The sequence below is a fragment of the Coloeus monedula genome (assembly GCF_965178545.1).
Source record: "Coloeus monedula genome assembly, chromosome: 5".
NCBI lineage: Eukaryota > Metazoa > Chordata > Aves > Passeriformes > Corvidae > Coloeus > Coloeus monedula.
The window spans coordinates 56,430,123-56,687,326 of record NC_138785.1 but is presented as its reverse complement, the minus strand read 5'-3'; the positions used below and the strand labels follow the sequence as shown (position 1 = coordinate 56,687,326).

The 257,204-nt window shown below is 38.9% G+C and overlaps 3 protein-coding genes across 3 annotated transcripts; 2 read left to right on the top strand and 1 right to left on the bottom strand.

The window, feature by feature from the left end:
• Positions 1 to 94,179: 94,179 nt before the first annotated feature.
• RBPJ (recombination signal binding protein for immunoglobulin kappa J region) lies at positions 94,180 to 154,821 on the top strand. Its single transcript, XM_082281896.1, has 11 exons — positions 94,180 to 94,204; positions 126,615 to 126,653; positions 130,018 to 130,113; positions 136,834 to 136,999; positions 138,128 to 138,302; positions 139,794 to 139,931; positions 140,146 to 140,258; positions 142,384 to 142,524; positions 148,454 to 148,609; positions 149,361 to 149,464; positions 150,266 to 154,821. The coding sequence occupies exons 1-11, from the start codon at positions 94,185 to 94,187 to the stop codon at positions 150,579 to 150,581; spliced, it is 1,464 nt and encodes a 487-aa protein (XP_082138022.1). The 5' UTR covers positions 94,180 to 94,184; the 3' UTR covers positions 150,582 to 154,821.
• Positions 154,822 to 169,962: 15,141 nt separating this feature from the next.
• CCKAR (cholecystokinin A receptor) lies at positions 169,963 to 176,302 on the bottom strand (the record flags this gene model as incomplete). The annotated part of the gene is made up of 5 exons (XM_082281728.1): positions 169,963 to 170,489; positions 171,102 to 171,229; positions 172,858 to 173,119; positions 175,180 to 175,431; positions 176,179 to 176,302. The coding sequence occupies 5 exons, from the start codon at positions 176,300 to 176,302 to the stop codon at positions 169,963 to 169,965; spliced, it is 1,293 nt and encodes a 430-aa protein (XP_082137854.1).
• Positions 176,303 to 194,510: 18,208 nt separating this feature from the next.
• TBC1D19 (TBC1 domain family member 19) lies at positions 194,511 to 240,809 on the top strand (the record flags this gene model as incomplete). Its single annotated transcript, XM_082281511.1, has 21 exons — positions 194,511 to 194,643; positions 204,074 to 204,146; positions 204,913 to 204,958; positions 206,727 to 206,802; positions 213,641 to 213,715; positions 214,644 to 214,707; positions 215,634 to 215,680; positions 217,238 to 217,348; positions 218,177 to 218,249; positions 219,087 to 219,125; positions 221,539 to 221,651; positions 225,634 to 225,708; positions 226,177 to 226,239; positions 230,576 to 230,660; positions 232,939 to 232,983; positions 234,190 to 234,222; positions 236,516 to 236,625; positions 237,895 to 237,986; positions 238,729 to 238,844; positions 239,671 to 239,741; positions 240,735 to 240,809. The coding sequence occupies exons 1-21, from the start codon at positions 194,545 to 194,547 to the stop codon at positions 240,807 to 240,809; spliced, it is 1,581 nt and encodes a 526-aa protein (XP_082137637.1). The 5' UTR covers positions 194,511 to 194,544.
• Between the last annotated feature and the right edge of the window lie 16,395 nt (positions 240,810 to 257,204).

Sequence of the window (257,204 nt, the reverse complement as noted above, 5' to 3'; positions counted from 1 at the left end):
TTTTGTTTTCTTGAACAAAACATAGTGCCTCAGACCATTTCAACAAAGTTTTTTCATCTGAAATACCTCCTCAGTGAAAATAAAACAATTCTGAAATGCAGATAACTCCATCTGTAACTGACAAGCTGCAAAATGAAGACTTTTAGGAGAATGTGGGAATTGCTCAATTATGCAGCTTCTGTCACTTGGTGACACAAATGCTTTAAAAACATACATCATGGTAGTGTGGAACCATCAAGGTAAATGATGTGACAGAGAATGTGAAATTACTTAGTTTGGGGTTAAGAGATAAGACAATCTCTGCTACACGTTTACTTTGTGAAGTTGAGCAATTTGCTGGGTCTGGATCTTGCCGATAAAAAGTTAGATGACTTCTGAACAGTGGCTGCAGGTGGCAGGTGCTGAGCCTTTTGCCTTCATATTACTTACATGTTGCAAAACATGAGTTCCTGAACTCAGTTACTTAGTATTTATAGAACTATACATGTCTGTTGGTCATGATCACTAATCTCTTATGGTGCAGAAAAGCTTGGTAAGTTTTGTAATTGCCAATTTGTACAGAATTTGCAGCAGTTCATATCAGTTGAGTGTTATGAAGTGAATCTAAACTCTAAAAATGGTGTACCTTGGTATTAATGAGCATCGCTTCCCACTCGTGTTCCACCTAATAAAATGGGCTGATGGATCATGTCTTTAAAGCATTAGGATGGTGAATGTCTTTTTCAAATTTTTGCTATCTGTCTGGGTAAAACTGTAAAGTCAATAAGGAATGTACTGCAATAATTATCCAGAATTTACACTGAAATTTTCTGATTGCTCTGGTGTGCGCCAGCTGCCTGGAGACTTGGCTGATCTCATGTGGTAAGTCCTAGTCCTGCTGCTGGCTTTGAGACACTGCTTTGTTCTGCTCGTGGATGCTTGACATAAGCCTCTTCTTCCAGCTACCCAGTGACAGGTGAAGTTCAGTGTAGTGAATTGTGCTCTTCAGAACTCTTACCTTGCTCTGGAAGTAAGAGCTCTTTGCTACTTTCATAACCTTCAACTACTATTAATTTGGTGATTGGGAGGGACTAGGCCTGTGTTCTGCAGAGCAACTAAATTTCCTAGTTTTGGTCAAGTTGTTCTAATTGTTTTGATAAAAATGCGTTCTTAGAATATTTTAAAATATCTGTTCTATGAATGCATTTTGCTTACTTACTATAGCTGGACTGTAGTAAATATACCTTATATAGTGAACAGCAAATATACCTTTAGCCCTTGAAGGACTGAAGAAAAGTTTTAAACAGTGGTTTGAGATCCCAACAGAAACTGGTTGTACTAAGTTTAGGCCTGTTATATGCTAATGTTTTGAAATTATGAAAACTTGTTCCATAAAGAGCAAATCTGGCATTTTGGTCTAAACACAGCTTAGTTTTGAAGCATTGCAGACTGTTGATGATGCAATGAAACCCTCAAGTACAAACACTTGAGAAGGAGTAAATATGGTAAAAGATATGGGCAAATTGCCAGATTATACACGTGTGAGAAGGAACAATCTTGATAAATGAATATAATATTCAGCAAAAGAAATCCCACAGGATTTTGAAAAATCAAGTGGGATTTTTCTTGGTGAATATTGTATTTATTTACTGAGATTATTCCAAATGATGAGGGGGTATTTTTTTATCTGTGATACTCAAAGCACATCAGAGTCTCCAGTTATCGTGGATTTTACTCTATATATGCCCTCCTACAAAAAAACAGTCCAGAAGAAGAAGTTGTTCTCATGATTTGCTCCTTTCTAAACCAAATTAAAGCATGTATTTTCCCTTCTTGCAGTCTAGCAATAATTAACTACTCATTTTCTCTGTACTATGTACACTCCTACTGACCTTCATGTTAACATGCAGACACAGCAGTAAATGAAAAGCTGTATTGGCTTTTTCTGTTGTGCCACACAACCCAAAAAGTATGTTTGCTAGTGGAAAGAAATTATTCTCCAGCTTCTGAGAAAGTGCTGTGGAATATATACTGTTTCTAGGTGGACAGTGTACAACAGGTGAGTGCAAAACACAAAGTTCAGGTCAAACCTTAGCACCCTGTGATCCGAGGTCTCTTTCTCCATAGTGCAGACTGTGTGGGCCTTGCAAGAAAAATGGTGCAGTGTTTAAGACACTGTCTTGGAAAACAGGACTGTTGTAGTCAGTTCCACATTCCACCACGCTTTTGTCTGGCAGCAGGTAAGTAATTCAGCCTTTGAGCTTCACTTCCATCTGTAAAATAGCCATAAGTAGTGCTCCCCTTCTTTGCAATTGAAGGTAAATAAAGTAGTGTGGGGTTTTTTGATGCTCTAGAAAACTTTTTTTTCTTGTCTGAGAAGTTTTCCTCAAGGTTAGGAAGAATTGGTCTGAATTTGTGTGAGAATCAGGTATTTTGGTTTCAAGAATTTAAAATGTTTTGAAGAATCTTTTCCAAAAGAAAATAACAATGAAATTTCCCAGATATTTTTACTGCTGAAATACTATGTTCTGAGAACGGAAATTTTATATTTTGGGAGGCAAACAGAAAACTCATCTGTTTTTCACAATATGAATATTTTTTAGAAGATCTGCAAATTTGAGTAAGTTGAAATCCAACCCAACATGAATGTTTTGTACAGCTGTACAAAAAAGCAGAAAAGTGATCAGCTTTTGTTGATGGCCCAGGTGCCTCAGCAATTTTGTGAGACTCAGCAATTTTCAATATTTTGAGTTGCTATTTCCCTTATTTTCAGTAACAATGGGTCCTCCCTTTTGACCTTGGCATGCCAAAAAAGTAACTGAAAGCCTTCTAAGAGAGCTACAGGCACTGAGCAGAGGAGGCTGGGGCACAGTGAAAGGAGGCGAGATAGAACTTGAGATACTGCTGGGAAGAGTGTTACTGCTGTAGCCCTGGAGGAGCACTTGGAAGTGAAGTGCTGGATATGAAGAGACAGCATACTGGTCAGTTGAATGGAAGCATGAGGGACATAGGACATAAATCCATTGGAATACAGCCTTTATAGGCTTTGCAGCTCGCAGAGCAAATTGGGATACCTCTTGACCTCTTTTCTGTTTCCTCCCCAGCAGATTGGAAGCAAACCTTCCTAAAGAAAGTACCTAGGCAAGACAAAGGTTATCATGAGAAGAGAGCATCTAAGGAGGAATTACATAGCTGTCCTTTGCTCTAGCCTACCCTAAGAGGCCAAACATCACAGAATAATTTGTGCTGGAAAGGACCTCGTGCTGAAAAGTGTCTTTCAGGGCCCAGGTCACAGGGAAAGGTTCCTCCTATCAACTTCTTCCCATAATTCAGGAAGGTGAGTATCAGCAATGCCAGTCAAGGTAGGGGAGGAAGGTGTTCCCATTGCTTCAGAAATTCCTGTAGGAGGAGTTCTCAGTGATCCACAAGTGGATGGCTCAGACACAGTTTAGGGATGTATTCTTCCACTCTGAATGAAGAGAAACCACTATGGATATTAACCAGAAGTATTTGCTCCCTTACTTATTATATATGAATTTTCAGGTGCCAGTGATTGTGGCAGGCCATCTCTAGGTCCATAACTCCTCACATCTACAGATATGAGAAAGGTTCATGCAAGAACTGTAATTTGTGCCATTTCTGGCTGAACAGCATCATTAGGAGTCCTCTGAAGCCTGGAAAGCAGCTAATCTTAGAATTGTCGCTGTCTGCTTCTGTCTTCCTCTGATTCTTAGAGTTACCCTGTGAGTGGCTAACATGGGCTTGCTGGATGTTCCATATAACAAAGAATTGCTTATAGTTCAACCCAAAATGCCATGTGCCACATCAGAACCTTTGGGACATTTTTACCCCTTGCATTTTCTGTACGTTTTTAGCATGGGTTGTGTGTTTTTGTGGCCTCTGCTGCCTGCCTGCCTACCTCTCTGTGCTTTTGGATCAAAGCAACAATGCCAGCAGCACCACTAAATGAAGGAGCCTGTAAGGAACTGTGAGGATCTGAGGGACACATTCCCACAAAGTCTGGCAATCCTACCAATATGTCTCAGAATTCCTCCTGGTTGCTTTCAGTTGACAAATTTTTGGTTCATTGGAAAAACTTGTTATTCCTTATTGCACTTAGCAGTTAAATTTTGTCCCATAGCTACCATTCCAGCTATTCTTTTGCTCTGACATTGCCTCTCAAGTTGTTTAATCAGAAAAGTTCATTAGTATACTTTGGTTTTTGTGCCAAACAATTATGTTAAATTTGTCTTGAGACAGTCTTTTGAGGAATGCCACCAGTAAAATCCATCCAGGCCGATGACTTCCCATTTGTCATTTCTGCTTTTAGCTACTTTCATGCTTGGCTTACAGTTCTTGCAGCTACTAATTGTTTCCCATGTGAAATCATTCCAAATGCTTTGCTAATGTCCAAAGGGAATATATCCCTTGAATTTCTGTCAGGTTGACAAGCTTGTTACCTGATTAAGTAGTACAATTAATACTCTGCTTTGGGACCTTTCACTGTCCCCACTTTTCTTTATGTCGCGTTTGCTATGATTCTTGTATGCTTTTCCAGAAAGTAGAACAAGTAGACAGGTGTTTTCCAAAGAAGTACCTGGACATTCTGTCTGGATGCATCATGATGCACATAAAATTAACCATTTCTGTTAGAAGTACCTAAACATCGGAGAGTGACCTGCCTCTCCAGTCCAGGCAGGAAGGAGAGATGTTTGCTGCTATCAGTTTATTTCAAAAGCTCAGGAGTTTATAATCATCCTGTCTTTTGCTGCTGATTATTGACTCGTAAGAACCAGGCTTCCTAATAGAAAATTGCCGTTAACAGTACAAGAACACAAGGATGGATTTTTTTAGTCAGAAAAACCATCACTCATCAGACTTGGAGAAGAGGAAAGGCAGTGAGCAAGCCCAATTGACAAAATGTGATTAAGTGAATTGTCACATCTGCATTCATTAGAAAAATTATTTAGGGGATGCAAAAGCGTTCACACGCAGTTCTGGTTTCCACAGGTCATTGGGTGCCTATTGCTTAGAAAGGCTCCTGACAAGGCAGGCATGACAACCAGATAATGACTATTTTGAAGAACATAAGAAGTTTCCCTTTGCTTCAATCCTTTGGAATCACAGAAGAGATACACATAAAGGTAAAAATGCAATTTTTCAATTGTGTCACCAGTTTCAGTTGAATGATGCTGATGGCACTTTGTGATTCATTTGTGAACTGTCACATCCTTTGGGAACTACTTGGATTGTGATCTGTATGCCCTGTTGGATCCTAGAAACTTTAAAGATGTCTTACTTTATCCCATTTCATGCCCTATTTACTGTCAGTCACTTTGCCCACCCTTTTTCAGGAATCTTCCTGTGATGGCATGGTCTAGCTAAAGTTCTGATCATCTCTAAGTCTCAAAAGAGCAAAAAGTATTTTGTTCCTGTTATTTTCTGTCTTCCAAGATAAAATAAGTTTGCATGCAACTCTGTTGAAACTACCATGAATCTTCACAACTAGGTTCTAATTCTAGCCCTAAACCTATGTGAAGTTTCTCATCTTCTAGATTATTTTTCCTGCTTATGTTTGCAGGCAGACAGTGCCAGTACCAGAAGTGTCCATGTTAACTGTTCTGCTCGTAGTACAGAAATGTATAACCACAAAAACAGTTTAATTCCAAAGAGACATTTAGGACTGCCTTGCTTAGAACCATGGCTCTTGGGGCAAGTATCTACAACAGAGAGGAGCCTTCAACCACTTAATTCTTTAAGGATTCAGCAATTTTGTTTCCTCTGTGATTTTTGAGATTGAGGAAATCACGGAAAAAATTATAGTTCCTACTTATAGTATAGCAATCTTCTTCACTCTGTCCTGAAATAGATCCCAAGCAAGGCTTTCAGATCCCAACTATCTGAAAATAACTTCTGACATTTTCAACACTGTGTTCTGGGTGAATAGCCTCCTTTGTGTATGAAAAGCTTATGAAATTGTAACTCTGCTGTATACAAGAGGTATGATAATATTTATCTCTGCTTTGCTAATTTTACCTGCATGGACAGAGGACTTGTACTCTCTGTTTTCTAGTCTTAGTTAATGTCTTGACTATCCTGTTACCATTAAACTTCTCTTCCTGAAACACAGCAGGGGACAGCCCTTAAAATGATCTGAGTATTCTAAGTGTGTATTGTTTATGGATAGCTTCATATCAATATTTCTGTGCTGAATGCTAGCTGTTACGTTAAAAGTCTTCCTCATCATTCTAATGACTTTACCATCTTGTATCATTGTGGAAAACATCACAGTGATACTTCATATAAAATAAGGAATATATACACTTGTATTTGCAGATTCTGGGCGTCTGGGGAAATACAATGTTTAGCAGAATGTTGTTCTGTATATTTGCTGTTGTGGGAAGTGACAGGGAGTTTCTGAAGAGGAATTATGCACAGGAAAGGATATCCTTGCATCAAACAAAGTGAAAGCATAAGCCCACAAGTCTGCTCTGAATTTTAGGCATCTATCCAGTGTTTTTCCACTGTTTTTTCATTTCACTGATCACAAGGGCCATCAAGAGTCTTTGCCAGAATTATGTTAATTGTAATTGAACCCCCCATCTCAAATCTGAGGTCTTTCCATTGCTTCTTCACAATGTTCTGTCTCAAAAGCAGTGGTATCAGGAAATCACAGACTATACACTGTAAATGGCACTTGGAGGTCATCTAATCCAATTCCCTGCTCAAAGCAGGGTAACTCCGGAGTCAGATCAAGGTGCTAAGGATTATATAGTGTGAGGGTGTCTCAGGATTATGTGCTGTCTTGAAGCTAGTTCCTCAAGTTTAGATAAGTCAGTACACAAGATGACCTCTGGGAACACTCCAGAATCAGTACCTACTTGTCTGAAGTGTAGGTGGTAGTATCATCATGTGTGTTGGTACAAAGCTCATTCAATTATACCAGGCACTATGGTATTGATATCTCTGGACTTAACATGCCTGCCCTAGAGAAAAAACATCCTGACAGGGATTCAAGGGTTCACATTTGTCCCTTTGCTGTGTGTTACTTACTAGATGACATAATAAATGAGTGCTAGAATAAGTCTCTGTTCTCTCTTGAGGGTACCAACACTGAGATCTACATGCCAGTGACTGGATTCATCTGTCTTGCCAGGAGGCTCTATTCAGCCTGCAGTATTTTTAAGGAAGTGGAAGGTCATGGTGAACTCTGTCTTTACCTGAGCAGGGCCTGTTCAATGAACACTCTCATTCAAATCAAAGAAAATCTAGAGAGTTCTATTTGCTTTCCCCACTACAGATGAAGGAGTGGTCTTCTAGCGAGAGTATGAATGGGACAGACTTTTGAAGAGGTATTTGAAGAGGGGAAGTGAGGAGCTATTTCTGGGTGAACTGGTCAGCCATACTCCATTTTGAAGCCTCACTGACAGGAGGGCTTTAGCAGTGGGAAGGCAACCATGCAGTGGGGCATGAGTGGTAGTCACATCTCTTTCCACCCAGCAAAACAAGAGCCACAGTCATGTTTGTGCAAACTCACCAGCAAAGGAATGGGGACTGCTCAGCGCAGCCCAGCCCAGTCCACAACAAGGAGAGAATCATCCCTCCAGTACACCTCCAACAGTCCACACCATCTGTTGGTCTTCAGCCTAGTCAGTATTTCTATTTCTCTAAAGGAGGGCTACTAACATTTGGAAAGTCTCTGCACACAAGGTCTTTCCAAACACTCCTCTCTCATTTCCCTTGGGGAAATCATTTTAGATGTGCCAGCTGGGACTCGGCCTCTGGGCTGATTCTAGCACCTATGCCTAGTTTTATGTCAAAGTGAGATGGCTGATCCTGTGGGACATTACAGTGTGCCCTGATGCAGATGATGCTTGGAAAGGTGCTGCTGGACTTCTGCAAGGAGGTCAAAAGCAACAGTGTCAGAGCTGAGTGGTGACAAAGCAGTGATTTCCAGTTCCTTCTGATGTTTATTTCCTGGTGAGTGGCATGTTTAAGAATATTTTTAATGCTTGTGGTAGTAGTCAGAAGTGATATACTATTTTTGCCTATTTCTTTTAACTTGAATTTTAGTATGTCTGCAGCTAAAGATATAGTTACCCCTGCACTCCAGAAGAACCCCCAAAACAGGGACTAGCCAGCTGGATAATTGCCTACTCCTAAGTGTCTAGATGTAGAGTGAAACTTCTCATTTAGCATTTTCTGTGCTGCTTATATTCCAGTGAAACAAATTTTCTTTTGGTATAAAATATGTGGCTCAGTCTCTAGAGAACCCTGTCTTTGTATCCTTCTTGTGCATTTTTCTTATTACTAAACAAAAAAAAATGAAACAAAACTCCTGAAAAAAAGCAGTAACCTAAGTTCACAGCTGAAGAATACAGACTTTCTTCCCAGGAAAAAGTTAAAAGGTAAGACAAATGATGTTTGGTTCTGTTATGTAACCAAGAAAATTCCTTCAGAGAACAGTGCTATGTTTTCCCCCCTCAAAGGTACTGTATGGAACTAACATAATTCATTATAGAATTATTCACAACCAGGAACAAGGATGTTTCATTCACCTCGTTTTACAAAAAGGAAAAAAAAGGGTCCTCAATCTATCTAGTGCAATGCAAATAACAATTGAGGATTGTTTCTGAACACTGATAAAGGGGCAGAGATTGGGAAGTTGTGGGATAAGGATTGTCTCATGTACATTGATAGCAACAGTAAAAGAAAGAATAAATGGTTTATTTGCAGTCATGGTCATAGCTTTCAATTAGAGCCTGGTTTATATTCAAAGCTCTTGCCAAGCATTTGCTTTTGCTAGTTTTGGGATTACTTATCAGTTTGGATTGACATAATAAACTTCGGGCCCATGATATAAGTCAGATGTCTAAATCTGGTTTGCATAGGGAACAAAGTGGGTTTTCCTAGCCTAATAAGCCAGAACTTGGTCTGTCGAAGGTGTCTGCCATGAGGGACTAGAAAATTAATGAAATCTTACTCTTGTCTGCTGTGGAGGCTGCTTTTGAGAGCAGTACTACTCTGTGCTTATTAAAAATGGGCCAGCATTCTCTCAGTGTCTTCCTTCAGCAGGGTTACCTCTTTCACAGCTGTCTGTGATGGCTCCTTTTCTTGCACCTTCCACATGACCGGCTGCTCTCAGGGCTCCTCCCAGCACAACAGGGTTGAAGCTTGGGGGAGCTAAATGTTGTACATCCTCTCAGGACAGAGGAACCCTGAGCTGTTAGGAGTTGTATTTCTCTGGGTGGGTCTTCACACATGGAGAGTTGTGCATGAATTCACAAGCCCAGGCAGAGCTGGCACCTGTTTTCTCACGTGTAAATACTGGCCTTTCTCCCATTACTCAGTGTTTTATAGGCTGAAGAATTGAAGTACTCTTAAGCTGTGCTACTTGTCCCACGCAGATGAGGAATTACTGAGGAAGTCAGGTGAACTTCGATACAGGACTCCCAAAACACCTGCTCTTCAGGAAACCAACTTGCACTGCAAGCAGCTGTGGGCATTGCCTGTAGTCCCCATTTCTGTGCACTGTCCCAGGTGACACCTTAGCTGTCAGCTGTTTGGTTCCCCTGATGTCTAGTGCAAGTATGCCAATGAGTTGTGTGCCTGCAGGGGATCTCTCAGCAGGCTCATGATGCTCAGAGAACTCGGAGAGCTCAGGACCTGCCTTCAGTGGACTTTCCTTGCAGACACTTCTGGACACTGACAGTATTTCTTTTACCTCAGTCCCTAGATGACTGAGGTGTTAGATGTTACATGCTTCAGCTGAAAAATCTCTTGGCCATTTTTGTGACCTCTAGGGATGTCATCTAGAAATACTGGATGCCAGCTTACAATGTAATTGTGAGGCTGTGCAAGCATTTGCACCAAGGCACTGTTGTCCATTGGTTTTTACATTATAGAGTTTGGACTCCAGCGATTTCTGAAACATTTGACCATACCCTTAAGGCAAATAACTCATCCTAAAATACACTTCTGGGAGGAGGCTAAGCAAAGCTTTTGTGATGATCTTCAGAGTAGTGCATGTACTTTCTGAAATTTCATATACAACCCATCACTTGGCTTACCAGCAGGTCTAGATCTACTGCCAATGATTTCTTTCCCTGTCTGCTATAGAAATTATATATTTAAATGTAGTTATCAGCTGAGTTGAATGAACCTCAGTGGGGATGCTCTTCCTTCTCCTCCTTAAGTCTATTCCCTGCTGTGGCCAGTTTATTATCACAGAATTTCCTGGGTAACTAGGGTCATAGCTCCTCAAAACAGAAGGTTGCACCTGTGCTTCCTGAAGACAATATTGAGCTCTGCTTGCTGAAGAAGAGGGTTCATCATTCTCTGTTGTGGTGTGACAGTAAGTCCTCTCTGAACTTTCATGCCTGGGCCTAGATAGACATGCTGATAGTCCTGTTTCTGCTTAGAATCTACAAAACCCAGAAGTCCTTTGAGAAGGAGGTTTGTGTGCCTTACAGGAAATATAGTTGCATACTGAGTATCTGCCTAAGCTGACTGTCAGGGGCTTGCTGGGGTCACATGGAGGGAGGATGGCTGTGTGTAAGATCTCATGGTGAGTCAGATGGCAGGTATATTGGGTTACCTGGTAAGAAGCTTGCTGCCAGGGTATCTTATGGTCTTTCCCTTGGCTGCAGCTTTTCTCTAGGCACGTCTGATTGAACCTGCAACCAGCATGGGAGGTCATGGAGGAGAGGGATGCTACAGTACTAGTGCAGGCACTGCCCTTGAACAACATGATGAGAGTGAGGCATGTGCTAAAAGAGAGAAATCCAGCAAGTCTTGCTCCTGGGGTAGTGTAAAAGGTCCTATCAAGTTAACCCAAACTTTATGTTTTCCCTTAGACATCAGCCTGTTCCTCAAAGGCATAGACCCACTTCAGAAGGATGGATGCACTGCATGCAGAGAAGAAAAATATAAGGTCAACAGGCCTTTAGGGAACCTAACTTGCTATCTAACTATTTATTAAACAAATACTTATTTAAAAAAAACCCTAAGATGGCATGGTAACCCTGTGATGACCTTACTGAGCTGCAGTATATATTGCTCCTTTGTGACAAGGGTTTTGCAGGCTGCTATCTTATAGCATTAATTTACCTTGGCCCACTTCAGAACAAAAGAAGGCATATTTATTTAATTTTTCGAGGTTAACAAGGTAGTGTTACTGAACAGACTGCCCAAGTATTTCCTTCAAAAATAATACATTTTTCTCTTTGTTTGTAATTTCTGTTTCTGCTGTGCTAAATAATTGGCCTCAGGCTCCAGTTCGGTAGAGCACTCATGTACTTACTACTTACTACTCAGTAGCACTTCCACATGTGTTTAAATTTAGAATTGATAACCTGAGAATTAACTGAATTTTGGCCTCGGTGGTAATGCTTTTAATTGCAGTGTAAATCCAGTCTTCCCAATGACCAGTAGATGGGGCAAGTAGGCCTCCTTATAGTTATGGTCAAGTTTTTTGGGGGTTTTTTTTGAATGCAAGGTTAAAATGTAGCTGTCGTTGGCTCTTAGTTCAACAACATAGTTTGAAGGCTCTTTACCTTTGTACTGTAAGGGTAAATGACGAACTTTGACGTAACTGCACTATTTTCTTTACAAACATGTGTCGTAAACAATCGTTCTGTTCCTTGAAATTCTGAGATTTAAAATTATGTTCGTTTCTTTACACAAGGATGAAAATAAATCTTTTGAAAGTTTTGTTGTGCAAAGATATGGAAATGTGTGTTCCCTCCCCAAAACTAGCCAATAGTTAGGTGTTTACAACACTCATGGGGATGCAAAGGATCCAAGTTTTAGTCCCTGGTAGTCTTCCATGTGCCTGTAGAGTGTACCAATGACAAGATGACCTTACTTGCCTTTGGGTGATCTTCTCCAGTTCTCTCCTGCAAAAGCTGTTGTCACTTTAATACATTTATTGATGCCCCAGACTTGTACAGACTATATGAGTGGCCAGGGTTGCCGGCCACATTTGCTCTCTGCTTACACCTCTTGCTTCCTGCTAACACTTAATGTGATGTACTTATCTAAAGAAAGTGTGATCCTCAAGTCAGTTACCGAACACTGCCTGTTAAAAGGAGTAAGAGCTTTTTCTTGAACAATAGGTACACATAGGAATACAGAGTCCTCAGTTTCCCTTTAGCTGCAATAACACTTCTGTATGTTGCTCATCACATCATCTCCTTGTGTGCTCTGTTTGTCCCCACTTCTTGGAGCTCAGCTTGGTAGTGTGAGTCCTGGAGCAGGCTGTGTTCTTACAGGCAGTGTGGTGCAGGTGCAAGAACTGTTTTCTGCCATACACCGAGGCAAACCACTCCTCAGGTGAAGAGCCCAGGGATGATGGGGAGCTTCTGCTTGTCACATAGTTGAGTGTATCTTGCCCTTGTGGAAGCAGCTCCCACTGTTCAGCCTTGAATAAAAGGTAGCAATATTTCTATTCTGTTTTATTTTAGACTGGGGCAAGCTTCCTGAGATGGGGGGGGGGGGGGGGGAAGAGCGGAGTGAAGAAACCTGTATCTATACTAAACTGGCCAGGCAAATACAGCATGTTAATGTGAAAGAAAACAGCTTGGCAAAAGATTAAAAAAACAAACAAACAAACATCAACCCCCAGCTCTTTCTCCTCAAACTTTTGAAAGCTGAAATGGAAGAATAGATGTGCGCCTACCTTCTCAGATATATACAGAGAGCCTCAGCTGCTGAGCTTTAGTTTAGCAGAGGGGTCTGTATGTGTGCCACCATCTGTCATTATCTGTTTGTGATATCCAAAACTTCTCTGAGTGGGAAGGAGCACAGAGGAATTCCTGTCTGGATTGGCATGACTTTCTGCTCTTTCTTGAAGCTGTTACATGGTTAAAACTAAGATGGGTAATACTGAGTGCAGAGGGGGTACAAGGCTTAAGCTGGTGTAAACTGAGGGCAGCTCTTTTGCAGATAATGAAAGTAACCAGACTCTACAGACATCTAAACCAGTAAAAGTCTGGCTCACCTTCTCCAAAAGTATATTATACAGAATTTAGGCATTACCTTAACCTATTCCATATTTTGGAGGAGCAATGTGTGTTGTCTATTTCAAAGGTTGCTTCAGCTTCTCTCTCTTTTGCAGCTTCATGATGCCCTCAGACCTCATTCTCTAACACTGTCACCTATGTGGTGAGCAGCATGATTCAGACTGGACTTCTTGCAGCCAGATTCCTACAGTCCTGCTTTCTTTACTTTCCATTCAGTCTGCTGACAGTCCTATAGCAAAAAATCCTTTGGCTCCTGCCATATCTACCTTTGCCTTTGAATATTTTTATTGGTTTACTGTGTTTTGAATGAAATGTAAATTCCTCAGTGCTTTTCCAGCCAGTGTTTGCATTTTGTTCATTGCATACATCTTGACTGTCCAGCACACTTTGACTTCACCCCTATCCTTGTGGTCTTCTTCTATTTATAATTTTCTTCATATCCTTCCCTGTTCCTAAAGAGATGTTCTCCTCATAAGACAAGCATGTTACGAATTCTCAAAGCCTCTTCTTCCACCCTACTTCGGACCTTCCCTTGAAGAGCTGGCTATTTTTCTCTAAATTTTCTGCTTTGTGATATGGAAAGAACTGCTTTAAAATAAATATTGCTCCTGGGATAGTTATAAAACATGGCTCAGACTGCACAGGCTCCTCAGGAACATGGGTTTTGACACAAATACCTCATGAGGCAGCTGGAAACACCTACAGCATGCGGTGTTTTAGAGTAAACCAACTGTTCAGTGACATGCTGGCCTCTGAGGAAAGCTATGCATGCTGTTAGCCAGAGGTATCTCAGGAGGACTGAGAGTCCATCTGCTATTTGGCTCCTTGCAGACAGCAGCTGTTCCACAAGAAGGTGAAACATGCAATAAATGACTGCATTTACTTGAAGCAAATCAGAGCTCAAGCAAAGGCAGTGGTCCAGCCAAGTATGTTTACTGCTCTGGGAAGGCTTTTGTGCTGATGCAGCATCTTTCACCCAAAATCTCTGAACATTTTGAAAACATTAAGAAAGATAGGCTAATGCCTGTGTTTGCAGATGTATTTGAGCCAGGTTTTGGATGCTGCCATCCATATAGCCTACCCTGAGTTTGGTACTCCTGTGGCTGCTTGGCCAGCCATTTCCTTAACTGTATAGATGGTTTCTGCTGCTGGTGCCAAGCTCATGCTGATACAGTTATATTGGTAACAGGACCTGAGCAGGTCACTGCATGGCTCGCTCAGGTAGATACACATGAGCTGTGGTCACTTGAGTATAAAAATACATTTGTCCTATTTTTAGGAGGCAAGAAGATCTGTGACCTGGACTGAAGACAAAAGATCAGTCCCAAAGATACATTTCTCTTTTCTACTGCTGCTTTTGAGGGGAGAGGAATGAGAAAAGTGAAATATTGTGTAGATTGTCACTAGTGAGAATAGATTCAGGCTAGGTTGTACCATGTCCAACTGCTGAGTGAACGTTCAGGTAATGTCTAATACAGGGAAATCCAGTGATTCAGAAGAGAGAGCAGTAGTCTCTTCATGTGCATGTGTATTTTCCTCATGGACCAGCTCATGGATGCTTCTTTTGAGATGCAGAGGTCACTTGTTAGTCTGCAGTGGTATACAGAAAAGAGCTGTATCTTTAGCCAACAAGAGGGCGTTAATGCAAGGATTTCATATTGTTTTTCTAGAAAAGAATGTGCTGCCAAATAAATATCACCTGGTTCTTCATGTGTGCCAGGGGTTTGGTGATGAGTTAAGAGCCAGAAGAACTGCACTGCCCTGAACAGTTTCCAGCAGAGCCCTGGAGGCTGATAGCTCCAGAATGATTGGAGGATGGCTCTTCCTTGCCAAACTATCCCCAGACAACTGGGGTGGGTAGCTCCTCCCCAATGGTCTGGTGGTCCTCTACTCATTTTTCCTCAACATACAAAAGGGGGCAATCTCTGAAAATTCTTGGAATAGACAACCAGTTCTTTCCAATTTGCACACAGAAACTCTTGCTTGTTCCCTTCCCCTTTGCTCAGCTCACTCCTGTGGCTTTCTGCGGACATTTTCCCCAGATGACCTTGCTAGAACCACAGTGAAACAGAAGGCACTACCCATGTTCTACTCTGAGTCCCTTAACTACAAAATGTTTTCAGTCTGTGGAGAGGGTTTTTTCCTCTGTCTTTCATTCTCTCTGCTCCTTGGCTTCCCACAGTGACAGCCGTATCTGTTTGATTTGAGGGAAGCTTTGCATGTACTATGAGTGGCTCCTTCTGCTAACAGTTTGTTCTCTGGAGCCTGTTGCTGCACTGTATAAATAAATTTCACTGTTTGGTACTTTCCCATTTTGTTCTCCTGCTGCTGGCAGTGAGCTGACCTACCCTGTTTTGTTTTTCAATTTTACCTTTCTTTGCCCTTCTTATATGAGACAAAGTCACAAGATTAAATTAACAAGGATGCATTATTGATGCATACTTTTTTTGTTGTCTTGTGCTGCACTAAAAGTTCTGCATAAAATGGGAATTAAAATGCAGATTACATTCTGGAATATTATTTAGTTTGGTCTTAGGATGAGGAATATGACATTATCCCACTTCAAAAAGTCAAATGGTGTGTGCTGAATAGATACAGTCTTCATATAAAAAGCATTTTTCAGTCATCCTGCCACATAAACTCTGTTTTTATAAATAGTCTTCATTTGGCCCATTCCATGCATGTATGCTCCTAGAATGACCAGGATGCGAAGCACATCAGACCTTGCTTTGCAGTGGTGAATGTAGGTACTGGAAGTTCTCCAATTGTAGTACTATGCATGCCCCTGCAACCTCCAGCTCAGAATACGGTAAATATTTAGAGTGGCTGAGCCAAATTTGGGCTCTGTGCTGTTTTAACTAGATTGTTCCTGCCTGCTTTAAAGCTGGCTTAGGCATTTATCCACCACACCAGAATCACTGTGGAGTACACATACCCCTAATTGGGTATGGTGAAGGCCACAGTCATGTTTTCCATGGTTCCAAGCCTGAAGCTTAGAGTGCTTGAGGTTGTTTTTACTGTGTGAATGTGACTGCATGTGGATTTTAATACAGAGAAAAACATACTGTGACCAGCTAATGAAGTCAGTAGAGTGGTTACATTTGCCTACTTTCTCGGAAATTATCATCATTCCTGTCTTCCTTGGGATGAATAAAAGAAATCTATCAATCTAAACAATGTTATTTCTGTATATTTTTGTATCTTATTATAGCATAAATAGGTTTTGAATAATATAAATCAAGTGGTTTTTGTTTTCCACTGAGTTCTTCTAAGTGAAGAAGGACATCTCCATGCACAGGGTAAAAAAGGCAAAGAGAAACTAACCCATTACTATTTGCATTTTACAAACCAGATCTTGAAAAAAAAAAAAATACTTGAAGGAGGGGAAATTTGTCACCTTAACATTGCAAATTATGTGAAACCAGTATTTCCTCCCACCACAGCATATGTTTGTGGTGGGTAGGTGGGGGACATGCAGGGAAGAGGTGATGGTATAAAAATACCTTGTAAAAACACATGTTTGCCTGGGGGAGAGAGTTTGTCACTTCAGCTAGACTAGAGGGGGAAATGAGACAGACAGGGGGTGGATGGGGGCGTGGGGGGAGGAACTTAAGTCACTTCAGCGAGGTAAATAACTTGACAGTGTCTCAGAAATAGCAGTCAACTAATTAGCTGGAAAAGATCAGACATTAAACAAGTAAGTAGCCTAAAAAGTTAAGGAGTAAAAGCTATTTAAATGAAAAATTAAGATCTTAGGAGAGTTAAGCATGTGACAAATACCAAGCAGAGGGGTGACAGGTAGAAACCCCAAGATAAAGTGCACAGTCTTGGTAGCAGTAACTCTTCCTGCACTTTCATGAACTGAGAAGTATGGTTTTTCTCATTTATCCTTTTAATAGACACGCTAAGAAAAGTACAGTCCAGGGCCTCTATATGGTAATGTAAATGCAGCTTTGTAATGCACTTCTAGCATGGCTCTCTCCTTCCACATGCCATATGGAACAGTTTGTACACTCCACAGCATCCAGTACCATGCAAATGCGAGCAGACACCAGCATGACCACCCACAGTGGCAGCCAGGGTGGAAAGCGACAGTTTGCCTTGTCATGCTTGTGGGCAGTTTGTATGCTGTGGTGGGAGACTGACATCCCCACATCGTGGGACCTGGAGGATGCAGGAGCCAGCGGGAGGGAGGACCAGGAGGGCCAGAACTCAGTGCTCCTGCGCAGTTCTGGCTGGAAGTAGTAGCTTCTGAGTCTCCTTCCTATGTGTGATAATTATAGTCTTATTTGGTTTTAATTGACTTTCCTCAGTGGACAAGCAGGTGCCCAGCCTAAGGAAGAGCAGGTGAGTGTATGAGAAAAAGAGAGAGGTGGGGAGAGAGCAGGCTGGTGAGGTGCCCTTTACATCTGCTAATCTGTTATCCACACATACCCTGTTTTATGGACAGCTTCAGATGCTGCTTTCCTTTCTACTTCTCATTCCCTGTTGCTTTAATCTAGGGAAAACTGAAAGTTATTTGAATGGTCATCTCCATTAAGAGAAGGTGTTTTGCTAAATCAGACAAAACCTGCTCACCTGCTTCCTCTCTTCTTTCAGTAGGAATATGTCTTTCTCCTGCCTCAGTGATTACTTTTGGGGATAGGTAAATCTTCTCCCCCATGGTGTGGGACCTGCAGGGTATTTTGGCTGAGTAAGCAAAGCCCTGTTGCTGTGTGCAGTGGGGCTGCCCCTCTTGTGAGGGCTTATACCAACCAACTCTGTGGTGACAGGCTGGCCTGTGGGGCTTCCAAGTGACAGGCATGGGACTGTTACAAGTGCAGGCCAGGTTTCAAGGGTGGCATATGCTGTGGGAGCTCCTTGGTTCTCAATTTGCAGTCAAGGACAGAAGAAGATTCAGCTCTCTTCTCCTTGTCTGACCTAAAGCATATTGCCGAGGTCTGTTGCGCAGGGTGAAACTTTCCACTAGTAGGTTTCACACAAATTTGGCTATATCTGGCTATCTTCGTATGTTGGTATACAGTCATTTCATACTTACATTCCACTGAAAAACAACGTGTATTTTCCCCCTTCAACAAATTTCAAAGAAACATTGTTAGGGAAGCTTTGCATACTTCAGTCAGGAAACTGAAACCTAGAATACCTTCTGAGCCCCCATCTGTGCAGCTGCATTGTTGCTTTGTCCTTCAGGGCTGACTTAGGGTAGCTGGGGGGATTAGTAGTCTCAGTTCCCTGACTTACATGCATGTAATATTAATGAACTGTTTTGGTGGAAATCTAGCTTTTACATTTCAGATTTGTTTCGTTCCACCAGTTGGTGGATTGAAACTGCCATCACAGCAGCTGCCTGAATATCATGTAACACAACATGCCTTGATGCCTTGTCATATTTCAGTGTTTGCTCACAGCATGAACAGTCCCAAGCATTGTGTTGGTTTTTTATGAAGGTCCAGAGTTAGTGAAATAGAGAGGATCTTTTTTCCTTCACTTGCTCTCAAACCCTCAAGTTCTCCTGCATTTCCACCATTCCTTTCACTGATTTAGTGATCCACCTTTTACTGTGCAAGTGCTTGGGGGTGCTTGCACCATGATAAGCAATGCAGTACAGAAAGCCTTTGCAGATGCTTCTGCATATGTCTTCCTGAACATACTTAGGTCTTCCTGCATATAGTGAGCATGTAACAGTATAATAACTGAAGAGTGGATGGTGTAACAGTCAAAGCTAAGAAGTTTACAATTAGTCCAGAACTTTTTTTGCTGGGGATCTTAATACTAAGCCCTAAAACTTTTCATGGAAATTTGGTACTTGTGATGGAACTCTTTGGGGATTTTCTTATAGGTAGAGTGCGATTTCTGATAAAAAAGAGAGAAAGAAAAGTGTATTGTATGGTGTTCAATAACCTGATCATTAGGTGATCACTGAGATGTTCAAGACCAAGTTGTAAGTTCTCTGGATGAATTAGAAGAAATATAAATATGAATTAATCTCTCCAGTATTGTAGATAAGTCTCTTAAGTGTTGGGCTTTTGAGGAGGATGCATGAGTTTCATTTCTGTGGCTTCTTTGTGTGAAAACTCTGTCTTCATCCAGTTCTAAAATTCTTCTTTTTCTTTTTCACTGGGACTAAAAGTTTATGTTTTTGCAAAATGGAAACCTTGTTATCCAGCCAGATAGAATAATAAAAGTTGTAGGCATCTTGTGAACGTGAGGCAAAGAAGAAGAAAATGTGTTAATTTATTGGCTCTGTGTGAGAGGAAAGTCTGGGCTTCATTTAAAAGTCAAATGTAAATATCTTTTTTCTAACTTTGGCTTGTGACAGATCAAGATTCGACATATTCTCATTTTTCCTAGCAAGCTGCTAAGGATTCAGACCAACTTGATGGAAATATACCTTTGACAGATGACAGCAGGATTTCATAAGTGATTTCTATCTCAAGGCGACGGCCCCTTCTCCACAGCCAGCAAGTAGCAATAGCATTTTAAAAGAAGGATGTCAGAGAGCAGCTTGGTTTTCTCAGTTGTCATCATTATTTGTTTCTCTCCTGGCCAAACCACCAGAAGCAGGTTAAGGATGACACAAACTAGCAACAAATCACAGGGTGGAGGACAGAGCATGTGACAATGACCTGGCTATGGTGCAAACATTTGAGCTACGTTTCGAAAGCCTGGATTTGTGTTCAGCAGAGTTCATGGGTGAAAAATAAAATTCTTTGACGATAACAATCAACAACCTCAATTTCATTAGTGTCTACCCTTCAGAGAAGAGGCTGGAGTGGATCCCATCAAGCTGTGATTTGGTTCAGTGCACTGGGGAAGGTTCCTAGAAGCATTACCCCAGCTTCTTTACACTGTGCACTGAAGGGAAAAAAACAACATTTGGCAATTTGTTGTCAATATTTGTATAACTCCTGATGCCACTAAAGCTGCATATGTAGGCTTTAAACTAACAAAAACAAAGCCATGGCCAAGCTGGAGAGCTGGATTTGTTTCCATGCACAATTAGGTTTATTTGTTTAGGTCTCATTTTATTTGCTTTCAGATGACTCAGATAGGAGTATTGCAATCCTTTCAAAGTGAAGTAGTGTTCTGTGTATTTTGGGCATTGGGCTTAGCCAAATGTGGAAAGAATTGGCTGCTCAGTAGTATTTTCCTATCCAGAGGTTTTTTCAAACTTTTGAGAGGAACTGAAGGAATGTCCCTTCCATGCCAGGCTTTCCCCCCCTTCCCCTTCACAGCGTCTCTCCATATTATTGTTAAAAAACACAGGAATTTTAAAACACTCCTCTGTTGTGCAACTGTGAACAACTGCTCTTATTAATTGCTTTACCATTATGCTGCATATTTAAATTCTCACTGGTGTCATCCGTAACACGCTGCTGCGAGTGTCTTTTAACCCATTCCAATAGAACATATGAATGGTGCCCTGCTCAGAATCTCCCATCCTGCTAGGCCAGCTCTGGGTTTGCTGAAAATGATTTCCTGCATACATGAGGGATATGTACATTTTGGCAAGTAGCCAAGGTTTCTGTTGGGAATTAGTCACTAAGGGCAGATTATTTTCCAGTGGACATGCTGGCACGCTATCAGTGTTAAGAGAATTGTCTTAAATCTCAGTACTGGTTGTTGCTTTTACCCCTCAGCCCCCCAAAGAACAAAAGAAAACAAAAATGAAGGGGGTTTTTGTCTCTTCTGTCATGTATGTGTAGGAGGTAATGGCTTTTAATCAGTGCTTTAGACACCACTGTATTTTGGGGGGATTTTTTTCCTTTGTTTTCTTCTGATAATTTTGCTTCTGGAAATACCGCCTCAGATGATATTTAAAATGTAGACAATAGGAATAGATCTGCATCTATTTCTATTTCTATGAAACATAAAGGTTAAAGGATTTCCTGCACTCACCAGAAGTATGCATTTGATTTATAGCCTTCCTTAATGCTCTTCCCACTCACACTCATAAAAGAAATATAGTAACAAAGGCTAATAGACAATCTGTTTTAAAGTTTGCCTTGATAAAACCTAACTGGAACTTTATTCAGTCTTAAATGTCAGTTCTAAAATTTGGGATGTTTTTCTAATCAAGAACAATAAAAGTGGAAAGCGTCTCTGTGGAATGGAGCTGCAGCTCAGCACGCTGCTGGCCCAGTGCTGCACACACACTTTGGGGGCAGATGGGGTCTGCATATCATATAGTCCTCCCTGTGCAACAGCCTGCTCTGTGAGACTGCTTGACCCTGGGAAGGACTGAACAACACTTAAAATATGGGATTTGTTGTTTTATTTTGCTTTTTAAAGGATAGGAACCCAAAATATATCTATGACAAATGACTGCGTTGAGGAGGAATGTGAATCTTCAACTACGGTAAAGAAGAAAGAAATTATATAAATTTCCAAGCCTGTGTTAAAAATACAAAAACCAGAAGAAATAATAAAGTGGACAAGCTGGATGGTGCCTAGAGATCTGTTCCATATGACATTTTGTTTCCCTCCCTCTAGCTGTGGAGAACTGAGACTGTCAGAATAGATCCAACCCATTTAGTGGCCTTACTTAACATGGTATCACTTTATAACCCCTTCAGGGCATTTCAGCATTGTGCCTGGAAAGCTCTCAGACAACATAGTCCGGTGTGATGGCTGCAGCTTTCCTGCCCTCTCCCAACACACACCATTTTGCTGTGTGCAGTTCTTCAAGTCTAATCCAAGACTGAATGAGAATGTGGATTTCATGGGAAGCTGAGAGAGGAGGCGGGATCAGGACCTGTCAGAGCTTATATTCTATGGGGTAGTGTTAAACATGTAATTTGATTATGAAAGTTTTGATGCAGGACACTGAATTTGTTTGACTTCTATTGACTAGTAAATATACAATTAGTTCTTATACACTGAAAATGTGTAACCATACCAGATGCATGTCCTTTGAGTGCATAGGAAAACATAAAGACAGTAGACTGTATTATAGGTCCCTCATCACATAAGAGACTTCCTATATTAAACTGATTTTTACTGTGTTTGGGCTCCCTTAGTTGCCGTGTACAATTAAGTGGTAAGACAGAGACATTTTTTGGCAATTTATATGTACCTTTTGCATTTTTACTTACAACACACTGTGAACTACAGCTGGGCAGGTTGTGATTTCAGTCTAAGGTGGGTTTACCCCTTCCTTCCTGCAGATATGTAGTTGTGTGTAGGCAGATGCTTGCTGATGCCTGGCTAGTAATTCAAGTATTGAGACTTGTGGTCTTACCACCACTTCCTGATGTGCTTTACAGGTAAGCCTGAAAGAGGAAAGAGACTCTGGGGAAGAAAATTAGAAGAAAAGAAGTTAAAGATTTAAAGCATCAGCCTTGAAGCTACACGGCAGTCAGGACATGGAAGGAATCACAGAAAGCGGACTGCACTTCCTCTTCCATGTGATGAGGGACCCGAGTAGTTTAGGAATAGTAAAAACTTATGGCTGTGCCAAGCACAAGTCAGATAATGCACATGTTAGTCCTATGTTATCCTATTCCTCTCTTCCCTAAGACAGAATGAAGTAAGTGTATCTAAATGCATGCTCCTGTTTGACTTCAGGGTAAAGTAAAATACCTCACCCTGAAACATCTCTGGGGGGGTGTAAGTAAATCATAGTCTAGACAAGACATACATATTTTTCATCTGTTGTGAAGTATTACATCTTAGCTGAGGGTGGGAAGGAGGTGGCTATCAGCCATGAAGGAGTAACTTAAGTCACCCGAACATTAAGCATATCCTAATCACTAACGACAGCACCAAATGCTGGGAAGCAAGAGGGGAAAGAAGGGTGGAATAAGATGAACCACCAATGAAGCTTTGAGATCTGAGCATGGTAGAATCCAGGAAGGCTCTGAAGGCTCAGAGGATACTTTGCCTGCTATCCTCTGAAACTGGATTTTTTTTCTCCATATCTGAGGCTTGGTTCTCATAATCTGATTCAGTCTAATATAAGAGAGAATAAACTGCAGTCTACTTTGATCTACAGGTTTTTTCTTGTCAAAAACCACTTTTCTCCCCCACTAATGCAGATCAAGCTGTCATTGAAAAATCAGTTATTTTGATAACCCACTTTTTTGTGATGTTTCACTTTCCACTGATAGTCTTTATTACCTTGTCTTGTTCATTTTAAATTCAGTCTTCTGTGATTAATAACCTTATTACAGTGATACATGTTTATTTCCTCATTGCTGGATTTCATAAAGTTGAGTTTCCCATCTTTGAACTTCATCAAAGTAAAACATACCAGCTATCTTCATTCGAGCAAATTTTTGTATGTTGCTTTTCTTATTGTTACCCACTTCCTTATACCTGTATCTATAGCTGTGTGGTCACTCACCAGCAGATAGGAGCTTCCTCTGTATGTGCTCTCAGCTGTGCCTGTAATTAGCAGGTTGCAAAGCCCAACTCATAAACTTGCAGCTGTGGCTTAACACTTCTCTAAAATGGCCACATAGCTTCCAGTTGGCCCTGAGTGCTGAAACATCTGTCTGCAATGAACCTTATAGTAAACCCTGTGAGTCAGTGTAGTGGCTTCCTAGACAGAGGAGTACTGGTGTGCAGTTAAGTAGCCTACTTATGCCAAGATGGCAGGGGCTTGAGTTAGAAGACCAGTGGAGCAAAATGTCATGTAGGCAGGTCAAGTGAATGAGATAGCATATGCAGTGCTTAACAACAAGGCACAAGAGAAGGTAAAACTGCAGGTTGTGAGATCATAGGATTGCAACTTGGGACAAACCTACAGATATGAATGAGGAGAAAATGGCACTGTGTAGGAGAGGAAATCCTTTTCTAACTCCTCTGAACCTACATGTAAAGCAGAACGCTGGAGAAGGCTCTGATTCATGATATTTGCTGTTTCTTCTCTCCATGACTCTCTACTATCACTCAGAAAAGTGTGTATAGGGGACTAAACCACTGTGAAGGTACCCATGGTATTATGGAATCTGCCAGCCATGTGGAGAAAAGCCAGTGTGCCCGAGATCAACACAGGTCTGTGGTACAAAACATGCCTGTATGAGTGGGTGGATCTGGGGGATATGAAACTCCATGACAATATTTGACCATGCATGGCCCAGCTCTGACTTCCACATGAAAGCAGGAAATCTCTGTGTTTGTACATCAAGCCAAAAATCCATCTTTTCACCCTGCTTTCATTCACCCCTTGTTAAGCTTTATGACTAAGAGTCTGTTCTGTCTCTTCTTCTTTGTCTTGTGCTTTGTTTCTTCTTCCCAAGCGTTCCACTGAGGAACCATGCAGAATGCGCACAGTGCTGCCAGAAGCTTTAGTGCTCCTTGGGAGCGGGTGCTGTATCTCTTGCTTGCCTGCTCTGTGCAAATACTGTCTAAGTGCAGTCTTGCACCTGTTTAAATGCCTGTGTGCTTGTTAAGGGCCCGGATTTCCAGAGGAGAGCTTTGTGTTGCTCTTGGGAGTCAGAGGTTCTCTCACTACATTTCAAGGGGACAGTCATCCCAAGAAGTGTTATTCCCAAATGGACACTTTGCTGCAGGGTTTCCATTGGGATGACATCTGCTGATTTCCTGCAGGCGTGGCAGCCCAGGCACCACGGACCATGACCACTGGTATGGGCATTTCCAGCAAACCATAGTTAACCAGCCCCTCTGAAATATCCAAGAAGTTTCCAGCTAAAAGCAAAAACTGAGCTGTTTGCAATGAAATGTACCCCTTGCATAGTAATGGTTGCATGTAAGGACATTCACAGAAATAAATGAAAGCCATGCTAGTAGCTGTCGGCACTTTACAGCAGCTCCAAGAGCTCTTTCTGTTTTCCTCAGCTAAAATGGTGCCAGGATGCTTTTGTTGCCTGACGGGCTGCTGGCAAAAGCCTCCCTTTCGGATAGTGCTGATTGTAGTGCTGCTTACTGCTGCCGAGCCTGGCAGCCAGGTTCTGTCCCACCGCCCCTGCCAGGAGCAGGCAGCCTCGGGGGCACCAGCCCTGGGCACCAAGCACCCTCCCAGGGACAGGCTGAGGCTGGAGCAGGACACGGTGCCTGTGGCTGGGCAGGGAGAGCTGGAGACTGGTCCTGCTGCAGTGCCGCTGGGGCAGGGACCGATGACCCCAGAGGATAATGAAATGGGGTCCTGGACAGGGTGAAATATGGGAGCCCTGGGGGATAGCAGTGCCCTCACAGCCACTTCAGCTCTGCAGCACCAGCTCTAGCCTGTGCAGGAGCCCCGCTGGCAGCTGCTGTCTGGCTGTGGGCCTGGGGACGGACGCACCTGCCTGCTCCATGCCGAGGCCTCCCTGAGGGCCTTCTCTGGGTCATAAACCTGGAATTTAATTGAATACCGGACTGTAATGCTTCTGCCAGAAGAGGGTGGCTGCTGGAATCTGGCTGGGTTCCTGGATAGCTAGAGATGCTTCAGGAACGCTGATGTCCCTTGGGTGTAGCCAGGCGAAATATCATCTGGCCAGGCAGCAAACAGAGCCATTTGTTAAAGGTGAGTGCAAACCCTCAGCACCAGCCTGGCCTTCTGGATATATCAAAATGCTTGTGCTTGTTTGAATTAAAGTCTCCCTGCAAACCAGAGTGAGCTTGCCCCTCAGCAGAGCACATTTAAATGGAAAACCAAAGAGAAAGTCAAGCACTCAGTATCTGAAAAGTCATCTCACAGAGAGCTAAACATCTGTAGACAGGTAAAAGGATCCCGATGCCACGGTTAGATAAGTAGGACTTGAGAATAACCTGCTGCTTAACAACTGCTGAGGAAAAGATGGCAGGATGGGAAAGGCCTCAATCTGTTTCAGAGGCCTGACTTTTGCCTCTGTACTCATGGCAATATTTTTCATTTGTGCAATATTTTCCACCCAAGAAACAATGCTGTTAAAGATGACATGATACTGCTGATGAACTATTTTGTGTTAGCTTTCCAGTCAGAAAAGTGAAAGGGTGATGCATTTGTCATACTGAAATGATGTCACTTTGGGAAGGGAATAATGTTTTTGTACTATGAGATAATTAATGTCTTCTATCCCTGAGGGTTTGATTAAACTATCAAGTACCAAGTGACATCTTTGTCATATGACGCTTCTTTGGAAACCATAAGTGCCAGAACAGCATTTCAGTGTATACTTTGGCTAACGTAGAGCCACTGCTCCTCCCCAGGGCTGAATTTGTCATGACTCCTGGGCAGCGAGGAATCTTTGGTGTCTTGAAATAGGTTATTTCCTTTTTCAGAGAGAAATAAGAAGACAAAAACAAGGGATTAATAAATTTTTAGGTAGAATTCCTGCAGCAAGGAATTGTGATCAATATGAAAAAGCAGTAGTACTGAGACCTTGGGCTATATTGCTTGGGAGGAATCCTTTGCATTTCACAATAGGCACAAAGGGAGATACTATTAATATTATTTTCCTGTAGATGTTTTAAATACAGTTAACTAATGCACCAGTAAAGTTACTTGTATTGAAGGCATTACACTGATAAAATGTGAGGAATGCCCATCTGAGACCGAAGAGGTTAGGTAAAGAAAAGGGAGCAAAAAGAAGAAGGACATACGGGTGACAGAAATAAGAAATGACACAAATATGAGACAAAGCAATTGCTAGGAAATAAATCTAGGAATTACCCCAACACACTGGAAATCTGTGGGCCCTGGTGGTCTGGTAGATTACACTGTCCTAGCTGCTACCACTTCATTTTTAAAAGGTAAAATCTGTCCTGATCCTCAAATGTCTTCAGCCATTATGTTCAAGTTCTTGCAAGTGCTGTGCAAGAAAAACTGATGCACGCCAGTTCTGACAGAGCAGTGAATACAGCAGGTGAAAAAATAGAAAGCTAATTAAAACTAAATCTTGAAATCCTGCTGCAATTCCACCATGGGGCTTGACACGAAATGAATTTTCATATCAAAATAAGGGGAAAATATTTGGTTTTGTATTTTTATTTCTTTCCTCCTTTTAAGAAAGTGTACCATAAGATTTTATACTCTCCAGTTATCATCACATATAAAGAGCTTATTTCCTGCTCTATAACTTCATGATTATCAAGGGCACCACAGTCATGATACTATGTTGCTCCCTAGGTTTCCCAGTTGGAAGGAAGTTTGTTGAGTAAGTTAAACATTAGACATGAAAAAAGTAAAGTAAGAAATATCCCCATAACTCCACTAAATTTCTTAAATTCCATAGCAGGATGAAACGAGTAAAAACCCCAATGACATTTGACTTGAAATCTTTTGTTGGATTTTGTTTTAAAACTTTCTGTGAAAAGATTCAATAGGTATTTTAATTCAATCCCTAAACTTCTTTTGGATGAACCTCAGTTTTTAAGATCCAGACATTTTACTGGCAGTAATGTTTGTTTGGTGTTAGAAGACTTCAAGCTTGGATTCCTCAGATTATTTCATTCACTTATGGCAGCCAAACTTCCAGAGAAACAATTTGGGCATGCAGGACTGAAATGGGAAGATTTTAAAATGTTGCCCCATCATTCAAAAACTGAAGCTCAGGTTATATTTCCTTCTTTTTCATTTACAGCAGTAGAAATTGTCTCAAATTTCAGTGATCCTGAACAAAAATTATTTTGCAGTCACAATGTCGAAAGCAGAGAAAATGTGAAACAAAAGGTGTTGAGTCCAAACACATAGTTAACTGACCAAGTTACTACAAAACTTTCCCTAATAATCTCAGGTTTATTTAAGTGTTTTATTAAAGAATTACATAACTTGATGTCTCTTGTTTTACTTCTTCTAAGGATTTGTGTGTTTCTGTAGTGGTTTGGTCCAAAATACTCATTACTGTTTATCTTCTGTGAGATAAGAATTAGGAGAAATGCAAAGCAGGCACCAAACTTGAAAGAATATAAAGAAGTTTATTAACAGACCTAAAAGAAGGAAAAAAAAATTATAACACCTTCAGAACTCTCCTCCTTCCCCCACCTTCCTCCCTTCTCCCACTGACAATGTAAAAAGATAACCCTTAAGATGTTCAGTGTGTTTACCACTGCCATAATAACCTTGTTCAGTCCATTTAGAAAGAGAAGTCTCTTCTTGTCGTGCTATGAAAACATTATCACAATGAGACAGCCGCCCGGGTTGGTTCTCTGCTCGCACGTGAGTCCCTTCCCCCCGACTTGCAGTTTTTCCCGCAACTGCTTTCGAGGGTCCACTCTTGAAGTTTTTTGGGGTACAATTTTAAGGTTGAGCCATTCAGAAACAAAAACAGAGGCCCTTCTCCTTCCCTGGGAGCAAAGGGTCTTCATCATCTTCATCGTTAGGACTATCTCTGGGAACATCTCTAGGTACTGAGGTTTCTCCTTTCTCTTTGGAGCAAAAGTCCTCATCTGGTCCATCTCTCCCTGTCCAAACTTCTCATGAAATTACAGCTGCGTCAGCATCTGCCTATCTCAGCGCAGGTGCTTTTGCTCACAAGTTGAACATTCTACTCCCCATATCTTCATGAAATTACAACAGGATACTCTGATATATCATAGCTTCACAACAGAATTTCAGCTTTAAGCATCTCCTCTTTCTCTTCCCTCAGGTTTTCAGCTCTTCACAGCACTAAAAGGGTTAATCTCACCTTGGCCTTGCAGCTGGAATGTGGCTTATCACTGGTGGTCACCTGGCCTCTGCCGGACATCGGTGCCGCTTTGCTGAAATCTTGGCCGCAGTGGAGAGGAGGGGGGGGAGGTTCCGAGCCGCTCTGGCTGCCCACAGCCCTGCTGGGGGAGGGGGGGTTCGTCCTGGAGCCATGGCCCGGCCCGGCCTGGCCTGAGCAGGTCCTGGCCGGGCCCACTGGCCCCCTCATGGGGCCTGCAGCCACCGGTCCCAGCGCTGGAAACGAGAGAGAGCTTGGGGGGGTTGGTCTATTCTTAAGTGTGGATCACAGAGGCGGTCACAACATTTAGTGGCTTAGAGAATTGTCCATATTCAAACTGGCCAGCTGATAGGGTCTGTCAGGTCCCAGAGGAAGCTGTAAGCACCCCTTAGCAAGGACATCCCTTCCGGGACTATGCTTGCTAACCTATGACAGTTTCTTAGCTTGCAAGGGCATGGGATTGGAATCTCTCATGGCTTCAAGAAAGGAAGCAGTTTTTTTCTGGGGTAAATTTCCTTGCTTGATAGAAAATATTTGTATATTCTCTCCCTAAGTGAACTTATTTGTGTTGAAAAAGAAACCTATTAACTATTGTGGCTTTGGCTAGAGATATGAACTCATACTAGTACAAGGAAGAAGAGCCATCTTTATTCAGCTTCCCTGTAATTTATGTCCCTGCCCAAGTCACTTTGTCACTATATTGCATTATTCTCTAGGAACCTGGTTCATAGTCCTTCAAACTGCTCCCTGAAACTGCAATTTGTGGTAGGTCCCGGAAGATTCCAGAAAATCTAAGAACAAAGTTCCACCATTTTCTGGAGGTAGACTGAAGGTAATAGTATTTTCCACTAAACAAAGGCTAAACCTTAAGTTTAGTGTTGACAGAAATTGAATTTCTTGCAAGATAGCTGTGATTGAAGCAAGTTTTTATGCAGTACCTGTAGAGATGCAGCAACACATAGGAGGAAGCGATGATGCCACTTTGGTGGCACTGGTGTCATCATTCTAAGAACAGGAAGACCCTTGTGCACCTAGGCAAGGAAAAATTAAAGCTCACCTGAGGAACAGCTTTTGACTTTCTCTTATGACTGTCATTAGGTAGGGCTGAATTGCTTTGGGGGTTTGAAAGAGTAACTTGGACATGAGACATGAAAAAGAATGAGGAGTTGTTTACGTACTTGTGTGGTGAACTAGTCCTGTTATGGCTGTGGGTGAGTTAGCTGACTTTTCATAAGGGAAAGAGAGTGATAATTTGGATTTTTTGGAAATTGATTTACTTTTCAATGTTGAAGAGCTAAGAGATGGCAGTTTTCACCTCTGGATATCTTAGCACCTGGAGGAAAATTGTGACAATATGTGAAGTTTTGTAGGAGTCTTCATGATTATCTCTAGGCAGCCTGTTGGAGATCAAGGAAACATTTTGAATTATCTGAGTTATTGAAATAGGAAAGAATTATTTGAAGTAGTGATATGTCACTTTTGGACCTTTTAGGCTTACCTTAGTAAAGCAGAAGTGAAATGCACATTGCCTGAATTTTTAAGAGCTCTGAACTTTTCAGAATCAGCCAGGTATTTGTTCTACACATATGGTAGACCTGAGGTGTGTCTGTGTGTCTGCTTTTGCACTACTAAAAACATTCCCAGACTTCACAGAGACAATCTGGTCTATAATATTCTCAGCAGAGGGCAAATGGTGGGATCTGAAGCTGCATAGTCTAGTTGCTACGACCTGTTACTGCTGGCAACTGTGTATGTGGGATTTATAGGTGAACGTCCTTCTCAGAGCTTTGGGAATTCATTCTTCTCATGCTTTTTAAAAATAAACTGTCTTACTGTTGCTAAAAAAAAATTTTAGCTGTATGGATTCTTATTGTTGGGATACGGAAGAGCACCCAGACTTTTGAAAAGGACACACATATTTTATTAAGTGATGAAGAAGAGAGTGTATAGACAGCTGGGGTGGAAAGTGAGGCTAAAATTATACCACATCTGGATTTTTTTTTCTGTGAGGGTTCTTGTGCCCTGTACTGAAACCTTTCTTGCTGGACACTCAAATGGAAGTGTTCTGGCCTAAATGGACCTTGTGCTTAAGTAAGTCTGGCAATTCCTATATTAAACCATTTCTAGAATATACAAATAAAGGAGCTGACAGTTTATAGAATTCTGTTTGACTTGTATACATTTCTTTCCATAATTCTTTAAACATGTGGAAATGAGGATACAGGTATTCACAGAGTTCATAGTGTATTTCATTCTGATTTGTTATTATATTGGAAAGACACGTTACTGAGTCACTGTTCTAATAATTTTTTCCTTAGCTGCTGATAATTTCTTTATCGTGTTAGTTTTGGAAATTTTTATTCTTCACTTTATTCTCACAATATGGGAATTTTTATCATGTTCCAAATTTTGGTCTCAGGCCATCTAGTTTCTGTAAAGTGTTGCCTTGCTTTGATTTGTTCCTCAGAATGATAGGTGATGTTGAAGTTCTCCTTGTGGGGCATCTCACCACTGCCTTGGTGTGTCCATATTCTTGGACCACCACACTGGAATATAAGAAATGGTAGAATCATAACTGAAACACTTATGTGTTGTTAACTGATACATGAAATAATATGCTGAAGAAAGAATTTTGTCTCCTGTTTTATAGATCTGGGATTCTAGCCAGCCATGTCCCACTACCACTAGAGTTAAGTAGGATCATAAGATATCATAACACCAGATTTTTCAGTTGACTGGATGCAGCTCATGTTGGCACTTCATCTCTAAATTGTTTGGTTGAATCTGTTTTCCTTTATTAGTTATGTTGCAGCAAAGTATACTAAATGTTCATCACAGAGCAACTGGAGGCCCGGACAGGGTCAGGAAGAACAGCTGTGGCTTTGTAGATGCAGGTTAGAAGTTCATTCAAGTGGGAGGGAAAATAGCTGTATGTCTCAATAGGATGCAGGAAAATAGGAAAGGGGCGGCAAGTCATACATGTCTCCAGAAGGCCTTGCATCTGTAGGATGCAGCTCTCTGAAGGGTGGCTTTTTTGCAATTCTGAATCTCCAAAAGGCACAGAAAGCATTAATCTGAAACATGAAACCAGGACCAAGGTCCTAAGCTACACTGAAATAGCAGTGTTGTTTCTTTTTCCAGATGAGTAATTACTCTTTGGAGCCAGGGAGGAGGGGCTTGGAATATCACTTGAAATTACTTCCCCCCACACACACCTCCACATGTTTTTAAAGACTTTCCACACAATGAAGTCACTGCTTAATTCTGAGGAGCACAGAAATGATTAGTACACAGTGCAGGAGGAGTACCTCCTGAGAACTGCTGAGGGGCTGTTTAAAAGAAAATAGAAGGAAAAGGGGAAAGGTCAGTTTAGATTCCAGGTTGTCAAATCATGGAGACACATTCAAGGTCCATTCCAGCCTTCTGTATCACCAGAATGGCACAAAAATGTCCCATTCACTCTGGGCCAGATACACAGGCTGTTGTGCTTCTACTTTAATTCTTAGGATGGCCCATGTTAAAAGTGATAGGAACTATCCAAGTTCCCTAGTGGAAACATTAAATTTCATTATATCTTCCACAAAAGTGATCAATATTTAGGACACTCAGCTGAGAAACCCATCTTCATAAGCTTGTGCTTGTGCCGTTATGTTCTTGACCATCTTCTTTCCACAAGAGTAAAAAAAGTTTTCCTTTTCATTCAGCTTCTCCCATGTTTGTTCTGCTGTTCTTGTTAGCATCGCTCTTTTGCTTGAGTGCCTATATTCCTGTTTTCATTCCTCCTCAATATTGAGCTTGGTTATTTATGGGATCAGTATCACTGTCTATTACCATGATGTGCAAATGCTATCTCTAAAAATTATCAACGTGCCTAGTAAATTTCATGCTGTTTTTGGTACATTGCCATACTCATTAGAAAACCCAAAGTGCTCAGGGTACAGTTCTTTGCAGGGCTGCAAATTCATTTGGGTTTTATTTGAGACAATATCCATGATGCAGAGGAAGGGTTTGATGCATTGATTGCATTGCCCCAGAGGATAAAGCAGCTGCAGAGGCTTGTTGATCAGAATTAATTTTAGTTTCTGGAGTTCAGTCCATCAACTGCTTTAGAAATTAGGACCAAGTTTGCAAACCAGCTTCCAGTTTTCAAACCAGCTTCCACAGCTTTTGGAAGGGCATCTTGACACAGGGGTCTGAGTCCATGAGAAAGAGCACAGAGGAAGTGTGTTAGTGATTGAAAGTTGTATTTGTTTTGCTACAGCAAGTAGAGCTGCCTGATTTTTGATCTGACCAAGGTATGGGTTGATCTTCACTAAGTAGTAAGGAACTACCACAAGTTTTCCAGCAGATCAAAGGAGGGAAGAGATGCTTTCTAGCCATCCACACCTATGAGGGCATCAGTCAGTACCCTGTTTTGCCATATGGCTGTGATAGCTCTTAGAGTTTCAGGAGTATTTTCAGGCCCTTAAAACATTTTCCTCAGTCTGACCAACACTGACTCAGTCTTGTCAGAGTTCAGCTTGAGCCAGTCAGCCATACTTTATCAAAGAGCTGAATTCCTGTTGGTGTTCTGTCTTTTCAATAATAGTAATAGCTGTAACTGTTGAGAATGAGTATCCTTGCAATGTTATCAGCTATGCCTCTGCCACCTTGCAGTATCCACAAGAGATCAAAGAAAAAGGATATGTGTGACCCTGCAGGTGAAGGCCTGGACAGAAGATACAATTACACACTGTTCTGAGCTCTGCTTCAAACAAGACATTGCAGGTCCCAGAAGCAGGGTCACCTTTTTCTGAATCCAGCATTTTCATGGCTTAATGCACCCCTACATATGGCTCTATATGGGAGTATCAGGGTTTTTTCTATATTAGTGGTGGCCAGAGTGGCAATAAAGACAGTTTCCACTCTGTGTCCTGATGTGAACCCTGACTGTGAGGCCTCCAGAAACCTGGCACTTGTATGCTGTTGGCATTTTCTGATTACTGTGTTTTTAATCATTTTGCCCAGAAATGAGATGGCAATTGCAGACATCTTCAGGGATAATATTTCCTTCCTGAGGAGTGGAAAAATGACTTACTTTTCAAGGAGCTTGATAGGTGAATCTCTCTGACTGAGGCACTGACTATTTCCATCTTTGGCAGGCAAAATTCTTCCGCATTGTTACCAATACAAAAAGCCACAAAAGTGATTCATATTTTTATGGCTCTAATTTTTTAGCACTTTCCTTAAGCTTTGCCATATGGATATGGGATGGGATGAAACAGATAATGGTATCTCTTGAAAGATGAAGCATTTTTTCCCTACGTGGATTTATTGGATCTTACCAGTCCTGTATCTTGATGATTCTTCACAGGTTCCAGGACTTCAGTCTAACACTGCAACTGAACTGCCTGGCTTGATGAGCTGTTTTGTGTAGTGAACTACCCATTCTGGTTTTAACTGTGCAACACTTCTTGAAGAGTGATTTCTGTCTTTCTGATTCATTGGTCTTGAGCCATCTCTGAACTATGGTGAATTTCCTATCAGTGTGTGCAGGTTGGAATTTACATGTTGATGACAATTAATATCAGCTAGTTGGGCTGCTGGTTAAGGCATTATTTGTACTGTATTTGTGAGTGAACTTTCCAGCAAGAAGGTTCTTTTCTGAATCAGACCTGTTTGGTGAGAAAACTCCAAAGCACTGAGAAAGCAGCGGCGAAACTTTGGCTTGATAGCATCCAAATCAGACCAAAAAAGTGGTATGTTGGTTTCACTCCCATCAGCCACTCCAAACTGTTCAGTCCTATGCGTAAGATCTGTAGGGCACGTACCTTGTTCAGCCAGTGTGCTTTCTGTGTTTGACCACTTTTAGTGAAAACCTTACAGATGTTACTTTCCTATTGGTCTCTGGCCCAGTAGAAGATTCTGGTTTAAAATAGCGATGCAGCCACCCTCTGTTCATTCTGTGATTTCTTCTCAGAGACAAAGAGTTGTGTAGACTCAAAAATTATCAGAAATTGTGTCCTGGATAAGTCTGTCTAGTCCTTACTCAACACTCAAGCTCTCTACATATCTAAGACAACTATTAGTGTAATAATAAGGAATTAGTTCTTGTGCTTCATATACTACGATTTAGCTTTAGGATTGGAGGAATGGGTTGCTCTATTTGTTGAGTGGGGGTTTTTGTTTTATTTTGTTTTGTGTTGTTTTAAATGAGAACTCTGACTCTATTTCTGGGATGTCTGAAACTCATTTCTCTTTGTCGTCATTCATAATCAATTCCAGAGGTATCAAGTATTTTATAAAATGGTAGCTACAGATTTTTTCCTACATCAGCCACTGGGACTAAAAAATAAATGCACATAATAGGGCCAGAATCTCAAGACATATGTGACACTTTATTAAGCCTGTGTGTATCATAGTTTACAGCCTCAGAAAGTTCTTGTTCTTTTCTCTGATTATATTCTCAACTACTGTTCCATTCAAATGTAGCCAAAGACATGTCATTCTTGTTCTAATTCCTATGAACAAAGCACACAGCTTTTAGTTTTCATTCTTGGCCTCATTAATAATGATAATGCAATATTACAAAACAAATATAAACAGTGAAGAACCTCTAGGTGATTGTCAAGTTCCACTTGAGGATACACATTTCAGGAGCCCCACATATTCAGCTTATCTGACAACTAACCAGTTCTTTCACGACTCATTTCAAACTGCTGGAAATGGTAATAATGAGAAGCATTTTCCAAATGAAGTGAGAAAAATAATGTTTTACCTACCAAAAATCTCGAAACACTTGTTACTCGGTACCCACATGTAGATGGACATGGCTGTGCAGCTGTCTCTAAAATATGTGTGCCTGAGAAAGGAATCCAGCGATATTCTGGGACAGCAAAGGCTACTTATGACTCTATAGATGCACTTTTTTGACCATTCCAGAAAACTTTCAAGACACACTAGTTCTGAAGCCTACAGCCTTTCTTCCTTTTCCTTATTCCATCACCTTTTTGTGTATATAAATACAAAATGCTGTTAAGTACTGCTTCCAGAGACAGCTATTATGTTAGTGAAGAAATGCCCAGTACAAACTAGTTTGCTTACCTCCAGTGTGAGCTTATAGCTGTGGGGAAAAGATATAAATGGAAAATACCATCCTGACTATTATTGTCTATTTTATTTTATTTTGGAATATTTAGATGTGAGCCTTTAAACATAATGATTGTGAGGAACAGAGCCAGAGAGTTGTTCCTTCTTATGGCATTAATTCTCATTGTCACTACTGTACATATTATCTTCTAAAACTGGACTTAAGCTGTGGTTTGGATTTGTGGGAGCTGCTTTTTTTGGCTTTGTTATATAACCACATTTTCAACTGTGCCAAACAGCCTGCTTGTTTCAATAGGATGATAATTTGTTAAAGCAGGAGGGAGGAGAGAGTGACTGAAGTGCCACGTCTGCTTGGTTTTGCAAATATGGCACCTCATACCCACAAAGCATTTGCAAACATATAGCCAGCACTGTAGGCGGAAGCTGTGTTGCATACTTTAGGAATTACCTCTTTTCAAAGTCTCAGAAATCTTGTGGGCTCAAAATATTCATCAGCATACTGATGTTTAATAAGTTGCCATCTGTCAGCTGAAATGTGGTAAATCCAGTGTGAATGCTTTTAGCCCATGGAAAATGTAAGGCAATTTGATGTAGCTTTGCCTGCTAAACTAAGCCATACTACCCTGCGTTTGGCCAAACTAAAAGTGTGCATCCAGGTATTTCCAGGGACTCAGCTGATTTACTAAGTTGACCCATGATTGTGAGTCCTTCTGCACCTCCATCTGCAGCCAGATGATACTCAGAAACAGATCTGGAGGGATGGCTAAATTTAGCCATTTTTAAATTTAATTCAACTGCTTTGGCACCAGAAAGTCTTTCAGAATTTGCTCTGGCCAGGATGCATGGAAAGTACGTGCTCTGAAATGTAACACTGATTATTTATGGATTTCTACACTTCAGTATAGCGAGCATACAGGAGCTAACCCGCTCTCCCTGCCCCCACCAAAATCTTTCAAGTGATTTTGTGGAGAAAGGTTTCAGAGAAAAACTCAAGAAAAAGGAGAGATGTGCTTGGGTTTTGCTACTTATCACTGACTATTCTTGAAAAATTGCAGGGGGATTTGTGGGTTACAAGTGTACAACTCATACTATACAGTGTGTTACTAAGTACAGTACTGTCTTGCAGGAAGTAAGGTTTGAATGTCACTCTTGGGCTTTGAATACATTGTAGTGGGAAATGAACAGGAATTACCATTTCATCATGCATCAACTGACAGTTTCCTTTGAAAATTCAACTTCTAATTGACTGCCATATTCTTAAGGCTGGAAGAGACATTATAATCTCCTTTGCTTGTCCTTCCATGTGACATAGCTTGCAAAATCTACATTTACATTTCCCAACTGAAACAAGCCTAGAACTCAAGCAGGCTCAACGCTACAAGTTTTTAAATGTCCATTTTTAAGACGAGTCAGCTGGAAACTTCAAACTGCAACACATTCTATCTTTAGAGGAAAATGAATTTGATTTATGTATGAACTTTGTGCCTTGGCCTTGACTCAGTTTTTTTCTAAGTAAAATTAGTATCTGGCAAAAATACTCCAGCCCCCTTACTTATTGGGTAATATAGTTCACTGGTCATTTAAAGAAGTGTAAAAAGATATACCTGGGAGACTGCATTCCTTTGGAAGGATGCAGAGTACCTCAAATGCACAATAGCCCTCGCTTGGGTATGAAGTGCAGAAAAAAGCAACTGATTACAAATATTCCTGATCAAAATCAAGATGCAAATAGTCCTCATCTATTCAATCTGCACTGAAGTAATGACCCATTAAAAAAAAAAAAAAGTTTGGATTTCACTTCTATTTTTTATTTAATGACTAAGTGTAGACACTAAAGAAGGGAATTGCCTGTTTTTATGAGCTGATTCCCTTTCCTTCCTCCTTGGCTCATGAGTCTCTCTGGTGACTAATGGGGAGGTTGCTTCTCTGGAACACAAGGGGAAAGTTTCAGTAAATTGCAAAAGCATGTTTGTTACTTGGAAGTCTTGGCACATTTTTGAGCAAAGTTCATGGAAACCGTAAAACTATTCTCAAGAAAGACTTAGAGGCCATATTCTCAAAAAATGCACCTACGCACAGGGACCTGCTTGTGAAAAGTTCATTGCAATGATCAGATCAAGAATCTGAGCTGTTGTGCCGTCAAATAGATGTGCATAAAATACACGACTGCATCTGCAGATGAGGTAGTTTCCCTGACATGAAAATACACAACTCTGAGATTTGCATGGTTGTCTCTATGTTTTATAAGGGTGAATTAAGTACCTAATTTTATCTGACAATTAAACTCTTTCCTTACCTCTTTCCTTGACCCTCCTGTTTTCCATGTGCAGAAGATAAAAGGTTCCCCTTTAGAACAGTCTAATGCTTCTAAAATGTTCTGCCCTCACAGAAAGCACTACATGAAGCAAAATTACTAATAAGGTCATAATGGAGACTGGTATGTTCTTACAGTAACTTGATCTCGGTAAAACTTTTAAGTTTTCCAACCAGTAACTTGGGTTTTGTTTTCTTATGTGAGGAAAACCAGAATCTATGGAATTGTAGGGAAAATAAACAGATCTGCAAGATGAGAGGAGAAGGAGAAGGAGAAGGAGAAGGAGAAGGAGAAGGAGAAGGAGAAGGAGAAGGAGAAGGAGAAGGAGAAGGAGAAGGAGAAGGAGAAGGAGAAGATGTCCTCTGGCAGGCTTTGAGTTCTAGAAAAATAAGCTCACACTAGTCTTTTGGCTGCCTGGATTACATCTGCAGCTGTTCATGCGCTCTCTTTATTATATGTCCACTTGCAGGCTTTAGTAGTCATATTCAAAAAAACAATAGCTTTTTCTTTTCTTAAAATGCCCATTAAAAATGGATATTGCAGTCACAAAAGCTGTTAAGCAAGCATGCTGAGATACCTGGGAGACATACATAGGACAGGAATATTTTTTGTGTTTCCCTACCAATATCTTTCCAACTCAACCTGGAGCAAACAACTCTAATAGAAAAAGGAAGCTTCATTTTCCATAGTCCCTTAGGTCTTGGCTTCCCCAACAAGGAAGTTACATAAACATCTTCTCTGATGATGACTTACGTGATGCAAAAAGGCGTTTTCTGAGAATGGAACTGAAACTACATCTTCATTTCATACAACCCATAAAAACATTACATAGGTCATCATTGGCGAGGTTTTAATTGGAAGCCAACATCATTTTCCTGAGCTCCTCATAGTTGTGTGAACTTACACTTTTTTTACCAGTCTTGTACCCATCTTGGAGCAGTCTGCAGTGTGTCCAGCACGAATGTGTTTGCATGTTTGCAACTGACTTTAAAATACCTTGCTGATATGGCTGTTGGCAGCAACTTGCTCTACCTTCCTTTGTCCTTTTCTTGTATATTCATATAACCTGAAACATCCTGGGAGGTTTTCCCTTTCAGTTGTGATTCACCTAAAATTCTTTCCTTTGGTTGTTACAAGTCATGTCAGATGTATCAACACGGAGTTTCTCTTCTGAAATACACTCTCTTAAAAGGCACATGTGCACACACACACACACACACGGAAGCTGTTGAAAATCAATAGATGTAACTTAAATACTGGGAGTGTATAAAAACATAAACCACAATTCATCATTCAAAATATATTCGCAAATGAGAGCCATGGGGAGAGCTGACATAAGTAATCTGCCCAACATACAAAGTGTTAATTTTCTGGAAATGCCCCAGATGTGCTGGCTATAACTACCTAACCCTAGAAACATTCACAGACAAGATTTTGAACAACTATTTATAAGAGTAACAACTCTGACACTGGGTGTTGTCTGAGAATTAATGACTTCCCACAATTAATGGCCCTCAACTGCATTTGAGCCATCAGCTCCTCCCAGCTAGTCATTAGTCCCTACACACAGTTCTCAAACTCCTGTTGTCCATTTGGTATTGGACAAGATGAAAATACATTGTCTTCAAACACTGAAAAAGCTTGCAGCAATGTAAACTTTCAGTAACTCTACTGCTTGCTTGACAAGGTTTGCGCTAGGGAAATTTCTGTGTTGAGTTTGGTCCTAAATGATATCTTTTACGTATCCTTTGATTCCCACAATTAATCACTGCACAGCACCACAGGGAAAGAAGACTTCCATATGCTGTAGTAATAAGAAGCCTCCAAGAAATGTGACTAATAGAGGAAATGTGCAGCTTAAGCTGTGAATTAATAATTTATGTGAATTGCAAACAAGAGTTTGCATATGGTGCAAGTATGATTACAGATGAAGCTGTTCATGCAAATAAAAGGATCTGAGAAATAGTTGCACAGCTCAGGACCTGACTCCCTTTATGACCAGGTTTTCCAACTCTTATGACTTGGAAAATGCAGGGCTTGGTCACACACAATATAAAATCTGGGGCTGTGACTTTGGCTTTAGAGTGTGATTCTGATCTGAAGAGAGACTCCTCCAAAAATATGGAGTGCTCATTTTATGAAATCTTCCTATTCCTGTACTCAGAATCATACCTGCTAACTTTGCAGACATAAATCCTGTGCTGAAAAGCGACAGTAAGTAATGCAGGAAGTGGCACTGGGGCTAGGAGTGAGATGAAGGAGTCACCCACACAGTTCCTTGCTTTGGGACAGAACTGAGTTAAAAGCTGGGATTTCCCTGTAATGGAAAATATTGTCACTTTTCAAATTGCTCTCCTTCAGAATAAAAACAGTTTGAAACTTCCTGTGGAATGGAAATTCTGTTGAAATATTCTGTTAAAAATGTCACAGTACAAACAGAAGACCTCCCAGTCCAGAAAGTAAAGGGTTTCTGCCTTGACTTAGACACAGCTGTCCACTTATAAAACCTGAGAATCAGCTCATAGAACATTGTCAGCATTGTACATTACACATCCTTTCAGACAGAATTGCTACACTACTGCATGAAATGTCAATAACAATACGTTTAAATCTCCTAAAAATAAATTATTTTTCATAACAGATTCAATTTTCAAATGTTTGTAGATTGTCTGGATTTGGTTTCAGGGCATTTTGAAGTCTTGTCAAAATTTTGGCTTCAGATTAAAAAAAAATTCTTTTTTAATATGTTAAAGACCAGTGCTTAGAAAAGACAAAGCCATGTCAATCCTATACAGAGTTGCAGTGCTGGTACCTTACGCAAACCAGCACACCCACATTACCAAACAAAGCACCGTGTATCTGTTTTGAATTGGCTCCTGTCGGGACGTCCATCATAATGGTGTCTGTAAGTCTGAGAATGTAAAGCTACTTGCTTTGTGGCCAACCTCTAACTACTAATAAGGGTTAGGGAGAAAGTTTCCTTGGAGGCAGTTCATCCCCTAATTACTTGCACAGATTTTCTAAAGCCCTTCTCAGATGAAGCTGGCATTAAGTCCTGTCAGAGCCAAAGGTTTAGCCCACAAGGACAGCAGCAGCTCCTATACTCCCACAGCCAAGGCTGCCAGCACTCCAGGGCCCACACTCCAGTGAGAGCTGGGGGCACTGGAGACAGCACTGTTTGCAGAGGGCTTCAATCAGGGCCAGGTGCCAGAACAGGCAAAGCAGAGCCTTGTCAAGGGTGGCAAGCAAAAAAGGCTCTGCAGCTTCCTCAGTCTGTTGGAGGTCTTGCTCCCTGGCTTGTCACCATGGTCTTTGGCAGGGATGAGCAGGAAGGCAGAGTTGTTGAGCTTTGGGCCTCTTCCAATGTCAGGATGAGTAATGAGGGCTCTACCCTCAGTCTTTGTCATACCTCTGCCTTTTGCCCTCCCCTCCAATAACAAAGAGTCTGACCTCTCATCCAAAGGGAGGCAAAATGCATTTTTGTCTTCTCTGTTAAGAATCCATGAGTCCCTTCTGATGCAGCAGCCTACAGCTCCTTTTCCTAAAGAACTAGGACTGTGGGGAAGTGAATTTGTGAATAAAGAAAAATAGGGACCTACTATTTGTGAGATGCAAACTTATTACACTGTTTTATCAATAACCATACCTGCCTGGAGATGGGCACTATCCTGAATATATGAGGAGTGGCTGAGGTCACTTGGTCTGTTCAGCCTGGAGGAGACTGAGGGGAGACATCATTGCAGTCTACAACTTCCTCACAAGGGGAAGTGTAGGAGCAGACACTGATCTCTTCTCTGTGGTGACCAGTGACAGGATCCAAGGGAAAGGGCTGAAACTGTGTTAGGGGAGGTTTATGTTACATATCAGGAAAGGGTTCTTCACCCAGAGGGTGGTTGGGCACTGGAACAGGCTCTCCAGGGAAGTGGTCACAGCACCAACCCTGACAGACTCCAAGAAGCATTTGGACAATGCTCTCAGGCACATGGTGTGACTCTTGGGGCTGTCCTGTGCAGGGCTAAGAGCTGGACTCTTTGATCCTTGTGGGTCCCTTCCAACTCAGAATATTCCATGATCCTATGATTCTATGAATATTTCTAGGTTTATTTGTGCTGCTGTAGACAGCCCAAGAGTCCTTTGATCTAACTGAAATGGCCAGGCTCCTACCTGAAAGCCCCAGCCCAGGCTAACACAGGGTATCTCAGCCTGGACATGGTTGCCTGGCTTGCAGACCACAGCTGGCCCACACCTGGCCAGGTTGGAATATGAGCAGGATGGGCTCAGGTCTCCCTGAGTTCAGCTACCCTGGGCACGAGTCTATCAGATCTCAGGGACAGCTAAACAGAAGCCCAGTGAATACCAGGTGTCAAGCCTGTTGTAGACATCTTTTTTTCCTAATCTTTTATCATGCCTACAGTCTGGATTTTTTCTTCCCCTGTCACCAGACCCCTTAAAGTTGGACCAGCTGCTCACATAGATCCTAGGTAAGACACAGTCAAACAAATGAAGATATTTACTTTGGGGTTTGCTAGAGTCTTCTACACCTAGTATTTCAAAGCTTTTCACAAACATTATAAAGGTCTACGAAGGTGTCATTTCACAAATGATGAAACTGAAGGATGCAGATGTTTGAAGACTGGTCCAAGACAGCACAGCAGGAATGAGTGTGAGAATGCTGATGTAATTGCCACAGGATTTGGGTCCTAACCAGAGGATCATTGGGAGATGCTGTAACCCCTTTAGACTGTGATATTAATTTATTTGTATTTGCATATAAGAAATGTTACTATCATAATACATACTGGGACTACTGCAATAGTACTGTAGTAGTAACTGTTATATTACAGTCAATTAATAAAAAAGGCAGCATTCTAAAGATGTGAATGGCAGCCTTTTTTGCCACACAGTTTGGGTGACAGTGGTTGAGAATTGGCAGTATCAGACCAAGAAGGTTTTCAAAGCTGAATGCCTGAACTGGCAGTAAGAGTACATAACAAGAAGAACAAGAAGAAATCCTTTTACAGTGAGAGAATGTAATGATTCCCATTAGATCTTTTTTTAAAAAATCTCACTGTGAACAGGGTTAAATAAGGAACTGGCAGCAACATTCAGCATAAAGTCATTCACTGTTTATCAACAACAATTCTAAGTAATCTAAAGTCAGATCAATCTAAACAAAAAAATTGTTTGCAGTCTTCGAAGTATTCTGGAGCATCTGGTAGACTCTCCCTTCTGCAATATTCATATCTGATTACAAGGCTAGAATTAGTTGTGAGCTCCCCAACACAGACTGTGTTTTCTGTAATGACAGATCAGTATGCATAGAAACTCACAAGATGAGATGAGAAGATTGCAAAGTGGTATGAAGTATTTCCTTCCTGAATTTTGGTATGTAATCAATAAATCAAGGCAAATGTGAAAGAGGTGCAATGGGGGTGAAATGGTCTCTTTACGGTGATTCTCTGTATAGGAAGGAAAGTGTAGGTAGGCTCATGCAACATCAGCGAGGTGGGGTTCGTGGGCTGGGATTCCATGAGCCTGGGGACATGATGCTACTCACTGGGAAGTCAGAAGTAATTAGAAGCAATAGTGCTGGAAGTGGTTTCATTCAGGTTCAACTGGCCTATGTATGGCTTGCAATAAAGAAGGTGTGTCTGGAGTATTTCAGGCTAAGAATTGATTTCCAGTGGAGAAAGGAAGCTCTTAGCTAGGTATTGTAGAAACAGCAGGGTGGAAAAGACTTGGACCTCAAACTGCCCAGCACTGATGCAGGATCAGGTATCCATGCACATTCCTGACAGGTAATTTTTAACTTTTCATTATAAACCCCATGTGAAGGAGATTTTACTTTTTTTTTTCCAGGGATCTTACTGCAGTCTTTCACATCTTCAACTGAAACCTGTGTTAACACCTTCAACCCAACAGCGTGCAAATGCAGAACCGCTTTGGGGATCCAAAGCAGTAACTGCCCAGACCTGGCCCCACTAGCTCAACTCTCCCCTCGACCGTGCTGCACTGTCCCCTGTATTGTAGACATATGGCCTCGGACAGGCAGCGGAAGAGGCTGGATCTGACCTGCTACCCTTTCCCCAGAGGCCAAAGGCAGCGGTATCTGACAACAGAGCAGATCTCAAACATCTGCACACTTACGGTGCCTGTGAAGCCTGAGCGGTGAGTCGCAGAACTGCAGGGGTTTATGCTGCCGGTGGGAAGGGCAGGGTGGGAAGGTGCCTGTCTGCATGTGCCCGGCGTGCTGCAGTAGGCACACGTCACAAACCTGCACAGGGGAGCAAAACTGGGACCTACCCCGCTACTGCGCAGGATACCAGTGCCTCAGGTGAAAGCAAGTCAATCGGCCAAACTAAGTTTCCCAAAATATTTAAAAGTTTAAAAAAGCTTATTTGATTACAGTGAAGTCCATTCAGCTCTGAAATTATGTCAGTGTGCTAGTTTAAAAAACCCAGTGGAAAATTACACCCCACTTAAGATACTCTCTTCTCCCCACCCTCTCCTGGTGAGAGGGACACTAAAAGCAGAGATTCTGAGTTGAGATAAGAACCATTTACTTGAAAAAACTGAGCCCTGCAGTACTTGGGAAGCTGCTTAGTCTGGACAGGAGTCGTGCTGCCAGGAAACAGTGCCTTTGCCGGCTGTGGCAAATGCAGGGGGTTCCCTTCCCCGGGGCAGCAGCAGCAGGAGCAGCAGCAGCAGCAGCAGCAGCAGCAGCAGCAGCAGCAGCAGCAGCACTCACATCTTTCCATGGCTTCAGCAGCAGTTACTGCTTGTGTGTGTTCAAGGAACCAGTCTGTCTTTCCCCACCACCGAGGTAAGACTGACTCCACTTCCAGCTTCCAGCGGTTCGGCATTTTCTGCTGAAACCACGCTCCCCCGCCATGACGTGGGTGGTGTGGAATTTAACAGTGCTAGAAAACTCCCACCCCTCTTTTTCCTCTGTACCCAGGACACTCAGTTTTCCTCTGCAAATGATCCCACAATGCATGAATCTGGAAGGCAGGAGACTGAGAGAGGTCGATATGTTATGTGAACAAATTGTGACTCTTAGACAAGGTTGATGTTGGCCAATGCATCTTTCTCGAGAAGAAGGAAATATATACAGTTCTTTCTCAGCTTGACCAATTAGGAGAAGGTTTATTGTGAAACTGCTACTGGAGAGAGTCCACTGAAGGACTATGGATTTGTTGTAGGGACTGGAGCATGTATCCTATGAGGAAAGGCTGAGAGAGCTGGGACTGTTCAGCATGAAGACAAGGCACACGGGGTTCTTATCAGCGTATATAAATATATGACGGGAGGGTGCAAAGAGTATGATGCCAGGCTCTTCTCAGTGCTGCCCACTGACAGGACTAGAGACAGCTGAAAAAAACCCTCTGAATGTCCGGAAATACTGTTTCACTGGCATAGTTTGCCCTGAGGTTGTGGAGTCTAGATCCTTGGAGATACTCAAATGCCATCTGGACATGGTGCTGGACAGGAGTTGGGCTAGATGACCTCTGGAGATTCCTTCCATCCTCGACCATTCTGTGATCCTGTGACCTTGACAAATACATAAAGTCTGTATTCAATACAGGAAGATCTACAACACTGAGACGAAGCATGACAATATTTTTTGTTGTTTGACATGCTGTCTTGTACCTGTTTATTTGGGACTCCATTAGCCTTACTAACTGACCAAACAATTGCACTGACTCCTTACAATGAAAACCTCCCAGTGTAATGCCAGGGTATAAGCCTTGGTATTCCATCTCAGTTTAAATCAAAATTTTTTTTTTTTTTTTTAAAAAAGCTGCTATGTAAGTAGAAAAGAAGTTTCTTGCATGGCTACTCAGAACTTACTCAGCCTCCTACATGTGGGACTGCTGCCCTCTGAAAAGGGCCTTCTGAACCATTTTGAAATAGGAGCTGACATAAAGGCCTTTAGACTTAATTTGAGATATATCACCCTGATGATCTCTTTTGTTTTCATTCTGTCATTTTACTGTCTCCTGAAGCATTTTATCAAAATCAAATGGTAGCTGTGATTAGGAATAGTTCCGTATCTACTTCCTCTCTCTTTAAGTAACTGGTTAGAAAGAGACCTTTAGTAAAGTTGCTGCTTTTAGTTGCATGGCTTTCTTTGTTATTTATGATTGAAAAATCTTTTGCCCTGCCTAGATGAAATATCATCTTAAGTGGAAAACTTATTTTGCCAGAATACTATATTATTCCTGACTGCGACCTATTTATACTCATGATGCATAAGCCCACACATATCTTTTTATTATAAATAATGTTTTTTTCTGTTCTCTGTTCTTTCATTTTCTATGGAATCAATAATAAATATTTTCTGTCACTGTGCATCACTACAGAGGACACTTCAGTTAGACAATAACTACATGGAGTCTTGCCTTTGGGAGCTCCTTCTTACCTAGAACTGAGAGGAGTGTGGAAATTAAGGGCATGCTTTATGCCATTGATGGCTCCTATTCTTCCTTGTGTGTGCATGCTTGTTTTAAAGGACTCATGTAGAAAGTTTACTGCACTCAAAACCAACAAAGATGGGTCAGAGTGTATTTTTCCAATGCTATTTTAAACATGTGGTTATGGCTCTGAGAGACAGGGTTTCACCAGCCACACCCTTCTCCATTTCCCAGCTTCCTCAAACAGTTCCTCAGTGCTAGGGCAGATTCACTCCACGTGGAGCAATTGTGCAATCTTACATCATTCCTCATTCTTCGCCTCTCCATTTTCCTTATCTGTCATGAAAACTGTTGTTCCAATATACTCAAGACTTAATCAGTGCATTTTTAATGAAAGGTCCTAAAGTAGGCATTGCTATAATCTATTTACATGTTTCCTACCTATTAAATGACTGACAGCTTCATCTCTAACATGTCTGAATTTTACATTGGACAAATCATATTTTCAGCAATACATTTATCACTGGCAAAGATTGTTGAAGGATACAAAGTTTTGTGGGATTATTTCCTTATATGATACTTCATTTCTTATGTAAATAGTCTTTGATGATCCTGTACTTTGATATATATTTTCATGTATTTGTATCCACAACACATTGAAAGAAATAGTAAAAACATTATTCTGATAAAAGACTATCTAAACAAACATGGTATTTTTGCAATGTTCTCTTGGGAATTAAACAGAAAATAAAAGTTTACCAGTGGCGTATTAGCATAGATCTGTAGAAAATGTGGAGGGGGCTGAAGTTAGGAATAAATTACAAGTATGCATACACAGAGCTTTCACTCTGACATTTTCCTAATTGCCATTTTACAGTTTTTATTGCCACCGTACCTGCTCATTAATACATGTGTTTTAATAAGCATTCCTGTGGTTCAAGGAAATAATTCTGTTTCATGGATGAGGAGTTAAGAAACAGAGATTAAGCAATTTATAAGAAGTCACACAGGAAGCATGTGGCTATCCCTACATCTCTCGAATGCCAGTCTGGTGGTGCAACTACAGCAGCAGCTCTCAGCTTGCAAAAAAAAAAAAAAAAAAAATCAGTATGGGTTGTGCTACAGCCCTACATTTGTTATTGTATAAGATCAAGATGATTATTAACTTTTAATATATTATGATACAATGCATAGCCCTTTATCTAGCATCTATGAATCCTGATCCTTAAGTTCTACCAGCTGTGTTACAAAAACTACTGCTGCTCAGAACACAGGATTTTAGAACAAGGTCTACGAACATTGACACATCATTATGGAAGGAAGTGAATGAATGATACTTGTTCTACTTATGTGATTAAAATTATTTCCCTCCTACCATTGTAAAATGCAATCCTGTAGAAAATTGCTTAACTCTAACTTAACTCTGTTCCCCAGTTGTGGTTAATGTGTGTTTGTGAACACCCACTGGTGCACAGAGTCCAGATTACCTCTACCCACAATACCTCATATTTCTCTGACATCCTTGAATGTGTTTCAGAAATATGCTGATAGAACATAGAAAATGATTGCTATTAAAAGATAATTTTCAATGGCTTTAGACAGATTGTGTTGCTAAATTCAGTTGAGAAAATACAGTTGCTCATACAGCTTTTTTAGATTTAGCATGTATCTTTGATATGATGTGAAAGTGCTTCTATAATAAGGACACATGCTACTTTGGAATTTGTGTGGGTCCCCTGACATGTCCTTTCTGTGGCAGCTGGAACACCACGATGTTCAAGCATATTGAGTTCTCCAGGTGGTAGTCCCTAAAGCTCCTTCAAAACATCTTAATCATGTTCTGGGTTCAGTTTTCTCCTTGTCTTTTTATTTACATGCCTCAACCCAAGATCAATTAAGTTTTAGGATACCTTGCTATCAGTTTCCTCTGCTATGTTTCAGTTGCTCTGTCACTGCCTCAGGAGGGGATGCCTGATGGGGATACTGTTCACCTGAGAAAACCTACACCTGTATTCAAAATGGAAAAGGCAGGAGAACAACAAAGACAGAATTGGAAATTAATTTTGTCTTTTTATCTTTCTGCTAAGTTTTTAAAATTTACTGATGGAAGAATCCAAAGACTGGGGACCTCTTGACTAAAAGAGATACCAAAATCTAGTCCCTGACTAAAATCCTTTGGATGTTGGAGTAACTAGCATTTTTCATTACTTGTGACTGGGCTGAGGTAAACTGGTTCAGGCTTAATCTGGCACAAAAGGGCAGGAGTGGTAAGATGATGGCCTTGATTTGTCCATTTGTTTAATAAAATGCTAAATAGGCACTGCAAACATACACCAGATCCAGGACTTGCTGATTCTTATTTCCCACTGGGAGAGTCCTTACTTTGGAGGCTATTCTTATGGACCTGCCAGGCCAGAATCATCCTGTATCTAATGGAGGAGGAATGAGAAGAGCTAAAACGGATAGCTGAAGCAAAGGCATGTAGAAATGAGTTTGATCCTGTAGACTAAGTATTAATATTCTTTGTCCAACACAAGAATACATTTTAAATGGTGAGAATTCTATGAAGTCCTTTGGAAAGTTGATGAAAAAGTTGTGAGGCTAATCACACATGTTGTGAGAAGGAAATTCTGCAATTTATCAAAACCTCAGGAGACTCTGGCAAATTTACTTTTTCCTTGCTTCTACAAGACCAAATAAAACGATAACATGTTGTCAAGTCCTTGAAATCTGTCTTTTCCACTGAAAATGGAAACTACCCCTAAGTACAAGCCTAGTGATTAGTCAAGGACTTAAAATATGTCTTCTCAGATTGGCTGTGTCAAGCAGGTTCTCTATTTCATCACAGGGGCAGGACACAGTTAAAAAAAGCTTGCTCTTGAAGTACTGCAAACAAGACTGAATAACAGTAGTAAATGAACATACAACATGAAAGGGATACTAAGCTGTATTTACATTTTCCACTCTAAAAAATGGAGAAAAGAAGAGAAGGGTAGAGGCAGGGGAAAGCAATTCAGTGTTTATAAAATTCATACATGTGATCAAAATATGTAGCTAGTATTTCAGCTGCTGCTATAATAATTGATGACTTTAAGTGAGGCTACATTATTATAAACCTAATTTCTAAATTACCTATCTTATTCAAACAAATCTTTCCAAAATCTATCAATTGGATTAGCTCAGTGCATCGATCAGCAGCATTCAAAATTGTGCTGACTTCAGTTTTTGTGGTGTCTTCTTTGCAGTACTGTTGCCCTTATAAAAATTGTGTCTGTGGTCCTTTCAGATTTCCAAAGTTGGCTGCATCCAAATTCTTTTCACAGTGGACATTTTGAGCTGTGAGGGATAACTATTTCCAAAACCACATTTAATTTATTTATTACCTCATCCCAGAACTTATTTTACCCTAGGGTACAACCAAAACATATGTAACTAATTATCCTGAGAATGTCCACAGCTCCAGTAAGTATGATTTTATTTTTTTTTAATCCTGCTATTTTTCATTCTTCCTGGTGTCCGTAAAGTCCTACCGAGACATTTCTGCTGGATAAATTCAGCTTTGAGTGCATGTGCAAATTCATTTCTATTTCAGAATAGTTTGTTTTATCTTTTGCTGTTCAAGTAATAATCTAAATCTTGGCCCACAAACTTTTAAGTCTCTGTCAAACATTTTGGGGATATCAAAAAAGAAAGTCACAAAATGAAGGCAGCAGGGCCCAGATTTATTCAGTTTAAATTCACCTAATGTCCCCATGGCTGGTGATTCCTCTTGGCTATACACAACTGAAGATGCAGGGCTAGCCAGAAGGAAACATCAGGCAAGAGAAATAAATTGGAATTTAGCCAATACAAATCAGATTTTGTGTATCTGATTTTGATTAAAAAAACCCCAAACCATAAAAACTCTGAATTCTTTAGGATAGAAAGCTGTCTTAAGAGCCTGAAGTTTGTTTAAATTCAGATTTTTTTTTTCACTATCTTCCTTCCAAAAGAGGGAAAAATTAAATACAAAATAATTATTGAACTGCAATGGAGTCATAGGAGGAATAAATTCAGGCCATTCTGATTAGGGCTATGATACGAAGTGTTTAAAAAATAAAAAACAACCCCAAAAATCTATTGTAGAGTTTGGAAAAACTTTCAGGCAGATGGCTGCTAAATCTCTCTCAGATATACAGATTTTCTTCATTGCCACAGAACAGACTCTTCCAACTTGCTCATGGGAGTCAGGAGAGTTGAACATTAAAAGTGTGCTGGCCCCCGTTCAATGGAGTGTAAAAAACCAAACCTGTTCAGTCTAAATATTAGAAGCAGCTTAATTCTCACGGTGAGGAGTTCCACCTATGCTAATTCATCTTACCAGGAAGCCTGGTAAATTAGCCTGAAGCAGCCATCACACTGTCTAAAAATTGAATGTGCATAATAATATAGAGGAGGTACTTTTGGGTATAATTTTCTTTGCCGAAGATGCGGGAGCTCAACGCATTTAATATTCAGGCTCATGACTAAAGGTAAAATTCCTGCCTCAGTGAAGGCAACAGCAGAGCTCCCCTGAGTTCAGTGAAGCAAATCAGCCTGATTGGGCTACTAGAAGACAGGTACTTCTTCAACATGAGCTGTTTGACTGCAGCACTTGGTGTACCTGACAACAGAAAGTGACTCTACAGCTGAAGCATGGAGTTTCCTGGTAGCCTTGCCACGTGGGAGCGCGTTCTCATTGGAACTGTTTGGTTTTAATCCTGAAAGCACGGGGATTTAATATCTGCTGCTTTACATTTATATACTCCCTCACAGTTGTTTTTTTTTTAAACTATTAAAAGAAATAATGTAGATTCCTGCTTTTTTTAATTAGTCCAAACCCAACAGTATGTCTGGTTCCATAGAAGACTTACAATTCAGTGTGTCCCCTGAAATATTAATCTTCCAGACAAACATAGCAAAAGCAGGTTTAATGGAAGACATAAAAAAAGAAGAACTGCTCCACATTTTTTAACCGATTTTGATGCTGAGCTTTCATTTATTGTGTTTGCTGGAGTTTTGAGGGACAATTTTCTTTGGAATGCTAACTACATTTCAGAGATTTTATACAGAACCATGTCCTGCATGGCCTTACTGCGTCTGTGCATGTGTCATGTGTTTTTCTTGTTACCCATTGAACCTAATGAGCCTATCCACAAGAGTAAACATAAGATGATAAAAATTTCCCCATTCAGACCCTAACTCACATCTCAAGATGTGTGACCAAATGTCGGACATTCCACTCAGAAGTCCAGATGAGCTCATCTCAGATAACTCACTGTGTTTCCATCTGGTTCAAATTTGAAGAAAACTATTTAGTTGGAAGAGGAAAAATACATTTTGTATCATTTTAATGCTGAACAGATTTAGTGACATACTTGCTTATTTAATCTACGGCTTTGGAGAGTCTAATGAACTGAGTAAGATACACATCTTGGCTCCAGGTCTGTTCTAGGATACACCAGAGAAGCCCCAATTGACTTAAATGGAATAGCATCTTTGTTAACGAGTGCAAAATGTATTCCAGTGAAAAAAAGTCTACAAGCATGGTATGAATATAAGTATTTCAAACTCTTGCAAATTACTTAACAGTTGATCTGCATTTATGTCTATTTATGTCTATTTATTTATGTCTTGTGTGTGTTTTTTTAGAGGAACAATACCGTTTAGTCAATAAAACAGTCTGGTTTTTTAATATGAGGAATTTAAGTATGTAAATCCCACTCCCAATAGCTGAAGAAATAATAGGTATGTGGATTTTCTGAATTCTGATGGGAGAGTGAAATCCAGTGTTGTGCTGCACATCCCATTCTGCAGTGCACGTGCCAGACAGGTTACCTTTGATATAATACAGCCCAGCCTGGGGGATGCCAAGCACCTATTAAAGAGTTCAGGGTCATCTGCTCTGTTTCAGAAAGATGGGTGTTCTCAGGATGGTCCAAATATGCTTCCTTTCTGTTGTACTGAAAACACAGAGGGGCAATTGGCATAAAAAACAGATCTTCCCATAAACCAACTTTTATAGGGAAATTCATGGCTCCTGGTGACCTTATCTGGAGAAACTACCAGGTAGCAGCAAATGCTGTAATCTGCTTAAACTGACATCACCATTGCAATAAAAAATATTTTTCTGTCCCTCTCCAGCTGCTTACTCATTGCCAGTTCTGATCCATCCATTTTTCCTGTCACATGTGATGAAGAAGATCAAGGGAGAAGAACAGCTAAAGCTATCCTGTTCTTTGTGTGGGAAGGGGTCATATAGAAAAGAGAAGGTAGGAAAAGAGAAGGATAAACTGCATCAAGGGTGAGGTCCATGTTTTCAGTGGCAGTTCCATTTTATGCTGATTAAAGCATGTCACGGTACACTGGAGGGTACACTTTCTGCTCTCAGAGATGGACAGGCCATATTGCCAGTTCAACTACAATAAGATTTCATTTTACTGTCTCTGCCTCAATGTCACCTACAGCTCAGTTGTTCGCATTTTTTTCCATGCTAAATTATGCATATGAAACCCAAGTATTCTGCAAGTATTACTGCAGAAAAATAAATAAAAAAGGATTCAGAAAAAAGTGAGTCTAATTTTTGTTTATGAGTTGGTCTTGTTGTAGAGTTCAGTTTTCTTGAAGGTTGTGCTGACAATTTATTTTCCTACATTTGTGTTGTCATCAAAGTTGTGGCATAAAAGACTTGGTTCTTAAGCATCAAGACTGGAGTGCTGTTTTCAGTGCAACTGATGAGAGAAAAGTTTAGAGGGCCGCCTCTTTTCTCAAAAGATGATACAGTAACGAATTGTAGAGAGAACGTTTTTTGGGCACTCAACTATAAAACACTAAGAGTCTTTTGACAGTTCTTTTTTTGTCCGAAAATGTCATTTTGTTACAGCAGTCAAACATTGAAATGTCAGCTCACCAAAATTTGGCAAAATATCTTCTCCAGATGATATATGGAAGGAAAGAAAGACAAGCTAAGAGAAAGGCCTTGGCTTTCTCCCAGCCATGGAAAACCAAGTTTCCAACCCCAGTCTGGTTAGTGAAAGCTCTCCAGAGGAGTCTCGTCCTTTCCTGGGGAGTGCAGCCACTGTGAACCTTCTCTGGGGGCTTTGTCACAGAGTTGTGCTTTGTTTTCAGTGGAAAGGTCGTGGATTGCATTCGCATGAATACAGAAACAAATTTTGAAACTAGAAGCAGTTTAATGAAAAGGAATTCCAATTTTCCAGTCAGTCTTCCTTGCTTCGTTTTGTCATCAGCAGAACTCAATGAAAAAGTAAGTAAAATGAAGTGTTCGCTAAAAGGAAACAGACTCAAGGGAACATATTTGAAACAGGTATAAATGCCAACTTTCCATTGCCATAAAATGCCATTTAGTGGCTGAGAAGTTCTGTCCCCTTCATCATGGACAATCTGAGGGTGGGAAATTTTCTTATGAAGATGCCAGAGCATTTAACTGCCTTTTAAAATATCAGTTAAATATTGAGGCAGAAGCATGCATTCTGCCATGTGCACTGGTTGCAGCAATAACAGGCAGTCAATTAAGAAGGCAGAAGCAGAGGAGGGACATTTGCTCTGAGTTCTTTTCAATGAAGCACTTGGGCATAGCAATTCACAGGTGTTAACCTGATCTTCTCTTTTATGACATGATAACAAACAGTACCACTAATAATCACTCAGACACTTTTGGAGACCTGGGCAAAGAAGGAAATTGAGTTAACCCTCCTTCTTTTTTCCTTACCATTTATCTGCAGCAAGTTCTTGTGAACATTCCTTTACTCCCTTGTCCTGAATTTTTATGGTGTTAACTGTCCCTTCGGTAGAACAGAAAAGAGATAATTTTTTTACTCTTACTTAAAACTGACTCCGAGTTTCTTAAGGACAGAACAAAACAAAAAAATCCTACTAAGAGAGGGAGAATAGGACAGCAAAATAGCAACAGAGTGCTTTTCTTATTCTGCTTCCTCCAAGCTTGCTGCTAGACAAAGAAAAAATGTAGCAAAAATCCTTATCAGCCACTCTGAGACCTGGCAAATTTACACTAGTGTTGAGCTGCCAAGGCAGTGCTCTTGGTTATCTTGCTGGTTGCAGGATTGCAGCAGTGCTGCAAAAGAAACAGTTTAGGACAGACTAACTAAACAGATGGCAAGAACAGAGAAAGATAAACTGAATTAAAGAAGGAAAAGGAGATAGCAGAGAGAGGCTGGGAACAGTAACCTGAGCCTGACATGCTGGATATCATTCACAAGTGAACAGAAACTAGTAGAAATGGGGTTATCTTTTGGATCCTTCCCATCAACTCTGCCCATAGCATCTTTTAGCATGAAGAGAATTAAGGTTCAATAATGCCATAAAGAACCCTCAAGTCCCTGAATATGGTAGGCATTTTTTGCTACAAAGGTAAATTTAACTACTTTCAGCCTTCTTGGAACCAAACTATGGAAACAAAAGTGCAATAAGCAAAATAGGATTTTTCTTTTGTTGTTTGCCAAATAAGCCAAATTTCCTGCTCATCAGTTTTGGAATATTTCTCCATTTTTTAAAATGTAATCTCACCAGCATTTCGCTCAGCAAGGATTTTTCTCTGAACTTTTAAAGTCCTTTTGTCTATAATGTTTCCTGACTTTATAAAGTCTTTTTATATAACAGGCAGAGGGAGACTTTTATTATTTGGACATTGATATGTCCATGCAATATATCTTGTCAGTTTTGGATTAGTGGTTTTGGTCCAATGATTTAGTCACCATTAGTTTCCCTGAAAAATAAATAAACTATTTTTTTTCAAAGAGATTTTCATTGTCTTCTAAAACATCTAATATTGTCAGCTATCAGGAAGGGCCACTGAATGCTGATATGCCAGCAGCCCTACAGCTTCTGGGATAGTGGTCTGGCAGTTTTTAAAGGCCTATTCCTCTTTCAAATATGCCTTGCAAAATATCTTGAGACAAGCTGATGGAAGTGGTGCCACTGTGGAAGTGTCACTGTGCTATGTGCCTGTCTTCTTAAAGATTTGTGTTAAGCAGAAATAACTTAAGGATATATTCAGACAGTAGTCTCAACAGAATCAGTTTTAAGACATTGCCTATGCCCTTGGCAGTGTATCCAGTAGTCATAAAAGTGAATGTGGGGTACAACAGGGTTCAGCCTGGGCACTGGGAACTACCTGGAGCCCTGGCAAAAAACTCTGCAATTGGGTCCTCAGACTCCACGTTGCTCTTACTTTCTGTAGGAAAGCAAGAGTGAGCACACCAAGGCTTGCAGCAACCAGTTCTTTCTGCCATCACGTAAAAACGGAGTAAGAAAGGAGAATGTTACGCAAAGAACACTACAGGGAATACTAAGCAAAAATTGTTCTTCAGTTGAAAAAATGTCATCAGCTGATTTCCTCTTTTTGCTTCTGTATATTGCAGCGCTAGGAGAAAGTGGGGGGGGAAGAAGGGGGGCAGAAGGAGGGAAGCAGGCTTATGGCCAAAATTTTATTGGTAGTCCAAACATATACTAGGAAGTCTTCTGTTAAGAAATTTTCTTCAAAGTTGTCTCAAGTTTATCAAAGTTTAATGTTGGTTTTATTATACTATTTGCCTCAGTAACAAAATTCTGAAATTAAAATAGCCACCCTCTAGTGCATATTGCCCCTTCACAGTGCAAAGGATAATGCTGATGCAAGAAAACATCTATTTGTAGTATTAAGAAGAAGAAGAAGAAAAAAAAATCTTGTGTGACTTCAATTTTGATTTGCAAGGTATCTAATGCTGAACTCTAAAGAGAATCTAAAAGTAAGAACCAGCTTTTAAAAACAGAAAGCCTTGCACCCAGGAGGGGTGACTTAAAATAGTAGTTCTATTTTAGGTCTTACAGAGGAAGAGAACTGCTCTATTACTTTCTTGCCTTATGCAATCAGAATACTGCATTAAACGATTAAAGGAAAAGAGTGAGCCAGTTCTCTAAACCCTAAGTAACTAGACATAGTTACTTAGGAACAGAAACTTGAGAACTGTTAATGAAAATCAGGAACTGTTCAAGGACCTACTGCTGCTTTGTCTATGCTCAGCATAAAGGAGAAGTAAATGGAAATAAGACTAAGTTACATTTCAGCATATACAGGTGACAAATGCAACTCAAAAGAATAAACAGACTGTTTAGAGACGAGTCTGTTCTGTGTTTGCAATGGAGCAGGAACACATTCTTTTGGCTGGGCAGCAAATAGTGTCCCACTGTACCACTGGCTGCCTGTGCACATATGTGTGACATCCTTCAGTGTGGCATGTCAGTCACAGGGACTGAAGCATGAGTCTGGTGTGTGCTGAGGTTTTGGGAGGAAATCTGAAAACTAAATTTCAATTCAACAGGCCTGATTAACTTAAGTCATATTTACTACCCTGTCACTGCAAGATACCTACCTATGTAGCTCGCTAGCTAGATCACTTGCCACCTTTCTACTCTCTTCTCTTGCACCAGTAAAGGTGAAATGGAAGGAGAGCAAGGGAAAAAAACACAAACCAGGAAAAACCCTGAGAATCCAAAAGCTGTTGCAGAAGCGAGATTTTTTTGAAATGTTTTCTATGAAAATATTAACACTTTTCCCTGGCTTTAGTGAGTGCACGAAACAGAACTGCTGTGTTCTGGTGCTTCCTACTCCATTCAGGTTGCAGCCAAGGACAAGTATAGGTGGCTTTTTCTGCTTATGGATTTTTTGACAGGTTCCATCTTCATCTTTTTATTTCTATTAGAAATCCACACAGAGCAAACCTTAAATTTTCCAAGCATCTCCTTAGTAACTGACACTTAAACCACAAAAATCTCAACACTGAACTCATTATTTCCTCTCTGCTCTCCCAAACTCCCAATGATACAGAGGATTCTAAGGAAGTGGGATGTGCTAGGCATGGTCCAAGAGAGGAATCAGCTCCATGAAGACCTAAATCTAGGAGAGAGGCTGATCAAATGAAGGTCTAGCAGAGAAGCTGTCTCTCAGCTGCTGTATCCACGCTGTTGTGAACACCACTTTTTCTCTCATTGCAACAAAGCTCTAATAACAGTATTATCTAACTTCCACTTTTTGTATTTTCATTGGAGGAAAAAAAAATGTCAAAAGGAAATACTTTTCCCTAGGATCCAAGTAATGTTATTCAAAAATCCTGTGTTAGATGAGGGTTGCTAAAATCGTTTTGGAATCTCCCTTGTGCAGTGTTTCTGTACAAACACAGCACAGCATTATATTAAACCACCACGGCTGAATGATCTCTGCAATCCATGACAGAAGGAAAATAGATTGATCATATGGATTGAATCACAATAGATAGGAAAGACTAATTCAGAATACATCTTCTTTAATTAGGAAATCTTTCTGTCTCAGGTACTCAAAAAGTGAAGTTAATTCATGTAAACATTTTACATCTGGGCAGACTTAAAAATGTATCAGTACAGAATATTTTAAAGTTGAAGCTTCCTAGGGGAAATTCAATAATTTTTTAGGGCCAAAACACTGAAGCCAATAGGATTTTTCTCTTTAGAATCAGAATCAAACAAAACCGTCCCCAATTCTCCCCTTGACTATTGATGACAGGCACCGGAGCTCTGCAAAGGAAAATAGAAAAAGAGCACTAATGAATTTTGAAGTGAACTTGCCAAGTTGCAATACTGTCTTCATTTAAGTCTCTTCTAAGAATTTTTCCAAGGTATTAACAGGAAATAAATAGCTTATGAAAACAGTAGTATAATTTCAGTGGAGCCATTGACATACCCAGGAGCTCAAGTCAAAGCTTTTTCATGTGAGTGAGAGTCTCCATAGCCACTGGCAGAACAGCAGACATTTCATGGGTTTGGGGGTTAGTTTGGCAAACACATGTGGCTACAGTTGCTTTCTCTGCCCCAGCTTCCTCTGAAAGTCTTCACTACTTTTTTGGATAATCCTTTCAGTTCCTTTGGGTACCTTTCCATGCAGCAATGACCAAGCCAGCTCTAAACTTTTTCGTACCAAGACAATTTCTAAAGCCAAATTTCAGATACTAAAAGAGAGTCCCTAAATGAGAAATCCCAGTTTCTGGAAGCAGGATAATCTTATTAGCAAGGCATAGGTTGCTTTCCAGCAGGGCTGACTAGCTAAGGAAGCATGGCTGTTCTTTTCCCAGTTCCTGTTTTGCTGCTACATGCCTGAACTGGGTTGATTTGGGTGTCCCTGCACTGGGCTGCTTAGTTATAAGCACTGAGTCTCAGTTCTTCATGCGTAAAACGAAAGCAGTAATAGCTTCCTCCTGCCATGCATACACGTAAAGGAGAAAATGTTGGAAGAGCATGTGGGTGTTTCTTGTAAAGGTTACTAGACCTGTCTAGTATCTTAGATCTCTCTTTCTGACAACTTTGTGATTTTTGAACCTGATCAGTGCCAAATGGTCATGTGATTTTATAATTTTATCCCCAGTCCTGCTTTTATCCTGTTTCCCTCCTATTCGTCACATCCTTGCTTGGAAAGCACAACAGTCCAGAGGGAATATGAGAAATGGGAGAGACAGGTTATCACAGAGCTGGTGCTGAGGCTCTGTGAGTTACAGAATGCCTCAAATGCAGTGGAAAGCTGACTGGGTCAGAAGCTTTCCAGCCACTTCCTTTTTCTGTTGCTCCCACAGCAGGGAGTGAGGTGGGATATGTTAAGACCTATCCTGAAACTCAGATGAACTTGACCATTTCATATGTTTCTACTGCTAGATTGTACTGGCAGCGACACTCAAAGTAGTGACACTACACAGGAGGATGTCATTGAGTTGCTTGCTAAGTTAGGAGGTCTCAAACCAAAACACATACACATAATGACTGGTTCTGTATATGAACAAAGAAATATGCAGTCCTGCAAAGCAAGGGGAAAAAAGCTTTTGAAGATTGTTGCAAGTGCAGGCAAAACTCTTCTCTGTATCCTCTCTCCCCTTGCATGGGTAAGATGTCTCACGCATAATATATGTTGCACATGCTACTGACTCATTTTCCTTCTCTTAATAAGATCACTTTTAAAGCAAAATTTCAGTCTCTGAAAGCAAGTCCCTGCCCTTTTATATTTAGCAAAAGTAAACTACTTCTCTAAAATATGTCTGAATTTCTCTGCAGTGGGTTTGTGGAGGTTATATGACAGACCTGACAGTCATAGCGAAAGAGGAATATGACCTGCTCCATACATGAACCAGGAAGTCTGCTCTTTAGGTAGCTGGTGAATTTCAGATGAAAGAGCTGAATATGTTCCTTTTTCCACTTCAAGCTAAAAAACCAAAGTTCAGCCCAAAAGCCAGAGGGGTACAGAATGGGGATAAAGTAGGAGAGTGTCAGTTCTGTGGCCCAGGAGGTCAAAGCACTGCAAGATCATCGCAAGCTGATACTCTAAACCAGATCCAACAAAAGTCTTGCAAGTGCTTATCATTCTATTTAAACATACTCTGAAACATTTTTGTGCTTACTCTGCTTCTGACCCACTTTGTAATAGCTCTTTTAGCAATACATTTTCTAGAGAATAGGCCTTTATATAAGAATTGTTAATTTAACAACCCCTGCCTGGTGCTATAAAAAAGCAAAACTATGTCATTTTACTTTTTCCCTGCCCTTCATGCCTAGTTTTGAGAAATCTCATATCAGAAGGCAAAAAGACTATGTATTTACTCTCTATTTCTGGCTTTTTTTGCTCTGTGAGACACAGCTGCAGTTTTGAGCCTCTAAAGAGAGTCTGAATGTCTCTGTGGATATATTTACACTGTACAGGAGGTACATGCTGTGAAGCACCTCAAGGTGGCTGTTTTCTAGTTCTTCACTTCAAGCATGTGGCTGAAGTGCGTGTTGGCTCCCACCTGCCCACGAGTCTCTCCAAGGAGCTGGGTGGAGAGACAGTGAGCATCTGAATCTCTCTGAAGTGTGACCTGGCACGTGTGTGTGCCGGTCGACCTGTCTTTAGCATGGCTGGGGAAACAATGTCTCATATTTGTGGGCCTTTGATGAGGATCTTAAGGATGAATGATAATCTCATTGATTACTTTGGCCTTTTAGCAGGAGGATGGAGCTAAGCGGTGGAATTCAGTACATAAAACACCAACCTGAGAAGACAAGCAATTGAGTTGGCTGGGAGTTTCTGTAGCTGGCATTGCTTCAACAGCTTCTACAACAGGGCAGTTCTTGTTTTTACCTTTCAAGACTGATCTCAAAAATATTGGAGGGAACTTAAGGAGGATCCAAAGCAATGGTTGAAGACCTGGAGGATATACAAAGACTCAAAGGAGCTCAACCTATGCATTAGGTATGTAACAAAGTTAGGAGAGAGTCTGCAAGTTGTGCTCATTGAAGAAGAAAGAATTTGATGATAAAGGGCTTTCTGACCAATAAACACAAGTACAAGACCTAGATGTGATCTGAGGCCTCCCCTAAAAGTCCAACAGAAAAGAAAGGTGTTCCCAACAGTTCCACTTTGGTCCAACTGAGATGACTGTGGAGGGAACTGTTGCTTCTGCTGAATCCAGTTCAGGCACTGCCTCCAGCAAGATGGGCTCTGGCCGAAGCCCTGCTCTGGCCCTGGTGGCGATGACGCTATTGCATCAAATGCACTGTGCATTAGAGAAGAAGCCAGACAAGACACTACATAGGTGACAAACCACCTGCAAATTCCTGGGGGATTCTTAAGAGGTCTGGATTGATTTTAGTATCATGAACTGGGCCTGGTAAATAGGTTGGTTTTTTTTTTAACCTGTATTAGGATTGAGCAAACAGGAGCTAAAGTAAGGTCTAAAAAGGGAAACAAATTTCATTTTTGCCCTTGGAGAAAGAACTCTTTTTTTTCTTTCCACTTTTGGGTACTCTGATAGTTGAATAGAGTCAGAGGCACAGAAATCCCATGGTACAGCTTGCTCCTACAGGTGTTGGACAAATTCTGGAGCAATAAGGAAATTATTTCTGTTCTCATCATAATTTAGAAGCACTGTTTCAGGTAAAAATGGTTAGAGAATTTAATCTCTCTAGCCAAGCTTAGAATAAAATGCTAAAGAATCTTCTATGACATGCCACTTCAAACTGGTAACAGATCCTGCCATCAAAACTGGCGCTGATCAAAACTCAGACAGCAGACTCTGAATGACTTCAGGAACTGCTGGACTTTTACAAGTCTGAAATGACTGAAATTTTTCCTGTAAAGTGAAAAACCCCAGCCACTTGTAGAATATTTTCTCTCCTTTTCTTGAAATTATTAGATTTGGTAATGCATAAGATACATTTAACAGAGTATACACTATAAAGGATTTCTGGAAAAATGAAGGAACTTATAGGAAAATGCTATCACAAAATCCTTAAAGCAACTCAATAACAGCAGCTCTGATGCATTGTTTTACTTTGCTTATCCTAATGTATGTCAAAGCAGAGTAAAGTTTTGTGTCCTTTGTATTACCTTAAGAAATAATTAATTTGGATGTGAAAAATTAAGAAAATACCCTTGGTTCTGGGGAGGCAGGAATAAGGGATGATTCCCAGACAACACAGATACATTAATTACAATTTTTAATATATATAAAATCAAGGGCCTAAAGTAATGGCCAGAGAGAATCACGAACTATGTATTTAGTCCTTATTAGATGAAAATGGGAAATAATGAAAAAATGCAGAAATCTATAAATGTTCAATAAGTGGTTTTGTTCTTTTTTAGAGGATGGGGAATGCAACACTGCATTCACATTATCTGTTGATGAAATACTACCCACTATAGCAGTTCTCAAGGCATTTGTATTCAACATATAGAAATGGAAGCTTTTTACTGCTCATTTATCCTACCTGTCTTGGACTCCTCTGAGGACAGATTAAATCACATTCTGAAAGTCCCTAAACACAGAGGAGATGAATTCCATTCTCTGGGTCAAAGAACATAAATTTCTGTTGTAAAGTGGCATTCCTCACGACGGCACAGTAAAAAACCCCACAATTGAAAAGGCTGGTCAGCCCCAGCATGCAGTCAGAGGAACAAAGTGACCTGAATGCAAAAAGGGACAAGTAATCTCAGAGTGAATCAGGCAGGGAAAGTTTTTTCTTAAAATTGGGAAAATATTAGTGCTATTTGTCAAGAATATTGCTAAGATACTATCTGGAAAATTTGTTCACTCATGTTTGAGAATTCAAACTTGTGCATGAGTAAAGCAGGCACCTGGATGAAATGGAGAAAATTGCTCTGGTAGAGCAGGCATGAAGGAGCTTGTCTTGTTTATCATAGCAAAAAAAAATGTCTGGGATGTGATATGATTGCTTTCTGGAAATACATCAGAGGGCTAAGCACCATGAGAGGAGAAAGATATGTGAACTAACAGCATCTACAGGAAATGGAAGATCAGTAGGTAGATGGATAGATGTATAAATAGATAGTCACTTTCAACGTGACTCTTTCCTGTAGCACTTGTATCAGAAGCTCAAAGAGCTGGAAGCTGAAACTAGGAAAAAATTAATTCAAAACCAAACAAAAAGTTTTAGTTGTGATGCTAATTGTAGCAATTGATCAGTTTGCAGTGGACTCTGCCTCAGTGGAAACTTTGAAACGAAAATGGCACATTTTCTCTACCAGATACATTTTTGTTCATTCCTAGTACTGCCCTTGAATCAGAACTGATTCATGTACATCCTATGGCTCTTATTTTGCTGTGTGTCAACTAGGTAATTCTCAGAGTGCCTAAAATCTTGTTGCTATTACTCTACATATAAAGCTCCTTTTAAATTGCAACAATAGTGTAAATCAGCTTCATTGGAAATAAAAATGGGGACCTACCCTTTAGTACTTCTGTGAAACAGAAATCCTTTTTTTTTTTCCTGTCTTTAATCTGCCTTCTTGAATGGTTTTATTTCATACATGCTGATAGCTCAGCAGAAGGCTGTTGTTAGCTCACAATAATAGATAGCCTCTAGGTTAACTTCTGGAAGTAACTTTGGAAACTATTTTTCAGGCAATGCTCCAAGAAAAAGAGGCACATGTTGAGGAACTGACATAACTTTTTAACACCACAACCAGCATATTTCTTCATGCAAACCCAGCCAAAACAAGTTGCCAAAATCAATATTGATCTAGTCCTTCATCCAATCAACAAATGCCATTGTTTATAAGATATAACTTTTCTTGGTTAAAGTTCAAAGCAAAATGCCAAGGATTTGCAAAACTATTAAAATGAGAGGATTTAGGTTTCCAGATACTCTGGCTTGCTTTCAGTCTCAGAGGGTATTCTGAGCCACCAGAAACTATCCAAAGAACCTCTGCAGTTTTTATATAGAACCTAAGGGTGAAATGAAAGCAAAGAAAATGTGAGTGCATGCACATGTGCATATGTGTGTGATATATATACACAAAAAAGGTACTTTAAAAATATTATACTAAAAAATGGTACTTTGGATTTTTCTGCATCACTGAAATTTAGTTTGAGACTAAGGAAAAATAATTATGCAGTACGATTAAAAGAAATTTGGAAGTTCTCCTGTTTGTTGATAAAATGTCTGGTCTTCCAATCCAACAAAATAAAAATTGTGTTTGGTTCAGAATTCCATGAATGTGGGTTTTATAATTATAAATCCATTGAAACATTGCATAGGCATGGGATTTATTTAACCTTTTCCTTAAGATGTTTCTTTAACAGAACCTGTCAAATATTCCTGAATTTTCCATGGTAATAATATGTCCAGAACTACACAAACCCAGAACAGGAAATGCAAATGTTTATCTCTCTTAAGAAAAGATTTTCACGACTCCAGTAAAGGGTTATATTCCAGAATCTGGGCTTCATTTTGTGACACACCCTATAAGATCTTTAGATAATTTACAGACAGATAGGCCATAGGGCAAAAAGCCAAGTTTTCAACGAAACTTCAGGAACCTCAGCAAATGAGACCTTCATATTTCAAAGTTTTCAGTTATAATCTGTTTTCTAATAGCAGTGTCAAGGTGCTATTTAAATATTACTGCATACTGCTCTCTAGCTTTGGCCAGCCATTAGGTAATGGTGAAGCCTCTTGCTTAGATACTGAATAGCAAAATTTGTTTATTTTCATAATCTTTAAATCCCTGGAGACATAGTGTAAGCTGATTTTTAACAGGCTTATATGATACTCTGAGGCTGCTGCTTTGCTTTTTCCTTTAGGATTTTTGGTTTCCTAGTTTGAGGGTGAAGTGGTTGGAGCTGATTATAATTTCCAGAGTTAACTCCTAAAAAACACCACATGTGCCTATTTGCCAAGAATTCTGGTTATTCATTGCATTGGGTGGAGCTAGTGCTGCTATCTCCCCACTTCTACCATTTCAGTAGCCTGAGACAGTCTCTAAAGCACTCTAGCAGTTCCTTTTTGTGTCTCCACATACTTTATCCTGTGGCACAACAGACAGCAGTGGCTTAAATCCCCTTTTGTGCCATTTTCTTACTGTCTTCTTAAAACTTAAAACTCCTGGTTTTGTAAATAGGCATGGCTCAGATCATGACAAAACTGATGCAAATTGCATTAGTTTCACTTAGATTTTTTTTTCAGTAGTCTCCCTAAAAATGATCATGGTGGATGTAATCCAGTATCTAGTAATCAGGTTGTAAAATGAAAAATTTAGCTTATTAGAGAGTGGGAATTTGGTACAAAAATACAAAAAGACTATTGTCCTTTTTAGGTTTTCTGAGAGTCCTCCAAGTCTTCTTCTATGCAGAAAAAATATGAATTCATGCTATTTAATGATGAACACTGAGAAGATAGGTCTAGTTCTTCCAGACATTGCACCTTATTGTGGTCATGGTTTTGGGTTTCATCACAATTCCAGCACAAACTCTGTGATAGGATATACATTTCAGGCACATTAATGTCACGATTTACAAAAAACCTCATTTTCTCAAAGAAACACCTTTGTCAACCTAACTATTTTTGTGTAGCTCCAAAATGAGCATTCCATTCAGACCTTGGTAAGCAGAAAAATACCTACTTACCCCTAGGCTTTACCTGCAGGCCAATCATCTTTTCTTTATTACGAGTAACTTGTTTTGGGTTTAGAGCAAGCAAAGATAAGATCTCTTCCTCCTCCATCCTGTCAGCAGAGCCAGGCCTCTGTCCAACACCATATGAGCTTTCCATCAACCTCAGCCCAGAACTTTGCCTGATCCTACAAATACGGAGTAGGGTGTAGTACCATGAAGAGCCCCCAGCAGCATTTTGGATACACCACCACCACCAAGCTTTCAGAGGGGAAGTGGAGCACAAGCTCCTGCTCTGGACCGGTCAGAAGGGGCATTTCACAGCAGGAGGGGCTCTTACAGCCAGATGGGCAGCTTAAGCTGCCTTGCAGACTGAGGGGTTTGCACTGTGGGGGCCTCATCTGAAAGTTGCATGCTTGAAGGAGATGAGTTGCTGCTGTCATTTTGCAGCCCTTATGAATGCAAGGTGCTATAAGCCACTTGGAGCTGTGGGACCTGGGAAACAGTGCTGGACTGGCTACATACCAGAGCATCAATGCACTCACCGGGGGAGGAATTTCATGTTCATCTGCTAATAACCTATTGTGAGTTTGTCTACCTGTTCTTGATTAACTTTTTTTTAAGTGAACGCTACATAAATGTTTCACTGTGATGACTGTCACTGTGACTTATAAGACTGCATTGGGTTTGTTTTTTCAGCATTTTAGGTTCAACTATGTCTACACAGCAAAACCTGAAAACCCCACCCTCCTCAGTTGTTGCTTTTTTGAAAATCTTTCCAGATCTTGCTTAAAAGTAGGTGTATTGTTCACACTTTTTCTTCTCTCAAATACAGAAGGCCATTCTGGAGTGGACATCCAATGATATGTTTTGTTTTCAGGGAGACATTTAAAAATATTCGAAATCTATTGCCAGTAAATACTCACACTATTCCCTGCAGAAAAACTTGTTCCCAGAGGTTGCCATAGGTGACATGGAAGTTCAGGAATGATAAATGTTTCTTTTTGCTGATGATTTCACATTTTCTTCTTGCTGCTGACACTTAGACAAAGTTTTATGCTGACATTAGAAAAAAAAATTATTTTCCCTTTCCAGACATTCCTGGCCAAAACATCACTTTTGTGCTTGCTTTAACATTCTTAAGTTCCCAGTTGTCCTAAACAAATTCTTTTTTATTGATCTAATGATTGCTAGGTTCAAATTCTCCCTGATTATTCTTTCACTTTATGCCTTATATCTGTAGCTGTAATAGGAAAGCTGAATTGCTTCATTTTAATACTCTTAGCTATCATCCTTTCTGTCTGCCTAGCTGCACAATAACTTTCATTTGACTTTAGGCAGGTGGCTGCACAAATTCATATGGGTTTTTTTCCAGCCCTTGTGCAACCCAAATTAGCAATACTTTCTTCATGCACAATTCTCAAAAGTACAGTAACCCCATCCGTTTGGTGCCTTTGTTTATGTGTTGTTTTATAGCAATATGGTTACAGTTTCCTCACCGCTCTTATGTTATCAGGCATCTCTGTTTCCCTGATCACATCTAGCATTGACCATCCTCTTGAGTTCTGGGCTTGGTTTCTCTCTTAACATCATACATAATTTCTTCAGTTCTGTACAAAGTCAATTCAGGCCAAAATCAAGGTTACAATGGCCACAAATGAATATATTTTGACATGGCTGTAACTTTCTAGAACAAACAATCAGTAAAAGCCTTATGAGTTCCAGATTTGCACAGATTTTTAAACACTGCTAATTCAAAACTTTTGAATTTACTTTTATAACACTCAGACAATTAAAAGCAGGCTGGACATCAGTGAACAAATCTGGGACTGGTTATGACACCATTGTTGTTAAAACAGTTCTGGCTGTTTGTATTTTGAAGCAAGAAAATTGAAAGTTATTCTGAACAAAACCAATGCTTGTGAATGCTAAACTTTTAAACTCAATTTCACTGCCTTTGGTTTTTCTACCATGGAAAAACATTCCTAAAAAAACATGGCAAAAAAGTCTTCTTGAGTGTCATTATCTGGCTGCCAATCAATAAGTAAGCAAGAAGGGAACACTGCAATAACACAGGAAAAGGAAAACAAAACATGCAGGCCAAATCCTAACAGATCTGAAAAATTAAAATTTTACCTCAAAAGCCAAAACAGTTGGGGAGAGGCAACAAAAACGTTCAGCAGAAAAACCTACTGCACCTCAGTAAGTTGGAAAGATTTGTTCCATCTACTGCTGCCAAGGAGGAGAAGAAAGGACACAGTTTAGCAGGAAACACACACTTGTGCAAGACTTCTGATACTCTTCTTCTTGTTTATCACTTAAATTGATAAGAACCTATACACAGCTGTTCCCAGTGAGCAAATCTCTTATAGTGGTAATATAGACCAAGAAAAATATCTTGGTGTTCATACCTTTACTTCCCAAATAAAAGCCACAGCACAGATACCTGCTAGTTGCTGTTTTCTGGAGTTCTGGATTCCTTGGATTTGCACCAGTAAAGTAACAGTTTGCCTGTTATTGCCTGTTACATGCCAGTGGAACCAGATTTCCCATTCCCATGCTTTTATCTTTGCACATTCAGATGCAGTTGGTACCAGAAAAAATAGTTTGCAGCAACAGAACCTACACTAAACTTTCTGTCCTGCTGCTCCAAACACTCTCTAATAGCCTTTATCCTACTGACAATACAGAGATGGACGCACTTGCCAAGAAAACTAAAATATTAAAAAATAACATTTTTTAATACAATAAGTCTCCTAATTTTCAGCCCCACTGTCTCACAGTGCCAAATACCATTCTGCCACACCACACTTCTTTTCTACCTTAACAGTCAAAAGCAATAATACTCCAGCATGTCTTGTTTAAAGCCTTGAAGGTTCAAATATCTGCAAGGTTAAAGGCCCTATTCCTGAGTACTTAGGTGGAGGCAAAATAGACAGCTGAAAGCACATGCAGTGTGATGAAGGTACACTACATAAGAGACTCCCCCCCTTCCCCCACTCCAAAATTCATTTTAATATAAGAACAAAAATTTCTAGAAGAAAACAGTCATCTGAAAACTTCCTCATTTTGCTTTTCTGTTCATGCCACTCTTAGTAGCCATAAGAATGAAGCAATGGCAGTGAGAATTTGTTCAACTTCATGGAGGTATAATACTTGACACGATTTCATTTAAGTACACTTCATTTAACACCTTGCCTTAGGGGACAGAGAGAACTATATAAATAACAGGAAGTTTCCTGGTAAAGCAGGAAGCTATTTTTAATTCTTTTCAGAAGCCTTGCAGAGAGATATGGTAGCAGTGATGCTGTGCTCTATTTTTCCTACTCATCTGACCCAGCACAATGGCTGCAGAGGCTTCCTTGTTTGGTAACCATAGCACCCCAGAATCATCTAAACCTATACACTGCTAATTGCAGAAGGTAGATAAACCAGCACTGAAACCAAGGCAATGCTAGACGTTCAGGCAAATGTCAGCTTTGAAGCCTTCTAAAACTGGATTGAGGTGTATCTTTAAATGGTGGCGTAATCCTTAAAGCCCCATGGACTGGGAGCCTGGAAACCCTGGGACGCTCAGCCCGGGTCAACCTGAATTAACAAAGCATCCCCCTCTTTGTTAGGACACCTGGCAGGCAGGCAAATTTTGGCTTGAGCTGGGGTTGTGAGCTGACTGCTATAAAGATGGAGGACAAAATAAAGTTAAAAGTCAGAGCTTTCAAGGCTTCCTTGGTCTTGGCTGGAGTAGGATCTCAAATATCCCCTGCCCCCAGGGACAGCTTGGGCAGCGGGGTGTTCTGGAACTGTGGGCTCTAGGACCACAGGCTCTTAGACAGAAACCTCACAGCAATGCCTCTGCCACCCACCAAGACCAGAAAAGAGCACTTCAGGTCTGACAGATTTCAAAGAATTACGGAATGGTTTGAATTGGAAGGGACCTTAAAGATAATCAAGTTCCAACCCCTCCACCATGACCATGGACACCTTCCCCTACACCAGGGTTTCTCAAAGCCCCATCCAACCTGTCCTTGAACACTTCCAGGGATGGGGCATCCATAACTCCTCTGGGTAATCTGGTCCAGTGCTCACTCACTACTCTCATGGTATCAAATTTCTTCCTGATATCCAATCTAAACCTACCTCTTCAAGTATAAAGACATTACCCCTTGACCTACCACTACATGCTCTTGTAGAGAGTACCTCTCCAGATTTCTTTTAAGCCCTCTTCAAATACGGGAAGGTGCTATGAGGTGTCTCCAGAGCCTTCTCTTCTCCAAGCTGAACAACCCCAGCTCTCTCAGCCTGTCTTCATAGGAGAGGTGCTCCAGACCTCTGATCATTTTCATGGCCTCCTCTGGGCTTGCTCCAACAGGACCATGCCCCAGAGCTGGATGCAGTACTCCAGATCAGGTTTCACAAGAGCAGAGTAGAAAAAAATATAGAAACGTTTTCTTACTTTCTTTTTTTAAAAAACTGACTAGCTGACCTCTGAATCAATTCTTTCATCCTGGCCATAGGCACACACTATGTCAGAGGAAAATATAAATGCTTCAGACTGTATCATAATTTCACAGAGTTAGTAAATGTGTGTCTAATATGCCAGAAAATAATTTGCCGTGATGCCATCAATCCTATGATTTTAATGCTACAAAATAAGATAAAAACTCTTCCTACTCATCTTACTTATCTTGCCATGGCCAAGACTGAGATTTTCTTTCTAATAACTGGGTCATCACACATTAACAACTATTTATATATCATGTGTCAGCCGGAAGTGAACTAATAGAAGGACAACAGTCTAAGAACTTGCCTGAAACAGAAACCTGAATGGGTCATTTTGCCTTTGACTTTACTACAACTATATTAATTCTTTTTCCATGTCACTGTTCAAAGGACCCAAGTAAAGCAGTCCATCGTGGGAACTGAATGCAAACTGAGAGCGCTTGTACTCCTGAAACTAAACTGCAAAGTAAGCTGCAGCACAAAATGTCTACTTTTTTAAGATGATACAGTTGTATCCTTACACTGAGACAATAAAATATGTATATCAAAAACATTACAAAACATTACACTGAAATACAGTGATTCAATTTAAGACCCAGATTAGCAGAAAAAGAAAGCAGATGTAAAACTGCATTCTTGTGGATCTTGCTTGAAGGCCAAATCAATACCCTTATCTCTGAAAGTAGCCAATGTAATTTTCTCTGAAGGTATAATATTCCGCTGCTTCTAATTTCGTACCTCTCTAATTTCTGTCTTCACCAAGCTAGTGATCAGCCTGTGAAGAAGGACTGATGCTTCTAAAGTCTCTCCCCAGCTGGTAATGTAGCAGTGGAAGCAGATGCAAAGACATTACAGAATGTAGCATCCGTCCATTTATTGACTCATCTTTATTCCTTTGGTGCAACATATGAACAACTATGCAAGCAACATTGCCCTAACAAACAGAACAAATAATCAATAGGCAGGAGGAAAGCTGAAGTTCACATGCAACCGTAGCTATTTTTTTCCTCTTTCCACAAAAAACATTTTTTAAACATGGACCAAGCTCATCATTCACATGCAGCATGAACCCCACACTCTTCCCCTTCCCCCATGTGCCTATAAAGCATGAATGTGGTGGGAAAATACTGTGACTGCTTCTTACTGATTACAGTACATTTTTGTGATAAAATGGTTTGGGGGACTATCAGGATGAACTCCAGCTGACTGCTTTCAGTCCAGCAATATTCCATACAGTCAGGAACTAACCCTTGAAGCATTTCCTTCTTTCCTTGAGCTCTGCAGGGAGAAACGCTGCCTAGTTATCTGTACATCTTGAGTGCTTCTCTGTATTTCTTTAAAGCAAGACAAAGAGGCATTCAATAGGAATTTGCCTTTATTATATAGCTTCTACTTCTGTTTCTGCCATTGCCACATATCAGCTCTGTTTTTGTTCCCCAGCCAATTCTTTTCATATTTTCCAGACCATTCAAGTGCCTGTGCCTAGTGCCACAACAAAGTTTAATGAATAAGTCAGTATTACTTCTTAAGCAAGCAATTAGTTTTGATTCATTCTTTTTTCAGATCTGTAAGGGAAATGGTGAACTGAAGAAACTAGTGGAAAGAAGTTCTTGCTGCCACTACCATGTGCTGGCTCTGAGCCACAGTCTATCTGACATTTGCAGGAGTTGTGAGTGTGAAGTCAAGGCAGATGATGGTTTCTCTGTGATTAACAGTGTTGGTCCACTTTCACTCTTCTCCTGGAAAGAAGTCAGACAGTTCTTTCAGAAGAGATAAACTCAAAAATCTTCCAAGTCAGCCTGCTTTGGGGAACCAGGGTAACCTCAACCAGAATTAGCTCATCCAACCTTTCACCCTACTCTCAAACCTGTAAGAAGTCCACAGATAGGGGTATGTTTGAGAGTCAGGCACCAATGACTGCTGCTATCTGAAGTAGCTCAGACCAGGATTAGGTTTTTTGGATGGAGATTTGGACATGAAAGTCCATTTATTTCAAGGTTATTTTCTTTTCCACTTCTGTTGGTCTGGAATATGAAATTTCTGCACACCAATATCTGTCCTACTATTGCCAGCCTTTAGGAGAAAACATCTTTGTCCCTCTCACAAGGAAAACACAGCAGAAGATGATAGCTTCCACCAAGTTCTGATGGCACAGCATTTTTTTCTCCTTTTCAGCTGTGGTTTTCCTTTGATATCTCAGCCTACAAGTATTACTTTGTTTTCCCTTGTGTCATTGACAACTTGTTATGCCTTGCATTTTTGTATTGGAGCATGTGACCTAACAGCCAGAACCTCTGACATGACCTTACGACATATGATTTCCAAGTAGTCAGAGGAGAGGAGGGCAGAGGGAAGGAGTGTATGCTATAACCTGTTGGCTACTTCAGCATCTGATAGGTGCTATTTGGTCTTCCCTTCTCTAGGGAAGGGAAAGTAAAACCTAGTAAAACTAGTCCTCAGTGCTAACTTTAGTCCTCAGTGTGTCTCATTTAGATGTCAAAAGCACATAGCTTTTGTCACTTTTCTACATGCATACAGAAAATAATCCTTCTGTTTTGGTTTTACACCTGGAATCTGATACTGGATGTGAAGTGATTTTATCACTGCCCTACTTCCTCTGTAGCATTCATTTCCATCTCTGTGCTTCTAATGACTAAGATGTCAGAAGAAATGTTGATTCCAGTAACACTGCATCTTCTCTCACAGAACTCGTACTAGAGCTCCTGATCTCTGTGACTGCTTGCATTTGAACTTCCTATTCTTCTCTCTGGATGATGCTAATAGAAAGTCTAATATTTATGCTGATATCAAAGTTTTGTTTTTGCTTATGTTGTATCTCTTCAGGCAGAGATAATATTAAGGCCATTATTGTAAAATGAATCAGCATTTTCAAAAACTGCAATCTTCAGTCCCCAAATGCTTAACCCTATGAGAACAGTTTTGTATTAATAGTAAAGGACTCCCAAGGTTTGGGCCTGGACTAGCTGGAATTGTAGTACTTGAGATGCTGATGTAAGTTTGCAATTTTATTTCACTGTAACAAAGTTTCCAGTATCACATGTACATTTGAATGGGTGCAGAATAGTTGAAAGAAGACAAATTTAAACACACTTAATTAGACACAAATTAAACTCTCTTTGGTATCTATTCCCTCTAGTATTTTGTTTCAGAGAAGCTGTGAGCTTTTCTGGCTTAGCTGGCTAAGGAACCATTCTCTCTACTACAGGCAATTCCTAGACTCAGGCAGCTGGAGTCCCAGTCCTCCAGTGCTCATATTTTTTAGTCCCATCATGGAGATTGACCTGAAGATGAGAAATATGCCCAGGTTCCAAACTTTATCTTCTTTTGGCACCAATTTCTATTTGCACCACAAGTCCCTGACTTCACTATCACTGAAAGACCTTTGTCACACAGAACCATAACCACAGCTCCAAGTAGCATTACACATTTTGAACTTGTACAAAGCACAGTATCTTACCATACCTTCCACCTTCTCGCTGGAAACATCTCCTGATGTTGCCTGCTTTGGTTGTAAGGACAGGAGCCATTGCAGGCATTCCTCTGGACTGACTGTAACAGAGTAAAAAGAACAGTGCAGCAACTTTCTAGGAAAGGTTTTTTAAAAAAAGAAGACAAAGCCTATTGACTGGAAATGATCTAAATGTGATTATAGCCACTGCCAGGTCTCTTGGCCGTGTAAGCTGCCAGCTTTCCTTTCCTGTTTTTTTTCCCTCTGATAACATATGTAAACAGTCAGTAGTACACATCAGTAGGTTTTTCTTAGTCTTACGCAGGACCTGCACACACACAATACGGGATGGTGAAATCTCCATCAGACATAGGACTTGTTCTGTCATAGGGCAAATTTGCATTTGCAGGACATAAAACAGCATGATGGTAATGGAACTATTTGCAATTCGGGGAAACAGATGCTGAGGACAGGGTCAGATGACTGGGAGCTTCTGCCCAAGGCACAGCATGACATGAAAATTGCATGGTCCTGGCTTCTCACACCCATCTCATGGTTCATTCCCATTTGCCCCTCGTAGGCTGACAGAGGCAAAGAGATCATTACTGCAAAAGCCAAGGTTTTGGAGGGTTTAATACAGTCTTCATATTTTTCTCATCCTGGTGCATGGGGCCAACATGATAAAGTTGTCAGGGAGCCCTGAAGCTACTGAACACTGTTGAACTTCACGATGCACATCAGCATTGCTCACAGGTATTGTTTCACATTGTACATGCAGGCACCAGTAGGGACATCAATATCTCTTCAGAGGGAGTTATTTTTAAATGAAAAGTGAGATTGTGATATAATCAAATGAATCTCGGGGAGGGTTGGGGGGGGGGGGGGGGTTGGATCTTAAACAATTTTTAAAAATTATATGTATACTTCCAGGTAAGCCTTTCCCACTTTCTCATCTTATGTTCTTCCATCAGTTCTACACACATTTTTCATTTGGTTGACACCCTTTAAATGTCTTTATGCTCACCAAACTACCTATTTGGAGCATGGACAGAACTTGATATAAAAAGACAGAAGAGACTAGAAATCACTGGTGAAAACCAAAAATGAAAAAAAAGTTTAAAATATGGGCAAAAGTACACCCCAAATCTTTTCCTTCTGAAATGAAATCTCAGGGACAGGGGGATGATGAAACTTGAGCTGGGTAACTAAGCTTTCTGCTTTGTAAACTCTGACCTAGGATGCTTTAGGGTAGTTCTAAAACTTATCAGGTTTGATCACTGAAAGACTTCACAGGCACTGGAGTGACCAAAGTATATGTTGTGTTGCCTTTTTTGTTTTCTTCAAGAATGTAAACAACACAGAATTATGCTGTCAAAGTATCCTTGGAGACACTGACCTTGTGAATACTCTTGATTTTAAAGGAAATGCAAATGATGATGTTAAATGAACCCCTGGCTCAAACAGCTGATCCTTTGTTATCCTGAGCTTTTTTTAAGCAGAAGTGAACAATACCAACAAGTATATATTACACAATAAGTGAACATACCAACACAGTAGAAAGCTCATTAATATTCCAGATAATTCTCACAGAACTATTAAGCAGGAAAATATGTTTCATTATTAAATGTAATTTGCCAGAATATTTGAAACTGATGTTGGACGGAGAGCAAGGTGAATACATGGTAAAATTATATGCCAAAGTGATAAGTCACGGACAAAATGTGCTGTCCCTGTACAAAGAAAGTAGTTATAAGTCATCCATTGCTTCATCCTCACAGCACCTCTGTATTGCAGACTGGAAAGCAGAGGTATAAAGAAGAGGCTAGAGCATCCAAAAGGACATGTAATGTGTGTTCTCACTACAGAGAGCTTTGAAAATATTCCACCCATAGCTGTAAAGCACACCAACTTTGTAGTTGACTGTAAGCAGCAGGAGATGGGGTATCCACAAGACCATGCTGCCCCATATTCAAGTCCACTTTTCTTGGTCACTGTATCTTGTCACAAACCAGAAAGCCAAGCTATCCACAAGTGCACCTTCACTCCTATTTTAAAACCTGTCAGGCAGCCAGATTTCTGCTGCTTGTACTGGATGGCCTGCTCTGCTCCAGAAGGTAAGAACAAGAAAAAGTCACTAAAAGCTGGGCTGTTTTTATTTCATTTCTTGAGACTGACTCATACTCTCCAATTCCTTGTCCTTAGGGAAGATACAAGGAAATGATGTAATTCTTTTTTTGGCTTATTTTCATGCTTCGGACTTTTTTCTTTTCGCATAATTTTGTACTGGGCCTGTTTTTTAATTAATCTGTATGGATTGTGCTAAAGTAAAAGCCTGAGCTGTCTGTCTCTTTATACTCACTTGTAATAGTGATGTAATGGTTAATGGTTGAGGGTAAGAAGTATTGATCTCCATGATACGCCAGGTGACCCATTAATAATTACTAGGGAGTTCTGCAAGCTTTCTTTAGAGATAAAATTTTAAAAATATGACCAAATTGAAATTTTAAAAGTCTGCTAAAATTTTAAAAAAACATCTATTTGAGAGATGCAGTTGTGGTAATTCCTGCAGCTTTTGCCGTAAACCTGGGGTGGAAGGGGAGATACTTTACATTTTTTGTGTTTCATTAAAAGAAGAAAATCAGAAACACCTTGAAGATGAAGCTCCCAGTGTTTCGGTGTTTTGAACTGAGACCTTATCTCTAAACACTCCTGTGGACAGCCTCCAGTTCAGATTAAAAACTAGATCTGAAGCTATCTGTAGACCATCAGGAAACTTTTGATTTTTCTAAACTGAGGTGGAAAACTTACAAAAGTATCTCCTTATGAGGAGACAAATACACTCAGGTTGTTCTAGGACCAGGACTACTAGAAAGGGAGATAAGGTGCCCAGAGGCAGAGGATGTTCAACAGATGAATATAGGTTTGAGTTCTCTCAGACTCAGGAAGGAGCTGAGCATGACTGTGCCTGAAAGTTCCCTAAACTAGAATGATATTTCAAGGCATGAGTGAAAAAAGAAGATTCTAGAAGCTGGTTTTAATTAGGGTGTGTGTATTGGGTTGACCCTGAGTTGATGGACAGTCTTTAAGACCAATTATGCTTCTCACAATTTACATATTTAAACCGCACAGAAAGGCGGGACTTCCCCTTTTTGGTCGGAGCTCGCTTGCTGGAAGGTGGGCGGGCTCCGAGCCTCCAGGCCCCGCCGGGCCGGGCCGGGGCCACTGCCCCTTTCCCCCTTTCCCAACGCTGCGGCACGGACCCTGGGTGGCTGGGGGGGACTGTCCCAGAGCCACAGGCAGCTAAAACCAGCCATGGACTGCTCACAGCTAAACCCATCCAGCGCGGCTTCTGGGGACCGGCGGGTCCCTCTCCTCTCCACGCGGGGCCGGCGGAGTCAACGGGAGCCGGCAGAGCCTCCTGTCTGCAGCCAGCACACTTCGTGCTGAACTGAAGAGGACACCACGCAGCCAGCAGCACAAAGGGAGCGAGGCTTTCCCCACCGTAAAGGCTGAACAAGAACACCCTTCAACATGGCAGCTTCAGAGTCAGAGAGAAAGAGAAGTGAGTCCCGTGGGACGGAGCTGGAAATGGCGACGGGAGAAAAGAGGGCGGTGCCGCGATTCTGGCGCGCAGCTTAAAAGAAACCTTCTTGCATGCCGTGGTAAGAAACTGTAATACCACAAACTGTTTGTCTCTTTAATCCATTTGAAGAACATGAGGGGATGGAGTATCTTCGTGTGCCTGTGAAGATTGTGAAGAGTGCCTATGCCAGGCTATATAGAAGTAGTAAGAGGCTGTTAGAGACTTGTGGCGAAGAAAAGCCTTTGTATGCAGGCCAAAATAACTTATCCTTAAAAAGATTAATAACCCCATGTGATGGCCTATGTTTTGCAGTGTGAAGGAACTGTGAGATTTTTCATGGAAGAGATGTTCTACACACAGCAGATTGTTTGTTTCCGGGCGGATCTGCTGTTGGTGGCAGTTTGGGAACCACGTGCAACTGAAGGAAAAAACCCTTTTTTCCTTAAGCATAAGAGAGAGACTTTTCAAGAACTGCAACACTGACTAACATCCCATGTTCTGTTATCCTTGTGTGAGCTGGGTAGAAGGAGAGAAGTGCTGGAAAGGGGGGGGGGGGGGGGGGAAATTTGCTTTAAATTTTTTTTGTTATTTTCTCTTTACTTTTAAATCTATTAGTAATAAAGCTCTTTCATTGTACTGCAACTGTTTAAGGTTTGTGCCTGCTTTGCTTTTCTCCTAATTCTTATCTCACAGAAGGAAAATAAGTAAGTAATGAATATTTTGAACCAAAACCGCTACATTTAATTGGTGTTTCTGCCCGGTTTCGAACTCGACCCGCTACAGTGTGACATACCAGGAGTTTGGAGTCACAGCTGACCGACAGCTCCTCAGGAAGCAGCACCTTCCAACTCTCCAGGCAAACTTAGCCTCTCATCTGGGGACAGGAAATGTACAGTTTGGGACACTATCCTCAAAATATTATTAGCAAGAATATGGATCAAAATGGATATTGCACAGAAGTGGATGGTAGCCTCTTACAAGGCAAAATCTTTACTGCTTGTGCACTCATACAAAACAAAGCCCTCTGGAGAGCCCCAGCATTGTTGCACCAGAGCTGGTCTATCTGTCAGGTCTTTACAGCAGGAACCTGCAAACTGACAGATGTAGCTCTGGATATGTGAAAATGCACAATCACAGGTGGCAAAAAAAGCCCCCAGATCAGAATAAGGAGGCTCTCAGTGAGCTCAGGCATATTGGTTGCAGCAGAGCACATTTGCTTGAATTTCCTACAGTGCCTATCGTTTCAGGTGTCACCATTCCCTTGGGCAGGTAGTAAAGCCTGAAAGGCGGATTGCAGGTATAATCTGAGGTGTGAACATGGGTGTACTCTATTAAGCTTAAACAGAAGCTGAGATGAAGTTCTAACAGCACATACTAAGAACTTTAGGACATAACTGCTATTTTAAGTAACCAAATCCCTTTATGGATCAGACCCCAGTGGAAGAAATTCAAGAGCATTAGCACAAAGCCACTGGAGTAGACTACTGTAGGAATTATCTTTTTTAGCAATCAAATGTTTTTTACAGCTCACTTTACATTCCTTTCTGTTGGCTTTCTGGAAATATGCATTCACTCAAAATGTGCCTGATCATTTGTTGAGAACAAATGCAAAAAACATATAAGCAAGAATTAACTGAAATTAGATTTTGTACTTACACCAACAGCTGCAGAAGAACCTTGTCTGAGCTCTAGCAATCCAGCCAAGGAACTGAAATTACACAAATGAATGTGACTAATCAAAATTAAAACATTTTGTGCAAAAAGTTAGCCAGCAGTAGTAAATGAAATTCAGCAGCCTTTTAAGAGCAAAATACTGATTTCACTCAAATAAATAAACTGGAAATGAGAAAGGTAAACTGTTAAGTATTGAACTCTTTCTTCTGCTCTTCTAAAGATTAATATTCCTTTGCTCAGGTAGGAAACTGCATATAATGACTTGACAAAATCTGAAATCACTGACAAAGTCAAAATTAGCATACAGAAGTACTGACTTCTGATCTCATGATCAATACCTCTGTACTATATGATACCAAGCACATTGCTTTAAATGAAGCCTACGTGATTCCAGACTTTTTTCTTCACTCTTTACGCACTCTCATGAAAACCTGTGTAGGACAGGGTCTTCTTTGATCACAGAAAATTAATCTGTTTTCCTGATTTGGCAAACCCATCATTTTCTCTTTTTTGGAGAACTGAACCTAGGAAACCAGTTTTTCATATTTTTTATGTGAAAACCACAATTTTTATCACTTGATAAAATAAAATCTACTATTCTGAGTTGCATGTAAAGAACACATGTAAGGATTTCTCTGCTTACATAATGATTCAGCGTAGCTTGCTTTCTCTTTGCATCATCAAACACACAGAACTTACCAGAGGTTGCTGGCCAGAGAAGTATACAAATACACATTTGAGTGTTACCATGCAAATTGCTCGGTTTGCACACTAGAGAAAAATATGCAATGCCTTCCCAAAGTCACAAAAATACATATGGTTGCCTATCTATTACCATTTTGGTTCAGAGCAGCAATGCAGTTTTGCAACAAACCCCCTGACTGTTCCCATTTACTGCACACTGGCTCAGCTCCCAGAGCAGTTTTGGTGCACAGAAGCACTGAATTCCCTTTGCAGGGAACTAACCCAGAAGCTCTGCTCAGTGCACATGAAATGCACTCCAGCGAGGGTGTTATGAGTCCAAACCAACCAGTAGGCCTTTGGGCAGCTTTTGGGCAGCTTGCATGGTGAGAAGAGCCAATCCAAGGGATCAAGTTAAAGGTAGCCTGAAGTTCAAATCCTTGTAATGTTTATAACAAACTGATTCTCAGCACTAACTACTTCAATATGGTGATCTGTTTCTGTTATCATGAATTACTCATTAATGTAATCAGCCCCAGTCCATGAGACAAACATAAAAAGGCAAAAAAATTTCAAAAAGTGTGATAGCTTTTTGCCCAGTATTTTGAGAGGTATCTCTGTGTGTTTGTTTATCATGCTGGTAGTTCCTCTACAGCCCTTGCTATGACCTCCTCCTATGACAAAAAAAATGCAGCTAAGATTTTAGAGATGAAGCAAGATACTTTTGCTATAAATTAACTTAGATGACAAAAATCTGAAATAGTAAATTTGAAAATACAGTACCAATTTTGATCTACTATACATGAACTGAACAGATGAAATAAAAAAGAAAACATCTCATTCTTAACCTACTACACAATGGGTGATTCCTGATCAGACAGACATGATGGTGGTCTCATTTTACAACTTCTAAAGCATCTGTAGGTTCTTTCAAAATTATAACAGACAGGAACTCACTAATAAAAATATCACAAAAAATCAGTTCTACACTGCCTACTACTCCTACAGAGAAAGACAAATTGATCACTGTTCTAAATACTAGGGATTGTGGAGATGCCATGGGTCATGCTCAAATTAAGTTTGCTTTGGAAAAACAGATTTTTTTTTTTACCTCAGCGGTAACTACTTTAGAGGAATAATTTCTCAAGACTGAAAATAACTGTCAAACTAAGGGAGCAAATGGAAGCATTTTATTTTAAACCTGAATTATGAGAATTTTTTAAGAAGGCGTTATTAACTGCAAAATTCCTGTCATCAGGACAGCAGCCTTCCTTTGCTTAAAAAGATAAGCTCATTTGAAATGATGACAGCGCAGTGCTCATGCAAATGTACACAAATTGAGCTAACCCATCTTCAACTTGGGCAATACAAAATTTACCCCCTTCTCGGTTCCTGACTGATACTGCCTCTTGAAACTAACAGCAACAGTGCTATTCTTCTATCTCGGTTTTTATGGTGCACTTCTCTGACCTTTCCAAAAGTACAAAGAATTCCCAGAAAATCTGTAGATGCCAGTGCTCTCTCCCAAGTACTATTCATTTTTGCACGTTACCTTACCAAGTTATTCCAAGTAAGAGCAGCTATCTGGAGTGAAAAAGTTGGTGCTGAAGACACAGTGTTCACCCCCTCTATGTTTCAGGGGATTTTAATTTGAAGGAGCTTGGGCTGGGCACATGAACTAAAAACTCCATGAGCCATGTGAGGACATTTGGGAAGCCGCTTCCAGTTTAGTTGCTTTGTAACTAACTTCAGTTCTGGCACCCCCAGATCTCCCTTCATCCTGAACAAGCACCGCCAAGTAGGAACAGCTGGGAGATTAATGTACCACAGGCACATCCCTGAGCTCTTGGTACCCATCTTGGATGCCCTACCTCATGCACAGGCAGACAGAGGTAAAAGAAATAAAACCTGGCCATGCTGCTTTGCTCTGAGCTATTGGCGACACTCTGATTTCCACTCTGCTACATATTCTCGTAGCCGATGCGATGAAGTACAAGGGAAAGGAGAAAATGAGCCAGCTCCCTGGCTTTATTTTGGGCAGCATTTGTTTTCTCTCCAGGTTGTTCTGACAACAGTAAGGCACCATTCTTCTGACTTTCAGGGCTCTTTAAATCTTTCTGCTTCTCTCAGAAACAGAGGATGAGGTTAGGACCTGTCCCATTCACAATGCCACGTGGTCCCCTGTGTGGTATCTGGCATCTTCCAGTCACTCTGTACTTCACAACAGTATTTGTGAAAGTAGGGGACTAAATTAAGCATGTCTGTATCTCAGAGAGGCAATGAAAGCAAACATTAGTAAAGTTTTACCTCTTTTTCTCTAGTCTTCCTATCACAACTATACTCTTTGATAAACCAATTCAGAGGTGTCAAATATGACAAGGATGATTTATTTTTATTGCCCCTTTTGCTGTGATTAGCATATTTTTCTTTTGATTTTTGTCCTCCTGCCTTCAGTTGCTCCCTCATTCCCATTTAATTCTCCCCCCTTTCCTCCTTTCTCCCCATTCCTTGTTTTGTCTCCCTCAGGTTCTTTCATTGTCACATTGTGCTCCTTCAAATGCCGCACACATTTTGTCAATGGAGCCTCTGTAGTGGCTGGAAACTGAGAAGACCCTGTACTGCTGCTTGCCAGGCAGCGGGGGACCAGGGATTTCTCAGTTTCCAGCTGCTTTTGAAGCAGCACTGATTGGTTTCTCTTGCTGCTGCAGAAAAGGCTGGCACACAGGAGAAACAAATTCAGCATGTCCTTCTGGCCTGTTTTCAATAGATCTGCAAGTGCCAGAACAGAGATGGGGAGCAATTTGATGCTGTCTGCTCAGCCATCCCGCTCTCTATTTACTGAAGCAACAGTCCCTCCCTTTGCCTTTCTACCAATTCTTCCTTAACTTCCGTGATTCTCTCTCTGCCACATCTCTTTCCAGTCCATTACTGCAGCTTAGCCAGAGTTTCTGTAGAACCTTAAAGACATTTTTCTCTTGTGCTACTTTTGCAGCAGTATTCAAGTTGAGGGAACGCAGTTCTGTTGCTCAGCGAAGTGCTACTCAGTCACTAACACAATGCAATGACTTAAAATGTGCAAGTAAAACCAGAGTAATTTCAGCTGCATTTGTAATCAACATAAGAGACAAGACAAAAGTGTCCTAAGTTTATTAAGGCAAGACAGCCCCTTGAATATTCCTTTTAGATGATTTCTATAACAAAAATAATAACACCACAAACAATGGGAACATATTTAAATATTAAAAGCTTTTGCTCCCTCATGAAGTTTTAAGTATCTCCAATATGTTTGAGGAACCTCCTGTATCACGCTTAGGAAATACCACTGCAAAGACTTCTTCAATCAGGCAAATTCAAGGGGCTAAAATACAATGCTGTAAGTGGGTAGAGTAAGCAGTGAGAAGGGATAGAGTACAAAAGCAACAGAAGTCCACAATAACCATATATATGCCCTAGGCCAGCTGTAAATCACTAAAACATTGCATTCATAAAAATACATAATTGTATTTTATGAATCCACTGTTTCCTAATGGTCATTTATCTGGCCACTACGCATTAGAAACTGGCAGACATTACTGCAGATGCAATTCAGAGACTAGGTTGGAAGAAGACAGGTTAGTAGATTTGAAAATGAGTTCAAGGCAGATAGGTTAAGGAACAGCACATAAGTGGTCTGGGGGTAAAAATCAGGACAAGCCTCCGCCAGGCAGTAAATGCAAAGTTACAACAGTTAATCCTACATCAAAAACCTCACTGTCTCTTGCAGTGTACTCAATTGGCACAGCTGAAGGTAAAAGATTAAATTTGTTCAAAAAGGCCAAGCCTTCCCTCTGTGCAATCTGAGTTTGATCAAATGTCACTTTTCCTCCCATAGTTGTCATTGATGCAGCATAAAGAATAAAGCTGGCATGAACATCCATGATGTGTATGTATTATGTGCGCTGTGTGACTCAACACACTGTGCCTGAATTTGGGCTGAATTTATGTTGCCCAGAGGTCTGGTAATAAAAATACTCTTTATAAAAACGTATCTACAACCTTGGAGATAAAGCGTAATGTTAACGAAATAAAAGAGGCCATATAAAAAGTAAAACTGTTATTCTGGGCTAGATTTTCCCAGCAGCTCATCTCCCACTTAAGTACCCAAACAAAAAAGCTTCCACTCAGCCTCTGGATGCTGCAGGGTTTCAACATTAGACTCCTAAGGTGCATGCATAACTGGATACCCAGTGGGCTGGACGCGGTATAGATTCATTTCATCTAATGATGAAATTAAGAAAAATAACTGAACTCTTTTTTTCCCACAATGATGACTTACAAAACAGAGGTTAAGAATATGGTTTATCCAGGGCAGCATTTAAGTACGCCACAATATGATTGAGGAGGAGGAATATTCCACCAAAAGGGCATGGTTCAGAGATAACCTGTCATAGAACAAGAGTACCAACATAGTTGTTCGATTGTTTATTCAGTAAAAGCTTTATTTTTATCAGAAAACTTATTTTGTTAGTCAGAATGTATCTATTCTTGTGGTTTACATTTGCTAGTGACCACAAGGCCTGTAAAGTTCCTCCTGAGTACTGAAGTCCCTTATTTACCTGCAGAATACATGAAACAAGTTCTAAACTTCCCTGGCATTATGTGAAGAATATCACAGAATCCTAGAATGGTTTAGGTTAGAATAGAAGGGACCTTAAAAACCATCTAATTGCAACTCCCCTGCCATGGGCAGAGACACCTTCTACTAGAACAAGTTCCTCAATATCTGAACTGTGTCCAGAAGGATGACTGAGAAACCCAGTCTATTCCCTTTGCTAATCTAGTCATTGGCTGGTAGAATAAAGCCTCCAGCACAGGTGCAAGCAGGCACTGAAATGAGATATTTCCACAATGTATCACATCTTTATGGTGGACTAGACATACAGGACAATCACTTCCATTGGACTACTAATGGAAATGACTTTCAGTCCCCACACATTTGGAGCAGATTTACATCAATTACCTACAGGTTGAAGGCTTCCCATCCTTTCATTTTATTACTAATATCCTCACAGAGCCTCTCTGCCAACTTCCCATCCCCTGCCTTTTCCTTCCCAAAATTATTTACACTTTGCATACATTTTATTATGTAAATGCATCTAAGCTATACATTGACTACTCTTCTGCAACTTTTACTTCAAACTCAGTTCCACAGGACCAGATGGTAAAAAGAAATTATTTCTTTTAGTTCTGACCCACTGCTGAAAGCCTGCCTAATTGCAGTGCAAACCTGTGGAGTTCAGATCTGTGTGGAATGGCTCAGGGAAAGTGTCCTCCAAGTACAGATATGTAACTGAGCTGGTGAGGTTTTCCAAGAAAACAAGCAAAGGCTGATCTGCATGCCCTCGCAGGCTCCAGAACCAGCTCTGCGGCTCCAGCAGCTGGGGTGTCCTGGTGCCAGTGAGGCCAGGAAGGTGGAGTCTGGAAGACATGTGTGTGCAGCTACTTGGAGGTCTCCTCTTTCGTATCATGTTTCAGGCAAATCATCCAAGAAGGCTGTCAAACATTACGTGGACTGGAGAGGTTTTATGCAAAAATGACGAGTGATGCTTAGTAAAAAGCAACTGAGGATAGGACCTAACAAGAGTGTGTTTACTTGTGCCAAAACCGCTAATTATCAGATGAAATGTCAACGATTATGTATGTGGTAGTGCTGTGACAGACACTGTAGCTATGCGAGGCAGGGACTACAGCAGTCCTTCATGTGTTTTTGCTAGTACAGCATAGTTTCTAGTTATTTGGCAATGAGCCTCACTTAAGAAATGCTCTGGGTGCAGCTCCACCTGCCCTTTTTATAGCTTTCCAGAACTACTGCCTATTTCTCTCACCCCATGCTGGCACTCCTGCCTGTTTTAACAGTGCTGATGCTGAGACCAAACTAATAAACTCAACTGAATGCTGCTGAGTTTGTCCCAAGCAATGCAGATGCTCTGCACTGAGTTCCATTACTCCCCTACTTCCATTTTGATGCAGCACCAGAACACGGGACTTAGCTCTGCAGCAAGCCAGCCCAGACCAAAAAGAAGGGTTGTACTTTTTACCTCTATGTCTTAACATACCGCCAGGAAACCCACCTCGAGCTCTAGGCCCCAAGGGTGTCATGCCTGTGCATGTATGTTCAGCCAAGGGTGCAGGACAGCACCCTTGACAGTAACAACAGCGACAGTAATGCCTGATGTGTCACTCCGGTGGTGGTGAAGCAGCCATTTTTAGCAGGAGAAATGAATTACTCACTAGCTGTTGTTAGGCCAAAGAGATGCTAAAACTGCTCATTTGGTTTCAACATCACAGTGACACAGTTGTACTCATCCAGTTTCCAGGAACTGTTCAGTTTATGTCAGTCAGGGCTCTCCACATCTCACTCCAGCACATGGCATAAGCCCCAGAAAAAGTGATCTGCATGGACAAGCTGGGGTAAGTGGCAGAGATTATCTTGCTGCTGTTACAGAATAACAGATCCAAGTTTTCAATATTTATCATCAAAGCTTTTCCCATTTAACTATTTTCTACAGATGACTTTGACATTAGGAAAAGGGGAAACATAGAGACCCAGGCACCCTTTCAGCAATGCTATGTCAATTACAAATACAATGATCACTAGGTCTGGGCTTATTGGTGACAGTTTTTCTTCCCTTCAATTTGTGTTATAGCCTGAAATCACATAGCTGTGATCCCCGAGAACCTCCTTTGTAATGCATATCAACTTTCGTTGTGCCCCTTTGTTCCCACTGTGATGGAGCATTGTGGTGCCTGTGTCCAGGGAGCAGGTTCGCTTTATTGTTCTTGTAAATATGTACTGCTGGGCGCAGCTCGGTGGAAGGCATTGAGTTTGTGCATGACTGACGCCGACCCGGACAACTGCTCTGACCCCCAGCAGATGGTGGTGCAGGGACTGCAATGATCTGGAAGTAATAGCATGTGCCATTTCTTTTTGTTTGGAACAGCCAGCCAGACCCTGCGTTTCCCTCCCCTGCGCAGCAACAGCTGTATATACAGTAGGGACCGGCGCACCCCTAACTGTCACTCCAGTCCTCCTCCTCTGCCAGTAATCAGAAAACCTTGGGCTCTGAGACTTCATGGAGATTAAACACTATATGAACACCACATGGCTCTTTCCAATGTTAATAAAATTGTGAGCATTGGGGCATAGATCAGTTGCTTTCCTAGAGAAAAGTGACTAACAGTTAAAAATATCTATCACCCCTGATATTAGACTTTGCAGTGATGGACTTGCTGGTTTTTAACCTCTGCACAGAGAAAACCAGGATACAGGAGTCAGTATTAACTAAGAATTTTAACTTTTAGACTACAAATAGCCTCTCTGTAGCTTAAATAAATTTTACTTGTCATTCGTATTTATCAGAAACCAAAGTAAGTGTTTGTTTTGAAAGGAAGGCATAAAATGGGTGAAAGTCCACAAGTGATGTTTTCACCAAGGCCATGGGATATTTAATGCTTTTGGAATGATAGTAGAGCAGTTTGCATTTGATTCTGTAAGAGGCCAAATTTTTTTATATGAGGCAGCTCATAAGAGGTCAGAAATGACAAATTGTGTGAGTTGGCGTTAACAATCACCCACTGTATGTCTGGCCTGTGTTACCAGTCTCCATAAAATTGTCCTGACGGTCCAGAAGGGAAGTTCCTTGGAATGGATGGAATAACGGCTCCATGCTCCTCCCCTCTTAGCCCTAGCTGAGATGGCTGTCAAAGAAAAGGGCTGAAAACCAGCTGCACTCTAAACATTGTGTTTCTGGCTGCTATAAATGCTTCTTGGAGGCTTTCAGCTGGCAGGTCAAAGAACAGCAGACTTGCAGCACTCGAAATGGGGAACAAAGGTAGGGTAGGAGTAATGGCAAGGAAATTCTTTAGACTTTTTCCCCACTTTATACTGGCCTGAACACCTCTTGAGGATTTTATACACAAGACCCCCAAGCTATAAACCCATGTTCAAACTGTGAGACCATTCCTCTGCGAGAGCAGACACCTTTATGTTGTTTAATTCAGTGCAATCTCCCTATTTCTGTGCAGAAAGAGGAAGAAACCTCTTCTGGGTTTGTCTCTCTCAATCTCCCCACATTAAAGAAATATTCCTGGGGGGACCCAAAGTCTCCCAGGGCACAGCATCACAACACTGCTATTAGGTTACACTCAGCCTCTGTTGTTGGGCTGGTGGCTGAGATGTCTCATTATCTTTAATTTAGAAATTTCACCCTAGACTTGAGAAACTACCTTGTAAAGTTTTCTGAGACCAGCTTTATTTTTGACAAGCCCCATCTTTTGAAGAAAAAGCAATATTAGGAAATCCCTGTTTACCTCCAGTGTAAAACCACCTTGGGTTCATCACACATCAGGGTTGGGTCAAGAGAAGAATGTTTTAATTTCTCTTTGTATGACATTTAATGATAATTATTGTTCAGTCCGAATTCCTTCCAGACTTGATCTTGATTCTAGTAGCACTATCTCAAACAACAAACACTTAAACAGAAGTAGCTTTACTTTCTTGACTAATCCCATTAGCTTTAATGAGTCTAATCGCACTAGTAAAATTATGCATGTGCTTAGCTCTTGGCAAGGTCAGTGCCAGTAATGAGGAGAAAAACAAACTGATAATGAAACCGTGAGTAGTAAGAATGTCTGGGTATCTGCATTTCTAGAAAAAGATATGGCAGTCTAGAACATTAAAAATGAAACACCACTTGTTAAGATTAAAGAAGAGTAAATCCTGAACTGAGACTGACAATAAATAAAATCATAGCAAAATTCTCTAATTAATTATCATCCATGAGATATCTTCAGTTACCTCCAACCCAGCTATAAGCTCATTACATTAGTTATGACTTATCTGTTCATCCATTCATTTATATGAAGCTCATCAAGATGATATCCAAGCACTAATGAACTTTGGCATTAAAAGGTCGTGTGTAATTTCCTAAGAGGAAAAAATTCAAAAGGTGTCAGCCACTCCGGATCTGAGCAATGAAATATTCTCAGGCAATTTGTATGGAATTTATTTTCAATAATTTCTGCCAGAAATAGTCTATTTTCAGGATGAGGATTATGGAAAATAGTCTATGGAACAGCAAAATGATAGTAGTATGAGAGCTAGACTAAGTCCACAACAACTAGAACTTGTGCAACCCAAATCAATATCAACATGGCAAGATAACTATTTTTTAGGATTACATGTTCTTTGGCGATGCCTTTAGACTATCTTCTGTTTCAAGAGTGTACAACTTTCTCAATGTTTTAAATAAACAGCCCCAAAGTATTATCTTTATAGCCTATGACCATGAACAGTCTGTAAGGTACTAAAACACAAAGTTAGTTTACCTTCTTTATATAGGACCAGAATGAGGCTACCTGTCACTAAATTCTCTAAATAGCAATTATATGGTATTCAGCTTTACATTTGTGAATCAATTAATTTCCTAACTCCTCTCTCTAGCTATAGACAGAATTCCTGTGTGCACATATTTGTGTGTAGAATTATAGGTTAAGGATTTCTGTCCATATTTCCTCCTATTTGGCATAGTGTGTGGTCGTCACTGGGACAAAGACTTTCCTAATACATAGTAAAATGGGATGGTTTACAATGGCAAATGGATTTTAGTGGTTGTTTTATCAAGAGGTCATGTGCAGTTTGTTGATTTCTTTTATAGTAGGCTGATGAATTCTTTTTTTGTACCTTGTTATAGTTAGTCTATAATAGTGTAATGCTTAATTTCCTTAAGCATTGTTCTGTTACATATTCCCTGTAAATAAGAAAAATGTGCATAATTAAGTGTGTATTTCTCTTGTGTTTTGTAAAATCAAATGAGTTTTCATTCTCTGTTTTCCAAAAACACATTTTACTTACAGGTAGAGGTGAAGCCGGTCAGCATACATTTTCTCAAAGAGCCTAATGAATGAGAAGAGTCGACTAGCTGAAAAAACCAGCTCCAACTCAGTCACTGAATTACAGGCTGGGGTGTGAGTGTATCACTGGCAGTGTAGATGGTGAATTAATACGCATCAGGAAAACAACAGAACTGCAAGAGCACCTCTGGTCAAAATGTTTTTCTGTGGAAAGACATCTGTATTCACACTAATTCAGAACTGCAGCATTGCAAATTTGATTTGTATTTATGTATTAATAAAATCAATAATACATCTGGAGTCATATAATGATCTTTAAATCTTCGTTCTACTTTGTTAATTATTTGTGATAATTCACAGTCTAACCAACTAGCTCAATCTTCCCCGTTTTCTTGATTTCAGTAGGATGCAACTAACTTCCTTAGGTGTCTTCAGCTCATAGTCAGTCCTACAGATATCAGACAGACTGAAAAGAAGCTGTATTTCTCCTGTATTGTTTTGGAAACATGGAGATTTTTACAGTTTATCCTGCTGTACTCCTTGTAATTAATGACTTTGAAATCCTGCATCCTGTGGTTTAATCTTAGAACTGGTTTGGTACGTGCACATGTCAGCCATGGCAGAAGGTCAGGGCAGCAAGGAAGCCATGCTCCTGGCAGCACCAAGGGGGGGCCTGCGGAACCCCCGTTCTGCTGCTGCCTGTGAATGCTGGGGTGCAGGGGGTTGGCACCACCTGGTCTGTGGTGGGCAGGCTCTGCCAGCCCCCAGGGCATTTTAGCCTCCGGATGATTCACTGAAGTCTGGTGGTACCTGCAGGGGCACCCTAAGGATGAGAGGGCTGATGGCACCAGCCACCACTGCAGAGGGCTGTGTTTGGAGAGCAGAGCTAAGGGAATAACCTGGTGCCACGCTTAACTGGTGGACAGGCATCATGTGCACAAGTGGAGGAATGCTGCGTAAGAGAGGTTTAGATGTGGGCTCTTTGAAGAGCCCAGTAAAACAGAGGGATACAGGGTAGTTTACATGCAAACTGACAAAATATTTCACCCAATGGAAAATAAGAGAAGATACTATTCTGAGGTAGGGTGAAAAGCAAAATGTAATACAATGCAAAGTGTCTTAACAGGCTGTTCTAGAAAAGTATGTAAAAATAAGAGGTTACAGAAGTCAGTCATCAAGCTGTTCACACTGTTAACCTACATAACCACATGATGTTATTACTGTTAACCTCATCTTTCCTCCCCCGTCTTCCTTCCTAATGTTTCCTATACTCCTTGTATCTTGTCTTTACACTAAAAGAATACTCTGGAAAGGGACTGTACTTGCTTTCAAGGCAACACCAGAGCAAGGCCCAAGTCTGAACGTAGCCTCTGGGGACTCCCACAGCAAGGCATACTTACACCTGAGCTGGCATTAAGACACAGATCCAGATATTTTTCTTTGCTCTACCATCCTCTTTGAGACTATGACACACAAGCAAAAACTATTTAACAATGCTCCTGCTGCAGACTGCTAACTAGCCTATTCTTTCTCCTTGTCATCCTTAAGACAATGTTGCAGATTCTCTGAGCTGTGTTGAACATCAGCATCCATTTTAAAGAGCAGACACACTTCTGACATTGAGCTGGCTGGCTAACAGCTTAAGCGATAACTTTTGTTGGCAGATGCACCAAAGTTCCGATCTAAGAGATGTTCTGTGGGCAACTGCCTGTTTATTTGCTTTCCTAGAGACATGGTTGAACCACGCTGTACATCCTGTGCTTATGAAATTCCAGCAGGGTTGTATCACAGTGCCTACCACTAGAATGTGTGATTTACACCACCTACAAACTGCAACATCTCAAGATAAACCTGCTCTTTATAATGAAGATCCATATAACTGTGGTTCTCACTACCTACAATGCTTTTGAAGGTCACTGGGTTTTAAAATAGCTGGGATTTTACAGGACACACTGTGAGACGTTTTTTGTAAGACAGGCTGATCTAAGAAAGAGTCTCTTGTCCCCTTGCCCATCTCTCACTCATGTGTGTTAACCACATAAGAAACTTGGGATTCCTTCTACACAAAAGGGTCCAAGTCTTTTGTTTTCTCATCTTTCTCCAAACCAGCAAGGTGAGAAGCAGTTGCCAAATGAGAAGCGTATTAGCTAGTGCTGTGCCCAAAGGAATGAGCTTAGGGGAAACCCAGAGCCAAGGCTGAGCTGGAGAAAGTTTGGTCTGGACTGGTCAAACAAGCTGTTGAAATCTTTGGCCTGGTTATCACAGCTTGCATACCATGCTCCCTGCTCCTCCCTGCCCTTCTCCTCCAAAGCTGGGCTGCTTGAGCACTGCCAGCCAGCAGCTCTCGCAGTACCACTGGTGGGACAAAACTCCAGGCCAAAAGACCTCCTCCCCGCCTACACACAGGGCCTGATCCCTAACGATTCCATGGGCTCTTGCTAGGGTCCTTGTCTTTTCTCCCCTTTCCACACAAAGCAAGACTCAGAGGACAGGGGAACTGTATGGATTCCCAGATGACGCTGCTGAGATCCACTAAGCACTGGCCAAGTGGCTCCGTCCGCATACGCACGTGTTGGTAAATCCAAGTAATTTTGAGGTGGTCCTGTCCCCCAGTTTACAAGTGAGAGTAAACTGGATTTCCTGCTTTAACAGTCTTCCATTTTCAAAGGTGACTAATGATTCTGAGCACCCAATTGGAGTCACCTGGCAGAGCATCTGCTTGGAACATGGGTGAAGCCCAACACCTGTGGAAATCATATCCTTCAAAGGTGCCTCCAAGCTGTGCTTCTTCAAATTGTCTCTGAAGTGATAGGCCTGACTCAGAACCCTTTTGCCAACCTCAGCTGAGCTTAAATCAAAAAATCAAACTACTGATTTGCATAGCAAACACAAAAATTTAAATGGTGGAAACCTGGTATTTAAATTTTTCTACCTCAGCTCTGGAAATGCTTATATTCATTACAGGTCAGAAAGTGAGGTCTAGTTCCCTGAGGCAGTAGATGCTTTCAGTTTCCAATAAAGTCACTCCATATGAAATACAAACTTTTAGCAGCAAGAAGAAAATTCAATGCATAAGCAATATTAAAAAACCTTCGGTGGCATATTATCTTTTCTTCCACCAGCTACTTCACATGAAGCTCAGGCTATTGTTTTTGATTTGAGTAGTATTCCTGGCCTTCTGAACTGCAAATCTTTTATAATTAAAGAAAATAAAATCAATGGTTATTTGTTTTATAATGTACTGCTGTCAGTGATGGAAAGGACTACAATGGTTTCCATAATTATTAATTCTTCGAAATAATATACCTGCTCCAGTATCCAATTAATCTGGTTATTAATCAAAGCCTTCTTTGTAAACTATTGAAAGAGGCTAGACACTGCAGATTATTGTGTGCTGTATTTTTAGATTTTCCAGTTTGATTCAAAACACACTAAAAGAGGGGCCCCATAAAATAACCATCTAGAGGCAGTCCATGGCAAACATCCAGAAACTATTCTTAATGGAATGGAGTTAGCATGATCTGAGATCATTTTTTAGCCTTGAGAGGAAAAAAAAAAAAAAGATGTTTTTAGGAAGAGATTTCCAAAGGGATTATGAGTTGCTCTTTGCAAACACTACACAGAGGATTTCCAGTATGCATTGTGCTTTTGCCAAGAACTGTGCCTACAAGGGAGCTAATCAAAGTCCTCTTGTATCTAATGAGGAGGGGGAAATCATGATGGGGAAAGTCCCTTAATGACAGGAGACAACAGCTGTTTGTACAGGAGATGTACAGAAAACTTTGTCACCGAGGAATCTCTTAAAACATGGTTTTATTTATCTGAGACATTATTCATTGAATTAGCATTAGCAATGAAGCGCATATGTGGGAAAGAAACCTAAAATCTTATTCATGGGATTACTGAAATGTTATCTTTTTCCGTAATTTGGAAGACAGCAGAGCTAAAGTAAGAAAAAAAGATGTGGGCTTTGGAATCTCAGCAATCTTTGAAATCAATGTAGCATTTGTCCCGAAGTTAGACTGACATGTTATACTAAACACATAGAGGAAATTGAACAGACAGAAGTCTTGATATAAAAGGATTAGTTTTCAAATATGGTCTCCTAAGGGACAATCAGACCCTCACCTTGAAGTGGCAAGGTTGTTAAATAAATCCAAAACTGGGGTCTTCTTTTTTGGTCTTATGAAAACGTCGGAGCCCACCCCGGCAGCTCCGTGTTGCAGATACCTCCTGTCCCCGTGCCCACACTCAGCCGTCTGTTGCCACAGGGTTCGCTCAGCTGGCTGGGACTCTGGCAGACTCCACCGTTTCTGTTTGCTAAACAAACGCATCTTACGCACTTCGGTTGCAGATGAAAACAAAATTATGAAACCGGGCTTTTAATGTAAAACCTACTTCTAAAAAAATTACGTTAGCGATTACATGTAAGGAACCTAACAGGTCATCCTAAGGGCTGTGCCTCCAAGTCCCAGCCTCCCGCTCTTTTAATTTAGCATTTGACAAGGAGTTCTTTCCGCCCTGCCCCGGTTCCCACTCTGCGCCGCCGGACCCCTCAGCGCCGCCAGCGCCGCAGGTCTCTCCGGGCCGCGCACGTGCCGGGCCCGCGGGCAGCACGAGGCGCGCGGTCCCACGCGCGGGGGTGGGGGGGAGGAGGCGGTGGCGGCCGTGGGCCGATCCCCGCGCGCCAGCAGCCGCCCCACCCCGCCCCTCCCTCCGCGCCCAGAATGGTCCCTCCTCCTCCGCCCCTCCTCGCGCCGGCGGGGGCGAGACGCGCGAGCAGGCAAAGGGAATCCCTCGGTTTCCCCTGAGCGCGCTCAGCTCTCGCGAGACTTGCGCAGCTCTCCGCAGTGTCGGCTGGCTCCAGGCTCTCGCGAGAGCGGCGCGGTTCCCACGCCCGGGCTGTTGTGTCTGAGGGGAGAAGCCCGGGCGCTGAGTGGGCGGCGCGCACCGCCCCCTCCTCCTGCCCCGCGCGTGTCTCGCGGGCCCGCGCACGCGCGCTCTGGGCCTCGGGGAGGGGGGAGCTCTCGCGAGAGTAGGAGTTTTGGCGAGAGTTTGTGGAAGATGGCGCCTGTTGTGACAGGGTGAGTGCGGGGCGTTCGCGGCGCCCGCCGGAGCCGCCGCCGCCCGGGGCTGCCGGGGCGAGGCCGCGCCGCGCCCGTCCGCCCGCTCCTCGGCCGCCGCTCGGGGGCACGGGGGGCTGCCCTCCGGACGGCCCGCGGGCGGGCCCTGCGGCGCAAACCTCGCGGGGCTGGGGTCCCGCCGGGTGGGCGCACGGAGGAGGCGCTCCGGGTGCCGGCCCGGCAGTGGCCGCGCTCTCCGTCCGCGCTTTGGCGTGGGGGTCCCGGCGGGTCTGGGCGCTCACTGTGCTCTCCTTCTCTCCGGCACGGACACGCCGGTCAGGACTCCGTGCAGGGTCAGTGCTCATCCCGGCTGTTTCGGAGCGGGTCCCGCTCTGGGCTCCCAGGGGAGCGGCGGAGCCCAGCTGTGAGGGGACCTGGGGCTGGCACGGGCTGTTCCCCCTTCTCGTTCGCCCCGGCTCGTGCCGCCGCAGGCGGGGGTCCCCCGGGCTCCCCCGGCCACGGACCGGGAGCGCTCGGACAAAGGTTTTTGCTGCTGTGGTTGGAAGTTCAGCGCGGTGCCCCAGCGCCCCTCGCACGGCGGGGCCGGCCGTGGCCCAGCCCGGCGCTGTCACTTGGCGGCGGAGCGCTCCCGGCCGCGCCGAGCGCGGGCGGGCTCTCCGCCCCTGCTAGCAGGACACCCGTTCCCTCAGGCTGGGCGACCGATGTTCCCTTTCTCTCCTCTCTGCACACCATTCCCAGGGCTTTTTTGAGTTTTAGCTGCGTTTCTTCAAATGCTGCGGTGCAGGGAAGGGTAGCAGCCTGCCTACCCGACTAAGCCATGCTGGATCATAATGAATGGTAGTGTCCATCCCTTTCAACCACAGTGGGTAATACTTAATCATGGCTAGCCAGCTGCAGCATGTGTCACCGTAATAAGTGACACCCTCTTTGCCACCTACAGCTGATGAATAATAACAGATCCACTGCTGGTATACAGCATGCAATCACACCTGCAGTGTTACACTGCACGTTGCCATCCTCGCCACATCTTGATTGCTGCTGCTTATTTTAAGTGCCGTGTCCTTAATTTTGGGCTACCCTGAGCACGTGTGACCTCCCTCTATGTGTTGAGGGAAGAGGCAGTCAGGAGAAGGACAGGCTGTTTCTATACTCCACCTGTTTGTTCCAAATGAAATTTTGTCTCGTTAAAGTACTTCTGTGTCTTTCTAAAACGTGGACCTTATTTTAAGATTTCGCAGTGTGTCTGTGACCTTCTGTCTTCCCTGTGGGATTACATTGTCTGCAGCATTGGCTCTGTGGTTAGAGAGCAACAGCCTGCTTGGGGGTGGGGTGGAGTTGGTGGTTGATGCTTTTGTTCTCGTGGAGAAGGTAGCATTATGGTATTTTGTTGTTTTGTTTGGCTGCAGTAGTGTTTCCAATTCCTCGCTCTTGTTTGTCAAAAAATAAATTGAAGCTTTTGCTTGATTTCTCTCCTTATGAAGGCATCTTGTGGCTGATACACAATTTCCCAATTAAATGTTCTTTAGGGAGGCTAATCTTGTTTGTTATGATTCCTGGAGTGTACTGTTTTAGAGGTTGGAGTTGAAAGAAGGGAACAAATGCTTTTAAAGTTTGCTATAACTATTAGCATGTGCTGTAGTTAGCAGTTAAGTTTTGCCACGTTTCTGTTAGTTTACTCATCCAAATATTTGGGCTCCATTTCCTTTTGTTTGTTGTTATTATTTGTTGTTTTTCGTTATTATTACAGGTTTGTCAGAAGTGTTCTAATGTTTGTGATATTACTTTTATCCTTTTCAGATGTCTGTTAAAATGTTGACAAAACAACTGTCGATTATTTTAAAAACAGCGATCAAATAATCAGAGCAGTAGAAAAATATACCATTTTAACAAGAGTGAAAAGATTGTGTGTAGTTTAGGTTTTTCATTCTACATTTTTTGTTTAAACCTCTAAGTCAAATACTTCTCTGGAAAAATAGTTTTGTGTTCTTATTGTTAAATATTTCCAGTGTAGATAAAATGAAATATGCTAACTTTTGTTAATGTTATAGTTATATTACATGAAGGAGCCTGATTTTTTTTTTTTAATTTTTTTTTAAATTACATGACCTGTGTTTGGAGCGTGGCTCTGATGCTGAGTTGTCTGTGCGTAGTAGGATTTAAAATTGCCGATTCTCCAGTAGCCGTTTTTTTTTTTTTTTTTCCCCCAAATAGTTGGTATAAGGAGTTTTCTTTCTGGCCTGTTCTGTAAAAACTTACTTCGACAGAGGAAAAAAAGTGAAATTAAAAGCAATAACTGAAGAATGTAATATGCAAATCCTGCATTGCGTTTGAATGGGCATCACATGGGCACTCACACTTTGAGGTAAAGCTTATGGCTCTTTTGCACTTAGTGTTACCTGAATGAAGAAGCTTTTTTTTTTTTCCCCTCCTGTGAAAACGATATGTCTGAGTTTAAATTATGGTACATAGGTTTATGCAGTATTGGATTGGAATAGTAGGAATTTACTGTAGCAGTTTTGGGGGGCAGTCAGCATATGTTACCGCTTTGTTGTTTGCAGCATGTGGCACACTCGTGCTGCTGCCTCACAAGGAGGGTTTTGATTAAACTTGCTCATATGTACAGTGTCACAACCTAAACTGGGTGGTGTCAGAACTAGATACAGTGAAAAGGTAAACAGAAACATGAGACAAGTAATTTAAAATGAATTACTATTCACAAATATTATTTGAAAGAAGTGGATAATTTATAGCTGGGATTATAGAATAGTATTTTTGGGGTTTTGTGGAATATTTTTGGTTTTGGTTGTGAACAATTTAGGGAAATACCATTTTAGGATGACAAAATTAATGAAAATGTGCTTCTTTAATTATATAACATTTTGAGTGCAAACCACTTGGTTTTAAATAATTGCTGATGCTGCAAAAATACCTGTAGGCATCAATTAGTTTGAAAATTGCTCTGCTAAGTCTAATACAGCCATGTGACAGAGAAAATCTCTAATTCCATGAATTTAATTTTGTGGTTTTAAAGTGACATAAAGTATGGAATAGTGTCTTCTCAGGAGCCTGGGACAACCTGATCTTTAATATACTAGAAGCCAATTTAGAGATGAGAGATTGAAATACTAAATAGTAGGCATTGTCTTGGGCACTCGATTACCAGTGAAAACCTCTGTAATAGCAGTATACAGTATAACATTTGGATTATTTTTCAAACAGGTTGAGAAGCCTTGAAAAAAGACAAAAATAACTTGAGTAGGTTTGTTGCTGGTATGATGTTTTCCATAGGCACTGTACAGTAGAAAATTGTTTTAGTCACACTTTTCTAAGTAACAAGCTATTCAAGTTCCATGTCTGAATTAGTCATCCAGGAGTTCTGTGGTTATGAGGGGTTTCCTTACCCAGAAGGCGTAATGATTTAAGGGTCAGGGAAGACTCATGAGATCTGTGATGGCACAAGAGAATGTTTGGCATCAGTGCTGTGAATTTTAGTGCAGTAGTGTAGATGTGACAGCCATCTGGTCATTTTGTTTCTTTGTTTTTAATGAGAACTAAGAAACTAAGAAAAAACTTGTAGGAGGTTTTTTGAATGAGGGTGCTGCTTCCTGGAGCTCTCTCAACCACAAGGTCAAGGGAAGAGAAGTTCAGAGATGAAAATATAGCAGTTTATCAGAACTTTAATCTCATCTACATCCTGATTAGTAATTTTAGAATGAGGACGTTGACCAGTGAGGGTCTTGAAGTAGAGAGTGAAGTGGATGCTGCTCAAGAGATGAGGCAGGGGAGGACTTCTGTGATCTGGCTGTAGGCTAAAAAAAGCTATCGAGAGAGGAATGTTAAGGGTCAGTTTTGGATCTTGAAAGATGAGGAAGTGTGCTTCATTATTTCAAGTGTGAACTTCTGTGGTCACTGATAAAATTTCACCTACTAAAGGGATGTGATGGGCGTTGCTAGGATCTCAACACCAGGTTATTTCTAGGACCTATAGAGAACCTAGGTTTGAGGGCTAATGCCCAGTTTGGTTCAGGACTTGCAGTAGTGGAAAGGAGACTGAAGCAATAGTAGAATGAGTAAGACCTGTGTGTTGTCTGTGCTGATACTGAGCTGATAGTGAGGCATCAATATGGGGAAAGAGATTCAAGCTGGGGTGTTGACTTGGACAAGCACAGGAGCTAGGGAGTAGAAAGGATATTTCTGATTGATGGCTGGGAGTTGATAGGTGAATTTGAATCCTGGCCCTGGACAGAATGAAGACGAATGGAAAGGGATGCAAGACCAAAACCTATGAAGTGATTGATAAAATAATACAGGTGAATGAGAAGGCTCCTTCAGAAGGATACACTGAAAGAACAGTTAGAATGATAAGGGATGAATCATGAGAGCAACAATGCCAAGGAAATGAGGGAGAGTTATTTCCAGAAAAGAAGCATTGCTGGTAGTCTTGGGTGGTTGACAGGTCTAGGAAGATAACAATTACGTATTGATTCTGAGCCTCATCATAGGGTTAGGCTGCAAGAGTTGTTAGTCAGAATGGGCTCAGTGAAGCTTGAGTGGAAACAGGAATCATATAGACTATAGGACTAGAATTCGTGGATGTGTTCTTCAGGCTACAGTTTTTACTGTCACTGAAGGTTTAAACAGTGCTTATTAAGATTTGAGTAATAGCATAACTACAGCTATTGTACTGTGTATATGCACCTGATGAGTGTTAAAGATTGGGAAAAACTTGTTTACAATCAAATGAGTAGATGGTTTTGTGTGACTGACATTTAAATTGTTATCAAGGAGCATGAGCTGTCTAAAGTTAGACTATTGGGAACTCCTTGTGAGCACTGTATTCTTGAAGGAGTCCTCTGAAATGCTGGCAAAACCTTTTGTAGTTTCAGTAGGAGCAATTGCATGAAGTTAAGGTCTTAATTTGGATTTTATTTGCTTTCACTGTTTATTCCTTGTGTTAAGTAGCTCTTTGTTGTTTGACTTATGCTGGTTGATAGAGAGCACAAAGAAAGTTTGAAAATAATCTTTCCGTAGCTTGATTTCTCCAGAAATAATCTGTAGACTATTGTATTTGGCATAGTGTGTGTGTGCTTGTTACAGCCAATTAAAAGGCAATATCCTTTGCTGATACCTTTTTGCAGAAGTAGCTCTCTCTTAAGTCTTGTTCCATGCTACGAATTGCATAAAGATCATGGGTTTGTCAATGACAGTGAGTTTCTTTCCTCTGACTTGCTAATTTCTGTTTTGCAGTAATAATTAATTTTAGGACTGTTTTTCAGTATTTTGAACTCCAGTTCCTATGTTTAAAAATAGTGAAAAGAAGAGCAAGTAGCCTGTAGGTATTATAAAGTCTTCCTAAAAGACTTGTGGTGCCTTCACAAGTAAAGATTTTGAAGAAAGGTTTTATAGTTACTAATTCATTTTTGCTGAAGAGTACAGTTAAGGTGCAATGCATACCTGTTCTATCCTATGTTTGGTTTTTGATAAACTTGAAGAGATAGGTTGTAGTTTGGATTTGTAAAATACATATTTAATACAAACAGGTATTCTATCTTACGCAACTTGTTAGAATCTCTCTTGGGATGAAGAATGTAGTTTCTACACAATATTAGTTTGACATTTGGAGAGCAAATCACGTCGGCAGAATTCTGAAGTTTCAGGACATGTTTTCTGTGTTTGTAATACTTGCAACCCTAAATTCTTTGGATGTTAATTGCAAGCACATTATTAACTGACCTATATGGCACTAATGTGCTGAAATACTGCCTCCGAAGAGCATTTCACAGGGAAGGTGTATTTTTAAGGTTTTTTTAAAATTTATTTCAATATTTTTAAAAATTGAGCAATTGTGTATGCCTGCTTATATAGAATTACTTTTTTCTTTTGTCTTTAGGTGAAGAAGAGAAAAAGGTAAATGTCACTAGCTGTATTGTCAGATGAAATCTTAATTCTGTTGACAAAAGTGGATATGCCTTTTAAGTCTGTAGTATTTCAAGGCAGTTTTATAATTATAAATAATAATTATATTCTTGATCTTAGTGAACTGCCATTATTTTTATGTGGAAATGCTTATAGCATTATAATATTATACACTTCATGCTTGAACATAATTGCATTAATTAACAATTAAGATTATATGACGTCAGAAAATAATACAGAATTAAGGTTATCTCTTGTAATGTAAAAATTCAGAAAAGGAAACAGCCAGTACACTTCTTTGAAAAAGAAATTATTAATAGAAGCAGTTTCCATATCCCTACATTCTTACTGAGTCTTGGAAAAGTAAGGGCTAAACTTAGAGTTTATCTCATTTCCTGAGGTTCTACTTCTGTGGTGTTCTTTACTCATAATTCGTGTGTGTGTGTATTTTGTGGTTGCTACCTTTCACAAAAAAAGTTAAGTAACTTTTACAACCTGGAGAAACTCCTTTATCACCTTTGCTGTGTCACATCACAGCCATTTTTCAGACTGTTTATACTGTTTAAAAAAATTTCGTTTTCTGAAAAATACTTCCTGCTCTTCAACTGCACTTTAGTTATCCAGATAGTGACATATGGTCAGGTATCTTCTTGCTCTTACACTTGTAAATGCATAAAGTACATATTTGCACTGATGAACTTTTTTACCAAGAAAGAAAAGAACATAAGGGTTTCAGTATGTACAGTGTGAGAAGTCTCTTGATGGACCTTGCAGATTTTGATCCTTACAATAGACAGAGACTATTATTATATATAAGACGTTTTAGTATTATATATATATTAAAATTATATATAATATAAAATAAACAGAGATGAAGATAAACACTATTTTTGTTAATATTTTTATTTTTAAAAGCCTGACTGATCATAAAAGTTTACTGTAAGATATAATTGTTAAAATGTTTTACTATTTGATTAATGAGATTGTTTAATGAACGACATGCTCCGGGGACATGATTTGTTCTCTCTAAAGCAGTCTGAACACTTCAGTTGACAGCACATGACTTCAGGAAGCTTGTGAGGCTCTTTTTTGAACGCATCTTTTTATGTAGATAAGTCTTGAAACATTGATGTGGAGTTGAAGTACATATTTCTGTAGTTATTTAAACTGAGAGGCTCTGCGGAGTGATCTTGGCTAGTTATAGGGCTGGGCAATGACCAGACGTAAAATTTAACAAAGGCAAGTGCCAGGGATGGGGCAGCTGTGGATGTACATAGGCTAGGGAATGGGAGGCTGCAGAAAGGGATCTGAGCATCCTGGTCAACAGAAAGCTGAATGTGAGTCAGCAGTGCCCTGGCAGCCAGGAGGGCCAAACGTGTCCTGGGGTGCATCAGGCACAGCATCGCCAGCCAGGCAACAGAGGGGATTGTCCTGCTCTGCTCTGCACTGGGGAGACCTCACCTCGAGTCCTGGGGACAGTTTTGGGCACTGCAATGTAAGAAAGATGTAAAGCTCTTAGGGAGCATCCAAAGGAGCACCATGAAGATGGTGAATGGTCTAGAGGGAAAGCCATATGAGGAATGACTGAGATCAGTTGTCTTGTTCTGGAGGAGACCAAGAGGAGACCTCATCACAGCCTATAGCTTTCTCACAGTGGGAAGCAGAGGGGCAGATGCTGGTCTCCTCTCTGGTGACCGGTGACAGGACCCAAGGGAATGGCCTGAATTTGTGTCAAGAGAGATTTAGGTTGGATATTAGGAAAAGGTTCTTTACCCAGGGAATGGTTGGGTCCTGGAACAGGCTCCTCTGGGAAGTGGTCACAGCACCAAGCCTGACAGAGTTCAAGAAGCACCTGGACAATGCTTTCAGGCACATGGTGTGATTCTGAGGGTGTCCTGCGCAGGGACAGGAATTGGGCTTGATGATCTTGATGGGTCCCTTCTAACTCGGGATGTTCTATGAGTCTGATTCTAAAGTTGTTTACATGCTTCACTTGAAAAACATGAAGACCATACAGTGGTTGTGGTTATGGTATAACTTTTCTTCATTTGTTTGTTATTCAGGAGCAAGAGCTTATCTCTGTTTTATTATATTACATGACTGACTTGTATACAGTGCTATTTCATCAGTGCCTTGAAAATCCAGAACACTTTCTCCAATAGTGAACAACCTGTATTGGCAACTAATCATTTTTAACTGCTCTGTGTGAGATCACACCTTCATTTGATTTTTCTACTTCTCGTAGGTTAGATTAAAGGGTATGTACTACAATGGATCTTTGTTAGTGTTTTGGTTATTAATCTAATTTCTTACAGTTATTTGAGTAGAGGAATGAACACTTAAATTTTTTCCTTTATGAGTACAAACAAATACAGACATTTTTCTGAATGTGCCAGAAAAAAATGTCTTTCTACTTTTATTCTTGGTAACATTGCTTGGTCTGTAGGACCTTTCATCTGCACTTTGTTTTTTTCGAAGCCATTCTTGTGGCATATTTCCACTGTGTGGTGCTTTGGGAGATTACCAGGAAAACTTGGTATCGAAATGAAACTTCATCAGGCTGCTGTGAAATTCAGAATTTTCCAAGCCTGAAAGAGGGAATTGAATTGTGCAAAATACTGGTCCCTAATTTTTGCCGAACCATAGAAACTGCATGGAATAAAAGATACTCTTCAGAAAATATCATGCTTTCCTTTTCCTGGCAGCTCTTATTTTTACTCTGTAATTTAATTTTGTCTAGGAGCAGTGGCAAAGGATCTGCAGGCAGTGTTTGCAAGTTGTGGATTAGGAATTGCTAGTGTAGAAAATAAGGTTAAAGTTGTTTGCTCAGCAGAAGAATTTGTGAAACTACGCTTTTATCAGTTATTGATTACAGGGGAGGTTGTCTCGGTAAGGGGTGTTACTGCTTTCACTCGTGATCTTACATAAAGGGGGCTTCAAAATAAACGTCTAGAGTCTTGGAGGTGCTTGTGCACACTCTGAGTTTATGCCATTGTGGAAGAGTTCTAAGGTCAGGCAGAATAATAATAGTGAGTCTTACTCAGTTGTTGTTGTTCCAGCTGTCTGCGTAAAAGCTCTTCATGTCCTGAACATGAAAAAACAAGCATAAAACCCCATTGACTTGCCAAGGTCAGACAGAGTCTGTGGAGAGGTGGAAATAGAATTACTGTCTCCTGCCTCTGTTCTCGTACTTGGTGTAGTTATGGGGTGTTTGCTGAGTTTTGACAGGTGACATCATGTTTTCTCTCCCAACTGTGGCTGTGAAAGCAGGTCAAGAGAAATAAGACTTCCTTACGCTTTTCATCTGCATAACAGAAAGGTATGGTAAAGAAGACTTGAGTGATTGTATTCATCATTAATGTGTTTTGGTTATAGTGAGGGATGTTAGAGTGGACACTAAAGAGATGCTGCTCTTACATCATTGAGACAGATGCGATGGTTGGGGCATGACCAGTAGATAAATGTGCCCTGTAATAAAATTAAGTGATGCTGCAGTGTGCTGTGCTTTGTACTGTGGGAGAAATTATTCTGTATAGGTACTTATTTTCAAAACTGAAAATATATCACTGCTTTCCAAATCCGCCACCCAGCTCTGGTTTCAGTAGTGAGTGTCAGAATTCAGAAAAGAAAAAGCTTTGGTGAAAGACTTCTGTTGTTCTGCATGTGTGTGCTTTTTTTCATGCTCTCTTAGTTTTGCAGTAGATACATGGTGATGACTAGTAAAATCCTCAATAAAGTACTACCTTCCAGGAATTATGGGGATATATCAAAACTATTTTCGATATGCCTTTCTGTCCAAGTATTTTTCCGGCCAAATTTTTTTCTTCTGCTCCTCAGTACTTCTTTGTCAGCACTGAGTCCTGGGATGTTGTTGGTTTGCTGTGGTTTGTTGGGGCTTTTTTTTTTGGTTTGTTTTTTGGTTGGTTGGGGTTTTGTGTGTGTTTTTTTGTTTGTATGGGGGGTTTTCGTTTGGTTTTTTTTTTAATTTTCCTTTGCATTCTATTTTTTTTTTCATTTGCTATTGCATGGTTGATGTTGCTTTTCGTTTGTTTTGTTTATGTGTGCATTACAAATTTCTCATTAAGAAGTCATGCAGAGCAGTTAATCAAAATAAGTATTTGGGATCAGGCTTCCTCTTTGAAAGAGGCTTGTAGCATACTTGATGCATTGTGACAAACTGTTTCAGTCAGCACACATGATAATGATGTGGAATTCTGATCACAATATAAAAGTTTAAGGGATTTTTTTGTAAGTACTAAATTTACAAGAGTGCCCTCCTCTACTGATTGTTTTGCTGTTGATTATGGAGGTAAACATGTCTCTTAGTTTGTAAGAGTGATAGAAGAATGTGTTATGTAGAGAGAAAAAAACCATGCAGTTCTCTAAAGTAAATTTTTTGCTCTAAGAGTCACCCGAAGCAGGAAAGGCATGAAAACCTATTCTGGTGATCTGTTTTAATTAATAATATAGATGTTGGCCAGGCTTATGTTCAGTTTTGATAATACAGTAAATAAGATTAATGTTCCCAGTGCTTACGTTTAGATAGCAGCACTTTCAAAATACCAAGAACTGTGTTAAAACAAACTTGAGAACTATGCCAAAACAAACGTCAGAACATTCTGCCTTTTTTTTTTTTTTTTTGCAATGGGCAAAATACCTGTATTTCACAACAGTTAGCAGGCAAAACAAAGGAGTCGTTATGAAACAATATTTAAAAAAGGTTTTACTGAGTTTACTCCCAATTAGCTTGTTGAAGTGATAAATCATACCTCAAATGCAAAGGAAAAGTAGACTAGGCCTTTACAGTAATTTGTGATTGTTAAAGTGTACAGAAAGTGTAGGGTGACTTTTGTTACTGGATCCCTTGTGCTGTAAGGGTAGTAGTCATTCTTTTTGACTGGCTGCATCTGCATGTAGCTTTTGAGACTGCAGTAAACAAAAAGTGACCTCAGAAGATACGCCGAAGGTTCCTCTCAAGACAGAGTTTGAAGCCAGTCCTTATGTGAGTGTTCATTGAATGTAGCCTGAATTTCCATATGGAAATAAAATATATAAGAAGAAAAGCTCTGGGCATATCCCTTGTTTTTCCAGTGTTTGTGGTTTCCACGGTTTTTCTGGAAAAAATCTTAACTTTATTTTTTGATTGTTAAATACTTAGTAATAATCAGAAAAACTGAACTGACCTTCCTGCCTTACTGTCTCACCATATTGCTGGATGGCACTTAGCAGTAGACTGGTTAGACTTGTCAGTTTGCATAGTCATGAAAGTTGTATTGCATCAGGTTGAATTTAAAAGTTTATCTTTTATAGTTTGACTAGTTCGCTAAAAAAACCAAACCAAGAGCAACAGAGGGTATTAAGCTGTGATGAATATTGTATCTGTGGAGATAGGAGACTTGTTCACTTATTGGAAGTTTTCCTCTGTGCTTACTCTGCATAGGATTCAAATTCTGGGTATCATCGTTGGAAGTACTCAGCAGATTTTACTGGTGACACTTCTGATCTCCTACCTAATGGCCCCGATTGTAGAAGATTTTTTTCAGTAATGATAGTACATTTTTTTAAGATTAAAAATACTATTCTGCCATTGTACAAACTGCATTCCTAGCTAATATTTTCTTTTTTTTGTTTGTTTTGACATCAGTTGAAAAACATGTATAGCCACTGCTTGACATTCCTTTCCTCTGATTCCAGTTTAGATCTGGTCAGTTCTGCTTCCTCTTGTTACACATAAAGCATACTGAAATAACACAGAGTATTGTATTTTGCTTGGTCATTTTGAGTTCTGTTCTCTCCTGAATTTTGTGAGCAGCCCTCAATTAGTTTTGCTTCTGGATCTCTCTCTCTTTTTTTTTTTTTCTTCTCTTTTACTATTTTTAGTGGAGTAGCACACCAGAATACTTTGTCTGGATTTTTTTTCTGCGGAGTTTTTGTGTAAGCCCCATTCTCTTTGTTCCTGGGCAGTCCATGTTCACTTATGTTTGTCCAGGGCAGTACTTTCAGACTACTTCCCAACTGTGTTGTTCCTTTTTTCCACTATATTTTGCTGTTACTAGCTCTGTAAGGCTTATGGTGTACTTTGAGCATCACCACCAGCATTATCTACAGAGTGGGGAAGTCACTGTTGCTACTCAGCAATCCAACAACTGTATGTTTTAAATCAAGTCCAAACCCTGTTCCTTACTTTTGGGAACTTGAAACTTCATCAGTGTCTTTGATCATGAGAGGGGCTGTCTAATAAGCACTTGTATGCAACTTGTCTCCCCCCATAAAAACTGATGAGGGTTGGAGAGAAAATAAAATCTGAAGAGTTCAAGAACCTGAGATATCTCATGTAACAAAAGACAAAACTGATACTGAGAGAGAAGAGTAAAACTTAAGTTGTATTGGTAAAGCCAAAGAAAGATCCAGTCTTACTATTGTGAAGGCAGGAAATATATTTTGGGAGGGGAAAGAAGACATAGTGAAGGAACACTTTATTTTGGAGGAGTTTCGTTTTTTTGTTTTTACCACCCTTCTTTCTTTTGAAATGTTTCGGTTCTCTTCATGTATGGGAAGCCACTACTATTTTTTTATCCTTTTGCTACTCCAAAGAGAATGGATAAAATAGAACTTTGAATGAATACAGACTGCAGTCTGTTGCTATAGTGGCTTTGTAGGGTGTATATTGAAAGCTGTGAAGAAGCAGGACACTTTGTTCTTACTAACATGGTATATTTCTAAAGCAACAGAACAGGGAGAAAGGATTGTTTTTGAAGTTATGAAAGCAAACAAAGTAAAGCTGAGACCAGGTTTTGAAAGCTAAATTCCGTAAATAAGCATTGCCCAAGAAATGATGGGTGTGTGTCTGTGCATACAGGTACACTTGAAAGTGTTTGTTATACAGCTTTAATATACAACTTGGATTTACATTTACTGTACAGAAAGTTTCTTCTAACATAAGATGGGTTAAAAGAGCATTGTGACGTTCTGCATAAAATTGTAACTTTTCTTTTTGCCTGATTCAGTGGTTGAACACAAGCATTTGATTTGGTTTTCTTCATACCGTTTCAGAACCCTAGAGAAATGGTAACATACTCGGGTGTCTTAATATAAAAATTACGAGTTTGATTGAGATAGTTCTCTCCTACACTTTTTGTTCTCATTATAGAAGGCAACTTTATTAGTAATACATGTCCTGATCTTGTCTGTTCTTGCTTCACAAAAAACATGTATTTGAAAGCTTAATATAGAGGTATTCTGGAAGTAGATGTGTAACAATGGTGCACTTTTTCTTTCAACAGTGAGCCTCAGTTTACTGTTGCTGATTAAACAGCTCACATAGCCCTTTGTCTAAAGCATTCTTCCCACTTCATTTTGGAACAAAATTTAGAAAGTCAAACAGGCATATCATTTGGATATCAGAATTGAATAATGGTTCCAGCCAGCGAGGCTAATGTGTGCAACCTTTCTCCTTCGGTTAAAGGTTTTTTCCTTTGGTAAAAGGAGTCTTCAAACTATCACTCTGGTAACACTGGTCCATAGTTGTAGAAACAGGAAGCAAACACTTAAACATTGTCCCAGATCACCATTGCTCTGTGGCGTCTTCCTTTTTTTCAGCTGCTTTCTTAATTTCTTTCTTGGAAGCCAAAAGTAGCTTCATGCAGTTCTCCTAAGAGTTGAGTCATTTGCCAGCTTCTCCTTTGCAAATAATCTGTAATGGAATCCACTATATTTTCTCTGCCTGAGGCTGTTTATTGCATTGTCCACTTGCTTTTGACATGCTGTCTCAGTCCTTTTGATTGCTTATTCTGTCTGTTTTCTGCAGTGTCTGTAGTTAATTGTAGCTGTTAGAAACATCTTGAGGACTCAGAGTTCAAATTGCCCTAGGTCTTGGCACACTGTCCTTCCTGTAAGTAACCTGCATTCACCTGTCACTCAAGCGGCTTGCAAGCTGTTGGGTGGCATGCAAGTCCAGGGAGCTCTTTTAACAGGGCTCTAGGATACCTTGAAGGATGGGCTCTGGTTTTCCAGCCAGGATAACTGGGGCTCTCTATACTCATTATGTTTTGGGAAGAATGGTGTGCTGATGTTGAGTATACTTCAGGTTTGTCCCAAGGTGTGCTGGCATGGCCAACCAGGTCTTATAACTAGTAAAAGTATCATAGTTAAAAAGCTGTTGGGTGCCTGTCATGGCATTGTTTGTGAAGTTAATGGAGATTTATGTCCTAAAGGGCATTGTGCTTTTTAGTTGACAGTCTCTGGGGGAAAACTGGAAAATTCTTTCCTTTTTAAAAGAAACCAAAAAACTAACTTACCCAGAAAACTCCACAGCACCACTCCTTCGCTGCCTCTCCTCCCCCCTGCCAAAATTGACCGGTAGAGATTTATTATGCTTTCCCTTAAAGTTTGTGGTTAATTTTATTAATACGCATTTGTATTATCATGCCACACTTGACAGCTGGTTTCTGTGTGTTCCTTCAGACAACAGTGGCCTTCTGTCGCAGCACTTTGGTCAGCGGTTAGCATCTGTGGCTGCTGAGCTGTGTGATTTGCAGGCTTTTCCAGTGTCACTCCAGTATGAAACTGGATTTGCTGACCTGTTAAAACTAAGTTTTAGTTCTGGGGTGGAGCGACTCTTTGAGGCTGATCGTATTGATGATGTGAAGTTGCCTTCAGATTTCCTTGCCCTGAACTGAAAATAGTCACAGACAGGAGAATTTTATGGGGAGGTACCGTTTAGGCTTGTATGGTTCTTACTCTTCTTCAGCTGTCCATTAATCCTGCTGCTGGAAATGGAGAAACGGATTGCTGGAGCCTTGGCCTGAGTAAGAATAACCCTTGTGCCCGGTAGCAGTGGGAGCAGAAGGCCCTGCACCCCTGGGTGGATTGTCTTAACTGTATCCTTCTTCCTTATCTTTGCCTCGCTTTGTAATACCAACAGGGAATGGAGAGGAATGGATGGACGCTGGTGTGGGGCTGGGGAACAGAATGAAATCTCTGAAGGTAGATAATGATGTATGTATATATGTGTGGAGGTGATTGTCTCTTGAGTTTTCTACTGCTGCAAAGATTTTGAAGATACTTTGGAGGTGGGAAAACTAGACTTTGCTATCTCAGTGTTAAAGTTTTTATCTGATTCTTTACATTTTTATTTATTGAGGTACAGAAACATTGAGTGGCTTCTCTGTTTTACACATGTACTTTTATTTAGCTGTAGGGAAGTTGTACTTTCTCTCCCCCAAGGGAGTTTCCTTTGTATATGGAAAAATACAAAACAGAAGCGAAAAATACCTCAGGCTTCCAAACCCAGTGCTCACATTTCACTTCTCCCACTACCTTTCTTGTCATATAAATAGTCCAGCAGTCCTTCCCCTGCCCTATAGCAATACCATCTATCTAAAAAGCTAGACGCTATCATAGCAAATATGGTAGCTAACTTGTCACACCAAATTATTACGACAACCTGTAAACCACTGGGGAAATAAAAAAAATTTACACAGTGCTACACTTTTCTGATGATTATCTTTTACTGCCAGAATGTTTTATTAGGCTTTTTTCAGGCTAGTAAATATAACTTTGATACCTGTTCCAAGAGGTTTATAGTTATGAATACATTCAGTATGCAACTCATGGACTTTTTTTGTTTAAAAATCCACTTAATGCAGGGGCCCTAAAACTGTGTGTAACTCAACAGTTACATTGCATTTCATAATGTGTTACTCTCACTAGAAATTCTGGAGATCCTCTATTTTCAATCTGATCCTCTGTTTTCAATCAATATAGAGCAAATGGTTTCTCTGTTTCTTATGCCTAGGTGAGCAGTATGTAGGTAATGTATTGTATTCAATATGAATGCTATCTTCACAGTATTTAATTTTTCCCATAACCATATAAGATAATTTAAGCAGTTTAAAACTGGCATTCTGAATTTCCTTCATTTGTTTTGACTGTATTTTGTGTATGTTCTCTTGTCATGTAACAGGTTTGTGGGTTTTTAGCCTCTTAAGTTGTTCTGTAAAGGGTAGGACTAAAGAATTTCTGTGTCCTGTACACTTCTACCTTGTATGGTGAGGAAAGGTTTTGGGACAGTACCATGAACTCCTTCATCCCTAATGGGCAAAGTGTAGCAGTAGTAGAGCTAAGGCATATGCTTACTGTCTAACCAAATGGCATATGCAAAGTGATCAGCTGTTGAAACAGGAGTTTCCACATTTTGCTTTGTCTTTTTCAGTGACACTGATATTTTGGAAATGTCTATCCAGCTTCCAGTTTTCATAAAACTCACAGCAACGTAATTGTCTTTAAAAGCTCTTTTCTTCTTTTTAAACTTAGTTAGAACTGATTTATGGGCTCCAAAGTTATTGAAAGGATTGCTAATCAATTTATTAATTGTACTTATACAGTACTAAGCCTGCTTTGTGGACAGAGTGTGCTGTATTTTCGAGAATGCATTAATGCCTTGGAAGAAAATACATCATTTCTCTAAAATGCTGAATTCTAAGTGGTAAGTTCTAATATGGGTTATCCCTTGATTTTCTTTAGGATGAGACTTTTTTTCTTCATTTATCTTCGCTAAGTGGCCATCTGCATAATTTCATTCCATGGTTCAGGCTATTTATCTGATTGTTGAACTTTCATGATTGCATTTGTCAATTTTTTCATTTTTGGAGAGCTCAGTCTGCCCTGTTGGAAGCAGCAGTGGGCAGAAATTTCAGGAAGTAAATCTCCCTATAGATTGGCATGTTCCATATACTACATACTTGGTAGTCCTATGTTGGCGAACATTTTTAAGCTGGTCAAGTTACGCTTGACAGGGTGGTAGCTGCTAACTGAAATGACACATTTGGTTGTTTAGTACTTCAAGACGCTTTTGACAATTTACTTTCCCTTTTGGCCTAAATGTACTTGGAAGGATGAGACAATGTTTTGAAAAGAGGTTGGGTTCAGAGCTCAGCAGTTGGGAGCCTTCGCAACACTGCTTAGGCACCCTTTTCATGCTGTAAAATCCTTGAAAAAAATTTGTGCCAGCACAGTCATTATTCTGGGAAACTCGTGTTGTAGCAGTCACAGGTTCAAGATCATGCAGAAGTTAAGTGCTGTTGGGTAAAAATTTTTTTTTAAAATAGTGGTTCCTTAAATACTTAGAATACCTAAGTTAAGTTTGTCTCAGAAAAGTGTTCTTGTTTTCAAATTGGCTTCATGGTTTATAGTGTACCTCATTAAGATGCAGGAAGAAGTTTACCAGTAATTTGCATCTGTGTGGAGTTTAAACTTGACAAACCTGAAAAGCAAGCCTCCTTGAATTAAGTATGATTCACACAATTTCCATTTTAAAAAATGAACAATAATAACTGCTTTGCATTTGTGCTCTTCAGATTTTTCTTATGAAAAATGCTGTACAAAAGCTGTTAGGGCACAATAGGAGCATGTGTAACTATGTAAGAGAACTTGAATACTATAAGACCAGAAAAAAGGATGATAAGGTGTTAGCTTGCTGGCATTCCAGCCATGTAATCTAATCTTTTCATATGGTTATTGTAAGTGTACTGTGATAGGGAGGAGTAGAAGTTTATTATTGGAGTGTCTGTTTAATTGTCTTGTACAGGGATCATTGACCCAGTTATCGTAACAGTTGTTAAAAATATTATCATATTTGATGGTAGGCATTGTAGAGATTATATTTCTCTAGCAATTTGTTTCTAAATATTTTAATTTTACAATTATAACTAGCAATAATTAGAAGGAACTTCTAGCTTACAAAATATAAACAGAAAGACAGTTTTTGTTGTACTTACCCTACTTTCTTCTTTCTCTTTCAAGACAAGTATTTTTTAAATGGGAATATGAATTTCTGTCTTTTGTATGTTGGACTGCTCTATTAATTATTGCAGGGACTGTAGCTACAGTATGATTTAATATCTTAGAAACTTAGAATTTAACTGTGAATTAATTCAACAACAACGACAAAAAGTCCAAAGCTTTCAAATCTTTTAAAACAACTCTTTTTCTTAAAACACCGGTTTGTAAACTGCAGATGGATCACCTAATTTTGCTCTCTATGCAAGTTATATGACTTTAAAGGTTTAAGAATATTTTGCTTATATTAAATGCTTCCCAGTTAGAGACCTTCAGCACAATCACAGTGAAAAAGCCTAACAGGGAAGAATGGCCTCCAACTGATTTAGTTGTCCTAGAAAGTTGAAAAAGAGCCTTCTAATTCTCATTCTTTTCTGGGATGTGTTTATTGCTGCTGTTTTTATATTCATGGGATGATGTATTCATAAGTGTAATTACGAAACAATACACTTGAGATTGATTAATTCTAGGATACTGACAGCTCATTTTGCAACTGCGCCCAGTTAATGTTAGTGTAACCATGTAATTCCTGGGTGATGCAAGAAAACATCTGATATCTAGGAAACCCTGTAATTTTGTAACACAGGTTGGTGCCAAATACAGCTTTGTTAAAAAGTATACGTATGCACAGGTTTTGTGTCGTCATTTTAATCTACTGAGGAGATAAATTTTATTTGCCATTTGAAAATTACTGTTTGCATGGCAACCTGCTTAGGCGCTGATAACCTGTTCTCTGCTTGCATACTGATACAATTTTTGAGTTGTTTTACAAGTCTAGAATCAGTGGGTGAGACGTAGTTCAGAGAAATAACCTTATAGAACTCTAGCAGTTTACTTTTATTGAATATAAGGAGCTGCTTCCTTATTGCATTTTGAAGGCTCCCAGTATAGAATTTGGAGGAAGAAAGGGAATGAAAGGAGAGGGTACCTACTGTAATGGTACTGTGTTAAAAAAAAATAAAGAAAAAGATTATATTGTATAAAAAAAGTTGACTGAAAATGACTGAGTTGCTGGAGGAGGGAGATGATAGGGAATTGTCCCCATTTCTTAAAGGTGTTTTTTAGAAATGAGAAAATACAGTAAAACAATTTAAAAGTGGCTCTTGAAACTTGCTCTGGAGGGCTTGGCACTTCTGTCGGAGCTTACAGTTGTTAAACCAAGACCAGTTAAGGGAATGTATGAACTGGTTTTTGTTGGCTTTTTGCTAATATTGTTGTTGTTATTATTATTTACATTATTTAAAATAATATTAAGCGGGTCTAAATTGAAGGTAGGGGTGCACCAGGTTTGTAACAGTGCCCTACTACTGAAGTAGGAGGTCACATTCTCCTGAGTGTGCCTGTTGATTGCGCTGAGGTGGTGCTGGCAGTCACTGGGTTCGTGATTGAATCAATGAAGTTCTCTTTCTTTCACCTCTTTCGCCTCTCTGTCTCTGGCCTCCCCAAAAAGATAGTTTTTGTTCTGGCCTACTGATTTGAATTGACCTGTGGAAATGTTGGACAAGTGCTGGAGTCTGGTGTGTGAGGGTAGGTCGGTGCAGCTGGGGGAAGCTGGCAGGCAAGACCTGTTTGGCAGTGACAAATCAGCTCAGCTGCCTCTGAAGCCACAGTCTAACTGTGAACTGGAGCAGCTGGGACACAGGCACATTTGCTTGCCCTGACCTAGCAGAGAGGTGGTAAAGGCATTTGAGACAGTGGTGACTTAAATTGTCACAGCAAGACTTCTCAGAGTTGGTCTGCTTAAACCTTAGAGATGTTTACTTAGGTGTCATTTTGCATTAAGTTCTGACTGCGCTTGGGGTGACAGTCTTACAGTTGTCCTAAGCTAAACTGACTAAGGATGTCAGTTTCTTGGTAAGATCTTTTAATTTTGCTTAAGACTTGGGTTTTGCAAGTCATTTTCCCTACTGAATTCTTCTGTGTGTTCTTGCATTATAGTTCTTTCCCATGAGAGTTACAGGCTTGCTTAGCTGCTCCTTCTGTGTAATCTTTTTTGGCTTCTGTTGAAGTTGAGTTTGAGGTGACCAAGCAGCTTTCTGCAACCAACATGACTGGTTTCCCTGTCTCCTGCTTCCCTGTGTATTAGTGGTGTGCCAGATTGATGGACCGAGTTAGCTCCTTTTGAAGGTCTGAGCACTGCAGGGGAAAGCGGTACAGGGGAAGCGAGTTGAGGAGCTTGGAGCAGGGACAGTAACCCCCTTGGAGACAGATTAGGCCATTCTCCTTGTTTTTCTGCTCATAGGAAGCAGTTGCTGTAGTAATAAAGCTCCTTTGTTTATGAGGATGTAGGGTAAGGAAAAGAACATGGAAGAGTGATTATCCTATTACTTTAATAGAGTAGTGGTGAGAAATTTTGGAAGTGACCGATGACTGTCCCTGTCAAAAACCTGTTATCTCTTTAAGAGGTATTCCAAAGAGATACCTATTTGCCTTTATGATTAGTGAGGTTAGTTTGGCTTTTTGAGAATCTTCCACCTTTACGCATTCAATGTGGTTCTTTACCACTTCCTTATAAAATCATTCACAATTTCTCCTTCTATTATATATTTTTGGTGTTGCAGTGAACATTAGTGGTTCAAAGAAAACCATGAACCTTAAGTTTTTGTCCTTCGTTTTATTAACTTTTTTAAAAGTTATCTTCTGCGCAGAATATCAGTGCTTATCTTCCAGTGAAGGATGGAAATTGTATTTACAGAGAAGAAACTATTCTTTGAACACTGCAGACATTTAGTCACTGAAATGAAGGTGGAACAAATCCTTAGGTACTATACTCTAGTGCTGGGTTCCTATATTGGCAGGAAAGTGGTTGAAAAAGTTTCCTCTTATATCTAATTTGTGACTTTTTTCGAGTAATCGGGCAACAGAGATAATAATCAGTACAGTTAGTAGTTTTTCCCTCATGCCTCTAAAAAAAATTTCTTCAGACTAAATCTTACTTGCAGTTATGGGCCAATAGTAACTCTTAAAAAGCACTGGTTTAGTACTCAATAGCTCTGTTCTTGCCATATTTAGAAATTTAATTTCTTAAAAGATAACTGCTTTTTTTTTAAGGATTTGCTGATATTTAAATTATAGTTTAGTAGGGGACATATAATTGCTTTTGTAGGAAATAAAAGTCAAGTTTGCTTGTGAACTATGTATTCAAAGGTGATGTGCAAGGTGAGATCCTGAGGAAAATTTGCTGTGTCAGATGGACAAGAAGAGTTGTAATAATCGTAAGCTGAGCAAAGTCATTGTCAATGAAAGGTGTGACTATGGGATGTTTTGTGTAGAATCATGCTCCAGACTGATTTTATGTATCACCATTACTTTAAGAGTCAATTTTGTGTACTACGTGGAGGTGTTTTCCTTTTTCTAAGCATCCACTCTTTTTTTGTTTGAAGGGATGAAAATAAAACTAGTGAGCACGTTCCCTATGCAGTTACAATAGCTGAGCCAAATTATACTGTGTTTTAGGGACTGGGATTCTGTTGGCATACTGTTTTTTCAAGCTAATAACTCATTCAGTTGCTAATGTATGTGTGTCCAAGTCTGCAGTTTCCACTAAACATTTGAGCCAATGTTATTAGGCAATTAATAAAAAAGAAGTAGTAGCATGTGAATATAAAGGAATCGTAATAAATTGAGTAATGTTTTATTATGTTTCTTACATTCTACACCACTCCAGCATCTTGATGGCTTTATCCTTTGAGTTCTTTAGTATACCTCAGATCTCTGGATTAGTAGCTTCTTGCTGCAGGTACCTACAGCTAAAAGCAAAAGTAAGGAAATCACATCTTCAGGTGTATGTTTAGGCACTTTGTCATTAAACAAGCTATCATTACTGACTTCCTTGCATCACTTAGTGTGGCAGAGTTGTGTGACTGCTGTCTTGATTAAAATTATGTTGTTTGGACAAGACCTTTGATTTTTGGAGTCATATACAAGTATAGTGATTACTGCATGGACTTTTTTCCAAATGTAGGTAGACTGCTAGAAGGAAGTGAATTTGTGTACTTTCTGTAAGTTGTTTGAAAGTGAGCCTGCTTACTGATAACAGTGCAAGTTTTATTTAAATTGCAGCTGTCGTTCTGTGATTTTATGGGGATTGGAAAAGAGAGGACAATAATAAAAGCAGTGTGGGGGAATGAAAGCAGGTCAGAAAAGGGAGAGGGAGTTTCTAATTGAACCAGTGGCTTGCAGTGAGAGGGCGTGACTGAGTGAAGCAGAGCTTTTTCTATTGTATTTTTGTCAGTATTATTTGATATAGTGCTAAAAGTGTGTAAAGTGCTGTAGAGTGGAAGACTTGTTTCAAGCACGTAACATACTCTCTGTTTTGGAGGACTTAAATTCTTTTAAGTGTAGTCAGGGGCAGTGCAGAATCATGCAGTACAAAGATGTTGATCGTGCATAGTTGGTGGCATTCACCCTGGAGCAGGTGGGTCTTGTTGTTGAAGAGGGGGAATGTTTTGTGTATTGATCAAAAACTTTCTGGTTTTGTGATTTCAGGGGCTGCTGTGCCCCCTACTTCCAAAGAGTCACAATGCAGTTGGACCACCCATCAGTCACTCTTTACAGAGGAGAAAGGGACTTTAGAAGTAGTAGAAATCCATTGTTCATGTCCATTAGACATTCTTGATTGGTGACGTTTTAATTAATTTTATCTCCTTTTGTAGGATGGATAAGAAAGAGGGTTCATAGTGTCAGTAGTGTTTCAAGCAAGTTGGCTGAGATTGGTTCTTTGTATGTGAATATGAAAACTGTATTTATTTTTTAAAATGGGTTAGCTTTTAATTCAACTCTAACCTTCAGGACAAAGTCCTTACAGCAATATTGGTTGTGGCAGACACCCTAACGAGAATCAGGGCTGAAGTGCTGCTGGCAGGCAAAAACGTGAGAGTGAGTTGATAACTGCATGTGACTCTGTCAGTGCGTGTGTTCTTCCTGAAGGATGAGCCTGCCTGTGATGGGTGAGCTGGAAGTTGTAAGTCAGTTTGTTGACTTCATCAGCCTTGGGTGGATCACACTTATGAACATGGTTGTGTCTGGAGGGAGGAACGGGGGGGGAGATAGGTGTCATTTCTTTAGCAATTTCTGTACCTCAGCTGTGTGATATTATAGAAAAAAAAGACCACAGAGTGTTTAGGGTGTGAGTAGTCTAAGGATTTAAAGACTCCTTACTCTGTGATGCTCTGCAGATAGTTAGGAACACTGGGTATGCTGGGTCACATTAGACTGTATGGCATTAAGTTACAACAACCTACAAAAATCAGTGGAGGGCAAAAAACCAAAATACTTGCAGGACATGGAGGGGGAGTTGCCTGAGAAATGTTGATCTGCTCAGAACTTTGTTAAGAATGAAGGTTGTGTGCAGTTGTAGGCTGTGGAATATAGAGTGGATAAGAATTACTTCATCATCTGTCCTTTCTTTTGACAATATAAGCTTGTTTATTTTAGTTCTTTAGTTTGTGTTTCCATTGTGGTGGTTGTTTAGTGCTGGATGTTACTAGTAGTACAACTGTTTCTGTTTCCCATAATCAAAGTTGTGTATATTGAACCAATTTTTGTTTTGGAGAACATAAAATTCTCCTTCCAAAGGCTTTGTTTTAGCGATTGGTATAGTTCATTTATTTAATATCTTCATCCATGGAAAAGATCAGCGTGAAGTGTTCTGTTTGAGCATAGTTAATTGCTTATGTTTACTTCCATGTTAACTGAATTCTTCTATACAGTTATATGTCTTTTGCATCAATCTCTTAGAAATTGTGTCCTTGAGGTGTTTTGACTTTTTAATCATGTGTGAGACCTGTAGATCATCACTTTTTGAGCTCTGCATTTTTAGCATTGACAAATCATAGCAGTGCACTATTTTCAGATTCATTTAAAAATAAAGGATATCAGTGTGGAATAAGGTGCACTTACAGAAATCAAATCCAGCAGTCAAATCAATCTCCAACAGGAAACATGTTTAAAATGATGTGAATCCAGTCTCTGTGTGAAATGTGGTGGTTTTTATATGCCAGCTCATGCTGGATCGTAAATGGCCCTTTTATTTAATATGTAGGAATTTTCTTTGGGTCTGTGAAACCACCAGATGAGAAAATGTTTTCTAGTGACAGATGATCATTTCTCTTGGGAGTTGTGTTCTAAAATATTTGTAATAGACTATGGTTGTGTAGGTGAATGCACAGAAATATTTTCTGTATTCGCATCTTGACTTCACCGAAATCTGTGCACAGGAAAGTATAGCTGCATTAACAGCATATCCTGTGTTTTAAAATGTACACCTGCTTTTGCAGTTGATGTAAGATGTTACCCTAGATGTAGAAATCTGCAAAACCGAAACAGGTCTGATGTGGAGTGGCTGAGTCTTACCATGTAGGTTGTAGTATGCTATTCAATCGGAATGAAGTGTTTCTAGCAAATGCCAAATTAAGGGATCACTCCTGAGAATTTATCAGTGTGTCCTGTACATGGGCACTGTTGCATATGTTGGCTTTGATAATTTCAAGCATGTTTAAAGTCCATAAATACGAACTTTCCTCTGTGCTTCTTCAATTCTTCACTGATTGGCCTGTGGTAAGCAAATTGAAGCTGGAAGTGGGCAGAGGATAGACAGTTATAAGAAAAAGAGAAAATAAAGTCCCAGCATGCTATTTAAATCCATCTCTTTTAGCTTTTGTCAGGTAATGTCTCTGTTAGTGGCTGAAAATGAGTATCTTTACACTGATCCTCAAACTTTGAATGGAAACCTGAGTATTTCACTTTCTTGGATCTTAGATAGCCTCAGTAGGCCAAGTAAACCCTTGTCATCCTGTGCTGGTGAGCTTGTAGTGTAGTGAGTTTGTGGTAACAGATCACAAAGCAACTTGAAGTTAATTCTTTGAAAAGTATTTTCTTTTCTCATGGTAGAAAGTAATAGAGCCTGTTATAACGAGGGTCTGGTTATCTGGTGCTAAGGGCTGAATGAACATTTGACAGACTTTCTAGCTTTCCAGATTTATCGTAGTTATTTTAAAGCAGAGAGAGAATGATAAAAAAATACGTGTAAATTACTTCTCTTATCACTCCTTTCTTTAAAAGGCTTTTGTCTGACTGTTGAGCCACGAACTCTTCTCATTCGTTCACAAGTTACATGACATTGCAAGAGGTCTAGGAAAAGGTTGCATCTGACAGTTGACTGTTCTTAGAACTGGAGTTAAGTAAGGCACAGGAATTTCTTTTGCTGCGCTCCTGCCTGAAATACACTTAGAGTAGTTGAAATAGCAGTATTTCTTCTTCCCCAATCCCATCTCACATGGCTTGTGGGATACCATCAATTTGATAGGTATTAGAAATGTTAGGACTTAACTTGAGCCTCTCACCAAATTTCATTGTCACTTCGTATTGTTGGAGAGCAGAAGTTGGATTTTCTTACATTCTTTCTTTTTGAATTGCATAATATATTTTCAGATGTTGCCAAAGACTATATAAAAATCTGGAGTTTTTTATTAGACTCCTCCTGTTTCAAGCATTGTTTCCCTTGGATCTCCTCTGAGGAAGTAAAAACTTTACTTAATCACTCTATTCTGTATTTAATTTCTGTGTTTTAATACTCTGGGTCTTATACTGCCGTAAAATAGTGACTGCCATATCTTATTTATGACAACGTTGAGACATTTGTGCGCTGGGAGACAGAACTGAAACCATTGAACTGAAACAGTGTGAGGTAACTTCCTTCCAAGTGCAGTTTCTTTGTGACACTTATCTGAGGATTGTTTCCAAAATCCATACTGAGGTATTATAGTCATCTCTTGTAGCCTATGAAAGAGTTCTTCTAACGTGTTCTGCAGTGAATACTGTGATATGTACTGTGATATAACAGGACTAATAAAGAATTGAGTTTGCTGTTCAGGAATTATGTTAGGCCTTTGCTGCATCAATCAAAAGCACCAGCAAGTGTGTAGGTCCAGTTGGAAATGATCTGGCAGTCAGATGTTTGGGGGTAAAACTTTTCCAGTGAACAGGTACTCTGTGCCTTTTTAAAATCTGACATTTGTTTCCCATGCAGAAAGCATCCATTTTTCATTTCTCATTGTACTGGGTCTGGCTGGGACAGAGTTAGTTTTCTTCATAGCAGCTGTTATGGTGCTGTGTTCTTCGTGACTGGAACAGTGTTGATAGCACACTGATATTTTAGCTCTTGCTGTATAGTGTTCGCACAGTATCAAGGCCTTCTCTCTCTCTTACTCTGCCCGATGTCTGTCCCCCCACAGTGATTGAGGGGGGTATGCGAGGTTTACAACCAGGCAGGTGACCCGAGCAAGCTAGAGGGGTACTCCATGCCATATAATGTCGTGCTCAACAATAAACTGGAGGGGGGTGGGATTTAGAGAGGTTACCCAGCTTTTGCTTAGGAAGTGGCTTGGTATCAATCATGGGTGGTGGTGAGTGGCCCGTTTCACTTTGTTTTTCTCTACTTCCACTTCTCCTTTGTATGTTAAACAATTTTATTATCTCAACATACAAGTTTTCTTGCTCTTTATTCATGCTTTTCTCTTAATTTGTCTGATTGTGAGAGGGAAATACACACCTGTATGGTTTAGCTGCCTGTGGGCAACTAAGCACCACATGATCTCTTCATACTTGAGTAAAACAGAAAGGAAATAGAGATCTCAACACATGTATATTTGTTTTGAAAGGAACCTCTAAAGGTCATGGAGTCCAAATACCCTGCAATGAGCAGGGATGTCTTCAGTTAGATCAGGTTGCTCAGAACCCTGTCCAATGAATGTTTCCAATGATGGGGCATCTACCACCTTTCTGGGCAGGCTGGTTTTGGATACTATGCTTTAGGATTCTTCAGGGTAAGGAAAGTATTTGTTTTTATTTTCAGTGTTGAAATTTTTAAGACACCAGGGAAACTTCTGTCACAAAAAAATCGACACAGAAAACAGTAAGCATAGTGTATTTTTATTATGTTTTGTATATTCTGGAGTTAAATTTGAATGTTTTGCCTTGCCACAGATTTTTCGGGTACCCCATTTCCCACAGTGGTCTCAGGTCCATGTTTTTCATTTAGCAAGTCTTAGATTGCAGCTCATATCTTCCCATTCCTAGTCTGTGCTTTCTGCTGCTCCCCCATGTTGGCCTCTCCAACACGCTCGCTTTCTGCTCAGCTGTTCTTTCTGCTGTAGTCAAATTTGACAACTCCCTTTTGCTTTTTGCTTTTCTGGAGACCATTTGCAGAAAGATCCATGCTATTCTGACTAGATGCCAAAAACTGTATCAGTCCATAGGCCAAGTGAAGATAGAATACCTAATTGCTGAAGTTTGTATCTGTTTGTATGTTGTGGACATTTTTTTTTTTAAGGCTTCTGTGCTCAGTATATAAAGGTGAATGATCTTTCTCAGGGACTGTTTAAAAGGATGTTTGTGGCTGAAGACCAGTACCGGAAAAATTTGAAGTTCATATTCCAGGCAGGAGGATGCTAGAGCTGTTCAGTGACTATAGATCTTCAGTCAGAGTTGAAGATAGGATAGCATGTGATTTTTGTAGAGATTTTTTTTTCATAATTCTTTTTCTTGAAAATGGCAGAGCTGTTTTGGTTAATATTCATTTGTTTATTTTTCCATCCAAAGTTGACTTGACGCATAGAACCATTGAATAAAAAAATTCAGCTAAACAGTTATGTCCAGAAAATAAGACTGAATAACAACAAAAAAAAAAGTTTGGCATACATGAGTAAAGGCATACAACTACTGATAGATTTTCTTTGTGTATGTCTTTGTGCTCCTGATGCTGAAAACAGTGAAAATTCGTATTCCTGCAGCCATAGAAATTTATAGTACATATTGTATCTGAGCTAGGAATTCCAAATAGGATTTCACATTCTGTATTGTCTGAAAACATTAGAAACTTATCCTGTGTATTGTGCCATGTGTTTACCTAACCTGAGAATATTGAAAGTTTGAGTAAAACTATCTACTGTACTGATAAGATTAGTTGGTAGTTCACTTGTTAACTTCTTACTTGAAGGGCAGTAAAGAGATAAAAGGAGAAAGAATATGTTCCCTTCCATTTCTGTGAATGGGCAAAAGAATTCTAATACGTGAACTGGGACTTGTTAAATGAAAAGTATGGACTTGAAAAGAATGATTTGGAACATGACGTTGAAGAAAGAGTTATGCCTACAGTGCAAAATGTGGGAGTGAAATTAATTTATGCAAAGCATCAGAAGTCAAAACACAGGAAATAATAGAATACTAACTGGTGGTTGGAAAAAAAAAAACAAACCAGGACTGGGAAAAGAATTATTAGGACAAGTATAACTTGCTCCAATAGCAAGTGATTATGGTGTGGCTAATGCTCTTGCTCATGTTTCTAGTACGGTGTGTTAGGGAATACTAATGGAGCACAGCTTGAACTGATGTGAATGAAATAGCAACTTGACTGAATGTCTAGAATCCCAATACAGGACACCTGAAAGAGCACTTAGTCTTGGATAGTAAAATTTTAAAAATGCAGGAAATTTAAGAAACTTGGGGAGCATTTAGATATAATGATATATAACCTGTAATTAAGACTTCAATTTATATATATTTATCTTGTCTAATAACCACTGTAAGAATAGAACTATGATACATTTTTAGTTTCCTCGCTTGTACATATTTGTTATTCATAAATAAAAATACTGAATATAAAAAGAAATTCCAGAACAGTGAAATCCAGTGAAAACTGACACAAGAAGTGTGTTGCAGTCTCTGTCATAGCTGACAGGTAACCTTGTAATGTCTGAACTGGCTCATTTTTCAACATGCCAGTCAAATATGAAAGTTTGAAATAGCAACAATCACAGCTTGTGCAATGGATGTCATTTAGTACAGAACCATAGATATGTTTCTTGCATTTTCATCTGTCTTAACATCAGAAAAATTTTAGAGATTCTTTTCTTCTGTGTAGTAGTAGTTGCTGATACTTTCTGTCCTTCAGGTTGTATTGTCAATGCACATCTCTACATCAGTTTGCAAACATACAGAAAAAGTAAACCAGATGAACCATTAAACAAAACACACATGATTCTTTTTTTTAGAATTTTTGTGTCTTGTTTGTATATTTAAGTTTTGTAGTGTGACTGAAAGTCTGGCATCCTGAATGCAGTTGCTGCTTTGGAATATATCTGGTTCTTAGGAGCATATGTACTGGTCCATGCCTGCCAGCCATCACTAATGGATGAGTAAGGAAAGAATATGAAAGACAGGGTAAATGTAGACTGGTTTGGGTTTTTTTAACTCATGCTATTTTCTTTGCTGCTGGTAGAACATAGTTAGGTTTTCCTGAGAACAAGTTTGTAAAAAAAAAAGGTCATCATACTTAATAGAATCTAATTGAGTTCTGTATCAGACTGCTACTTTCAGCATCCGCAATATTCTCTAGAAAAGCTTCACAACTTAGTTTTGTGTTTGTAGAGCAAGAAAAAAAAATCAAAATTAAATTTTTGATATAGATTTATTTCCCAGTTCCTGTGAGACAGGAGAGAATGACTGTCTACTTTCCACATTTTGCATATCTTTTATCAGTCTCTTAGGTCTTTGCATCTGTTTGTCACTTTTCTCTTGTTCTCTCACTCTCACTGAAGGCTGGAGTTTTAGCCAATTGCATACAGAAACTATTGGTTATTCATGCTGACTTTCACACTTTTATTACTCTGGGATAACTTTTTTCCCGCTGCTGCAAGTTTTCAGAATTGTGAGGGTGTGGCAGAATAATGCCATGACATGGTCATGTTTCTGTTTCCTATTTCATTCTTAATAATTTTGAATTCTTGCTTCTTTGACTATTGCTGTTGAGCTAGGGAGGTGGATATTTATGGAGTATTTGAAATGATTTTGTAATGATGCAGGAAAATGCTGTTAATTGACACTATGGCTAGGGTACATAACTATCAGTCATCTGTCAAGATAACATTATTGAGGCAAAGTAGCTGAATTTAATTTAGAAACGGTTAAAATGGGACTTAGAGTAAATATCAAGATGCAATTTCCTCCTATTCTACCTCTCTCTAATGTATATTGAAAGAATAATAAAAGGTTTACCCAATTTACATCATCTCTTTGAAAGGTTCATGTTGCTAATGGTAGCATTTATGTGTTCACAAGTTGATTACAGTGACATAAATAACTTCATTTTGTGTGGAGGAAGGTGGGGAAAGCTGGTATATGAGTTAGAGAGGTATTGCACTGAGCATCAGATCAGAGTTTGCCCTGTGCCTCTCCAGAGTGACTCAGTGCTTTAGCTCTGATTCTGAAGAATGGGGATTTTGGTACTTTTCTCCTGTGTTGTATGTTCAGGATTTGACTAAAGGAAAAGATGGAATTTATTTCTTTCACTAATTGCAGCTGTGTTGTGTAGACCTCTTGTTAATAAAACTCTTCTTAGCAATTAAGTGCGTGTGCAAGGGGAGTAGATCTGCACTCAGGAGTTCTGCAAGGGTGTGCGTTGCTGTAGGGCAGTGTGAGATTTTGTCTATAAGGGTTTTTTGGTGTTAATGCAGTTTCTGGTGTACTAGGGTCCTCATCTTGGATTGGATCTGTTTGCCACTGTACAAGTGTTGTGTGCATAATGCCTTCTTTGCTTCAAGAGAAGCATCTCTTAATTTTTTCTGTGGTGAATTGAAATGTGCAGAGAGATTGAAACAAAGGCAGTAGTTCTGCTCAAAAGCAGGGAGCTAATCCATAGGGATGTTGTTTGTAGAGTATTGCTTAAAGGTAATCTGTTGTCTAGTCAGAGAGTCACAGACAGTTGAACACTCTGTCAAATAGGATGATCTTGGGTCTACTGGGGAGGACAGCAACTGCACACCTACTCATACAGTTATCCAGGGAAAATTGGAGGCACAGGGTGTGCTCAGGACATCAAGCTAGGCAGATCCTGAGAAGATAAGTGTTAGAAGCAGAAAGGCTTTGGATGTAACTCTCCTGCTGCCAAACTGCAAAGCTGTTTGGGTTTTCTAGTTATTTTTTCTGCATTACAGATATAACAATGCAGTCATGCATACCACAGAGAAAAATATAAATGAAGTTTGTGTCCAATAGGACTCAAAATTTAAAATACATAAAACCAAATCTCACAGCGAGAATTCTGGTTTCATTGTTTCATTTAAAATTAAAATATAGTCAGAGAAGTGAACAGTATAATAACAACAACAAAGTAAAACATGAAGGGAACTTAAGTCTGGTTGGAAAAATAAATTTTTATTTCACTGTTTAAGTTGAAAAGAAATTTGGCTTCATGTCATTTATTCAATTCCTCTATGTAGAGTGGACTGCCAGTATTTTAGAAGACTTATTTCTCAAGTCTTGAAAAATAACTTTAAAACTTGCTAAATGTTGTCACTGCCTTGTCAGGAGAGTGCTGTTTTGTTCAACTATATAAATGGTAATAGTTACGTATTTGTACATTTCTAGGATTACTGAAGTTAAATTGGAATGTATGAAATCATTCCACCACCAGTTGCTGTAGAGTCCAGGAGAGATCTATTGCATGAACAGGGGAATTTCTTGTCATATCACTTAATGATCAAATTCTTGTCCTAGGGAGCCTCCAATACTGTTGTAGGACAATAGTAGGAAAGGGTTCTTTTCCCTATCCAGGAACCACAGAGGGAAAGTTATGCCCACCTATAAAATTAGTTTGGCAAGTCAGAAATATTTGTGAATGCTGGCAGCAAAAGCACAGTCTCTTATGCCTCTTTATTTTTAGACAGAAAGGTGTTAAGCTAAGCTTGACTTTGTGTTACATTTTCATTTTGTGTTTTGGGTTTCTTGGGGTTTTTTCCCCCTGTCTTTGTCATTGTTTTAACTTGTGGTCATACTTCCTCACCAGGCTTAGCAGATGTATATTGCTGGGTTCAGCCTTCCTTTTTTCAGATCTTTTACCTGACCATTTTGGTTTAATCTGAGGATGGTTTTGGTAATGAAAATGTATCTGCCTTGTGTTAATTTGATGTCTTATGTAAATAAAGACTTTAGTGGAAAGTCTTAACCTTGTTAGTGTAAAGAGTGTTCTCTCTCTCAAGAATGGTGTTGAAGCACTGAAGGAAGTTCAGCTGTCTCAAAACACTTCATGGCAAAAAAACATTTGAGTGTATAGCAGGCTGTTTATGGATCAAGCTTGGCTGCATTCCATAGGAGAGATTTTTCCTGTAATTCTGTACTGGCATGTATGAAAACGCTGTCATCCTTTTTGTAAGAAGTCATGAAGGAAAAACAGATTTTTGAGAAATTGTCCTGATGGAAAGCATTCACGGATTTGTCAACACAGATATGTCTGTTAATTTCTGTATGTTTATAGTAACTGCTTCTTGTTGGCGCTGCTGGTCAATTTTATGGCAAAGATCTTCTGCGTCTTTACATTCTTGTGGTGTCTGAACTTTTCAAAAGTGATTCTCAGAGCAAATGTGACTTCAACAAAGAAAGTTACCTAGTGTTGAAATAAAAAAAAAGCCTCTACCATTGTGGGAAAAGCTGTTGCAAGGAGGTGGTTAATATTTTAATAGTGATCTTCTCTAGGGAAATTACAAAGAAAATACATCAAATTCTAATAAAATTTCAAAAAATGTGAAATTAGGATAGTATCTCATTGTAAAATTATGACTAAACACTTTTGTTTTAAATTAGCAACTGCTTCTTTTTTCAGGAAATTTGGAGAGCGACCTCAACCAAAACGGCTCACAAGGTAAGCATTAAAGAAACTGTATTTAACAATTTTCTGAAGTTACCCTTTTCATTCTCAGAAAAATTAAGTTAAAAATTTGTGGGTTGATAACCCCAGAATTTTTAATATCAAAGCTTTTCAGTTATATGTGCAGTCAGCAGCCAGAAGTACAATTTGTAACACAGTGGCTTATTTTTAATATGAAACTCAAAATGCATTTTTAGAAATGGTGTTGACTTCATGTATCAGTTATTGTAGATTATTCAGTACAATGTGGATCTGCTTATTTTTAAATCTTCAGGAATGAGCTGATTTGTTTCTTGAGTAAAAATGTCTTGTGAGGTCATGCAAAGTAACACTTTTTGCTGCCAGAATTGAACACGGTGCTGTCAAGGAGTGATCTGAACCAATTTTTTGGTGAAAACCAAACAATCAGAGTATTAAATAGAGCTATCAAGGCAATCCATTCTGGAACGTGTTTAGAGTGACTGGAGTACAGTGCTTGATTTGCTTCTGGCCTGCCTGGGATGTATTTATACCAGAAACTGTTAAGTGGTCACCTTCTTTTTCAAATTACTGTAACAGAGTCTATGCAAATATTTATTATTCTGTGCCACAAACTGTGCCGCTTATAATTAGCTCCTGGCTATAAAATCCACTGTTTGCTTGAAAGCAAAAAAGGATGTGCCATTTGTTTTATAGTTTCGTGTGGTGATAGAGGAAGCCCCTTGTCACCCTGACAGTCTCTGTTTTGAATGAAATGATACCTTATGTTAGCACATGATGGGGGGGAGCATTTACATTTTATGTTGTGAATATCTGTCTCAGTGCATTTCTAGATAAGTTTTAGGTTAGCTTGTCATCATTAAACTTCATTTCAATGCAAACTTGATCCGTACTGACTTAAAAGTAATTAACAAACGCGGTGGTTTCTTGTTGGCTTGCCAGCCTTCAGGGATATTTGAAGATACCGTGTTTTAAGTAATGAGCTGCTTTCTTCTTGAGTAGTAACACCTGTTACTATAGCCCTGAAGTTACTTATAGAATTTATCTTCTTTGATTTAAAATAAAAGAACAAAAATAGAATGTATCTTCTGTGATTTTAAAAGAGTAACAACAACAAGACTGTGCAGTGAGAGTTTTTAACTAAGTTTTCTATTTACTGTAGTTACTCTAAATTTCATATGCAGGTTTTTAGCTACTAGGTATGCTAGTTGCTCTTTCCTCAATACAGGGTAGGCATGTGAGAAATGCCAGCCATCCTTCAAAGCAGCAGTTTGAAAACCTTTCCTGTGATGATAGAGGCTGGAAACAAACAACCTAACTTTCCTCTGAAGAGTAAACTACTGAAACTGAACAACTGTCACACAAATTTTTAAGATTTATTTGTTTGTATAGTGCTGAAAATGTATCTGTAAACCCTTAAAAGCATTTAGTGCAATTATTGGAAAATTGCTGTGGGTTTTTTGTTTACAGGCAGTCGGGTTTGACTAATAATCTGTTCATTGTCATGCAAGCTCCAGCAGAACAACACTACTCTGTTCATACTATGCTAGTTGTTTTAGATGTAAACTATAATAGTACTAGCTTCATAAGAGTTTTAAGATTGAATAATGAAAAACATCATGTAAGATATCAGTGGGAGGGATTGGAGGGAGAGCATCACTAGTTCTTACAGGAGCTTGGATTGTACAAATCCGCTGTAGAAACAGACCAGTCGAAAATACAAATTTTCTTCCTCATACCATGCTGAATAAAGATTAGATAGCACCGAGCAGTTTTCTGTGTGGGTTGCTGGGTTTGAGTAGTTTTTTTAATAGTAGTCAAGTCAAAAATTTTTAGTGTGACAGATGTTTTTAATGTATGGTAGTGCTCTTAATATAATATTTCAAATTGTCAGATTAAAAGTTTTTAAACAACTTAAATGCAGCTAATATATATCATAATGAAATGTATAATAATAATTTCACAGTGAATTATGTTTTGGGGTTTAAAATATATTCTTAAACAATGGCTGTAAATAAGTAAGTCTGTGGGCTTTGAGACAGTTCTTCCAGCTGTACTTTCATGGATAAACATCAGTTTTACCAATGTCAAATGTAAGTAGATCAAGTTAGTCCAAATTTAAAACAGCAATTCAAATCTATTCTCTGTTCTTATATGCTACTATTTACACAGAAAAGCAGCAGACTAATCACTAGACATTAATCATGTCTTATGCAGGCATGACAAACACAAGAATTTGCAAAACATCATTAGCAAAAATGAGTTGTTGTTGTCTAACCCAACCCTGGCTCAATCTACTTGCTTTTCTCTGTGAAACTGTGTGTGGGAATTTCTTTTGGAAAAGGTCTAGTCAATAAAATACTGCTTTTTATCTTCCATGATTTTTTCACTAGAAATGTTTGGTTTTCTAGATTTGTCCTCAGGGAATTCAATAGTTGGCCCAGTTCACAGAAAAAGACAAAAATCCAAACAACCAAATGAGAAATCCTTCTTATGTAGGGTTTTATATTTTCATATAAATTCCTGATAAATTCATAATTTATTTCTCTGGTAGATGACTTTGAAGATGAGTGCATTGGTGGGCATTCAACCCACAAATGCTCCTTCAGGAACTTGTGTTCCTGCCAGCACTCTGGCACAGCTGATCCCTAGGGTGTTGAATTTGGCATGCTGCTTAATGAACAGTTAGATTATTATACAGAAGAGTGACTGGGTGTTACTGTTCTCTCACTTCTCTCAAGGAATTGTTGTTCGCGTGTTTGAGGTAATTACAGCATTCATCTGTAATTACAGTGATGATGAACAATAACACATATTTAAAAACTAATTTTTTTTTTACTTGATGGTATACAGGAAGTAGATGTTTTCTTCAGAAGACTAGGTGAAACAATGTGCTGAAGAATTTAACGTTTTCTTAGTATCTTCAAAACTGAAAGAACTTGTATATAAACTTTGCACTCATATGCTTAAAAGCTTAAACAGTTTGTCATTATCATGAGATACTAAATTGGTCATGAAGAAAATACTTTAATAAAATGTGTTCTACGCAGATACTGATGGCATGGTGCTTAATGAAATTTAGCTTTAAACATGGTGTAGTTATTGGCATTGATATGATTTTACATCACAAGCATCTTTTTCTTCTAGAAAATGTAGTAATTGTAAATGATCACAGACCCCTTATTACTAGTTTCATGCAAGATAGTTATTTCTTTTTCCTGTACAATTGTCTTAAACAGTAGCAAACATGTCTTGACTTTGTTAATGGTGGCCTTTTTGGAATTTCAGGTCCCGGGGTTTTTTACCTAAAGCTGTCTTTGTTTTGTTATAAACAAAACCAAAAGAACTTTCAAAGTTTATATTGTGTTTTGATTTTTAGGGAAGCAATGCGAAATTACCTGAAGGAGCGAGGTGACCAAACAGTGCTAATACTCCATGCAAAAGTTGCGCAGAAATCATATGGGAATGAAAAAAGGTAAGTTTTTTTGTTGTACTGAAGTCTTTCTACAGCTGGGAGCTAGGGAAACTAGTTGGGTGCACAGCACTTCATAGAATTCCTCAGATTGCCCTGTAGTCTGAAGAACAAAATGCTTCCTCCTAAATCTTTTAATTATGTAACAAGTGCTACAGGCATGTAGCATTCAATGAAGTGATGCCTTTTTCTACCAAGAGACTCCGTATCTGTGGGCAAAGCTTTTCTTCCATTGAACTAAAATCGCTCTCATTTTAAACCTTCCATTTTAATTTTGGAGTAAATGAAGTGATCAATGGTGAATACTTGTAGAGGAGTTTTTTCTTGAATAATTTCAAATTAATATGGAAGGGAAATTGTTAGCCTCAGTAAGATAATTTTCTGAATCACATCTGTAAAAGGTTTAAAAAGAATGATAGGTCAATCATGACTGTATTTATGATAAATATTCCCTTGCAAAAATCAATACAGTACATGTTACAATTATAGGTACTTTTCTAAGGGACAGAATCTGGAGAAATATGTGAGAATGAATGCTTTTTAGGCAAAGGTGCTTTTCCTGGAGTCTTCTCTTTGTGATGTTTTTATTGCATAACTAGTAGAAGCAATTAGGATGCTCCTTCATATGCGGGTTTCTAGATCTCCTGTGATGTAATACAACCTTCTTTAATTTTAAGCGATGCTTTTCTATCTGACATTTCACTAGAATAACGCAGTATTTGGTTAGTTTTTGTATTACTAATATTTGTTCACCACAAAAAGACCACATGCTCAGCACATTAATGACTTTGAAATTTTAACCTTTCTTTTACCACTGTTATGTAAGTCCTGTTGCATCATTATGTTTTTATAGCTTTGAGATTAGAGATTTAAGATATTTATGTATAAGGCTGTTAGAAAACACAAATGTTATAATTAAACCTGCAGATTTCTCAGTTGTTACCTCAGTCACAGTTTCTGATGTCTGTAAATCAGAGATACAGACTATATTTTGAACTGTTTTCCAATATTTTGCGACTACCTGTCTTTCTCAGATCCTTTCTTTTGGGCAGTGTGCAGGTTCTGCATGTCCATGGAATTGTTTACTCAAAGTGCTTTTTAGATGTTCCTGAAATTCTTGATATGAGTCAAGTGGGAAGTCAGTGAAGGAGGAAGGGCAAAAAAGCAGACCAGTGTATTTGCTGTATAAGTGTTTGGCCCTCTTGCTCTCTGCTGTGTTTAAATGCAAAAGGGTTGCAATGCCAGGCCATACTAGCAGTAAATGATAACTGTAACCCTTGGCGGCAAACTCGATAGCCAAAAAGATTTATCATGACACTATAGAAACCTCTGATTGTTATCTTGTCTTTCAAGATTGTGTTTCAAGAGTTGCATAGTTAACTCATCACTGCAGATGAGTAAAGTGTATTACTCCCTAAAAATGAGGGGAGTGCCTGCAGATAAGAAAGTGACTTTCTAAACAGCGTATCTGTGACTTTGTTCTCCTGAGGCCAGACCAGTTCATAAGGAACATTTTGCAAAGCTGTCCTGTGTATCATTATTCTGTAGGATAAATTGCATCAAAAGAAGAATATAAAAAGATAAAGTATGTAATTTTGATTATTAAAAGTTTCATTACTGTTTGGAAAACTTACAGAAGTGTTCTCAGTGATTCGGGGCAAAGCTTCAAATTGTTATTTGGTAATGGTTTCTGAAAGCTCCTGTGTGCATTTCATAGTACTGCCATAAAATCCTGTTGAATTCAATATATGTGTATATTTCACCTGGTGCTTTACTGTGGCACATATCTTACCTAGGCAGTGGTAATGTTTGGTAAACTGCTTGATAACAGGAGTTAGGCATTCTTTTACCACACTTTTTGAGGTGCAGTTCAGTGTCTTAGCACAGCTGCGTTTGTTCATGCAGGGTATCTCAGATTCACCTCTTTAAGAATGGAAGCATGTCAAATGACTGTAAAGAACTTCAGAGCTTGGAAAAGGAGATCAGGAGTGAAAATAGCTGGTTGTTGGTTATCAAATAGTATGATGCTGAAATGATTGCTGTTGTGGTATGGGTATGAAATGAAAGTGTGGAATCAGTCACCAAATTGGTCAGGTTGGAAGGGGCCACAGGGGGACATCTGGTCCAACGTAGAGCACATGGCACAGGATTGCAGCCAGATGGTTCTTAAATGTCTCCAGTGGGGGAGGCTCCACAACCTCTCTGGTCAACCTGTTGCGTGTGTGGTCACTGCACAGTAAAAAAGTCCTTCCTCGTGTTCAAGTGGAACTTCTGTGCATTAGTTTCTGCCTGTTTCCTCTTGTCCTGTACATACGAAGGTTTCATTTTTTCAGTTTAAATATTTTAGTTTCTCTTAAGCTTCAACATACCATGTAAACTGCCTCTGATACTGTTCTGCTAGTTCCCAGACTGTCAGCATCAGTAATGATGTCCTGTGGTTATCAGCATAAAGGAAGGTGCCAGTTATTAAATCCTTGGATCCATGTGTGGCCTAAGGTACTTAGTAAAACTGAAGGATGAATTATTATATTCCTTTTTTTTTTTTCTTTTTTTTTAGTTTTTAAATTGTTTCTGCTATGTTTATAGCAGGTTGTGGCCTTTATTTCTTCATTTCTTATTCTGGAGTAAGCAAAATTAATAAAGTTTTAATGCTGCTTTATGCAACTGGACAGTCAAGTTTTCATCATTTTTACATTCACTGCCATTTCTGAAGTGAGTTGGTTTGCATACATCTTTTTTATAGAAAGAAACGTATTTCATACCAATTTTTATGGAGAAACTTCCTGTTTTCCATGGGACTTCATTATGGCATAGATATACTCTGGTTAATTTTTGAACCTTAAAGAATTACTTAACTTGCATTACTTTTGTAGCTAGGAATTCAAGTTACAAAACAGATTCTTTCTTAAATTTGACATCTCTTGCAAGTAAATATAGAACTTAAAAAAACCCAAAAACATAGCTGAAATTCCACCTCTTGTTCCAGTCTTTATTTAAATCTTACTTGTCGCAAGATTGTGGAAAATACTTGCCATTAACAAACTTTGCATGTCATAATTAAAAGGTTAGCACGATAACTACCTTTTAGTGTTTTGATGAGGGTTACTAGATGGTGAAATACTCCATTAAAAACTCACTGTAGATGGTGCAGATCTCATGTAGTGTGGTCTGGTTTAAATAGGCATCACAATAACACTCTTCCAGGTGCATGGATGCAGACTTTCTAGGTAAGTTTGAGAGTTTTCAATACTTTTAACAGGTATGAAAGGAGTTGACTTTTTTGAGTCGATCCTTCTTACCAGCCTTGTACTTCACAAAATTAATGGTTTTTAGCTTAACGAAGAAGCTGGGAGGTAAGAAGCTCAGGGTTGGGCTTTAGTTGAATTTAAGACTTTGTGCCTGATGTTTCCTGTTGCATGACTGTCACCTTTCAAAGGCTTTCAGCTGATAAGAGACTCAGGTGCTGTTTAGTCCTGATGAGTGTGGGTGTTTGGCTTATGCTTCTTGTATTTTTTTCCATATTTACCATTCACTGAGACTTCTTTCTTGAAAGTCTGAACAATGTGAGCATTCAGCAGTTTAAAGGACTGAAGTGTTTTGGAATCCAAGGCATAGTTCATCAAAAAACTGTGAGCCAGATTGATTGTGCTGTTCAGAGTTCATACATGATCACTGGTGGTTAGCATGAGAATGCTGTAGCTGCGTCTTGTTTTACAGCTGTGAGTGAAGGAGCTCCTATAACTTCTGATCAAATACTTCCCTTTGCTGTACTGAATGTGCCTGTCCTCTGGATAAAATTTGGTATTGAAAGCACAGCTTTTTTCCAGGGCTTACCCCTTGGCACCACTGCTTCGTCCTTAGCACTGTAGTACCTAATGATTTTTCATTTGTTTGTTCTCACATTGAATTCTTTTGTGGATGTGGTTAATTTTTTCATCTCCTATGAAGGAAGATTGCTGAGCAGTTTCATTCTCAGAACAATGTGGGTAGTTGACAAACACACCTCCTGCTTGACCATCTTGGAATTGACCAAGAAATACAAAGGAGAAACTTCCCTTCTAAAGTCACTCTGGAAATAAAATAACTAGCTAGTACATGTGAATTCTCCTGAAGGCAAAGACTTCTGTAAGATGAACACAGGGATGACTTGGATGATCTGAAAAAGCAAACCTTTGTGACAGAAACCTGTGGTTTGAGGAGAGCTCTGAGTGCATCAGAACTAGGTAGAAGTAACACAGGCTGATCTTATTTCACTTCAAGCCCTTGCTTTCTGGCAAGTTTGGTTAGAGTAGCTTCTCTACTTGAAGTGCCACATTTTTTCTGTATTGATTGGCCTGAATTGACTGAAGGAATATTGTTTTCTCCTTTGATTATCTGATTTAATATAGTGTTTCCAAAGTTCAAACCTGGTTCACTTTTTCTGTATTGGATAGAATATTCATAGCTAATCTCTTCTATACATGAGTTTCTGGAACTGTAAATATGACGTTAGAAAGCCCCAAGACTGTAGTTGTCTATGCCTGAAGGCTGGGAAAAGAGGTAGATACATAAGAGAACCCATTGAACTTGTGAGTGTCCAGACCCTTTCTTCATGTTTGTAGTTTTAACCAAACTTAAAATTTTATCAGCTTTAAAAGTTTCTTTTTTTGTTCAGTAAGTTTTCAAAGCTTGTTCTCTGTGTTCTGATTTTAAGAGTGCTTTAATTGTTGTAGCTTGTTTTCTCTTCATCAGAGGGTTGCACCTTGTTTTTTACAGGTCTTCATTGCCATCTAGTGGCTCTAGTTATTCAAAGGACTTGGTTTAGCATAAAGCTGGAATTAGAAAGGATATGAAAAAATTAGGGATTCTTTTCTTGTTTTCTAATGAGTAAGATAAATACAGAAGAGTACAAGAAGAATAAAGGTAAATGTGTCATGGGCTTTATGGTGTAATATTACTTGGAATAGAAGGGATTTGTTGGATTTTTGGTTTGGTTTTGTTTGGTTTGGGCTTTTTTTAGCAAAGCCTTGCTTTGTTAATAAAGGTTGACACTAATTTTTAATCTATGTATAACTTCTTCATCAGGAATCTCTTATAGCTGATGCAAATTAGTGGGATATATCCGTTAACACTGAAAGGATCTTGTATTGTCATTTCAGTTTGAGGATTCAGAAGCTGACTAGATACATGGTGTGCATTTTCTGGCAATCTCAGTTTGTTTCCAAAAGATCAACTCATGAATAAATGCATCTGTTACTTGAAAATTTCTTCCCCATAAAATTGCATTTTCTAACATTGGAGTCAGTTCATAATCCCCAATTGAAAAGTACTGTTTGTAGAGGACCAGTACCACGATTCCCTGATCTGGGATGGAAAGCAGCGTAGGCCTCTCCTTTGCTCCCTGCAGTACTTGGGCGCCATCATTGCCCTCACCAGCCTAATAAAAATGTGAGTCCTGCTTATCCTCTTGCTTCCTTTCCACTCACACGTGTGTGTGTGTGTGCGCGCGCGCATCCATTAATGGTGTTTAATAGAAGTAGGAATACCTTACAATGGAAAAGAGCTTTTGGATCATCAAGACCAACCGGTGACCTGGCCTCTCTTGCCCAGCACTCCCACAGATACTTCAGAAACTGAATAATTTTATCCTCTGATAATTTTCCATGACTCGGAGCCCACAGTTCCATTCACCCCCCTGCCCTGACAGCTCCTGCTCACCACTGCAGCAGCCTGCGGGTGGCACAACTGGCTGCTATCCCGGCATGGAGCCTGCTCCCCTTGCCTGGAATTCAGGTGTCCCAAGCCCAATTAAAAAAAATAAAAAGCAAAGTCAGAAAACCCTCACCTGTAAGGTAGGAGTCGTTGGGTTTTAGAAGTGGCAAGTTACAACACTACTCTCCAAATTGAAGTAAATAAAATATTAGAAACTTTTTCATGTTCCCCTCCTTTACATGCCTCCTTAGCTGCCTCACAACTGGAGGTGTTCATTCCGCTTTATATCTTTGATCATAGTGAAATGATGATAAAAAGCCAGCAGCTTGTTTGCTAGCTAAAGCCAAACCTTTTCAGGATTTGGGCTTTAACAATTTGCAGAAACTTCAAGACCAATGCATTGTACTATAATGCTGAAGTTAATTTTGAATGTATTGTTGTAAGTAACATCTAGACTGATTACAGTCAGTGCTGCTGAAAACTAGGCCTTATTTTTTACACATACTGATGAAGATAAAAAATCGTCTGTTCCATTTAAAAACTTGGGAGAGATTTATGCATGGATGGAATCACCTCCCTCCTTGCTTATGACCAAACTCTTAAATGTTTAGGAATTGTAGTCAGCAGTTGTCCATTAAATTAGTTTGTGGAACTGTTCTATGTGTATTAATTGCTCCATCATGTTAAGCACCTGCAAAAGCAAAAGACTGTAATAACTTTTGAGGCCTTTTTTTCCTTTCTTTCAGAATCTCTTTTTAAGGTAGAAAGCGTTTTATAAAGATGCAGACTATTACCTGACATGTATTGAACAGGAAAGATTCTCAGTGACACTGCAGCTACTGCTGTTTTTCCTTGCTTTTTTCTTCTTTTTTTTTTCTTCTCTTTTTTAATTTGCATTTTAGAAAATCTTCAAGACAAATGAAGGGCATGCCTGTATAAGCTCAAGTGCAGAGTGTGTAGGAAAAGCATTGGGTACATATCAGTTTGTTTATCTGGAAAACTGTAATTCTATAATGTGTTCTTCATTTTCAGATTCTTTTGTCCTCCTCCATGTGTGTATCTCATGGGCAGTGGATGGAAGAAAAAAAAAGAGCAAATGGAGCGGGATGGTTGCACTGAGCAGGAATCACAACCATGCGCCTTTATTGGGATAGGAAACAGTGACCAAGAAATGCAGCAGCTGAACTTGGAAGGAAAGGTAGAAAAACTGTAATAAACCACTCAGATAACTGCAAAGGATGTTATAGCTACATGGTGCATGTTTCAAGGAATGCCCTTGCTTATTTTTGAAACTTTTTCTTACACTCTAGGCATTACATAATTGTTAAAAAAAATCCCTCAAAAATACTTAGGACAATTGAAAAGTTGGATTTGGCTCATAGGGTCATAGCAAGGTACCCTTTAATTTGTAGATTGTTAATGCAGAATCAGTAAATTGTTAGGTTTGGTAGCCATCAGTGGCTAACTAAAATATGGTTTCTGGCCCAAACTCTCTGTCCCCTTCCTTGGCTTGCATGAGTGGATAATCTGATCAAGGCAGTATCAAAACATCTGCTGCTAGAAATATTAAGTCCCTTTGCCTAAAAATACAACTGAAGTAGCATCTTAAAAATTTAGTAGATTATTTTTTACAGTGGTGTAAATTGCTTACCTTAAAAGATTTTTTAAAAATATATTTGTGATGACTTAAACAGTTGGAGTAGAACTAGCAGCAAAAGTGTTCATTTTGCCTCGTTGTTTCATTAAGCAGTATTTTATAGCTACGTAGTATTTTCAGCACAGTCTACTAGAAATGCTTCATAATGCTGAATAGGAAAAGAATAATTGAAGTTCCTTATGAGATTTTTTTTTTTTATTTCTGTTGTTGCCTAGCATAAACACTTAGCCAAAGGTAACTTCCTTGTGTTTCAAAACCCAATCATTTTCCATCCTTTCAAGAAAAGTTTAGTTCAACACATTTTCTGCACAGGCGGTTCCTTGTGCATGCCCAGTGTACTGTCTGTACAGCCCTAATCAAATGTAATTTTTAGTAGTGCTCTTGGCCCCTCAGAGGTGGCTTTGATACAGTTAGGGTCTCCAATCATGTTTTCCAGTTCAGGTGAGGGTATTTAGAATGATCATAGAGTAATGAGGTTGGGTGCAACACTTCACAAAGCTAAACAGTAGTCATAAAGAAATGCATAGGGAAGAGATAGAAAAAACAGTTTCTCATCTGTTTTAGAAACCTATTGTATTAGTTTTCCTAATTCATTCATAATTAAATATGCATAGTTTATTGAACTGGGTTGACTTCAAAGAAGAAACCACAGTATATTTTCACCTACAGAATTATTGCACTGCCAAAACATTATACATATCAGACTCAGACAAGAGAAAGCACTTCATGTTATCGGTAAAAATGTTCTATGGCAATAGTGATGACATCGGTGTGTTCCTCAGTAAACGGATCAAAGTCATCTCCAAGCCTTCTAAAAAGAAACAGTCACTGAAAAATGCAGACTGTAAGTATTTCAGTTTTTTCTTTATGTAGCAATTAATTTTGTTTCCTACTAATTTTTTGTTACGTATTCTAAGGTCTGACTACAAAGGAAATACAACGAAATTTTCAACTTTTGATTTTTAGCTGTATTTCAGAACTGTACGCATCAGTGTGTTTTTAAATGTTCTCATATAAATAGGTTACCCTGTTGAGTTTTATGCAGTCACGGTTAATTATTTAGTAAATAAAAAAGGCCCACTCAAACCCCCATGTACTCTGAGGAATGAATTCATGTAGACAGATGTATAAAGAATGTTCTACCTCAGCTTTCTAAGCTTTTGGATCTCTTTAACTGCCACAGTCTGGTGCTTAGAATGTTTTGATCAGTATCAAAGAGATTGCTTTCAGATTGTGATAAATGTTACCCAAACTGCACTTCGTCACATCACAGCCACCTTCTTACTGTCTCATGCCATTTTCATGTTGTTCTTATTTTTGTTTTGCATGGTTCATTTTAAGTAGTCGTTTAAGAAATCTGTATGGTGATATTTCACCCAGATTTATTTGCTTACCGTGTTTTTCAACTAATAATATCTCTGGTGCTACTGTATAATTGGGAACGTTTTTGCTTTTCCTCCAACGTTTTTTGCCTACATACCACTGGAGCACCTCAAGAGATACCCTTTTTTTTTGTTTGTTTTTCTCTCTCTCTTCACTAGTGCTTTAAAAGGCTCTTCCATCTGTGTTGGGCTGGAACCCATTCACCTATGGAATGTGGATCTCGGGGCCGCTAGCTTGGCACATGACTAAAGGCAATCTGTTGCTGTGCAGTTCACGCCCGTGGGCTCAGAGTATGCACTGTTGAATTTGTATTCAGACAGATAGTTTTGATGGACAGTGAATATGAAACAAGCAATGTTCAATAGTAAATATGAACCAAGTAGAACAACATTCCCATTCTGATGGCAAAATTATAATTGCTGGTTTTTTTAGGGGAGCAAACTTTACATTTCTCTCTTTTGAATTATTAGTAAGATCAGATCTGAGAACATTTCAAGTTGCATGGTTATAATTTGACATAGTTACATCTGTCTTCCTTTCAATTGCTTGTGATTGTAAGAATACTTTATATTTGAAATATTCTTCAAATGATTGCTGAAAGTTGTCTTAAGTACTTCACAAGGGCAAGCTAAAGCTTCTCCTTAAATAATCACTTGTTGGAGAACTATGAACAGTTTTCAGCTGGCAAGCACTGGCCCATTTGGCTAAGTGGCAAAATTCTGTAAGCTAGCATGCCTTTGGAGAACAGACACTATGTATGTTATTGCACTCATAACTTTAAGACTATTTTTGGTCTTTCACAAATATAAATATTTTCTAAATTAACCAGTATTTGATAATTATGTCTTGATTTCAAGTATTCTTCAGTTTATGTTATTTGTGACTTTTTTTTACTTTTCTATGTAATAATGAAGTAAATTTATAATCTCAAGTCTGTATGTGTTCCTTGCAGTATGTATTGCATCAGGGACAAAAGTGGCACTATTTAATAGACTTCGATCCCAAACAGTTAGCACCAGATATTTGCACGTAGAAGGTGGTAATTTCCATGCCAGTTCACAACAGTGGGGAGCGTTTTACATTCACCTCTGTAAGTAAAAGCAATTCTGTGAATTTTTTTTCACTCTTTTATTCATCCTCACAAAAAAGCATCCTACATTTTTTCCTCCATATTAATTGCCCATATGCAGACTTGTTTTGTTACTGAGTGTATATTTGATGTAATAGCATGATGTTAAATGTATCTCCTATCAAGAAAAACAGTGATTAAAACAACTAATTCTGAAAATTCCTGTTTCATGCAGTGGATGATGATGAATCAGAAGGAGAAGAATTCACAGTGAGAGATGGCTACATTCATTATGGGCAGACTGTCAAACTTGTATGCTCAGTTACTGGCATGGCACTCCCGAGACTGGTACAGTTTAATTTCTCCAATGCTGTAATTAATTTATAGATGGCAACTTAATGTAATTCCATAGCTGGGTTTGCAATGTTTACAGTTTTTGGCTTTGTGTGTTGCCTTTGGGTAATACATGTTTTATATGGAAAATGGCATTTATTTTAATGAAAGCATATTTTTGTATCTGCAGATTATTTCTGTAAACAAAGAACAACTTGTAAAATAAGCATAGGGAATTTTTCAGAATTCAAGCCTGCCAAAATCGGTTAATCTGTCTATTTTAAAAACAGTATTGTAGATTCCCCTGTTCCAAAATGCTTTAAATATTGATATCGATAGATGAGCAAAATATTAGTAGCCAGTAGGACTGTTCCATGTGTTGAGTTCCAGCACAGCTTTAAAAATGCTTGACTGATTTGAATCTAAAAGCACTTCTATGTACTCCTGAGGATACATGATATTAGTACCAGCTTGCAAAAACATTTTTTTCATATTTATTAATAATATTTGTTTTAAGTCTGAAACATGGGAACTGCCTTTGGAATAATCAGTTAAGGTTCGTGAACAAAAAAAAAAAATTACTTCTGGATAAACAGTACTGGCTTTTGTAAATATGGTTAAGTGTAATTATAGATTTTTTTTTTTTCCTGTTTTATGCTCTTAATGCCAGCCTAAGTGGAATTTTATGGGATTAATAATCAACAGTGCTTCATATGAGATCTTCTGTGAAATTGTGGCTTGTCAGCTTATTATGAGCTTCATACAAGGCTCTGCTAATTCAACTTTAGGTAGAAGCCATCTTTAGAATGCGCCAATATAAAAACAGCCTTCCTGGAGTCAGGCTTTTGTTCCTCTTCCCAGACTTATTTTGCTAGGACTGTAATGAGAAATTCTCTCCCAATACCAAACTTGGCTAAAAAAAAAGATAATAGCCTGCTCAGCGTACATGGTACAGAATAAAAATTTCACTGGGTTTTTTTTTTGTTTCCCTTAAATCACATTGTTTGACAGTAAAATCCAGACCTGGTTACACTACTGATGTGGTTCAAGCACATGAAATGCAGTAAGAGGATGTCACTTTTTTGTGGGCTTCATGTTAATACTTTCTTATTGCTGAAAAGAGATGCCATCATTTATTATTCCAGAAACCTTATTTGTAAGTAGAAATAGATTAAAACAAATCAGGCTAAAGGTTCCTGTTTTGTTTGCCATTGGAAACATTTGTCATACTGCCTTACAGGACTGATGGAAGGTGATGCAATTAAAAGGTAACTTGCAGATATATTATAAGCAAATGCAGAGAACTTAGAAGAAAAAAGTTAACCTTTAAATTTATATTGCTAATAATACTCTTCATTATCATTAGATGTTGCAGAGGACATAGTTGGCTTTCTGATTGTCAGCTTAGAAATATTCAGGCACTTCGGCTGCTGCATCTAGTAGTGTTGCATAAAGCATTAAACTTCTTTCTAGGAGTTGAGTTAAAACTATGAGCTACAGATTTTCACTCTCTAAGGGAATAGCTTTTGACTTTTAGAAATAAATTGGTAAAACAGATCTGAATTAAGTCAGCAGATATTTTTTTCACTGAGGTGCCAGATGTAAGGAACAGTTGTTCTTTGCAGTTGTCTTTAAGTAATATTTAATGACCAGCTGTTAAGATATGTTCTGATTGTTGTTTCCAAAACTCTACTTAAGGACATCTCAGTATCTTTAGTTAATCCTTATTTTAATTATTCTCCTTCAGCAATCAGTTTGCCACAGAATGTTGTTGATCCTATCAGTGGTGAAAGCTTCTGTAGAAGCATATTAATTACTAAGAATAGTAATTAGTGATTGAAGATACCAATATAATAATTGCTCTTTTACACCAGCAAATGGGACAAAAGCAGATTTTGCTGAAGCTTCAATATTTTCCCCCCACTCCTTGAGCAAAAATAGATAAAATATCTATGCATGCAGCACATTGTAGTAGTACTGAGTGTGGCTTCAGTGTCATTCTTGTTTCAAAGGCACTATGAACTATGAATCTAACGTTGGTATCAAAATGAGAAGCATGGAAATGTTAAAAAAAATACTTTTCACTTCCTTTACTGACTATATGTATGTCCTAAATATATGTGTACAATTTTCATCACAGATAATTCGAAAAGTAGATAAACAAACGGCATTATTGGATGCAGATGATCCAGTATCACAGCTCCATAAATGTGCATTTTACCTTAAAGACACTGAGAGAATGTATTTGTGCCTTTCCCAGGAGAGAATAATCCAATTTCAAGTAAGTTGTTTAAAACTATTTCAACAGATGAGAAGCATGGTTGCACGGTTTTCCCAAATACTCCCAAAATATGTATGAATGCCATTTTTGTAGTAGGTTTTGAATGTGGGTCTAATACTTTGTCTTGAAAAGAGAGGATGAAAAGCAACGAATTGTTATCTGTGCCTTTCCAAATCTGTTTTTCTGTCCTCATAATTTTCTTCCATGTCTGTCTGGAAAATGAATTCTGGTTTCTCCAATGGAGAAAAAGGAAACACACTAGAAACTTGTGCATGTGATCATGATACTGTGGTTTAACATGTTGGTATATGCCAGTGGAGCTGCACCACTTATTTGTGTGTCCATTTCTAGGTTACAGCAAATAGGAAGTGATACAGTTGATGATAGTATTGTTTCATTATGAACTCAGTAGAGATGCCATGTGTTGCTCTTGGCTAAGAGTGTAAGCATAGACAGCTGTGGTAGTTACCCACAGTAACTTGAGAAGCCACAGAAATTTGATTCGTAAAGAATATAACTGTCTCAGAAATATTTTTTCTCCAGCCAGGTGGAGAAGAACATCGGGTTTTATGTCTCTTGTATGTACAAACATGCTTGTAGCACTTCTACATGGTAATTCCTAGCAGGCCAACAATGACACTGAGATTGGTTCAGCTGGTCAGAGCATGGTGCTAAAAACAAGGTGGTGGGTTCAATCCCTGAACAGGGTCAGTCCTTACTTGAGTGGGACTTGATGACCCGTGTGGGCCTCTTCCAACTCAGAATATTCTATGACTCTGTGAAGACTTTGGCCAAGTTCAGGATTACCTAAGTATTGCAATTTTCTTTAAATATTTTGGGGGCAGCTCAAGTAACAAAGGGTGTTGAGAGATAATGCTGTGCTCCAGGAAGATGGCCATGCTTGGGAAAGATTCAGGACTTCCTCAGAACAGCTGTACCTTCTTGAGTAAGAAAAGTAGAGATAGGAAATTAGAATCTAACATTTAGGATTTCCCTTAATTTAAGGGAAGGGACAGGAAGGCTTGGTAAAGACTCAGTTGAATTCTCTCCTGAATTGGGATAATGGAAAGAGAGTATGAGAAGCTTTGTTCCTATTTCAGTAACATATTCATGACCTGTGGTTCAGAAGGGACTAGATCTGTTGTTTCTACCCACTGCACACAGCAGAAATACGTATCTGTCAATATATATTCTCGTAAAGGAGAATGGACTATTAATGCCTTGAAATGGCTACCTGAAAACAGAGGCTGGACAAGAAAAAGAGAATAAAAACTGGTATTTATTTTAAGGGCCTTCAAAGGTACACCTTGGGAGTCAAAAGCCTCCAAGCAGCTCCACCCAAGATGGACCCTGGGTCATGAGTTTCTCACACTTTTATAAGTTTGGTCCATTTGCATATCAGGGTTAATTTTCCAATTATAATTTCAAGTAATGATGTAATTGCCCCAAGTTTGCTCCCCCTGTCCAGAGGCTCAGTTTGCATATTTCAGGGCCTGAGACAGCAAGGTGTCCTTGACTTCAGGCCCCAGAGAGGATTTGTTATGTCTAACCTAAATGTGAGAACAGTAGCTAACAGGCTATATGAAGTGTCAGCGTTACATACTAGGCAATACAGGCTCTGAAAAATATAAAAGCTAAAATCTAAGGTATCACTATCATTTAGAAGAGAAAGCTGTGAAATGTGAATTGCAGTAACTCAGGATTAGCCTGCTATTTAATCATTGTCAGAGTACTGTATGGGAAACGCTGAATGAAGAAGCAACTCCTGCTTTTCTGACAGCTGCCTTAGTTCAGCATCCTGGAATTGCCTGTGGGGCTATCAGGATGTCCTACCATATGACAGCTGGTGAGGAGTCAGTAGCTCTGACCGAGGAAGCTGTGACCGCTCCGGAGAGATGGTCCCAAAAGAGATCGTCTTCCTGAGGCCCAGTGTCTTCCATCAGCTGCTGGCCAGGAGGGCCCGTGCAGAGGCTGTCAGCTCTTTAGTGATTGTCAGCTCTTTAGTGATTGCTGAGCTCTGCAGGGCAGCCTCCAGGCCAGACCAGAGAGAGACGAGCGGCCCGTGTAGCTGTTCTGCACAAGGCAGCTTTATTGGTTCAGCGAAGGGGAGCCAGGGACAAGCTCTCTCTGCCCTCACAGGGGCAGGGGGCTGGCTTTATAGGGATACAGGGGGTGGATGTCAGAAGATAAGGGCCAATGGGTTACAAAGGATCTGCATAGGGTCTCCCAGGGGATTCTGGGTTTGTCGTCTTCTTGCCGTAACTGAAGAGTAGCTCCCTTTCCAGGGGAGTTCTGCTGGGAGGTTTAGGCAGTCTCCTTATCTCAGCAGATGAGCCTCCAGGGCGGGGGCTGGGCATACCCCACACTACCACACTTCAGTTTCAGCAGCACTCATGGAGCCCAGTCTAATAAGAGCTCTGAACTTTCCACATGGGTAGTAGTTAGATAAAAGGACAACCCCCTGTCCTGAATCCTCTTTGTGGAGGAGGTAGCTGCTGCTTATACTTGTTGAATAAAATCTGGTCAATTGCACATCAGGCTGTTACCGCGCTTTGGTAGGTGAAATCACATTGGAAGATAAACTCGGCCAATGTCAGGAGAGAAATCCTGTTTTATCTGGGTTTTTTATTTTGGATCAGAAGACAAAGACCAGGGAAACAGCATGTGTATACTATTCCTATAGTAGGAATCTAGACAAATTATGGTCACTGTTGAAAAAAAAACCAACCCAAAAACCCCCAACATAACCAAAACGACAATAACAACAACAACCCCCCAAAATCCTGAAACTTCGGGATGACAGGTCTCTCTTTGGTAAATGGAAATAGCCCTATACAGAGACCATAGAGGCTTAAAGCAAAGAGGCTGTAAAAAAGTCTGCAGGTGAGCATGAGCCTTGAAATTCAGTTGCTGAAGTACCACCCAGATCTCTCTTTCAAGACATGTGTGTGTTCTGGGGCACAGAGAAAGGATATAAATCGTGCCTTACTGGATCAGAGCATTGTCCATGTCTGTGTCTAGTCTACCAGCAGCAATAGGAGTTGGTGCTTACAGGAAGCTGGTGGATCTGGGTGTGTTTCACAGTCCAGTGTGGTTGTACTCTGCCAGCGTCCACACTTCTTGTACCAAGCATTGTTAAAGGCTGCATCCCTGACTCTTTTAGTGTCGTTCTGTAATGTGTACATTGGTTTGATTAACTCAGAATGTGCAGATGTTCCTTTTCTTCAGTAATCTGTGTCAGAAAGTTCAAGAGGTTTCCCGTTCTCTGTGTAATAAACTTTTGCTGTATTTATTTTGAATGATGTAACAATTTCTGTGAGTGATTCCTTCTTCCAGTTTTGCAGTATTTAGTGAGCAACAGTTCTGCATTCACTTAGCCATCAACATCTTAATTTCTTCTCTCCTAATTGGAAAATCACGGTCTTCTCAATTTCTTCTCATAAGTTCAGCACTCCTTGGTGATTTTAATTGCCCTTTCTGTCCCTTCTCTTGTTTTTCGCTCTGACTTTTTTAGACAGGGAGACCACAACTGCACACAGTATTACAGAATTAGGTGAACAAAGGATTTACACCTTTGTAGTGTAAAGACAGCTTGTTCTCATCACTTTTATCTGCTGGTGTCCACCGTGGTGTTGTCACTTGCAGCTGCCACCGCACATTGAGGTGGTGGTTTCAGAAAACCGTCAGTGGCAACCCTAGGATCCCAAGTTGTAACTTCTGTCTCCAGTTGAAGCCAGACAGTACATGAGGTACTAAGCGTGATGTTAAGCCATTTTAATCTTCCAGTGCCACCTGTTGAGAAAATTTAGTTAAAAAAGGGAAGGAAAGAAAAGGTGAGAAATGCCCCCGGAGCCCTATTTGGAAGTGACAAGGAAGAATGCTTCCCTACAAAGGGAATTGAAACCTTCCAAAGATTTCTGTAACAGAAGGAGTAATGTGTTACTGAAATGATTCTTGATGCAACAGGATTTTGAGAACAAATTCTGTGGCGTTTGCCTTCCATTTCATGGACTTAGGAAATCTGAAAAAAGTCAGTCAAGGATTTTTACAGGGTTGTTCATTTTTTCATATCCATGGTTTTATTTGTTATGACTCAAAGTATATCATTCCATGCCAACAAGAATTGCAATCGGCCTATAGGAAAGGTGCCTTGCCTCAAAATATTATACAGCAGTTCCTATATAATGGCTTCTCTTTTGAAGTTGGGTGTTGGAGAGGATGAAAGTTTAGTAAGAGAGTTTCACAGACATATAGGCTTGGCAGAAAGATCTCTGAATGTAGAAACTGAGGAAACAGATAGAAATGAAAGCAAGTTTTGATATAGAGTAAAAGATGTTTTGCTGAAACATTGACCAACTGAGAAGGCAAAGGTTGGAGATGAGTTGGAAGGAGATTTTTATGAATAGGACAAAGGTATGTGACTACAAACAAAGACATGTTTTTCACCAAGTAAATAAGTCTCAAGAAGAGCATAAGTAAATAGAAAACATGTTTTTACCAAAAAGAACTATTGCAGGCGAACAAGAAAGCAAGAAGAGAGGTCTGAGAATTTTCCACTGTAAGCTTAAATTGTAACTTACTTACTCTTGTGATTGGATAATAATGACTGTAATATGGTGATGGTAGTAGCTATGATAGGCTATAGGCAAATGTAAAGGTATTGTGTATGGTGCTTATTGGTTGTTATGTATTAAGATACTCAGCAAAGAAAAGTAGATAATGCTTTGTAACTTGAACAGAAAGCGGCTTCAGGTATGCCTACAGCTGTAGCTGACAGCTGTAGGGCTGGCTCTGGATACCCACTCCCTGAAATGCTGTAACTTTGCCTATGCAATAAACAGCTTTCAAGAGAGCCGTCTGAAGTCCAGACATCCTTTGTGAAACTTTCTCCTATAGTTGGGCTAGTAATTCAGAAGCTCCATATGTTTCTGATGGAAGTATTATTTGGGTGTCTTGAGTTTGGAAAGATCTGTAGTTACTATCCATGTCACACACTTCCTTGCGAGCTGTTTTCGATGCTTTTTGCATAATCATACCAGAATGAAGAGTCCACATGAAAATACAGCTTTGATTTTTAACATCTGGTCTGGACAATTCATGCTAATTGAAGTTTATCTGCCACTTTGAAGAGTGAAGGTTACGGTTACATACCGATATATCCTTAAAACTTAATGGAGGGAAACAGAATCTAGCTGTTAGAATTTTTTTCTGTGCCAGTGTTTGACCTATACACAAGTTCCTTATGAGTTGCTAGGTAGTGAAATTGTTCAGGGGCTTCTGTTGCCATAAAAAAATACTTGTCTGTGTATTTTCTGTGTATCTATCTATCTGTATATATATTTATACTAATTTAGTAAAATTTAGAGGGACACACTAGATGATCTTTAAGGTCCCTTCCAATTCAAGCCATTCTATGATTCCATTATTCTAATTTGCAAGGCTATCATTTCAGCTTCTCTCCTATGTCTGCACAAACACTGAAATATAAACTTGTGTTTTCCATCATTTTGTGGAGGGTGAAGAACTCTAAAAAGAAAAAAAGGCCCACTTCAGTCTTCAGCTGTTTTGGATGCTTTGTATTAATTAAAGATCTGTTTTAAAGCAGCTACTTCTAGTTGCTGTAGTTTTTTTATTGACACCTATTGAATAACATTAAAATTTTGAAAGTTGAACTAAAATAAAACTCAAACATAAGGTTGGAGAGGTGACAGTGTCCTAGGTGAGAGTTATGGTGTTCTCACAAATACTAGTTTTCTAGTAGTTTTTCTGAAATATGAAGGCTGTTTCTCTAGGCCATTTTTTAGAGGAAAACATAAAGAAATATGTTTTTTGAAATAACAGGCATTATTACTGGCTGAGTTGGTTTTTAGGTCTGTGACTTGACAAACATATCTACAGATCAGATTTAAAACTTTTCTTTCTCTCTAAGGCCACTCCATGCCCAAAAGAACCAAATAAAGAAATGATTAATGATGGAGCTTCTTGGACAATCATTAGCACAGACAAAGCAGAATATACATTTTATGAGGGGATGGGTCCAGTCCATGCTCCAGTGACACCTGTGCCTGTTGTAGAAAGTCTTCAAGTAAGTTTGTAGTTTGTTGTAATATTCTGTTTTATGTGAGATTGTTTTTATCATAGTCATTTAACGTTCATGATACCCTTGTGAAATACTGTAGGAAAACAGTGTCAATAGCTTTATAAAGAATAAAATTACTTTGTTGTAATAATTTTTCTTACTTACATTTGAGAATACATGGGTCTATCCATTCTAGGAATAATACTAATATTGTTGTATACAGGAAGAATTTTATTTCTGAAAGTACTATGGTAGTGATATCCCTAGGATTTCTGTTTGATTATTTAGAAATTGTTTTTGACTCTTGCCAATTATAGATCAAAGAGAGCTTTACTAAAAAAAACCCCCAGTATTTGGCAGAGGAAAAACTCCCTTGATACCTTCTCTGAAATACTTTGTTCTCTGTTTTCAAAGACTTGTTGACATCTATTCTAAGTGGCCATTATCAAAACTTCGAAATTCCTTCATGGTATCAAATTAATTGGCAGTATCTTTTGGACGTGTTTCTTCTTTATATTTCAGTTGTGTAGATTGTGTGTGTGTTTTGGTTTTGTCCAGCTGATAGAAACAGTGTTGTCTAAAGTTCTTATCTGTATGTGAAGGTTTTGTTTGTGACTTTTTTTTGGTTGGTGGGGTTTTTTGTTTGTTGGGGTTTTATGTTTGTTTGTTTTTTCCTGAGGGGAGAGTGTTTATTTTCATTAATATATATATTTGGGGGGGATTTTTCTTCTTCTTTTTCTGTTTGCTCCCTTTCCAGTTGAATGGTGGTGGGGATGTAGCGATGTTGGAACTTACAGGACAAAACTTCACTCCAAATTTACGTGTCTGGTTTGGGGATGTGGAAGCTGAAACCATGTACAGGTACAATATTTTTCATTACTTTTATGGTGTCTGTGTTCTACTGGGTGCTTTGAAGAGTGTGTGCTTGTGTACACACTCAAGTGTACACTTGTCAGTGCTGCAGAAAGGGGTCTGGGAGTACTGGTTGCCAGAGGCTCAGGATGAGTTAGCAATGTGCCCTGGCAGCAGGGAGGCCAGACTGCATTTAGCTGGTGAAAAGAGGTGACTGTCGCACTGCATTCAGCACTGGTGCAGCCTTACCACGAGCACTGCATGCAGTTCTGAGCCCCTCAGTTTATGAAGGATGTTCAGGTACTGGCATGTGTCCAGAGAAGGGCAGCAAAGCTGGTGAAGGGCTGGAAGGCCCTAGGAGTTGCAGCTGAATACTTTGGGCTTGTCTAGTTTAGAAAAAAGAAGGTTGAGAGGTGATCTCATTGCTCTGCAGCTTCCTGAGGAGGGGAAGTAGAGAGGGAGGTGCTGAGCTCTGCTTCCTGCTGTCATGTGCCAGGACACATGGGAATGGTTCAGAGCTGCACCACAGAAGATTTAGACTGGACATAAGGCAACATTTCTTTACTGAGAAGGTGGTCCGATGCTAGAACGGGCTTCCTAGAAAGGTGGTTGATGCCCCTAGCCTCTCTGTGTTTAAGCAAATAAAGGGCATTTGGCCTTAATAATATGATTGTAACTTTTGGTCAGCCCTGAAGTGGTCAGTGTGTGCACTAGTTGAATATTGTAGGTCCCTTCCAACTGAACTGTTCTGTTCTATTGTATTCTTTCAACTTAAGTACATTGTGCTCAGTTGACTCTCCTGTTTTTCAGATGTGCAGAGAGCATGCTTTGTGTTGTTCCAGACATTTCTGCATTTCGAGAGGGTTGGAGGTGGGTCCGACAGCCAGTCCAGGTTCCAGTAACTTTGGTCCGTAACGATGGCATAATTTACTCCACCAGCCTTACCTTTACATACACACCGGAACCAGGGCCACGGCCACACTGCAGTGCTGCTGGAGCAATCCTCAGAGCCAACTCAAGCCTCATGGCTTCCAGTGAAACAAACACAAACAGTGAGGGAAGTTACACAAGTGTCAGCACAAACCCCACCAATGTCACATCATCTACAGCAACTGTAGTTTCCTAACTACTGTTGTTTGTCTGGACTTTAATTGACTTTTCGTGCTACATTCAAGAGAACAGAACAATTTTTGTGGTTTCATGGGAAAACACTTTTGCATTTTAGGTGATATGATTTGAACCTTGTTACCTGCAAGTGCTGATCTTAAAAACAGAAGCCACAATAAAAAAAAACCAACATCCGAAACATAAGAACTTTATTGAAAATCTATTTTTCAGCTGTGTTTTTTTTAGTGGGCAAGAAACAAAAATGTGGCTGGGATACATGTTGAGCAAACTAGAAAACATGAACACAACATAGTTTTTATGGACCAAGGAACTTGTATAAGCTTTAGTATAAAAGGTACATTTTCACCATACCTTTTTTGTATCACAACATATAGTACACTTTTGTTACCAAATAGTTTATATTTTTTTTTTCCTCTGAGCTTTTGCTCTGAAGTATATTCAGGTTCCAAGCCTGACCATGCTTGTATAATCTAATTACCATACTCTTCCAGTTTTAAAAAAAAAATATATATTTTTGGTCTGTGGCTGGAACTGTTCCTTTTTTTAAACTGAAGTCTTGTGACTTTTTATGAACTGAAATTGTTTTTATTTCAGCAAGTAGAACCTTGTAAAGGCCAGCATATTTTTTTTAAGATTATATGAAGTCTGTGCAAAAGCTTTAAAAAATGCCTCTGCCTTGCCTGCAATACATGCAATGTATGTTAACTTTAGTGCTCTGTTTTCAGTCATTGTTAATAGTTATTTCTGTTTTTCTTTTTTAAATATGTATTTATAGTGATAATTCATGAGGTTCTAACATTACATGAGGTTTTTTTTCCTAAAAGTGGCATCTCAAGCAGTCATATTAATGATTGTTCATGTCACAGGCATATGTTGGTGTTTTTGAAGGGTTGTTACTGGGTTACTCCCCCTCTTCCTTGCTCAGTCATATTACATCTGAAAATGTTTCAGGATCTGTTCAGGTTTTTCTAATCTTGTACATAATTTGTATTAAGTGTAAGTTAAATGTTTTATTTCAAAAGTGGAATGTTCCCAATAACTTCATTTGGCAGCATGTCTTCTGTCTTGTTGGCATGTAACTAAAGTACCATGAGAAGTATGTGCTACAAATGGGATTGGTAGGTGATGCCCTTCATCACTTAAGAATCACAACGAGCATGTTTTTCTTCATACTGTTCAGTAAATTAGGCCAGACTTTTGTGTAACACTTGTATTGAGAACGTGCTTTCATTGTGAAGTGATCATACAGTAATAACTAGAAGTAAATTTTATTACTTAGAAATGGGCAAATAGAAAATCATAGAAGCACTATGAAGATGTCAGCTCTTCCCATCCTTGTTTCCTGTGGGTTTCCTTTTCCCTGCCAACAGCTTGTGCAACATTCAAGTCTTCTCTCCAGCATAAATTCAAGGCTCATTTGCACTTTGACTTTGTTGGTTGTTGCATTTGTATTTCATTTTGACTTTAACATATTTTGTCCCTCCTTGTAGACCTGCCTGCTTCATTTGTATTTGAAAGTATACCCCAGTAGTTCATTTGTAGTCCCAGAGCTAGGCATAGACTTGTAGGACAAGTTCTGACAGTGTGATCTTCCTCTTTAAAAGCCAAAATACAAATTTCTTGGTGTGTTCAGCCTTTTCTATACCCTGAAGCAAAAGTCACAACTGCTGTGTAAATGTGAACCTGTGGTTTCCTACAGTGCGTTGCTTACAAGCTTACCTGTTGACCATTTTCATAGGGTTTTTATTTCTAACCACTTATTCCAGTTTCAACATCCACCACCATTTTAAGGCATCATCTCTGCATTGTATCTGTGTACTCTGACGCTCCATTCTGTTTGTTTGCTTTAGTGCTCCATTGTATGTGTGAAAACAATGTGTTTAAAGGAAGAAATTGGTTATAAGGCGTATTTAGCAGATAGTAAAATCAGTGCCACTCTCCTCTTAAAATGTGCTTGTATTCTACCACAGGCCTTCATACTCCTTATTCTGTATTACGAAACGTGTTCCCGTGATGTAGTCGCGATGCTGGTTCCTAGCACTAGTGAATGCTGCCTCACCTCATCTCCATTTCAGTGACCAAGGGCAGGATTCATTGTGGCCTTATCTCTGTTTTAAACTGTTTACTGGCATTTACTTGCAAATCTGTTTACCTTTGTATGTGCTGTAAAATTTTGGTTTATTGTGTTGTGGCAGGAATCGTTTCACAATGTTTTTGTTAGAAGCACATAAATATCTTACAGTACAGCTTAGTTCAAGAGCCACAGATTTTCATCACTAATTAGACTGAGAATTAAACAAGATACATATATCATATCTAGAGGGTATTCAAGAAACCATGATAGACACACAGCAGGCAAACCATAGCAAGCCTTTTAACCTTCAAAGACTATTTAAAATAGCTTTTCAGAACTTGACATGTGCTTTTATACTCATTATTTTAAATTTTTTACGTATAAATGCAATACTTTTTATATTCAGTTTCTTTACGTGCAGTAATTTTGCCCAATAGATATAATATCCCTTGACTTGTAAAGATTTAGCCTAATATCTGCTGTTCTACACACTACAGCCAAGTGGGTGAAAAAAGAGACTATTCTGCTTACAAGACCATTTTAAACCACATTTTTTCATTTGGCTTGTGGCTCTCTTGTTGCCAGTAGTTATTCTGTAGTACAGAAATGGTCTTCCAGGTCCTTACTGTTGTTAATACATGCAGTTGTTCAGACGTATTACCTTCCTGAACTTTTTTTCTGTGGGGTGATATTGTTACATATATTGGCCTTGTGAGCTGTTAATCAATTTTCATGATATTAACAATATCTCGAGATTTTGATAAAACTACTTATAGAATGTTTCAGTATGAAACTCTTATAACTGTTCAAGTCTAGCTGTTAAGTCTGCTGTTAATTCTGTATACATAGAAATTGAGTCTGTGTTCAGAATGTTGTTATAGTTCCAACTATAGGAAGAAAAAGCAAAGTGAGTGCTCTAATTTAGCTATGCCTTTTCTTGTTTGCTGTCGTTTGGAACTGTGTTTCAGAATTCAACACTAGCGTAGTCTTTAATAACCTGCTGCTGATGTTTTTCCTAATTATTTGCCCTGAGGGCATCCCACAACTGTGTTAATAATGGTATTCTGTACTTCTTTTCATTGCACAGACTTAAAAAATCAGAATGGTTACCTGAAAAGACATTAACTCAAGACATAAATTGATGAATTCCCCATACAGAAAATATTAATGCCAAGTGAAACAAATTATCTATTGGAAGTAAGCTACCCACTTGTGGATTAAATGACTCCATAGGGATGTCCATCTTGAAACTAAGATGTTCTTCAGTTATTAACCATATTATTTACTTTCTTTCAAAAGCAGCTGTGTTTATGAGTACTGAACAAATGTGTATACTTTCCTGTGCCAGACTTTTGACTTTGTTTTCAAGCACTGTACTGTGGGATTGAGTGGCAGCTTTGTTAGAAAAAGAAGATTATTAGGGTTTCTACTTAACCCTTTTAGGACTGAACAATTTCTTCCCTTTAGAAGCTGTAAAATAAATGAGCAGTTCTAACTTTGTAAACATTCTGTCTGTGTTCAGCACTGCATTTGCCCCATCTGGAGGTGCTATGCTAACGTCAGTTTTTAAAATCCTGTAGCATGTGTATACATTCAGTCTTAAAAGGGTTATTTTTACAAACTGTGCACCTGTAAAGTTTCTTAGCAATAAAGGTAGAAAAACGAGCAAGTTTTTACCATAATTTTGTAGAATGAATTGCTCAGTTCCATATTTCATCAAGAAAACCCCTGCAATATGGGCAGTTTTGAGGATTAAATAAAAGTGAAATGTAAACCACATAAAAGCGTTCTTGTCAAGTGTACTCTGTGCGTGTATGTGCATAAACTATCGGGTTTCATTTTTTTCTACAAGGCTAAAGATAAAATGTCATGTTGCTGTGACAAACATAATTGAACATCTATCTGTATGATGATACAAAAGTACTTATGGTTTGAACAGGTGTTGAAACTTGCCACATTTTGTTGGTTTTTTTCAATGTTAACCAAGGAATATGGGTTTGTTTTTTGTTTGTTTCATTTGTTTTTTTCCCCCAAATGAACAGTGAGGTCGTCTATGGAACCAGAACAGCACAAAAGAAGACCAACCCTGGGAGTGAAAAGTCATCAGTACTTGTGAGGCTGTGCACACTGGACTCCACTTAAATGGGATATGGAATGTCCACCCAAAAATCTAAATTGGTTTCATTATTGCTTGTATTATTGCTGAAGTTAGATAAGAAACTGTTTTTTAATAATGTGTAAAAAAAAAGTTTCACTTTTTTATATAATTTATTAAATAAGAAGAAATGAACTGTGTTTAATTGTTTAACTTTAGCAACTTCATTATTGCAACTAGTGCACCTGACTCCTTTTAATCCTGTTCTTAGTTGCAGACTCTCTGACATTTCATTCAGTTGGTTGATAATTAAAGCCAGAAATTCAGTAAATTAGCTTATTTCTTGTTTTGACAGAATAGTAGGGCTGTAAGGAACAGCCAGAAATTATGCAGTCTCAATTTGCAAGCACAAGTGACACAGTCACTTGAAGAAAGTTTTTGATATGGGACGTGGACATGGCAGAGAGAATATAGAATAGCAGAAGCCTACCAGTACTAACTAGTTTTGTAGTAAACTGATAGAAGAACTACAAGGTTACTTGTAAGAAAGACTGTGAAAGGGCTAAAAGTGGTTGTTAAGTAAGGGAGGCAAGAATGACAACAAAAAAATCCCTGGCTTTAAGGAAGGATTACAGACTTTTTTATTGAAACATCTGCAAAGGTGTTTGCCACTAAGACACATAAAATAGTCAGAAACTCAACAGTTGCAGGACTTCTGTTTTTTGAAACAGGGACAATATGGACATTACGTCTCAAAATTATTTCCAAGACCCTTCAGTCATTTTCTGAAATGATAAATTGATTTTTCTGGAACAGAGTGGAAATTAGATCTGAGGTTTTTGCAGAGAAAATGGTCACTTGCTGAACTTTAATGTTGGTATCATTGGAAGAAACTGCATGGGATGGTGCTGGTCTTAGATGAAGAACTACAGATAGAAAAAAAATCTCTTTATCTAAGCCTTGGCAATTAGCTATATAAGTAGTACCAGTAATAAATCCTAGTAGGATCCAGAGAAGAAGATTAAAAGGAGAATGATGTGAAGTAACTGGGCTAGAGGAAAGGATTCCCTTAGTGTTTACATGTAACATGTACCACTTCAGAACATTCGGAACTACCGAGCTGGGTCAAGTGGTTGGCCTTTCATAGTGCCCTGTTTAGATTGGAGTTGCATGCTGCTGAGCAGGGTAGAAAAAACTGTGTGCTTAGTTAGTGTCTCTGTAAAGGATATTTATTTCTGATAATCCAGTAGCACAAGCTTAGCGTTAGGCCAAAAGCATGAGGAGTTAAGAGTCCATATTACTTAAAAATACTTTTGTATTGAATATCAACTTTAATGATGTATGCTGAAGAGAGAGAAGTTGAGGAAATCTTGATTCTTTGTAGAAGCAAACTTGTAAGTTATCTGAGAAAGTTCTGATAAAATCTTTTGAATTTGACATCTTTCAGGTTCTGTATCTCCTTCAAGTATGGAAAGGGATGGTTAAAAGTTGGATATTGTCTTTTCTGTGTGCTATTGCCTTTGTATTCTAGACTCAGTTCCCTTATTTTTCATGTGTACTTTTCCAGATCCTTAATTACATTTCAGTTTTTCTCAGAATGTATAAATTTTGCTGCATAATTTAGGAGAGGAGTTGGTGTTAAGTAACTTTCAAGACTACATGCTGCCATCTCTTGGTGCTGTTTCTACTGCTGGACTGTGGGGTGGGGAGTAAGAAATGTTAGTTTATTGTTTCTTAAGCTGCTTGTAGGTACCTGGAGTGGAAGGTTCTGTAGACCTGGCCTTAATGATCCACATTAGTTTAAGGTGGCACAGTTTAGAACCATGTAAAGTTTTAAATTCCTTGTCTGAATTTAGAAACCCTTTCCTTCTTATTTATCTTTTAATTATATTTTCTGCCATGTTGCCCCTTCATCTATGTTCATTGAAACCATCAGTCTTGTCTTTTGTTTTATTTGCTGATTTCTTCACTGGGAAAAGTTGTCTGTTTCCACCTCTGTGAATCCACATGGGTGCATTCACAGGCAAGATGGGACCTTGTGCTATTCGAGCTACTTCTGTGCCCTACTTCCATCTCCTCTTTCTACTTTGGCTTCTCCTGAGTGACTTGACTTTGAAGCCTTTGACATTTACAAGTAACTGATAGCAACTGCATTCATCTGTTCATTGCTATACCTGTACATTACAACATTTAAATAAATTGCCATCTACTGTCATCCTTCAGAGAAGGAAGGATTTTGATACAGAATCTGCAGCCTTACAGATCATATTATCAGAATCCTTCCAAGAGCTTCATAGTTCTGTTTGGAGAATAACTTCAACAATTGTATAAAAGATAGAAGCACAGACCTAGAGATACTATGTTTTCTATCTTAAAATTGCTTTACTAGCCAACTGGTGACAAACATAAAATTAGTTCTTAAAATCTCTTAAGTGAGTTTAATTCTGGTTTGATCCCAGGGGGCTTTTTTTTGTTTATTTTTTTTTTAGAGACTTTGTTGTAGTGTTTCTTCTTGATTTTGATAATTCTAATAAAATTGTACATGATCAGTTTAAAATCCAGCCAGGGTATCTGCTGTGAAATGGGATGTGATCCTGAGATCCACGTTGGTGGTGTCATTACACATGTAAAATGGGACAGCAGCGCCTTCTAACTTCATTGGTCTCTGTCCAAGTTTCTGCATGATACTTCTGTATGTGCAGTGTAGTTGCAGATTTTAGTTCAGGGCTAACTATAAATGCTTCTTTCCCTTCATAAGCATGTCTTGTGCAGCACCATATAGATATACACACATACAAAAAAAACCCAGGCACAAACGGTTGGTTTGTATCTTGTTAGGCCTATTTTACTTTGTTGCTGTTTGTTCTCTGTTAGGTCTGCTTCAAATTCCATTTCAGTTCTTTCGCTGCCAGTATTTTTTCTCTGTGGAAATTGGGAAAGGCAGTAGAGGATTCATAGTGATTGCATTTACTGCCTTAAAAAACACAATTGGAAATTCTCCCAAAATGTGAGAGACCTAGGAACATTATTAGATTTCTACATGAAAGAAATTAGGTTAGGGAGTGGCATATCTGATTTTTAGTGTATTCATATCTTAGTCCTAAGGCAAAGTTTTTCTATGCTTTCCCTTCGAAAGAAAGAATTCTAAATTTCTCACACTGTAGCAGTTCTGTGCAATTCCTTGTTTGCCAGATTCAGAAAACAAGCACTTCAGTATACAGACAGAGTAACTGCAGAGTTGCATCTTGATGTCAGTGCAGTTTCTAACACAGCACCTGCTGCTTTGAGGAGAGAAAGTGAGTGGTCCCATTGTTCCTATACCCTGCTCAGCTTTTATAGGAGCTGCAGCCTGGTAATTTCCAGCATTGGGGGGACGTGTACTTGCTAAGGTGGCACAGGCTGGCAGTCTGCAGGAATGCAAAGCAGGATGCCTTATGAAACCATAAAAAGAAAAGGTGTTAAATCTTGTATAGACCAAGTAGACAACTAACACAACATTCTCAATAAGGGAGGAGTTTGGTTCATTTTTGTTCCATGTGAAAATGTCTTGTGGCTGTGCTGCGGAGATTACTCACCAGTTACTACAAATTTCAGAAGAGAGATGCAAGAAAATTAAACTATTTTTGAGGGACCTGATGTGGATTAATCTTTCTTTGGGCTTGTGTATCTGCCTTGACAGTCCTGCTGCTGCTCCATGCTGCTCCGTACAGCATTCCAGGGCTTAAGGAGCTGTCTGGGTTTTGGACTGTGCTTGATGTGGTGACCTCAGGTGTAAGACTGATGTTTTGTCATCTTCCCAGTTTCACACATTCAGAAAGCTTTGGACTTCCAAATCAATTTTTTGGTAAACAGTTTTACCTTGGAGATTTAATAGACATGCAAATCAAATTATGGTCTGAGAAAGTGGTTTATTATTCATTTAATTTAGAAATAATGTTGATAAGGAAAATGCCGTATTTTGGGAGGATAAATGCAATTGGTGAGTGTTTAGACTTTAAAATACAGCTCCACATTTGACCAAGTGGTTCATTTTTCAGGTTAATAACAATTTTGTGCTATTTATTCAAGCAAAAAGCCCCCATAATCTGGTTTTTATTGTTGTTCTGTATTTCTGCCTTTAGATACCTTGGGTCTTTAGCTGTCATGAGCCAAGTGTGTTTCATCCTAAAACTTATGATCTGGGTGTCTTTATATCCTGGACATCTTACAAATCCAGAGCTTGAAATAATGAATTTTTATAAAATTCTACTTTTGCACAACTTTTTACTGCCACCTTACAGGTAAACTTGCAAAAAATAGATACTGGCTACCATGATAAATGTGTTAAATTAGAAAACAAAGAATTCCATCTCCTCACTGGATTTTAGGATGGTGAAACAATAAGCTAGGCTTACTACCTACATGGGGCTGTCTTCACATCAGGGAGAAAATTGAACTATGTCATGCATTCATAGCTTTTAAAAATGATACGTAGATCTCTGTTTGCAGCCTGTTTCTTCAGCCACCTTGAGGGATACTGGTATGAAATACAGTAGTTTTGCTATTCATCTGCTGGAATCTGAAAAACCTTAATTAATCAGTTGCACATCATATTACAATCTAACTGCTTTCTCTCACCTTCTTGCATTTACTGGTTTCAACAAGTAAATTCCTTGCAGCTGGTCATATTAGAGTGAATACTAACAATGTTGATATTTACCTTGTTTTTCAATTTATTCAGTATATGTGACTATGAAAACTTTCCAATTCTATAGACATACAGAGGGAGAGAGTGAGTCATACAGGACAAGAGGACAGGCTGTTTGTTAAAAAAACACACGTGAAACCTCTCTATTGAGTACCAGATGTTGCCTTGCTGGCCAGAACTTATGAATCATTTTGTTCTAAAACCTAGAGATGTAAAATGGGTAAAATTAAATAACAGATGAATGATAATTGCAATTCAATGTACTGCTGGACTCTACCAGAACTGAGTTAAAAATTATTATTCTCTAGCAATTCATTGTCATTGGTAAACGGTCAAGGACTCAGATTTAAATATCAAATCATATACAAGATATCTACTAAAACAACTCAGGCATGTGCCCCATCCAAGTTGAAATCATCTTGAATTTACCTAATCTTAACCAATTTGATGTGTTTTGTCAGAGGGAGCAAGTCTAAAATTTTTTTTAAAAAAGGGGGGGAGAGGGGAAAGAAAAAAGTCTGGTCAAGATACTTTAAATGCAAAGTTGGGGTGCATCTCATTAAAATAATACTTCTCTAAAGATTTATGTTTTCCTTGTTTTTGCAATAAAGAATAGTTTATAGGCATTGATAAAACACCAGACCAGAGAGGCTCTAAAGTCTGTCTTCCATCTAACCATTTAGTGAGTCCATCTTGCCTGGAATGGAGCAAACTGAGCTTTAAATCCCTTTCCTGAGGCAGAAAGAACTAAAACCTGATTCTCTCTCACCTTAAATCAGAATTTCTCTCTTGGGTGATAGGATCTTTCTTCCTGCCAAAAAAAGATTAAATCTGACTGGCTTATCTCTATCAAAAAATTTTCTCTTGGGTAGTTTAATGAGAAAGCTCCTGAAGAACTCTCACGTCACCTAATTTCCCAGCTGGAGTTGAACTGTAAATTCTTCAAGGAGTGAATTACATTCCTGAGATGGAGAAATAAGAATTATTTGATGTGCACAAATGAAAAGTCATGTTAACTGAGGATGCTGAAGAACTGTTGCCTTTAGCACTTTCAGATCCTCAGTAAGGATCTGGATGTGGCAGACCTTCAGCAAAAATGCAAGGGATAAGAGTGGATTTGTGTATAAGGGAAACTGGGGACCACTGGGCTTCAAGCTGTAGCTGCTGCCCAGAAAACCTCTGCTCTGGCAATTGTGGGATGAGGAATATGCCCGTTGTGTGCTGGTTTCTACTTGCTAAGGCACCTAAGTCAGTCTGGTAATCAGCTGAGCTTTTGAAGGGAGAGGTGCAGGAATCTCAGCTTAGAGGCAGAGCTAAAAGTTCATTAGAAAAGTGAAAGAACTGTTCCCCTGTAAATGATACAAACCCTCCACTGCCTTACTACTGCACTAAACCTATCCTGCCTGCTTGAAATGACATGAAAAATAATGATAAATGAGGCCTGAACTTTGACTGGTCCAGTGGACTCTCAGCTTCTGTGGCCTTCCAAGCCCCACCCTCACCATAGATGGGTGTTTGTGGTCAGAATTAAGTCCTGATGGACACACCCAGAGTAGGATTCTGGGCAGATGTATTTGTTACTAGTGTGGACAAACACTTGAAAAAAAAATACACAGTTTCTTCCTGGATACTCAGAGAAAAAGGGAGTTGTCCTTTATGGATGTAGTAGTTTACGCTTGCAACAGAACCTGCAGATGTAAGCCCAAGATCATTTGCAGAGCTGCTATTTGGGAACAAACAGCGTTAGATGGGACTGACCTAGACTTGGAGTAGAACGACCTAATAAATGTATACGAGGTTTCCGGGCCATCAGCAGCACCTCAGGTACCGTGCGCCTTTATTTACACATTTCTTGCAGGATCGAGCTATTCCTTTCTGAACATTTCTGCTGCCGGTATAAACTACCTCATCCACTCACCCTCGCCAAAAGACTTTACATGTCTGCATTTTAGACCAATTTCCTCTCCAACACAGATGCAATCTATGTACTCAGTGGCCTCCTACTTCACCAGGTGCTAAAAATTTTGATCTCCTCTTGCCTTGCTGCCCAAACCTTCACCCGCCTTAATGATACACATATATGTGCTGTCACTCCTTCCTTAGAATGTATTGTAGAGAGTGAAATCCAGAAAATATATCTGTGTCTCCCCTTATTTTCAGTGTCCCCTGTGGGCTGCTTCTAACCAGGAATTAGTTGTCATACTTCACTCCCCAGAAAGAGCTAAAGGGCCCAAATGCAAGAAACCGAAATGTGCAAGCTGGTCCAGCAATTGTGAACGGTAATTAGTCAGAGCAGGCATGGAAATCCTGAAATATTAACAAAATTAACCTTTTAAATTTGATGAAGTTGAACACAATGCATCAGGAGAAGCAATCAAAAATTGCTTTAGTTTCCTGGATACTAAAAAACAGTAATTTTGTTGGTGACCTGTGTGTGAGATACTCCCCAAGGAAAAGGGGAATTGCTGGAATTAGAGATCAGTCATAGGAGGTGAAAGAGGAAGATTCATGTTAAAGCTATGAAACCAAGTAGAGGGACCTCAAGCCAGATGTGAAATTCTGCAGTATTAAAAAATGGGGGGGGGGACGGGGGGGAAGTGGATGTAAATTTACCTGGTGGTGTAACTAAAAAGCAGGTGTTCCCGAGTGTCCCTCCTTCAAAGCCCTCCCGCCTGCTACCTGCGATAACCGATCACACAGGTGGAGAGACTCTCACAAACACAGCAAAGTGCTCAAAAGCACTTGCACAAATAATGTTCCTCCAGAGAGGACCAAGGACAAATGTAAGTAAATAACAGTTCTTGGCACACATGTAGAGCCTGAAGTTGCACAGATGGCTACATTTGAGCCCACAGACTCATGGAAATAATATCAAAGTTCTTTGGTTTGTTTTATGTGTTAGTAGATTAGAAAACATTATTCAAACTACATTTGGAGGAAGCAGAGACACAACGTGAATCAGTTATAAAATTGCATTTTGGTAAGGTTATATTAATTTAGAAATGTTACTCCTGGTAGAGTTAGGAGAATAATTGAACCCTCAAGGCACTGTAGCCTAAGCAGACATGTAAGTTTGAAAATTATTATCTAGCGGAGCCAGGTGGTAGCACTGAGATGCACAGCAGGCTGCTGCTGTCAGTCCTCAAAATGAGGACACAGGAGCTCTGTGGTGCAAAAGAGCTTTAGAAAAGTGAGCTGGAAGTGGGGCAGGAGAGGCAATACCTGTTTCCTTCTAGCAGAGAGTACTTTTTAACTTCATTTACAGGATGCTAGTGAAGAGTAGCCTGTTTCAGTTACTGGTAACTGAATTAAATGCGAGCACCACAGTTTGGGGAGGGGTTTAGTTGTGGGATTTTTCAGTTGCTTTTTAAAATAATCCCTTGCTTCATTAGGTAGTTGTTTTTCTACTTACCTGACTGTAACTAGTTTTTATGGTGTATGAAGCCTTTGTCACTCCTGCTCTGTCTGATGGAGCATCATGTCCCTGGAGGCTGCCTCCCACCATGGCAGTGGTAGCAGAGGTGAGCTCTGTGTTGGCTGGTGGACAAGAAGTGGAGGAGCAGCTCTCAGCAGCTCCCACAGATGCACAGGGTGCTGGGCACTGGGCTTTGGGACAGAGGAACACAGGCTGTGTTCTCTCAGCCCGTCAGCTGGACTAGAGCACAATGATACCTTGGCAGTGCAGTTTGGACTCCTCAGGTGAGAGATGCCCAGCTTGTGCTGCTGCCAGCAGGTCTGTGTGCTGCAGCTTCTCCGTGGCCCAGGAGCTCTTCTCCATCTGGATCCTGTGCTTGGAGCACGTGGCTGAGACCCTCAGCTCTGCCTGCCTGGTCTGTCCTGCTGACAGAATCCCTTCAGCTGCAAACCCTACACAAGGCCTGGAGAAAAGAAATTCATTCCAGTGTAGGTGTTATCTCTTCAACTCTTCACTTTCCACCTTGACTAAAATGAGTGCTTCTCTACCCAGAATGAAGTTTGATTTTCCTTCCATCTTGCTGCCTGGAGAAACCTTTCTCTGCCTCCTCCCCCATGATGTGCCTCCCTCCCATACAGGGCACATCTGCCTTTTCTTTTACTTTAAAGAGGCCAATCCAAAATTAAAAAGTGTTTGCAATGATCTTCTCTCTCCACAGACCAAGATCGTGTCCTTTCATCCTCACTATGACTTTTTGTCCCCCACCCCTCTACAAGGCCAAAATGTTTCCTGTTCTCCTTCCCTTCCATTCCTGCCCCAGCCCTGTGTTTGGGCCCTGCAGAGCCATGTTGCAGCTGCAAGTGCATCAGATTCAGCTTTGACTTCAATCACCATCTTCCTAAACACTCTTCTACCAGTCTTATTAATCTCTTACAGATCTCACAAAAGCAGTATCAGACAAAGCTGGGCACCTGCAGCTTGCTTGCTCTCCCATTCCATCTCTACACTGCCTCTGTCATTGGAGGCGTCTTAGTCTTGGCCTCAGTGTGTACCAAAGAAAGTCTATCCAGGTTTTATTAAATATTTGACAAATCAGTGCAGTAGAGGAGTCATGCCAGATGTTAATAAACATTTGGGTTTTGTGGAAAACCCTGCCTTTCAATAAACATTATTTGAATTTCCAAAGCTTTTATTTTTCCCTGCTTAAAAAAAAAAAGAAAAAAAAGAAAAAAAAAAAAAAAAAGAAAAAAAAAGAAGGAAATAAATACGAAAGGGAAAAAATGCTTGAAAAATACCAGGGAATATAGAACTATGTCTGACAGGCTTTCCTGGACTGTATTGTTTTGCCTCAGTCAGCTGATAATATTAAAATAGGTTTCCTATTTAATAAACACAAAGGCCCTGAGATATATTTTCTGAATGCTTCCCCTGGATCTGCAATCTCAGTGAAGTAAAGGCTTTGATATTAGCAGAACTTTCTTCTTGTTAAAAATGCACTGTGAGAACCTGTCTGATAGCTTTAGTCTTATTTGCTTTAGTCACCACTGATTTTTTTTTGCAACTTGTAACATGAGCACTGACCACATCTGGACAGCAAATGAAAAGCTCTTTGTCTTAAACACACAGCCTCTTCCTAATCCTGTGATAACCTTTGTTGGTCGCCACAGGGTGGTCAGAGGTACGTTAAATCAGTTGTAGCACCCTGGGAAGCTAGAACGGACATGATGTTGGTTTTCCAAAGAAGCAACAGCTGTGCCCTTGCTGACACAATGAATTCATTTCAGTGCCATAACTGTAGTGGTTTTTTTCCTACTTGCATGTGGCAGGACCATCTTTTGGGATGCCTGCAGAGAAAGCAACTCCAAAGACAGAGTGTCTTGGATGACATTATTATCCTTATATTCCTTTGCAATAACAGCAAGCCAGTCACAGCAACACTGCCAGATGTCCCCATAGGGATATGGGCTGAGATTTGAGCCAGTTTCAGAGCAAGGAGCAGCTCTGGTTGCTTCACACCTATCTTCAGTTTAGCTATGAAATCCTGAAGATCTCAGAAGGCCCACAGCAGGTTCGTAGGAGTCAATGCAGAGTTCCCAGCTGGTTGGGCAGTTCCCTCTTGGGCATTGTCATCTGTTTAATTGCCCCTGTGGTTTCACCTCTGTGTGTCATTCTTCACTTGGTCAGGAATGAGGCCTCTTAGCAGTTGCTAAATATTCTCAGAACAAGGCCCTGAGCCAATGTCCATTCAATAATAATAAAACAATTTGTCTCTGACAGCAAGCAAAGAGCATGAGTAGCTCCATGTCTTTCCTGTGGATTTAGGTTCTGTATGTGTGACTTTTCTTCATGCCTGTTTTGTAACTCTGGTGTTTGTATGACCTTCAAAGGACATATGCAGTGATTTTTGTCTACTGTTTTAAATCAGACTTTGTATATAAGTTGCATTTCTTCATTCTATCAGGAAATTTTGTTTAATATTTAATAACTGTCAAAGTAGCAGGACATCAATTAAGTGGTGTTTACCCCATAGGGGATGATTCCTACTTGATGTTTACTACCAGCTGACGCTAATGAATATGTTTTGTTCTTGTCTCACCATACAGTGGAACAACTGACATCTCTCTAGCTCAGAATTAGCTTTTTGGACACAACTGGGAGTGGAAGCCAAGAAAACTCTTCACTCAATAGTTATCTGTGGAGATGCAGACAAATAGCTCCTAGCAGGGATGAATTGCCATTAGGCAAGCAAAACAGGAGTTTTACAATTCATGAACATTTCCTTTGCATTTTTTTCTTTAGGAGATACCCAAGGCAGCCTAACAAGCATTGCAGAAGGAAAAAATAAAAAAGGTAATGCTAGAAGTAGTTTTTTATACACGAGACAGAAATTCTGGCACGTTAAAGACATGCATTATTATGCTGGATGTAACCCATGAGAAAAGAGCTGGGTGCATGCTGGATGGATTGGGCATAAAAAGGTGAAGCTGTTTAACTGAAGTTAATAATGCATACAGAAAAATTGACTGCAAGACTGTGGCCAGAGGGTGAGCAAACTGCTGACCTACATGCACACCTGAGTGAAGTGGTATTTGGTTGGTCCATGTTGTATTTGAAGTGGAAGAGCAAAACATTTTACAAACAAATAAAACCCAACCAAAAGTCTAAACTTTCATTTTATACTCCCTGCAACTTTGATGCTGTAGTAAAAAGGCTACAGCCCCTGCTCTCACATAAACCTTTCTCAAAATCAAAACCATTAGGTTTTATCTTTCTATACTTTCCTTTTGAGAATAAGCATCTTTTGCCACTAGAAACCCTCAGTTTAGCTCAACATCTGTATCAGTATTGACTGATCCTGAAGTCATCTATTCCACGTCAGAAAAGCATTGTGATGAACCATGGTGGGTGTACTGGGGTTGCACCATCCTTGGGCTTGGAGGCAGGAAGAGCAGGAGGAAATGCAGGAGCAGGTGAGATCATGGACAGGCTCCCCACCTTGCTAAGAAGGGCTTGGTGGTATCGGAAAAGAGGTCATGGCTTATATAAGAGGGTGTAAACCTCTAGTGGCTGGAGTTCCAAATCCACATGCAGCTTTCCATTGAGAGCATTAAGGTCCTTTGCCTTGGCAACAGTGAAATACCTTTACTTTGACCCCTCACCAAGTGCTGTATTTAGCAGTATTGTAAGGCATCAGTCTTAAAGCATGCCCTAATAATAGAGGCTGCAAGTAATAGTGACAGAAGTATCAAAGGAGGATCTGGGTGCTACTTAACGCTACACTTTTGTTTTCTGAACTAGCACATCCTGCTTGTTTGAGAGCCGGTGCTTGAGAGCCGACGTGTGAACTCAGACACAGGACTGAAGGCAGTGATTGCAGAGCTGCTGTGTTGTGGGCAGAATACACTGCTTGGAGTAAGAAACCTGCTCCAGGAGTCTGTCAGCTGGAGATGACAGGGGAAATGAAGATGAGAGTGCTTTCTGGGAAAGTAAATCTGGGAAGGAAAATAAACATGTCAAAGAGGAAAAAATCATCTAGCAATTGGTGGTGGTGGGAAAGTAACCTAGAGACTGAGAAGCATGCAGGACAAAATCAGATGGTGTCATGCAGCTGAAAGAGATAAGACAGAGGGCAGAGGAAAAAAAACCCTGGGAGCTGGGAGAAAGGGAAAGAAGATAAAAACTTCAGAGATTTATGGGCATTATGCACCTGAAATTCATAGGTTTGCCATTTGTCTGCTACATCTGGAAAACAGTTTGCTTTAGGGACTGCTCGTAGTAGTAGGATAGGATTTTTCCCCACAACCACTGTCAACTACTGCTAAAATGAGAAGATTTCAGAGGCTCTTTGGTATGTTTATTCCACCCATATTTACTGCTGAAGATACCTTTTCAGTGACATCAGCATCTGAATTAAAGGTACTGGGAGGATGCTATGATTATTTAACAATGAAAGGACAACATTTGAAGCCAGGAATGACTTCTGCAATGCCCAGATCAGGAAAAATGGCATTAAGATGCAGAAAGGCTGAAATTTCCTGTGCTAGGAGACTAAGAAGACAAAATTACTGGATTGCAATATTACATTTTAAAAGCTTAATTCCTTCTTCTTGCTGGAATTTGGTGTAAGGTTTGTAGCTTTGGGAGTTTAATCAAAAGAAATATTGTGTTGGTATAACAAGAAAATAGGTGCAGAGGGGGCAATGGAGGGGAAGAGTGATGCACACACAGATGGGCCTTGGAGAAATGACACGTTTCAACCCTTCTCTGATTGTCTCCCAGCCACCACTCCATCAGGATCTTCTCCTGCCTCCCTCATTTCATCACCTCCAAATTGTGCTCCCTGACAGTTACGAGAGGGGAATCAATCAGAAACTCTGCTCCTTTCAGCCGCAGGTACTGGAGGCCACAGGGGGCTGAGATCTGATTAAGGCATTGTTGAAAATAGCTTTTGGCTTTCATCTGAAACCACTATCCTCAGACTCGATCAGTGAGAGCAGGTGAACTGTGCATGTCCTGGTATGTCACTCTTCAGGTACTGGAGAAGCTCCATCTATAAAAAGGAATTTGCTTTTGAAAGTGCACACAGAGCTGGGGCATGGGCTGTCCTGCAATGCAGCACATAGCCAGCAATAGTCACATCCAGTATATTAGTAAAATGTGAGGGGTTTTCTCACTTAAACAACGGGTTTTAAGTTATTATCTATAATAGATCCAGGCTTTCAAAGGGTATAAAATACTTCACAGATATGTTTTCTGCTGTCACTGTTCCACATAAATTCCAAAGCAGCTAAGTTTGTTCCTTCAGTTTCAACACTGAAGGGCAGTTTTGTAGAGGATCTCAACCTGTGTCCTTAAGTGAAGTAAAATTTTCATTTTATTGTTATGAATTAAGTCCCATAATTTAATTCATTGCATATTTGCAAAAGGTCAGATCGATGTCAGTAGTCTCAGCACCATTCCCAGGAGCAGTGCTACTTTATTAACAAGGCAGGCAAAACATTGTTTCTATGGATTGTGCATAAATAGTGTTTAGAATTTTTTTTTTTAATTTCCTGTCTGTGGACAAGCTGGATGAAAAAAAAAATAATAGCCAAAGTTGTGTGCTAAGCTGTTAGGGTAAACCATTTCAGGCAATAACTGAGTGCAGAACATGGATCTGGGTGCTGGAACTCACAGTACATTTCTAATTTAAAGTCATTCTGTAAAGAGATCAGATTTTCCTGATTAAAAACCTTGAGAGGGCTTATATTTAATATCCACATCTACATTCCACGCTGTGCTCAAATTTAATCTCGTCTAATAACAAGGGTGTTTAATGATATTGATTCAGCTAGAAGATAGAAACATCTCCAACAGGATATTTTCACAAACTAAAATAAGTGATGTAACTTCTCTATCTGGGTTCCACAGAGCAAAGGACAAGACCTGAACACCCACACTCACCTGTGTGCTGCACCGGAAAGAGACTGGATTCCTTGCTCAACAAAGCACCGGTAATTACATCATCCAAAGCTGTTTTTATCTGTGTTGAATCTGTTTACAAGTATGTGTAGTTGGAGAAAATAGCTGCTCCAAAGTTTAGAAAAACTGTTTTCTGACAAAGCCTTTCAGCGTTTGCTCGTTGTATCTGCCCTTTCTGCCATCCTGCACCCGATGGCTTTATTTCCCTGTTGGCATTGCCGCGCCTGGAGTGGCTGTGAACGTATTTGTGAAATGTGCCATGGTGCCATGGGCACCAACCTGCGTCTGCAGTCCTGCATCCTCTGTAAAGCACCTCTTTGCTTTATCCCAAGCATTTATCCCTGTGCTTCCCAGTGTGGAATTTTCCACATGAGCCTTTGTGGCTCATCTAAGACCCCGCCACTTGCATATGGGGATGCTTTCAGCTGCACAGAAGAAAGCCATTCCTTTGTCCTTGTTCTGTGGGGTTTAAATAAGTGAAAAATACATTAATTTATGTTAATTTATGCTATTGCCTTAGTGAAGAATGCATTCCACCCACAAAGACAACAATATTTATTTTAATTTTATTTTAAAAAAAGAAATTGTTTTACTTAAAAGCATTCATTTCACACGGACAAGCCCATTCTTGCCACCCCAGAATTGCCGTGAGAGTGACACCAAAATTATCTCAACATGTATTAGCTCAGCTAAAATAATGTGAAAATATACTACAAATATAACAGAAAGATTTTTGCTTATGAGGCATAGCTAGTGAAGTGAAGACTGCATTACACATATTCATGTTTGAGGATAATCTATTACCATCTTAGAAATTTTAAGAGATACTCAGAACTGCATCTGAAAACTGAGCAAAGCTGTTGATGTAAAGGACACCAATTTTTGCAGTGGAATTTATGACAAATACAGCAACTTCTAAGGCTTTCCATAAAGTCCTTTATTTTCAGAGCACTCTTCCTCCTTTGTACTTTTGAAGGGAAAGTAATGTAACACTCAGACAGTGATAGCATCTATTTCCCATAAAATTCTCACTGTTTACTGTCAGCTGAAGTGTTTCATTAACTCCGAACTAAATCATGTTCAGCTGATGCCACAGTCACTTTCCAAGACCAGACAATTCACCACTCATTGCCTCCCCTGGTGCAGCTCAGGGGGGTGCAGATGCAGACATGTGTGTGTAAGAACATTTGGAGAGGGAAGCCCTCGTCGTTTTCCCCTCCTCTTCATCAGCAGCCTCTTCCTGTATTGTGGGGGGCTTTTGCTTGGCACAGCAGGTGAACGTGGCTAGGAAGGCCATGCGGAAACGCTTGTTCATGAAGCAGTAAATGATGGGGTTCACGCAGGCAGAGGTGTAGGACAGCAAGTGGATGAAGGAGATGGGAGCCCCCGAGAGACGCCGGTCTGCGGAAGCCGTGTCGAAGGCGCGCCAGGCATTGACACTGAAGATGGGAGTCCAGCAAATGAAAAACAAAACCACTATCACCATCAGCATTCGGATGACGAGTTTCTTGGCCATTAAGTTGGCAGAAGAGCTGTTGCTTCTCACCCTCTCTATTTTGTTGTGGCCCATAGCAGAGAGCTGTTGCAATGGCATTTTCCTTTTTCTTTTGGTTTTGTTGAGGTAACATCCGTCTCCATCCTCGTATTTGGTGCTGCAGAAACTCATTCTTCTTTCTGTACATATAAAGTGCTGTTTAAATAGCTGGCAAAGTATCTCTGAACAGTGAGGGAAATAAAAAATGAAGAATGCAGTCTAAACCTAAACAAACAACATAATTCATAGCTGAGCAACTGCTGCAAAGAAAGCACTGGCCTGCTTCTGAGTCAGTCGTGTTATTCAGCTACTCTGAATCCACTGTCTCCCAATATTTTCACATCTTATCTCTATGATGCAAAAGGTTCAAGAGCGTTGCTTAGTCCAGTATGGACAGAAGACAGTTTCCAAGGTTATATCTATCCTAATCTGACAATTTTAATTGTGGCATTTATTCACAAAAATGGTCTTCATCCATGGCCAGAAAAAAAATCTTGGTGTTTCTACAATAAACAAATTAGAAATTTAGTGTATTCTGCCCTGAGTCTTTGCAAACAAGCCAGAGGAAAGGCTTATTTGCTAACAGCAGAGTAACTTTAATTAAGAAATGCAGCTGGCAAGTTCATGACATAACTGACCATAATGATCATTTTTGCAAATAGAAAGATTTCCTTTTACTAACCTCAAAATAACTGTTCATAGCTTCAACTGTAACTTTAAAAACCCCATCCCAAACCTAAATGCATTGTTACCTCGTGAAGATTTTCTCTGGCTGGCATCAAATTTTATTCCTCTGTAGAGTTCCAAAGAAATTAGACCATAAGCAACCATCATTATAATCCCAGGAATGAGAAAGAGTGTGAGTAGCAAGAAAGTGTACCTAAGGAATCAAAAGACACACTGAGAATAGGGAATGGCACAAAACCAGAAAAACTCCTTTTCATACAACTGAGAATTGGGGAAGACAGGATTTCAAGCTTTTCTGAATTTTTTTCATGCCAATACAAAGTATCATTTTGACACCTCTGGAAATTTGAAGCTTCCTACTTCTTCTCCTGCTTCCCCCAGAAGGGTACAGGCAGGAACAAGACTATCATGGATGCAAACCATCTTCCATTCCACCTATGCAGCCTAGGGGAGATGGCCACTCCCACAGGGGTTAAAAGCAGCAGAAGCTCTCTCTGCCCCTGAGTAGGACTCCTGCTGTAACCAAACAAGCATCAGATGCCCTGTAGCTTTGGACAATGTAAGAACTGCCCTGCAGAAGCTAAATGAGCAGCTGCTGATTCTCAAAGGGGTCCTTGGTACATTAAAAATGTTTTAATGGTTGGACTCAATGATCTTAGAGGTCTTTTCCAATGTAAATTATTCTATTATTCTGTTTCAGAGAGATTTGACTTCCTGAGGGCCATGGCACATGTGGGCAAAGACAGAACAGCCGCAACCTGGGTTTTCATCCCTGGAGCCATGCAGTGCTCCTGAGGAGGGATCCCAGGACTGGCAATCTCTTTGGTAAAAGAAGCAGCTTTTACTTGGTTTCACATCTGCTACTCTCCTCGTCAGCTTCTCTGATTGAGTACAAGCTGGGGAAATAATGATGTTTAAATGCATCCATGAGCCTGTGTCTCTTCTGATCCCTGTGACTTTGGTGCAAACTCAGTAACACACCTGGGAACCTGTAACAAGACCACAGAGAAGAGAATTTCGTCCTGTACCCTTCCTCCTCATGCTGCCAAATACCTGAGACTACTGAAAGCATTAACAGAAAGTTACTCTCTTTGTGGATATACCATACCAAAACAGTGCAGACTTTAATCGTTTTCCCCATTCCAGCTGACCTTCAGTATCAAAAAAAGTCTTACACTTTCTCGGTGCGTCAGTGTTTAGTCAACGTGCAAGGACATCATGTCTAAGTACTACTGCTGTTTGATAGTGCTGCTGTTTACTCTGCCTGGATGTGTAGGACTCGGAGCATGTCTCTCCCTTCTTCTCTCTGCCCCTGTTCTCCATAAGCGACCAAAAGGATTCAGTTCTCAAATAAGACATTTGCAGCCTCATATTTTACTTCTCTGCTGCAAAGAACCTTCAAACAAATTAACAGGCAAGGCAGCACACAGAGGGGCGTTTCTATGTGTCTGCGTTTCTCCAAGATTAATCAAGGATTTATCTGAAAATGTTGAAGTTTATGTGTAAATGAGTGAAAGAAGTATTCCTACTACAAGTGACAGATGCTTTCTTTACAGTGACAGTCGGGGCTTAGCAGACCATCGTGTGAGAATCATTGCCATGTTGGGCAACCTCTCCTATGACCAGGGAAAAGTCATGCAAATGTCGAAATGTAAGCGGCTCAAAAACCATGTTGGTGTTTTTTTACATCTTAAATAAGCATGATGGAGTGTAAATATTTGCTGAAGGTTAACACTTCATTTTCCATAGGCTTATTGCTACCACGAAATCCCATTTTCCAGCAGATAATTATGCATTGGCTAACAGCCACTTATGTCTTACCAAGACTGTTGAATGACATCGCTTGGCCAAAGGAGCCGGCACATATTTGCTGTGGTGTTGTTATACTTGGTGAAAGGTACCAGTTTGCTGTAGATTGGATATGGTGACATGATAGTAAAGGAGACACACCAGGTTGCAGCAATCACTCTCAAGGCGTGAGATTTTGTCTGCCAGACCCTGGACTGCAGAGGTTTGCAGATGGCACTGTACCTCTCCAAAGATATGGCAACCAAGTTGAATGTAGAGACACTTACAGACACACCTATATATATAAAATTAAGGAAAAGGTTATTCTCTTGTTTTAAAGGTTATGTTATGTTCAAATGGTCTTGCTAGCGTTCTGTATGCATACAAAAATTTGAAAAAATAGCAAACTATTTATAAGCAAAAATATTTATAAACACCATCCTGTTTAAGCCAGTGAAGAATGTGTGGGCAGTGGGTCTGGGTCTCCAGACTTCTCCACACTGATATTCCTGCTCTGTGCTTCTCTTACTCCAAAAGTCCAAGAAAAAATACACACTTTGTCAAACCATACAATTCTGGTAACAGGGAAAGAGGACAATTTTACTCCTAACTATTCTCTTTGCTACTGTGGTTTATTCACTCCACTAATTCCACTGAAATTCAAACAAAGCATTTGAAATCAGTTAATTACTCTCTTAAAACAGATGTTCACAATTCCTTTTCTACTGTTTTAATTTTTTTGAGTGTACTGCTTGACTCGTGATCTGATTTTCTCATTCAAGCGAATTAAATCTATTACAACTTTTTAATTAGATGTTAATGGAGATACAAACAAGGAGAAATTAAGTCATGATGCAGAATCTTTGTCCTTCAAGTATCCTTAATTTCTTCTGTTCGTATTTTATAAAATACAATGTGGTGGTCTGTGTTTCTGTCATTGAGGTGCCCAAGTTCATCACTGTAAAATTATAGATATTTCTTCTTAACTTTGCCACAAATTTTTCTTTCAGTGAATGATTATTTGTCTTTGTGAATGTGGGTCAAACTATCAAATGCCAATATTGTTACAGTTTGCTTTACAGAAATCATCTGTGATTTAAAATTTGTCTTTCTACATCTTAAAATGAAAAATTGAGCATAGTTGATGCAATGGTTGTCAGTGTCTGTCAGATGAAGCCTCTGTTACCTGAACCTTTAGTGAGAAATCTCTACATTCTGACTCTTAAAATAAAACAGCTTCATAATGAGGAACTTTACGTTTGGTCTATTTCACTGGATTTTTTAATAAAGTAATTTACACTGTGTGCAATAAGAGGAAGATGACAATGCTTCAGTAATGCTTTATGGTATTTTTGCCAGCAATTCATTATAATTGTTTAAACATGGCCTTTAGTTTTATTGGTTTTATCTACAAAAAGGTGTTGATTTCCCATTCGCACACTTTAGGTGTGTACTTTCACATTACATCAAAGTTCTCAAGGGCATGGGTTGAAAGGGGACCTGAGTTTTCTGTAACTAACTAAGGGTCTCCTAAAGAGGCAAAAACTTTACATAATGTTCTCATTTCTTCTTTTCCTTTTTCTCTTCTCTTCTTCTCTTTTTCTTTCTCTTTTTCTCTTTTTTTGTTTGGTTTGTTTGGTTTTGTTTGGCTGGTTTTTTTTTTTTTTGTTAAGAAACAAGCAAATGCAGAGGAAATATTCAAAGTGAGACAAAAATCACTTACACACACATCCACAACCTGGGCATTTTGAAACTCCTAGCTCCTGGCTCCACAACCAAAAGGAGTATGGCAAGGCATACAAAAGTGATGCTTCTTAAAGTCAGGCTCTAAAACCTGTATCTGTGTTTTATGGTCTCCTGGTGAGCTCTGATCACACCTGGTCTGTCTGCAGAGAGTACTTGCTCCAACTTCCCAGCTCTGCAAATTACACCTACTTTGGCCTATTTCTTTTTTATGTATCACTGCTGCCAAAAATCTGTGGGCAAAACCTGCCCTTAGTGAGGGTGTACGAGCCCATCAGTTCTGGTGGGCGATCTGAACGCTGATAACGATGTTGTCAGTGATGGGTAAGCGAATGCCTGTGCTGGGTTCCTCCTTAAAGTCTGATCGTGCAACATCTTCGCATCCAGCAAAACACTTTTGTGTGTCATTAAAGTTAAGCGTGTGCCTCTGTGTTTGCTGGATCAGACCAAGGACACCAGAACCATGGCAATTTGCACTACAAAGCTGTTTCTTCATAGTATTGGTAACTTCAATGGTGGATGGAAACAACCAGCTTTTTATAGGTCTTTAAAAACCTTCTCACCTGTCTTATTAGTCAGTCTTCAAAATAGGTATAAACTTCCCAGACTTACCCATGAAATAAGTGGCAGCTTTGCAAACAGCACTTCCAAAAATAAAATCTTTTAGCAGGTTGGGAATGAGGGTGAAGGGCATGCAGAAAAGGCAGAGCATCAGGTCGCTGACTGCCAGTGACAGCAGAAATGTGTTGGTGACTGTTCTCATCCGCTTGTTTCTTATCAGCACCGTAATCACCAGAATGTTCCCCAAAATGCTGAGCAGAAATATCAAACAATACAGCAGAATCCGAATTATCTGATGCAAATCTGAAAATTGTCACAAGAAAAGATCGGTTACATAGTATTCAACTCAGATTAATATTATATATTTCAACCTTTAATCAAAATGTAAAAGCCTTTCTGTATTCAATTTTATGAAGGCTATGTCTTTACACCAATGCAAAATAAGTGGAAGCGCTGCAATTCTTAAACATATTCTGATCTACCTAAATTGCATAGCATTAAACTACAATACAAGCAATACCATGTACATTTGGAGAGTCAAATACAACTTCTTAAAGCATGTGCTTCTCATGTTACTTACTGTGCACCAGTTATTCACCATGGGAGATCCTATTTTATGCAAAAGTAAGAGAAGATTAAGCAATCGGAAAATATTTTAATGCATGGATTTTTTTCTCGGCTTCAGAGTGCTGTAATTTCCTATTAAATCACTTTCATACATGGTATCAGATCTGATCACTCCATTGTTATTGAATTGAGTAAAAATCATGTTTCTCCAAGTCCTTAGCAGAGATGTTTACATTTTGTGCCCCAAAGTGCTACTGTTTCAGTTTTCCACTGTATCCAAATTTTGTCCTAGTTGAATTTTGAACTTGGAAAACCAGCACATACTAATTTTTTTGCTGCCTGTTTCTCATACTAACTTAAAAGCAAGCAGTTGATTTTGCACTCTCTCAGAGAAAATGCTTTGCATAGCTCTTTCTTTCTATAGTATCTCTACATCCACCTAGAACTAAAACTGCCTGAAAAAAATCAATTTTCCATACATACCTTTAGAAGGATAAGGTGCATCATCCACACAGAAAAAAGTGTCATTTTCCAAGATGATATCGCAGAGGAAATCAGTAATATTGGTACCATTCCCAAGGAAGCTACTAGCATCAACTATTTCCATTCTTCAGTACCCACAGGTTAGCTTTGACGAAGAAGAAGGTGCGTTTGTAACTATCTGCCCATGCTTTCAGCAAACAAATGAACGTTTCTGAATGAAGTCTGCAGAAGAAATACAAGAGAGGCAGCTATGCAAGGAAGCTGTTCTGACTCTCCCACAGGAGCACCCAGCACACAGAGTCCTGTTCTGGCTGCACAAGATTTTTTCCAGGGGCACACACAGCAATTCAGAAAAGCAAAGCATGTGTGCACATACACGCTCACAAGTATGTGCACACACACACGCACACACATATCCCCTCCGGTACTTTTGAGATCCACCCTCCTCTGCTACAGCACTACTGTTGGGATTATAAACAGGCTTGGAAAAGATTACAGCATTAACCCCTTGCGAGATTGCTTCTACTCATGTCTCTGCAACATTTCTCAGAGTCAGCCCTTTATGTCACAGCCTGTAAATGAGACCCAGCAAGTGATGAGAGTGATAAATCTGTCTCTCAACTAACAACATTTAAAATGGTAAGAGTCACTTAATAAAAGGGCAGAGAAGAGAAAAACATAGTGAAGATTTTGCATTCCTTACATGGAAATGATTCTTGTCTTCGTATTTTTCAGAGTAAACTGAAGATAAGGTAGACTCAGAAAAATAAAAGCAGCTACATTTATCTTATTTGGTGGAGTGTTAGTTTCATAGGAAAGTGCTGTACATGCCTGATCCAAACTCCAGCAAGTCAACAGAAAAACTTGCTGATTTCACATAGTGGATCAAACCTTATGAAAGTAAATTGGAATTGTCAGTTAATACAAGCAGAAGCTTATACATTTCCTCTGTGCAAGAATTTTTATATGACTTGAATACAAACTTGATAAAACTGATAAACTGTGGCATATTAGTTATACACCAGCAGAAAACACAAAGATCTCAATGGTTTAAAAGTCCTGCTTTTTTAATACATTAACATCATCCTCACTGGAGTTTTCACAAAGTCATGGGCTTTTACTTCCCAGTATATAGCTTGTTTATAGCCAGAAATGCAAATTAATATTAGAAATTAATTTCTACTATAACTGAATGAAAAAATAATTTCACATTTAAAATCCCTTTTACTTAAAAGCAGAGCAGTAACAGGTTCTTTATAAGAGGTCCTGACCCCTCAAAGCTGATATACACAGACTGGAAAGCCTGGGTTTCTTTTCCAGTCTTGCCAGCTTTGCTTTATAGTATGAGTAATGGGAATAGGTAGGTAGGCATGTAGATTGAAAAGTTACATTGAAAGTTCTAATTTCTCAATTATCCTTTGTACCTCTGGGAGTCCTGGATGCAGCTGGCCATCAGTGGTCCACACCACTGCACAGTCCCACTGACCACCTTGCTGTCAGGGTGTGAGAGGCTGGCCAGGGCTGCAGGACAGTATGACTAACACTGTAAAGCCAGTGCAGGTCTCGTATCGGTCTCAAACATATGCGGGACAGGGTGAAGGACCAGCTTCCCCAGGACAGCAGGAGCTCCTCACTGAGCCCCAGCCCAAGGGATGGGCCCACTTCAGTGTCAAGAAATGCCTGCTAAGCACATGCAAGATGGATGAAGCCAATGAGGCCAGCAGCCATGGCCAGAGGCTCCATGGAGTCGGCAAAAAGGCAAACTGAACCAAGCTGCACTGGACACAGCTCTCTTTGTGTTCTCTGCAGACCGCAAAGGAGCTGAGAACACAGTGGTAGGAGGCAGCACATGCAGCACAGGCTTGAGGAGTTGAGGGGTAAGTAACTAACTCCAGAAGGTACTAATTTCCACCAAAAGCAAGTGCAGAATGAATGAGGGAATGATATCCCGTGCAAATCCCAACAACTGTGGAGCTACTGTTTAAAACAAACAAGATCACTGTGTGCGCATGCTCGGGACTCTGAATTTGTAAGGCGCAAATTTTCTTTTTGCAAATTCCTCTACAAATTTGCCCAGACCATGCAACCAAAGATTTTTATCTGTTATTAGAGTCCTCACCAGTTTTCCTTCTCTGAATGCCAGGCTTACAGACTGGCTTACCGAGGGTTTTGTCCCCCTGGAGTCCTTTTTAAACACTGGCATCACATTTACACAATTTTTTTTCCCTGGCAACAGCATAGTTCTAAACAATAGATTGCACATCATGGTTAATAATTTTACTATTTCCTTTAGAAGTTCTGGATGAATACCATCTGGTCCTGGGCTGAGCTCGATTCAGCATCTGCTGGTTAAATTGCCAGAGTAAATGAGGAAGAATTTGCTATGAACTCTTGACTCCCCTTTTGGAGTGGATTTCTGTATGAAACATATCAAGATCAAAGAGTTTTATTTTCCAGGCTTTTATTTTGCATAGATTTACTCAAATATACAGCCAATAGTCCTCATGTTTGGACACTTCTGAGTTGCCTTTATAATAGCATTTCTCTACACTACATTTAGCTAACTGCATGACAGATCACTCTCCATACAGATCAGTATCACCTCATTGTCTCCCTGCAAGTTTCAGGAGAGAAAAAAAGGAGGTTTTAATGAAATGCTTGCTCATTGCAGACTTAATTTTATAATTTAGGAGAAACAAAAACCTGGGTGTCTGTCCCATTTGAACTTAATCATGCATTATTTGGGATGTTGAAAGTTTTAGGCAAGAACTTCCCTTGAGCTGGCTGCTTTATTAGCAACAGTGATTTATTAATAAAATTATTTTTTAATTAAGAAATACCTTAGGTACCTTAATATGACTGTGTAGGTAGTTTGGACAAAAGTGTACAAAAATACTTTTCCCTATATTTGAAGGAGGCTTGCTAATCCATGATAACAAAAGAATCTGCCTTTTTTTTTTCCTTTTAATTCTAGTCTTTATCTTATTCTCCCCTGTAATGTCATATACCAAACTCACTGCCTTTGCAGCCAAAACAGTTGCTGTGCTCTGTAATTTCCTGCCATGTGTATGTATCTTTTCTCATCCAAAACTAAACCACGTCAATTTAGTTACCTCATTCTTTTTTCCTGAAGAATAATGTGCTCCATTTTTTCATTAATTTGACAAAGATCTTTACTTAATTTAAATAGAAAGTCCACTTGTAAAATGATGAATTTGGAAAAACATATCTTTATCTGGTGTCAAACTTACTAATAGTTTTAGGTTTGCTGCCATATATTTTTTGTCCTGAAAAATGAAATAAAACAAACTAGTTAGAAAAAACATATATGGAAAGTCACGGTCTACTTCTGTTCTCACTTGCCAGGTTTATGCTGGCATTAGGTCTCTGATTCAGTGGAGTTACTCTCACAGGCACAAACTACAGGGAGATCAGGACCAGGCCACACTTTTGGAGAACACACAGAATTCTCAGGAACATATTTATCATAAACTTCTTCAAGGTGATCTGAGCCTGAGTCCTATCAGTGTCTCACAGTATCTGCATTTAAACAATGTATTTCATACTGATCTGAACTCAATAACATAATAATGAAATTTACTTCAGCACACCTTGTTGTACCATCAGTAATTTCTGGAATACCATTCACCAACCATGGATGGGATCAAAGGCAAACAATTTGCTGCTCCTGCTGCCCCTGCAGTGCTTCTGCAAAGGTCATGTATTATGTGACAAGTTGCTTAATGAATCTCTGGAAGACTCCACAGGTCTTCAATGATGAAAGTCTATGTATTTAGGTCATGTTATTATTGAAACACATCTCAAGGTCCCTTTAAAATTGTTTGGGCGTGACCACTTTTCATTCTTTTGATGTGCCAACTCATAGTGTTTCAACTTGCATGTTTGCAGTACCATCTACCTGACCTCCCTGTGAGATGCAATACAGCTGGTCCTTACGCCTTCAAGGGCATCCAGGCAGCCTGTCCTACCACCTTCCTCAGAAGAGAGGAAATGAGACCTCCCAGGTGATGGCTGTGAGTTCTGTACAGTGTTCAAGGCTGATGAACAGGATGAATAAAGCATATTGTCTCTGTAAATCCTCAGGTCCAATTTCATACTCACGGTAAAGTTTCTGTGGGCTTCCAGGGTGAAAGGGATTTCTGCTCCAGAGATTTCTATGCAAATTTGTATACAATTTAGGGAAACTGCTTCAAAGAAATATGTGTAAATCGTTTGTCCAGTGTAGTGTAAGATCTCATAAAAATCCTTCTGACACCCTGTGACATTACTGAAGTCTGGGATGATTCACTATCTACTCATTCCTCCCAAATGGTTTAGCATGTTGCTACTCATGTCAGCCCTTCTCAGCCTGTCACTGAGCTCAGATGCATCTCCTTGCCCAACACATCTGGTGCTCTATTAAAAATTGAGGGGAGAAGTTACATTAATGCTCTCTGAACAACTGAGGGTGATTCTTTTTCTTTTTGTGTCTTATCAAATGGAGACATAAGTGCTATAAGGAATGAATACACACCCAATGAAAGAGGAACATAGATATTTTTAAAAGATGCTCATTTCTTTTGCAGACTATACATGATGTTGTACAACCCTGTTTTTTTCCTTCACCCTTTGAATATTAATTTGCTAGGAAAAAAACAGTTCAAGATTTAAGCTAGAGATGCAAGAAAATAGCTCTGCATACCCTTAGCCTGCAGGTATATTATGTGCTAGAACCCCATGCCAAGTAACCTGCATCAACACATGGCCCAAGAGGTCACTTTTTTTGGATTATATTAACACCATCAAGTGCTGGTACCATTAATGTTCTCCTTTGAGCATATCTTTGCATACTAGACCAGCATCAGTCAAAGTCAAAATCCATCCCATGTTCTAAGGCACCGGTCGTCTGCAACTTTTCTGAGGTACAGTAGCCGCTGTAACAAAGATAAAAGATCAGGGGTTGTCACCAAAAACAACCCCAATAGGTTATAATGTCAGCAACACAATGGTATGACTCTTCTTAACAGTACTCAACTCCTTAACGAAGTTCAAAACTTCAACAGGCTGCTAAATAAACCCCCACCTGTAACATCTGAGAACCGTAGTGTTTTATTTTAGGATTCCAGTTGGCCACATAACAAAGTCACAGCTATTTTACCACAAGAGATTTTCATTAGTATGTCTCACAGAGATTTATTAAAGAAGTTAGTTATGTTAACTGCAGCTGCTATGAGTTTCAAGTTAAAGATGGAAAAAACAAAGCGAAGTATTTGGCACAGGCCACTCAGTGGGAAAGTGGAAAAGTTGGAAAAAGCAAGGCAGTCTTTTCAGACTGCTGCTGCCTGATACTCTGCTCTCAAAAGAAGCCATGCTGTCCTCATGACATTAAGATCAAATGGATTTCCATATTTCCACAGAATTAGATAGAGATGTTAATTTCGCAAGACCAACTAAGCAATTTAGAGACTGGCTGTGCAATTAGCAGGGAGGAAATAGAGAAGGTCAGCTAATGTATTATTGGATGAATTGGTACCAGCATGTCTGAAGCCAGGGCTTTAATTTAAGATTCCAAAGTTTGTATGTCTTACTATGTACAGAGAGAAATTACTTTGTGTTCCATGACATCTCATCTAACATCAACATTTTTATAGGGCTATCAGTTTCTGTTGATGATAAAGTCCCGTAAGGTAACATTACTGAAATTTGTTCACTGACATCTGAGTTCCCAAGAGTTATCTAATCCTTGTTTTAAGGGAACCCAAGACATGGGAAGCAAGAGAGGCATCATCTCTATTAGACAAATACTGGAAATTACACTTACATAAAAATAATAAATTTAATTATCAACAGTCATTCTTTAAAAGTTTCTGTTTTTTATAGGAAACATAAGCTTCCTATGACCACTCATCTGATTTGACATAAATTTGCACAAGTCTGCACAAAAAATGGAATATACCATTTTATTCTATTTTGATGGATTCTCTGTTATTCTGTAACTGAAGAGAGCACATGGACTCATATTTTAAAGGGTAACTGGCTAAACTTCCCAACAACTGAATTCTAAGTATGAATTTTAGTCATTTGAAACAATTCAAACCATGAAGTGAGGGTAAAGAACAAAAATTTTAGAAGGTATTGAAAAATGTCTCTCCATTAGAAGACCAATCTACCATTACTACTGGTATAACACAGACAGCTACTGCACTCTATAAACCCCTACCAGCAAAGCCCACAACGAAACAACACTCCTTGAAAGTACATAACCAAAGTAGGATTTTGATCTAACAAAATGAAAAGCAAAAGATGATGTGATGTCCAGAATTTTGCTGGTTTCCCATTGCCATGATTTTGCATGGAAGGGTACTCAGACAGAGAAACGACAGGTTGTCCCCTTCAAATTGTGGGCTTATATAATGAAAGTAAGATTTTAAATTAGGCTCATGGCCTGCGTTTTGTTGTACACAAGTATTTTATTGTTTGACTCTTGTTCTTCTACTGTGACAATCTCCAGACCAGTTTTTTCAGTTAAATGGAACTCTGTCAGCTGGCAGTTTGGACTAATCACTGAACCCAGTAAGATGAGGTACAGGGAGACCTTCAGGAGCAAAGACAATTTACCCCAGATGAAGTTCTCCTCTAGATCTTAATTTCTGGAATGTTTAGCTTTATTTGTAAATTAGCTAAATGCTCTTCACATTTTGGACTTCTTGGATAGGTATAATGCTGTATGTAGAACGTTGTCAGTTAAAATTTTCTGAGAAACTGAGGGAGGCAGGTCAAGTCCATAATGACAAAAAATACTCAATTTCTTTTAATTATTGTGCTAAGCTGTCCTGGAAGTATTTGATAGTGATTTCAAAACATTATTAAAATACTGAAACACTGAAAATAATACTTTCCAGAGAGTCAGCACAGATGGGCCGTTAAACGATAGTACTGTTGGCCTTACTTGCCACGCTTTTGTCTATATAATCCTTAAGAAAACATATGCTGAGGAACAATTGCCATAGTCAATTTGGGCAATTTGCTCATGTTTATACAATATTACATTGTGCAGGGAGTTAATGTGACTGAAAGTATCTAAGTTTAAATTAATTTTCATTGTTTAATCTTTGCTTACATTACAAAACTGTTTTGAATCTGCCAAGAAGTCTCAACTCTCAAAAGAAGGGAGAAACAAAAGTCCAAGGACAAACTCTGCTGTGAATTCTCTACACTCACTTTTTGACAGTCAGATTCAGTCAGGCTACTGTGGTGTGCCCAAATATCCAGAGTATATAAATAAAGCATATAAGTCGGATCTCTGGGATGTAATCCTTGTATATAGAAAAGGTACGTGCTACGCTCTTGATTTCACTTTAACAAACATTTGAAAATTTGCAGTAGACTGACTGCAATTAACTGGATAATTTTTTCTAACACTTTTGTGTGTGTGCCTGAAGTCATTATCTCATTATATTTGCCATTATATATTGCATTATGTTATATTTTTTATATTATATAGTCATTATATTTGCAATTTCATGCACTCTGGTTTGGCCCTTTCCTGCCAAGGAAAGGCCACACCTGCACTGGTGCTAAGTGTGCTTTGTACAGAAAAAGCAGTGCAGAACACAGAGTCACAGATCATACACGAATTGTGGCTACTGTGTCCCTTCTTGGATACCTTATCTCTTCACAATGTTCTTCTTTTATTCTAACACATTCATTTTGCAATCCTACAATGTAGGAAAAGGGAATGAATTGAAGTAGGAAAGGTATTTCTGATGAGATAATTACAAAAGAGCAGTAACAGTTAGAGTTTTGTTTTTACAAGCTTTGCTGACTGAAGTTCCTGAAGCAAGTAAAGGGTTTTAAAAATATTCTAAGGAATATGCTAGTGAAATGCTCCCAGATTCTACTGTAACCCACTCTGGTTTTAAACCCAGTGGTATTGGAAGTATAGTCCTGCTCAAACCCTAATCTAACAGTGATCTTATCTCTTTAATTCCAATTTATATTTCATTTAGAAAGTCAGAATTATCAGCTGCAATTTTATTCTTTGTAAGACAGACCTCCCCAAAATCTTCACTTAATCCTCAATGAATGCTAATGAAAGCTATCAGGAGCCAAAAAGGAATGTTCTGGTAAGAAAAAAAAAAGGTAACACGCTATTTCATTAGCTGTTAAACTGAGCAATTTCATACCAGAATATCTTTTTCACAAGACCTTATAAGGAGAAAGCTGGACATTTAAAATTGGATCATGTCGGAAATATTCAAATAAATTCTAAAAAATGAGATCATGATACAAATTGGTAAATAAATTTTCATTTTCTGTTTCTAGAGGAGTAGATGGCAGGTGTAAGGAGCCAATTTAGTTTGAATTCAGACATTTTAGTTTGCCTCACCTCTGGTTGTCAGGGCTGTCAGAGGCACGTGGGGGAGGGAGCGTACACCTGCCGCTGGCAGGGGGCAGCCAGGAGCGGGGGAAGCCTCGTCTCTGCGGAGCCCTCGCCTGGCAACACCCCCAGAGGCAGGCAGCGGGAGAGACTGCGGGGGGCTGCTCCGATCAGGGCGCGGAGAGGTCTCCACCATTGGACGGCACAGCAAAGTTGGACGGGGACAATGGTTCCCTGTCCTCGGGCAGACTTTGGGAGGGGCCAGGGGCCTCTAAAACCCAACTGCAGCAAGGCTCGCTGCTGCTCGCTGGGGCTCGCTCCCTCCTTTGCCCTGGCCCCAGCCTGCCTTCTGGCTCTCCTGCCCTCGCTGGTTCGCCCTCACACCTGTCCAGCCTTCCTGTGCCCCTGACCACTTTGCCCCGCATCCTTGCCCGGGCTGCCCGCTTCCTTCCCTGCCGCCCCGATCCAGGCGGGCGCCGCGACCCTGTCCAGGGTCCTGCTCCTCCCGTCCGAGCGCCCGCTCACCGCGTGCCCGGGGCCGTCGCCGCGGGAGCCGCGCCCGCCGGGAGCCGCGCAGGCTCGGTCCGAGCCACAGGCGGCCACAGGCAGGCAGCGAGCTCACCTGCGTGTCCAGGGGGGCCGCCTGGACACCGACAGCACTGCCCTGCCTTGCTGCTGGTAACGCCCCCTTTTTCTCTCTGTCCGCTCTCTCTCATCTCCCCTACTCCTTTTCCATTTTCATTTCTTGCCTGTCTCTTCTAGCCCTCTTTCGTTTGGGCAACTCCTTTTCCTTCTCCTTTTTGTTACCAATAAACGGTTTTTCAGATACAACGTTTTACTCGTTTGGCTTAATTTCGTTCCCAACCATCCATTTTTAAAGTAACTCTACGCAGTTCCCCACGGTGGAACATGACTGTAGGTCATATACAATATTATCCAACCTAAAATAATAGGAAACTTTTATCCTTGTGTTCTGACGTGTTAATAAATATCCAAGGCCTTACAGATTTAATGCTGTTTGAGAAGAAACTGGCAGTACAAATTGATAGTTTTTGATAAAATCCAGTTTACTTATCAAGAAGGCAGTAAGTTTCATTTCCCTTAAAAGTACAGGGGAATGAGAAAAAACCCAGGATTTTTCCTTGCTTACACTTTTTCCATCATCCTGACATGGTGGCTCATTTAGTTAGTGGCATGGTAACAACTTCTGTTCCTTCTTCAGTGCATCCTCATGAGTGCTTCTTTACTTATTGCCCATCCTATTTGTGTGTAGATTTCTCCTCCTTTAGGCCAACTTAACCAAAACTGTGAATTTGAAAAAGGCACCTTAGGTCTGGAGTGTCCATCTCTTAGGCAACCCAACTGAGCTGGATTCAGTATTCCCAACAGTGGTGTTACTTCCAGTTTTAAGGAGGAAATAAATGGTTAAGTCTCAAAGATTTGTGCCTCTTGGATAAAGTTATGAAAGCTAGTAGTATCTTGCTACACAAAGATATTTTAAAAAAATATTTTAAAGAAAAAAGGATATTAACTCATGTCACAGTTACATTTCACTAGAAGTTAAAACCATTGCATGGCTATAGATACTTGGCAGGTTTTGGTGTTGTAAACCACTGAATAATGATGCCAAAGTAAAGTGTTTTTCTATTTGAATATTTGATCATAAAATCAACATCCATATATACATTTTCTCTGACAAATCCCCTACCAAACCTGTTCTACAAGCTTTTTAAAGTTTTTGTCCCATCCATATTATTGCTGCAAACCTTATAGATACATCTGGAAAAAACCCCCCCCCAACCCTACATTTTAAAAGTAGCTTCCTTCAAAGAGTCCATGTCATGAAGTTGTGTCAGGGGAGGTTTAGGCTGGATATCAGGAAGAGGTTCTTCACTCAGAGGGAGGCTGGGCACTGGAACAGGCTCCCCTGGGAAGTGGTCACAGCACCAAGTCTGACCGAGCTCAAGAAATATTTGGACAATACTCCCGGGCACATGGTGTGACTCTTGGGGATGGTCCTGTGCAGGGTCTGGAGCTGGAGTCGATGATCCTGATGGGTGCCTTCCAACTCAGGATATTCTGTGATGATCTCATGCTGTTATTTCCCTGTATGCCAATACATATGTGGGGAGACAAGCTTATGTATCACACCTTTGATCTAAACCTTTATTATGCTGCTTTTGTTATTAGCCTAATTTTGCCAAAATGAAAAGCTCTTCTGCTGTTGAACAACACCAATGAGGTATTTTAATTCTATATTTTAGGTTGTTGCTATATACTGTCCAGCAGAAATTCACCCTGCTCTACTCTCTATGAGTGCATGCCTTGACGCAGTTTCAGACAAAGACCAGGAAATTTTATCCACACTAACTACTAGAGTGTATACATGTATTTATTTAAGCTCAGAGCACATTTTATCCCATCTGCTCTGGAAAATGTGTTCTTTGCTAAACAGTGGATAGGAATGCTGGCCACAGGGGTCCTTCCTATGAAGAACAAAAGTGATCAATGATAAATTGCATTGCTACATGACTGCTTGCTCATATTAACGACTGATAGTCTCAGCTAGGCTGTACAGTTTTTGGTTTATCAGTTTCATACCTTGTCTCTTCACTTTATTTTTTGCAATAAATACAATTTATTTCAACCCTTCCTGAGCCCTTTAGCACATTCACCTTTGTGAATGTTTTCTCATTTTCCTTCCTTGTCTTTCTGGGGACATGTTGCAATATAGATTGTAAGATTCAAGCCTGTATCCTGTAATTAACAAAATAATACAATTTTTTAGGTACTACCTCTGTCCTTTTTTTAATTTAGCAAATTTGTTGTGCATTTGAAAGATTTCTTCACAGACCTCTAAACAGTGATGCAAACCAGAAAACCTAACTGCATTTTTATATTTAAAATTTTTGGTTTCCATGTGCAGAGCTTCATCTGAAATCAAATCATTTGGGTTTGTCTGTCCTCCCTAGAGCTGTGTATAATATTTTGGTGTAATTTTTCCTTTAAGCAGATCCGTATATTAATTTGTATGCTTTGGCTTAGTGAAAGCAGGGTAGTCTGCTACTCAATGGCTCTGAATCCAGCTTTCAGAGCTGTGCTTGACATATGTGTGCTCTTCTATCGCACTGTTCCACTCTTTTTTGGGCGAATTCTTGAGCATGTTATTATAATGAACTTATTTCCACAGTAAAAGCTTGATCATTTCGTTGTGTTTCATATATGCACAACAATTCCTGTAACAGGCAGTATTAGTAACCAGTGTTTCAGATAATTTTCTGCAATAATGTATTCCTTCATATAAACAGAGAAATGGTAGAAATTTAGAAATTAGGGCTCAGTTTTACATTCTGACAATCTCTTTTGAATTAATATAGGACAACTGCAAGTATTTCAACATAGGATTCTTTAGGCCCCCACCATGGCCTGAGATGTGTCAGAGAAGATTCTAGTCCATAGCTGGTGATGATATTTAATCAGTGCCTGGTGCTCCCTTTCGATGATATACAGCATTTGTCGGTACAGGAAAAGGAAAGCACCATCACGGGAGACAAAACGGAGAAATTTATGAAGGTTCTGCTTGCTATGTTCTGCTCGTTCAGCATTTCCTTTTTGTGGCACTTCCAGCTGTCTTTCCAACAGAGCAGACATCAAGTTAAGGAAGCAGAAATTAAGGTAAAAGATATCTGAAAAATCCTTTTAATGGAAGTAAAAATCTTTATGACTTAAACTAGATTGTTCCTTTGAACAGTTACAGTAGCTGGTTAACCATAACCATTACAAAAACCCTTCAAGAGTTTCTAGTTCCTCTAGGTTTATTCTTTACTTTTGAATCATCTATTTGAAAATTTATCAAACAAGAAAATGAAACAATGGAATAATCCTTCACATGGAACAAAAAAAAAAAAAAAAAAAAAAAAAAAAAAAAAAAGAAGAGAAAGGATTAATCAACTTTGTCATCAAATCTTAATCAGAAGAATAAAAAGTATCCAAGAAGAGATCCTTGTTCTGCCACTGAAGTTTATAGTTCTACCTCTTAATGATTAAGGAGAAGGCAGCTATGATCTAGACACTAAATAATGTATCCAAGGTGGTCTGCTGGTTGTTGAAGACTTGCAACACACACTGATATGACTGAGTAGTAAATTGTATATATTTCAGGCAGTGAACAAAAGTATAACAGACTACCTTAAAACATCTATTATGTTTTCCACAGAAGACAAATTCCCCTACTGCAATAATATAGGATATAGCATTGAGAAGCTATTTCAGTAGAGTAATGCTCAATATTCTGTAACAAATAAACAGAGAATGAGAGGGTTTGATATTTTTCAAAAGTAGATATAAAACATCACCACACATATGTTTTTAGACATTTTCATAGCATCATAGAAAGGCTTGGGTTGGAAGGAACCCTAAAGATCATCTAGTTCCAATCCCCCCCTCCAAGGGCAGGGATGCCACCCACTAGATCAGATTGTTTCTGTTTTTAAAAAGAACATACTTCTTGTGACAGACAAGAACCAAATTCTACTTACATTTTGATCACATAGACCCACTGGAATCCATAGGTTTGAAAAGAACACAGAATCTCACCCTAGCACACCCACACACCTGTAAGCTCTGACATGGAGATGTTAACTAAGGATCTACTGAGACAGTTCTTTTTACTGCATTTCTTCCTTACAGACCAATTGGCTAAAGTTTGTAAAAACCTTAAAAGAAATAGCTAAAGTAAGCTGCTGTGTGTGAATTGAGAAAATGCTTGTTCAGGAATGCTGAATCATGTCTTTTAAAAGGTTTGGCTAAGTGCAATAGTTGTGTAAATTTCCCGACAGACTTGCTCTCAGCTGAATATACAATTTAAAGATACAAAATATATATGCCATGCAGGAATTGCATAAACTACTCAGTGTATAAACTGTACTAGTGATTCAGCATGTGTTTCTCTTCAGTGTGTATCTAGATCAAAAGACTCAATTTCTGCTTTAAGTCCAAGAAATCCTACGTTGGCGTAATTATATCTTAATGCACAGTGCACATGTGGGATTTTACCAACCAGAAGAAACAGAGTATTACTGCTAAACCCCGTGTTACTTGACTAATAAGAGAACACATAAAAATTAACTAAATCTAATAACACTAGAAAAACTAGGGACTTTGTGCATGTTAGTTTTGTTACATATTTGATAACTCACAGTTCCTGCTATGACTCAGAAATGCTACAAAAAAGTACCAGTAATAGATATTATGACCTGAGATACATGGTCCACTCGAGAGAGGCTTACACCTATCTAAAGCCAAGGTTTGGTAGGAAATTACCTAAAATAAAGAATTGAAGCAATGAGAAACTCGTAAAACTAGACTGATAATCCTTGATATCACTGGTAGTCAAAGACTAACTCTCAAGTTCAGCAACATATTAGAGACAATATATTATGTCTCATGAACAACAGTCTGCAGTAAGAGATGTTTTCTGCTCTGATAAGTGAAGATACATCATCTAAACTTCCTCAGTTCTTCAGATTGCATCAGTGGTATGGGGGGGGGGGGGGGTGAAAATCTCATTACTCCACAGGAACTGATTATTTTAAAGAAAGTATTGAAACTTGTCAAAATACAGAGTCACTTTTTGGTAATTTGAATAAAGTTTGAAAGTCAGGAGGGTGAGTCACTGGCAGAACTTTCTTCTTTTGTCATTCCTCTGTTATCAGTTCCAAACAATATATCATGATTCTGACTGCACAAGGGAACCAGTGGATATTATAAAGGGGATCTTGCAGGATTGGCCCATAACAGAGATTAAAGTTTAATATACATTTGTCTAATATAAAGGGTGAGCACACCCAATAAAAGACTGAATATGATATTCTCGGAAAGTACCTGCTCAGATGAGAAATCTATTGGAACCTGACACTTTAGTTCACAAGTGAAGTTCTGATAATGGCTTGAAATGGAGGACTGAGGTTATGGATTTTAAGCCCTCATGAATTAAAATAGCTCCAAGTGGAGAAAGAAGACGTGAAGTTTTGGCCAGGAGTAGCTTTTAGATGAAAAGAACACTAACCAACTACACAAAAAATCCAGTTTATCTGAACGGGAATAAAAGTACCCTGTCAGAAGAAAGGTGGATTTGGAGGGTTGGGGGAGTAAGGGAGGATGTGTGTAGCTTTTGATTGAGTTTGTTGAGGTTTTTTCCTCTAATGTCTTATCCTTCTGTTTTGGCAGAAAATAGAAAGTTGTTGGGTTGTTGTTGTTTTTTGGTTTTGATTTGGTTTTGGTTTGTTTGGGGGTTTTCTGTTTGTTTTTTGTTTGTTTGATTGTTTTCCCTAAACCTAGGTTTCTGTGGCACTTGGCTGATCTGGGACACAGCCATCCTTACATTTCACCCAGACTGCCACTAGGGTTTGCCCACACTACCATCCTCCTGGCAGTGTCTCATGCAACACAAAAAAAACTTAGAGAGCTACACAATATTTATGATACATTTTCAGGCTGAATGCAATATGCAGCTCTCCCCAGACAGCATTAACCCCCTTGGCACTCAGGCTGCCAAGGAAAGGGAAGTGGCTCACCTACAGTAATAAGTCCCAATGATTGCATGCTTAGTCCTAATCTGCACCGTACCTTGTTCCCTTTTACTGCCAGCACTAAGTGCATGAAGGCACCCACCCTCAGAACAGGTAAGGGGGCAGTGTTCCCCCTACAGCCCCTCCGCACCCCTGCTCCCTCAGCAGAGAAAGGAGCCCCAAGAGGAGACTTCATGACTTGGCATTTCTCACAGCAACAGAATGAAAGGTGAAGATGGGATCAGGGCAGCATGGGTGTTGTGAATTCCTTAGGGGAAGAGAGTCTTGTGAGCAGCTGACTCTCTCTAGGAAGTGCTAGGATTTTGTTGGCTGCTGGGATTTTGTGATTGGGACTGTTGGGATTTTATTGACCTTGCTGGGATTTTGTTGTCTTCCCTCACCCATTATCTGTCATACAACACCACTGCCTCCTTTAGTGATAGCTGCAGACAGCCCTGTTTGATATTAGGTCAACTAACATATTACATGGAAAAAGCCAAGCTGACTGACTATGTAATTTTTACTTTCCATTGCCAAATTCTCGATGCTTTCCAGACCCGTCGAGGCAGATTAATAAAAGACACTTGGGATACCAGTATCAAGAACAGTTAAGTGAAGTAACTTGGCACAAAACACAGTAAACAAAGGTATAACACTGTAGAGCACTGCAGCTGCAAATGGAGGAGAAATACAAAGGGAAGAAAATTGGTGGTCAAGGGTGTAAGACTGAGACACTGAGAGGGAAAGACCAACAACCCAAAACAGAAAAACTATGACATCTACACCAGACCTCCTGATAAAACCAACAAGCTACCTCTGGTATGTGGTACTGGACATCATAAAACCACTCTATGCTGACTGTACTGCAGTTGCTTACTTGCAGTTTAAAAGTAAATCATTATGAAAAAGCCATAATTGTCAAAAACTTATCACATGAACCAAGTTAAACCAGTCATGTGATACCAGGGGGATAGGCTAAAGCATTAGTTGGGATTTCTGCCAATGCCTGTTATTTAAGTGATATTTTTTAACAACGACCCTGTATTTCTCAAGCTGCTATGCAGTACACTCCTTGTAAGGAAACAAGAAAGGAGCACACACTTAAGCATGAGATTTCTTAACTAGATATGGTAGGGATACACAAGAAGCTGTTAACAGCACTTGGTAAGATTCTGGAGATTCTCTCTTTATATTGCCTTACTTTTTAGCTTGGATTGGCATTTACAGAAAGTAAGTTTTCCAACCCATACTGGAAATGTTATTGGCCAAAGGGAAACCCAGTGGAAGGAAACCAGACTGGAAATAGCCTAAGAAAACAGGGAATGAAGAGTGACAGATGTATACACGCAGAGGGTTACAAAGGAAAACTTGGAGCAGAGGTAGTCAGTTTCAGGAAATTACTCATCTGCTGCTAACATTAGTTTTTTGTCCTGTTTTCTTGACCTATAGACATCAGGATGGCTTTTGCAGACCTTCAAAGTCTTATGCATTCCACATGAAACTCACCTGATGTATCATTTCCCCATATTCCGCTGTAGCAGGGAAACACACATTTCTAATCAGCAAGGTGTTGTGGCTTCTGTCCCACTCCACGACCTGCCATGTGGCCGAACACGGTGCCTGCAGATCACCACATGGAAAGCATCCAGAGACTGCGTTGTGCTACCAGTAGGAATGTACCCAACTCTGAGTCCTCACATGTCAAGCAGCCCTGTGTCAAACACGCTCACCAAACACCATGTAAGACTGCCATCCCTGTGGCAGTTCACAGGTTCACTCACAAACTGGAAAGGAAAATGCTGCTGAAGACTGTGCCAGGCAAGGAGGGAGGGCTTTCTCTCACACTTGCAGCTGAAATGTAAAATTCTGGATTTCAGCTACTGACCTTCAGAGCTTATGCTCCAGTTTTCTGCATGTGCTTTTCTTAGCAGGTGAAGTTCCTACACAAACAAATGATCTTTGTCAATTAAAAAAAAAAAATAAAAACAAAACCAAAAAACACCCAACAAAAAACCCAAAACAAAATAAGGAGAGGTACTCTGTGTATGGGAACATTTTGCAGACTTTTTAGGAACTAGCACAGAAAGCTATTACACTTTGTATGCTTGTTCAGTTGGGACTGTAGACAAAAATTTCATTAACTCTCTCTATACACAGAAAAAAACCCCCGTGCTCACTGTTGCCCCTAAATTCATACATGCATGTAAGAAAAGAATTGACAGAAAACCTGATGTAAATCAGAATAGACATTCAATGTACTGATAGACAACTGGGCACTTGATTTCCCCATGCTCTCCAGGAACTGAGAAGCAACACCTGCTCAGTATTTTGATTAGCATGAGTGACTTTTTCAGGTTTCTCTACAGTTCATTAAAGAACCTTATCTCTGATCTTCTATTACTGTTCTTTAAACTTCATTTTATCCAGAAATGCTCACAGATAAGTCAAAACTGGTTGCAGACAAATGAGTTCAGGTGCATTTTTATACCCATTATATGTAGTTGGTTTTTTTTTACTGACACAACTGATGACAGCTATCATTTCCTCATATCTGTCACTCCCAACAGTGAAAAAGTTACTCCTGATGTTTCAGAATCTTGAAACATTCTTTGTTTTACAGAGGTCATCCTCAGAGCTGAAAATGGGTCCTAATGCTTTGGAGGTCAATGATCGGCTTTTCCATGTTATCTCCTCTCTTAGCTTATTTATTAATCATTCTAGGACTTTAAAAGTCGGTATTCTGACTCAGTAAATTAGTTTATTAAGTAAAAATTTGATTACATGGTTCTGCTACTGATGCACATAGGAACAGATTTTGCCAGAAGAGCTAAATAGATTAAAGTTCCATGCAGGTATATCATGCAGGGAGGTGCACATAGCGCCACACACCTGCTCGGCTTAGATGGGGACTGTGTCGGCTCCCGGTACCGAGCCCGAGCTAACACCTCACCATGCTGAGCAGACAAGGGTAAAATACCCAAAAGTGCAATAAAACTCCGCATCAGTACAGGCCGACTTGTATCCCTCACGAAGCACACAGAAACATGGCTTCGGGTCGGAGAAACCTGTCCATAAAAAGGTATCCGCCCAGGACTCAGGACTCGTCCTGCCTTCCTGCCTCCCTGCCTGCTGTTCGTTCTGTCCTTACATAGTAGGGCAGGGCATAACGCTTTCCAGTAGTTTGCTACTAAAACTTTCTGATTGTTTGCAGACCCTCTGATTTAGGTCGTTCCTTTCGACCACGAGCAGCTACGTCTCTTGGCGCCTTCCTCCCCCTTCAGAGCGGGGCGGCGGGGAACCTTTCAGTGCGGCGCCGCTTCCCGCCCGGACGCAGCCGCAGAGGGGCGCCCGCTGCCGCCGTTGCCGGGTAACGCGGCGGTGCGGCGGCGAAGGCGGCCCGGCCGGGCGGGGGCCGCGATGCTCGACCCGGACCGCGGGCTGTCCCTCACCATCGCGAGGGTCGTGCAGCGGCTGCAGGGCTCCAGCCTCCACTCACAGCTGGAGCGACAGGCCCGGGTGAGCCCTGACCTGCCGCTGTGCCCCCACGCACGCCTCCCTTCCGCGCTGCCCCTCCCCGGCGCTTTGTTCCCGGCCGTCGCTCCCGGCCCGTGTGGCCTCCGCGTGGGCAGGGGGTCCGGGGCTTCCCGGTGCCACTCGTCCCTTCCCTCTTTTCCTCCTCCCGCTCCTGTTCCTCCTCGGCGGGGCCGGAGAGCCGCGTGTGTGGTTTTTAGAGCCGTGTTTATTGTGTCTTCCCTTGGGACCCAAGGATTTCGCAGTGAATATGAAGACTGTACGTCTGAAATCTCACTTCCTCAAATAGAGGTCCTGAAACGAATTGGTTTTTTAATCTTTAATTTGGAGAGCTTTAAATTCCACCCACCCTCCCCCGCTCCTCTAGTGCCCCTGAGAAAATGAGGATTTGGTGAAAAGAAGGGAAAATAAATGAAAAAAAACCACGCATGGAAGTACATTTTAGTAGCTGGGAAAACAGTTGCTTTATTTAATATTTAATAACTTATCCGTACTTGAAGCCAGATTTTCATATTTCAGCTGAATTTAATTTAGTATGTTTCAGATTAAAATTGCGTCAGTTTTCGTGATCATAATAACCTAGTCATGGTGCTGTAACAAATATTGTGCCTTACTGAAATATTTTGGGTTGGGTTTTATAAAATCTTGTGCTTTTCGTGTTGTTTTTTTTTTCCCCCCCAACATTGCTTAAAATTATACAGGGCTTTTTTGTTGGTGTTTTTTTTTTTTTTTAGGATGCCATGTCCATTATCTGTCCATTAGTTTTGTTGCATTTTTAAGTGAAACATGATTTTCCTCTTTGAATGTCCCTAAAGCTTTCTATAGCAAGTGACACCGCTTTTGTTTGTCTTTTGTTTGTTTTGTATTTAAATTTGATGGTTTGGTCTCTAATACTTTTATCGATGTGTGTCTGCCTTGCTTCTGTTGACAGGGCTTTCTAAGTATTTGAGTAAGCAAATGTGCATGACTTGAAGGGGGCTGGAATTATGGGATAGTTTAGAGGCTGGGTTCTGCTAAATGTCGGGAAGTTGAGTATCCTAAATAGCCTGACATGAGGAGTGGAGAGTCAGACCTTGTCCTCAAAACAGTGAACTCTCCTTTAATAACTCCGTTACTGCTTACAACAAACCCGTAGGCACTCCCTTCCGCGTGCATTCTTTCATCCCTGTCTCTGGCAGGGCCTGATTTCACAGTCATTTTACACTTTGCATGGGTTTTTTGAGACAGGAGGAAGCACGGAGAAGAAAAAAAAAGTGTTTATCTAGGTCAAATGACCATTCTAGTCATATGGAGTGCTAAGGGGAAAGAAGAGAAACAGGGCAACAAATATTCAAGTTTATTTTTAGGAGTTGTGTTTGAAAGGTTTATAATAGAATGTTGAATCAGAGCTATGGATTAGTGTACTGATCTGAAAGTTTATAGATACATCAATGATGGGATTTCTCAATCAAATGAATTCACTCTTGGAGATTGTAGTTTAAATTAGTAGGGCCAAATGTACGCTGTGTTTGTCAGGAATCTGTGTGTTCATGATAGAGAGGGTTTTCTTATTGACCTTGCATGCATGTATGTTCTTTCCTGTATGGGAGACTTGTATTTTTAGACATGTTAGTGCTATACCATGCATTGGAGTGGCTTGTCTCGTGTCCATCCTTTAGCAGCTCTGCAGAATTCTTAAAGTTTCTGAGTTTTGCTTCACTCTGTATTAAATTAGTGCTTGATATTCCTCACATTACATGGGGTATTGCTGGAGTTGCACTGTCAAATATGAAATCTTAGCTGTTGCTGTGCATCACACCTGAACTCCAGTTTACTGGTAGGATGTGATGGGGCTTTTTGTCTGCTGGTTAACAATGCTCGGTCTGCACCATTTGTGATTTTGAAGGGTGGTCCCATTTTAGGGGATTTCAAACGATTTTGGGAGATGCACACTGTATTTTGAGAACTCTTTGGTATCACTTCAGTGCTATAGAGTGAAACTTACTTTTGTTCTGGGTATTTATACTGCAGTTATACTTCACAAATATTCTTCATCTCTTAGCGTAGGAAATGATGTTGCTGATATTTGTTCCTCAAAAATATTTACTGTCTCAGAAAACATTAGAGTCAAAATGGATCTTAAGGTCCATTAAAATATTGCCTGAAATTTTGAGAACATATAGTCTTAGAAACAGTATTTTAGTTATTAACAAAAACTATGTTTTGTAAATTCATCTCTTCTTTTATTGTCTAGGAAGGAGAGCTCAGAATGAACAGTTTCACTGATGAGTTAATAGAATTTTGGGGAAAACACAGTATCCTGACATTATTTGTGAGAGGTGATAGAGTAGCCCTGTGGTTATGAACTGATCAAACCAGTGCTTTGCTTGGCTGTCACTGGGAGCCTGAGCTAGTGTCAAGGGCTGTGATACACAATCTCTTTGAAATAACTTTGGCATGGGCATCAAATGATTTGCTGTCACAGCTTGACCTCTGGGGATACCAAGACAATCACATTTTTATCCCAAGGATTGAAGTAGAGGGAGTGTCATATGCTTGTAAGTGATGAATGAATAAATAAATAAATGTTAGGTTAATTTCTGTAGGTTGAGTTTTGATATATTGATAATATTACTGCAGTTAATAAGAGAGATTAATGCGGGAAAGAGTGCTAATGTGCCTATCATTTGCTTTGGAATTTCTTCTGAACATATTTTGTAAGGTATTTGAAAGGAAAGAGTAACAGTCACAAAGAACCAAAATACTAGGTAGTAACTTTTCGACAGGTAGAATTGCTGCTGGGGTTAGTGGGGTAGCAGAGGAGATATCTCATTTTCTGGGCACAACTTCACTGTGCAAGTTTGTAATTAAATTTGTTTGTTTTTATCTTATTTTTTCTCTTCTCTGTCTGAATTGCAAATGTTTTTAAGGTAGAGATTTAGAGGTGTCTGGAAGAACTAAGACATGGACATCTTCAAGGACAAAATGCAGTTTTAAAACAAATTATTTTGTGAAATCTTGCTTAAATTCTGTTTTAGGGAAAATCTGTGTCAGTGAACTGACAATAAAAATGAAACAGTTCAGAGAAATGAAAAATGTGCTACCACTTTAGCACATTTTCATTTTGCAGCCAATTCAGAAACTTTGTTTTTCATAGTGTTTGAAGGAATTTGAGCTTTATTAATCAATATTAATTTTTGTCCCATGCAAACTTTTAATAGAAATCAATCTAACTCAGAGTTGCCCAGGACCTCTAGTGACCAGGGGCAAATAACAAGTAAAGTTAAAAAAAATCCCAACAAAACCAGACAACAAACAAAAGTTTCAGTAGTTTATTCCTGGGGTACTTTTCTAAAACAGGATGAGACAATAAAATGAAAGGTAAATGTTCTAAATTATGTTTCAAATGGAACGAGGAAGACTCACAGTGCAAGGAGTCCCCATGGGCATTGTCTATGTAAATGTTCTCAAATCTGTTTCTTGTGGGTATGTCTGGAGTGGGACAACCTGAAAGGGCACTTAAAGAAAAGCACGATAAGGGCTGTTAAAGTAGGTAAAGAGGGGTAATGTAAGTGCAGAAATCAGGCCTGATACCCCATCCCACCCCACTGTAGCAATTAAGTTTGAGAGTGAGAATAGATTGTAGGAGGTACCTGAAGGTACGAAGAATGGTGGAGAGGAGATGTCATAATCAGAAATACTGTCTGGAGGAGGGGAATGTGCCATCATTCTTTGAGCAGACCTGTGATAGAACCAGAGGGGTTTAAGGACAATACTGATCAAAGGGAGAGGTAAGGGTCTTTACAAGGCTTCAGATGGGGCAAAGGAGGAGAGGACTTGCTTTGGGAGCACTAGGAACATTGGAGCTGGAGTAGTGCCTGACTGTGCTTCTAAAGAGAGTGTAGGTAAATAAGCTTAGAATAATTTAGGTGGAGTGAATGGTTTGCAAGATATCTTAGCATATTGTTTTCATGACATTTTTTGCTGTGAAAAAAAAAATTGATACCAATCTCAATTGAAATAAAAGATCAAATTAAGGAGGAGAATGTTTCTGTGCAATGTAGCATTTATTTAATAAAAATTAGCAAACAAATGTAGGCTCATGAGTCATCATGGATAATTAGTGGTTCATTTTCATGCATTGTATTTGGCAAAGGATTTGCTATACCTGCTGATAGAGCTTCTACCTTTAAGTGTTTCAGCTGTAATATTTGTATTACAGTGAATTTTAAATTGAACGCAGTTGAGTATGTGTTGATCAGATGATGGAGTTCAGAAGCAATGCAAGCTTGATTGGCAGAGTAGTACTTTTTTAGTAATGTGGAATACTAAAGTTTTTTGCCTTGTGTATTTTATTTTCAGCAGTAGTTTTATATACAGATAAAACCTAGAAAATTTATTAAACGCTAAAATTACATTATTAAAATATATCCTCATATCTTTTAGCACAGCATAGCATTTGAAGCTGTTTACTCCTGTATGAGGCTGATTGTAGCTCTCTATATCTAATAGGTTATTTTTACTTGTATAATAAGTACTTTATAAGAAAGTTCACAGTACTTTTTCCCTTAGTGTAGTTCATGTAGAAATGTAGAAGGGTTGGAAAACGACAGTGTAATCAGGGTTTCACACTTATTGAAATATGTTTAGTTAGGCTCAGAATGATTCCTCTTTCTGTTACAGCAATGTATAACAAACTAAAATCTCTCCCTTGAAGTTGCAGGGTTTTAAGTTTTTAGCAAGTGTTTATGTTAAAGTTGTTGTGGTTGTGCTTGAAGTTGTTTTTATCAAATCAGCTTGATCCTGATAAAGTCCGGTTATGGTAGAATGGAGTATATAAGAAAAGGTGAATATTTATTAGCTTTCATTGAATTTACTCCTTCTAAAGATGGATTATATTTGGGGATTGTGCTTTATTGTAATTTGGGAAATAATAGCAATAAAACTGAAAAACATTGTGCACTTGTGTAAAATCATAATGAACAGTAATAAATGGTTTGAGAGGGTACATGTTTCTCTAAACAGAAAAGGCATAATTTTATGGTGGATGTAAAAATATTTAGATTGTCTAAAGTTATTTGCAGAACTGTTTGCAGCAGGATAAAAATACATGTTCACTTGATGCAGTTCCACATTTCAGTATAGTTGGATCGCTTCTCTGCAGTGTTTATTCTTGTTGAGAAAAGAAGTAGTTTAACACAGGAGTTATGCTGGAACACTTTGTTCTGTCAAGCCTCCTCTTTGTAGTATGTTGCTGGTCCTCTAGCTATTTTCCTATACTTCTTTTAGTGCTGTGGTTGATTGATCATCTCTTGCATCATCAATGCTGCTCCAGTCATGATGACTGAATGCCACTTTCAAATTTAGATGCTAATTTGCCAGTAGGTTGATCTCTGTGTTGAGTTCCTCTGTGAATCAATTTACTATTTCCACCAGCCTGTTAATCTTACTGTTGTGCTATCCTTTTGCTTGCTTTAAGCCACATCAGTGTTGAGTGTTTGGATTTTCTTCCATCTTGGCATCCAGATGAAGAGTACAGAGAGTACATTTAGAGTATCACTTAGGTGGCGACTGCCCAGATCTCAGGATACCTTTCCAAAATCAAAGATGTACACACAAGATTGCTAGAGGTGCTTTAGCCACCAGCAAATTTGGCAAAATTTTGAAAGTCCCCAAACTATCCTACTGTGCTGTACAGCTGAAGAGTTAGGGGTGCCAAGAAATGCTGTAATGATACCTTGTTTTATGAAGGAATGTGGAAGAGACAGATGCTTCTTGATTCGCAAGAAGCTGACCAGCACTGCAGAGGAACACAGACATCCAACACCTGGACCTTGGTGCCCTATCTATAAGATTATGCACAATGCTAGTTTTACAGGGAAAAATTGTTAGGCATTAACATTTATTAAAAATAATTGTTATTTCTTGCTGAAATGTGCTACTTTCATTCCTGTTTCCTTTCAGGGCTCTGTATTGGCCTGACTCAGCCTCTGAATACTTGACTTATTCCCTGTTCTAGCTTTCACCCTTTGCCTTCATGGATTGTTCCTCTATATTGCTCACTCTCTATTGCCCTGCTTGCGATAGTCTCCTTATAGTAACAGATACTATTTTTCTTATAGAAGTAAGATACTCTTTCATCAAGATGTGTGTATTGAAATTGGTAGTTCTACCTGGGTGTTTGCTGCATTTTGATCATGCAGGAAATTAATTCCGTTCATGAGTATAAATCAGTGTGGGGTTTTTTCCCAATAACTATTATCCAGGCATTTTTATCTGCATAAAGTTGTAGTAATGCTTTTTTATATAAATAAAATTCTGTCAACATATTTTTCATTCTACCAAAAAATTGCAGGGGATAGCAATGCAAATGAGACTTAGTCAGTATGTTGTACCACGCAGTTTAAAACAAACCAACCCTACCTGAAATATAAACACCTAAATGTGTTTTCCAGCACAGTACAACACAGAAATAAGTTAGATCAATTAATCCGAAGGAAAAGCAAGATTATGTGGGAGACCTGGACTAATAATTTTGGAACATCAGCTCTGCTAAGTTCCCTTGATTCCTCAGTTTAGTTCCCATAAACACCCATATAAATTCCAATGAGGTACCATACTGTTAAGTTACAGCAAAACAGTTCTGAAGAGAGTTCCTTTCACTTACCAAAGTGAGTATTTTCCCTTGTTGTGTTACACAGAGCTAGAGTATGGTCTGTGTTAAAACTGGGTGCAGCTGCCAGCTGGACTGTTTGCCACATTCTCAGGTATCTAATTTCTGATTTGAAAAGTGATCAGCAGTCCAGTGGGCAGTGAGTCCCAACAGTTTCTGTGGCTCTCTTGTTCTGCTTAGCATTTAGGAATGTATTGATCATAGTATGGAAGTAAACAAAAGGGAGTGTAAATGGGAGGAGGCTTTTGCAATTGAGCCCTGAATTGGTGAAAGTAGAGACAAAAGTGGCCCCATAATCTGGGGGGGGGGGGGGGGGGAATTTTCACAATTCATATGTGAAAATTTGTCTCAGTAGAGCTTTTTTCAGCCAAGAGAAGGGAAAGGACATGCTAAAGATGCTAAAGATAGATGTTTTGATAAATTAAAAATTAGCCCAAGAATATTGGCTGCAGCTGCAGCAGGGCTAGGAATAATGACGTAGAACTTGACTGAATACATGAGCATGAAGAGGCAAAGGTGGAGGTTGATGCACTAACGTAATCCTTGGAGAAAACTTTCCGCGTGCTCTCCTGTTTCCATTTTGACTGCCTTTCTGCTGCATACAGGAGAGTTGCTGGATTTTATGTTCTGCAGCTGGGGAACAGGCTCTGTTGGGAACAATGGTTTACAAGAAAGACCCCTGTTGTTCTTTTGGCCTGACAGGGAAAATGGGAAGTAGTCTGTGGACTGAACTCCTTAATGCCTTTTAATGCAGTATGCTGTATCAATTTCCAGAATTGCCAGGAATCTCCAAAAATTCCCCTGTTCTTGTAGATTGTACTGGAGCTTTCTTTTCTTGCGTGATTCATCTGTCAATGAGTTGTATTTGTGAGGGGTTTTTTTTGCATATCTAAAAAGTGTACCGGGCCTGACAGGTAAACACCCCATGGACCTTGAGATTAGAATTAGCCATATATAACTCAAAGACAAAGCTAACATTTACAAAAAGGTGCACAAAATCTTCTGAGGAACAGTATGGCAAAATCTGCCCTGCTTGATGTGTGTTACTTTATTTAAAATTCCTATAGGAGACGTACAAAACCACTGCCTTGCAGCAGAAAAAACCCTCAGCCTGACAAATGTTGTCCAAAAAGGATGTAGGGCTTTCCATCAAAGTAGCTTCAGAAGGAATCCTTCATAAAATACTCCTTGAGGTTTTTGCTTAAAAGGGTGTTTTGTGAGCTGCCCTAGAACTCCCATAAAAGTCTTTGTTTCCCTGACATTAGCAATGATCCTTTGCCAGCTTTTACCATAGTGCTGAATGGAATATGTGTCTGTCATCTGACATGAGAGTTATGCAACTCACCACACCTTATAGTCTGTGCTTATGATGACCTTTCTTTCTCAGAAGCATGCTTACAATCTCTTTGCTATTGCAATCAATAAACCAAATGAAATGCCTTCCTTACCTGTAGTGGCAAGGGGACTTGAAAGAGGAGCAGAAATGCTGATGCTGTCATGCTCTGCATTGTTGTCCATTCCTCTTTTTATCTGGGGAAAATGGAAAGGTTTCCTTAAAATTCTGCATTGTGAATTCACCTAGACCAACTTTTTCAGTGCAGAAACACCCTTTTCTATGTATAAACTGTAAGGCAATTTATAGGATTTTGGAGTTGTGTGTGAAGGACTTAAAGCACACCATGCTGTCAGCAGTGCTGTTAGGGCTGACAAATTGCACAAGTTGGTCAAAGATTATTTTTAATTGCAGGATAACTTACTGCAATAGAATCAGTATCTGATATGCCTACAGCGTATTGTTGAGTAGCTTTTGGTAAGAGATGTCTCACATTTCTATGTAGATGATAGGGCCATATGCTTGTAACATATGCCTGGAGCTGTCATGGCTGTGGAGTAAGTTGCACACAGATCTTCCGGTGTTATTTTCAAGTTAGCAGCCAGGGTTGCTATTTGTTTTCTAAACCTTTAGCTTTATTATCTGATGTTAATCAGCTATTGCCACGTACTGTGCTTAGGAGAATATATTAGAAGGCACTTCACAGAAACTTCTGAGTTTCTTCTTGTCCTTTTGGACCTTTTTGATGTATTTTCTCCTCTTGGTCTAGCTGTAGAACAAGGAGATGCTATAGCAGCTGGTCCTGCTGTTGCTGAAGGATCTGCAGCACCATCTGTGTGGTAGTGTCATGGTATGGTTGTAAAGCTGGTTAGTGCCTAATCATCTCTGTTGAGTGCATTTCATTACAAGAGGTTATATATACCCAGTAGTCACAGCTGCAGTAGGGAATGATTGGTGCACAGTCAGGTTTTTTTGGTTTGAAAATGGCATTTCTTATCTGAAAGAGGTGAACTGTGGGAGGTTATGTGAGAAATTATGGAATGTTTTCAGTTTTATTCTTTCAGGTGAAATACAGTGGCTGGCTTCTAGTTTTTTCCATGGATACCTTATGACCAATTCCTTAATGTGTCCAGCATTTGTGCTAAGTATGTGGGTTATTTGCTCAGATTATTAAACATATGTGTTTATATGCACTCATTGCATATTCTACTCCCTTCTCTCTCCTTCCCCACATACACCTTTCAGCATTGATGTAAAAGGCAAAGACACTGAGTGAGAAAATGTTAACTGATATTTTTGAGTGCAATATCCATTTGCTCAAAGAAGGAGTTTGCTTTGTGTGTAACCTTAAGCATGTTTATTACTTACTGTGTAACTTAATATAATTTCTCTTTTGTGCTTGATGCTTATCTATTTATTTTTCATATTAGGTTAGCTTACACAAACCAGAAATTAAGCTGGAATCACTAAAAGAGGACATTAAGGATTTTCTGAAGACATCAGGTTTGTAATACTTCATTGATACATTTGTGAATAGTATAGATTTATGTAAGAGCATATGTGGTATAAGTGATGAAAATAGTAGTTCGTGCAGCTGGGTGTCTTGTCATCGACAGTAGCCACAAGCAGACATTCAGTGATTCCAGAGCATTAAGCCAGATAGAGAAAATTAAAAAGGAAAATGGTGGATACCATCTGCATTTTGAAAAACATACTATACAAAGAAGTGCTTTTATCATTTTGTAAGGTATTGGTGATTTTTTTTGAAAATTCTGACTAAAATGAGAGTTCAGTCACTTCTGAAAATGGAAATTAACTTTCATGGAGATACTCTTGAAAATTTTACCTTTGGCTAAATTTCCAATTTGCATTGGAAGTTGTAGGCTATGTAACTATAATGTGAGGATCTTATGATAAGTGATCTAAGATTTATAATCATCAGGAACACTGTGTCTATTAATATTAACTGTTGGTTTAATAAAATGATGACTTTGAAAAAATAGAATGTAAATTTTTTAACCAAAACTGTGTTGTAATTATTTGAACAGCAGATGGAAATAAAGGATATTCGGTCTTCATAGAGGTTTCAATTTGCAGTTTTCCTATCTTAATTAGGTTAAGGTTTCCTTGTCTTTCCCTGTCTGTCTGGTAGGTAGACATGAACTGAGACCAGACATAAACCTCCAGTGACTGCAAAGCAACCTCTGATTGACGTTCCGTTGGTATTAATTCCTAAAGTTGTCTTCTGGTTGTTCTTTTATTTTAACAGGTTGGGAAAAGAAGCTTCAGAATGCTGTTTATAGTGAACTCAATATGTGAGTTTGTTTAGTATTTTTACTTCATGAGTTCTACTCACATGTTTTGCTTTTGATCCACTTGTATATAGAGGTGTATGGTGTTACTAGACTGAAAGATCTGTCATAGCAAGGGTACCTGCTTAATTTCTGGTTTTAGAGTGCCATTATTTCTTTTTCATCCTAGTGAAAATACTGGACTCAAGTGCAGTTTAAAGAATGAGTGAAATAAATATCACCACATTTTGTAGTTACTTTAGTTTTTCTTTTCTGCTTTACTTCCAGAGGTACCAAGGGTCATAATGTAAGTCTTGTGCAAATAGGTAGTTGCTGCAAATGAGTTTTAATTGAGGTGTTTGTTTATCACAGCATTGCACATATTTGTTGCATTAATTATTTTTGAAAATCTTTAAGATATTGGATCTCTAGGCTTGCCAGGTCAGTGCTTATCATGCTTGGGATATGGTTATAAACATGGTAAAATTTGTCAAGTTTCCTTTTTTATTATTGTTCAGCGAACTTTGGATTAGACTTCTTGGAAGCATAGTTTTTCTTTACATTCTAGCACAGTGGAAAGGTGAATTTCATAACAGATATAGCCATAAATGTAACTATAAAATAAGAAATGTGTATGCAAACATACTTGTGCTAATTTAAATAACCTTGTTAGAGTTACCAGTTTAGAAGTTTAGATAAATGTATCTTTAGTAGTATGAGGGACTTAATTCAGAAAAATGCTTCTATCTGTTAGTAAGGATTCATCTTCATCATAACTTTGCAGGGGAAAATATTTACCTGTCTCTAGGGCTAATACACGGAAATAAGCAGCAAAATAATGACATTAGCCCTGGGAAATTGAAATTAACTATGAACACCATGATTTCATGAGCACTGTGGAAAAACCAAGAAATGGCATTGCTCAAATCTGTTGGTATTTGATTCCATTTTACACACTGGGACAGAATAGTCTAGAACAAATTTGCAGCAAGTACAAGAATGACCTTATCAGTTAAAAATGGGAAGAAATTTGGGGGGGGTTTCCCAAAAACATGTGATAGGAACTGATTGAATACATTCAAACAAAAGAAAATTCAGGCTAACTATTAGAGAAGCTATGTGTAAATTTTGTTTCCTGAAAGACATTTGAGACATTTTAAATTAAGCTGGATAAAATCTTTGGCAAAAACTCGTTGGAAATAATCTGCACTACTGAAAGATAAATTATTGTTTTGGTTTTTAATTTTTGTTTCAGCTTTTATATTTTGGCATAATGCAATTTATGAGTGGATATGCAACTTTGCTTTTGTCAACAACTCAAAGTTCTAATTACTTTGGACATATATATGTTCACTATTGATTTTTAAAAGAAGATCCCTGAAAACATTTATGGTCTCTTGAAAAAATGTGATGACTTGGAGACTGAAACTTCCAGGGAATTGTAAAGATGACATGATGTGAAGAAAATACACTTTTAAAATACATGATTTGTTAATGTAATGATTTGATTTTATTTTACAAATATGTGAAATTATAAGGGAGCATTATTTTTAGTACAAGAAGGACTCGTGTTGAAATGTTATTAATTCTTACATATTGTTATCTTGTTTGTATCCATATAATGGATGAGGAAAAAATACTTCTAAAAGTAATACTTAGTTTTGATCAACATATACTTGTGTTTTTACTAGTGCTCTCATGAAAGAAGTTACATTTAGATTTACAAATACAGGATTAATTAAGCAAAATAAAAAATCAGAATATTTAAAGTTTCCTATATTTTCTTCTTAAGGTTTCCTTTTCCCTGTCATCCTGCAGCACCGCCTGAGCATATTAAAGAGCCTTTAGCCTATATGAGGAAAGCACAGGTTGGTGGTTATCAATTTTTCATTCATATCAGATCTTTAATTAGACTGTTTGAAATTTACTCTGTCAAATATTATTGTATTTCTAGGTTTTATGCCTTAGGAAAAGCACAGATTTGTAATTGCATCAAAGTTAATAGTAATACTATATATGTGGCATTTTACATAAATACAGAAAAGACTCAAGTAATCCTCCAGCCACGAAAGAAGCAGGATATAGTGGCAGGTAGGTGAAAAATGTAGAATAGAGATGATGTGATGTACTAGTTTGAAAACAAACCAGTGGGAGGCACCAAGTCAGAATAACAATTTAATGGGGAACTTAAAGAAAAGGAAAAAAGAAAAGAAAACACTGGTTCAAACTGACAGAGTCAAGATACAGCCTGACACCCTGTTAGGCAGGGTGGTGGTAGTGGTCTGGTAGAATGGTGGCTGCAGTCCTCTGAAGCAGAGATCCTGTAGAAAAGGGTCTGCCCTTCCTCAGAAGGTCCAGTGGTGGCTGTGTAGCTCCTGTCCTCTGGAAATCCAGTGGAAGGGTGTTTCTAGTGTTCAGAGTCTCAGATTATATCCAGGCTGGAATGCTTGGCTCCTCCCTCTGGGTGAAGCATCTCACAATGGGATAATGAATCATGAGGCCAAGTGTTGATTAGGCTCATTAACAGATGATAGTCCAGAGGGAGTTATCTCTGAGTCATGCGGCAGGACAATGATGGGCCATTAACAGCAAGATAGTCTGGGGGGAGGAGGCAAGGAAACACTGCCCCACCTGATTTCAACGGCTGATGGGGATGGTAATAGAATACACTGCAACCCAGGACATGTGACTATGTCAAAGAAGATAATATGGTTTTGTTGAGAAGAAGAAAAGGGGTAGCTATAGGTCATTTCACTTAGGATTACAAAAACATTTTTTTGAAGAGACATGAGCAGTTTCATAATGAAAAATAACAGGCTGAAGAGATAACGAGATCTTCGGAAAGAAGAGATATATTTAGCACTTAGAAAAGTGAAAGGAAGATGAAAAATACAGAGCTAAGGAGCTTATGGCATATTGAAGGAGAATAAGAGAAACTGGACTATAAGGATTAAACGAGGATTTTTGGTGTCAGGAAAAAAAACTTTTGCTTTGTTGGTTTTATTTTTTCACCAATATGTGCCATTTGAAATAAACAAAAAAAAAAATCCACATTAAAATGTAAAGGAAAATTAGCAAGCTTCAAGAATATGATTAACCAAAACATCTGAGGTAGGGATAAAAGTGTATTTAACTACACTGTGCCTAGAAATACATTGCAGTATTCTTTTACAAGATACTCAACAAATTGTGTTACTTTTACAATCATATTGTTGTTTATTCCACTAAGTCTTATCTCTCTGTCCTGGGTTTCAGTCTTTAGGATTTGGGGATAAATATTCCTTTAATCAATTTTTCTTGTGTGGTGTGAAATGTAATGCCACAATTTGCTGCCTGAAAAGAATCACTCTTTTTAGTTTATTAATGAAAAAAGCACAAAGATATATCTATATGCATATTTGTCTAAACCAGTTTCATGGGTTATTATTTTACAGAAGTGTATGTAATACTTGCAGTATTTTTAGCTGTATGTAGAAAAGCCTGTTATTCCAGTAGTTTAAAAATGAGCAGGAGAAGTCCCGTCTTGGCTAGTTTCAAAATTTGGTAGCCCTATTTCAAAGATTATTAGTCATCCATGTCCTCTGGGTGGGTTAGCCCTGGTAGGCAGCTCAGCTGCTCACTTTTCCCCCAGCAAAACAGGAGAGAATCAAAAGGGCAAAAGTGAGAAATTGTGTTACAAAGACAATTTAATTGGCAAAGCAAAAGCTACACATGTCAACAAAACAAAATAGGAATACATTCATTACTTTCCATCATCAGGCAACTTTTGTCCCAGCTTCTTTATTTGGAACATGATGTTGTATGGTCTGGAATATCCCATTGCTCACTAGCGGTCAGCTGTTCTAGCTCTGTCTCCTCCCAGTTTCTTGTGCACTCCCAGCCTCCTTGCCATTGGGGAAGCATTAGAAACAGAGAAGACCTTGAAGCTACATATGCACTTCTCAGCAACAGCTAAAACACTGGTGTGTTATCAACACCCTTTTGGTCACAAATCCAAAAGACAGCACCATGCCAACTACTATGAAGAAAATTATCCCAGCCAAAACCAGTTGATGCTCTTTCAAACCCATTCTTGAAGTACAGCTCTTTGATAAAGACTTGTGAATCCTTTCCACAGAGAAATACTTGTAAATGATGACAATTGTGAAATAGTTGTGAAATAAATGCACAGTTAGGGAACTAACACTATCTTTTCTAAAACCACTGAAAATACATGCAAATGTTTGATTTTCAAGATGACACACATTTATCACTGTAGATAGTGGGCTTGTAAGAAAACAAGCATCATCAGATCAATTGAATCACAACTAGGTTTTGTTTTGTTACTCTTTTTGATTAAAGAGCAATAAACAGTGTAAAAAGCTTACAAACTCAATGTTTCAATGATTTTGTTTGTTTACAATATTTGGAAATAGCTAAAATGCAAGTATACAGGTTACTACTACCTTTTGGGAGAGAGATAAAAGTGAAAACTTAAAAATTTACTTCCATAGGTATTGAAAATCTAATTAATGTTTTGCAAGTAGAAGACTGTTTCTGTTTTATTTGTAGGTAGATTTTTTTTGTATTTTATTTTTATTTAGCAGTTGGAAATAAATATTTTGGTCCTATCATCAAAATTTGTCCCCATAGAAAAATGTTGTCCATATAAGTCATATTTGTCATATTCTATTTTTATTAAGTACAGTCACCATTTAAGATGCTGTTTCCATTGTTATAAGTTAGTTGACAATTTCTTTATCCTTATCTCCTTTTATCCTATCTCGATTAATTTTGCTCTGTTACAGAATTCTGGAAATAAGGGTACTACTCCCTGAAAACCATCTTTGATAGCTATTGGAATGACTTTGAATCAGTGATTAAAACTAGATTAATATTTTTTCTAGAGTAGGTATTAAAATGTTCATAATTAACCCTTTTTCTCCTCACATTGGTTTGTTTTCTCATAGGTGTCAGACTGAAGTTTTTATATTACTTTCTTTTCCTACCTTGAAAGAAAACCAGGTTTCTAGTAAAGGATAGAGCATTAATGGCAATGAGTAGTAATGCTGAAAGTCATATAATGATAGAATGATTGGAGTTCGAAGGGACCTTAAAGATCATCTAGTTTCAATCTTCCCTTGCCTCCCATTAGATCAGGTTGCTCATAGCCTCATCCAACCTGTCCTTGAACACTTTCAGTCCTGGGGCATCCACAACTTCTCTGGGCAACCTATTCAGTGTCTCACCACCCTCACAGTAAAGAATTTCTTCCTCATATCTCATCTAAACTTACTCTTTCCGTTTAAATCCACTCCCCCTTGTCCTATCACTACATGCCCTTGTTAAAAATCCTTCTCCCCCACCCTTCAGGGTGGGCCTTTGGGTGTTGGAAACCATTCTGTGATTCTATGAAATTGTTTTCAAATTGCAGTACTTCCTCAGTTTTGGCTATTTTACTGAATGTTGTGATTGTAACTATAGCAATCCTAATAGTGTGTTTTCTTAGTGTTAAATTTCTTCGTAAGACTAGAGGAATCATCTTGCTTAATGTATTGTTCCCATCAATAAAATGACTTTATGAGCTCTGCCTCTGTCTTCTATTTCAGTCAAGAGCAGTGCATTCTGTTTCTGCTCACTTCAGGTAACTGCTGTCCTGGAGAGAGGGCACGATATCTTGCTTGGAAAGGCTGTATAACCCTTACTTCTGTTTTGACTTTTTTGCATTTATTTGAGTATCTTTTACTGGGCAGAGTCTTGAAAGCTGAATTATGTCACAGTTTATGACTCTGTATAAGTGGTTTATTACCAACATGTTGCATCCCCAAAGCAGTAAGTGGATTAATGTCTGGTGTGGCAGGTGTAAGTCACGCCAAGAGTGTTGACCTCTATTGCTCCTTGGAATTAGATGGTTCTTGCTCTTGCAAAGCTGCCATCTGCCTCTTCTATGCTTCTTTTGTAGCTTTCATATCTTTAAGCATATCTGTACTATTCCCCTCCCTATTGCCGCCTACCTGTCCTCCCTTAATTTTGATGGTACCATGAAGTGATGGTGCCAATGGTATCAAACTGAGTGGAGAAGGCGGCTTCAGAAGGGAGAGTCACTGTGGAGAAAACCTTGGGTATGCTGGAAGAGGGGGCTAACAAGAGCCTTATGATGTATAAGCACATATGTAAGGTCTGGAATGTGGGCAAACATAATCCAGGAGTACAGCACAGGCCGGGATCTAGCTGGCTGGGAAGCAGCCTGAAGGACATGAACCTGAAGGACCTGGTGCACAGCCAGCTCCATATGAGTGGACAGTGTGCTGCTGCAGCAAAGAAAGGCAGCAGAATGCTGGGTTGCATCAGTGTGGGCAACACCAGCAGAGATAACAAAGTCATTATCCCACTCTGCTTAGCACTCGTCAGGTCACATCTGGAGTACTGTGTTTGGTCCCCACTGTACAAAAAAGGATATGGACAGACTGGAGAGGGTCCAGAGAAGGGCCACAGAGATGTTCAAAGAACCGGGAAGCCTGACAGGTGAGGAAAGGCTGAGAAAGCTGTGTTTGTTCAGCCTTGAGAAAAGGAGAGGCTTAGGGGAGACCTCATCCCCATGTTCCAGTATTTAAAGGGTGGCTACAGAGAAAATGGAGACTCCTTTTTACAAAGAGTCACATGGCAAAGATGAGAAGTAATGGGTACAAGTTAGTCCTGGGGAGATTCCAATTGGACAGAAGAGGAAAATTTTTCACATTGGGATCAATGAACCATTGGAATAATCTTAGGGAGACAACACAGGGCACTTAGAGTTTGGCTGGACAGAAGGCTGGGCCATCTGATCTAGACCATGCTTTTACCGAAAAAGACTGTACCTTTAACTTTGGTTTTGCTACTGCTACCCGTGTATTCTCCATCCACTTTCTTATCCTTTATGGCCTAGTAGTCTTCATGCTCTCTCACTTCTTTGTTGCGTTGCTTGGTTTGGTTTAGCAAGCCGCAGCCTTCCCAGAGAGCACAGCGGGGCTGGTTTGGGAAGAGTGGTTGTCCTGCTCTCCTGTAGTCCTTCTGGACAGCCCTGTGCCCCTGCTCTGGCTAGCTGGGCTCTGCAACATGGTGATAGTAAAGGAGGCAGAAGAAGGGTCCCTCATGGCAACCTCAGAGGAACTTTTATTGTTACATGTTGACTGGCCGGTTCCCATAGGCAGAGAGACACCTGGTCCGGGAGCCGGGGGGGTTTTCTCAGGGCACAGGGGCAGTGCATGGGCAGAGTTGGGGTACTAGAACCAATAGGGAGGACCAGAGGGAGTGGCCAGGGCTAGGGGCAGAGGAAAAGGGGGGAACAGTGTGGAAGGCATACATTTAGTAAGAAAGGCAGTGGGTAAATACAGCACCACAGTTCTTATTTCTCTAGCAACAAAACCTCACTTCTTAGCAACATAGTAAATACCCTTTATAAAAGATGAACCAGTTGTGGCTTGCTGTTGTGTAACTGCAGCAGTTGAAAGGAATTTAAATATGATAATACAGTTGAAGAAAGATACGATACAGAGTTTGATAAAAAATACGCAATTTGGAAAACATTCCTTACAGTCAAAATTCAGATCTGTTTTGTTTATGCAAAAGAAAGTGAAGGGATGACTTGATTGTGAGGAAAAAATTCTGGTGAAAGATAGCTTTTTTTTTTTTGATGGAAAAAGGTATGAGAGGATCTTGTAAATGATCTTGTAAATGGAAGCTAAAATGAAACAATTATAGACAAGATTTTAGTTTGTTTTTTTAACAGAACAATTGAACATCTGCCCTTCCCTTCATTTGCTTCCTGGCTAATAAACTGCAGCCTCTTTTGGATAGAACTTTGAGGAGCATGGTTAAACAGTAACTAACTGTTGTAGAATTTGTGTCTAGGGCAAATTACAAGTAATAAATAGAACTAAATTAATTTAAGAGGAGTCTTTGCATTCATGTGATTGAGGTCTGGCTTGTCATCCACAGAAAACTAAATTAAGTATAAAACCCACCAGTGGTGCTGTAATCACGGAAGCGAAGTACTAAGTCTGTTGACAAGGAGGTCAATACTAATTGGCATTAACTTCAGAGGAATTAGCCATGCATTAGGCACTACTGAAGCCTAATGCAATGTTCAGAAGAATCTGTTTGCTTTTTAAGCTGTCCACTGGCCACTGAGGTATTGTCTACTTCTGGTTTTCTCTGATCAGAGAACTATTTCCTGAGCATTGTGTTAGAAGAACTGCTTTTTTAATCGTTACAGAATACCAAATTTTTAACTTTCCTTAATTTCTGACATCTAAGTTACCTTTTGTGGAGAAAGACTGCCAGTCTTTTCAGGTCACGAAGTGGAGAAGGCATTTGCTATGCACAGTTGATTGACCTCTTACAATTGTTTGAAAAATTTGTTAAATGTTGATCTATAAAGAAGATTGATCATTAGGCATATATAAAAATCAGTAATTGTGAAATACATGCTTTTTTTGAGATCTGAAATATGAACAACTAAATTTTCTGGTTCTTTATTGTGTTGTAAAGAATGAAATCTATTTGATCTATTGTTACTGTATAAAGAAGCATGTAAATATTCCCTTCATATTTTTGCAGATGTCAATCAGTCACTCTTGTTATCCTTTCATATATATCTGACTTCAAAAAACTGCTTGTTATTACATGGTAAATTCAATTGTCAGAAAAAAGAAATTCCATCTTATTTATCTTTTGTGTGTGTTTTAGGGAAGCTGGGAGAAACGAATTCTGAAAAGTCTGAACAGCATGTGCACAGAACTCAATATCCCACTAGCACAGAAGGTAATGTATTGTTAATTTTCTGTTGTCAAACTGACATTTTCTCTGAAATTAAGCCTTGTCTTGGATACTTGTAATGTATTCTTCATTTTACACATGGCTATCAAGAGCTGTAGGTCCAGTATCTAAATAATTTAATGCAGAATAATTTTCAGAGATGGTGGCAGTGAATGCATCAGCTTGAGAGAAGATGGAGGTTCTAGGTAGCTGTTGCAGTAGTTATCTTCTTGAGGGAGAAGCATGTTGGAAACCTAATTACTGTGTTCACTGCTCTTAACAGAGTATTTTGTGTGCAGACTCAGTGTAGAACTTGAGCAGCCTGTGTGCGATACAGATGTACTTTGTGTGCAGAGAAGGCTGTAGTTGAACTGGTACATGAGGAGAGAGAGATACTGGTACATTGCTGATTTTGTTTGTCATTCATTCTGTTCTGGTTTTTTTGGGTTTTTTTTATTAATATAGAGGCTTTAATTTTAAAGATCATGGAATTAGGAAGTAATGTTAGAATGTTTTGTTCTTTCTCCTGTTATACCCCTGTGATAGGTAGCAGAACCTCTATGGTTCATCATGAGATAAAGGATGCAGCTGTATCTGTTTTTCATGACTGCCAGGGATAGGAATTTGATAAAGGCCAACAGCTCCATGGAATGGGCAGTAAATCTTCAGTAACATGAAATTGAGTACTAAATATCCTAAATTCATTACTAAACACCTGAAACTCTTTAATGGGCTCCTTTTCTTCCTGGAACTGGAACTTGGGCTTTCTACAGTGTAATGTACCTTCATGCTAGGGATAATTTGTAAGCAAATAAGTTTGTATTGCTATTTCATAAAACGTTGCATTAATGTATAGTTGAATACATATTTGAAATAGGCATGTTTTTATTCATTCTGTTAAAAAAAAGAAGATACACTTTTTTGTTCCTTTCAGAGGCCTGTAAATGAACAAAAAGAACTGCTTAATAAATGGAATGAAATGGGAACTGATGAGCCAGGTAAGATCAACTAAATTTACATGCATTAAATTTTTTGTACATAGAAAGGCAGCATGCACATCTTACTTACCAGTCAAAGGCTAATCCAATTTCTCCAAGGCAAATTGATTTCCATCTTCCTTTCATTGGTAATGTGTCATTATGCATAAATAAATACTTGTTTCATTGTTACTTTGTTTCAAGTTGTTGTACTAATATTGAATCATTACTGAGAGGTTATTGTATAATACTCCATATTCCAGTGCTTTAGAGATTTATTCAACTAGGACACACCTCCTCTTACTGTAAACTCAGGCTAACAGAAAATGTTCAGAACTATGGATAATTAAGCTCAGATGTTTTCTTGACAAAAGATAAAAATAACTTTTGCACAGAATAATCAGTGATACTATACTTCGGGAGAGCAAGGCTAACTCTCAGGTTAGTTCATAGCCAAGTTCCTTAAAAGGGATTTTGCAGAGGTGCTGGTTTGTATCACAATACCACCTCTCTGATGGCAAACACTTTTCATGGATGGTCTAGTACTACTCCCCAGTTTTCATTTGACAGGAATATGTGTAGTTCAACAATCTAAGCTGTTAGAAAATACCCTGCTTTTGAATATCGTATCTCTCCCAAGTCTGAGAATGGTTCAGTTTAAACATGAGGATTAAGTAAAAGCTTCCTGTGACTGCTGTTCACAGAATCATGGAATGGTTTGGTCTGGAAGGGAAACCCTCCTCTTCATTTATTTGGGGTTTACAAAAATAAGGCATTATCCATAGCATAATCATGACAGAATATGTGGTGGTTGTTGCCATGATATTTGTGATGATGTTATTTTGACCTTTAATCTGTTATTTAAATTGCTGGATCATGTTGTAGATATGGTGCCTGTTTTTTTCATCTTTTGGTTTTAACATAGTGTCATTGAAATCTTACTTCAGATCTAAGTCTTTTCCGGCCTGTTTATGCGCCTAAAGATTTTCTTGAGGTAAGCACCTATGAGACAATACTCAGCCATTGGCTTGTATCCATTATAGTCTTTTATGTGAAGTGGGAAAAAAATTTGTTAAGTGATTTCATACTAGTTGTCATTTATAGCAAGTGAAATTTGGCATGGTTTTTATGAGTCCATGTTTGGTTTACAAAGCCAAATGCTGTTGTCCCTTTTTTTTTTTAACTGCAGTTTTAAATTGTACCTGTGATGAACTTCTCCAAAGCATAGTCCAGTTTTTTCCTCTGAGAGTGATTCTCAACTGATTTTGTAAACCATTTTACATTTCAAATTCCAATATGATAGGCTCATAAAACACAATATGTGAGTCTGATAGACTGATAGTAGATTGCAGACTTGTATGCAGTTGAAATTGTAGATTGTCTAGGAAGGTTGTAAAAAATCAAAGGTGAAACGTAACTTTGGAATTTCAAGGCTTTTGTATGTAATCAAACCGAACCATTAAAAAATTGGCAACTGTGGAATCTTTAAAGTCTGAAATGTCAGTATTATTCATCATTTTCTATGACTCAAGCAGAGATCATCATAGTAAAACAGAACTTACTACACATTACTCCTTTTGTTCTGTTAATCAAAATACTGTTGAAAATGTTTTATTTTGTTTTCCATCATTGTACCAACAGCCGTGGTGTGTTTTTAATCTTGGATCTGTAGATAAATCCATCTGTTTTTTTGGCTTTATTCAGTGACCCTCATGATCACTCTCTTTTTCTTTTATACTGTTTTATCTCCAGAGTTTGCAGTTTCTTTAAATTTACAAGTCTGACAGTGAGATTATATGGTGTTAGAATACTTACAAGAGTGAGAATTGTAGAGGTACGATGTTACGAAAGAATTTCATAAGAGCTGGAAATTCGTGTTAGAAAGAATCTTTGTGGTTCAACATCATATCAAAATCTATACCTTGCGATAACAGTATGTAAGAGACTATAAATTCCTTTATAGGTCACAGTTACTTACCTTGACATGATTCCTTGTCCTTTAAATTTTATATTTGCTTTAGGTTTTCAATTCTGTAATTTTTTTTTCTACTATGAAAGAAGATATTTTGATATATTGTTATTTCGTAAGGAATTATTTTAGTAGCAAACTATGTAGCTCTTTTATTGGAAGCTCTCTAAGATTGCCAGGGTAAGAAGATGGATAAAAATTCTTTCAGAAAAAAGTAATGCTGAAGAATATCCTAAATACTGTAGCCATCAGAAGTATACCATTGGCATTGGAATAGCTTCAACAAGGAAGTAAATTTTAGTCAAGACATTACTATGTAGCCAGTACTTAATCACGTATATCAAAAATCATTTCTGCTTTTTTATTTCATAATTTGAACTGACTTTTCAAAGTAGAATATGTTCACTTCCTTAAAACTTTAAATCCTTTTTGATTTTGAAAATGTTGAGATATAATTTGATAATTTGGGTCTATATATTTAAGTTGTGGGAAATGCTTTTATGCTGAATGTACTGTTTTTAATACTGATGATGTGAAGAGCTCTGAATGTAAGCAAGAAATGACAGAGCTACAATTTTTAAGGTACTGATGAATCTTCGAAACCCAAATTATGAAAATGGAGAACAGCCTAGTTTCAGAAATCATCTGGGGCTAATTCAGGTTCCTTTAAAAGTTAAAGATATCCCAGAATTGGTAAGTATATTATTTTCTTATAAGAGGTTTCTGTAAGAGTTATTTTTTCTTATTGATGAAAATGATTCTAAAGAATAAAAAAGAATATTAGTATCATCATAATTTTATCCTTTTGAAAGTGAAAATTAATCTAAATATGTAGTTAAAATGCAGATCATAAAGAAGTTCTAGGAATAAACATTTTTAATGAAAAAGAAAACATAAACGGTAAATTTTCTGCCATTAGGGAAGTTTTGATTTTATGTCAGACAGGTTTAATTTGTGCCAAAAATACACTTTTGTACATGTTATTCACTTAATCATTGTTTTTCTATACAAGAAACTTAAAATTTATAGCACATCTTAATCTACAGATGCTGTACAAGATAGTAGCCTGACAATGATTTAACTTCTGACTTTCTTCTCAGTATAATTTTAAATCCCTTTATTTCCAGGTTGTAAATGAAAATAAATGTTTGAGTACTAGTGTATTATAATTAGAAATAGGAGAGTTTTTCTAAATGCTTCACTGATGAGGCTCTTGGAGATTTTATGCTGGCAGAAAAACTTTCACCTGGATTGGAAAAGAGAGTGGGATTAGAGATTCTTAACCTGATCTTTCATTCACCACTGTGCTACATCCAGGTGTAGCTCATACTTGACATGCAAACTGGGGCTTATAACTAAAACTAGAGTAAGAATTGATGTGAGATTATATTTCAAATGTTTGCATTTAGAAGAACTTAATTTGGTTTAGAAAATATTCACATTAAGCCTTTCAGAAGAAATCTCAAGTGATTTAGAGAATTAAAATATTAATTATTTTTTAATGGTTCTGTTTCTTTTCAGAAAGAAGACTTTAGTGAACTAGGTTTAAATATAGGACAGCTAGGTATTGATGATTCAGCACAAGTGCCTCCTGGTAAGCTAATGCCATGCTTCAGTCATTCAAACAGAGCACCAATGAGTAGAATACTTTGAAATTACCAAAAAATTTGTGTATTTGTCCCATAGTAAAGCATAAATATTTGTTCTGTAACTATCATTGTAGTGATTTTCATAGTAAAATATATCTAATAATAGAAAACATTGCATATATGTAGAGTCAGATTTGGGGAAGATTTTAAATTGTCACCTTGAGAGCACATTAATTTCAGTGTGTTTGAACACTTCAGGATCTAGAGAACCATGTGGCCTGTTTCCAAAAATACAGAAATTATCAACAAATATTAATCCAGCTAACAGATAGGCCTATATAGATATATATTTATATATATATATATACACATACAAATATACATACAAACATACATACACATGTATTTAAAATAACAGTTGTCAAGAAAATATTACAGGACATATACATATGTTAATATTCAGTGACTTAAATAGTGCATAATCTCTATTGGTTTTCCATGTATGCATCTGTTGCTGTAGAAGGAGGTTTTAAAATGATCTTTCCACATAAAAATGGAAATCACTATAGTATCACATGATTTTTCTTTTTAAATGGAAACTTACCTAATTGAAAATCTAGGTTCATGTAATATAGTGCTGCTTTGATGTTTGTGTTTTTGAAACACAAAATTAGTTTTTGAAAAAGAACTTTGACTCTGATGCAGGTTAACTTTTAGTGATGTTAGCAGTAAATAGCAACTGAATGTAATAGTGTGTGGTAAAAATACAAAATATGTAATCAGCTGGAGAGTCTTTCTTTCGTTTATTTTTTGCCATTCTTTTCTGTGTCTTTATTCTCTAGAGTTATTTGAAAATGAACATGTACGTGTTGGGCAGAAAGGTATGGATCTGTTTTTATGTATAATAAACTGTGAGTAGTTAGGAATGCATTTAGTAAATTTGTATAATAATTTGCATGTACCTCTTAGAATTTTAAGAACTTAGACTAGCACAAAGCATTAGCAGTAATACCATTGTAATTTAGGTAGACGATCACTAATACTGTTGTCATTTAGACAGAGACAGAAAAGCAAACATTTGCAGTCTATCAGTAGCTATCAGATAAAAAGCTCCACCGATCTTCCAATAAAAACAAAATAGGAAGCACATAGACATATCTTCTTGATGACAAATTATCTTATCTCACTACTGAATTTCAGTTTAAAATTAAAATTCTGTGGACTCGCTTCTCTGCACGTGAAGTTCTCATCACTGTAATGGGATTTATGCCTTTGTGTCAGAAGAGTCTTTTTAATGATCAGTTGCAATTGCAGAATATTGCAGTACTTAGCCACTGTAGAAAATTCACTTACTTGTCTCTCTATACTGCTTTTTCTGAAAAAGTTCCAGGATTGTTTTTTTTAGGTTAAGAAATAACCTACAAAAGAAAGGGAAAGTTAAAAGAAGTAATAATTTAATAGTTTAAGTTTGCTTATAAAAGAAACATACAAGGAATGGTTGAAGTCCACTGGTATTTACTCATTACTGTCTCTTCTGATTCCTGCTGAACATTAGCACCATCGAAAGAAAAAATAGAAAGGGTACTGTCCCAAAAGTGCTCCATCCTAACTTTTTTCTTGCAGTAACAAACCAGTGATCTTTCTTTCTTACTTACTTCTTTTGTTGTCATCTTTCTGTCCTGCACTGTCAATTTTCTAATCCAAGAACAACTCATTAGGTACTGTCCACCTCTGTTCTTTTCCCATTCTTCCAAATAAATTCTCTCTTCTGGACTTCTTCAACCATTCATTCAACTCCACATTGTTTTTCTTATTCGTCATCTCTTGTCTGTGCAGAGCAGCTCTATTCTAGAGAATGCCTTAGCTTTTCCTAAGTGTCTTTACCATAAACTGAAATCCCATTTAATTCAGTGGGAGTCCTGTTGCATGCTCTAATGGGTGTTAGTTACGATTTTGTTTGCCACTGAGGTATTGATTTTGCTTTTATATTAGATGTATTGGCAAGTCCGAGGATTTTATTTTGCTGTGTTTAGCAAAACCCATCTTGTATACCAAAACTACTTCTTCATATTTTGTATGTCAGTAAGAAAAAGTAAGGTAAACACTCATGGACACCAAGATGAATCACAGTGTTTCTGAAGTTTTGTGGAGAATGTAGGAAGAGGGGGAGGGTTTGCCCTCTTTGTACAGAACAAAGGATTATAGAATGTCTGTGTTAGAGCTCTGCAGGTAAAACAGTAATTTGGCAAACTGCTCTACTCATTATTTAAGTGAAGAGGGAAGGAAAGAAAAATCAATTAGATAAATATTTAATTCCAAACCTCATTCTACTAAGTCATAACAGGGCAGATATTGTGAATATCAAATTCAGTGAGATATAGAAAATCAAGCTGTTTCAGAGACACGTCAGAAAAATTAGAGGATATGGATTTGGAAACTTCTGAGTAGCAGTCCAACACCTATCTAATGTCTAGATAATAACACAGAATTAATCCCAACTCTCTCTCTCTTTCGTGAAAGACATTTGAGGTATGAGGGTACAGTTAATCACATAACCTTGGTGAGGAACACTTTTACCAGATTACAATAGCTAAAGATGTATGTCTTTCAAGTTTGTAGATTTAAGTAGGCAACGAGATAATATGTTCTGTGGTGTGTACAGTAGTGTATTCAGCACGAGGCCCTTGTGATAGAGTAGCCTAAAGCTTCACAACAATGACCCATATAAGCAAACCTGTCAACAGTAAAGTATTTGTTTTATGTCAATATGAAGGCAAACTAACATCTTCTGAGAAAGTCTTTATCCTCCAGAATAAATATACCAATAATGAGAGAACAGGACAGTACCCTCTGGAATGGAAAACTCTGGCCCCACAATTACCTGTGAAGATACATAGTTAACGTGAAAAGAAGGGAGACACAAAAAAGCCAGAATGAGTGAAAATCTCCTATTTGAACTGAGATACCACTCATAGCTAAACAGGAATATTTTGTGGCTGTGAATGGATGCTTGTTCTGCATGGTGCCATCTTAGTAGCTGCAACTAGCCTTTGATACAGTCATGTGTGCTACTAAGTGCTATTTTATGACAGAAGGTAGTACAGCCTTGTTGATTAATACCACTTGTTTCCCAAGGAATTACTTAAAAATTGCACTGTGGAAACCAAATCTTTTCAATATTTTCCTATTTGCTAATGCTTACAGCATGGGAAGCCAGTTTTTAAAGTTAAAAATTAAGGTATTTGATAGAAGTCTTACAGTACATCAACTCTTTACCTGCTTTGTTTCTTACAGTTTTAGCAGAGCAAGATAGTGCTGCAGCTCAGCAATATGTTCGTCAGGGATGTCCAACAGCACTCCGAGCTGATCTGTGGGCCCTCATTCTTAACGTTTCTAATCAGCCAGAGGTAAGGAGCAAAGGGAGAGTAAAGTGTCAAGACCAGGTGAGAACATAAAAGTGCAAGCACATATCTTCTAGAGATCTTTTTTCCAAAATAGAAATGCTCTACTGAGTTGTCACAGAAACTAATAAAAAAATTATGATTTAAAAAGCTCTGTGCTGTGGTGAAGTCTTTGCTGCTCTTCCTAATTTTTTAATAGATATGTGAGCAAAATACTGTAGAGCAAATTATTCAGTTGATCTGACTGTCTCCTGAGATTTTCTTACATGATGCTGACTTTTTTAGAAGGGGGCAAGAAAAAAGATCTGGGAAAAAGACTGAACCTCTCTTATCTTTGCTAAGTTTTATATAAAGAAGATGCATTATATATTTTTCCTGTTTGTTTGACCCTGTCATCATATGCATGTACATATCTTATAAATTGCTTTTTATATATATATATATATATGTATATATATACACATATATATATATATATATATACTCTGCATATATATATTCAAAAAGACTTAGAGAGGAGCTGGTAAGATGTGGGTTGTTTCCATGTTCCCTTGTACACCAACATTTTTTTATTGTACCTTATAGTTGATGCAAGTCCTCAACAATGAAATCTTTTGCAGTATCTGAAGCCATGCCATAGTTATTATATTTAATATACCTTAAAAAGTTAAATCCCTCTTTAAAATCTTTGCATAAATTGGGAAGACTTTGATGTGAGGCTTTTATATGTACATAGTATTTTACCTTGTGATAATTTTTTATGCAGCAAATATTTGTCAGCTGTAGATGAAAAAGAAAAATAAACTGTGTGCACATACATTATTCTGAGACTGAGTGCAGTAGACGTTTTCCTTTAGGAGACATTCTGCAGGATTCAGAGCCTTGAGACTCAACTGAATAGATTGTGTGTAGGGAATTAGTGGTGAGACAATACTTTGTGATGATGCTGAAAGAATTCTAGACATATGAGGACAAGTGGCTTGAAAATGGTAATGATAACATTGAGACAAAGTGATAAGGGTAGATAAAGTGATGCAGACTGGGAAATTTGTCTACTACTTTGAGATTGTTGAAATAAAGGATTGAAATAACAGTGAAATACAAAACGCACCCTCACCCCCCATAAAAACCAGAAATTATCAAGTCAGGAAAAGATACACTATCTTGGAGAGAATAATTTAAGATCTGAGGTAAGTGCATGCAGATGCTTTTCTGTCATGCAAAACGAAACTGTTCTTCTAATGTAGCAGCTGTCAGAATCTTGTGTCTTCTTTTCCAAGACTATTTTTGGATAGCATTTGTTATCCTGGGTTCTAAGGTCAAATTGTTTTATGGACTTTGAGTACTAAAAGTATAAATGCATTTGAAAAATAGATTTTCTGAGTGAGACCTAGCAAACTCCCCATGGATCAGGTAGGATAGCGTGTGGGTTACCACAGCTATGTTGTAAGCTGAATTGCCATGGTCCAGTTTAAGCATTGCATTTACTAGTGTTTCACAGCAGTAAGCTGTGACTGCTGCCAGAATGCTAACACCCTGAGATGCTCTTCTTGCATAGACTGAATACATGGCTTTATTTTTTGTAAAGTATAGCAAACAGTTTCCATATACATGTAGCTGTTTCATGATCTGCTGAATTTCATATAGACTTTATGGATTTATCTAACACTTATTTTCTCTATCTCTTGTGAATGGTTTCTTTGCTGGAGTTGAGTAGTCTGTTTGCAGGCATTCCTTGCTGTAATATTTCTGATTTGCAGCTTAGGCTCTATTACATTTATAGCTGTATGAATCTCTAAATCACATGAACCGTGAATTTCCTTTCTTTAATGTAAAACGTTATGAGGGTTTGGTGTGGGCAACATTGTGTGTGCTAGCATCCAATATCGTTGTTTGGAAAATTTTATCCAGTAAAGCTCAGCCTCTGTACAAAGCTAATATACAGCCAAGCAAGGGATGATACTAACAATCTAGCACTGTAATCATAAAAATGATAAACTGTGAGCTCGGTATGCAGGATTATTTAGAAATGTATAAACACATTGCCTGACAATGAATTGTTTCTTAGTTTTCATTTGTAATGGTACACTTTAGAGGAACTGCGTTAAAAGAGCCTTTTTAAGGTTGCAAAGACAAACATTTGAAGGTGAACAGTGTCACAGTTATTATTGTCTGTGTAAACAGTCCAATTTACTGTATATATTTTTTAATCATATGATCCTGAATCACAGAATCACAGTTATTTCCTGTGGGATGTCTGTCTCATTGCATGAAATGGATAGTGCACAGTTACTGAGAATCTGTTTAATTTTTTTTCCCTTCTGTTTATAGTGTTACACAATTGTTTAGTCTCTTTGCATGCTACTGAAACAGTGCTTAGGAAAGAAAGTTGTTCATTGTCTTATGGGCTTTTTCTTCTGCTCTAATTTTTTTGAGTTAATAGGTGGAAAATCTTAATTCTAAAAATTCCAGCATGCAAAATTCTATTTCAAGTTATATTTCAAGTGAACAGCTTGTCCTTCCGGTCTTCTTAGCATCATAGAATGGTTTGAGTTGGAAGGGACCGTAAAGATCATTTAGTTCCAACCCCCTGGCTGTGGGTTTTAGTTTTGTTTTGTGGTTTCTTTGGTTTTGGTTGGCTTTTTTTTAATATTAGCTTCTTGTGTTTTAATATAGACAGTCATTGGAGACGGCAAAAAAAACATTATTCATTTGGCAGTGTTACACTTGATTAGACTACAGTATTGATGCTTTAAAATTATGACCTGAGTATTCAAGTAGTTCTTTGTAGCTTTGAAAAACAGAATGTTATGTTCATACTACAGATAATTTGCATTTAGTAAATATTTATGTCTGATCCTTCCAAAAGAAATAGTGTAATATTTATGCCTCCCCTTTTTATTTCTCAAAAGGAAAATTTAAATATTTTCCCTGTGGGAGGCATCAGTACTTAATAAATACAGCTTTTGTCCTCATTTCAACTTAACAGTTTAGTAATATATTAATTCTGATAGCTTCTAAGTGTGTACTATTCACCATTCTCTCCCTCTCAAAATTTCATCTTACTTCCCATTTGTTCTTTAAATCTTTACTCTGGACTTGTCCATTTATCAAAAAAATCAGCAGTAAATCTGTAAAGCTTAGAATATACAAATATTTGTGGGGTGTCCATACAGACACCTCGAAATCAATGTAGTTTTATGAAGTGGGAAGGATCCTTGGGACGGCTGATTGAGTTTATCAATTAGTTCAAATCAATCAGAAACTGTTATTCAGCTGTAGGTGTAACGGTGGAGAGGAATTTAGGGATTTGGGAGTTGTATGATGACAGTGCAGTATTTAGTTCTGTTTTTACTTTGCAAGCTCTTTCTAAGAAGGAAGGGACAGAATAAGTAAACACAGAGAAGTTTGTTCTGATTCTTCCCCATCATTTCACCTGTATGTGTGTTCTGTAGACATTCAGGAAATAATTGGAGTTTAAAAACAGGTCCTAGTTCTTTGTACTCTTCACCAGTTTTTTATATGTATTTATCATTTCATCTTTGCACAAATTTAAATTGTTTACAGGTTCATACTAGTTTAATGTCAAATATTTGGAGCAACTCACTAATGCTATTTTTTGCATCAGTTAGAGGCTATTGGTGGAGAGGTGCATGAAAATAGAGGGCAATAAATGATTTTGAGCATTGCAGAGGTTTTAGGTGTAGAGAGAACCAAAGGTTGGAAGATACGGGTCTTTGGTTTGAACTGGTCCCTTCATTGTAATTTTATTAATTATCTGAAGGGGAGGTCATTTTATAATGTCTCAAATCTCAATTCTTAGGGCTTAAACTAGAACAAACCATGATAGATGCTTCATAAATATGCAGTGCTTTTTTTCAGTTGAATAAGTGCTTTTTTTTTCTCAATTGCTGAAAATTAATTTTTTAGTTTAAATATAAATTCTGGTCATGTCTCAGACTGATCATGATATTATTTTTAATTTTAGGACATCTTGTATTATGAACAGCTTAAGTCAAATGTGATTCAGCATGACCTTTTAGTGGACAGCCTGATTTACAAAGTAAGTAATTAACTAAACAGTGAGTGATTTATGTGCTCATCACACTGGTATCTTGTTGTTGGGTTTTTTTGAACAAGGAAATTACTAGATGGTTTGGTTTTGAGGAGTGTAAAAATAATTACTGCGAACTTATTATTGTGAACTCACTCCTTGTGCCTGTGTTGTTTCTCATGTAAGACATTTGAGTTGAACCATTAAGTCATACAGGAATGATATCTTCATCTGAAGGAATAACTTTGTGAGAAAGAACCAACAGGGTATAACTGCTTCCATTTCAAGTTTCAACTCTGAATACTTAATCATCAAGTTAATATGGCATTTTTTAATTGTAAAATCTGGAGTCTAAGGTTAACTATGGTTCTTTGAATGAAAATGTAACAGTGTCTTCTATCACTGTGTTAAGTTTAGCCTCCATGGGAGTCTGAAGAGAGGTCTTTTGGCTTCAAACTCTTGTATTTTTTATTACAGGATGTAAAGCTGACAGCAAGCAATGATGACTACTATTTTGTGTTTGAGGATTATTTATATCAGGTATGTAACTGGTTTTTGGTTAGAAAACGTAGGAGGTGCACTCCTGTGGGATTGTATCATCTTTGGAGAGAGAACTGCCTTTGTAAGGAGAGTACAGTGGGACAGATACATCTATTTGCTGCATGACATATACCTTCTGTTCTGAGTAGCAAACTTGTACACTTAAACAGATTAAGCAGGGCAAGCTTCTAAAACTCGTGCTATGAAGGACGATGTCTTTCCGGTGCACTAAGCTGGAAAATATGAAGTCAGCCATATTTTTCCCCTTTCCAGCTTTGCAGTAAATAACCCTGAACAATTAAAAGCTGTAGTGTACAGAGAAATTAAGACTTGACAAATATATTCAGGGTTCCATTTAAAAAACCCCCTTGCTTTACAGTGACCTACTGAAGTAAGCATAAAAGATATTGTGTTGACATATTTTTAAATTAAAGACATTGATTCTGAATAAGGTAGTGATAGGTATGGTTACTTGTTGGATTGCTCCCATTGCAAAGATGTTTATAGCAGTCAGGAATCCAGATAATTTATAAAGAGTTATCTTTGTTGCTGCCTATCAAATGCCCATAAATAGGAGGAGGTTACATCTATGAATTTCCTAATGTGTAGTTGGTTGCACTGTCAACATAACTGTCATGCAGCAAACTTAACATTTCCACAGTGCTTTTGATTTCATTTGTCAGATCTGTTATGTTAGACTTGCTTAATTTTTTCATTTAGAGCTATGTGAAATGAAATAATTTCTTCTTTGATGGGAATATGTAAAAATGATAGTAATTTAACTAGGCAAGAAACTGTGCTTAATGCTGTTTAGACCATATAGATATAAAAATATGCAGTACTATTTAAGCATGTCTACATATAGTTTAGCAAACAAGCAGTTGAACATTGTTAAGACTATAACCTCATGAAATTATGACCTTTTTTATTTAAAAATAGGTACAATGTTAAGATCTGTATCTGAATTTGTTTCAGAATTAAAATTTGCAAACTTAATAATGAACTCAAACATTGATATTTGTTCACAAAAATATGTACATGTAAGAGTTTTTCTTGGTTTAATGGTCAAAGATGATCTTCGTTATTGTAACACCATGTCTTCATCTTGGGAAATGAAAATCTCATTCCTGTTTCGTTTTCATTCGTTGTGTCGACTACTATGACATTAATTAGTCATTAACTGACAGTTGCAATGGACACAGAGTTATAAACTATGAAGAAGTGTGAACTAGTATATCATACAATCTTTTGTTTTAAAACTAACAGAAATAGATTTTGTTCATCATTCTCAATATATAACCTGGTTGAACATTTTCCATATTTTTATATCTCTATTGACTAAAAGAATAGCTACAGAATGAAAATCATAAAAAAGACTAACCTGTCTTCAGTAATTTGAGGGAGACTCACCAAAAATCTTTGAAAAATTATGTGGCTAGTTTTACTGCAAGGCTTTGAGGAAGAGAATATCTCAAACTTCTAATTATTTGTTGCTCTAGTTTCGATTGCAATTTTGTGGTATTCTTCAGACTCTACTTTAGAAGAAAGTTATCCATTTTCCTTGATAATTTCCTCTTCGAACCTAATTTGCAAATGGTTTACTGCCAAATTATTTTGTTCTATAGCCCCTTGAAAAATTCTTCAGTATGAGCCACTGTGATATGGGATATTATTTATTGATTTAGTATGATAAGTGGAATTAAATATTGGCTAAATAAGATAGATAATGAAAATGTTAGTTTAAACCAGATACATTATTTCTGGGTTTGCACAGGGTTTATGGCTTTTTTTCATGACTAGTTACTGCCTCTTAAGTTTTCCAAGTAATTGAGCAGAGTGTGTCCTTTGTCTGTGTGTTGTGGAATAGATGAAATGTCCATCAAAAAAAGAATATTCGGGCTTAAAATAATGATGAGGATATTTTGTTGGATTATTGGTACCTCTTTAGTAGCATACAATCCTTTTCAGGAAAAACACTCTGAAATGGTATCATTTATTTCCTTTAATATCTTTGCTTTCTTTATCCCTAAGTTTACATATCTTTATTACTTCTTCATAATTATTGAAATAAACTACAGGTACTTTTAATAAAGTAATTTCTTTTTGATAAAAGCTTTGACTTTGGGTTTTTTTTCTTTCCCTCAGTGATTTGAATTCAGTGGTTTTCTTTTCGGTTGGATTATAAATATCCAGTAATTTGCTGAAGATTTCTGTACTTGAAAAGGTGCTTGTGCCATTGTTTTCTGTAGCACTATCATTTTGTTAGTGAGAAAAATAACACATGGATTAGTAAACTTGTAAATTCATTATTTCAGGCCAGAAGTTCAATTTGAATACTTTAGTCTTACATCCTGCATACTGAATACATGCAAAGAACCTCACCCGGAGCTTTTTAGATATAGTCATAACTTAGGTTTGAGTTAGAGTCTATCTCCTATAAAGATGCAGAGTGTTCATTTAAAGACTTCCAGATACTGGTACTGAACACTGTATTCCTAAAAAAGAGGGCCTCAAATGAGGGTTACATTCTTTCTCCTATGAGAGAACATAGTTTATGTCCTTTTCAGATTAGTTTCTCTTTCTTTCACCTCAGTTAACATACACATAGAATTACATTTGCCTGTGTGTTGTTATTGTCAGTGATATTTTGGCAGCTATGAACATTATTGTGTATTGCACAAAAATAATATTTAGCTTAAACTGTTTGAGATAAAGAAACCATTCGTTTTTAAAAGACGTTTGTATTTTAGAAATAGTTTTGAGATTCAAAAAAGGAAATAGTCTCAAAATATGACCTGCTTTCCATAAAAAAGAAAACATTTAAAGCAGTAATATTTGGATGTGTCATTTTGTGTGTTTCCTTTTGACAAATGCTGATATGTGGAAGATGTTTGCACCAATTAGTGGGAAGGAAAAATCCATTCATTTTTATTCACAATAAATTATGTTGTGAAACACAATCTAAAACATTTCCACCTTTTACACCTTGACTACTAAAACAAACTCTTAAAATCTTCAAGAGCAGAGTGTTCTGGGTTCAGCTAGGGTAGAGTTAATTTCTTCTCAGTAGCTGTTACAGTGCTGTGCTTTTGATTGGGAATGAGAATGGTGTTGATAACACCCTGGTATTTTGGAGTTTTGCTAAGTTGTGTTTATCCTAAGGACTTTTTCCTTATCTCATGCTCTGCCAGTGAGGAAGCACACAAAAGAAACTGGGAGGGAGCAGAGCCAGGACTGATCAAAGAGATGTTCCACACCACAGAACATCATGCCCAGTATATAAACTGGGGGGAATTACCTGGAATCAGGCAGCCAACCTGGGTTTGGCAAGGGTTTGGCCTTAGTCTTTTTATTATCATTACTACTTATCATTTGCCATTATTCACTTACTAAACTTATCTTATCTCAGCCTACAAGTTTTACTTTGATTCTCCTCCCCATTCCACCGGGGTGGAGAAGGAGGGGGTTGAGCGAGCAGCTGAGTGATGCTTAGTTTTGGCTGGGCTTAAACCCCAACAGAGAGGGATTCAGGCATGCAAAAGTCATCGGTGAGTTGAAGTCTGCCTTACGTCTGCCCTCTCATGTTCATTCTTCATAGTGCAGGCTTTTGGTGCGTGAAAACGTGAAGATTTTGAAGTACAATACTAATTACCACATATTTTACAAGTCCAAATAGGATGAGATTTTATTGTTATTTTTTCTGTGAATGCTTTTACTTTTAATTTTATACTTAGTTGCTGTGAATACAGTTTTTTTTTTTTCATTTATATTAACAATAAACCCCAAATATACTTTACAGTAAACAACGTGCATTTCTGAACTTTAGGATACAAAGTGAACATTATAATCTGTTTTTTGAAAGAGCTGAATTTCATGCAAACATTTTGTAAAGATCCTGGGAATGAAAGCAAATGTAAGTTCTTCCAGAACTGCCCACATCTGAGAATGTAAATATTTCATTTGCTTATTCACTTACTAGGACATCCCCAGGTCATAGTAACTGAGTAGAAAAACAGTCTAAAAGATGTAAAAGCAGCCAGGTGCATGCACAGTCACTAATGTTGTGACAGAAGGGGATAAACGCCTGCTGAGAGGGAAGGAGGAGGGTTGAAGAATGTGAATGTATAACTGATAACAAATGAAGGTGAATGTAAAATCATAGGAAGTTCAAAGTGAGCCTGGAAATATGAACAGGTAAATAAACTTAAGTTGGTGAAGAGCTTTCAACCTTATTGGCTCTCTTAAATAGCTTCTAATAGGTGCTAATTAAGGCAGTTCCTTAAATTTGTTTGACATTACTTTGATCCAGTTAGTCAGCTGACTTTCTTTTCTGCAGGTGTTACTCTGTTTTTCCCGAGATACATCTGTATTGGAGCACTTTACTTACAGTAGTGCCACCCCACCCAAATCATACATACGAGGTAAAAAGAGTTGTTTTTAAAAAGATCGTGTTGATTTTTGTTGACTGCTGCGGTAATACAGTATGTGAATTTACTCTGTGGTCATTATACCTAGTAGACTACACGTAAAAGAATGTTAATAAAAACTCCATGTATCCAGCTGACTTCTGCACAGATTCTATTACAACAATTTAGAAGCTGATCACATAAAGGCCAGATTGCAGTGGTGTTCTTTTACTTCAGTTTTCTGTGTATAATTCTGCAGTGTTCTACCAGAGGAAATGAAACACAGCCATGACAATACGGTAAAATTGTGACAATGTCTGTCTTCATCAGAGCAAGAAATTTAAATAGACAGTATTGTCCTCTGCAACTCCAATAAATTCAGCAACTGGAAGTCGTTATAGAACATTGTCTTTCCAAAGCAGTGAGTTTTGCAAATATTTGTAGACAGAAGCAGAACATGTTGCTGAAGAATTGTGGGCTCTGTTCAATGGTGTGGGAGAGTAGAGCTTTACCAAGCATACTTAATACTGATTTTTTTAAGAAGCATGGCATCTTCCAGAGTATTCGCTTATTTTTGGATTTTCTTTGACTTGAGGTCTCATTATGTTTCTTAACAATTTTTAAATTTCATGTTTCAGTCCACTTGCCTTCTCTGCCAACTTCTGATAGCATTTCTCTGGATGTTTCCATGTTTCTTAGAACCTCACCTGCCTTGATTTTACCTAGAGGTTCCTATTTTTGCCTTCCTTCTTGTGTCATTCGGTAATCCAGTCACTTTTTTTTCCCCATGTACCTTCACCTTCTATATTCCCGTTTACTTCCTTGGTCCCTGGTGCCTGTCTATTTAGCCAAATATGATCCCTTAGTACTTTTTTTTGCACAGGACCTCTGCTGACAGTTTTCTTCTTGCTGCTTCTTACATTGCTATGAGTAATGTTTGTTTTCTAATTTTTTAGTTCCTTTTTTGTTGCTTTTTTTTTACTCTCTTCCACTGAGTGATGGAGTTTTCTTTACCTATTCCTTGAAATGAGCAAAGGGCTCATTTTCTCACCTGAGAGCAGAACAGCAGTGGAATCCCAGGTTTCACTTCAAACACAGCCATGGCAGCCCAGAAACACAGCTATGCAGAACATCCTGCATATTCCTAGACAAATCTGGGGAATGATGTTGCTGATACCTAAATCTGTGCTGTGTAAATCCGAAAGGCTTGTATGTCCTATTTTTAGCCAATTTTCCAAGAGATGTGCTTTGTGCTAAAAATACTCATCCTCCCAGATTATAATTCCTGGCTGTGCAACAAGCAAACTATTGAAAGGAAAAGGAGAAAATATTTTTTAGTTTAATGAAACAACTTATTTGTGTAATTGGAAAGTACTGGATTTTGTTTTCATGGGCTAGTAGGCAGGAGTTTTGCAGGTTAATTTTTATTTAATTTTAGTCAGTTCATGCTGTAGGAAAATATCAAGGTCCAGATTCCATTGAACCTGACAAAAGTTTCATGTGCTGCTCTTCTACTGTGAAGAGTAAACAGAATAACACAGAATATTCTATAAATTCTCATGTAATTAATTAAATTTTTTGTTGAATGTTCTCATTATAGATCTAAAAGAATTGCAGGTTTTAATTAGCTATAATTATGCTTAATAACACCTTTATATTTCTAAATAAATTGTTTTTATTAAAGGATTTTGGATTATTAGGTTCTATAGTTAAAATATGGTTTAGTAATATAATGTGTTCATTTTGCAGGGAAGATAAAAAAGTTATATGGTCAGTCTATATGATCAGTGATTTTCTTGACTTAATTCTTTTGTATGCAGCAGATTACTTAAATATTTGTTTGTTATCTTCCCCTCTGTTGCAGACCTAATGAAGCCTTGAATATTTTTTATCTGTGGTTGTATCTGTTAAAATGCCTTTCCTGTCCCTAGGTCAGTCTGCCCTTACTCCCTCCTAGCTTCACTGTCTTCAAGGTCTGCAGCAAACACCTTTAGAGCTCTTAAGACATACCCAAATGGAAATCTCAATGGAACAGCATTGCTGAAATTTTCCTCCTCTCTTCTGTTGTTTGTTATCCTTCTTTGCTGGTGCTGCATTTCAGTTTTATATCTGACATTGTACCTGTCCCATTGCATTGCTTGCTTGTTTTAGACAATATCAGGTGGTCAGTAATGTAATTAGTTACAATTCTTGTAACTGTAACTTAAAATCTACTTTTTAAATTTAAATGATTTCAATCTTTTTACCTTTTTACGGTTTAATGACAATTTCTTTGTGGTTTGATGGTTCACAGGAAAACTTGGAATGGAAGAATATGCTGTTTTCTATCCTCCAAATGGTATGAATTATACTATTGCCTCCTCTAGTGGTAGATCGGCAAGATACAGGATTTTTTTTCTCAAATACATGATAATTCCTTTTTCTATTACAAGTTATGTTTTGCTGTCACTCTGAAATTCATTAATTTTAAAGAGTAAGCTGGAAGAAAGCTACTCCAAACCCCCATTCAGCCTGGTGTTAGTAGTCATAAACAGAGTTTGTCTAAGCATGTGGTAAGGAGAAGGAAAACAGCTTGTGGTGCAGCAGCTTGTATTCAGTCTTGTATTGGCACTTGGAAGATTTGAATGATACATGCTGAAACTGGCTGACCTCCCAGATTTTCAGTACTCAACAAACCGCACCATAAAGTCTTTTCCTTTCAAAATTTGTGTTCATATTAAAACTTCAGACGCAGCAGATCTATGTAATTTTAAGTTAATATCATTGCTGTTGTTATAACTTCAGTTATTAAAATTGGTTTTTTCAGCTCTTACCTTGACCGTTTCAATCCCTATTGAATCCTTTCCCTGCATTTGTATTTTAAGGTCTTGCTTTCAAGGCCTTACATCACCAGTCTTAAATCTGTATCTCTGGCCTTGTCTTTTATGTCTTCTGTATTTCAGTGGAGTCATTTGCAGTACAAACTTTTGTTTCTCTTTTTTCCATGTTTGTCTCCACAATTCCTTGCAGCTTTCTAGCCATGGAGCATTGTTCTTTTGATTTTTTGCCAAAGCAGCTCCCTCTTACCGGTCATATATAAAATCTAGTGAATGGGAGCTGGAAAGGAGGAGAGATCTGTCATGCTACAACTGCCAAGTACTGTGAATGTTCTGTCTGAGTACTCCATGAATTACTAGAGGTCTTGGCCTTCTTTTTTTCCTACTCTGTTTTTGTCAGTGCATGGCATTTATGGGTTGTCATGTACCTGAAATTAGGTTCTGATATCAGCAAAGCTTCTATGTAACAGCTTCATGGAAACTGAGCTTTACTTGGCTTTCTAGGAGCTATAGCTTGTGTTTAAGCATGTAATTGGTCATACTGATGCAGGTGATACTGTACTTAAGTATTTACAAGATGGAAATCTGTGCAGGTGCAATAACAAGGAAATATTTTATTCCTGACGTAGGCAGAATACAATTTGATAACGTGGGGGGGGGAATAATGTTTTTTGCATAGATAAAGAGGACTATAAAAGAACAAAAGAATAAATATTTTTGTTTTGTAGGTGTAATTCCTTTTCATGGCTTTTCTATGTATGGTAAGTGTGACTCTCATACACTAAAACCTCAGGATTGCTTTTTGTCATATTGCAGTTTAGAGCAGTATGTGCTCTCCTGCAACTTTTAAACTTGTGTGTGTGCTTTTATGTTTCTTTTTATATGAAGATTGTTGAATATAATTTTTAAAATTTCTGGCTGTTTTATTTACTTATAGTATAGCTCGCTGCCACGTGGGAATTTCTTGTTTGAGAGCTAATAGCTGAGCTAAGCTATGCATCTTAATGTGTATGAATAGAGGGATGAAGTTTACCAACAAAGTCTCTTTCCTTGTGCTTCACTTCTGGGTAGACCAAGTTATGTATGAAAAGAGTTTTTAAAAACAAGAATAATGTGAAAGGCCTGTTGCTCTATCCATTTTCCTACAAGAGGTATTAAAAGAGCGTTACATAATAGAATGGTTGCTAATTTACTGCACAAAGGAAAGCACAAATATCAACAAGATTTTTAGGAAAGAAGCAGAAAAATCTCCTTGAGTTACAGACGTATTGCAGCTATTGCAGAAATGAGATTAGATGTTTTGGCTTTTCAGTTTTTTGTTTTGGTTTATCAAAGGTATTTGTAGCATCACAGGGCAAGCAGATTGTAAGATTATGCTTAAAATGCTATGTTTTGCTAATAATAAAGTTTAATGATCACACAATCATTAAAATCATGCAATTTAAATATGAAATGCAGATTTGAACCTGAGTAGGGAATCTAAAGTCTTTGAAGTAATGAGCACTTAAGTTACAAACTCTTCCTTAGGGACTCACTAGACGGTATTCACTTGTTCCATGTGAACTGCTTTTCAAAATGTTTGGATACGACTCTGCCCTTGAGAACAGTGTCTCCCAAACTGGGGTGGGAGTTCCTCCCTCCCTCCTGTCCTTGCTCTTTGCACAGGCTCAGAATACGCTGGCTCTGAGAAGGAGAAAGGGTGAAAAGCAAGGCAGCAGAAACGTGGTAATGTAGCTCAAGGCTGTGGGCACAGTGGCTGGGACCAAGCAGAGCATCTTCTGTATTCCATGCTGTGCTGCTATATGAGGAAGTGTCTGGGTCCTTAGGAAAATCCTATACACTTTTTCCTGTTTACATGCATACACTGTCAGGGTGCCAGCTGTCAGAGGCTGTTCTGTTACCCTCTTGGCCTTTATGTACATGTGCACGCTGACAATTCCACCTCCATCTTCAAGTATTAAAAACATGAACACGGGTGACACCCTCTCCTTTTCTTACCCCTACAGAAATACATGTTTCTGTGAACATTTCACCCTACCTTAGCACCCCACCTCTCATACACAGACACTATGTTTTTTATTAAGCCACCTTCTCTGATATTTAGATATGAAAATAAATTCACACATGCATATATCTGTATTTATATATAAATGTACCTATATCTGTGTGTGTGTCCATATGTATGCAGATAAATGTATCCATATCCAATATGTTAAAATGTAAGCTGTTAACTAAAATGAATGCACCTGTAAAATGAAGCAGTCAGTGTGATGAGTGGACAGATCAAAAGCCTATTCACAAAAAGGTATAAGGACAACTGTCTGTGAAAATGCATTGAGTGAATGGACTGTCAGTCTCAAGGAACTGGTTATGTTTGTGTGTATAACAGATTTATCTATATGCTAGACTTCTATGAAACAAGAAAAGTTTCAGAGCACCTGTTTTACAAATGTAATCCTTATTTTGAATCAAGTGTACTAGAAGACTTCTAAACAGTAAACTACCAAATGTCCATGATTTACAGATCTTGTAAGATATAAGCACGTCTTTATCAGTTTCACATACTTAGTGATGTTATTGTGGCAACCAAAAGCTGTTTTAGTGTTTTCATTTTCACAATATCCATCTTCAAGCAGTCTTACAAATAGGGTGTCAGTTTGGAGCTGGTCACTGGGCCCCATGGCACATTGAAGGTTACAGACAGTTGAATCAAAAACTTGCACTGTTCACATCGCCTTACACCCCAGAGATGCTCTCCTTACAGCATATTTCTTACGGTTCCGAAGCCAGCACTGTAGTAAGCAGGTTCTAATCGGTTTAACTTGAAATATGTAGGAATAATATACAGAATGTATCATACTCCTTTTTTTGACTTTTTACATTAAATGATAGACTGTTATTGAATACTTCTTTCTCAATAATAGGTTTAGTATGTTTTTGTAAATTGTGGTACTATAAATTAATTGGCTTTTCCTCATACTTCATGCACTTAATCATTGAACTCTTTCAGCAGTTTACAGTGTTGAGTCAATTATAATTCTTTTATCCTTTCAGTTGCTCCACTTTGTTTTCTGTACCATGAACCTTCCAAATTGTATCAGATATTCCGTGAGATGTATGTGCGTTTTTTCTTCAGGCTCCATTCCATCTCTTCTCATCCCTCTGTAAGTTCATTAGGAATTAAATCCACTCACTCGATACTCTGTTTGCTACAAAACAGTAATATACAGTAGCATGGTTTTCTATGTGACTGAAATGTATCCTTTTAAATATAATAAAATATTTCAGGCAAGCTTGGGAAAATTATTAGGTAATTCCAGTCTGGATATTGTTGTTTTCTATGTCAGTGTTAGTCTTTGCTATCATGTACCTTATTAAAATAGTAAGTTCTCATTTTATGAGGGTATGGGGTCTTTTATAAGAGTCAAATTTTTTAATCTAATAGGTTTCTCAGTTCAAGGGGTCATATAAATGCAAACTCACTTTCATTGAAGACATGTAAATGGACTCTGAACTATTGTCTGGGGTAAAGGGACTAAAATATATGTATAGGGATATTGTTTCAGTGATACCAATTTAGTGTCTGTTTCTTTAACTGAAGTATCTTGCAATGACAGCACATGCTTTTTAGTACTACTAGATGAGTTTAAATAATGTGGCTGTTTGTGACCAGGACCAGCTGTCTTGAATGTACAACAGTTGTAAAAATTGGCTTGTCTTCTATTTGTGAAGCATAAAACAGAGTAAATATTTCTTTTTTCCTTCAAAAAGTGCTGAAGAGTTACATTGCTTTTTGAAAATATTTCCTGGTTAAAAGAAAATCCTTTTCTTGGTATACCATTTAAAGGCTATGTATTGTGCTTTCCATCTTTAATAGCAGAGAAAGGGGTCAAACCAGAGTCTATTCATTTCCATGGTAATTTTTTAAACAATTTTGAACGTGTTTATGTTTAACTATTTTTGTAGTTATCCCTATTGCTGTTTGGTTTTACTTATCAAAGAGATGCTTTTTCTTACATCCTTTATTTTTTAGTGCAACTGAAGTCTGTTTCATCAAAGTAGAAATATTTCAAGTAGATCATATTATAATAACCCATTAAGTACTTCAGCCCTGACATACAAACACCATAAGTAACTCTGAGCTGAAAGGGACTAACAGTACGTATTATGTTGCTAATACATACACAGATGTAGTGGTTTGGTCCAAAGTACTCATTACTGTTTAACCCATGACAACAGAATTGCAGGAGCAAGGCTGTAGTGACTGAAGGTATTAGAATTGCTTGTGCCTTTCTCACCTGAGTTGAATATTATATCATTAATAGTGTTTTATTGCTTGAATTAAAAATTCCTGCACACTTACATGGTGATACTGTTTTCTCAGATTTGACAGGATGAGTGTTAGTATTCAGGATATGATCTTGTTTCCTTAGGGCATTGTATCATTGTGCTTGCTTTTTGAGACTCTTCTACAAACCCATCTGCCCCAGCTCTTCTATCACCTCCGAGAAATTGGAGCTCAGCCGTAAGTACTTCTTTCTGACTTGTTACAAGTATTGCACATTCATCATTCTGAAAATGCTGTTCTGCAGTATTTTAATTTAAGATCTATGAGAAATTACACAAAAGTATAAACATCAGTGTGCCATTTTCCCTTGAGAGTCAGATGCAGTGCTTTGTCTAACCTGCGTATCTGTGCTTCATGCATTTCTTCTGTATGCTTTGTGAAAAAGAAATTTATTCTGTGAGAAATGCTCTGTGCTGCATTATTCAGCTAAATTTCAGTAATTCATGTTGGATCTGATGGAACTAAGGTATTTCCTAGGGGACAGAATACACAGAGATGTGTTAGTTGCTGCAGAAGGTACTGGAAGGGGCAAGAGAGCAAGAGTCATTTGATAGTGAACTCATGGTGCCAGGCACAACAGAACCTGAAAACCTTTTTGTCTTAATTGGTATCCATCTTAATAGCTTAATAGCAGAAAGGATGAAACATAGAGGGTGATAATAGCTGAGGATCACTCTAATGTGATTGTTTGATCAGAATGATAATGAGAATGATGTTAGTACTTTATCAAATGAGATGCTAAATAGTTTTATGATGGCTGTTGCAAATTAAAATATTGATTATTACTACAGCAAGAGAAAATGCTTGTTCTTCCTGGAAGAGAAATGTGGAAGTACAATGAAATACTTTCAATTTATAGACAATCCGATCATTATGGGAGGCAGAAATATAATAACCATTATTTGTCACTTGGTTGCAGGCTACGAATTTCATTTAAATGGATGGTACGAGCATTTTCTGGTTATTTAGCTACAGACCAGCTCTTGCTTCTGTGGGACAGAATCCTGGGATACAATTCTCTAGAAATTCTTGCTGGTAATAGAATTACTTTTACAAAACGTGTGAAGTCTGTGTTAATGTAAGGCAAATACATGTTAGCTTCAATGTATTTTGTGATGAGAAGAAAATGGTTGCTCTTTGAATGAAGACAGCAGGTTACATATGTGTCAAAGCATATATCATCTAGAAAAATGGAATTGCATGAGTACTGCATCTTTAATAAAAAATATGTCAGGTAATTTGTTTTTTTATGGAAATGCTCAAAAAATGCTAAGTGCTCTCTGAACAGAACATAAGATGTTCTCCCAGCTTCAGTGGTAGTGGCAAATGAATTCATCACCTTTCACAAAATACAAGATTCATGTTATTTATGGCAACTATTTCTACAGTCTTAAAGCAATTGAGAGTCCCCTGATTTTGCAGGATTTCTGCCTTTGAAGTGGCATCTTTTAAGACACTTTGAAAGTTTTGTAGTTAAATAATGTCCTCATATTTATGAAGGTTCAAGATGGAAGTTTTAAAGAAAACATGTATCTTCAGTTGTGTCAGTTTTTAAATACAAAGTAGGTGAGTAGAAGAGAAAAGGTTTTGGTTCCATTTGTACATACAAGACAGCTTGTCCCTTTTAATTAAAAGCTAATCATCTTAAACTCAGGCATTTTCACTCAGACTTTTCTGAAAGAATGTTGTGTTTTTCCTGTCTGAAAGAGTGGTCAAAGAAACTCAAACCCAGCCACCTGTTGTATATTATTCTTCAGAATCAAGATAATTAAGCTAAGTGAAAATTGATATTTTATATCAAGATTAATTCTAACCACCACTTATCAGGTCAGAAATTTAAATATTGGACATTTTCTTTCAGTCCTGGCAGCTGCTGTGTTTGCTTTCCGAGCAGTCAACCTGATGGAGGTGACATCACTGGCTGCAGCTGAAGTAAGGATAAGTTTCACTTGGAGGAGATTGAAATAGTTTCTGATGCTTTGCCAATAAGAGTAACTTAAGCTTCACATGGCACATGGTGCATAGTGCAAATCTTTCTGTCTAAATTCTTACCTTAGGTAAAAAATAAGGAAATTGTGAGCATGCATTATGTGTACATAATGCTGTTTTTCTGGAGTAAAAGAAAATAAAGCATATTTGCTATAAAAATGCAGTATTATACAATTATTTTGTACAATTAGGTTTTTTTTCTTTTTAATATATAATCACTGTTAGTGGGATATATTGTTTTTGCAATATTGCAGAGGTTTGTACCCTTTTCCTCTGTACATTTTAGTTGCTTCTGTTCTAAAAATTACAAAAATTTTACAAGATTAATTTGGCAATGTGAATCTGAAATTTCACTGTGTGTACTGTCACAGGAAATGAAGAAAAGGAAGTCATTAGGATGAAGATTATTATTATTTCTATCTAGTGACTTATTAATTTTTTTTTTCAGATATATGGGGATGGATTTTTTTTCCAGACTTTGAGAGTTTGTGATCACTTTCTTTGGCTTTTTTAAAACATACTTTCAGGAGAAGACATTGATTATTTGAGGCATTACATTGGACTTAGTTCACAAGTACTAGCCAAGCCACAGGATAAGGATTCTTAATTCCCAATTATTTTTAGAAGCAAGTTGAAATGTTAGACCCCTTATTCACCCATGATGCCGTGTATATTTGAAGTAAGGCTAAAGGCTAAAATTAAGTTACTTGGGTACTATACATTGGGTAAATATGTTTTTTCTTTGAAATGTTAGAATGAAAAATTATGCAACAAGGTACTAACATAAACCAGTATAATTTGTTTCTAATCATGTCCAAATCTGATTATTTGCAGTATTGTAGTCAGTATTTGAATCTTTTCCTGACTTCTTAACTTGCTTTAAGGAAATTTGATTCAAATGCCAAGTTTAACAAGCCTTTTTGATTTTCATCCTAGGCTGTACTTGCTGACCTTTCAACCCTGAAAGTTATGCCTCTTCTTCAAATCTTCTTGTTTGCTACAGTCACTTGATCTGCTTCAACAATACCACATTCCAGGTTTTCTGGAGGGAGAAGCTAAGCATCAACTATGCAATGTCTGCATAAAACCAAAATTAAACTCCATGTATAAAATCAACTTAGAAATAATTACCTTAATATTTTCTAACTGGAAAAAATAACTTTGCACATGATTGTGTGAAGTGCATGCTAATAAATTTCACTGTAAAAGCAATGGTTATTACTTGTACATTGAGAATGACTACTTGTACAAGTAAACAATATGAATCTGTCTAAAATGCATGTAATACTAAAGTAAATGTAATTAGTGATCTGAGTTTTGTGATGTTATTGTCAGAGTTGTAAAAGCTCTTATTCTTTTAATATGAAATTACTTTTTCAGGCTTACAGCTTAGAGGATATCAGCTCCAGTACTGTCAAGTGAGAAAATAGAAAATAAAGATACTTTTACTTGCAAGATTATTTTTTTCTTGTTTTCTAAGGAAAGATGGGGTCATCCATCAGTTTTGCTATCCTTATCTTATTTATTCTTCTCACAGAAATTTTCTCCATGTTCTTTCTCATGTTAACTGCTCCTGTTTATTCTTCTCATACACAGAGATGTGATCACGCATTTCCTGTTCATCTTTGGTTAGGTATACAGCTGTCTCAGGTGTCTGCTGAACTTCTACCCAGAGTCCCATCAAAGGCATAAAATATGTTACCCTGCAGAGAAGGCCTGAGCATAGCTTCCTTCAGAACCTGTGGAGCCAGTCCTTGCATGAGACAAAATATTCCCCTGCGAATGATGCCAAGAGTCCTTTCACAGTGCCCCACACCCTCTCTGGGAGAGCAGTGCTACGCCTTTGACAGTGTTCCAGCCTCTGTTATTCAGCAGCTCAGGCTTCAGTGCAAGAGCCCTGCTCGTATTGATGTGTGATGGGTTGTCACTACAGTCAGGCTGGCATCATCTGTTTGTGAGGTCTTCCTCACAGAGTTTGTTTGATTTGTTTAATACAAAGTTGGAATCAATAATCTGATTTGAGTAAGTATATCTTAACACCTGAAAAAGGCTCTAAGTCAGATAACCGTCATGGGTTATATAGTGACTGCATTTGCAATAGGACTTCTGTCTTTGCGTCGTTTATGTACATGTACATGCTTATGTACATGTAGTTGTCATTATTTGTCATACTGAGTGTAAATCAGTGATACATGAATCCTTCATAGTTTGCTCAAAATTTGACAAGTGATCTAAGCTGTAGTCTCAGATAGGGTTATGAGCTTTATGTCTGTGAATCTTGTTGTCTCTGTCAGGGTAATGTAGTAGAAACTTACTGAGCTAGTAAATTTATAAGGCTAACTTAAAAAAGGTAAAGTTGTGGACTCGGTAGTATCACTTCCTATATAAAGAACGAAACTGCTTAGCAGATATATAGCAGTGTGAGAATATTTGGGGAAGTTTTCCTCTGGATAACAAAGAAAACTGTTGTTTTCTTTAATATTTGCAAGAAGTAATTTTAACTGTTTAATGAGAGGCTTTTCTATGACATTTAGTTTTTAAAAAGGCACGCGACAACTTTTATCCTTTACAGCAAGTATTACCCTGTTTTATATATGGGAAATGAAGGCACAGAAAGATTAAATGATTTGCTAAAGATTACAGAGTAAATTCCTAAAGGAGGTGAGCAGTCTCTCCTCTCTTGAACTTCTGTTTACATTTCTGGATACTCAGTTTGTGTATTAACCACAAGATCTTATTTCATCTTCAGAACAACACATAATATACATCTACCTCTAAAAATGCAGCATTTTGCAGTTTTTAAAATCCATAAATTGGGTAGCAGTTTAGAAATTATAATGTTACAAAGCAGTCACAAGGATTGTGGCTCAATAAGGTCATTACAAGGTTACCATGGTGTTCTAAAGAATTAAAAGTATTTACTAAATAGCAAGGGAGATTCCCTACAGGCCTGCTGACCCTCTAATTCCCTTTGCTTTGTGCTAGTACATGGTGCAGAATCCGAACAGTAACAGAGTGGGATTTTGAGCAGTATTTTCTCTTTTTCATTTTCAATAAATTTGGAAATGCTATAAGTAGGCAGAGATAGAGACTGTTGGATTCTTGTTTGAACAAGCAGTTCTGTGACTAACAGAATAAGGTCTGGTTTTATGTCCCATCTCCCTTGCATCCCCTCCACCTTCCCCACTGGGGTACTTAAACTGTTCCTGACCTGCACTGGTGTTTTCTTGATGACTGGACAGGGAACCTTGTGCTCTGGAGCTCGTGAGGGTCTCCACGCACCTTTTCATATACCGGAATACTGAGCATAAGTGCTTAAAATGAGATTAAGATGAGATTAAAAAATGAACTAGATCCTCACCTTAAGCTTCAACTATATTGTTAGATTTTTATATATTTTTAAAAATTTATTTTAAAATGTTGCTTTGACTGAAGTGGTGTTGTTTTCATGTTCCCTTCAGTTACTCATTTAGTTCTAGCAAAATACTCTGTCAAATTCTGGCTGATACTTGTATTTTTAATCTCCCTTGCTTAAATAGTACAAATTCAATTTTTTTGTTAATATTAAAATGATTGGTTTCTATCTGGCAGCTAGATACTTCTCTTGTATACATAGGTAGTATCAATTATTTAAGTTTTAATTCTTTAACTTTAGAGATCAGTTCAAACTTCTTGACATCTGTAGTCTGTCATTTGACTTCCAAATTCGTAAAACTCCTTTTTAATTTTTGCTGTTTTAAGTAATGGCCAGATGGGATTTTAGAATCATATCTAAATTGATAATTGCATTGGTTTAAACAGGCTCAGCTTAATGTCCAATGGCTCAATTTAGTCAAATTGTTTTGGTCTGTTCCTCCCTATCTGAAATCGATATAAACAGACATTTCAGTACAAGAACGAATTGTCTCCATATTTACAGATAATGATCATATTTTTTGCTGCTTACCTTAGGATTCTGGCGATGGTCTGTCAAGGGTTTCTTGTAATGTCAAATAGACTGTTGTAAAAATGCGAAAGTAAATAGTCTAGTCTAAAAATGTACCCAAGTTATCTTCTTTCAGTACTTCCAAAAATATGTTGAAGCTCAAATCTTGATGGCTGGGTCATGGAACAACTGAATAACTAGAACAGTTTATAATTTTTAGTGGATTTTTTTTTTTTTGCCATAGTAACAAATTTTATTATGGGAAATTATGAGAGTATGAAGACCATAAAGCAGTTAGATATCCCAGTAAAGGGAAAAAGCTGCAAGGAGTCTCCAGTTGAAGAAAAATTTCTACTTGTTGCCAGAAAACAGCAAAGAAAATATGCTGAAGCTTGCACCTATTTTACTATTTTCTGATGAATTTTATTAAATGCTTCCAACAAGACTGAAGGGATTCCTTGAAACAGAATTGCTGTGTAAGGATCAGCTTGGGGAAGGCAATACAATGAGCTGTTAATTAACAACAAAATGAGCATTTTATAAAAGATATTGAAATATAGTGCAAAACTGAAGGGCTGTTATCTTCAGAGAGGAAGGGGAAGAGCCTTTCAACATATTTTAACAAATCAGTAAAATATTCTGTCCAGTATTTTATGTGAGGAAGTGGGGGAGGGAGGGGACGGATGCAGCTGGGGCGATGGGAGCTGCTGGGTGCTTCCTTTTCCCTCTTTTCCTCCAGGCCATTTCTGTCTGTGCCTGGCTGCTTGCAGGTGCTGGACCAGCGGCTTCCATCCTCACAGCCCACACAGGAAAGGCAATTAGCTGAAGCACATATTTGAGATCAACAGAGCTTTGTGTTGCCCAGCCAGCTCCAGCAGGTTTCCTCCAGCTCCAGGAAGCTTGACCACTGGGCAGGGAATGCAGCAGGGGCAGGGCCAGGGTGAAGGTGAGGGCCCCTGGGAATGGCGGGCAGAGGGGCATTAGCCAGCCTTCCCGTTGGAATGGGCAGCACCAGCAGGAGAAACAGCCCCTGTGAATGATTCCCCTTCAGCGGCCATAGGAATGATACTGGGTATCATTCTTGTGGATACTTTCAGAAGAAGTGCTGAAGGACAACTCCAGCGCTTGGGATTCTGGGTTTATTCACAGCTTTAGGACTCAGTACAGAAGGGAAAAAGTACCCTTCTGGAGGCTTTTAGCACATGGTCGTGCTTGTGGTGAGGGGCTGCATGTCTGATCTGAACCACTTGTTGCAGCAAATAACTGTGGAATAATCTGAAATCTCTAGAATCCAGAGGTTGTGTGCTGCAATTTGAAATCACTGAAAGATTTTTTTTTCCTGTACACTTCATGCTCAGCTTCTTCAGTATCTTAACAAAATTGCTAGTGCAGGGAAGATGATTTTGATCCAGCAGTGTGACATTTCTGCTCTGCTTTAAAACAGTGTTAAAATATCTCATCTTAGTATTTTTTTAATTAGGCAATTAATAGTATGCCTACCACATTATGACATTACTGGCCAATTATGCTTTGGGGAAGCATCTCGGGATACTTGTCTTTTCTGCAGAGGACACAGTGCAGCACAAGTCAGCAGTTATTAATGGGGACAGAAGGAGTCTGTAGGGTAGAACAAGACGTTTGTCTTGGGTTCACCATGCGTTGTGAGACTGCAACACATAAGCAGTGGTACTGCCATCTGACTGTGCTAAATACTAACCAGGGATCAGCCTTAAAATTATACAAGGGGAGAAATGCTGCTTTTTTGGCAATTGCTTTTTGAGTCTGTGGTTCACCTGATTCTGTGTCCTGTCAGACATTGCTGGTTACAGGAAGTGACCTTGAGGTTCTCTGAAGAAGGTTGCAGAGGGGCCTCCATGTGCCCACATTTCAAAATCAGCATGTTGTAGATGTTGGGCTACTGATATGTGCAAACAATTGTTTCTAGAGAATTGGCTTTAGGGAGGACCGCAGTGCTTTGCCAAATGACATTGTGTTTGGCTGAACAGTTTGAACAAATTGATTCTTTTGGAATTATGACCAAAATAAATGGCATATTTAACAAAAGAGTTAAAGACACAATTTATGCAAGACAAAGCATGTGACCAATTTCTGTGCTTTGCTTTGAACAAAAAAGTCTGTATCATGTTGCTAAGAGACAAGTTGGAATCTGATAGCCAACGACAAAATATTATGTTTTATCCACCTAATATGTTTTAGTAAGTATCTGATTGTTCATTTTATTCAAGAATCATGTTCTCTGAGTGTTACATTCTGTGGGGTTTTTTTCTGAAAAGATCTGTTTAGGATAGTTATAGCCTAATAAGTCCAATTATAAATAGTAAATCAGCACAAATATAAGTTATAAAAAGCAATAATATTTAATTTTCTATGTGTTCAGTACTATTTCTTATCTAAATTTTTTTGATAATAAGTCTAGTGTCACAACATTTTCCCTTTTCTCCCTTTTTTTTCAAAGTGCATCTGGGTTACAAAAACATAAGCATTGCTTTGAAGCCCAATTGTGGTTCATTAATGTTAACATGAAGTTCTAGCTGTGGAAAACTGGCATAGTTACAGCTTGTGAAGAAAGTTCCAATTGCTAGCAGCACTCACGTTACTGGTGAAGTTCTCTCCATAGTTCCTGACCTTGAGACATAATTAGATGTTTTATTTTAGTTTGTAATACATTCTAACTGTACCGGGTTCCTGAAGGCATTGCAGCTAACTGATAGACATGGGAAAGTGGTGTTAGGAGTATTAATACCCCTCACCATTAACACAGAGGCAGGAGAGCCCAGATGCCACCTCTGCCTCATGCTCACAGAATGCACTTCCACTGTGGGGAAAACCATCTTTGAAAGAAAGGGCGTGTGGAAAAAGGTGCTCAAATGCTGTAGACTGTGACCTCTGCAACACAAAAAGTGATCATTTGCTATTTGTAATTTTAACAAAGTATGCTTTCTTCTACTGACTTTATATTGCATCTTTATTCAACAATTAGGGGTTTTTTAATTTTAAAAGCTTGAGTAAGTTCTGTTAATCATACAAAAGATAAAATGTCTTTTTGATATGTTTGTATAAATTTTGAAATTCTTACTCGTACTGCTAGACTTTTCTGTTCCAGAGCTTTTTCTTCTTCTCTTTTCTCTTTTTGCAATCTTCAACAAATATCCTTACATAGTTTTTATCTAATCTGGGTTTCCGTCTATGTGAATTACAGTTTACAGAAAATAGGAACCTTTCTGATTAGGGTTCTTCTCCTCCCCTGAGAAATATGTTTCTATTCTGTTACAAAGAAATCCTGGAAAATCTTTAAAGATTTGGTGTCAGTCCATTCCTGCATTAGGTGGTAATAGGGATAAGGGGTAAGTATTATAGTGGAGAGTTGGTTTACAGCAAGTATTATTTATTTAGGCAGCTAATCAATATTCAGACTTGAAACCACACAATCAAAGGATGGAAGAAGTAGATGTTTGGCTTTGCAACAATCTAGGTTAATAAAGACCTAAATAGAAGTTTGCAGTCTTAGAAACCCAAATCTGTCGAAGACCTTCCTGTCAATGCATTCCTCCCGAAACAGCAGGAAGTGATGCCCAGGGCGTTTTCTTGAACATCCTAGGTCACCATTCTAAATGCAGACACCGGAGAGCTCTGTGGACTAGGGGAGTGCTGCATTGCCTACCAGGATTTCAGTTAGAAGGGAGTAATGAGAGAGAAGCAGGGAAGTTGCAGACCCCAGAGTAAGTGCAAATTTTCTCAGGCTGGATGGTAACCTATGTGTTCACTCAAAGTCAGAAAAAACCTGTCTAAGACCTTGGCCACCTTAGCTTTGAAAGAAATCACACACACAGCAGTGTTAGGCACTAACTTGTAAGCAAGTAATGGAATATATTGCCAGAAAACTTATTCCTACTACTAGACTTTGGATGAGGGAAGGGCCAAGATGGTATATTGTACAAATAAACTTGTTTTGTTTTGTATACACTAGATCTTTACACAATATTCTAGAACATGAGACTAGGAAAAGTGAAAATGCTGTTTCCAGAGAAAAGACAGAGAATGTAAGGATTAAGGTTAAGTTAACCTAGCAATCTGGGCAAAGAAAAACCCAAGTATCCTCTTGTGTGGTATCTACAATAGTAATTCATAATGTTAGAGGCTTGACACTTTTATCTAGTTAGTCAGATTTTTCCTGGTCTCTGCAAAATGATGAAATTCTGCCCCTGAGGTTTGTATTTTTTTTTTTTTTTTAAGTAAACTATGGAGGGTTTTTTTAATATAAAGAGCAAGAATCTTTGTAAGTTCCATCTTGGCCCATTCAGATGAAATTTTTTGTTTTCCGTGAATAATGAACTTCGTATATTATTATATGTATTTGTGTTTTCCTAGTTTAAAAGCTTGAACTGTAATTCTCACAGTTACTCTGTGTTTTCAATGCAAGGCTACTGTTCTTCTTGCTAGGCAATTCTGAACATTATTATAAAATCTCAGTTCAGTCTGTTTTATTTTTATAAAGGAAAGTACCACCTTTTTTTTCAGCAGCACAAACACATGCAATGTAAAATGTTATAGAAGAAATAGCCCTTCATAGATAGAGATGTTTTGTTCACAGATTCCAAACAATTTAATGAAAAATATTGTGAGTTGAACTGGCTTTTTTAGTCCTCTTTTGTAGAATTTACTGTAGATCTCTCAGAAAACTGGGCACAACCCAATGAAACGAGTATGTTTTTCATGGAAATGTAAGCCATCTTTTCAGTTTTCTCTAGATGGAAGTTTTGTTCCTTCTTACAAAACACCATGGTGAGATTATTAAATGGCAAGTGCAGGATAAATTACTCTTTCCTGACTTCAGTCCAGACATTTGAACAGAGATGGTTACTGATACTGTTCGTGAAATTTCTCCAATGCAATCAGGTCAGTGCTGTGCACTCTGCTTTTGGTGGGACCAGGCCATTCAAAGGCAGGGCTATTACGGAACAGAAATGTTCTTTCAAGACTCGGTGCTTTATTAAGATTTTAGTGAGGACTAATGATAGGCATTTAAGCTTTTTATTTCCTCTATAATGTAATATATTTAAAATTTTCACTAGCCCATTTATTTCACTGTGAGGTTTTCAAGCTGTGAGATCAGTTAGATTTAAAAAAAGGGAAGTTGATAGCATTTAAGAAGTACACACTCATTCTTTTCAGCTTAAAACTCTCAGGACAAGGCAACCACCCTACCTTAAGGAACAACACCCACTGCCATGGTTTGTGGTTTACTGCAATCTCTCTCCAGTAACTCTTTATACGTGTCACATCTACCTCAAGCCTTTATAGTTCAGAAGCCATTAGCAACATACAAGGTGATTTGTAAGGTCCCTGCTAGCCCAACCCATTCTATGATTCTACGAACCTAATTTTTTGCATCGTGTTTCTTGAGCTTGTCTCTTTTTACAGATTACAGAGATACCAAGATTGTGTAGAAGAGGCTTGTTCTGCTTGTTCTGGAGTGACATGGAATCTTTCAGTATTGAATGATCACAGACACTAATTCCAGCGGAAGGGGAGCACTGCTGGTGTTAGCACAGACAATCCCCCTAGGAACACATCTTAGGAACCAAATACTCTTCTGAGTCTCTAGTCATTTTAGTTCTGAAGATACTCTCTGAAATTGCTTCTGTGTAAACATGAAGGCAGATGCTAAAACATTAGAAAAAGTTTACCCATTGCTACTGGATGTGCATTCCAGCTCCTTCATGCTGTGAGCAGTTACCTGTATGGTTGTTTTCTAGTTATATCAGTAAGGCCTAAAAGGTATTTTTATTCCTGTGTCCCAAGAACATGAATAAAGAAGGCATCAGGGGCACTGTTAATTGGTCATTTCCTAATGGACAAGAGACAGAAGATACTCTCTCTCTTTTTCCTGAAAGTTGATGTGCCTCTCCTCTCCATGTTTGAAAAGCTTCAGAGCTTAGACACTTATTTTAGTAAGAAATTAACAACCTGAAGTTCCCACTACTCTATTGATTCTAAAGGGGTTAAGAGTTGACTTTCTCTGATTTAGACTTTTAGTTGAGCCCTTCTCCACATTTCCTATTAACTACCATGAACAGTTTAGAAAGAACTGCTCAAACTCATTAAGTAGAAGATAAAAAATATGACCTGTCCCATACAAGTCATATCAGAAAACTGACAAACTTCACTGAATGCAGAACTTTTTTGTCCCACCCTAACCAAAACTGTCACAATTTCATAATGAAGGCAGATAAAGAAATAAAAAAAAGTCCAGATCCAAGGAAGATCATGAAAACTTGTTCAACTCCAGTGTTCAAAAGGAAGCTTAGCACACAACCTTGGAAATACCACAACCTGCAAAACAAGCAAGAAAAAAATTAACTGTGTACTCTTTCTGAAAATGTAAGCCATGGATGAAATTTTACTCTTTATTTTTGTGAGAAATACAGCTGTTTGTACTAAGTCATAACACCAGATGCCCAAGGTTGTGTTCTGACAGTAGGAAAATGGCCTGTATCCAATGACCTTGTGACTGAGGATATAGTCTCCGATGCTTTCTCTCTATTACCCAACTCAAAACATATAAAAATTGAGGCAAAGACAATATACCTGTTACTTGATTTTTTTCAGTAGTGGTTTCCATGTCTCCTTCAACTTCCTAGGTAACTTGAGACCAGCTTTTTGTGCCTCTGCAGAATGATCTTATTTATCAGATTCTGTGTCACTCAGAGTACCTGGCAGTGGAATGCCACAGATCTGAAGAGCTCCTGTTTACAGGATGTGCAACTTGGCTGCAGAAATTCCAGGAAACAGTCTGCTTGCTGTGACCTCAGAGCAGCCATTTCAATTTGCCACAAACCATCTGACAATAGAATTGTATTTACATGATACACGTGTTCACTAGGCTTTTTATTACCCTCTGTTAGTCACAGATCATGAGAATATTATCTCCCATTCACCGAAGCTCTGGCCTCTGATTGAGTGATTGCTCATTCCACTTTTCAATCAACAGTTTCTAAAACTATCAAAACCACACTTGAAGTAAAAGCTTTTGCCACTTTCTTCTTGCTTCTTCAGAAGGTCATAAATAGTCTTTGTTCTCATCCCGAATATTGTCTTAAAGGGACAAATTATTTCCATTAAAAATAATTAATCTGACAGCATTTTTCTGACCATGCTCATTCAGGTAAAGAGCAGCTCTATATATTATGAATTAAGCCTTTATTTAGACAATAAAAATATTCTGAAAGTTACTACTCACATTATTTTTAATGCAACAGTTACTTTATAGACACTGAGAAGATTAAAACTGATCCCCAGAATGCCTCTACCAGCCTGAATAGGCAGACTCCATCCTGACAGGTCCTGTTACAAGTGAGTAGGAACTATTTTCTCTGAGAGAAAACATACCCAAACATGTCCCAGGAGGCACTCTTCAATACTTGCTGCATGCACAAGAATGTGCTAAATAACTCTGTCCAAATTATACTTTTTAAATTGTGAGGTTTATTCTATTTTTTTTCACACTGTTGATCAGTATGCTTGTTATAAGATAAAAAATAGTCATGTGCAGTAGTGACTCTCACCACCTCCTGATTGTGCTTTTCCTTGTTTCCTGTCTAGCAGGAAGGGAGGGAATAAGACACAAAGCACTGACTGTCTCTGGTTAGGTAATGGTGGATTTAGAGATTTGCTGAGATTCAGGGAAAGTGAAAGAAAGATTATGTACATACTGGGACCTTTTTTTTTTTCATTTGGTGGTAAAATGCTCTGTTCTCCATTCCCTCTAGGATAGCCTTTTTTGGTGAGTCGTGTTTATAGCTCTCAATTCTGTGTTGCAATAGGTTGAATTCTCACCTTGCTTGAAAACTGAAAAAGATAGCCAGCAATTTAATATTGCTGTACATGAAACATTGGGGATGGTTACACTGATCATTTAAAGACAGTTTGAACTACAAATGAACGCATTATGATTTTACTGTGAATGCAAAATTACCACAATAAAAGTCTTCTTAAAATTTAATAAGATGTCTGGACTTTTACAGTCTGGCAATCAATTTTGGAAAAACCAGTTGTAGTGTTGTATGTTCTGAGTAGACCAGATTATGAACTCTGTCACATCACGATCTCCAGGTCTGTCCCTTGGTAGTTTTTAGCATATTTCTTATCACCTAAATCTGTAATGTAATTCATTTCTACAACCATTTTTCTGTTGTTAGCTGTCAAAATATGTAACAACCCATCACTTTGTTGTAATCTGACAAGCCAAAATATTCAAGATAGCAAAATCCCTCCCTACTCCTCCACCACCAGTAAGATTGTGTCCTGGCAAGCTGTTTGGCTTCTACTACAGATTCCAGAAATCAAAGTGCTGCCTGAAATATTTTATTCACTCATTCTGCTATTGTTTTCCTTCAGACTCGGTATCTCCGGATGTGCCTCCAGATCTTGTGTAAACAGATCGAGTCTTTGTTTATTTTTGATATAAACAGAATCCAACCACAGTCTGCCTAGCCAACATCTTCTAACTGGAATGGCATCTTTGTTCTCATAAAGAACTCAACAATTTGAGAAAAGGATAAGCAAAGTTTCCATGCAAATACAAGACTCAGCTGCAATGAACACTTGCTGAACATTGAGTGTTCCAAAACTTCTTTTATATTTGTCTTTACTCCGTAAGTGTTAAAGAAAAAAAAATCCTCTGCAATGCCTGTGACAATGCTGATTGAAAAGAATATCTCATATTAGGAAACTTAATAAAAAAGTTCTTTGCAGATCTGCACCTCTGGTTTGCCCTTAATGACTGCCTCTTCTTTCTTATTGAAAGAGATTTTGTCCTTTTTGCAGCATTTTAGCCTATTACCAGGTAATTTGCTCATTTGAGGGATATCTAGACTCATGGTCTTTGATAAGAAGATCCTAAGGGCTAATACTCCCATCAGATAAGGAAGATGTTTCACTGACTTCCATTCTCTATGTTCCAATTTTCATATTGGACTGAGATAACCTCTAAGATCCATAGTCTCTTAGTCCATTAACAGCTGGAAATACAGGACCACTTAAAATACTTCATATAGTTTCTTCTTCAACTATTTTCCCTCCCCAAAACACACACTTCAGTAATCCAGAAACAACTGAGAAGGGGTTCCTGAACTCTCATCTTGGCAAATACAAATCTTATAAAATTGCACCTTCATTTGATATTTTATCAGCACATGAAATCTGAGAACTAGAGAGTTTTATGATTTGGGTGCATATAGGAGTAACTTCTCTAATCAAGAAAAGACATTTGAATTTTAATCTCAAGCCTGTTCAAAAAGGAATGTTTCTTTTCACAGCACTAATAGAATCAAATGTTTCTTGGACAATTTACCAATAATCTGATGGTCATTATCTTATCTGAATTTGAACTTATTGTAAGTTTGTGCTTGCATTGTTTTTTAATTAAAAAAAAAAAAAGTTTTTGTATGAATTTCTGAGTCTTCTTTCCTGTAAGGTGACCTTGTAGCATTTTTTTGAGCTTGTGCTTTGTTTCTGTTTTCCCTACCAGGTTTCTTTCTCATCTGTTATTATTAGTCTGGTTCATTTTTCCTCATCAGTCGTCTCATCTACCCAAAGCATTCACAGCTTGTAGTTCGGAGAGACTGCAAATAGCACCAAAGAGCAGAAAAAATTACTTTTTTTCCTTTATTCTACTGTTCAAACCTGCTTCAGGGTTATTATAGGGCTGGCTGAATGTATGTATTGGAAAGAACTGTTGGCATTAAACGACTCTGAAGATTATTTCCTCTCCCTTTTTCTGTTCAGATAAATTGATGTGGTGATTAAGGCTAGGTGAATGATAAAATTGCTAACAGAAAAGGCAACTCAAAGCAGTTAATAAACACTAATAAAAAGGAAAAAAAGCTTTCTGCTCTGAAGATCAATGGAAGAATGCAGGACAGGGCTCAAAAAAAGAGAGCCTCTCAGGTTATCTGTACAGCAAAGAACACTCACAAAATTCGACCAAGACTGTAGGAGTCCATTAATACTCACCTGGATTCGTGACAGAAGGTAACATAAATAGCTGAACCCTTAGGTTCAGCTTTGAGACCAGTTTGCTCCCTGCAAAAAAATAAACGTAGGCAGTTGTGGGAAATGCTGTTGCAACATTCTATCAACAACGTAGCACATTTCAGTGCCGGACCTTCTTCGGGAAATGTGGTTGTATTTGGAGCAGACCTTGAAACAAAGCAACTTTATAACTCTTGCTCACACTCTCAGGGTGTTCCCACGCTCCAGAGCACCGGGAACATGCGCCCCCATGAAGCCCGTACAGTGGCAGTGGTGACCAGGCTGCCCATCCGCCACAGTGGTGCCTCTGTCCAGACATTGTTGGGTCCAGTATCCATGGCAATTACACAGGAGAGAAGTGATAGCAGCTGTGAGGTTCTCATCATATCTCCTGGGTTTCTCTAAGCTGGCAACAAGGCTCAGATTTTGGATATGCCTCTTTGTAGCCTTTAGCAGCTGACAGTGATCAGCATCTCCATCTTATCTCACCTCTGTGAGTCATCAGGATTTCTTCATTGCTCTTTTTCTCCAGAACTGGGTATCTTGTAAAACTGCACACAGATGTGCTGGGTTGGGTAATTTGGATGCTGTTAGCATAGTCCATGCTGAGAACTCTTTTGCTGCTCTGTGCTTCATCCAGCGACCCCATGCCCAGACATTACCATTCATTCTCTATTCACAACAAATTCCAGCCTTTCTCTTACAGCTGTCCACAACTAGAGGCAGAGAAAACATTCTAAATTGCAAGCATACCCAAGAACCACACAGCTCTGCTGATGAATGGAGCAAATCACAAGTGGTGAAGAACTGTGAAAAGGCTGAGACACTCAAAGCCCTCTTTCCCTTGTTTTTTACTAGCAAGGTCAGCCCTCAGAGCTCACAGAGCTCTATGCCTAGTTTGGCAAGGTTTGGAGGAGGAGACTTCGACTAACTGCAGAGAAAGGTTGAACTGAGGATTCTTTAGCAAATTAGATGTTTCTAAGTCCTTAGGGCAGGACAGGAGCTGCTTGTAAAGGTGCTGAGGAAGTTAAGTAACACCATCGTGCTGCTTCCTATCACCTTCTAAAGGCTGTAGCAATCAGATGGGATTTCCAGTTAGTGTAAAAAAGCAAATGTCACATCCAACATCAAAGCAAGGTGCAGGAAACTGCAGAACAGTCATCCTCACCAAGTATCTCTCTCAGAGGAGATCATGAAGCAAATCTTTCTGGAAGGCATTTCTGGGATGACAAAGGACAAGTCAATTCAGAAAAACCAGCACAGTTCCACCAACACAATTGCCTTCAGTCATGAGATAGTTGGCTCTATGACTGAAGTGATAAGAGCAGCACACATTGACTTTAGCTAGGGTCTTGCTGTGACATCCACAGCATCTTTGTAGTCCAGTGGGGACTGGGTAAGTGGATGAGGTGGATGGCAGTCTGAACCACTCTACCTAAAAAGTAGTGGTCACCAGCCTGAAATGAAACTGGCATGTGCTTATGGGTGATGTTCGTTAGGGTTGAGTGGGGGGGTTAGACTACATGAACTCTAGAGGTCAGATATTTTTCTCTGATTCTGTGATGAAGCCTTGCAGGGCACTCTGTAGAATTTGGGTCCTCATATTGAAACCACAAATTATTTAGGTTTCAGTGGATTAATGGGTTAGGCTGCAGCCTTTCCTTGATTCTGAGCTCATGCAGCTGATTCTGCATGATATGAAGTGTCAGTGCTTTATGAGGCATTTCCAGCTAAGAAGCTTCTCACTGCAAGATCTTCTGCTATGGTGTGCTGACCAGCAGTAATGTCTCCCAAACTCCAGAACACTGCTTTGAAACACTGCTTGAAAACAATCCATTCCATGCTTCGTGATTTGGAGACTTGTAGTTGAAAGCAGGAGGTGAAAATGAACCAGTATTGAAAAAGGATTTTTAGTAAGGATCATGTCTATTTTATGCCCATAGCGTTTTCTTGGACTGTCCCCATCTCACAGCTATTCTAATGCAGAATATGCTTTTCTTTACAGTACTTGTGCAGTCCTGTGCAGTCCGGATCTTTTGACTCCAGTAATTCTCAGTTAAAACAGTTCCCACTTGTCCAGGAAACTTGCCTCTTTCATGTACCCTTTATGCATTCCTCTCTCTTTGTAATGTAACATTAACTAATTAATTAAATTAACAGCTGGTTTCTTTGTTTCCATCTGGGAAATTTACCCTGCTCCAGCTCCCCTCCCTAAAGTTAAACAACACTGAACAAGCTTTCTTAAGATATAGGCTTTTCATTGTTTTCTTTGCACAAGATCTGGTCAGATACTGTTGGTCTTTAAAGGCTGTTGTATTCACCAGCAGAAATGATAAGGCTGTGCACAGACTTCACAATTCAGAGTTCATTAGGTTTAGACACATTTTCCAAATCTTCATATGCTATACAAGTACTTTAAAGTTTTGGGTTTTTTTTCAATAAAAGTACGTTTCATCTGGGATGGAGTTTGCATGCCAACTATGGCACTAGGGAAATTGTTTCCTGCTGCATTTAATAGTACTGTAATGATTTCACAGTTAGCTTTCCAGTTAGCTTTCTGCTGACCCGCAGAAGCAGCTTGTACAACTCCATTTTGTGCTCCTGTCTCCTGTAGGGTCTACAGAGCAGGCAAAGGCTTTTCTCAAGACTCTTTCAACTCCTCTTCTGTTATTTCTTAGGTAACTACAATAGTTATTAGGAAAGGTAATATTTATATAGCTTTTAGCATCCGTGCTGCATTATTTTCTCATGTGTTGTGTATCTAAGATAGATTGAATTTGGTCTTTAAAGGCTGTGTTATTTTCGTTAGATGGCTCTAAACAGAATGCTGGAAAATACCACAGGTTTGGACAGGACAAAGCACAGACTTTACTGCCATTCAGTGGCTTGATGGAAACATCATAAGCAAAAGTGGTTTTTTTTGGTCAAGAATTGAAGCATAATGAAATCGCGGTTCCGTCTTTGTTAAGACTTAGTGTTCCTGGTTTCAGTTGTGTGAGATCAGGCTTGAAACTCTTCCTTTTCTCGTTTTGTTTATGTTTTGAGAGGGCTGTAGTACACACCGAGCCGAAACTTCAGAAAGCTCTCCTCAGGTGTCTGCATTGGTGGTGCGATAGGGGCAAGTGTAACACAGTCCGAGGTCTCGGGGTTTTGCCCTGTAGCTAAAATATCTTATTTTCACGTTGTCCCTTTCCTGAATCCGGCTCAGCCGGTCTGGATCTAAGGGGTTCTGGGATACGCCGGGCGGCCCGGGAGAGCCGGCGCTCCGCAGGTGCCGGCACGGGCTGGCGGGGAGCCGGGCGGAGAGCCGGGCGGGCCCCCCGAGGGCAGCCGCGGGACTGCTGCTGCCCGCACCGGACAGAAGCTCCCCGGTACGAGCGGCTGGGCTGGGCTGGGCTGGGCTGGGCCGGGCCGCGCTGCGGGGGGAT

Bases quoted from the DNA above. Each gene is read 5' to 3' on its own strand.
- RBPJ (XM_082281896.1), top strand. From the start codon at position 94,185: ATGGCGCCTGTTGTGACAGG. The intron at 137,000-138,127 runs GTAGAAAAACTG...TTTCACCTACAG, and splicing joins AGCTGAACTTGGAAGGAAAG to AATTATTGCACTGCCAAAAC. The intron at 149,465-150,265 runs GTACAATATTTT...CCTGTTTTTCAG, and splicing joins GAAGCTGAAACCATGTACAG to ATGTGCAGAGAGCATGCTTT.